The sequence below is a fragment of the Melospiza melodia genome, chromosome 13 (assembly GCF_035770615.1).
Source record: "Melospiza melodia melodia isolate bMelMel2 chromosome 13, bMelMel2.pri, whole genome shotgun sequence".
NCBI lineage: Eukaryota > Metazoa > Chordata > Aves > Passeriformes > Passerellidae > Melospiza > Melospiza melodia.
Window position 1 is genome coordinate 15,707,076 of NC_086206.1, and position 268,950 is coordinate 15,976,025.

Sequence of the window (268,950 nt, forward strand, 5' to 3'; positions counted from 1 at the left end):
TCTGGTACCCAAACAATGAGAAAAAATATTTGATTTTATTGGCATAAGTAGAAATCTTTCCATTGCCAACCTTGACTTCTACAGAGTGAGCTGCATTTCAGGAATCCTAGATTAGACAATGCATTTTTGAGAGGGTGCAACCAAAATCAATGAGCTCCTAAATCAGAGGTGTTTCCCTGAAATCTTTGTCAGAACTGGAATTTTCAATACTTTTTCCAGCCTTTCTACAAGATAAGTGACATTCTCTGTCTCTTCTTTTTTTCTCCCCCTTTAACTAACCAGGGATAAAGAAAGTCTGATTGAAAACCAGGAGTTCCACTCTGCTCTGTGACACTCATGACACACCTCACATGGAAAATTCACCACGGCATTTTCCACATTTAGGGAATCCTCTGAAGAGGGTAGATGGGTTCAGTGGGGCTGTTTGGGAATCCACCTTTCCCAGAACTCCCTGATCTCTGCTAGAAGTGGCCATTGTGCCTGGCCCTACCCAGTTTGTACTCCCAACAATTCCCAGGCATGGCTATTCAGGTGTTAGAGTTGTAAAACCCTGGAATCTGCCCTGGGCAGTACCACTTTCCACTAGACCAGGTCACTCCAAGCCCTGTCCAGCCTGGCCTTGGGCACTTGCAGGAATGGGGAATGCAAGAATTCTCATTTAGTGGAATGTGGAATATTCACAGGACACTGGTGTTTTAAGCCATCCCAATTTCTGGTGATTGATAAATTTTATAGACATAATGGATTGCTGTGCCTGTGGAGGGAGGGTGCCCTCTCCTGTAACATCCCTGAGTTCTCCTGACCACTGCAGTTCTGGAAAGCATTTTTCAGCCTTAGGGCAGGGACACCAGCAGAGGGGGCAGATGGAGTATTTTCAGCCAGGCTAATCTGACTTTGCTGATCTGCCCTAAAAAAAAAAAAAAAAAACCCACAAAAATCTGAAGAGAGGTGCAATTTTCCTTTTTGTTAAAGATGTGCAGACATTGCACAAGTCTGTGATCACAGACTGGTTTGGGTTGGAAAGGGCTTTAAAAATCACCTTGTTCCAGCCCCCTGCCATGGACAGAGACACCTTAGAGTAGATCAGGTGCTCCAAGCCTTGTCCAGCCTGGCCTTGAACACTTCCAGGGATGGGGAATGCAGGAATTCTGGTTCAGTGGGATGTGGTCCTGGCCATACCTCAACAGTGCCACTGTAAATGTCATTGTGCACTGTTTGTTAATGCAGTAATAGACTACTGAGCTTTGCTGCTCTTCCTCTCCCAGCATTTGGGGATGGAACAACTTTAAACACTGCCTAAAAATTTAAAAAAGAAAAAAAAAGATGATGTTAAATGCAGAATTATAATAATTGATGTTAAAAATATCAAGCAGCATTACATTTTTGAGAAATTTAATTTAAAAAAGAGAAATTGGAAATCAGAAGAAACTCGGAGTTTAGATAAAAGCTTGGAGGAAATGCTGATATTAACGTTTGAAAACAGACATTTCATCCAGCCAGATGTACAGACTCACCCTTCAGCGGCACAAGACAAAATTACACTTTAATTAAAATAAAAAATTCTTGTACCTGTATAGCAAATTAAATCTTTGTTAGAGATACCCATTTAGTATTTTCATTTATACAGGTACAGAGTGTAGGGCAAGAGGAGGAACTGTCACTTCCCTCTTGCATATGACAGTGAATTCAGTGGTGAATTTACCACAATAAATTCATTAGAATTAATTTATTTTCAGGCCAACTGTGCTCACGGAGCACTAGAAAGAGCAACACCACCTTTTCCAGATTCCAACATTTGTATTCAATAAGATGGGGCAGTGTAAAACTGTCCTCAAACAGCAGCTGCTTTCTTCAGCTGCAGTTAATTAAAATCAAAACCATTGAATGAGCTTTTATGGAAAAGTCAAGCATGAAATCTTGTTTCACCAACCAGAGCAGAAGAGTTGAATGTGACTTTTATTTGGACACTTATCAGGAGCCTTGATAAACTTAAACAGAAGCCTGTGACATCCATCTGCACACAATATTATCTAAGAATTACAAAAAAAAAAAAAAAAAAAAAAAAAAAACAAACCCAACCAAACATAGAAAATCCCACTTTGCCTGCAAGAAAGGCTTCAGCTGCAGAATTAATGCTCATAGGATAAATTCAACAGAGCTGAGAAAAGGTAACGTTGAGGTCTGCATGTAAAAATGAAGGTGCCCAAACACAAAACTGTGTTGGTCAGTGAATAATTTATGATTGTCAGACTTACCCTGTGCAGGAGCTGCTTTCCGCAACAGAGATTCAGGAGACAGAGTGAGTTTACTTTTGGGAATTGAGAAATACCAGTCACTGACATTAAAATGAATTAACTCTTCTTCTGCAGATCCCACAATGCTCTCTGGTTCATCCACACAGAGTGGCAAGAACAAACCTGTAAATTCTAGAACAACCTGATGTCTGGAAGGTTTTTAGGCTATTTCTCATATAAATGGCCACAGAAAAGGGACTCAAAAGCATGTCTGGAAATGGATGGGGAGGGGAGGGAAATCCTCTGCAAATGGATGCAAGAATTAAAGTCAGTAGCTTCCAGAGACAGCTTGTAGCTACAGACTGCACTGATAATCAAAGATTATGTGGGGAACACGACTTTTTCATAGATAGTCAGATCAACTGCTTATTGCTGATACTGTTGAAGCAAGAAAGATTAAAAACTTCAAGAAAAACAACTGGAGAGTAAAATATTGGTATTTCTGAGGCTCAATCCAATTTTAGGGGACAGTGGAAGAAAGACAGCAGCACCAAAACACCCTCATGGCACCATTGCTCCAAGGAAGTACTCCCAGACATTCCTGAGGGAATTCAGGCAGCCCAGGCTGCCCCTTGATGGGCAGCAGTGCCCAGCCAGCAGCTCTCCCTGCACAAAGGGGGCTCAGCCCTGCCTTGTTCCTCCTCATTCCATCCCATCCCATCCCATCCCATCCCATCCCATCCCATCCCATCCCATCCCATCCCATCCCATCCCATCCCATCCCATCCCATCCCATCAGGCCTGGAGGAAGGAGCAGGGCTGCAATTTATTTAAAAGCCAATTAACACCATGCTAACATGACAGATCTCTTTAATTAGATGCTCTATGTGTCATTTCTTAGAATAGGGAACAGGTGAGAAGCAAGATCCAAAAAGTTTTTTAAAACCCAAGAAAACCTGGAATATGGCAGCTAATAAATTAACTAATCAATTTGATCATGTGGGATTTTTAGTTAAAAAACCTAAAGAGGGCTTTAGATAAAGATATAGGAGTGCTCATCAATACTTTATTAATATTTACTTAATATACATTAATATTTTATTATTTAAATATTTAAACAATTTTTCAGAATAATATTTTTAAACTTCCTCTGGAGATAAGGTCAGCATTAAAAAAGAGCATCAGTATGAATGCTGGCAAACTCCATATCTTAATATTTATATTTTATATTTGTTAATAATTTATAGTATAAATATTATAATCTAAATAAATCTGTACAATAACAGCTGCAATTCTGGGGCAGTGTCACACCTCAGGGATGGGTTTGCATGTCTTGAACATTCTCCTGGGTTTACCCATTATCATCTCTGTGTGTTACTGCTGGAAGTCTCAGCTGACATAAAGATAATTTATTTAATTAATAAGCTTTCCAGACAGTGGTTCACAGTCTGATTTTGTGTCAGGTTTATGGTTTTGGAGTCGCTGGTGTCTCTGACATTCTCTGCTGGAAGACTTTACTGCAAAACCATTAATATAGAGGAGCACACTGCCCGAGCTCCTCGCTCTTCTCAAAGCTCCAAAATCCCTTCCTGGATTTATGAGGGGGGAAGGATGGACCTCCATGGACAGGAGTCTCACTGGGTTTTGTAATTTACCTTGAAATCTAATGGGTAATAATCCCAAGAAAATGATGTTTCATGGCTGTCCAAAGACAGGCTAAACCTGCAGCAATAACACGAACAGGAGGGTGCTGAGCTGTTCCCTCCTCTGCTCCATACCCTCCTGTTCCTGGCATGCATAAGGCAGGGATAACACTGCAGATGCTGCAGGGAAGTGTTTAAACCCAAAGCAAAAATCTGTTTCCAATTATGTCTAAAAAAAAAAATTTAAAAAAAAAATCCATAGAAACTTTTCTGTTTAGAATTGTTTCCTGACATCACCTGAGCTTCCTGCCAAAACTCCAGATTATCTTGGTGTGTTCCAGATTTTACTGCTTGTTTAAGTTATTTTTTTCACACACCTATGCAGGAATGCTTGGAAAAAATTGGGGTTTTTTTCTTTAGAAGTGTGTTTGAGACAAATACTTCAAAGCAGTGACAGAAGGGTTTGCTTAAACTCACACCATGTTACATTCATGGACATTCATTGCTTCTGAGGCTCAGCAGCACCACTGGAAAGGCTCCCAGGGACTTACCAGACATGGGGAAAACTGTACAAAAGTGATTCATTTCTTGTAGCATTTATGACCCTTTGTGATTCTGGGGATTTGGGATTTGCTTTCTTATGTCTTGTCTCGTCCCAAAGGGATTATCTGATTTTTAGCTGGATGAAAGGCTTTAGGGGAACCATGTGGCAGCTTCCACCCTGCAAGAGATGGATCAGGCTGCTGCTCCAGCCACTGCATCTCCAGGATCAAACACTCACAGAGCAAAGAAAAATGGAAGGATCCTTCAGAGCCTCCTGGGAATTGAGTAAATGAGGGCTGATGTGGTTTATAAGGCTCAAGAGAACTGATACAGAGCAACCACAGCAACCACACACATGTGCTGCCAGAACCAGATGTGCCCCACTGGCATTTTCCAGGAGCTTGGAGTCATGGTACAGCAAGAGTGGAGTTACTCTGAGGAAGCCAGACCACCACAAGATGGATACCTGGGTTGCTGAAGGACAAAACCAGCTTTTTTACAGACAGAATGTGCAGCCTCTCACAGGCAGCTCTGGACATGTTCTGCTGTGTGCAACCCCTGCTGCTGGATCCCCTTTGTCCCTCAGAGCAGCACAGCCTGACAGAAAGATGCTCAGAAAGCAGCCCCTGGAGCTCACCCACCCTTCTCCCTGTGCTCCCTCCTGATGAGTTGTTTTGGAAAAGTCTGAGTTGCCAGGTGTAATTTCCAAGCCTGGAAGTGAAACCATTGGCTGAAGACAGGAGCCCAGGGCTGTCCTGCAGGGCAGGCAGAGGTCACAGGCAGGGCACAGCTCACCTGTCACAGCAGCACCTGGTGCCTGTGTCCCAGCAGAATTCCTGCAGTCCTGTCTGCTTCTTGTAATGCCCCCACTGCTGGCACATGGATGGATCTGGACACAACAGAGAGCTATTCTGGGGACCATTAACATTGCACCCTTAATGAGGCTGGAACTGGTCACAGGCTTGTAAGCCAAGTCATGAAAATGCCAGTTCAGTGAATAGTCTGTGTCTGATTAAACCTTTTTTTTTTTTAGAAAAATATCTTAGGTCAAAACGAGAGAGAGGAGCCCTGATTGCCTTTGCAACGACAGATGTGATTGCTCCACTGATGTGCTTCCAGCTATCTTAGCACATGCTATTGATCTCCTGGAACTGCTTCTATCAGTTATTAGGGACTGTCAGCAATCTCTGCATGAAATCTTAAAATGAATCTTGGCTGTAGGTGCAGGCTGTCAAACACAGAGCTCTGGGCTACAGGCTTAGAGCTCCAAGTACAAATGTTTTAAAATGTGATTTTGAATAAATGGAAATCAGCCTGGAGAAGAGAGGAGGAGACCTTAGAGCACCTTCCAGTCCCTACAGGGGCTCCAGGAGAGCTGGAGGGAGACTCTGGACAAAGGCAGGGAGTGCCAGGACAAGGGGGAATGGCTTCACACTGACAGAGGACAGGGTTAGGTTGGATATTGGGAAGAAATTCTTCCCTGTGGGGGTGGGCAGGCCCTGGCACAGGTGCCCAGAGCAGCTGTGGCTGCCCCTGGATCCCTGGAAGTGCCCAAGGCCAGGCTGGACAGGGCTTGGAGCAACCTGGGACAGTGGAAGGTGTCCCTGCCATGGCAGGGGATTAGAACTAAAGGATCTTTAGGGTCCTTTCTAGTCCCAAACATTCTATAGGTACATGATGAAACCAGACCATCAGTTTTGGTAAAATATCCTTGCAGCAGGTGCCCTCTCCCAAATGCCTGCTTATCATTTAATCTTTTTAATGCAACAATCTTGCCTAGGTCTTTCCTATCCACCAACCATCCTGCTGCAGCACTGACTGAAGGGAGCAGCCACACTGTTCCCAAACCCCTCTTCCAGCTGAGAAATGCACCAGTCATGAGGGATGCAGCCTCATCCCCACTGGGCAGCTGTGCATCGCACGCCTGGGAAGCTGTGCACAGCTCGGGGCAGCTCTGGAGTTCAGAGCAATTATACAATTGTGCTCTGCACAGGGAACAAAACAGACATGAAATATGGACCATGCTCAGTTTCACCTTGCATGGTAGCTCCTGTTGTATTTCAGTCTGGTGAATCCAACCCTTGCCTTTTGTTTTCTTTCTCTGCATCTTCCTGCTTCCATCTCCCTCTGTGCTCTCATGACTCTGCTGCAGTTATTACATTAACAAAATGTGCAGTCCTGGATAATAACACTTTTTCTGGAGCCATGCCATGCTGGGAAGATGGTAATTTAGTTAATTGAATTCCATCTAAAAGGGAACTGAATCAATATTCCAGCACGTGGCTGGCAGTGAAGCATTGCCTGAGCACACGTGGTCACACCAATCCCAGGGCGCTGACAGAGGGAGCCTGAATTCAATGTTGGTTTAGGTGACAGAAGCTGCACTCTGAATCCTGTCTGAACACGATTTACAGCCTGGTCTGTGTATTTGGGAAAGCATTGTCCATCAGGCTGGCAGAAATGGAAAAGTACTGGGGGAGCAGGGCAGGGAGAGCTGCACAGGGCAGTGTTTGCCAGGAGCTGCCAGCACCAGCCCCTCTGAGCAGGGATGCTCCCCGGGGAACAGAGCTTTGGACAGCACATGGGCTCTTCTTGGGGATCCTGCACAGGGACACAAAGGGTAAAACCTCCCTGGCCATATTGGTATCCACTGTCTCCCTCTTCTGGGAACAAATCTGTGTCCTTGAGGGCCAGAGTGATCCATCCTCATCAGTCCTTCTGGTCAAATTGCTCATCCTAGAGAAAAATGAACTCTCAGAGGAGCCAGTTCCCTCATCCCCAGCACACAACTTGCTGTCAGAGCATGAAGCACATTAGCCTTGAGCCCAGATGACTTTAGAAACTCTCTAGAGAAGGGACCTTGGGGCAGAAAACACATTTTACAGGTAAATTAATTGCAAACCACCCACCTGATCCTTCTGGGCTGCACATCCCAGTGGCAAGGTGAGACATCACCTTGTAAGAGAGTCTGGGTTTGTCTAAAACGCAGAGGAGGTGGCAGTTTCTGGTGGCAGGACACCACAGGGGACAAGGTCTGGAGTGTCTCTCCCCTGTGGGAGTGTGGCCAGAGGGTGGCCAAGGGGAAGAGACAAGTGGGAAGGAGAAAATATCTTCATGTCTGGAGCCTGGACCAATGCACACAACACGAACTGGCTGAGACTCCTCCCTGCTGGCTCCTCTGCTGCAGGGAGCTGCAGCTGGCTGCACAGAGTCTGTGTGGGGCTGGTGAGGAGCCAAGGCCAGAGCAGATGCTTGGCCAGAGGAAGGCCTTTAGCATGAGGCAATGGCTGCAGGCCCTGGGTTTGGGCAGTGCCACTTTTCATCACACAGAGAAGATCTCTAATGAACTCCCCAAGGGCTCAGCAGCTGTGGCACCACTTCAAGCCTCACTGGGCAAAGAGCTGGAGCTGCTGCTCCTGTGGAAGTTTCTTCAGTTTTGGTCTCCTCGGGTGCTGAGCAATCCAGCTCAGCCTCTCCTGTCCGTCCTGTGCTGCACTGCCAACCCCTCCAGGAACCTCTCTGCCTTCCTGCCCACACTGCCCAGGAAAGCTGCTGTTTACAGGCCACATTCCTTGTACTTACCTGTGTCTCCACCTGGATTTGACCACTTTGAGGGGCTGTGGATGTCTCTGTAATCAGGTCACAGCCACAGAACTGCAGGTGCTCTTTCTGAAGGGCATTCAGACCCTCCTGTAAGGATTAACTGGGGACCTTGGACATGCACACACAGAGCCAGCAGCTCTCAGGAGATCATTACACTGGTATTTAGTCAGATTCCCCTTTTTGGTGAAGACCCAGATCAATATCTTACTCTTCCCAGAAAGCTGTTCCCATCAGCCCAGAGGACATGATTATTTTCAGTCTGATCTGGGGCACTTTGCAGCCAACAGACCCAGCCAGAATTTGCTGGCACAAATTCTCCTGGGGCTGCTTTGGCATGGCTGAGATGCCTTTTCCATGCTGGGAACAGGGGGCACTGGAGCTGCCTCCTCCAGAACCAAGAGTGCTGGAGGGGAGAAATTCTGTGTAAACTGTGGAGAAAGCAGTGAAGGACTTGAAGAGGTGCTGGAGTGGGTGAGGAGCATCCTTATGCAGGGGGTGGCAGCAGGTGGGAGCTGTGGGAGCTGTGAGCTCTTACCTGAGCTCTGCAGGGGCTCCACAGGCTGTGAGGAAGCTGCTTCTGCTCAGGATTGAGCAGGGAGAGGCTGATGGAGAGGCTGGCTGTCCTGGGGGATCCTGCAGCCCTGCCTTGGATGAGCCCTCACCTGAGTAGCAGGGTGGGGACGCTCTGGCACAGGCTGGCCAGAGAAGGGTGGGTGCCCCATCCCTTGGAAACACTCACAGCCAGGTTGGACAGGGCTGGGAACAACATGGAATCCCTGCTCATGGTGCAAGGGCTGGAATGAGGTGGTCTTTAAGGCACCTTCCAACCCAAATAATTCCAGGATTCTGTGATTCCCAGGATTCTTGATTTCCCTGTATCAAAACCACACCAACACCTGCAACTCCCCTGCAGAGCTGTGCCCACATGGGAGCTCCTGTGCTCCACAGTCAGGTCCTGACCAGCGCCACACACACAGGCAGGGATGAGTCCTGTGGGCCCTGAGCTGCTCACCTTTTCCCAGAATAATCTTCCTTTGCCAAGCCTCCAAGGACAGGGCTGAGACACCTCCCCAGACCTCAGGGCATGCAGGGCAGCCTGGCCCTGGGAATTCTGCAGCTCATTTGTGCAGCTGGGCAGTGGAGTCAGCAAAGGGTTAAAGTGCCCCGGCCTCTCCTTTCATAACAATTTTTCGAGGAACTTTGGCTGTTCAAAAAGAGCCTTTAGGAACAGACAGCCACAAACTCCCTCCAACCCCCTCAGAGGAGAAAGGAGAGGGAACATCCCCCAGCCCTCACTGAGGATGGGCTGAACCCAGCCTGGAAGAAGACAACCAGAGCAGCTCTTCCTTCCCCTGAGTTTGCAAAGCAGTGTCTGGGATGCAGGGGTGCAGTGAGTGAGCCTGTGTCAGCCTCATGTGTGCCCCTGACACCTCCCTCACGTCCTGGGCAGTGCCAGTGCCACACTGAGGCACCCGGGACAACCCTGTGGTTATTTAGGGAGCCTGGCTGTGATGGATGACCCCGGGGCTGGATGTGCAGCTGCAGATCCCGGCGTGCCCCCCCAGCAGGCAGGCTCAGCCGTGCCCGGGGCCGGGCTCACAGCCCCACACGCGGTTCCCTGCACTCTCTGAGTGACCATCCCGTCCCGTCCCGTCCCGTCCCATCCCAGCCCATCCCATCCCGTCCCATCCCATCCCGGAGCTGCCGTGCCGCCCTGGAGCCCGGCCTGTTCCCAGGGATCGTTACCAGGAGCTCCGCGTGTGTTTGGTTGCAAACAGAGCAGCAGTGGGAGCCAGGCGCTCAGAGTGTTTGTGTGCCTGCGGTTGCTCAGGCAACTCGGGGCCAGCCAGGAGCTGCCAAACCCTCTCTGGCCGGGCCAGCTCCGGCACAGCTGCCCCGGGCGGCCGAGCCCCCTCTGTCCGGCCGGGCCGTGAACAAACCAGAGCGGAGCTCAGTGCGGACGGGGTTTATTGCAGAGCCGGGTTACAGCGCGGGCCTGCAGCATCCTTTGGTTTGGGCTTCACGAAGGGAGCGGGAGCCAGCGGGGTTCGGGTCGGAGACCTTTGCCGGTGGCCCGGCGACACCAAATGTCGCGGGTGCATCCCGGGCTGGGCCGGGAGCAGCCCCGGCACAAACGGCACCGCAGGGTCTGACCTCGAGCGCCGGGGGGCGGCAGGGCCGGGCCGGGCAGCCCCAGGGGAGGGCAGGAGGCGGCTGCGGTGGAGCTGCTGCGGGTTAAGGCAGGTCCCGGAGGGAGCGCAGCGGCGGTGCCCGGTGGGACGCGGAGGGTGCCCCGACGGCCGGGGCTGAGGTAGGGCAGGTGTGGGTGCCGGCGGGCAGGGGAGCCCTGAGGAGCGGCGCTGTTAGTGCGGTGTGGGCTGCGGTGACAGCACGGGGGACACGGAGGGGATCACAGCACGGGGGGGACGGACGCAGCGCTGGGGCAGAGCTCTGGGCCCGGCGATTTCCCCGATCCCGCCAGCGCCGGGGGCCGATCCCGCCAGCCCGGGCCGGCCCCAGCCCCAGCGCGGCCTCCCGGGCCCACTCACGGGCACGTCCCGGGGCTGTGACCGAGCCCCGGGCCGGGGGCACCACAGGCACCCGTCCCTACTTTTTGACTTTGGCGTCGTAGGTGCCCGCGTTCTTGTAGGCACTGACGTAGCCGCTGGTGTCCACGATGTTCTCCCGGCCGCTCTTGCCCTTGCCCTTGCCGCTCTCGTCGAAGCGCTCCTTGTGGGAGCCCGTGTACTTGGAGGTGTCCGTCAGCCTCTCCACGGCTCCCACTGTCTTGGCTTTCTGCAGTGGGACATGGGACATGGCAGACAAGAAGATGCTCCATCCCCTTCCCACACAAGTCCCATCCCTTCCTGCCCCACGCAAGGTCCTGACCCCCACCAAAGACCCTGCTGTGCCCCCCGTGCCCTATGAGACCCCCAGGTCCCCCCTCACGCAGGGCCATGGGGTCTCCTGGAAAGCATCTGCACAGGGGGCAGAGCTCCATCCTCCCCTCCTGCTGACCACTCCTGCTCCACAGCCAGGGGCTCCTCACTCACCGTGACACCCACGTTGATGGGCTCCTTCCCTGCCACCAGCTGGCAGATGGCTTCATAGGCCTCCTCTTTGCTCTTGTCCTTAAACCTCTTGGGGGCCAGCTCCTCCAGCGCCTTCTTGAACTCCTCGTAGTTGATGACCCGGGCTGTCTTCCCTCTGCAGGAGCAAAACTCAGGCTGTCACCAGCACATCTTCGGGCTATGCCTCCAAATGGGATGAGCTGCATCAGAGGGACCCTGACTTTGTCCTACCCTCACCCACTTCTGAAATTCAGCTACAGCTGAATGGGCTGGGCGCAGCTGGTGCTGAGCTCCAGGAGCTTTCCAGCCACATGCTGCTGGAATCCCTGTTACCAAAAACCAGAGTGCATGGAAGTGCTCTAGGACTTGGTGCTGGTGTCAGGAGAAAAGTGCATCCATCCCCACTGCTCCCAGCCTGCCTGGGTTGCCCACCCCACTCTCTCCCCTGGCAGGGATCAATCCTCCAGTCAAATTTGGAAGGACATGCACAGAGCATCTCTCCCCTGAGCTTCTGGTTCTCATCTCTGGGCCAGCACAGCAACCTGCTCTCCTGCACCCCAAAAACCTCCCAGTGCTCAGCTCCATGTTTCCCAGCCCAGGAACATGGGAATTCCTGGAGAGAGCACATGGAGGAAGCTGGTTCTCCACCTGTTTCCCCACCCTAGTGTGAAGCATGAAACATCATTGTGTCTCCAGGGACCCTAAAAGCAGTTCCAGGAGCCTTTCAGCCCTTCAAGCTGCCCCTGTGACTGCCATGGACCAGGATCCTCCCCAAGCTTGGGCGTTGGCTGGCCAGGCCCAGGGAAGGGCCACATCACATGGGACAACCCTGAGCACCTTCCTCTGCTCCCTGTGGCACCTCCTGAGAGATGGGAACCCGGCAGAGCCAGCCAGGCCCACCCCAGTTCTTGGAGTGGGAGCAGGGGCACAATCTCTGCACCAAATCTGAGACTCCCACCCCCAAATTTGGGTTGATTTATCATTGGGTCTTGCAGAGGCAGCCACACCTCCCCCCTGAAGGTGGGACACTGCAGGACAGCTCCCCCAGCTCCGTGACAAGCGGGATGGACAGCCTGGGCACACAGCAGGGGGAGCAGAGCTCTGTGGGGACCCCACACCCAGACACCCACACCCTGCCCGTGCTGCAGAGGCACCCACGTCACTTACTTCACCTTGGAGAAGACAATGTCCACGTCGGTGCTGGTGACGCTTTTGCCGTCGGTGACTTTGCAGTCCTTGCACAGCTTGGCCCAGTTCTTGCCGTTCATCTCCTGCCCCGTGGCCTTGGTGTCGCCGTAGATGGCGAATTTGCGGAAGCTCTCCTCCAGGGACGCCACCTCAGCGTTCCCGGCCATGGGGCTGCACGACGGGCCCGGCACACCCAGGCTCCTGCAGGCGGCACGGCAGAGCTCGGCGGGCTGCTCGAGGCCCTCGAGGAGGAGGAGGAGGAGGAGGAGGAAGGCTGGCGAGCGTGGAGGCTCCTCAGCAGGATCGGGGCGTTGGCAGCACCTGCGGGTGAGGGGCGAGGGCTGGCAGCAGGCTCGGATGAGCCCCGAGGCCGAAAGCCAAGAACGCGCCTTGGGGAATGGAGGCTGCTGGTGGAGAGCTGTCAGCAGCGAGGCTGCCGGCTCCGGGGCTGGCGGGGAGTGAGAGCATCAGCCTCAGCCCCTGAGTGAGAGCATCAGCCTGTCCCTCGGGAGCCCTCTCCGGGAATGACGCAATGCGTCCGCCTTCCTCCCGCTCGCTCGCACATCGGGAGAAGCGGCCCCGCCGCTGCCTCCAGCCCCACCTCTCCCCTGCCTCCATCCCCTGTGCGGAGCTGCAGCACCCCGGCCTGCGACTGCCCCGGGGCTGGGCCAACCGTGATGCCCTGCAGGGTGACAAGCGGCCAACAAGTCTCTGTTCCCCGTGGTAGCACTGTTGCTGCTGCTGTCCCGTCCCCGCTTGCCATCGCCTCGCCAGCCTCGCCCTGGCGGCTCAGCATCCCTCACCCACAGCGTCTCGGCCGGGACTGGGCACGGCCATATCTGGGGAGCTCCAGCACCCAGGGGGTTCTCCGGCACCCCGAGGGGCAGAGCGGGTGCCTCGCCCGGTGGGTGCCCGGGCAAGAGAGGCTGGCGTGGGGCCCCGGAGCCTCGGCGAGGGCCGGGGAGTGGTCCCTGAGACCGTCGCTAGGGAGGATGGGCGTTGCCTGGCGACCGTCGCTAAGGAGGCGCGGCGGGGCGGGGATGCCGCCGGTCCCCTCCCGGCCTGGTCCTCCCGCGGGCTCCGCAGCCCCGGCCCCGCACGGCCCCGCGGGGGCACCGGGGCTCTCCCGCCGGCCTGGAGGTCACTGCGGGTGCCGGGGCAGCGGCGACCCCCGCCCGCCCTCCCCTCGGGTTTCCCCGCTCCCTTTCTCCCCGTGCAGCGGCCCCGGGACGGGCACCGCAGGGGAGCGGGGTCCCGGTCGCTCGGTCTCACCTCCCGGTCACCGCTCCCCTCCCGGCGCCGCGCTCTGAGGCGGGCGGGGGCGGCCCCGCCGCCTGTTTAAGGCGCCGCCATGGGGACGGGAGGGGCCGGGCACGGCGGGAGCGCCCTCGGGGCGGGGACAGGAGCCCGGGCCGCGCACCCGGACCAGCTCTGGCACCCGCCACGAGCCCATGAAGCCTCTCTGCTTCCCCCTGAGACTCGACCGGCACCTGACCCGGCTTTCCTACACCCCACAAGGTCTCTCCATCACCCCACAAATCCCCAGCATTGTCCCACAAGGTCCTTTAGCGCCCCCCGGGGCCCCACCGTAAACCCACGAGGTCTCTCCCCCATCCCCTCAGCACAGGCTCCCCCTGGCACCCCGGCTGTGCTTTACCCTGCCCCACACAGTCACCATGTCCCCCACAGAGGAACGCTGCCCAGGCTGAGCAGACAATGCCAGCCCCTCTGGTGTGACCGTGGTGAGCACCTGTGGCCCGGTGGGACACCCTTGGAGCAGCCCCATGACCACAGCAGGGCTCCCTGTGGGTGCTGAGAGCCGAGGCAGTACCCAAATATTGTGGTTGTCATGGAGCCCCAGCACAAGCCACATCTCTTACTCACTGCCCCACCTCAGCTGTTTGCCCAGAGCCTGCTTTGATCCCCGTGCCCTCCTGGCATCGCTCGGGGTGCAGGACATCGTGGGTGATCAGCTGCAGCACCAGCAGGAGCTGTGCAAGCCAGGACACACAGCGTGAGATTTGCTGCTGTCTTGGGGGTCCTGAGGACAAATCAGCAGCTTTGGGGACTGGGAGGTGCCTCAAACATCAGTATTTGGCACCCTGTGCTCTGTCTGCCCCGCTCCCTGTGCAGAGAAGCTGCAGGTTGAGGTGCCCCCATGGCTGAGCTGCCCCAGGGCATCAGTTCTGCTTGTGCACCCAGAGCATCTTGCTGTGGGGCACAGCCCCAGTGACAACCTCCCCCACTTGGCTGAGGGGTACCTGTTCTCTCCTGGGACACTGCTGCCTGTTCTTGATTGGACAAAGCCATGAGCAGCCCACTCACACTGATTCTCTCTTGGATTGGGGTCTGGAGACCTCCAGAGGTTACCAGCAGCCAGCTCTGGGAGTTTGGGATCACCAACTTTACCTCTCACTTCAGAGGTGAGTGCCAGGGCTGGTGCCAGAGGCCCCAGGTGTGTCACAGCCCCTGGCCCCTTTGGGTGGGCCCAGCTGGTCACACACACAAAGGACCCCCCTTCATTATTCCCCCAACCAACCCTGTGGCCCCTCAAGAGCTGCTCTTTCACAGCCGAGCCAGAGTGGCAAGGACATCCTGGAAGGGACAGTCCAGAGAGGGAAGGGCAAGTGTGGAGGCTCACCTGATGCCAGAGTCCAGGCAGATCTCTCCAAGTGTTTTTCTCTCTCTGGATTGTCCTGGTAGAGCTCAGAGATGGCCAGAGAGCCTGGGAGCTGCATGGAGCAGGTGGCACCAGGAGGACTCTCCTGGTCACACATTCTCCTGCTCCTCATAGACTGTGAAAGCAGGTTCCAAAGTGCAGAGGTCAGAGCTGACAGTGCCTGGCTGTGAATTGGGAGTTTTAACCAGCCTTTCTGCAGGCCAGCAAGGACCCAGGGGTGTGATCCCACCTGCAGGAGGTGGGGAGGAGCTGTACTCTCTGTTTTAAGGGCAAGGGAATAACTACTGCCACACAGAGGAGGGTGGTTAGGTCCTGATGAAGGTACAGCCTCCTCCTTAGCTTGCCCTGCAGCTCCCCACCAAAGCAGGTGTCTGGCTCTGCTTCCAGCTGACAGCTCCAGGTAACATCAGCTGGAGCACCCGGCAGGACTTGGCAGCTGTGGGCAGCGTGGGAGCCTGGATGCTCCGAGCCAGCAGCAGGTGGAAAAGGACTTGGACATGTGGGCAGCTCCTCTGTAGGAGCTTCAGCTGCTGCTGGGGCTGCAGAGCCAAGGAGCCGAGCAATGGCACACGGGGAGAGCCGGCTGAGGAAGGGGGAGCCGCGGCTGCTGAGCTGCCCACGGGCTCGGGTTGAGCAGGTCGGATTTCGGTTCCCGAGGGCTGGGGTTTGTTGTGCGTTTGCTGTCACCATGACAGCCCTGTTGGGACGGAGCGTGGTCCTTGGCCGGCTCCCGCTGTTCCTCACGCAGCCCGGAAAAGGAAGCCCGGGAGGAGGCCGTGACTTGGTCCGCAGCCCGCGGCACGGGCAGGAACTGAGGGAGGTTCAGCTCCTGTGATGCGATGGAGGAGCAGGCACACGGCTCAGGGCTCAGCTCGCCGGGGCCTTTCCCTTCTAACCGGGCTCAGGATGTTCCCAGGCTGTCTCCTGCCCCAGGGACACAACGAGCCGAATACCCCAGCGCTCACCCCGGACGCAGCGAGGCTCACACACAGCTGCAGCCCCGAGGTGCGGGCTCGGCCGCTTCCTGCTGAGCCTGTGTCCCTGTCCCCACCTCACACACAGCTCGGGGTGCTGTGACTGCTCCGGGCGCAGCTCAGAGCTTGCTCGAGGGCACAAGCACAACCTCCGAGCACCCTGTGTGCTCACCCCCATCCTCTGCCCCTCGCTTCCCCCAGGCTGGGCACCGCAGGCCCCCGGGACTCAGCCCGTTCCAGGAATGAGCTCTGGCTCGGCCGTGTCTGGGGTGGGATGAGGTTATGCGGGAGCGCCGCTTCTCTAGCGCGAGTTGCTACAAAACAGAGGGAAGTGTTTCGGAGGTTGTGCAATATGTACACGGTCACCCCAGCAACAGCGTGTCCACAAGGCATTAGCGGGGCTTAGCTGCGGCTGCTGAGCGCGATGGGGACCGGGCCGTGCCGTGCCGTGCCGGGTGTGCCACCGAGCACCAGCTGCGGGCGTGCCATGCACGGCTCCGGGCACAGGAGAGGGGGAAAGCTCCATCCCCCGGCAGGAATTTCCTTTTGCCCACCCTGCAGCTCAAGGCAGCTCATTGAGATGCTCTCAGCACGTGTCAAAAGCAGTGCAGGAACAGAATCCTACAAAATCATTTCCCAAAGGAAGGTCCCCTTGACTTCAAAGAAGAAACAAAGAAACTTGAGCCAGGCTCAAAGATGAAAAGAAGCACGACGTGCATCCCGTGCCAAGGTGGAGGCTTGGAGCAGGCACTGTGGGGCCTGGCACAGCTGCCAGACAGTGGCCAGGGACCATGACATGATTTCAGAGGATTATGGAATGGTGTCATGCTGCAAATCATTGCTTCTTCCTAATAGAAAGCCACAGTGTCTTGTGGTGGGAACAGCTGGTCCAGGGCACTGCCTCCAGCTGGTGGGAGAGTTCACACCCTGGCAAAAACCTTTTATTTATTTATGCTGGAGAAAGTGCTTGAGGATGTCCGACCTCAGTTTGTCTGCCATGACGGGGAGCTGAAGCATCAGGACTTCTGCTGTCAGGACCTTAACCCAGCTTTCCTATGGCCTTGGGCTGCAGCCTGTGGTCATTGCAACCCTCTGGTGCTGAGCCCAGGACTGCCCTGCCCATGCTGGACCCTGCAGCAGCACCCCAATGTGACTTGTTCCTTCTGCTTGCTGCCACAGATCTGCTATGGACATTCCTCATGCAGAGCAGCAGAAATGCCATAGGCACTTGAACCTGCAGGGTATCAACATTAAAGGCCCAAGAGGACCTTTAACCAAGCAAGGTTGGGAAGGAGAGTCCAGGAGCCAGAACTGTCTCAGCCTCACCATTTTCACTCTTGGGTGCTCACTGTGCATCTTCAACAGCGCTCTTTGGATGTGGTTGTGGCAAAAACATAAACTCCAGCTAATTTCAGTCACCATGTGGCACAGACAATCCTCCTGCTGCTCTTGAGGCTTAGGAGATCAGAGCCCAACCCTGGCAGTGCTGGGAGCCCATCCTGCTGGAGCCTGGCTCTTGGCTCAGCACCCAGCTGCTCCAAGGCACGGACACAGCCTTGCATGTTTGGCAGTCTTGAGTTATTCAGCAGAGTGGAGCAAACGTTGCAGCTGAAGGCAGCAGAAGGATGTGCCTGGACATCTGATAGCCCAGGAAACTCAGCTCCCCTCAGCCCAAAGAGCACAGCAGCCTTTCTGCAGCACAAGGCAGAGCTGGCTGGGCTCCTTCCTCTGGTGCTCCAGCACAAAGACCAGGCTGGGGTACACAGCTCAGGGAGAAGATGTTCTGGTCCCTACCCCTCAGGGAATACACTCCCATCTAACACCCAAAAGACCCTGTGGAGAAGGGACTGCTGTCACCCCCACATCAATTACAGTGCTGAGCCCTTCTGGGACTGCAGAGGCTCAGGGAGAAGTGAACCCAAACAGCCTGGGGATCATCAACAGGGCAGAGCCAGCAATTGCTGCAAAAGAAAGGAGGAAACTATTTAGCAAAGAATATAGAAAATTTTATTGTGGCCAGAGCTACCAAAGAGCTCCATACATGATTTTGGGACAGATTCTGCATGGACAGAGTAAGAAAACACACAAGGTCTGCTCAGGGGCACCTGCTGAAGAGGAATTACCAATGCTTTCTGGTGGAGGGGCAGCTGGCCTTGGAAAACCATGAGCCCAGCATTGCTGCAGGACACAGTTTCCTTGGATGACAGCAGACATGAGGAGAAACAACAGGAAGGGTTTTGTCTAACTGGAGCTATAGGTGAGCAATGCCCTGGTCTCTGCAGACACCCAGTACCATGTCTGCTGGTCCACACTCACCTGCTTTCCCAAGGGTCACACTGCCAGAGGGCACCACTGGCCACAGCAGGCAGGGAAGCTGCAAGGAGTGTGACCACAGGCCAGCCCTTCCTGAGACAAAATGACTTCAACAGCTACATGTGACTTGACTTTTTCTGATCAACAGATGGTGTAAATTGATGAAGAGTCAAAGCTCCTCATCCCAGTTCTTCCAGGAGACAAAAATCACACAAGAGAAGAGTGGTAAGGCAGCCCTTTAAAACACTCCCAGGTCTTTCTCTCAGGCTAGACTCTCCCATCAAGGCTGTGAGTCCAGCCTGCCTGTCCCATGTTGACTGTGCCCAAAGAGCCTTTGGCCCCAGATCCCTGTCCTGCTCTGACCCAGTTCCAAGGAATGCTTGCAGACTGAGATAGACAGAGGGAGAACAGCTTACCTTGGCTCTCACAGCACCATGCTTTGTCCTGTCCTTCCTTAACCTGCACCCACCATAGGCTGCAGAAAGGTCAGTTGTGCCTTCCATGCATCAAAACATTTTGAGGGGTGATGAAGACTCCCCTGGCTTCCTTTTCTTTGCTGGTGCACCTGTTTGCTCACAGCACCAGCAGTGTGCTGTGCTGGGATGTGCCTGGAAATGTGCATCCAGCCATGCCAGTGCTGCTGCTCAGGGCTGTGCCAAATCCTGTCAGACATGGCCATGCTGGTGGCTGCTGAGATCAGCTGGCTGCTAGGCAGACTGGGCTTGCTGAAGGCCCAGCCTCAGCACTCAGCCAGGAATCTGGAACAGGGCATGCTGCCTGGGGAAGCCACGAGGGCAGGGAGAGCAGGATGGCAGCCAGACAGCTCTCTGCAGCTCACCCCCAGCACAGGCTGCTGTGGCTCAAGGCACTGCCCATGTGCCCCACTGTCTGCTGTGGGATCTTTCTGCATCACGCACACACCAGGTTTGGCTGTGGGCTAATACAGATCTGGCAGGCCAGGAATTACAAAGGTTTCAGGCCCTGCTGTATCCCAAAACTTCTGATGAGAATGCTGCAGGGTGGGGCACCCCAGGCTGCTGGGAAGGGGGAGCAGGTCAAGCTATGCTGCCTTCCAGAGAAGATGCTGGTGGTGGGCTTGGCTTGAGGGTGCACAGTGGAAAGCGGTATAAGGGATGGGACAATCCTGAGGTTACTCCCTGACCAACTGCTGAAGCTCCTGAGCATGATCCAATGCCAGGGAGTAGGCAGATGGAAATACAGCTTTCAGGGAGCAGGGAATGGCAGAGGTGCAGCCTTGTTCTTCCCCTTACACTCTGCTGGGAGCTTACTGCAGTACCAGCATGCAGAGGGCCAAGAGGGGTTGGCCCTTTCCCAGGCAAAGTCGAGCTCTCATGAGCTACCTCAGGTTTGCCACCTTGCTGCCTCCTGCCTTTGGCTGAGGATGAGAAATGTCCCACTGCAGCCTGACAGCACATGCACAGTGAGGGGTGAGTCCTGCAGGGCTCCACCCAGCACTAATGCTGCTCCCAAAGGCCATGGCTTTGGAAGGATGGTCCCTAGGCCGCTGTGGTGCTTGTCCTTATGTCCTTTGAGCATGGATCCTGTGTGCCCACGTGCTGCTTGCTGGTGCATTTTCTGTGGTCAGGCTCTGATGTGCTCTCACTGGGCTGGGGCTGAGGGACAAGAGGTTCTCCACTGCTCTTACTTACAAACACAGCAGGAATCTTAGAAAAAAGCTCCATGTCTCGTTCCACATGTCTGTCCTGCTGGCAGCTTCTCCTTTTGACCTTGTGCTCAGAATACAGATTCTTCTTCCTGACTCCTCTGGGATTGTCTGTGGACAAGGGACAATGTTGAGAGTTGCCTGAGTTATTCTTAGGAGGCCCTTGAAGGACTGGGCTCCCAAGGCAAGTCTGAGCCACAGGAATCTCATCCATGGACTCAGCAGACTGTGAGTGATAGTGAGCTGGGGGTGCTGCTGCCTGGATGAGGCCCATGCTGCTGGGGGACACAGCAGCTCTCAGAGGAAAAGCTGGCACTAAGAGCTGAAGCCTGTGGGAAGGTGAGGTGGCAGCAGCCATGGCTGGGAGCTCTGCAGATGGAAATAAAGGGAGAAGAAATCCTAAGGAGAGAGAGATCTCTCAGCCCCACAAAGACATCAACAAGCCCAGGAACTCTGCTCTGGCTGATGCACTAGTGTTAAAGCAAATCATACATATTTTTATGCAAGATTCAGTAGAGGAGCTGACTGGTGCACTCTCACCTGATGGGTGATCTGGAAGGGAGAGCTGAGGTGTAGCATGTGCTTTAGATCCACTGTCCATTGCAGAGGAAGAAACTTTCTGCATTTTCTTTCTTCTTTTCTTCTGCTGCTGTGAAAGCAAGTAGCCCAAGAGAAGGGAAGTCACTCACCAGCCCAAAGTAATGAGATGTATTTTTTGTTACCTCTTTTTAATTCTTCCTACTTTGAATAACAAGCACTAGGCATAACCAAAGTCCAAGAATATTTTACCAATAAAGACTGAGATACTACAAAGCAGTAACAGAGAACAGGGATTTAATGAACACACCCCCACACTATCTGCATACAGTGACTCTCTCTCTGTGTAGGTAGCTTGAAGCTGCTGTCTCATAGAGCTGGGGGTTGTATGAGACACTGGCCACTTGCATTTGTAAAGCCAAACTAGAAGAGGGAACCAAAACTCACACAGCACAGAATGTCCCAAGAAAGGGACAGTCCTTGTCCTAAATACAGTATAGATGAAAACAATTTTTTCTTACCATCTAGATGGCAAGACTGATTAATAAGCTTGGAAGAAAGAGGAAAGGCACTACCACCTGCCATCTAAGCAAGAGGAGAGAGCATCTGGATGCAGATACCTGAATATCAGGAGCCCAGTCTGAGACTTTGGAGAGCTGTTCCACACACTCCAGCTCCATATCCACACACACCATGTTTCACTGGGAAACTGCTTTATTTGAACATTTAAACTGTTGGATTTTGCTCCACAGAAACACACAGAGCTTCTTACAACAAAGCTGCACAGTCAGAGTCACTGAGCTGCACTGGGGCAGCAAGGCACTGGATTACAGCTGTGTTACAGCTGTGAGCTTATGAGGGGACTGGAGGACAGCTCTGATTGTGCCTGTGAGCAGGGACAGGAGAACATCACCTGGATTTGGTGACTGCAGGGCACAGCCACACTCACTGAGGGGGGCAGAGCCTGTGTGAGCAGGGTAAGCACAGCCTGCTCTAGAGTGAGCATGCCTGAGCACCAGGGTGGGTTGTGAGCAGCACCTTGGGTGTGGGGCAAATCCTCCTTACCTGAGAAGGGGCCACAGACTGAAGAGATGGGGACTCAGGGGATGAGTTCTGCTTGGGGTCACCCTCTTGGTTATGGACATAGAGCTTTGGAAAGCTAAAAACACAGCAGACACACAAGGTGATACCCTAAGGCAGGACTTAAGTCTGATGCCCTCTTTGCCTGCACAGACAGATCAGGCTGATCACAGCCTCCTCTGCCTTACACAGCATTCCCAGCAAAACTGCAGGGGAACCTCTCCTGCACAATTGTGTAAAATAAGAAGGAAATCCCCAGGGACACAAGTTAACAGGAAAGGACTAATTAAGAGTCAAGGATTCTGTTTTCCCATGAGTGCTTGCCTGTGTTATAAATTTGTAACTGTTGTGATGCATTTCTTCACAACCTGAATTCATGTAATTATAATGAGCTCAATAGAGGAGTTACAGGACAAATCAGCCAGCCTTAAAGTAATTTTAATATAAAACAACTAATAGAAAGCAGTTTGCTATAAAATATTTAATATAAAACAGCCTAAACAGAATAGTCTAGGAAAGATATTTTCCCAGGAGAGGGAAGGCAAGTATTCCTGCAGGTATCTACCCTCCTGAAACTCAAAGATTTCACCATGCCTTGCTTGAAACACTGGTGCTCCCTATCCTTCTAAGTACTTTTGTCTCAGGGCCCATTAGTGACCTTGATAGCAACTTCCCATTCACCACAAATGATGCTGGGAGAATCTTTTCCTTGACTTTTCTCACCTTTTTCCTGCAGTTACTGCTGAGAATTCCTCTACTCGAATTCCAGGGTCTGTATAGCCAGGATTACCTGACAATAAATCTGCTTCCTGGAAAAAACAAAACAAACAACATCTTCAGACTAATACAGAGGGGAGAAGAGGGATTTTCATTACAGATGTACTCTTTCTCCTTATGCCAGATATCTTTTGTGCCTATTGGTAGCATAGCAGGAAACTGAAGCTTAAGAAGATGAAAAACCGAAGACTGGCACAATTAGAAGTCCTTGATTAATTTGTTTAGTCCAGTCAGTATTTCATATGACTCAAAACCAAATCACACTTACAGAGATCAGCTTAGTCATTTCTTGGGAGCACATTCAAAATACCACTTAAAGCTTCCATTAGTAACACAGTCCAATCTGAGGAGCTCTGCAGTGAATGCAAAAAATGTCTTTTAAATGCAAAATGGAGGTGAGGAGAATGGAAGCATTAAATATACAGGAAAAACATAAAGTGTTTTCTATTTCTTGTGTGACCCTGCGTGGTTAAGACCTGATTTTTAAAAATGAGTGTGATGTATTGTTTATTTGCCTCAGGTATGGATGACCTCAGAGTAATGACAGCTGAATTTGAAAACTGCATATTTTCAGAAACATCATAAGAATAAGTCTCCTAAATCCAAGTGCTGCATTACAGGAAAGGACCCCAGTTCTCCCTCAAAAGCACCCAGTTAGGATGGTCAGAGTACCAAGGGATGAAGAGTATGAAGTCCTGTTATCAAAAAAAAAGATAAACCATGCTCAGAAGGACCTGGACACCACTTAACAGCTGCTTTTAAACTTAAATAATCATCAAGACAACTACTTCATAAGTGTTTCACTGTGCAGTGACTATAAAGATATTTAAAAGTAACTTTTAGGTTAAGATGGAAGGATCTTAACCTAAAGTAACTTTTAGGTTAAGATTTAAATCTTAACTTTTAGGTTAAGATTTAAACTGTGATAGGCATTAGCTTCAAAAATAGCTAAAACAAGCTCATGAAGTTCTTTTTTTCTGAAGAGCCTGATCAGCAAATTTGAGAAAATGAAGTCAAAGTTGGATACGGCACAAATGAGCTCCTGAGAGATCCAGGGCCTCTGCACTTGAACAAATTCATAAACAATCAACAAAAGAGCAGAGCAGTGAGAAGCCTGGTGATGACACTCCCTGATGTCAGGCATTAAAAATGAAAGCCAGCCGCAAAGAGCTGTGGAAGATCTTTGCAACATTGAATTATAGGGTGCTAAAATGGCACAAAAAATCAATATTGCTGGAGGTAAAGATGGACAGTGAAGCATGTGGGAGAAGCAGTTTAAACTTTAAATACAGAGCAACAGTCTTTGAACTGGAAAAGAACCCATGGAGCTGCACATTCAGCGACAGCCAAAAAATAATTTCAGATGTTAGGAATAAAAAGGCAAAAAAAAGGAGAAAAAAAATCAGCTATTTTGAAGGTGGTAACATAAAATCTAAAGGGAATTTGTTTATAAATTAAAACCATGTCTTTCTGATTTAAAAATTTATCCAAATGCAAGATTAATAATCTGCAGAAATTTACTACATGTATTGCAATTGGAACTTGTAACTCAAGTCACATCATCACTCATCACCAACAAAGTGTGCACAATGTCTCCTCAAGCTCCTTGGGACATTTACAATCAAGATTTACATTCAGGCCTCATGCACCTGAGTCACAAGGGAAGGAGACCAGACACAGTCTCGTGTCACTGTGAGTGTACAAGGAGGACACACAGGTCTTTTCAGAGGGAAGCAGCTCATGGCTGAAATGAGCTGCAGCAGGAGACATCCCCCTGCACAGAACAACTGAAAACAATCAGGACTCAATGTCCACAGCACATAAACAGGACTGCAGGACTGGCATTTCAAGGGAGCTTAATAAATGATTCATCTTGAGAATAACATGGACAATTTCTTTCCAAGCAGGGAATGAAAGAGCCTTTTTAAATCCATTTTGTTCATTTCAGCCTTCTATAAATAATGTAGACCCAAACCAGCCACATAAATGAAAGTAAAGCATTAGAGCTGACTATGAAAACAAATGAGACTCAATCAGTAGAAAATACTCCCTCAGAGTGTGACACAAGCTACAGCCACAGCACAGAGCCCAAGCCTCCCTCTGCTCCCAGGCATTTAGCAGGAGAATCAGAATCCTTCCTCTGCAGCATCAAGACAAGGCAGCCTTTGCAGCTGGGCTGTCAGAATTCAGCTGCTGCTCCTGCTGGAAGCAGACTGCTGGGCTGACACACTGCCCAAGTTCTGTCCCTGTGCAAATCCTGGCCACATTCACCCACTGCCAGCTGTGACCACCCCAAGGTCCATGGTTTACAACCCAGGATGGATTCAGCCCCCACTGCAGCTGCCCTTATCAACCACTTCAGTGTCAGGAGTGCCCTGAAGTGCTGTCTGCCTGGAGGGGAGGCAGAATTGAACAGGAAAAAAGAGTTCTTGTCCCAAGGAAGGTGAGTCTGTTGCAAGTGTTGAGGCTGAGAGTGAAGACTAAGTTTATCTTAGATCAACATTGGAAGAAAGCAACAATTCTGAAAGTGTAAGGGAAGCTGAGTAAAATCTGTGTTTAGTATTTAAAATCAAACCCCACCAACCTGAATCAGTTTCCAAAGCAAGTTCAAAGCTTTAGGAATGTGAGAAGAATCACATCCCAGCTGGCCTCATATGAAAGCCAGCTCCCTGGCATGAATGCAATTATGCATTAAAGCACAGGGTTTGGTTTAGTTTATATTTCTTTGGACTGTAAATGACTGCAGAAAAAATGGTTACTTGCACATCCTGCCTTAGGTATGGTAATAGAAGCAAAGGCTCAATGTGCCCAACTGTTCTGCATTTTTTGTGACACCTGAACCACTTAAATGTGCAAAATTAGGGCTCTTATTTTGTAGATCCTACAAGTACATAAGAATCCTTTATCCTGAACAAGAATCCTTTAACTTGAACATAGCTGAAGACTTAACCACAGACCAACATGGAGAACTGAAGCCAAAACCAACACCCAAGCTTGAATAAGGCTCAAAAACAAGCATTAAAGGGGAAATGCATGTTTCTTCTTAGTCCCTAAAATGAATGAGCAGTTCAGACAAAAGTGGGAAGAGGATGATTTCCATTTTATGCTTACAACATGTTGGATCAATTACAAAGGGTTGCAGTGTTCAAGCTAAAGAAGGCTGTATTCAACACAGCTTACAAAAGGCAAGTCACTTGGTGTCCTCCTACTCCAATCTGTTTGTTTGTGTTTATCTCTGGTTGCTATGTAAGAAACAAGGAAAATCTAGTGGGTTAACATTTTTCTTAACAATGTTACTGGGCATCATCCAGTCTTTCTTGTTCCCCAAGGTCCTAACTGCAGTCCTGCAACATCAAACTCCTTTTCACCCTGCTCCTTCCAGGCTTGCTGCTTCAAATTAACCACATTCACACATATCTAGATAACAACCAGTGCAGACAGGAGAACAACACAGGACAGGAGAATGCCAACATCCTAAAAGTGCACACACACATAAAGTGCACTCCTGTTTAAATACATTTTCAGTATCAACTAAAATTGAATAACTACATTATTAGAGCTAATGCTTTATTATTGTTTTAATCTTCATAGTAAGCAAAGCTCTGTGAAACAAAGTGCCAAATATTTTTGTTGTTATGGAAACATCTGTTTAAACTGAAAGTTCAACTTTTCCAAAACAGTAAAAAATATATATGAAAAGCTAGGGACTTCATATTATAGAAAAATGAATGAGCTCACTTTCCCCTTTGCTTTGATAGGGAAGAACTATGGATGAATCCAGAGACATCCCAGTATCTCTACAGAAAATACTTGGAAGAAGCTTATATTTAATTAATTTCCTATTAAATACAAAACTGTTTGTATAGTAGATAACTTACTTGCATAAAATGAAAAATTATACATGACTGAGAATCACTGAATAATTTAGATTAGGAAGAATTTTTGGAAATTTCTGTTTAAGCCCCTGCTGAAGTCAGTAAAGAATATGTTCAGTCAAAGTTTGAGTTAACCCAATAATTTATCAAAATAAATTACACTGAACCTCTCAATTCAGAGCCTGATATACTTGCCTCAGCAGAGCCTTAACAGCATTTAAGAGCTTGTAGAACTCTTTTTACAGAGATATAGATCAACATCATGCTAATAACAAGGACCCATACCATTGTACAGACTAATTTCAAAGAAAAGCAGATATATGGGTCATTTCTGAAAAACTGGTGTCCTTTTAAGATGGTTAAATTACTGCTGCTCAGTGATTAGCCTCAGTTTCCCCAGCCCTAGAGCCTGTCTCATTTGAAGCCATGACACAAGGCCCCAAGATGTGCAGTGCCACTCAAACAGATGGTCCTGTCCTTTTCAGGGAAAGGATTCTTCCCACTCTTCAGTCACCTTCCTTTGTGCTGAGCCAGGCATTTATGTGACTGCTTGGTGAACCAATTGGGAGGGAGCTGGGCCAGCTCAACTGTTTTTCTAATAAAGTTTATTGTTACTCAGATGAGTTCCCCCACCCTGTCCTAATGAACAGCTGTGCTGGCAGAAGAGAGGAGATAGTGCAGGGCCCAAAACAAGTGGTGGAGCAAAAGAGTGGGTGGGATTGATTCCTTTGAAAGCACTGCTTGCTTATACCTAAAGTGTTCATGGAATTACAGGCCTTGCACTCTTTCACATCCTACTCAACTCCATCAAAGTACCAAGTCTTATCTCTGGCAGCTGCCTTTAAAATATGGAGCACAAGAAAGTGAAGCAAAGTTTACACAGCAAACAAACAAGGCTGGTTTTGGGAAATGGGCTGAAAAGTAGGATGAGCACCTGACTGGGTCTCACTTGGGAGGAACAGGACTCCTGTTTCTTGTCCACCTTGTCTGGCTGCTGCTGGGGACGCTGCTGCAGGATGTACTCATACGTAGTCAGCTTGTGCCACACTGAAAGGGAAGAAAGAGACCTGTTAGCACAGGAAAGGCCCCTCCCTGACTGCACTTACACAAACAGGCTGGATAACTATACCATCAAATAGTAACTATAAACATGAAGAAACTCATAATCCAAGCCAAAAACAGCTGTGCTCTGTACATCCTACTATATCCTTTATTGTCACCATCACAATGCTTTCTTATAGTCCTGCTACTCTAAAGTGTCCTAGAATGGTACAGCCTTCTATACTGTAGTCATTTGTTCAGTTCATTTCAGGGCAAATCCATTATTCCTGTCTAAGAGGTTTAAGATCTGCATTGTACAAACAGCTCAGTGAGCAATCAGAAGGTATTGTAGAAGGTGGTGCTAAATGGAGAGAAGAAATGGAGCAGGTCAGAGTGCCCTGTAGTGATTGAGACACTTAATGTGCAAACCAGTGAGCATCAAATGCACAGCTTGCCTCGTGCCAAACAGATGTGCCCAGAGTTCACATGTCCCTGACTTTATGAGCTCTCCAGGTGCCCATGCAAACACATCTGCTTCCATGAATGACCAAAAGCATGGGACACTTCTGAGCAACTTGGCTTCTTCATGAGACCCAAAGGAGTCCAAAAAGCAGACGTTCTTCCCATAATGACCTTAAGTATTTTTAGAGAATAAACCCAGAAATGGATGCTGAAAGGTTTAAGTGCACAGCCTGATGGTTATTCCTCCTTTTTACAGGAGTTAAAGCAGATGCCTAGGATCAGCTGGACTAAAATCCTCCCACTGCCCGAAGACATTTACATCACTGATATCTTACCTCTCAAAACCATGCCCTTCACAGAAAAGTGGGGGAGAATCACTTTATGAATAAATAAAAATCACCTTATGAAGGAATCATAATCACCTTATGAACCAATAAAAAATCAGGATCCATTCAGCCAAGAGAGAACACAGAGATGAATGTGAGTCTGCAGCCAAGTGATTACTTAACAGGAACAGTGCAGGGTGCTGGCAAGTGCTCCTAGAATGGCACCCTTTGCTTTCTTTGAAAAACAGAACATTACTTCATAAGCAAAGGCCTATTATCCATTTTTCATTTGGATTTTGTTGGTTTCTTAATACTTATAGTGTAACTTTTAAAATATTTTAATAGAGCTATTTAGTTGAAATACTACATTTTTGGCCAGATAACACTGCAGCACATAACGTGCAAAATATAATCAGTCTGTGAGTAACCCTATATGCTTTCCTATATTCCCTACTATTTTTTCTTTTTATTCTTTTTATTCTTTTTCTACTTTTATTCTAATGTACTTTTATTATAATCTAATAATGTTGCTAATTATAATTAGCAACAATTCTGTTTTCATGTAAGATGGAAGATTTAAAACTGGGCCAAAAGTAGAAGTTAATTTGGCTCAAAATTTATTCTGAATGAGGAAAAAGAATCACCCTAAGACAAGAGCAGCAAAATCTCCCCCAAGCCCAGAGCACAACAAGTGGCACACACAGAGATTTCTGTCTGTCAGATAAAGCAGGTCATTATCTCAGGCAGGGAGCACCCTCTTGTGGAAGCTGCACACAAGGACAGGATAAATACTAGAATTAAACAGAATAATCCTTTTCCATTCAGGAGAAACCTTCCTGGACCTTTGTTATGCTTTTTGTCTTTAAAAAGTGCTAGATCAACCTTTCAAATCTCCAGGCAGTGCCATTAACCCAGAAAAGGCAATTGTCAATTCTGCCAAGGAAGTGAAATTGCAGCATGCCCAAACTTCAGACAAGCTCAAAGAGGCTGTAGAAGAAAATGATGGTCAGTGTCCTCACTGGGTGCACTGTCCATGCCAGCTGGGAACACTCCCTATCAAACACCACACTTCAGCAGTGTAACTGTTTTGCTTCTGGAGCCCTGCTGGTTTGTGCTGACCTAGTTTGTGTTGGCATCTGCAGGTCTGTTAACTGAGAACCTGAAAATCCATCCAAGGATCCTCTGTAACCTCTGTCCTCACTTCTCTTCCACCACATCCCTTCCTTCCTATTTCTGGCACCACCAACTACTGCAAATGTAAGATCTTTCCCTATCATGACTTTCATCAGCAGCCAAAAAGCATTGGCTTAATTTTAGACGATGGCTGAAAAAAAGTTTTTGATGCCCATTTCTACATAAACAAACATAAATATTCTTTCTTGCCAGAGCAACAAGCAGCAGATCTAAAGTGAAGCCTTTCTGAAAGCCTCTTCCTCTGGATTCCACAAATCTTCTTGTATCAATATGGTACAATTTCCATAAATTCCAAAAATTTCCTTAACCTGGATGGCAGTGCTCCAATCAGAAATTCAGCTCCGTGCATCCACATTTCTCTGGGATAAGGGAAAAATACAAGCTCTTTCACACAACAGAAGTACTGGGGAGCACTGTGAGGAGACTCACAAAGGCCATATGTGGGGTTAATCTGAATCTGCCATCACTGGCACCAAGCTGGGATGGACCAGTTCATCCCACTTGGCCTCTCCAGTACCCTACCATGTGCTTTCAGTTTCAGGACAACATAGCTTAAACATGGCTGCAGAGGCCCAACACAGGCCCCGCATTACACAAGCACTGATAAGCCTACCTGGTACAGGGGGGAATTCAGAAATATAACGTTAAATCCCAATTTTACACAATGGGTGCATATTAGTGACAAGGATGAACACCCAGTGAATGCAGGATGAGCAGAAGATAAGCAAAAATGAAATGGGGGTATAGATGACAGGAACAAAACACCTACAGAGATAGATGTGAAAGGTCAAGAGGTGGCCCAGCAGGATCATGGTCACTAGGCTCAGAAGAATGAAAATCCCAGCTGTCACCAAAATGGCAGGTGCCCGAGTCTCAACAGGAGATGCAGGAAGAAACACAAACCAGCGATCCATGTGGTTCCTCAAAGCTGTAAAACAGAGTTGGAGATAAGTAGATTGCCCAGGTATGAATTATCTCTAAATAAACTTTAGAGCTGGAAATCCTCTTAACTCAAAAGTAGCTGCAGACCCATTGTGCACTGGAGGTCTAAGAAATCCAGTGTCTGCAGGGCTTTTAGGAAGAGCAATTAGCTCTGTAAGGAAAGACATTCCATCTAGCTGAGCAGAGATACTCCAATAGAAATATAAAATGGAAGCAGTAAGGAATGGAATTCCTCCTCAGTGGAAAAGCTGACAGAATCCAAACCCTCATCAAGACATGCTGGCAGATCCCCAGGATGCTGATGTGGAGCACTGCAGTACCATCAAAGTGCTGGTCAGAGCGAAGCACCGCGGGGTCCACGAAGAACTCCACAAAGACGTAGAAAGCGACGAGCAGCAGAAGCCCCAGGCCCAGAATGGCAGACAGCACACTGTTCAAAAAGAGCCTGCCAGGAAAGGGAGAGCTCTCAGTGCCTTCAATAACATCACACAAACAAATCAATATCCCAGCCTCTAATAAACAGAGATAGAGGCAGCTATCTCCAATTACTGTCACGCTTTCTTACAGTTCTGATAGATACTGGTGAACTGCTTTACTTATTATTTGTAACTCTGAGGGACTAAACTGTGACCCTTTAGTGCAACCATGGTTACAAAACAGTAGAGTATATCTAGGACAGACAAAGATCTCCCTTGCACAAAATCTGAAGTGTAGTATGTGTCAAAGGCAAATCCCTTCCCAATCTGCTTCACCAGCCATCAGTGTAACACAGCACCCAGGAACAACACCATTTTGCTTTCCATGGGTTTAAGTGCAGGAAAGTAAATTAAGAAGCATCAGTGACAGTCTCCTTATTCTTATCTCAGACCTGGCATGGATTAGAGGTCCCTATATGCTGCTGTCATTCCTGCCAACTGGCAAGTCTTGCAGGGAAAGCTCGTGATCTGGATGCAGGTTGTTTCAAATTGGAACAGCACCATCATGGTTCCATTCCTACTTCAGCTTTCAAAAGCACTAAGGACACTCAATTAACATCCTGTAAGCATTTCCTAATACCAAATAGTAACTCTATGCTCTCTGTTTTTACTTACAGATGTTCAGCTACAACATTCTAAGTTCAGGAATTTTATCCATGGTTATTTGAATGATTATGCTTGTATTTTCCATCTAGTTTTCTCATGACTGATTCTATTCAGCCAGGGGATAAAAGAAAAGTGGTTCTGCAAGTCTAAGTACAGACTGGACTGAGATACAGGAGAACCCTGGAAAGAGAAGAAGCCACATTATTGATGCAGAGTTGTGCCTCTGCCACAATGCCAAGCTCTTACCAGTAATTTCTCTCTCCCACACAGTTGTTGAGCCATTTGCAGTGATGATCAAAGCCACACACACACTTGTTGCAAGTTCCACAGTGCTTTGACTTGGCACTCCTGCCAAGGAAAGGGTGGCATTAGCATGGCAGCACCAGCTCATTACTGTGACTTTTCAGTGACTCAAACAGATCCTGATAACTGTGAGTAAACCTTCTGCATCAGGAGTACTTCATCTCCCTAACTTATCTGTCACTGCTGCACCACAATCCCAAAATTCGCTTTTCAATGCACTGCATTATTTTTAATTTGGAGATTGTTGAATTCTTATTTGAATCCCTTCAGCAATTCTACAGAGCTTGGTGTTAATGCCTGCCCTCCAAGCATTTCCTGCAACTGGCCAGCATCCAGCCAGAGACAAACACACACATACACACAATTTACACACTGATAGGTAAAACACCAACACCCAGGGAACATGGCACACTACAGCCTTCTCCACACAACATGAGCAATGAAATGAAACACAGAACCCTGTGTGCACATTTGACAGAAGGCCCCTACCCAACTACCTGAACTCTGCCACAGCATGAAGTTTAACTTGCACTGTAGCAGTTCAGGGGCTCAATTTCAAATCTTATAGTCTGACATTAAGGACTAATGGTGAAATGCAATGGTGAAGAAGACAGGGCAGGAGAAAGAAGAGTTACTTACACATCCACATCACAGACATGGCAGTGATGGTTCTCAATGACATGGGCGTGTTGGTTACGGTTGAAGGTGGCCAGAGGCCCCAGATAGTTTTTTTCTCGCACGTTTGCATCCGCAGGATCAATGGAAACTGCAGTAAGATGAACAACTAAATGGTAGATAAAACACACTCCTGGACACTGAAGTACACAGTTAAGGATTTAACATGTCTTTTAATCCTTAATACACAAACCCCACACAGATGAAAAATTTGCAGCATAGAATTAGAAATTGCTATATAACTGATTGCAGCACATTAATCTGAGCTCCATTGATAGAGATGTTTGCCTTGTAATAAATATCCCTGGAAAAAGACAACTAAATCTACAGGAACATCCCTCCTCACTATGAACTACTCTGCCTTGCAGAAGTGCCTTTCCTAGCACAGAATATCTCCCAAAGTTACCTGTACGTACCAGAACCTGAGCACAAATACAGGCTGCTGACATAGGTGCAAGTTTCTCAGTCCATACAAACTCCTTGGAAAGGAGTGCACATGCCCTTTCACTGCACCAGACTTTCAAGAAAAAAAAGGTCACATCAAGTTGATTACCTTGCTTTCCTTTTCCTTAGAATCCCAGGGAAGAGGAGCACACCTTTAAAGCAGGCTCCTACAAAGGATCCAGGGTTTGTTCATTGTTTCTATACACCCAGATGTGCACATCATTAATCATACTAAGACCTACAGAAAATAGATCAGTGTAGTAAGTTAAAAAAGGAGGCTTCTGAGAGGTCCAGCTCACTGGAGATCTGATGGCTGGTGAAGCAGATTGGAAAGGGATTTGCCTTTGACACAAAAGAGACGTCAGTGCTTTATTAAATGGAAGCAAAACTTGAGGAAATATTAATCTGTTTAATGAAGAGTAACTTTAGATTGCATTAAGATATTTGGTAAGCAAATTCACAAGGTTTGAACTGTGATAATATCAAGGACTTGAGCAAGCTAAGTAGATGTTAATTATATTAATGTCTAAATCTTGCAGGTGTGAAAACTATAACAATAATAAGCAAAATCATCCCAAACATATCCAAGACTTAGAGGCATCTGTGTCAGATGTACAAATGGTGTAAGTGTACACCCCATCCCTTTAGAACAAGGTCTGGTCTTGAGGAATTTCCTTCCCTGGGCAAAGGTGATAGCACAGTGGCACTGGGAGTACTGGGAGCACTGGGATCACTCCCCAGCTGCTGCAGGCTGAACAAGCCAAGGGTCCTCAGCTGCTTCTCCTCTAGACCCTTCACTGTCTTTGTTAGCTGTGTACTAAACTGCTGCTCCTGACTGTCTCATAAGAGACCTCTCCCCTGAGGTTCACACCACACCACCTTGTGTGCCACTCCCAGATTTTCTCCTGAACACAGGAGAGTGCCCAGGGAGGAGATCCACTGTGAGCCACCACAAGCAACCCCTGATCCAACCACGAGCATGCCAAGCTGCCTTGCATGACTCACCCAGCCAGCACAGAGAGGTGGGGCTGCCTTCACAACAAGGATGTTTCAGGAGGGGCTTTTTTGTATGACTTCCCCCAAACCCTGCAGCATAGCTGTAGAAGAATAATATAAAGCAAAGGAGACACACAGGCAGAAGCAAGCAGGCAGCAGAAGAGCATTGGAGGCAAAGGCAGTAACCTTAATGGAGAGTGATGAAGCAGAACATCAGTGACCTAAAGTGAGGATCTCAAAGCAATTGGTTTTTTATAATCAGGAGATATCCAAGATGATAGTGACAGTTCAGAGAAACATTCTGGCTCAGGTGCTTCTCTCCTATGCTGTCTGTGCTACCCAACAAGTGCTGTGTGCTAACAAAGCCCCAGGGACAGTTTGGAGCAGCCCTGCTCCCTCTCCATCCAAGGATACGATGTAACCCGCGGGCAGCCAGTGGCGGGGCAGCAGGGGAACCAGGATCCCAAAGCCAACCAGAGCAAAGAACAGGAACAGCAGCCAGGCAGTGACCTGGAACAGGTGCAGGGGCCAGCTCCAGCCATTTCTTCGAGCGCGTTGGACCTTCACCTCAGGGACAGCTTCGCCCAAATCCTCTGGAGCTATCTTATTGTGGGGTTTATTGCAGATATTCATCTACAGAAATCAAAAATAGAAAACAAATGATGTGAAACAAAAGTGCTGTGACTGAGCCCTGGTGCTAGAGAGATGCTCCAAGGCAGACAAAAATGATGACACATGTGAAGAGAAACAGCTCGAAGCTCAGAAGCAATTTCTCCTTTTTTATGGTGGATTATTAGGTGCTGGTTTTCACTTGCCACAGGGCCAGGAGAGCTTCTAACAACAGAGAGTTGGGCTGCTCTGCTTCACAGAAAACTTGAGCTAGCAGGGAGAGCAAACCAGGCAGGAGATCAAGGGCAGCATCACAAAGCCAGCACAAAGGAGCTCTGCTGGACCTGAGCTGACTCAAGGTACCTCTGCACCACTCCCACCCCTCCTTAGTAACTAAAGAGGATTTAAACTAACATCTAACATGATAAACAACTTCAATTAGTGTGATTAACGTGCACAGGAGAGTGATGAAAGAAAAGGAGGAGGTCTCTGGCTCACTTGTGGTATTTTTGATAATGGCTCCAGTGCCAGAACAATTCACAGGGCTGGAAGAGAGCAAGCACAGCAACTGCTGAAAGAGTGAGCAGGGCAATTCCAACCCTGGTATGCCAACAGCCATTCAGACCCTGGTGAAGGGCTGGAAATGTCTTTTTGGGTCAACTGGTAGAGGAGTGGGTAAGAACAGCAGAGAATATAATTTATGTTCATCAGCATGGACTTATCAATACATAGGCTGGAATAAAACATTCCTAACTTCACCCTTTGAAGTAATTAACAGTATCTGCCTGCCTTCACCATTTAAGTTGCTACCTCGCAACTGGCTCATCTCTGATTGGTAATCTAAATCATTACCAGTCATGTCATCCTTTTCTCATCAGGCTGTAGAAAACTTGCTCGTGCATCACTTTGAGCTACCTATTACAAAACCCACAGTGGGTATGCCTGGCGTGCCCTTATACCCAGCTCCAGAAAACACTGAATATAAAAACCAGCATGAAATCACTATCAGGGTAGACAGAGAGAGAAGCACCGGGACGCAAGGGCTGGGTCAGCGGTTTCCCGGGCAGCCACTCTGCTGAGAGCCGCGTAGACCCCTCCCGCACTCCACCACCTCCCACCCCTCACCTTCTTCCCGCAGAAGCGGTGGAGAGCGGCCCCGGCCCCGCCTCATGCCCGGGCAGGGCGCGGGGCCCCCGGCCGAGGCCTCCACGGCAGCTCCCGGCGCCTCCGCGGGCCTCTGGCCGCTGCGCCCGTCGCCATGGCAACGGCTACGGCGGCGCGCAGGGGGCAAAACGCGCCGGGCGCGATCGTTCCTACGTGAGATTTCGTCCTAAATGAGCCCCGGGGTGAGGTCGTGTCACACCCAGGGAAACTTTGTCTGCGACACTCCCCAGCCTTCCAAGCGGCGACATTCCATACAGATGGGGCTGAAAATGCCCAGTGAGCCAGAGGTGGAGGCTGGTTGGGAGCTAAAGCCATCCCACTCCTGGAAAATTCCCTTCCCTGTCATATCAACTAGTCTTTATGGCATGAAAATGTAGTATTTTTATTGATATATATATAATCAGATTTACACTGTGACGTAATGAGGTTGCAGAATTCTACTGGGGAGTTTGGAATTTTACTGGAGGCTTTGCAGAAGTTTGTGCTTAAGTAAAACAAAGTAAAGAATATGTAACTAAGGATTGCTTAATCAGTGAAGGATAAAGGATACCCCTGGGCAACCAGCATAACATAGAATTTGATGGATTTGAAACGCTCCTAGCATCATCTGGTAATTCCAGCAAGATGGATTCCAGGGATGCCTGGATCGTGTTATCATGTATTATCCTGAGTTAGAAGGGATTCGCAAGAAACATCAACTGCAACTCCTTACCCTGCAGAGGACTATCTCAAAAATCACACCATGTGTCTGAGAGCATTGTCCAAATGCTTCCTGAACTCTGGCAGGTTTGGTGCTGCAAACATTTCATTTCAGTGCATCCCCAGACAAGCAGCAAGAACACTGGGAAAACAGAATCAGAGGAGCAGTAAGGCTGGAAAAGAACTCTAAAGATCATTAAGTCCAGCCACTAACCCAGCATTGCCGTGTTCACCACTAACCCTTATCCCCAGGTACCACATCCACACCCCCCTATGAGCACTTCCAGGGATGATGATTTCACCACTGCCTGGGCAGCCTGCCTCAGTGCCTGGCCACATTTTCCATGAAGAGATTTTCCCTAATATCCAATTTAAACCTCTACTGGCACAACTTGAGGCCATTTCCTCTTGTTCTGTCATTTGTTACCTGGGAGAAGAACCCGATCTCCCCTGGATCACCCTGCTGTGAGGGAGTGATAAGGTCCCCTCTGAGCCTCTTTTTCCCCAGGCTGAGCCCTCCCAGCTCCCTCATTAGCTCCTCACCAGACTTGTTTCAGACCTTCCCCAGTGCCACTGCCCTTCCCTGGGCTCACTACAACACCTTCTTGTCCATGTCCTTTGCAAACTTTTATTATCATTAGCAGTCAGTGATGTGGCTGTTAGCGCCTAGTCCAGCTGTACCTGAAGGTTTCAAGGGTAGAAGAAAACCTGCGCAAAAAACCCAGGTTGTTTTGTCCATTTTGGCTGGGACACTTATGTGCAGGGATAAATATTTACCCCGTAATTCCCTTCTTTTCATCCCAGCCCGCTGCCGCAGTGGGTACCGGCCAGCTGAGGGTTTGGGTGACGCAGAGCTCCTGGCCTGGCCTGGCCTGACCTGGCACAGCACGGCACGGCACGGCACAGCCTGCTTGTCTGCTGGCCCTGGGGAGGCTTTTCAGCCTGCCCCGTCCCAGCTCAGCCCGGCCTAACCCAGCCCGGCCTATCCCAACCCGGCCTGGCCCGGCCTGGCCCAACCCAGCCCAGCCCAGCCCAGCCCAGCCCAACCCGGCCCGGCCTATCCCAACCCGGCCCAACCCAACCCAGCCCAGCCCAGCCCAGCCCAACCCAGCCCAGTCCAGTCCAGCCCAGCCCAGCCCAGCCCAGCCCAGCCCAACCCAGCCCGGCCCAACCCGGCCCGGCCCGGCCCGGCCCAGCCCAGCCCGCTCCTCTGCTGGCCCTGGGGAGGTTTTTCTGCCCGGCCCTGGTGGAGCACAGCCCGGCCCCGGCTGAGCACAGCCCTGCCCCGGTGGCGGTGCCGGCAGCAGGCACAAGGAGCCCTTTATGGCCGCTCGTGTCCGTGCACAGCGGGTGCTTTGTGTGAGGGCTCCGGCCGAACCCGGGCTCAGAAGGGTTCTGTGTGCGGCCAGGGGTGGCGTGTCCTCAGCTCACTGTGCTCAAAGGCCCTCGTCACCTTTTGAACCCCTGGATGCTCTCCCTCTGCAGGGTCTGGCTATGCTGGCGGTGACAGGGGTGCCCAAGGGGTGTGGGGCGTGCACCCCACTTGTTGTCACAGCCCACCCTCCTCCAGATGGGTGCAGGGGGACGGCTCCAGTGCTTGGCAAGCTGGGGAGCTGCAGGTTTGACCAGCCTGTGTCAGAGCAGCTGCAGAGGGAATCCTCCTGCACACAAGGAAGTGCAGCTCCTGTCGCTATCCCCTGCTCACCAGGGCCAGGGAGCCCTGCTGTGCTTTCCAGGCACTGCCAAGGCAGCTGAGAACAGTCTTGGCTGTGCAGGATGTTCAGGGCAGCGTGTTGGAAGTTGTGCCTGCCCATGGCAGTGGAGTTGGCACAAGATGATCCCTTCCAACCCAAAGCATTCTGTGATTCTCTGCTCAGCCCATCTGCCATTTTTATGCTAGTGGACTCTTCAGCGTGGCCCCAGGAACAGCAGTGCTGGGAGGGGCATGGACCCTGTATGGGCTTGGTAGCTCTACTGGTAGCTCACCCCAAGCTCTGTGAGGTGACCCTGCCATTAGCACAGCCACCAGCTGTCTCCAGGAGCCTTGCATCAGGAGGACAAAACAGAGCAAGGAGCACACCCTTCCTACAGCCACATTTCTTTTATTAGAGATTACAAGATATAAGAAGCTGAATATGTGTGCCAAGTGCTGTTGGCTCACTCTGTCTTTCCCCTCTGCATGCCACGTGGGCAGAGAGGAAGGGGGGCTGGCAGAGGCAGGCACCCCCAGGCCGATCCCTCCATTGGCAGTGGGGTTTTTCCTATAGGGACACAGTTTTTGCTGTGATGGCTATGAGAAAGCTTTATGGCAGAGTGATATCTCCAATGGGACAAAATCTGCGACCACTGAGCTGAGCTTGCTCCATTCCTCCTCAGGAGAGGCCCACACCTGCCTTCAAAGGCAATCAAAACACATATGGGGACACAAAGGCCGTGACCTTGAAGATGTGCTTGCCCAGGAGGACCTTGTGGGAGAACTCGCTCATTTCCACCTCCACCTCCAGCGTGGCCGGCCCCGCCACGGGGCTGGTGAGCAGCAGCTCTCCCGTGTGCCGGTCCGAGCGCCGCACGGCGAAGACGCCGCGGCCGTGGCCGCCCGCGATGGCGAAGCGCAGGCTGTCCCCCAGCGAGCGCGTGGTGGACATCCTGAACAGGACACGGGGCGCCGTGCGGTTGGCCTGCAGCGGCAGGTAGTGGAAGGAGATGGAGCTGGCAGCCAGCTGGCAGGCTCGGCTGTCCATGGGGCAGGGGTTCCGCTCGCACTGGCTGCCAGGAGAGAAGGGTGCCGCCGCTCAGTGCCGTGGTTTGGCTCTCAGCGTAGCAACGTTTGTCCTCACAGAGAAAAGCAAGGCAATCTTCCCAAGAAAATTCTGGGATTCACATTCTCTGAGCCTCAGAGAATGATCAAAACAATTCTTATCTCATTTGGTGCGCCTGTGTTTGTGCAAAAGTAGAATGCAATATGGAGATTGTTTACCCAAAGTGATGGTGTTTTGTTTCCTTGGCCTATCAGGGCCAAGCGTGTGTGTGTGTGTGTGTCAGGACTGTCGGCTGACAGCCACAAGATTCAGTGCAGTGAAGTGCTTAGCAGATTCAGTTTAGATGTAAAGTAATACAATGTAATATAATATAGAATAATATAGTATAATAAAGTAATTAATTAGCCTTCTGATAAGATGGAGTCAGATGCATCATTCTCTCCCCTCGTCAGGGGAAAAAATACCCACTCTACTCAGGGTGCTGCCCTCATCCTCGCACACAAGCCCAGTCCATGCCACAGGCAGCACTTCCAGCCCTGATGTTGGTCCTGTGACAGAGCAACCCAAGACAGCCACATCCAGGTGTGCCCATCATCAGATCTCTGCCTCATCCCTGTTTCTGCCAGGCAAATACTGTGGCTTGCAGGGACACAGCTCTGGGTGACACTCTGAGGGACTGGGGGGGTATCACAGTCCCAGCTGAAGACCAAGGATGGAGCCAGATGTGCCTCCGGAAGAGGAATCTGTCAGGATCAGGGATGCTCCTCTATTTGGTGACACAAAGCAATTTAAGCTGAAGAGTAGGATGTCTGGGAATGCTGAAAGGCAGCTGATGGCACCACATGGATGTGCAGTAGAGGAAAATCAGCATCATTCCCCCCAGGCTGGGACTCTGAGAGGGGCCAGGATCCTGAATAAAGCCACCACGTATTAGGGTGCTCCCACCTGCACCCCCAGCATCCCAAAACCATCAGAGAACATGTCAAGCACACCTGAGCACCCCATGTGGCAATGTGCCACCAGTGATGTCTGCTACTCTCCCTGCTGCCCCTGGGTGACACAAGACAGCCCCCAGCCCACAACAGGACCCATCACCCTGGGACAGGGCACGACAAAGCCCGAGCCACGCACAGCAGGGTACTCACAAGGCAGAGGTCTTGACATAGCTGGTGTTGTGGCGTGGCGGGGGGCACTTGGGGCGCACACAGCGGTGGCCCCCGAAGGTGTTGATGCAGAGGTCGCCCTGGCTGCAGTTGTGCTGCTTCCCAGTGCACTCATTCACATCTGTGGTGGTGACACGGGGTGAGTGGGGCTGTCCCCACTGCACCTCTCTTCCCGTGGGAGGCTCCCTGCCCTGCACCCTTGGTTCTTACCCTCACAGGCATTGCGGTCAGCGTGGAGCAGATACCCAGGGGGGCAGAGGCAGCGGTAGGAGCCTGGGAGGTTGAGGCAGTCATGGAGGCAAATCTGCGTCTGAGGGCTGGACTGGTAGAGCTGGCATTCATCCACATCTAGGGTGCACAAAGTGGGGAATGCCCAGAGGTCCCATTGCCACCAAGCCTTGGTTCCCCACCCTCCATCATCTCATCATCATCACCCCCCTTTTACCTTGGCACACACCGCCAGGCTGCAGCTGGAAGCCGGTGTCACAGCTGCAGCGCCGGGAGCCCGAGCGGCCCTCGGCACAGCGGGGCTGGCGGCTGAAGGAGGTGTTGCTCAGTGTCACCCAGTCTGCAGGGGACAGCAGGTGTCACGCTGCGGCATGGGGAGATGGTGGGGGCCAAGGTACCAGGGGGCTGCCAGGGAAGGGGGAGACAGGCACAGCATGGCCAAATACTGTCCCCATTAGAATCCCCATCCTCTGCAGCCCAAACCCAGGCACCTACAGGAGTAGATGGGGCTCTGGCAGCTGGGGCCTGACCAGCCGGGGGGGCAGAGGCACGTGTAGCTCTGGTTGCCATCCACGCAGGTCCCGCTGTTGGCACAGGGGTTGCTGGAGCAGTCATCAATACCTAGGGAAAGGAGCTCATGAGCATCAGCTGGAGAGGTGCACCCTTGCCCAATCCCGGTGCCCATTGCCACAGCCTCTGAGCAGAGCAGTGGAACCCCACAGCTCAGGGTGACAGAGGAGCCCGTTGGGAGGGCAGAGCCCATGGCACCCCAATCCCACTGCACTTCACTTCTGCAGAAGGGCTGGGTGCCGCTCCACGTGCGGTTGTGCCGGCAGGCGCGCGTCTCTGAGCCCACCAGCCGGAATCCGGCGTCACAGATGAAGTGAACCTCGTGGCCCACACGCAGGCTCCGGCCCAGCATCCGTCCATTCAGGGGCACTGCCAGCTGTGGGCAGATCTCTGTGGACAGACAGACATGGGTAGGGATGGGCACTGCCAGCCTGGAGCCAACCCCAGCCTGACAGGGAGCTGAGGGTCCCTTGCCCAGGCTGTTTGTGTGGAGCCAGGGATCAGAACTGGCCCCGAGGGGATGTCACCTGTGGGGCTGACCAGTGAGGGTTACCGTTGTGTTTGGTGGCCGCTCTCTGGAGGTGGCTCTGGAGGATGGAGAGCTGGTGCCGGAGCCCACGGGTGCCCTGCAGGTGGGCGGCCTCCTGTGCCACCAGCAGCTTCTGCATCTGCCGCACCACGCTGAGTGCCTGCTGCCGGTTCAGGCACTCCTGGGGGGTCGTGGACACACCTCAGTCATCTGCTGAGTTCCCCTGCCACCCTGCCACAGCCTGGGAGGACCCTTCAGAGCAGGTAGCATCTTTGGGGTTGGTTTGGATGTCCTTCCCTAGACAGAGCCCCTTCCCATCCTGGCTGGGGTCTGACCCTGGCTTCTGTGTCTGCTCCAGCCTCAGCCCCCACCTCCCGGTCCTGCTCTGGCACTTGGATGCTGTGGAGAAGCTGCATGCCCTGAGTGCATTTAACATCATTTCACTGCTGCAGGGGAAAAGCCCCATGACCACCCCCTGGCCCTGGCAGCTCCACAGGTGCCGTGGCTGTGCTGTACCCCCCACTCCAGGGTGCTGGGGTGTGAGAGGTGGGTGCTGAGCAGCCCAGAGAGGGAGGTATGCTGGGGGGCTGGAGGGGAGGGAATGCAGATCCTTACCTGGGTGCTGCTGAGGGGCAGCTGCAGGATGCCCAGGGCCAGCCAGGCTGGCAGTGGGATGAGGAGCATCACGCTGGGGCTGACAACAGGGGCAAGACGCTGGCAGTCCGTCTCTGCTTGCAGCCGCACTCCTGCACTCGCAGGGATTTATCCGCAGCCTGTGCCCATGTGTTTGTTGGTTTTTCCCCTGTCTGAGGCCGAGCTGTAGGAAAGTTTCCCCTTGGCACTGGCTCTAGCCTCTCCCTTCCCTTCCCTTCCGTTCCTTTCCCTCTCTGCACATCAGAGGCTTTGGGGCCTTTCATGTCCCAGGCCAGCAGATATCGGGGCCAGGCGGTGGCTGTCACGGCACTCACGGTGGTACCGGCGGTGCCGGGCTCACCACACGGCCAGTCCTGCCTCTGGGGCTCCCTAGCACGCAGAGATGCAGGATGAGGCTAATCCCGTGCACCAGCTAAGCCTGGGAAAATCTCCTGGGAGAAAAGATGACTTTGGGATCTGTGCAGGGGTTCTGCTCACTGGTGGGGCTGAGGCTACTGAGAAGGGGAGCCTGGGAATACTGCAGACTCACAGCTTTGCTGGGGGGAGCTCAGCCCTGGCTGCAGTTCAGAGGGGAACCCCAGGGTGCTGCTGCAGCCTGGAGCTGGGGTGCAGTTGATGTTATGGTCCGCATTAACCCAAAAGGGTGAGGGTTAATGTTAGAGTCAGCATTAGGGCTAGGGATGAGGTTAGGATTAGGGTTAGGATTAGAGTTGGGGTTAGGATTAGCATTAGGTTTGGAGTCAGCATTAAATTCAATGTTTTGATTAGCATTAAAGTAACTGTTAGGGCTAAAGTTAGGGGTTTTTGTTAGGGTTAATGTTAGTGTTAGGATCAGTGCCAAGAATTCAGACCCATATTAGCAAGAGGGTTTGTATGAGAGTTGGGGTTGGCGTTAGTGTCAGGGTTCAGGCCTGGGTCAGGTTTAGACTCAGGCTGAGGGAACTGAAGCATTTACAGCTGGGTTTATGCTGACACCCAGCTCAGCCCTGACAGCTGGTGCGTAGGATGCTCCCAGTCTCTCCTGCCTGTGGCATTGCAGAATCCTGAGCAAGGATGTCTGAAGCCCTCACCTCTGCCCTGTGCCCGGGGAGCACCTGCCATGGGTTCTGCCAGCCCTGTGCTGGTGCAGAGTTCTCATGGTGCTGTTGAGCCCCCTGAGCAGCTTGGGCTGTGGGACCCCTGCTAGACTCCAGGTGCCCACCGACACACGGCCCCCTTGTGCCCAGCACCTCTCCCACCGCCGGCCCCCGGCTCTCACATCCTCCCACCCTGTAACCACGCTGCCCAGCTCTCCGGAGCGGGTATTTGGCTTCGTGCCTGCACGGTGTGTGTTACCTCCCCGGCATGTTTAATTCATGGGGCAGGAGGGAGGCTGGCAGCAGGGGCCCCCTTGCTGCCCCAGCCCCTTGGCTTCCAGTCTCCCAGTGTCCCAAAGTGGGCGCCGGTAGCGACCCCTGCTCCTGCTGCCTTCCCAGCCCGACCCGGGCTGGGCAGAGGGGCCGGGGCAGAGCACGGAGGGCTGACCCCGCTGCGGGACATCCCGGCGGGGCTGCAGCCCGGGGCCCCGGGAGTTGTCTGCCACATTCGCTCCAGCGAGCAACTGTTTTGACAGAGCCATTACTCACCCGTCAAGCTTTTGTTCCCGCTGCCCAGCGGTGCCTGTCTGGAGTCCTGAATAGGATCAAATCCTGCAACCAGACACACACACGCGCGCAGGAGCGCACGGCCGAGCTCGCCCCAGAGCCGGGGCTGCTGCGGGGCCGCTCGGCTCTCCCCAGCCCTCCCTCCGGAGATTGGGGTCCGCTCCCCACATCCCGGGACATACATGAAGCTCCTGGTCCTGCTGGTTTGCAGCCTCCTGGTGTGGAGGGTGGGTGAGACGAGATCGGATGCTCCAGAAAAGTTGTCCCCGCTGGCTCCGGGAGGTAACTGGTGGAGGGGCTGCCTCTCCGGCAGCTGGGCTGGGAGGCAGCGGGTTTGGGGGATGAGTGTGCCATGAGCACCGTCCCCTTGGGACAGACCAGTGTGTGGGGGACTGGGTGGGTGATGGGCCCCCAGGGATGGCAATGGGGGGCTTGGTGGGTGATAGAGGCTGGGGATGGAACGGGACTGGGAGGAGGGGCATGGACTTGGTGATGGGATGGAGTTGGGGGGCTCTGGGGCTGGTGTTGCAATGGAAGCAGGGGGCTCGGTGGCTGGGAATGCGATGGAGCCTGCTGTGGAATGGGGCTGGGGGTCCTGCAGCTGGTGATGGGGGCTAGTGATGGGTCTTGCCCAGTGGGGTCTGGATCCTGGCAGGACAGAGGCGGGGGGGCAGAGGGGCACATTCCTGGCAGTCTCAGCCCACCCGTGTGAGACGGGGGCCCAGCAGGCTGCCCCCCCTCGTCCCCTTGCCCCTTTTGTGCTCCCAGCCCAAAAGCTCTTTCTTCTCTCCCCTCAAGTCTCCATGGAGACCCGGGTGCCTTCCCGGTATCCCCGGCTGCGGTCGGACCCTTCGGGGGAATTCCCACGGCTCCCTGAAGGGTCCGGCCTCAGCCAGGGATACGGGGAGGGCGCTTGTACCTCTCAGCCCCCTCGGTCCCTGCCCCATCCCCTGCTGTCCCCCCCAGCTCTCAGCACGAAGGAGACCTTCCTGGTGCTCTCACTGCACAACAAGTTGAGGAGCAAAGTGCAGCCCCCTGCTGCCAACATGCAGAAGCTGGTGAGCCCCCTTGCAGGTCCCATGTCCCCCACCTTCGATGTCACATCCACCTTCTTGTCCATGCCCAGGGAGGTGGGCAGCCCATGGGTGACACACACAGTAGTTTGCTAACACGCTAATGAAGCAGAAGAGCTGGCTGCTGTGGGGCCCCTGGGGAAGAGCATGTCACTGCCACATCCAGGGCACACTGAAAGTAGGGCTGATCCCTTGAGTGCCTTTTGATGTCCCCCATGTCCCTCTAATGCCTCCTAATCACCCAAGGACACAGCAGGGCTCTTTGGAGTCCTTTGTGGGGTCCCCCATCATGGCCCTTGATATTCCCCGACCACCTCACACCTGAACACACCAAAGGCAGGGCTGGTCCCTAGGGGTATCTCCCATGTCCTGTGGTGGCCCTAAATGTCCCTCTATCACCCCCCAGCCATCCACACCACGGGCAGGACAGGTCTCTAGGGGTCCCTTGCAGCATTGCCCATTGTCGACCCTCTGATGTCCCCCAGTCACCTCCCGGACTGACCATCTCGGTCGTCCCCACGCCCCCTGGGGCTGTTCCCTGGGTGCCTCATGCTCATCCCGCAGGAGTGGAGCGAGGAGCTGGGGCGGCGGGCGGGGGCTCGGGCAGCCAGCTGCCTGCAGGGCCCCGCTCCGGCGCCAGCCCCGCAGCTGGGCTGGAGCGAGCTGCTGCTGCCGGCGGGCGCGGGCGGCTTCGGGGCCGTGCTGGAGCTCTGGTTCGCCGAGGGACAGCGCTATGACTACAGGACGGGGCGCTGCGCCGGCAACGCCACCTGCCGCCACTACACCCAGGTGGGCATGAGGGGCACGGGGGGGCTGCTGGGGACCGGACCCCCGTGACAAACGCTCTCCCACAGCTGGTGTGGGCCACAGCGGGGCAGCTGGGCTGCGGCCGGCACCGCTGCCCCGGCCCCCACGGCCCCAGCGAGGCCTTCGTGTGCGCCTACTCACCGGGGTAAGGGCTGTGGTGGGGCCGGGGCGTGGTGGGTGGGGCTGAGAGGGTGGGGCCGGGGCGTGGTGGGTGCGGTTGGGTGGGGCTGAGAGGGGCGTAGCTTAGCGCTATGGGTGGAGTCTCAACCAGGGCGGGGCATGAGCTGACCTATGGGATGCGCGGCAGGGGATGGGGAGCTTGTCCCAGTGATGGGTGGGGCTGTGCACGGAAGTGGGTGGGGCTGGGTGATGTGGGTGGGGCTTGAAAATGCAAATAGAGCCGTGTTTTAGAAGAGGGAGGGTTTGGATGTTCTGGGCCGGGTTGTGTGCTGTGGATTGGAGCGAGTGCTGGAAGTGGATGGGGCTGGGGAACGAAAGCAGGGCGGTGATTTAGGGATGGGTGTGGCTTTGCAAGGTGGGTGCGGGCTTGCCCCAGAAGGGGGTGTGGCCTGCCCGGGTGGGTGGGGCATCTTCCTCCATCTGTCTGTGGGGCCAGGGGCAACTGGGAGGTGGCCGGGATGCCCATCCTGCCCTACAAGCAGGGACCCTGGTGCTCCCTCTGCACCGCTGGCCTCTCCGGCTGTTTCAAGTCCTGGGACCACAGCGGCGGGCTCTGCGGTGAGTCCCCCTGTCGGCATGGCCTCTGCATGACCCTGGTGGTGCTGCCTCCACCCCTCCTGATGCCCCAGTGTCACTCTGGTGTTCCCAGAGGTGCCCAGGAACCCCTGTCGCATGAGCTGCAGGAACAGCGGGCGCCTCGACATGAGCAGCTGCCAGTGCACCTGTCCCCCCGGCTACACGGGCAGATACTGCCAAGGTGAGAGGGCACCGTGCAGCCTTCAGAGCCTTGTGCGTGGCTGCGGGTGCAGGGTTGGTGCAGGGCATACATGGGCACAGCTGGTGCAGTGTGGGCAGCACAGGGGGCACGGCCAGCTGAGGCCCCTGGCAGCTGACGCAGTGCTGTGCCCACAGTGAGGTGCAGCGGGCAGTGCCTCCACGGGAGGTTCAGGAAGGAGGAGTGCTCCTGCCTCTGCGACCCGGGATACGGAGGAGCTGAGTGCGGCAGTGAGTCTGTGCCCCCTGCACTGCTGTGATCCACAGGCAGGGCACCCCAAAGTGGGGCAAAGGGTCCTCTGTGGGTCCATCTCTGCTGGCACAAGGACCCACCTCCTCCTGCCTGTGTCCCCAGCAAAGATCCATTTCCCCTTCCATGCCTGTGACGTGCGGATAGACAGCGACTGCTTCATGGTGTCCCCTGAAGCCGACACCTACTATGGAGCCAAAATTAAATGCCAGGTGAACTCCTGGGGTGCTCCGAGCATCTCTGGGCAGCTGAAAAGTGACACCCATGGTGGCAGAGCCCCTGGACATCTCTCCTCTGCTTGGAGCAATGCTGGGCCATGCAGATGGGGCAGACCTACTTCCTTCCCCACAGGAGAAAGGAGCAATGCTGGCCCAGATAAGAAACCAGAAGGTTCAGGACATCCTGGCTTTCTACCTCAGCCGCTTGGAGATGGGCAACAGGGTGACAGACACTGATTTTGAGACTGGAAACTTCTGGATTGGTGAGAGACAGCAGTAGGCAGGGTGCAGAGTGCCTGGGATGCTGGCAGCCATGCTAACCCAGGTCCTGCCCCCCCAGGTCTCACCTACAAGACATCCAAGGCTTCCTTCCGCTGGGATGTGGGTGAGCCATCCTTGTTCACCAGCTTTGCTTTCGGCCAGCCGGACAACCAGGGGTAAGTGGATCTAGAGGACACCAAACTCTGCATGGTGTCACTGCTGGCTGGCTTCAGCACCATCCTGGTGGGACACAGGTTTGGGAACTGTGTGGAGATGCAAGCGTCAGCTGCCTTCAACTGGAACGACCAGCGCTGCAAGACCCGAAACCGGTACATCTGCCAGTTCGGTGAGTGAGAGGCTGGGAGCCCTCCTGGGCGCTGGAGGTGCCAATCCTCTGCTCTGCTGTGTCTGTCCCTTGTTGCCAGCCCTGCCCAGACCTCTGTGTCTCTCCTGGGGTGGGAGGCACTGACTCTACACTTGCCATTGCAGCCCAGGAACACATCGCCCTGTGGCAGCGGGACCCCTGAGCTGGCAGCCCTGGGAACTGGCCAGCGCTGGCTGCTGTGCTGATCCTGGGGCTCAGGAGGAGCCTGGTGCTGTGCAAAGCCCAGCGTGGCTCAGGAGGATCTCTGCACAGCTCACTTGTGCAGGGAGTGAGGGGCCGAGGGCACCCATGGCACTGGGACCTGGCAGGAAGGGGTGTGCTGTACCTTAGCATCCCTGACACAGCATCTTCTTCTGCCCTTCACCTTCCTCTGCCACTATCAGTCTGCAACACCCTGGGCAGGAGACATCCCTTGCAACAGCCAGGTACAAAAGCATCCTCCTCCAAAAGTGGCAGCTGGGCTGTGTCTGGACTGTGGTCTCAGTGTTACGAGGGGCCAAGGGGGCTCTTTGGGGGTGCAGACCTTGGCATAGCTCAGGGAGGACCAGCCTCAGCTCTGAGCCATTGTCCTGACCTGGGTGAGAATGCCCCAGCCTGGTGGGTTTTTCACCCTCACCTGGTCCTTCATCATTTGCCTGGTCATTAATAAAGACCCTCTCTCCTTTGGGAAGAGCAATTTGTCTCATTTTCCTCCCCTAAGCCAACCAGACTCTCCTTAGCCACAATCCACATCCTGCCTGATGAAACTGGATGGAAGCTCCAGTTTCATCTCTGGAGTGGGTTCTGGGGTTGCTGGAGCCAAGGCCAGCCTTGGCTGAACTCATCTTCAGCACGTGGAGTTGCCTTGGAGAGATGGTGTTAGCCAAGAGCTGCTTCTTCCAGCGCCAGGATGGCCCCAAGTCACAGCACCCCCTGTGCTGGGTGCAAGCCCACCATGGTGCAGCTTGGCAGACAACACCACCTGCTCCACTCCATCCCCAGGAATAATCAGATTCCAAGGAAGCACCCAGCTCCCCCTGAACTCCTCAAGGACAGTGGGAGCAGAGGGAGTGGCCCCAATTGTAGAAGCACATCCTTCCACCCCTACCCATGGCTGGCAGAGGCCCCAGGAGGCCCTTGCAGGCAGAAGACTCGCCAGAAAAAATACTATTTATTATTATGAAAAAACCAACAAAACACAACTTGCCACCCTGAAGCACTGTCTGGGCAAGAAGTCCAAGGGATGTGCAGTCCATGCCATGGTGTGGTTCCTGCCTGTGCTGCTTGCACAGATGGTGAGGAGCTTGGAATGAGGGTTTCAGCCTGGGTGGAGATGTGGGGTCCTAGAGTGCCAGCAATTGCTTGGATGGAGGTCTCGGGCAGGCTCTGGCTGCTGAGGCAGTATGGAGGTTGTTCTTGGGGGCCTTCAGCAGCGTGCAAGGCTGTTTGGGTCCTGTGGTGCCACTTGAGAATGGTCTCCTGCAACACAAGGGCTTCTCAGGTGCACTCTGGGGTGCTCAGGCAGTGTGTGGGGGTGCAGACTCCTGTGTCCTTGGGCACAGTTCTTGGCTCTCCAGCAGTGCAAAGGTTGGCTCATCCAGTCTCCAGCGGATTCAGGCATGGATCAGGAGGTTCACCAAGAGTAACAGTTAAACTTAATAAACTTTTCAGATTCTAAAAATAAACTTATTTTAATCCCCAACAGTGATGTGTGGATCAGGCAGGCTCCAGGGGTGTTCGGCAGCATTGAAAGCAGCTTGGGCGGCCTCTGGGAGATGCCTCATCCCCAGACTGGGGTACTCAGGTCTCACGGGCACTCAGGCACTGGTGGCGGCGGCGGCAGCGGCGGTGGCAGCGGCGGCGGCATCGCGGCGCTGTGCGGCCCGCAGCAGGCTCTGTCGCAGCACCGGGTACTGCCGGTGGCAGCCGTCGAGGCCGAGCCGCAGGGCTTGCGCCCAGTCCTCGGGCGGGCCGCCCCGGCCGCCGCCCAGCACGGCCGACACCTGGTTGAGGGCGGGCAGCAGGGCCAGCGTGAGGCGGGCGGCGGCGCGGCGCTCCTCGGGCTCGGCGGGCTGCAGCATCCACGAGGCGGCGGGCGCGGGCGGCCGGCACAGCGCGCAGCCCACGGCCAGGTCGTACATCTCCACGCCCGCGTCCGCCAGCGCCAGGGCGGCGGCGCTGACGGCGGCGGCCAGCGCCGAGCCCCCGTCCTGCAGCAGCAGCGCGCTGACGGCCAGGCGGGCCCGCGGGTAGCGGCCCAGCCGCACCGCCGGCTCCAGCGCCTCCCGCAGCGCCGCCGCCGCCTCCCGCTCCGCCTCCCGCTCCGCCGCCGCGCCCGGCCGGCCCCGCGCCCCTCGCCCCGCGAACGGCGCCCGGCGGAACTCGCAGATCAGCCGGCCCGGGCCGGGCTCGGCCGCCTCCCGCGGGCCCCAGGCGGCGCACAGCACCTTGGTGCCGCTGCCCAGCTCCACGTAGGCCGAGCCCTGCGCCTGGCTCAGCAGCCCGGCCCGCGCGAACAGCGGCCGCAGGGCACACGGGTCCCGCGCCGCCGCCCCCGCGCCCTCCTCATCCTCGGCCGCGGCCGCTGCCCACAGCGCCGGCGGCTGCGACTCCTCCGGGCCGCGCAGGCGGCGGTGATCCAGCGGCATGGTCGGCGGGACGCCGTGAGGGCGGAGGCGGGGCGGGCCCGAGCGGGAGGCGGGCACAAGCCGTGACTGGCAGCGGGAGCCCAGCCCACCCCATCCCGTCCCGCCTCCAGAGCCGGGGAGCACAGAGCGGGGCAGGGAGCCTTTATTACAGCAAAGCTGCGCAGGGGACAGAGAGGGAGACAAAGGGACCGGGGTTCCCCCCTCAATCAGTTCTTCAGCTCCCCCAGGCGGAGCCTGGCAAAGTCCGTGGCCAGTTTCAGGGCTTCCTGCAGGCAGCCCACGTTCTTGCCTGTTGCCTGTGCAGAGATGTCCTTTCCGCCGCCTTTGCCGTCCATCAAGCCAGACACTTCCTGCACCCACTGGCTGGCCTTCAGGCCCTTATTTGCAGTCTCCTGGGCAGGAAGAGAAACCCAGCGGTCAGCACTGCTAGCAACTGCCCCACCCTGTGCCTACCACCCCATGAAGTCCTGACTCTTCCTCTTCCCTATTTGCAGAGCATAACCCCTCTTCCCTCACTTCTGCAGCCTGACAATAAGCCCAAGCACAAAGGCTGTGGCTCTTGCCAAATCCCAATCAGTTCTGGCTGTGTAATGTTAGATAGCTCCTGCCTGGAGGCTGCAGCTCCTCCACAGAGGCTCAGGGAGAGGCAGCCACACAGTCTTGGCATTACCTGGGGTACTTGACACAGGCAGGTGATCCTGCCAGCTTCATTATCCACAGCAAAGAGCATAGCAGCAGTCTGGGGGGAATTAGTCTTGAAGAGCTTCAAAGATTCATTCAGGGCCTGGAAGAGAACAAAATCATTATATGACTGCCTCCCTGCACTTGCAAGCAGCCCAGCTCCAGCCCCAACAGTGCCCACAGAGACCTCAGGGATCAGGAATTGCATTAAACCAGCCAGCAGCACTCTGCAACGTTCTTCCTCCCAAACATCAGCCATCTTCACATCCCAGGCAGTGTAGAAGCCTTGGCAGGGGACATAACCCTGCCTGTGTACCCCAAGGCAGGAAGGAGAAGATGCTTTTATTTCCCCACCTTGAGGTATACAGCAATTGGCAAAATCAGCCCCAGAATAAACTTTTGCCTGAGTGTACTGGCTGGAGGGGAAAAAGCTCCTGCCAGCAGAAGGGAACAGCTGTTCCAAAGGGAGTCAAGAGCACGCAAACACAGCATGAAGAGCCTGCAAGAGTTATCAGACACAGCAGGCAGAGGAGAACCAGGGAGACTGCCACACATTCTATTATTCTCAAGGAGACCATCATCCCTCACTCACACAGACAGCATGATGCAGCACAGAGCACCAGGAGTGGGTCCTCTGGTGAGCAAAGCAGTGCTGCTCTGGGTGGATTGGGAACACACAGCTCCCTGGGCTGCCAGCACTGCCATCCCATGGGATGCACCCTTCTGCCAGGGAGAATGCTGCAACAGCACCCACTGGGAGCAGAAGTGTGGGTATCATGGTGATGCTGGTGGCCACAGAGAGTGAGCAGGACCAGCTCCAAGACTCTCAGAGAGGAAATTTTAACAGAGCATTAGCAGAGAGGTCTAAGCCCAGGCACAACCAGCTCCCACTGCCTGGCACTTACTGGGCTCAGCACTGTGGCACAACACACACAACAGAGCATTCATTCCAACAGAAATCACTTGGAAAAAATACGTGTGTGGAGAAGGGAAGGAGGAGATTCAGCCCTGGCCAGGGAAGATCTTTAACCCAGCTGAGCAGACAGTGCTGGGAGCAGCTCTGCCTGGTCCTGTCCACACCCAGCCCAGGACAGCACTCTGGAGCTGATCTGCAGGGGCCACAAGCATCACAACTTTTATGGCTCAGCAGAGCTGCTGCTCTCAGTCCCTTAAGTACATTTCAGTGTCATGGCTGCTGCAGAATGAGTCCTACCTGGGACACAGTGAGATTTCTGCTGGGCTCCAAATCTACCAGCATGGCTGGCAACTCAGCAAGTGGTCAAAACCCCATCACTCCTGCAAGCCCATGTGCCAGTCCAGGAGGTGGGACACAAGAGAATATCCCAGTGGTCCCTTCCCCTTCTCAGGGACAGCAGGTGGCAAGAGGAACAGCTCTGTAACACTGAATCATCTCTCCAAGTGATGAAAGACCCCCCAGCTTCTCCTCAGAGAGAAGGAAGGTTGCTGAGGACAGATCAGACTTTCCCATACCTTTGCAGAGGCTCCATTTTCCATTTCCATGATGACCCATGGCTGGTTAGGATGACTCTCAATAACTTGCTTGGTCTTCTCCAGTACCTGAGGACAACAGTGGTCAGTCACTAAACCATCCACACTTTGTATGGACACAAGAACCACCTGGGCAGAACAGGGACAGAGGTTCCCAAGCTGCCCAAACACACCCACAGCCCAGCTTGGAGCACCATCACACTATGAAGCCAGGAGGGATGTACTCTGACAGGCAGATATGTGGCCTGTAAGACACCATGTTGTGCATGATTCCTCCTCCAGAAAACTCCAGTGGGATCCAGGAGGAAGCCTGCACCCAGGGGCACTGTTGGGGCAGGAACAGGCTGTCATGCTGCAACCGAGGGAACAGGCACAGAGGTAATTCTGCTTCAGGAGGCAGCAGGAGAAGCTGGAAGGCTGAACAGTGTGAGGGGCACTCCCACACGTCAATTCTCCTCCATCCTGGACATTAACAGAGCTCCCAAAGGAGCTCCCCACAGCCCTCCCACACTGTCCTTCATTCCAGCCCACAGCTCACTCTTTTCTGGATGTCAGCTTTGCTTGCTCGGTCCAGGTCATCCATGACCTTCTTCAGTGCTTTAACAGCCTCTCTCAGTTCATCCTTCTGCCACTGTGGGATAACAGCAGTGGCCAGTGTCTGCAAAAGAGGAGCAGGAAGAGAAGGTTAAAGGCACAGTAATCATGGCAGGAGATGCAGCACCTCATGAACTCTGCCTCAGCTGGCAGCGCCCAGTAAGCTTCCCTCCTCTCCCAGTGCCAATGACCTGAGGAAACAGGTGCTGGCTGCAGCACCCATGGGATGCAGGGCTGTTGGACAGGATCAGGAAGGTGAACTCAGGCCTCATTAATACCCAGTTCTGGCAATCAAGGTCCCTTTCACTTTGGGGAGGCAGAGCACTGCTACCATCCTCACCTCACTGAGATCTGTGATCTCCTTCTGCACGTCTTTGTTGGGAGCTGTCTGGACCTTCACCTTGGCCTCCAGGGCTGACAGCAGTTTCCTGAGGCTGTCGACTTTCCTGAGGGCCTAGGAGGATACAATCTGAGTTAAATCAAGCTGGAAGATTGAGCAGGCTGGGCTTTTGGTCACCCCAGAGTGCAAAGAGGTGAGTAATGCTGGAATGCCCCAGGATGGAACTTAGTAACTCTTGGAAAGCCACAGGGCCAAAGCAGGCAGCACCTGACCAGAACCAGGGTGTCATGCTGGCACATGGGCTCCAGGTCTCTTTCCTTTGCCAGGATTGCCAAGATCCCCTCAAAAGAGAAATCATCTCCTCCATGAAACCCCTTTCTCCCACTTTAGGGAGCACCAGCCCACAACCAAAGTCATTGCCTCCTGCAGCAGAGGACTGGATTCTCAGACTTCATCACTCTCCTGCTGGCCCTGCCAGCTGCTGAGAGCTCTACATTGGCAGTCACTCTGAAAAGCAACCTGAGCTAACCCTGGAGCCATCCTACACGCCCACCCAGGTTTGTCTGCCACAACACCTGCAGCTGAGACTTCCCTCTCTATTCCCTGCTCTGACTGTAGTACAGCCAGGGTCTCTAGAACAGTCTTTGGCAACAGCAGCACCCTTTTCCATGAGTCCCTCAGAGGATATGGCGCAAATTTGAACAAAATTAACTTTGGCACAGGGTTAATAGGTGGAATTTCCCAGAGGATCTCTCCTGCCTACCCTTACCTTCCGAGCTTCAGCCCCGGTGACTGCAACTATCCTCCGGATGCCTTTAGCAATTGCTTCTTCTGAAACAATCACAAAGGGGCCAGCATGGCTGGAGTTCTGCAAGTGCCTTTGGAAAGAATCCAGACAGACCCACAAGAAAGAGTTAGAAGTCCACTTCTCATCTCAGCAAGAATCAGCAAAGAAATAAGACAACCATCCTGCCAGGGAATTGCAGCAGTGTGGGGACAGGCAGAAAAAACAACCAGCGCTGAAAGCAAATGAGTGAGGAAAGGGTGGTGAGACCTGTGCTCCCAGCACTGCCAGAGACCCTGAGTGAGGGCAGGGGCAATACAGGCAGTTTCCTGCCTGCAAAAGGTAATTTTAAAGACTGATTGACTCAGGACTGGAAATGCATCACCACCATCTCCATCCCTGCCCTGGCTCTGCCCAGTGTATGCTCATGACAGGAGCTCAAGCTCAACAGGAACTCCTCTCAGCCACCCTGCACCTTCCCCAGCCTCTCCAGGTACTCACGTCCCTCCGCAGAACTCAATGGAGGTGATGGAGCCCCCAGGGCCAGAGGGGTCAGCCAGCAGTTCCTCCACAGGGATGCCAATGGAAACCACACGCACAGGATCGGGGTAGGTCTCGTCAAAAACTGCCCGAAGTCCTTGGATAGCTTTGGCTTCTGCAAGAGGGCAGTCCTTGGCATACACAGTCTGCAGGGACAGCAAAGGGATGCAGGCAAGAGCCAGTCATGTCAGCTGTGACTGAGGGCCCACATTCCCAGGAAATATCTTCCTCTGAAAGATCCTGGAAATGTTGTGCCTTATCTGAGCTGGGATTTGCTGAGCTACAAAGTTATTAAAAGACATCTCATCTTCAAAACTCCCCATACCACCTGCTCAGACTCCCTGTGTGTTACTGCACACGCAAATGGTTCCAAGCACAGATTCCAGGGTCGGCTCTGACACTTGGCACCAGAGCAACTCTCCTGCCATTGGGCACACATCACTGGGTTGTCTGGGTGTATGCTGTAAATCCAGCCAGGCCTGCAAAACTATTCTGCCAAACTTCCCAGCTCTTGCAGCTGATGTGACACTACTGCAGGCATGAGAACACCTCAACCCTACAGAGGGCTTGAAACCAATGAACCAAACAATCCATATGGGGTTTTCCCACTCAAAACCCTCTAAGGTGATGGCAATCTGTGCACAGTGCTGCACCAGCAGCTCGGAATCCTCCTGTGCCTGCCAAACTCCCAGCATCCCAGATCATCCAAAACGGACTCAAGGCACCCATACCCACTTGTCACCCATACCCACCTTTGACTCCTCGATCATCTGGTTGGCAATCCCCTCAACCTTCTTGATTTCCTGTGTGGACAGGGCTCCCTTGGCCGTGAAGTCGAAGCGCAGGCGGTCGGGAGCCACCAGGGAGCCCCTCTGGTCGGCCTCCCCCAGCACGGAGCGCAGGGCGAAGTTCAGGATGTGGGTGCCCGTGTGGTTGCTCATGACCGGCCTCCGCCTGGCCTGAGGGAGGAAGCCACGGTTGGATGGGGTCCCACAGCCACAACCTCCTCCAGCAGCCAAAGGGGAGGGTAATGCCCTGCTCCAACAGAATCCTAAACTAGCTCAGGACACCAGAAACAACTGATGGCACTTGCTGCCTTGGAGCTTCAGCTACAGGAGTTACCCACCAAATCTGTGTGTGGCTTTTTTCCTGGCAGTTCCCTTGTCTGGCCTTTTGGAAAGAGGCCAAGGACAGATCAGGACACAGATAATTAATTTCTGTTCCTCAGCAGGGAAAAGCACTTCAAGATGGAAGCCTTCCCTCTTCCTCTAAAGGTGCTGCCTCTATAGGGAAGGGAAACTCATCAGGCTGATTGTGCTCAACCCAGCACTCCCTCAGCAAGCCGAGCCCACAGGAGCAATGTTTGGACTGTGGCAGATAGCCCAGGCTTTCTGCTGTTGTCCCCACATGGTGGAGCACCACACATGTTCTCCCTGAACATGTCATGACCCCAAATGTGTTTCTGCCTGTGACCAGCAAACCCAGCAAGAGTGGCTCTGAGCTAGCTGGGCATTATCTGCTTTGTGGTAGGAGAAAGCCAGGTGTGAAGCAAGAGAGACTTGGAGTCAGCCAGACACTGGTTGATTGTGTGATGCAGGGAGGGCAGGACCCAAACATCAGCAACCCCCCCCCCCCCCAAAATTCAGAAACAAAATCCAGAGAAAAGAGCCAAGCCCATGTGTTACACCATGCTTTAACTCACCTCATCAATAGTCAGGTGGACCTGATCTCCCACTTTCAAGCTCCCATACAGAGTTCCTATGTGCAGCACGTAGCCTCCCCGGACCTGAACGTTCTTCACAGTGAATTCTGTTTTCTGTACAAAGAGGGAAATGCCCCATGTGAGCAGGGGAGACATCCAGCCAGAAGTCTGAGCTGCAACTGGAAAGGTCCCAGCGGGAAGCTAGAGTGGTGTGCGTGCTGGAGAAAGCTGAGTGTCCCCAGGCACAGCACACAGCAAAGCAGAGAAGTGAATGAAGCTGGGGCACAGCTATGGGGCACAGAAAGAGCTCCCCACCTCAGCTTCAGAGCACTGCCCTTGGGCTTGGCAATCCCACCACCACCACCACAGGCACCCACATTCTGGTGATGGCAGCACAGAACTGAGCTCCTCAAGGAGCAAGGGGAACAAAATCCCACCAGATCCATGCCATTCTGCACCCCTAGAAAGGAACCCTGTACATTGCATGACATCAGATATGGATGAGAAATTGCTGGAGCTTGCTTGGCCCCTTCTCCCCTGTGCCCAGGCCCCGAGTCAGACTGAGCCTAGCAAAAGGCTCTCAGGCCCACTCACATCCTCCCTGCTGTCATCATCCTTGACCATGTAGCCCTGGTCGTAGATCTGCCCCCCCTGCTCGGCGTAGAAGCAGGTCCTGTCCAGCACTATCCCGCACTCCTGGCCCGTGGAAACCTCCTCCACAAAGGTCTTCTCCCTGCGGATGGCCTTCACTGTGGCCACGAGGCTCCCGAAATCTGCCACCAGGAGGACAGGCAGTGTCAGTGAAACAGGAAAACCTTGTAGACACCACATGGGAGCAGAACGTTATAGCAACACCTCCCAGTTATTGCAGCAGCTCATGGCACAAATCCCCACACATCTGCAGGGGATAAGGAGAGAGGAGTAAGGCAGCAGCTAGTTGGAAATCTCATTTAGTGCCCTCCTAGGCAGGGACTGTCCCTGCCTTCCACACCTATGCAGCAAAAGTCAGCAGCACATATGGCTATGAGCCTGCAGCCTCCTGAATCTCCATCAAATCAAAACACTAGCAGAAGAGCCAGAGTGAGCAAGCCAAGGACCCTCCAACAGGCCAAGAAGAAACTGCAGTCTCCTGCAGCACTGGCAAAGGAGCAGCTGAGAAACACCAACATAGGAGTGTGGAGACATAAAGCTGAAGGAAAAGGAATTCCCTTAATTTGGCAACTGCTGTACATAGCCCCTGAACAGTCTGCCCTCTTTCTCTGCTCAATTAGTAACAAGCAGACTATTCACCTGCACAGCCTCCCACTTCCAGCTCCATGTCCCAGGAAAGGGGAGCCCAGAGGTACATGCCAGGGAAGGTTCAGGAGCAGAACATGACTGTGAGAAGGTTTTTCATACCATAGGTACCACTCGGATCTGAAGCATAGTTGTACTTTGGTGAGTCATCTGTCACCTCCAGCCCTCGGGCTCTCAGCTCTTCAATGGCATAGATGTCCAGCATGAGGAGATCTTCCCCTCCAGCACCCTTGCCCTGGGATTTGAGCTGCCAAGGAAAAAGGTTTGAGAAATGACCTGCCAAATACCAAGGTTTAAGAAACACTAATGCATGCCAGCCTAGCTGCACATCTTGCTCACATCCCTCAGCACTCCCTGATTTAGAGCTCTGCCCTGGGAAGCTGTGTGCCAGCACCTGGAGCGTGCCAATTCTTCTGGCTTCAGAGCATCCAGTTCCAGCATGCAGACCAAGTGGGCCTGAGCCCAGTAAGGACCAGGCAAGCACCCAGCTGGTCAATGCCACTCCCTGCTGCTGCAGCAAACATACTGGGAAATGCACCCAAGGTGCAGGCCTGCCTGGATACTGATCCTTGGACAGGGAATAACTTCCATAACCAGAGCAGGACAGCAGAGGTGCTCCCAGCACTCCACTACCTCTGTCTGAAGGCTGAGCTCAAGGTTCCAGGCTTTGCTAGTGAGCAAAACCAACCCCAGCTGTACAGAATAGACATGTCCCACAGCAACTGCAGTTGTCCTGGATTCTCCCACAGGAAAAAACATGAGGCATATGGGGTGTGAGCAGACTCAGTGAGAAAGGAGCAACTCATGACTGCAAACTGCAAGGAATGGAATTCTACCTGCCCACTCATAAACTAGCTTCCCCTGGAGCTGTTACCCACTTGAGCATTTTTCCGCTCCTCTTCAAAGCCCTCCATGTCTACAACAAGGCCCTTCTCCTCTGCAATCAGCCCAGTGAGATCCGCAGGGAAACCATAGGTGTCATACAGCAGCCAGGCAGTGTCACCTGCAGGAAAAGGCCAAAGCAGTCACCTCTCATGTTCCATGAGACATTGCTCTCCTCCCTGCTTCTCCACCGGCTCTGAGCTATGGCAGGACAGTGAACAGGTCTGCAGAATGTGAACATCCCAAAGGCTCCTCCCTGGCAGCACAGAGATGTGTGTCTGGGCAGCTTAGAAACCACAGCAAGTGAACACAGGCCAGAGAAGAGGTGGGTGGCTCAGCTCTAAGTGATGTCTGCTGACTCCAACTTTTTCTCCCTACCATCTTCCACCACGTCTAATTTTCCTACCCTTTCCCTTCCCCTAACTTCCCTAAGTCATTATGTAATCCCAGATAACAAATGCCTTTTGCTGCATCCAGACAGAACTCACAGCCTTACCAGGAATGACTTTACTGTCCCCAAGGCTCTGGATCTTCCTGTCCAGGATGCGACGGCCTCTGCTCAATGTTTTCAGGAACTGATCCTCTTCTTCATTGATAATGTCCTTTACCATATCTGGGTCCTTCTTCAGCTCAGGAAAGGCATCTCCCTGCAGACCCAGGAGGAGGAGCCCTTCAGCATGGAGATCTGCACACCTCAGCAGAGGAAGTCTTAAGCAGATACAGTGGAATAGGAGAACTCACCAGTGACTGCACCACCACATCAACCAGAGTAGCGAAGAACCCCTTGGGGGCATTGAGCTTCTCATGGGAATAGCGCACAGCGCGTCGGAGAATCCGCCTCAGCACGTACCTAGGGAACAGCAGAGCCCCCCATGCAAATGTTACACATCTGAGCTCTTCCCAGGGGCTCCACCAGCATCCACCTACCAGCACCCCCTCCCAGGACCAAGAGAACAGGGTTTTCTCCTCTCATTTTCCCTCATGGCAGCAGCAAGGCACAGGTGAGATGCTAGGCCCCAGCTCCATGACCCACATTCACTGTGTGCCTATGGAGTCCACTGGCACCTGCAGCACAGCCCCCCAGCCCAAATGCCTTGCTTTTTCAACAACAACAGTGCACCAAGCTGGGCTTTGTGACTTTCTGCCCACAGTCATCTTATCTGGGGGCTGGCACAGCAGCAATCCTGCTCACAAGAACCTTCAGACTCATGCATCAGTCTGAGAACAGAATGGGAGTGGTGACAATGTAGCAGCTCCTTCTTACCCTCTGCCAGTGTTGTCAGGCCTGCCCCCGTCTGAGAGGGCCAGGGTGATGGTGCGTGCGTGGTCAGCCAGCACACGGTAGGCCATGTCTATTCCATCAGCATCCTCGGCCCCAACCTGCCCCAGGTACGGCCTGGCACCTGTGCCCTGTGCAGAGGAGAAGGCAGTGGGCAGAGGGTACAATTACTGGCAGTGGCACCATGGCAGAATTACAGGGGGAGGGCCTCAGAAGCCAAGCCAAGCCAACCCCACCACCCACAGCCACGGGAGAATATTCCTCTTGGAAAGAGGCAACACAGGGAACCTAGGGGAGGCACAGAGGGCTCTGCATGGTGCCACAGCCCACATGTCAATGGCAGAAAGCTCTCCAAACCAGAGGCAAGAAAATGCAATTTATCCCATCATTAAGAGCCAAAGAGAGAGGAAGAGGGAGGGTACAGGGAAATAATTTGTTTTGCACATTGGCTCAAGGATACCAATCTGGCATAACCTGCCCAGTCAAGAAACCTTTCAATTTCTGTCACACAGGAGATGGTCCCAGCTTTCCTCTTTTAGGATGCTTTTATCCATACCCTAGGAAAAGATACTGCTGTAACCATGCACTGCTTGCACGTGGTGCAAACCTCCAGCCAGGGGCACAGTCCCTCCACCCAGGCCCCCTGAACATGGCAGGAAGGCAGACAAGGACACAGGGGCTGTGTCTGGCCAGTGGACTTAGCACTGAAAAAAGGCAGCTGTCCAATTCCAGCTCTGGAGCTTGGCACCTCATTCCTTAGAGGTAGCAGGAGCCTGGGCTCTTCTCCCTGCATTTTATCCAGCATGATCTAGAGTCAGGAAGCTCTGCCTCCTCCATGGAGGGATAAAAAGGCTTGGACCTGCACACAGAACTTCCAGCATGGGACCACGTTACCCATGCTGGACAATGGAGCAACAGCACACAGGTTCTGACAGTGACTGTTGTGGTTTATGGCAAAGCACTCCTGGCTAAGGGAATTTTCTACAGATCAGCATGTTCCAGGTGTGAGGCTGAAGGACAAATTGATTCTGGCTTAGCAGTACCACGTGCTCTCTAGCACATGGCAAAAAGATGGCACTTGGCCATGTTGGACTGCAGAGTATCTCCCACTGGGAGAGGACCATGCAGTGTCCCTCAGGACAGTTCACAGAAACTGGGAAAGCTGCACCACTCACTGTCCTGTTTTCCCCTGGAAACATGTCCCAGGGCAGCAATTACTGCACCAGTCTTGGTTCCTACCCTCAGCAAAGTGCAAATGTGTGGGCTCACAGCAGCTGGGAAAGCACAGACCACCCTGTCCAACCAGTCCCATACATCTCCCAAAGAATTCAGGGAATGGATGCAGCTAGGTCAGGCTTCAGTTCATACCTTTTGGATGGCTTCAAAGTAAGGAAGGAAAAGGTCAGTGTCATAGTTGGACATCTTGTTCTGCAGCACAGAAACCAGCCTTTCCAAGCCCATCCCAGTATCAATACTTTTCTTAGGAAGGGGTTTCAGTGTCCCATCAGCTTCCCTGCCAAAGAAAGATGAGATGTTATGGATGGAGGCTCTGCAGGGGGAACCCCTTTCTCTCAATCTCTGTAAGATTTAGTTCCATCAGATTTGTGACACAGGCCCATACATAAGCCACACAAAGGACAACTTTGATAAAATACAGTTAATAAGACCCTCAACAGCAACTTAGACCCAGAGCAGACAATAACTCATTCCCTAGTGAACACCTGGCAGATAAAGAGAGAAAATATTCTCAGTTTGTCCCAAAAGCAGTGTGACCAACCCTTTCTGTACCAGTGGGTAAGGGGACAGAGCATGACAAGGTGCTCAGCTGCTGGATAACTGGGAATGGCAAGTAAGCCACAGGCAGCTGAAAGAACACACAGCACAAGCAGCCTCCCAAACTGAGCTGGAGCAACCTGGCTCACCTGGAAGCTGGAAGCAGATCTGGCTCACCTATTGAACTGTATGAACACCAGGTTCCAGATCTCCAGGACGTTGGGGTCATCCTGATTGACCAAGTGTGAAGCATCTCTGTCCCCAATCCGGTCATAGTGGATCTCGCTGCAAGGGCCACAGGGGCCGGTGTCTCCCATTTCCCAGAAATTATCCTTCATATTGCCAGGCAGAATCCTGCCCTCAGCCAGCCTGTAAGAAGAAATTTTTCCTAATATCCAAGCCAAATAAATTACTATCGCTCATCAAAACATGCACCTTCCTCAGTGAAAGGCCTTACCCCAAATCCAACCAGATCTGCTTGCACTCCAGGTCTGGCTGCAGTCCTGCAGCCTCATTTCCACCAAAGTAAGTGACATAGAGTCTTTCAGCAGGAATGCCAAATTCCTTGGTGAGAAGTTCCAGTGCCAGTTTACAAGCAAGTTCCTGCAGAAGGAATCATGAGGTCAGCAAGTGAATGCAAAGACAACTTCTCTTCAACATCCAAAGTACTGACTACTGTAGGTATCAGCAGCTGAAAACTTTCTGACTTTTGACATAAGAAAGAAAAATTAATACATGCAGTGAAGAGGGCACAAGAAACATCTCACATGACTGTCTTGATGCAGCCAAGTTAACGCCTAGCATGTTCACTGCCTCCAAAAATGCTTTTAATTCTGACTTTAAATACTACACTAGCAAGAAGCTTGGGAAAGGAAGTCACTATTGTGTGATCACTCCTGTTTGAAGGTGAGTCATAGCTGCATAGCACATGTTAGTCCCCACATCTCCAGGACAGCCACCAAAATCTCCACCTGAAGACTCCAAACTAGCAGAGTTAATTTAATCAGCTTTATAAACCTTAAGTGATTAATCTCAAATAATTCTGCAGGGTTGGAGCAGCTTCCAAGCTCATTTATTCCAAAGGAGCCACAAGCACCTCTTTGCCAACACGTTCTCTTTCCTCTTGGCAACTGCTCTGCTGAGCTTATAGAGATGCATAAATCTGCAAAAGAGATTCAGAGCTGCACCCAGACTGTTTTACCTTGAAATAATCCCCAAAGGACCAGGACCCCAGCATCTCAAAGAAGGTGTGGTGGTACACATCTTTGCCCACATCATCCAGGTCATTGTGCTTGCCCCCTGCTCGGATGCACTTCTGAGTGTTGGTGGCTCTGCTCAGCTTAGCGAGCGGGTGTGAGGGGTCGATGGTATTGAGGAAGATGGGTTTGAACTGCAAGGAGAGAAAAAGGACAAGTGAACTGCTAGAAAAGCTGAGAAACTGAGGAAAGCACTCAGAACCTGTTTTCAAATGTTGCAAGCAACAGCAAGGCAGTAAGTGTCATGATATCACTAGTCTGAACATACCCAAAGCACTTTCAGAAACAAACCTGCTGCTCCTGTCCATGAGAAGGCTGCCTAGAACTCAGCACTCACACACAAACAGGTGTTCCTAGAGCCCACCAAACCCCAGGCCTTCCAAAAGGGACTAAAAGCTGTCAGATTCCCAGCTGTCAAAAATAAAAAAACTGGGTGCTGATCTGCAGCAGAGCCCTTGCAGCATCCCAGTCTCAACCACTCTTCAAAGACGCCATTAGTCATTTGTGCCAGGACTGCTGTGGTACCAGGGGTCAAGGAAACGAGACTGGCAGAGCTCTCACCATAGGAACCTGTTCCAGTGCTCTTGCCAATTTTGTGAGAGCACAGAGGACTCCAGAGGACACACCACCCATCTCTCTGTGACCAGAAGGAAGGTCGAATAAAGAACAATTTTCCCAACAACTCTGCAAACAGCTTCACAGGTTCCAACAGGGTATGTTTGTAGGACTACAATGCCAGGGTGGGAATCCTACCTGATTCATACCAGCATTGGCAAAGAGCAGTGTGGGGTCATCCAGGGGGATTGTGGAAGATGAGTGCACATAGGTGTGCTGGTTTTCCCTGAAGAAGTCAATGAACCGTTGACGGATCTGGCTGGCAGTGAGCGGGGTCTCCATCTGGAAGCTGGAAGTTGCCACTGTCCAAAGCAAGTGGCAGGAAAGTGGCAAAACCTCAGTGCAGTCTGAACAAATGAAAACAAACAAAACTCTGATGTGTTGTCAGCTCAAGGGGAACATCAAGATCATAGTCCCCAACTCCAGAAAGGGACTCCTCACATTGTTAAGTATGCACTGACACTTCTGTCCAACCATCAATCTGCCCCAAATAGCGGTGGCCTAAGCTGAAATTTCCTCTCTCCCAAACTCCCTGATTTCTGGGCTCTACCTCAAGTTGCCGGTTGTTTGAAAACACATTGTTATAAAGTATCAAACTCAAATGGATACTAAACTTAATAGGTCGTGTTTGCCTTACTGAGGACAGAGGGACTGCCGAGTCACCAAAGCATTCAAAGGGATTAAATGCAGAGTGAGGAGACATCATTATGGCTTATAAAAATGATGGACAGCAACTTTTTACATGGGCAGGTAATGATATGACAGTTTTAAGGGGGAACAGTTTTACACCAGAAAAGGAGAGATTTAGGTTAGATATTAGGAAGGAATTATTCCCTGCATGGGTGGTGAAGACCTGGCACAGGTTGCCAACAGAAGATGTGGCTTCCCCATCCTTGGAAGTGTTCAAGGCCAGGTTGGATGGGGCTTGGAGCAGCATTGTGTAGTGGAAGGTGTCCCTGCCTATGGCAGGGGTGTTAGAATCAGGTAGGCTTTAAGGTACCTTCCAATCCAAACCCTTCTGTGATTCAATGACTAAATCACAGAACAGCCCAGTTTGAAAAAGACCTCTGAATACAGCCTTGTCACCCTCCCTGCTCAAAGCAGAGCCAGCTGCAGGGATGCCCGGCAGCCTTCTATGAGAGACCCACATCCCTACATGCACACCAGAGGCAAGTGACAGCCTGGAGGGCAGCACCGCCCGTGTCCTACGGGCACACAGGGCTGTCCCTGACAGCTCAGCGCAATGCGGATCCAGGGCGGGAGGCGAGATCCCAGCAGGCTGCTGGGCGCGGAGAGACGGGAACTCCCCACAGGAGCAAGGCCTGGGAGCACTCACAGCACACAATCAATTGGGCTGGAAAAGTCCTCTGAGATCATCGAGTCCAACCTCGATGCTGCAGGAAGGAAGGACCCGAGGCGGGGAGAACCAAGCACAGCAGCGGCCCCAGGCCCTGTCAGAGCCTCTGCCCAGACACAGCCGCCCTCCAGCGCCCGAGAAGCGGTGAGGGCACCGCGGTGTCCGGCAGCGCCGCCCGGCATCCCCCCGCGGGCCCGCATGGGGCGCGACCAGCGCACCGCCACCCTCCCGCCCTGCCCTCTCCGAGCCCCTCTCCCCTGTGCCCGCGGGTCCCGGCCGGGCCACGGAAGCCAAACCCAGCAGCCGGAGCTCCCCGGGCCCCTCGGGCCGTACCTGCGCGCCCACCGCCGCCCCTCGCTGCGCTCCTCCGGCCGCGCCGCAGCGCCGCTCCGCCCCGCCCCCCTGCCGGACACCGCCTCCCATTGGTTGCGGCGGCTGTCACTCTTCTGCAGAGTCCCACCCATCCGCGCGGCGCCCCGCCCCCGGCTGATGCAATGGCGGGACACAGCGGCCACGTGACGCGGGCGGGCTGAAGCCTCAGTGGGCGCCGCCATTTTAGGGGTGCCGGCCCTGCAGGCGCGGGGAGGTCGTCTCAGAAATCGGGTTCGGTCTCTGGTGTGCAAGGAACCGATAATGACACATCGAGTGAGGCATTGTTTGATTCAGAGCTACCCCGGCCTGCGTGCTCGGTGGTATTCCACAAATCCAGCACACCCCACCGGACTTTCCATGCTGTTATTTATGCACAGAAATTCAGGATTAGTGACAGCCCTTCTGTTAGGATTGACCAGTATGTTCCATACAACTCACATAACCCCAGCTAACTTCTGCTCATGCTCAGGGCAAGGGTCTTTATGTGCGGAGGGTCTTTTTGATGTGGAGGTGTGATTTTCAGTGTTACAATGAAGATAGTTTATCTCTAAGAAGCACGGACCTGTGTATTTTGCCAAGTTAGCAATCCCTAAATCTTGTTAGTTCCGGAATGTCCTTGAGTGAGGGATGCTGGCTGCTGTCTCTTCCAGCGATTAGCTCTCCTTTCCTGCTGATTAGGCTTGAAAGTATCCAAAGGTTTTACATCAAAGAACAGCCTGACTTAAGATAACACTGACTGACACATTGCGCATTTTGCAACAATGATGCTGCCGGCTGCCATGGAGGGAGCCGGGAGCTGCGGGGCTCAGCCGGGAAGGGCTGTGGCAGAGCAGGAGCTGGCTGGGGGTGCTGGAGGGGTGAGCAAAGCCCTGCTGGGGGATGTAATGGCTACAGGGTCTTTGCAGGGGTCTGCGGGGTCAAAGTCAAGGCTGTGAGATGCAGGAGAGGTCCCTGCATGGCTCTGGTCATGGAGCTCATGGGAAGGGCTTGTGGACCCAGGCCAAGGGGCACAGCATGTATGCAGAGGAGGTGCCACGCTGGCAAAAAAAAAAAAAAAAAAAAAAAAATCACTCCGAGGACAATCAAGCATTTAAAGGGGGTCTGGGAAGTCTGCAGGGTCCCTGGAGGGTTTTGAGGTCAGGTTCAAGCCCTGGGCAACCTGTTCCGGAGTCATTGCTGATCCTGCTCCTCCTGTTGTGCCTTAGAGTAGAGTTCTCTCAGTTCCTCTCTAACCTGGACAGTTCCCAGATGCCTCTATAGCATTGTAGCCTGGTCTCATCTCTTCCCTGGCGCACACTTTCTGGCCCCGGGCTGTGATTCTGGAGCCATGAGTGTGCCTGTGCTGCTGTCCTTGGCCACCATCGGTCAGCCCTTTCCAAAGGTCACTCCCCTGCTTGGCACTGGCCCATAGCCATTCCTGGTCGTGCAGCCCTCTTCACTTGTTTCTGTTGTTTCCTTCCTAAGGAGTCTGGAAGGAAAAGAGGAAACTCCAGTCTAATTTGTTCCTAATGGGAGTTCTGCTCTGGATGCTGCTGGCAGGGCAGGCAAGTCTGTGCAGTGCAATTGTTTGTGCAGGTGACTACACCTGCAAGAACGTCTGCAACAGCAGTTCCGACTCCAACACCATCCAAATCCACACCCAGCATGCTTACCTCTCATGGGGGCCATAGTCTGTCCACCACCATGGAAGGAAACACCACTGCTTCTTCCCTTTCATGATCTGTGTCACCTGAAAGATCATCTTCCAAATGTGAGGGCCCCTCACCATCTCCCGAGTGTTTCTTTGGTGATTGCCAAATGTGGAACCACTCAGCTATTGGGGAATAGAGACTTCTGTTCCCTCTGCCACACTGAGCAACAGGTATATGCCATGAGGCACATCCAGATGGGATGGACCCACTCCCACTACTTTCCTTTTCTTTTTTCCTACCCCACCCCAGATTCATGTTGCCCCAATTATTCTGTTTTAGCTGAGGCTTTTTACATGGCAGCTCTATGCTTTTTCTAACACTTCTGCATGCTAAAAATCCATGCCCCCAGGCTGGCCTGGGTTGCAGCAGCCTTGCTTTTACATGCATTTCTTCAGCTTATAAGCATCCAGCATTGTCCTCCAGCAAGGAGGAAGGAGATGGATGTGAGCTTGAAGCCCCAGCAGTCAGTGGTTGAGGCTGCAGGGAGTGTAGGGTCCTTCTCTGCTGGCTCCTGGATGCTCTGGAGTGGAAGTGTTGGCAGGGGTAGAACCTGCAGCACATAAACTGCATTCTCTGTGCTTCCCAGGCTGGGCTTTGGATTAGTGTCTCAGAATTCAACTCACCCCGCAAACTAGGAGATTGCTGGCCACAGCCAGATTTGAACCTGTTCTCCTTTTCCTTGCAGTGCTCTTCCAAGCCTGTGGAAGAGGTGGACCCTTCTGCTGTTACAGAGACTATGGAAGCTGGGGCTTTAGAGAAGCATAGTGACAATGCAGGTGACATGCAGCCCTGTCAAATACCAGGGAGCCCTTGGTCCTCTTGAGACCCTGGCTGTATTTGGGGCAGGCGAGGGGCCAGGCGCTGGCACTGTCCCAGTCCCCATGGGTGCCCAGAGCCACACCCTGGGCTGTGCCGGGCTCCTCTTCAGGCCAGGCAGGCGGCAATCCTGCCACATGTCACCGCCCGGCGCAGAGGCTGGGGACATGGCTGCGCTGGCTCGGAGCGTGCTGGTGACAGGGTCCAGCCGGGGCATCGGGCTGGAGCTCGTGCGGCAGCTGGCCGCCAGCCCCCGGCCCCCCCAGCACATCTTCGCCACCTGCCGCGACCCCGAGGGCCCCAGAGGGAAGGTCAGTGTGGGTACAGGGAAGGTTGTGGTGCTGAGCCAGGTGGGCAGAGAGGATCCACGGTCCCCACATCCCTGTTGGCTTGCTGCCCTGGCTGGGTAGCCCAGGAGTGGGGGCTGAAGTGCTCTGGGGGTCTCATAACCCCCCCAGCTCCCTGGAGAAGTCAGTGCCCAGTGTGGCGGGGTGGGATGAGGCTGGAGAGGCCTCATGTATTCACCACTCACTCCTGCTGTGCCCATGGCTGGCCAACCCCTTTTCTGTGCTGGGATTACTCAGGAGGGGGGGCAGTTCCTAAGCCCAACAGCATCTGGGCTGGCTGTGGGGTTGCTGCCCTACCCCATCCACTGGGGATGGCCCTGTGCTCTTTCCCCACAGAAAGCAAAGCCACCCTGGCTCAGTGATCTGGGAGCAGGGGTGGGACACCTGACCATGCAGCCAGTGGCTTCTAACCTTCTCCCTTGCCCCATCACTTTATTTCCAGGCCCTGCAAGACTTAGCTGCCCAGCATTCCAGCATCAAACTGGTCCAGCTAGGTATGGAGCAACCTTTCTCCTTGCACCCAACATTGCTCTCCGATGACTTTGGAGGTGGGAGCAGGGGTGGCTTTTGCAGGAAGCTCTAGCCCTGACAGGTGGGGAGGGATCCATGGGGAGGCATCCATGCACACTTGGGTAAGCTTCTCCCTGCAAATTAAGCTGTGCCCTGGCTGGAGCAGTCAAACTGGCTTCAGAGGAGGCAGAGGTGGGTCCAGGCATCTCAGCTGAGCAAGTGTCATGGGAAAGGCATGACGCCTCTTCCCAAGGATGCTAAATACAGTGCCCAGGTTTTGGGCTAGGACACATGGGTTCACAAAGTGAACAAGGCAGGGCACAGTAACCACCTGGATGGTTCCTAAGGAGGAGGGTTGGTTGGAGGAGGTCATGGTTGGCATTTCTTTCAGGTAAATAATGGAGGAAAAAAACAGCTGAAAATGACACATGGGAAATCTGCCCAGCCTGGTACCCCAGGCTGATGCTCTGACCCAGAGGCACAGGATGTCCATAGTTTGGACTGGGGAGAAGTCCTCTTGGCCATTCCCTCCTTCTATGGATGTGGGCCAAATTCAGTGACCTTTTTCAGCAGCATTTGGGAGAAGCACAAGCAGCAAATGGACCTCGGCAGCCTAGGGAGAACAGCCAGGCTGGCATTTGGAATTGGCAAAGTTGGAATTGGGGTATTCACAGGAAAGAAGCTTCCAGGGTGCTGGACAGGTACAGGCTCTCACTGGGGAGGACAGTGTTTGGGTGAAGAGTGGGGAGATAAGGAGCACCAGTCTTGAGAAACAGAGATTTCCTGTGTTCCCCTGTGTCTGAGAGAGTGGGGGCTGCTTTTATTAATGAACAACTAAAAGAAAAACTAAATCCAAAAGAAATGTTTTGGCAAAGTGCCTGCACTAGGATTGCCATTGCTGTAAAAAGTGAGGTGGGAAGCAGCCATAGCTTCTAAATATTTGTATTTCATTGAAGCCAATAATAAGAAAATTGAATCAAGGCTATTCCATATCAGTACCTACCTATCTACCTACCTGCTTATTTGTTTAAAAGCACCTGAAAAGTTCAAATAACTTCAGTTCAAGTTCAACTTTTTAAATACTACTTAGAAAATAAGACATTCTTGAATTCAGGCTTTACTACAGAGAGGCAGCAAATCTCTCTTTTGCTATTAAGTAGGTTATTAAAATAAAATACCTTCTCTGTAATAAAAAATGAGCTGTGAAGCCCCAACTGGCAGTACCTGATGGGAAGAGCATGGCCAACATAAAAGGGACATCTCAAGGGACTGGCCATAACAAGAATAATCTTTTCTAAAAACACACACCCCAAGCCCCAACCTGTCAATAAAGTCCCAAAGTAAGCTTAAAAGCTCTTAAATATCAACAGCAACAAGATATTTTTTAAAAAAGAGAAGTTGCTTCAAGTTCTCTTGCTCCATAAAAAGGAAGAGTTGTCTTCAAACCAGTAACAGGCATAGACTCTTCAGGAAGAAAAGTTAAAAAAATAACTCAAAAATGTGTAAGATCTGTCACTTGTTTTCATTCTCTCTCTTTCTTTCCCACCCTTATTTCTTCCAGGGAGACAAGCATTGGTTATTTCATCAAATTTGGGGGTTAAGGACTAAAAATGTGTGGGTCCCACATGCCTTGGAGCAATGACTCAGCTAACCCAAATAGAGCAGTTAATCATTCACCAGGTGACCAAAAAATCCCTCACTTGTACTGGAGTGACAGAACCTTGAACTTCATCCCATTGTTATCCAAAGAAATAACTCCAAAGCACTCTGTGATTTGTCCTGCAATTAGACATGCAATATCCTCTTGAATCCCAAGACTCCTTCCCCTCCCAGCAGCCCCACAGCAGATTATCCCCATGGTGTTCCCCTCAAATGTTTTTAGGACACCTCTGCAAAGGTCTGGGCTGCACAACACAAGGTAGGAACAAGTCCCATGCTGCTCAGATACTTGCTTACCACCGTAAAAACATCAGGCTAGTTAAAAATGCCAGGGAAAAGGATCTCTTTGCTGCCCATCAGTGTACAAATATTCCAAGAAAGAAATCTTCAGCCTTGGAAACCTTTGCTAAGTCACTCTTTTCCAAGAATGAGAACAGAAACACAGCTCAGGGGCCAAAGTGTTGCAAAAAAATAATGAATCTGCAGTCCCCCACTCCCAGCAGGCTCATCACATTGGCATCTGCAAAAAACAGGCACAGAAACGTGCATGGCAACAAGGGCGCACTCCAACCTGCCCATACACGTGAATATTCATGGTTTTAAGGGCTCTGTGGTACACCTAAGGTATTAAAAAGCAATATATAAAGTTTAATGTTGGCCTAATTAGCCTGTTTCACATCCTGAAGGTATTTAGATGACCTTTTAAATAAACAAATGATGGCCACTTCAGTTGGTGAGTATCCAGGACAGGATGTAAATCCTAACAAACAACCCTGACAGCTGGATGCAAACTTAAAAAAACCACCACTTTTATTGCCTAAGTCAGAAAAATCCTGCAATTAAAACATGGCAGAATTTCAAAAGCTATACTAATACTTAAGCAAAGAGGAAGGCACTGGGGATGCTTATCCTTGTTAACCCAATTTCAGTTGTGCCTTGTTACTTGAGAGGGGTTGTCCTCACAACTTGCTCAGTAGGGATAGGGAAGTTCAGATTCAGAGCCTGCAACCAAATACTGCAGGTTACATCCCAAATCTTTTATTACTTGTACTCAGCTCATCTGTCAGCTCCAAAACCTTGTGGGTAACAGCATGAAGAAAAAAATGGCTCCCTGTGGAAATAAACTTGGGAGTGTCAGTGTGCAAGGACCAAGCATCCCTTGTACAATCAAAAATTCCTTAGATACAGAAAGCAAATACAGACAAATTTTTCCTACCAGTAGCCCCCACATGACCCAAAATGATTTGAATTAAGGTTTAATTCAGCTGAGGCTGCAAAACCAAGAGGTGAGGACAAACTGCTGCTCATTCCAATGTGCATAATCTGCTAAACCTGCTGCATCCTTTCTGGATAAGTGCGGCTTCCAGCCACAGCACAATTTCCAGTGGGTGCTGTGTGACCCATCAGAGCTATTCTTCCCTTTGCTTTTTCCCTGGCAGACACAGTGAATTTGCCCAGCATCCAAAGGGCCATGCAGGCTGTGGGGAATCATCTGAAGGACCAGGGCTTGAACCTGCTCATCAACAATGCAGGCATCAGCTCCCATGCCACACTGTGCTCCCTGGACTCACAGGAGATGCTCGACGTGTTCGCCACCAATGTGGTTGGGCCGCTCCAGGTGGTCAAGGTATGTCTGGACCTTTTGCATTTCTTCTCTTTGGGAAGATGTTCCATTATGGGAATAAGGGCACCTCCATGGATCTCCCCTGCCTACCCAGAGGAGCTCAGCAGCTTAGCCCACCCCAGCATCACCCTTAGTTCTTCCCCACCTGGAGCCTGTTCCAGGCTCACTGGGCCAGCTCACTCCTTTCCTGGGGAAGGAAAGGCTGGAGCCTGGCCCCTCCTTGGGGCATCTTCCCCATTCCCTGCACTTCTGCCAGGAGTGTCTGTCCAGCTGCTTGTCTGCAGTCTGTGACAGAGCCCTCCAGGATGGTCCTGAAATTTGGGTTCTCTTGCATGTTAATGGAGCATTGGTGTCTTTGCATCAGGAATTTCTGCCGCTCCTGGAGCAGGCAGCAAAGGCAGAGGGAAAGGAGGGTCTGAGCTGCAGCAGGGCTGCTGTCATCAACATCTCCTCCAAGCTGGGCTCCATCGGGCTGTGCCTCCATGTGCCACAGGCCCCCATGTACCCGTACCGGGCCAGCAAGGTGAGCTGCCAGGGAGGTGCTGGAGATGCTGTCCCAGGCATGGTGCCCATGGAGGGGAGGGAGCCCCCAGGTCACCCCCTGCCCCAGCCACCCATCCCCTGCCTGGTTCTCCCAGGTGGAAGCACAGAGACTGGGACAGCAGCAGCCAGGACTGAGCCTTTCCAGCAGGTCATGCTGATGCTTTGTTGCAGGACCAAGTCCCATTCCCCACCTCCACAGACATTTTGTGGCTATGAAATGTCTCCTCTCCTGCCCACCCATTCCCTGGGTTGTGCTGGCAGGGCTGTGCCTCTTCCAGGCTGCCCAGAACATGGTGACAAGGTGCTTGGCTGCAGAACTCCAGGACAAGGGGATCTTGTGCGTGGCCATCCATCCTGGCTGGGTGAAGACGGACATGGGCACACAGGAGGTACTGGGCTGTGCAGGGGAGGGTCAGCAGGACCCCCACTGAATCCCCATGTTCTGGGGAGGGCAGGGGCACTTGGGGGATTTTATGTGTTGCTGTGGCTGCCAGGACCATCTTCTGGAGCAGAGTAGGCAGGGAGAAGGCAGCAAGCTGCAACATACTGAGTATGTGGGATAGCCAGCCCTGTCTTCCCAAGCCAGCCTGGAGAGGTGTGGCAGTAAGGAAAAATATCCCCATGAGCATCATGGATGCTGCTCCCAGGCATGCACCCTCCCCAGGAGCTGCTCTCTGTTACAGCTCATTGTCCTTTTCTGCAGGCACCACTGACAGTGGAGCACAGTGTGAGGGGCATCCTGACCGTGCTGGCCAGCCTCTCACAGGACACCTCTGGAGCCTTCCTCGACTGGGAAGGGAACAGCCTGCCCTGGTGATGGACAGATGGACAGTGCCTCTTGCCCATACTGCAGCCTCTACTCGGTCACCCCTGCTTGGTTCACTCCTCTGCATGGTCACCCCTGCTCACTCCCAGCCCTCCCCACACTGCTGGGGAGAGGGAATCAGCCTGGGAAACAGCCTCTACCTCCTTTCCCACAGCATGTGTTACCTTTGCTCCCTCTGTACCCCTCACTCTGTAAACTCTGGCAGCTGATGTCTCTCTGCTCTGTCTCCACATTCAGTCTCAAACCTCTGTCTGAGCCTGGGGCAGGATCCCTGTGCTCTGCCCGAGTTCTGTGTGTCCCTCTGTCCCACCTGTGACCAGGCTTCCCCCTGCTGAGGGCAGAGAGCAGCTGCTCTCTGTGACCCCCAGCCCCTCAGGCAGCTCAGCCTGGGCAGGGGAAAGCCAGTCCTGCAGGGGCTCAGAAGATCTCTCTCCTCTCAGGAGAGGGCCCAGCTCCAGCTCCTCCAGTGCCTCCTGGAGGGGAGGTGTCCAGAGGGCACTCACGGTGCCATGGGAGCTGCTGGCTGGAACTCATGGGGGTGCCAGTGACAGCCCTGGGCTGGGGCAGCTCTGGGCACCACCAATCCCCAGGGCAGGAGTGGGATATCTGGAAAGGGGCACCCCATGAGCTGGCACTGCACAACAGAGCTGGGGGTCTCAGCAGGAGTTTATTGAGGATGTGGGGGAGGTGGGAGCAGTGCCAAAGGGACATCATGGCTGCCAGGATCCTGCAGTGGTGTCTCACCAGGGGATGACATTCCCTTCCCAGTCCAGGAAGGCGCCGGTGTCCTTCTCAGAGAGGGAGGAGAGGACCTTCAGCATCCCTTGCACGCTGTCATCCACTGTCACGGGGGGCTGTGGGGCACAGGGGGAGATGCAGCCCATGCCCAAGGCCTGGCTGGGAGCCCTGGAGCAGCTGGAGCCAGGGGAAAGAGCTGCTCCAGGGCAAAGGGAAAGCTGAAAACCCCAGGGAGAGGGACTGAGACGAGAACTGAGGGGATGGGGACACCCAGCACCCAGGACAGGGGGAGCTGCTCCAGCAGGGATCGGGCAGGCAGGGAAGCCACGGGCAGGGGCTCAGGACAGCAACTCCCAACCATGCAAAATCAGCCCCGGAGCTGTAATGGACCCGCCCCGGGGGAATTCCTACCGCGTGTCCCGCAGCGCTGCCCATGTCGGTTTGCACCCAGCCGGGATGGAGAGCGACGCAGAGGATGCCGTGCTCCTTGTACGCCAGGGACTGGCACTTGCTCAGCATGTTCAGAGCAGCCTGAGGGGAGACAATGAGGGACGGTGGTGGCAGGGGAAGGGGGGCTGCAAGGGGACCCGCAGCTGGGCAGGGAAAGCAAAGCTGTGACAGTACCTTGCTGCAGCGGTACGAGGTGACGTGCATCAACTCCCAACCAAAGGCAGAGGCGATGGAGCCACCAATGCTGGACATGTTGACGATGGCAGCCTTGCTGCAGCTCAGCCCTGAGCCTGGGCTGCCCTGGGCAGCCTTCTTCAGCAAGGGCAGAAATGCCTGAGAGGAGACAGAGGGGACAGGAGCACACATGGACACAGCACAGGGCAGGGGAGAAGCTCCTTCCACAGTGGGCAACATGGACACCAGCACTGGGGGGCATCCTCCCTCCTCTTCCCTGCCGGGCTCCAGCCCCTGAGCTCCAGCCCATGGCTGCCTGAGCTTCTCATTAACTGAGAGCCCATCAGGGCACCAGAGCTGTGACAGGAGCCCCTCCCACTGGCCCTTCATGCTTCTCCAGGACAGCCCAACGTGAGTGAGGGTCTCACCTGACCCATCAGCAGGGGTCCAATTGTGTTGGTGGTGTAAATCTCCCTCATGTCCTCTGATGTCTCGGTATCAAGCGTGTTCAACTTCACAATTCCAGCATTGTTGATGAGGAGGTTGAGCCCAGAGCCCCCCAGGTGCTCCCCAACCTTGGCTGCAGCTGCCTTGATGCTGGCGGGGTCAGAGACTTCTGCAGAGCCAACACAGGGAGGTCAGAGCCTGTGTCCCCGTGCTGGAGTCCCCTCTGCTCCCCCAGAGGTGGCAGTGCCCGATGGCCCTGCAGGCACCAGCCCATGGCACAGCTCCCTCCCAGCACGGGGCTCCCAGGGTGTGCCCAGCCTGGGCACTCGCCAGAGGAACTGGGGCAAAGGATCCGCACTCGGGGCACCTACCGAGCGGGATGATGATGATGTTGGGGTGCTTGGAGGCCAAATTCTGCAACTCCTGAAAGAGAGGGCACTGTGTAGGCATGGAGAGGCTGGAGGGGCTGTGCAGAGGCTCAGCCATTCCCAGGCAAAGCCCATGCCACTTCATCTCTGTCCTGCATCACTTTGTGTCCAACACCTGCTCCAGCTGCCACACCAATGGGGCTCTGTGCCTTCTATACATGCCTGGTGCCATTCCCCCCTCCATGTATCCCATGCAATTGGTCCTGTGGTGTCCCAAGCCGGCTGACCTGTGCTGCAGGTGCTTGACTGCAGCTCCAGCCCATTGCAAACACCATTCCTGATCCAGTCTCCCCCTGCCCAGTCTCACCTGTGCTCGCTGTCCCTTGGGGTCCCGACAGCCTGCAAAGATCCACTGAGGTGGGTTTGGCATCCTCAGGAAATGCTGGACGAGCCCCAGGCCGATGCCTCGGTTGGCCCCGGTGACCAGAAGGGAGCGGACGTGGAGCCCGGCCATGCTGCCCTGGCTGTGGCTGCACTGCTCCCGCCTGGACTCTGCCAGTGCCTTTTGCTACTTGGTTATCTCACATGTTCCCATGAAGACTTGCATCAGCTCGTGGCTCTCAGAAATTCTCTGCCTGCACCTCAATCTTTTGGCTCTGGTCCATACCCATGATCCACTTTTCCTGCTGGCTGTGGAATGATGCAAAGGGAGCCAAGTGTTCTGCCCAGGCAGGGAATGCCCTGGGCTGGGTGTCAGGAGTGTTGCTTTATGCTGCCAGACCTGAGCCTTTTGGTTTTCAGGGCCAGCACTATCCCTGTCCTTGCAGTGTGACACCCTCTCCCACCACCTCCCTCCCTCCTGGGATGCCAGGCCTGTCCCTCCCCTTGCCCAAGGTCAGGCAGGCGAGGCTGGACTCGCTGACTCTGCACACTGCAGTTTGTTGGCCTTAGTTTGTGCAATGCCAAGGCCAGGGCTGGGGATGGAGCAGTCAGGACAGGTGAATGCCCCTTGAGGACTTGAGGATGGAGCAGCCAGGACAGACAAGTGTTCCTTAACCACAAGAACAGGCTGAGAAACCTAGAAACCCTCCAGGACCACTGGGAAAAACCCTTCAGGGCTGACCAGAGTGACCCCTTTCCTCAGAGTCTGCTCTAACAGCACCTATAATATTTAAGTGTGATAGAAGGATAATCCCTGTGCCGTCCCTGGAAGTGCTCATGGACAGGCTGCATGGGCTTCTGAGCAATCTGGTCTAGTGTAAGGCATCCCTACTTGTTCAGGGGGGTTGGAACTAGATGGTCTTTAACATCCTTTCCAGCCCAAACTATGGCTCTGTGATGCTATGATAAAATTCAGGTTTGCCCCTGGGTGTGACTTTGGTGTAGCTGGGAGCCAGGGCTGTGCTCAGGCACTTGCACTGCAGGGGAACATCCAGCCCCAGGGTGGTCCAGGTGCTGCCCAGCTCTTTCCTGCAGTACTGAACCAATTGATGGACTGAACTCCCAGGGAAGCATGTGGTGGATTCAGGAGCTTTGGACAGGCCTGAGGATCACTGAATTATAGAATCATCCTCCAGAAGCTCCTGTTGCACCTAAAATCAATGGAGAACTATGACCTGCATGTTTCCATGTGTCCCCACCCTGCAGGGAGGGTCTGGGCATCTGATGGATGATGGATGGATTGTACTTGGTGGTCTTAGGGGTCTTTTCCTGTCTAAATGATCCTCTGATTCTGTGATCCCATTGCCTCCCCAGCTGGTTCCTGCTGCAGCATCACTCAAACTGCACAGACCATTTGCAACAGTGGAATACACACAATTAAGATAGTTCAGAGATGTTGTGTAGGTAGTTTAAAGTAATTAATAACCACTTCTGTGGGATGTGATTGGGCAGAACTAGGGTGCATGAGCTTGTGGAACCTCTCCTGCTCCAGCTGGAAATGCTGCTCCAACTTTGCTTTGCAAATGGACAATGATGAGTTCCCATGTTGAGGAGATCTGATCCACTATCCAAATGCAACTTTTCCAAATAAATCAGCCTTTTTCGGTAAGAGCAAACTCTGCTGCCTCCTCTTCTGTGTGTGTGGTGAGTTGACCCTGGCTGGATGCCTCACATTCACCAAAGCCTCTCTATCACTTCCCTCTGCAACTGGACAGGGGAGAGGAAAAATGTAACAAAGGTTCATGAGTCAAGATAAGGTCCAGGAGAGATCACTCTCCAAATACCATCACAGGCAAAACAATCTCAAACTGGGCATATTAACTGAATTTGTTACTAACAAAATCAGAGCAGGATAATAAGAAATAAGATAAATCTTAAAAATACCTTCCCTCCACCACTCCCTTTTTCCCAGCTCTACCTCCCCCTGCTCAGCAGTGCAGGGAGGCAGGGAATGGGGACTGTGGTCAGTTCATCACATATTTTCCCTGCTGTGACTGAGGAAGAAGAGTTGGAGTCCTTCCCCAGCTCCAGCATGGGGTCCCTCCTATGGCAGACAGTTCTCCATCAACTTCTCCAACGTGAGTCCATCTCCTGGGCAAGAATTCTCCACAAACTGCTGCAACATGGATCACCCTTCCCTGGGGTGCAGTCCTTCAGGCACAGGCATGGCTGCACCATGGGCTGCAAGAGAATCTCAGCTCCAGTGCCTGGAGCACCTCCTCCTCCTCCCTGTGCACTGACCTTGGTGTCTGCCGAGCTACTCCCCTCACATATTCTCACTCCACTCTTCTCTGGCTGCAATTACATCTGCACAATAACTTTTTTGTTTTCTTCTCAAATATGTTATCACAGCAGTGTTACACTGTGGCTGAAGGGTTTGGCCTTGGCCAGCAACACGTCTGCCCCTGGCTCTGCTGGACATGGAGGAGGCTCCTGGCAGCTTCCCCAGAAGGCCCACCCCACCAAAACCTGGCCACGCAAACCAAATACAGGGTGACAATTATATCCATCTTGCTGTGCCATTTCAGTGCCCCCAGTGTCAGCCCACTGATGGAACCACAGCCTCTGGCATGGAGATGGAAGGCACTGACTGCCCCAAGTCACAGCTGAACTGGGTGAGGGCAGGAATTTCCCATCCCTTCAACCAGAACATCTCCCAGGTTGCTTGACAGACTTGATGAAGTGGCTTTGATACCTTAACATGAGATAAAGGATGTGCGAGGCTGTTGTGGCAGGACGCTTCTTCCCATGGGCAACCATCTGGGGAAACCCTGGGATTACCTGGAGCTCAAACCAAAGCTAAAGGAAAGAACATAAAACCAAGATAGAGTTGCAGGGATGGTTTAGCATCACGTGTGAATCACTGAATGGCAAACTGCTCTGACTGGGCTTGGAAGAAACCTGTTGTTCCAACACCCCGCCATGGGCAGGGTCACCTTCCCTTAGGCCCAGAGCCCCATCCAACCTGGCCTTGGACACTTCCAGGGATGGGGCAGCCTCAGCTTCTCTGGCAACCTGTGCCAGGGCCTCACCCCGTTAGCAGGGAAGAATTTCCTCCTCATATCTAACCTAAACCTGCCTTTTTTTTTTCAATTTGAAGCCATTCCCCCTTATGCTATCACTCCAGGGTCCAAAGTCCTTCTCCAGCTCTCCTGCAACCGCTTTATGAACTGGAACCGGCTCTGACATCTCCCCAGACCCTTCTCTTCTAGAAGGGGACGCGCGTACCGAGGAAAAGCGGCGGGGTTGGGCACAGGGATAGGGCAGGACATAAAGATAAGGATGAGGATTAGGATTGGGGTGAGATGGGGAGGGCCGGGAGCCGGGCCCGCCCCGCCCCGCCCCGGAGGTGGCGCTGCCGGGCGCCGCTTCCCGTTCCGGGCCGCGCGGCCATGGCGGCGGCGGCCGCTCCGCCAGGCGGGGCGAGCCCGGGGCTGGCGGCGGGGGAGCGGTGAGGGGGCCCGGGAGGGGGGTCAGCCCTGCATGCCCTGAGCCCCCGCTTGACCCCAACCTCGTGTGGCCCAGCCCCGCCTGCCCTCAGCCCCGCCTGCCCTCAGCCCCAGCTGCCCTCCGCCCCGCCCGTCCTCAGCCACTGCCTGTCCTCAGCCCCTGCTTGCCCTCAGCCACTGCCTGCCTCCAACCTTTACCTTTTCCCAGCCTCTGCCTTTCACAGTTCAGTTATAGTTAAGACTTGGTTCCAGGCGAATTGTTATTGGGTGATAAATGTGGAAGGAGGTAGAAATAAATGTCCTCTCCTGTGTGGGAGACTTGCAGAAGGCCAGGCACACTCCAGAGGTGTGAGTGTCCCCCTCCACTGTCCCAGCAGGATACAGCAGGACCTGTGTGTCCCCAGCAGCGTCGCTTCCTTAGTACAAAGCCCTTAGCATGGGGGCTTGCACAGAAGTGGGTGCACTTGGGTGGATTTGAGCAGTCTCCTGGGTTTGTGGCTGTGCTTGGAGTGCAAAACCCTTCCGAGGGTGATGGAGCACTGCTTATGGCTTGGCGTCTTGTCTCTTCTCGTGTAGTCTTGTGTGTGTGGACAAGACTGTGGCTTCTCCCAAGCTCTATGTTCTGGAGCCGTGGATTGCTGACCTCTTGGTGAATTACGAGCAAGTGGATGAGCGTGAGAATTTCCTGGCTGGGCAGGTGGTGCGGGTAGGTACCCAGAGGGCCCGTCCCAAAGTGCTCCAACAGCCTTTGAAATCAGTTCTGGGAAGTTCACAGTGCTTCCCAGTTTGCTGGCTGTGGATGTGCAACTCTTCCTCCTCAACATCTCTGATGTTAATTTTTGTTTTGAGGAGGAAAAGCTTGGTGTTGTGACCGCCTTCCTGTGAAACTTGTTCCAGGTCTATGAATAAGAGTTCTTTTTTTATTCCCTTTCTCCAATCTCCTGACAGGTCTTGAGTGACTCGAGTGCAGCTGGCCAGCCTGGGCTGCTCCAGGACGCAGTGGTGCAGGTCTCTGACGGATCCTGCTACATCCGTGTGGTCATTACAGCCGAGGCTCTGCAGGCAGAGGAAAAGTGGGTTCCACCGTGGCTTGGCGTGGCTGGGACAGCAGTTCTGCACAGCTGCTGGGAGCACCTGGGGCTCCTGCCTGCTCTTGTCTCAGGTTGTGTTAAGCTAAAGCAACCTCAGGGTGGGAAGCTGGTGTGAAAGAGCTGCTCAGAGAAGAAAGCTGGAATGCTCTTGCTGCGGTGTCTGCTGGTTGGGATGGGCAGGGATCCATGGCAGAAACTGTGATGCCATTAGAAAGGACTGTAAAGCCCTTGGGTTTTGTGGAAGGAGCCAGATCATTAACCATGGTAGCCTGGGCTGCTCCTTCAGTGCTTTCCTCCACTTCCCCATTTGGACACCCTTAAACTCTTGGGGTGCTGGCAGCAGAGAGCCAAGGATAAGCAGCAGAAAGATGCTGCTCTTAGGCAGGAATTACTAAGGAGCCCTTGGTGCCTGCTGCTCATGCTGAGACACGTTCCAGAACGCCCCAATGTGGCTGGCAGAGCTCTTGCAGGAGCCCCACTGTGTGTCTGGGGGGGTCCAGCTCTGTTCTTCAAGGCACTCCTGCTCTGCTCCCTTTCCAGCGCCCACCTGCAGCTCAGGCTTTCCAGCCTTAATTGCAGAATTATCGTCCTGCAGAAGTACACGGTGTGTTTTCAGGACGAGGCCAGGCTGGTAAGTGCTCTGAGGAGTGGAAGCAGCCTGTTCCTTTACCTTGCTGTGCTCCCTGCACTCTTGCCTGCTCCCAGGAGCTGAAGGCAGGTGATGGGTGGCCTTTCATTTCCATCTGCAGCTCCTGTGGGGCCTGTGGCAGCTGACCTGGCAGGGATGAGCCCTCATTGGGGTACATCTTTCCTCAACGGGGTGCATCTTTCCCTGGGTCACCTGGCTGTCACCTCTGCCTGTTGGACAGCTGCAGAAGGCCTGCATGGGCTGGTGGCAGAGAAGCCCACTGTCCCCTTGCAGTGGTTCAGAGGTGTCCCCACAGACTCCTCTGGCCTGGCCCACCCTGCTGTGTGGCTCTTGTGGAGCCGTCAGCTGACACAGGAAGACACAAACTCCTGTTTGAAGGGGGGCTGTCCTTTTTGAGGAGACCTTCTCTTAGACTGGAGGGTTGGTGGCAGAGCTGGGGTGGGTGTGGGAGTGCTGGCTGGCCCCAGGGAGGGCAGGGGCAGTGGTGGGACTCAGAGCTGCCTTCTCCCCACAGGAGGACTGCGAGTTTTACCTCACGGCCCAGCAGTTCATCGTGCTGCCCATGCAGAGGCAGAGGATGGAATCATCTGATGGGTAAGGCCCATGGGATGCCTGGGTGGGGCTGTGCTCAGGGGGACTTCTTCATCTTCCCCACAGCAGCACTGACCCTGGGAGTCCTGCTTGTGGCAATCCCTTTTAAAGGAGGGATTGTCTCCAAAGCAAGGGAGAAGGGAGATAGGGACTTGGAGGGAATCAGTAACTGGCTTCTTTCTTGCTGCAGGAACCAGAATCCCTCTGTGATGAAGAAGATAAAGGAGCTCTGGCTGTGAGTATGGGGCTGAGGGATGTATCCAGGTACCCTGATGTGTGCAGCCTCAGACTGGCGTTAGAGCAGGCTGGCAAGGGCTGGCACAGGTTATGGCAGCTCCTGGTTAACCTGTGTGACTCCTTGCCCTGGAATGTGACAGACTTGAATAGACTGGGAAAAATGAAATTGTGGTGGCACATTGCCAGCCTCTTCCTCTGAGCTAGGAGGAAACACCTGAGGGGACCTTGTTCCTGCCAGTGGTGGGCAGCACAGCTCTGTGGGTCAGCCCTGCACAGCTCATCCTTCATCCTTGGAGATCCAATACTGGAGATCCCCAGGGCCTTCAATCCATCCATCTCCAGGGGTGAGGCTTCCTGATGGCTATTGCTGGCATACTGAGCATGTGGCCAGATCAGCACCCAGTGAGGGATCCACTACTTTCACAAGCTGCTTCTTCCAATCCAGGCTGCTTGACCTGTGGCCAAGAGCTGTGTATGTCCCAGCCCTAACCTGGCTTTGTCTTCTCCTTGGTCATTGCAGGAGGAATCTTGCTGTGAGGAATGCTCCCAGCTCAGGTAAAGGGTTGTGGGGGGGCATGCAATGCTCTGAGTGCCTGGGGGAGCCCTTGGGTTTCCTCAGCTTGGTCTGTGTTAGGCAGAGGTAGCACAGACCTGGTCAGATCTCACAAGTGTACATTGCTAAGCCCAAAGCAGGAAGAGATAATGCTGATAGCTGAAGCAGAGTGGGACATTAAATGCCTGTGCTCGTGTTTCTGGTCCAGGATTTGTGAAGAAAGGAAATATAATTTTTAGAAGCAAAGGAAATGCAGAATTGTGGCTGCTCCCACAGGTTTCAGTGTCATGACAGTCACTAAGTCATGCAGCAGGGTGAAAGTGTTTGCAAGTGAGGCTTGCCTGAGTTCAGCTGTCTCCTCCACTGATGTCTGTGTGTTCTTGCTCTAGAGCCCTCTGTCTCTCAGCTGATTGATGCCATAGGACAGAACCAGCTGGAGATTTTGAAGGAAAATGCTGAGGAATGCTTGGATTTATGGAAATCAAAGGAGAAGCCAGTGACAGTGGAGGATGAGGTTCCCATCACCCAGTGGGAGGCAGAGCGCAAGAAGGAGGTCAGTCTGTCCTGCTGGCACAGCTTGGGGTGCTCTGGTGGGTGGGAGAAGGAAGGAAAGGACAGTGGGCAGAGCTGGAGGTTTGCTGGGGAGGGAGATGGTGTTGGGTGGGCAGGCACAGGTGGACTCCTGCATCTGGAGAGGGACTGCCCAGCAAAAACCTTGTCACATGTCTCATTTCAGCAGGGTGAGGATGTTTTCATGGTCCCAGTCAGTGCCCTGGTGATCCCTCCTGAGGAGGAGGCAGTGGTTTGTGATTCTTCTGAGGCAGTGTCTGCAGGGTACACAGGTAGGCACCCAGGCATGTGGAATTAGGGGCTCCCTGGGGTGGGGAGAAGAGTTCCCTTGCTCTGGGTGTGCCTCATGCTGGGGATATGACCAACAGTGCCCCTTTCATTGCAGATACAAGCCAAGCAGCTCCTGGAAAGAGTAGTGATGACAGGACAGTGCCAGGAGACCCAAGTGTTGTATCTCAAATCAGCTGTGAGTAGCAGAATCTGCAGATCCTGGAATGACTTGTGTTGGAAGGGACCTTAAAGAATATCTAGCCCCAATCTCTTCTATGAGTAGGGACACATTGCACTAGACCAGGTTGCTCCAAGCCCTGTCCAACTTAGCTTTTAACACCTTCCAGGGCTGGGGCAGCCACATCTTCACTGGGCAACATGTGCCAGGGCCTCCCCACCCTCACAGGGAAGAATTTCTTAAAAATATCTAACTGCTCTCTGTCAGTGTGAGGCCATTCCCCTTTGTCTGCCACTCCATGGCCTTGTCTAAAGTCCTTCTCCAGCCCTCTTGGAGCCTCTTTAGATACTGGAAGGTTCTTGAAGGTCTCCTTAGAGCTTTCAATTCTCCAAGCTGAATAATCCCAACTCTCTCAGCCTGTCTCCATAGCAGCAGTGCTCCAGCCCTTGGATCATCCTCATGGCATCCTATGAACGCTCCAGATCTCATCCAGCCTTTAGTTTCCTCTACAGTTGGCTCAGCCCATCTCCCTGGATTGAGTGGAGGAGGTACTGGTGTGGCCAGGTCTTTGGGAGACGTTGAGCAGGCAGGGGATGGTCCCAGTCCTCAAGCTTCTTGAAGCTGCAGCTTTGGTTGGTTGTGCTGGGACCACAAGAAGTCATTTTGATGCCACCACTGAGCGTGAGTCTCCTGCCCTGGTGTGGGCTCCTTGCTGGCTCTGGCTCAGCACCACCATGGGTTTGTGTCACCTTACTTGGCTTGGTGTCACCAAGCTTTGCTGCAGAATTACCTGTGGAAGCTCCATGTGGAGGAGGAGCTGAAGGGAAGAACTGTCCTGGGCAGTGCAGGGTGTAGGAGAAGGCCTTCTTCATAGCTGCCTGCTCTCTGGGCAGTGTCTGCCTCTCCACCGCCTGCCCTGTGAGATCTTGGAGAGGATCTCACTGGGATATGCCACATTTTGGGCTGGAAAGGGCTGCAGAGCTCCCCTCAAGAGCTGTCTCTGAGATCTTGTGCACAGGGGACCCACAGGGAATGGGCAGCTGCTTTCTTTGCTAAAATCAACCCTCTGGCTTCTTCATTGCAGGTGCTGCATCACCAACCTTGTCAGATAGCCTGGAGGGATCCCTGGACAACCCCTGGAATAGGATGCCCTCGTTGTCTTTGACCCCAAGCTCTTCAGATGGTGAGTCCCCGTGTCCCAGGGCATCCAAGCTGCCTTCCTGGCAGGAGACAGCTCCACTCTTCTTAATGATGCTGGCTTGATTTCCCCTGGCCATAAAGCAGTGCTGTGGTGTTCCCATAGCCTGGATCTGCATCATTCCAGCCCTGCCACTCTTCCTGTGTGCCAGGGCAGGTCCCACCACCACCCTGCTCAAACTGACTGTGCTTTTCCTCTTACTAGAGAAGACCTTTCAATCTGACCCTCCCCTGAAGACCAAGAAAGATGTGGCTGCTGACAGCAACACCACTGACCTGTTGGAAGTGTGCAGCCAGAGCTCTGCTGAGGGCTCACCGCGGGGAGAGCCAGCACAGACCTCCTCTCCCTCCCTGCTCCGCTGCTACAGCCATCCCAGTCTGGTGGAGATCAGCACCAGTGAGGCAGCATCAGCTGCCTGGGATGCCCTGTGTGCTGATCAAAGCCTGCAGAGATCCAGGGCCTCTCAGCCCACCCTGCCCACTCTTTCTCCAGCTTTCCCAGTCTTGCCCAGCAGCAGCTTGCAATCGCCGCCTGGCAGGATTCCTCACAGGGAGCAGGCCTGCTCCAGTGGCACAGCTTCCTCTGCAGAGGCGTTGAAGCCTGGACTGGCTCACACCAGGACAAAGGGAGGAGAGACTGTGGTTGCCAAGAGGAAGCTGGTGGAGGAAGATGAGCAGGCCTGCAGTGAGCAGCAGCATCTCCCAGGCACCTCAAAGCACAGGGGGAGAGGCACACGCAAGGGATCGGTGCTCGGGAGCCCACAGGGGGCAAAGAAGAGCAGAAAGGAGACAGGGCTGCGAAATAAAAAGGAGCTTGAGGAGGAGGAAGAGGAAATGGAGGAGGAGGAAGAGCAAGCATCCCCTGCAGGAGCTGGGCCCAGCTCCAGGCCAGAGCAGTGCAGTGCTCGGGAGTCGGTAAATACAAAGCAGCTGGTGAGGTCCCCTGAGGGCTGGGGGGGCTCTCTGTGCCCACAGCACTGGTCTCCATCCCCAAGATCTTTCCTCACCTGGCTGGTGGGGATGGGAAATTGAATGCAGGTGTCAGTGTAGATGGTGGAGGACCTGGGAATCATGAGGGAGTCATGTAATCACTTAGGCTGGAAAAGAGCTCCTGAGATGGAAGTCTAACCATTCCTCAGCACTGTCAAGCCACCACTGAACCATAGCCCCAGCTGCCATATCCACAGGTCTTTAAATCCCTCCAGGGATGGTGAAGATGTGGTTTAGCCTGAGTTAAACAATTGGGTAGGAACAAACAGTTGCTGGAGCATCTTCTGAGCTATCTGGGTAAAAGATCAGAAGCAAGGGAGAGACACCCCAATCCTAGGTGTTTTCCTGGGGTTATTGGGCTCTCAGGCTGCATGGGGCAGCACTCTGGGTACTCTGGCTGGAGCAGACTCATCTCACCCTCCCCTTTGCTTTTGTAGTTCATGGAGAGACCACCCCAGTACCAGTACGAGGCGCCGAGCCCCGAGCTCTGCCAGCAGGTACAATCTATCAGGTCAGTGCCATATCAGCCATGGACTCGTGGCTGTCCCTTGTTCCTGCAGTGGGACTCACATACCTATAGTGGGTCCCCAACCTCTGCCCTACCCCTTGTCACCAGCTGCCCCAGTGGCATGTCCACAGCTGGGTTTCTTCTCACCCTGGCTCCTCCTGTCTGGTTTTGCAGGATATCAAAGGCAATGCTGATGTGGGCATGCTGGATGCTGACTGAGGAGGAGGAGGAGGAGGAGGAGGAGGAGGACTCCTGAGCCCAGCCCATCTTTCATTTCTTTGTTTCTTCAGTGGGTTTGTCAGAACACTGGGATGAGTGGTTGGGGGAGGGATGTGGGGGTACCAGAAGCACTGTGCCTCAAGAGACTGCTGAGTGGGCTCGCCTGGCTGCAGAAACCCTGGTTCCAGAGGTGCTGGCATATGACCTGTTGAAAGCCAATACCCTCAGTGCCAAGAGGGGAGAAAAGCATTCATTCAGGCATGCCTATATGTGAACCAACATCCCTCTCCCACCTCTTCATCCTTTTCAAATGCCTTGTCCCAGCAGGTGGGGACAAGAGGTGACCCAGTGCCACCGTAGCAGCAATGGCAGAGGCCCCACAAGCTGATCTTGCTCCAAAGGTACCCCAGGAGCTTGTATGGTTTATTGAATAAGTTTAGGTAGGGTCCTGCACTGTTTATTACAAAAAATATCCCGCAGGGTTATGCTGTAGAAATTAAAAATTGTATATTTTTTAAATACACAGCTCTTGTATTAAAAAAAAAAAGAAAAAAGAAAAAAGAAAAAAACCCCAAAACAAGCATCTTGCTTTGTCGTAAACATCCGTGTGAGGAATGCGTTTGGTCCGGAGCAGAGGGCAACACAGGAGAAAGCCACTGGGGTGTCGGGATCACGCTGGTGCCGTCAGGGAGCTGCGGGGATGGAGCTGCGTGCTGGAAGGCTGGGTCGTGGTCCCGCTGATGGAAGCCTGCGTCTGGCAGGGGCTGGAGAGAGCAGTACCCCTCCTGGGGCAGGAGCTGGAGTGGTGAAAGTGCCTTGGGAACGCTTCCTAAAAATAGCTGGCTGCCTAAAATCACCGGGGCCCCGCTGCAGCCCACAGCGACAGAGGGCACTGGGGACTGCAACACCACTGGGTGCATCCTGCAGGCTCTGACAGTCCCTGGGCATCCTGGGCAGTGCTGGTGGCCCGGCTGTCCCTATGGCAGAAACTGGGCGATGCCATCGTTGGCACATCCACGCCAGCCTGGTGCCCGTCTGTCCTCTCTGCACCCCAGCTGCCAAGCACCCCGGCACGGCGCGCTTGCTTGCAGGGTTTTGTTGGGAGCAGCGTGGTGACATGCAGGGGCTTCACTGTCCCAGGGCCGGCTCCTCCTGGCCCGGCACTGGGCGTCTTTGGTCTACGGCAGCTGAGTCTTGTGCATTCCCAACAGTTTGTGCCAGGGCTTGTGGCTGCTCACCCTCAGGGCCTGTGCCAGCCTGCGGCTCCTCCAGCCCGGCACGGGGCCAGTCCTGCAGCGGGGCACCTACACAGGTCACAGGTGCTGGGGTGAGCATGGGGGGACCCTTGGTACCCCAATATCTGCTTTAGCAGGGAGGGGAACATCTCACCTTCAGCATCCGAGGTTGGTCCAGGCTCACCCTCCATCTCTGAGAGGGACTCGTGCTTGGTCCTGTGCCTGAGCACAGGCGAACGCCGCAGGCGCAGGGGAACGGTGCCCACTGGGGGAAACACAACCCAGGCCCATGTTAGGGTGGGGCACGGTGGCCTGGCACCTGCTGGAACTGATCCCAATGCTGAATTCCCCTTGGGAACTTCCCATTAGGGCAGTGCCATTGTCTATCGCCCCCAGCTGGGAGAGGCAGCACCAGCACACATGTGGAACACCACCACCACCCACCTCTGTTGGTGTTAGGTGCAAGGAGGGCTTGGGGTCCCACTTCACACCCAACTTACTTCCCAGCTCTGCCGGGCACTCGGGCTCCCTGAGCTGCTCCTCGTGGACAGACAGTGCTCGGCGGCTGGGTCCCCGTGGCGCTGCCAGCCGTGCCATCAGCCGGGTGTCTGTGTAAGCAAAGGGGAGGTGCCATTGGAGGACAGCCCACAGCACCTTACTTGCAGGCCCCATCAGCACCCAGCACCCACCCTGTGCTTGGCTTCCTGCTGCCCTCCATCCCAAGGGCTCCAAGAACAGGCCAGCAGTGGAAAGTGGAATGAAGCACCCATGGGCACCTCGTGCATCCCTACCTTCATTATTGGGCGGTGTGGGCAGGGTGGGCAGGGTGCCAGCACCCACCTCCCCACCATGGCTGACCCTCCGCGGCAGTGCCACCGGCACGTTCCTGCCCAGCCGTGGCAGGCTGCTGCTCCAGCCCTCCCGGCCCCCGGGCTCCGGCAGCCCGCTGGGCTCTGCCAGGGTGAGGGAGCGCCGGGGCTGGTCGGAGCTGGTGGCCGGAGGCTCAGCGGGCAGCTGCCTTCCCAGGGCTTTCCAGGCTGGCCGGGGCTCGGCGCTGGGCTCCGTCCTGGCGGCTGGGCTGCGGAAGGGTGCGTCTGTGGGGCAGGCAGGATGGAGCTGTGGGTGTCCAGAAGTGACAGCCCCAGAGATGGTTCTTGGTGCTAGGAACTAGCCTGCAGTCAGCCCAGGGAAGGGCAGTGGGCTGGTGGCCATCTGCCAACACCAGGGATGGGCACCCATGGGCGTAGGGCACCCTCCCGAGGGTGGAATTGTGCCCACGTGCTTGTGCCCACCAGTCCTTGTTGGCTCCAGTCCCCATGCTTGGTGCTAGGAGAGGGGATGAAGCCCAGTGCCCCAGGGGCTGGTGTGAGCCCCCAGCATGCAGTGGTGACCCACCTGTGGACACAGAGTGTGTGCGGGCCTTCAGGGATGGGGGTGAGTCCGCAGAGCTGTCGACGATGTCCCCTGCAAGCACAAGCCACCGGACAGCAGCAGTGAGCTGGGGTCTGCCCAGTGCCACCAGCACCCAACAAGGCAAAGATGTAGTGGGACCCACAGCTGGGAGCCCAAGGGGGCCTGCCCATGGCCACCCATGTGTGCCCAGCTGGGTGGGGGTCAGGGTGGGAAGGGAGCAGCCCCTCACCATCTGAGCCGGCTTTCTTGATCTCGCTGTCTTTGCTCTGCAAGGGGGAAAAAACTGGTAAGGATTGGGTATCAGGGAGGCAGTGCCCACAGAGACAATGGGGGCAGAGGGCAGAGTGCTGCTGCCAGGCTCTGATGTGGCTGCAGGGAATGGGTGCATGCCAGGAAAGGAGGGACAGACTGACAGACACCATGCAGTGCACAGGAATTCACCCCTTGCAGAGGGTTAGGTGACAGGGCAGAGGCTATGGGCAGTGGCAGCACAGAACTGGGTGCTGCCATTCCCAGTGGGGAGATGTCCCCACTCTATGGACCACCATCTCCTACCACCCTGGAGGGGCAGGGTTCATCCCAAAAATGGAACCAGTCCCCACCTGCTGCTTCTTGCTCTCAGCAGCCGGGCCCTTGGTGACGCCGATGCGATGGAGCATGACCTGCACACGCTGTTCGAAGGAGCTGGACAACTCCCCCTCGCTCTTCTCCAGGTGCCTCTTCTGCAGGAGAGACACAACCCTGCCAGGAGCATGGACCCACCACAGCACTTGTGGCACCCACACTCCTGCCTGCGGGGCACCCACATTCCCAACCCCAGCTATGCTGCCAGGAGATGGTGACATGGACACGACCCAGGGGGATATCCCCAGCCACCACTCCAGTGTCCCCACATCCCCTGGTAACCCCACCAGTGTCCGTGGATGGGAGCAGCACCCACCAGGGGAGCTGAACGGTGGCGGTGGCTTGGTGACTGTGACAGTGCTTACCTTGTCATGCCTGACCCCCAGCGCATCCTCGTCCTCCCCGGACAGCAAGATGAGTGACTGGGATTTGCCCTCCCGAGAGTACTTGGGCCGGATCCTCCGGGCAGAGTCAGGAGTCTGGCAGTGCTCAGGCTCTGCTTGGGGCTCGGCAGAGAGCCCCCCCTCCTCCGATTTACTCAGAGGCTTCCCTGACTCGCCTGCCTTGCTGGGGGCTCGTAAAATGTCACTGAGCATCGAGCGCCTGCTCCTAGGGGCAGTGGCACCACCCTCGGGCTCCTTCTCACACCTCGAGCCCCGGCTGGATTTGGGTTTCTTGAAGGCAAAAAAATTCCCAATTTTCTTCTTGAGGGTGCGGGAACCAGAGGGAGCCAGAGGGGCTGATCCTGGGCAGGTCTCCGGAGTCGTGGGGCTGGGGAGAGATGAAGCATTGGAAAAGGTGAGCTCCAGGCTGCCAAGAGGTAAGGGATCAGTTTTTTCACCCTGCCCACCCTAAGGGGATGGATCCAGACCCTGGACACTCCACTTGAGATGGCAGTGTCCTGGCAAGGGCACCCATTCCCAGCACTGTTCCCCTGGGTGCTGCCTCATTGCCTCCCCACTGTAGAACAGACTCCGTGGCCACATCTGGCACACCATGGCTGCCATCCCACTCCTCCTCCCCCAGCCCTGCCCTTGGTGATACCCCTGTGTGTGCAGCTTTCCCCAGCATCCCTTTTGCACTGGGCCCAGCAGCATTTGCAGGGAGGCTGCTGGAACCTGGGGATGGGTGTGCAGGGCAGGTGAGGGGCCCTGAGCACCCCCAGCTTACGGCAGTGTTTCTGTGATGAGCCTCTTGGCAAAGAAATCCTCCAGCCCCTCGTCCACGCGGGTGATGCTCCTGTCCTCGCTGTTCTCACAGGCCACGGGCTGCACCTGTGAGGGACAGCTGCTGTCAGCCCAGCACAGGACAAAGGTGCCCCTGGGCATGAAGGTGTGTCTGTCACCCGCCCCTGGGCATGGACAAGTGGGTGCCCCTGCAGGATAGGTGCTGGCATGCATTAAAGCCAAATCATGGTGCTATCAGCTGCATCCCAGCTCTAATCCTGCTCCCTCCCTTGAGCACTGGGAGCTCCAGGCAGCCCCAGGCTCCTTCCAACCCCTTGCCCAGCACAGTGGCTGAGGTATGGCACTCATACTGTGGGAGAAGCCTTTAGCTGGGATGCCTCCTCCATCTGAGCTCCAAGAAAGGGACCCCTCTGCTGCTGGCAGTGATGGAGCAGGTGACCTGCAAGGACCCACATCTGCATCCTTCAGATGTTCCTAGTCCAACCTTGGAGCGCCACCACAGCCTGCCTGAGAGCCACCTGCTCCATCCCCATAACAAAGTGGTCCATGCCATGGCCAAGCCACCCTCCATGGCACCTTCCTTTCCCTGGCATGTGCCACTGCATCAATGCCACGCTATCGATGAGAGGGAGGCGCTTCCCCATCGGTGGCATTTCAATCCATAATGACTTTTCATTACGGCTGGATTGATGCCGCTCAGGAGCCGTTCCAGCCATCTGAGATCTGCTCTCCCTGTCATATCACATCCATCAAAGCCTGTCCTTGCTCAAGTCTTGGCCCACCCCGGGTGCCAGGCATGCCTGTCCCACTGCTGGGTGGTGGTCCCCTGGCCCTGCCAGCCTCCAGAACCCACCCTGGGACACAGCTCTGCCTCCTCTCCAGCCCTGTGCCAGCCCTGATCCCACCATGATCCAAGGGCAAGCATCACCACAGCCCTGCAAGCCAGGGCTTTCCAGCAAGTGAAAGGATCCAGCTGCATCACGGTGGCACGGGGATGAGGTGATGCCAGCAGGATCCAGCCCTGGGGACAGTGATGGAGCTGTACTCGCCACTAACTGCACCCAAAAGTTACTTTTCCTTTGGGAAGGGGGGTGCAAAGTCAGGATCCTCATCCAGTCGCCTGTTGGATGGGGGGAGCACAGCCCACCTCATCACGGCTGGCAGAGCCCCACCAGCACCACCTGGAGCCGTGGTGGCCACCGGTGCTTCAGGGATGATGGATTTTGGATAAGGGGGAGCAAATGGAGCTCAGGAGGGAGGCAGCTGGAGCCATTGCCGAGCATATCGCCGGCCCTCTGCACCCAAACTCTGCAGGGTTTTCCATTCCTCTCCTGGCTCCCACCGCTCAGCATCTCCCAGTGGGGAGCAGGAAAGAGGATGGATGATTCCCCCCGCCCCCCCCCAGCCCCCCTGCCCATCCTTTCAGGTTCCCCCCCGAGGAGGAGGAGGCTCCGGCAGCAGCTGAAATGCAGAATAATAATAAACCCACCGCGTCTTTGCGCATCTTATTTTCCTGCCTTGCAACAAATACTGACCGCAATAATTCACCCAAACGAAAAAAAAAATTGGGAAAAACACCCCGAACGCAGCCCACCTCCCCTGCCAGCCGTGCCCCCAGCCTTACATTCGGCTTGCTGGGCGGCTGCCGGTGCCGGCGGTTGGGCCGGGGCCTGCCTTTGGTGCAATGCTCCAGCTTCTCGCCGGCGGTCGGCAGGTCCATAAGGAATCCGGTGGCGGTGGCAGGCTGCGTGGCGGGGAGCGAGCCGCTCGCAGGCTCAGCATCCTTTGTGGAGGCAGGGCGTGCCGGCGGCGCGGCGGGGCTGAGTGACGGCGGCGCCCGGTGAGCTCGGAGCCCGCTGGCGTCTCGACCCGCTGCCGACTCCAGCTCCGAGACACCTACGAGAGGCGAGAGAGTCCGTGTTGACACCCGCCGTCGCCAGGCCTCCCCATCATCATCATCATCACCATCACCATCATCATCAGGGACGCCGTCGCCCTCGCCCACGCGCGGAGGGGCAGCGAGCGGGGCAGCGGCTCCGCCGCGGGGCGGGAGCGGGAGCGCGGCCGTGCCCGCCGGGAGCGCGCGTGGCGGCTTTGCGGCGCGGCCGGGATGGATCCCGCCACCGCCGCCGCCGGAGGTTGGCTGCGTGCAGGGGAGGATGCTGCGGGGGAGTGTGCGGGGATGCTCCGGCAGGGGCCGAGCCCCGCAGCCAGCCCTGAGACCTGCAGCCGGCACAAACTCTGCCGGCAGCGAGCAGCAATCACAAACATACCCGGTTTGCTCTGCCGGCAGCTCCTCACCCCCCCAGGGACCCTCTGGAGGGGCGGCAGGGTGCTGCGGGGCTCAGGGATCCCCTGGGGACTCAGGGGTGCTGGGTGCTGGAGTCTGCATGAGCTCAGCCAAAGCAGAGTGACCCATCAGCTGCTCCTTGTCTGTGCCCCCCTGAGATTCACTCCCCTCCCAGGCTGGCGGGGACAGCACCAGCAGCAAGGGAAACCCGCGGGCATCACGCGGCGGCCCGGTCCCTACCTCCTCTGCAGCCAGGTCCGGAGGGTTCCTGCCCCTCGCCAGCGCCGCGGCATCGTCCTCAGCCGACTCCGGCAGCAGCACCAGGAGGTCGAGCCCCTGCTTGGAGAGGCTCTCTGCCTAAAACCATTAGGAAGCGCTTAAATTATCCCAGGGGCTGAAGCGTGCTGGGCTGCCCTGTGTGCTCTGCGCTGCTCTGCTCCCTACCCACGGCTGGGATTTGTGAGCGGATTTAGGCCTGATTAGCCGGTGTCCAGCTCGGCGCAGCTGCCCTGCTGCAGGAGTGGCCGGTGCCTGGCGTCACCCCAGCACACGGCAGCAGCGCTGGGACTTTGCTCAGGGTGTTAATATTGCTGTGACCACACTGGGAGAGGATTACCTGGCAGGAAAACCAGCCTGGGTGGGAATTGTCCTGCTTTCCAGACTGCAAATCCATGGTCATGGCATTGGTGTCCAGGTGCCTGGACAATACTGGGCTATCCAGACCCCCATCGTGCATCCCAGCCCCACATCCCCATCCCACAGGTGCTGGCAGCCCCCAGCACTCACCAGTTTGCACTGGGCGATGGTCAGGTCTCCCAGCACAGCATCCACGATGCAGTCGGCTACAGCGGCTGTGACGGACAGCTTGATCTCACTGGGAGCAGAAAGAGGGTGCTCAGGGCCAGCACCCACCACCCCTGCAAGCCATGGGGCCATCTCCCCAGGGAGGGCTTTGCTGAGGAGATGGATGCTTGGCTGGGGCACACCCAGGGGCTCCCAGGACATGCCCATGTGCTGCAGCTTGCTGGGTCTGGGCTGCCAGAGCAGGAATGGGAATAGGCACTGGCTGGGATGGAGAACGCCAAATGCATCCCATTGTTGATGGTCAGGGCCGGCCAAGGGGATGTGCCTACAAGAACATCATCACCCCACAGGTTTCTCCAGCACCTAGGGACTCATCCAAAGTGGATCCAAGCAGGAAGAAAAGCTACATGTGGGAAAACCCAGCAGCAGGACCCAGCACACCTCTACCACAATGTGGGGAGAGGAGAAGTTGCCAGAGAGCCCCCAGAATGCTCCTCTGGCCCGGGGGTCAGTGCCAGTGACTGAGTGAGAAGGAAGAACAGCACATCACCCACTTCAGCTTGCTGAAGACATCGGTGACCATCTGGTCCAGGACAGCGCTGAGGCTGAGCTGGTCCTGGAGGCAGATCCTCTCTGACATGGCCGTGACCAGCTGATCCCTGACCCCGCTCTTCTGCACCACGGCTGGGCACAGCCCGTGGGCCGTGTCCAGTGCCGCCTGCATGATTGCCTGTAGTTTGGGCAGGAAAGGAAGGATTCAGTTTCTGTTCTATCAGGATTCACATGGCTTTCAGTAGACACCATCCCCCTTATCCTTGGGCCAAGGCTGATGAACATCCCATCAGGGGCTGCCCATGGTGCCCACCTGGATTTCCCGGCTGCAGGTCTGTGATGCCTCCTCCGTGAGACACTCCAGCTTGTGCTGCAGCTTGCCATTCTGGTAGGGGGTGTTTCCAGCCTCATACAAGAGGGGCAGGATCTGACATGGAAAGAGAGATGGTGTGGGTCATCCTGTGTCACCTCATCTTCTCCTCCCATATTTCCATGCACAGCCTGCACCCATGGCTCTCCCATCAGCTGGGGGGACCCAGTGATCTTTTGGCTTTGCTGGGCCAGGTTTGAGCATCCTCATCCCTCAATTTCTCCCTGCTACCCACTGACTCTCCTTCCCCTCTTGCACTCCACTACACTGCTACCTGCATCAGGGAGACCCTTATCCAACCCTTTCACACCTTCCCAACATCAGTACTGTCTTAAATCCTGTCTCTGCCACATTAAGTAACCAAGGGGGTGCCAGAGAGGTGGGGAAAAGGGGAAAGGAGGTGGTTTGAAGAGAAGCAGAAGAGGAAAAGGTGCAGTGGGGGGAAAGGAGGTGGTTTGAAGAGAAGCAGAAGAGGAAAAGGTGCAGTGGGGAGAGAGAACAAAGACCAGCAGGATCAAACCAGGTCTGACAGAGCCAGGAGCAGCCAAACCAACACGACGGATTTTGTCATGGGCTGATGGAGCATTCTCATTGCTGGGGTGGGATAAAGGTGCCCCAGGGAGGGACTCCTCAGGGATTCAGGGAGGTTTCTCAGTAGTGTGGGCATCTGTGGGCTGCAGGGTGTTCTCAAAGCTGGAGCTCCCATCTCTCCCAAGGAGGGACGTGTGAGCATGGGATGCCAGAGGAAGGGGGGCTGTAGCCCTGTGGGGGGTGTGCACACAGCCGTGTGGCTCTGGGGCAAGGGGACTAAGAACATTTTGATCTTTGTTCTAGAAGGGAATTCAGAAATTCTCAGCTGTTCTTTAGCGCTTGCAAGTGCTTGGTGGTGTGTGTCTGTTGCATCGACGTTCTGGAATTCCCTGACTGCTGGTTAATGATGTCATTAATTAATCAATGCCCTGCTTCGATCCCAAACGGAGCTGTGGGGGTTTCCCACACTGTGCACTCACACTGACACAGAGGTTGGCATTCCTGATGGCCTCCTCAGCACAGAGGATGTCCGTCTCCACCTCCTTGCCCATGTAGGTGCTCAGGATGTCAACGTGCTTCTGCACACTCAGGCAGATCTCATTCACCATCTGGAGCACAGGGAGGCTGTGTCATGTGCCAGCACTGGGGCAGCACTGCCAGTTCCCCTCCTTGCTGTGACTTTGCCAGAGAGGAGTGTGCTCAGAGGGGGCACAGGCAGGTTACAGCCTCCAAGAGCATCCCTGCCTAATAACCAGGGATGCACACAGCAGGGATGTGCTGGCAAGAGTGCCCAGGAGGCAGGAACACACTGAACAGGTTGGTGTAGCTGCAAGTTATCTCAGCAGTGCATATGCATGAAAAGCTTGGATGCAACCAGCAGGATTCCAGGAGATCTGCTTTCCATCCGCCCCCACCCTCACCACAGAACCATGGCATGGTTTGGGTTGGAAGAGATCTTAAAGGTCCTCCTATTCCAGCTCCACTGCCATGGTCAGGGACACCTTCCACCAGACCAGGTTGCAACCTGCTCCATCCCTGAATCTGTTCTGCCTTCCACTCAGGCAAGGTTAACAGGGTGTTTTGCTGCTAGCAAGAGCTCCCATGAGCAAGCCAGGGTGGTTTGGGGCAGGGGAGGAGCAGCCCCTTGGACTCGTTTGTCCCTCAGACCTGCTCAGAAGAGGTGGTGAGGATGCCCTGCTGCAGCCGGAAGGTCTGAGCCGGCAGCGTTTGCCGCAGCTGGTTCCTCGTCAGGCAGGACTGGAGCTGCAAAGGCAGAGGCCGTGAGCAGTGATGGTGGCACCTGGCCCTGGGCTCCACAGCCCATTTCCCCACCTTGTGCACGGCCTCCTCCGTCCTCTCGGGGTGGCTGCGGTACGCCTGCGCCACGTCGCTCATCGGCAGCGGCATCGACTTGAGCGTGAAATTCCTGCGGGGCACAGGGGGTCAGCAGTGCTGCACCCAGGGCTCAGCCCCCTGCTCGAGTCCCCATGGATGTGACACAGGCTCAGAGCCCACCCAACAGCAGCCTGGACGTTGTGCTGAGGTCCAGCTCTGGAGATCAGATGGCCAAACTCTGGCCCTCGGCAGACCCCGATGGGGTGGCAGTGACCACGTGCCCAGGCTCTCCATGCACCCCTCTTTCTTCAGACCTGTGGAGATCTGCACAGCCAAACACCAGACAGGTGGTGGGTGTGCTCAGCAGGGGAACAAGCTCTACCCATCTGTCACGGGCAGGGAGGAGAGGAGCATCACATCACATCAGCACCACCAGCAGATCACCCCGTGCTCACGTGGAGATCCTGGGGTGACATGAGGCTGTGCTGGGTGGGATGCAGAGCCCAGGGGAGCCCTGAGGTTGGTAATGGGGCTGTCATCACCAAATGGGTGCCAGGTTGCTTTTCTGGCTGCAAGGCCCAGAGCTGTGGACCAGCCCCCTTGGGACATGTATGAAACTGTGTGACACCCTGGGGACAGGGACATGCTGGTGACAGAGGCTCTTTTGCATGGCAGTAACAAGCCAGGAGGACCAAGAGGCTCCTTCCTTACCTCTCCAAAGCTTGAGCCACCTCGAGGAGCCCATGGGCTGTTGTGTTGTTCCTGTCCCAAACCACAGTCCTGCAAAAAGAAGGACCTGGATGAGCCCTGCCCACACTCACACCATCCTGAGGCAGGTGCTAGCAAGAGTCAGCTCAAGGCTGACCCCAGGCATCAGAGAGCCTTAAAATGGGGTTAAAAATTACAATTTTCAGTATCCAAAACATAAACTTGGACTTTGCAAGGAGATATAGTTAGGTGGGTGCCTGGAGGGAGTGAAGGGTTGGGAAGACACATTCAGGGACCATCCTGTGGGCGGGGACAGACATGTCCAGAAGAACAGCCCTGGCTGAACACCATTCCCTGTCCCCTGCAGATACCCCTGCTTTGGCTTTGTGTACACAATGTGGTCAAAAATGGTGTTTTAGGAAGTGATGGCAGAGGATGAGGTGAGGGCAGTGATCACAAAGGTCTGTTTGCAGCATGCTGGGCTGGGCAGGAGCCTGGAAAAGAGGTGGCAAGCACCAGGGCAGGGATGGAGCTGCTCTCTTGCCCTTCACATGTCCCCTGCCAGCACTGCCAGATGACTGCCATGGGTGCAAAATGCAGTCACAGCACCCAGCCTTGTACCAGGAGTGGTCCAGGACCGCATCCATGGCCACCAGGAGCTGTGACAAAACTCCTCTGATGGCATCAGCATCACAACCATCACATCAGGGCCACCCACGCAGGGTCACCCACGGGGTGTCACAGAGCTGCTGCTACCTGAGCTTGGTGTTGATCTGCAGGGCCTTGGCGAGCATCTTGGCCCCCGTGTCCCCCATGGCGTTGCCACTGATGTCCAGGGACACGAGGCTGGTGTTGCTGCCCAGGGCACTCAGCAGCACGTTGGTTCCCAGCTTGAGGCGTGATTCAGCCACAGACAGCGACTGCAGAGGCTGGAAAAGGGACAAGGAGGGGGACCAGGACATGTCAAGGTGCATGTCACCCTTCAGACACAGCTCCACCCCTGTGCAGCAGCCTCTGGGCTGGTGCTGGTTTGGAGTGATACTGAACCCTGAGGAACAGAGGGGCAGGGACTCCTTAGACAGGCTGGGTTTAGCTCAGATGCCAGCAGGCAGTGAGGAGAAAAGAGAGGTTTTTGGGAAAGCTGTGCTGAACGCAGGTTACAATAAATCTCCATGACTTTAGCCAGATACAGGCTTCCATTTTCCCACATTTCCCACTTCTCTGTCTGAGCTTCTGCTTCAGACTGAGGAAAAATAAAAGCAGAAGGACTTGAATGGCAGTGGGAGAGAGGGAGGACTGCTCCAGCCTGTGCAGGAGGGACCTGGATGGCAGATCCATGTTCTCCTTCATGGAGACTGCACAGTGGTGCCTGAGGGTGACCAGGAGCAGGGATGGGATGGTTCTGGTGGCCGAGGGCAAGCTGGACTTACACAATCCTCCTCCTGGGTGAGCTGGACAATGCGGTGCAGGACATCCAACAGACCTTCCCTGCAGGAGAGGTGTGTGAGGGGGTTACTGTGCATGCCCTGGGGCCACAGAGGCAGCTGGCAGAGCTCTGTCCTCCCTCCACTCCTGCCCGGGCTGTGACCCATCCCTGGCACTAGGTGCTGGCAGTGGTGCAGTAATAGGGGGGTCATCACTGTGACCCTCCTGCATGGGCAGGCAATTCCTACCAGCCCATGGGCTTTTGATGGGGAGGGAGAGTCAAGGTGGATGCACCATTCCAGGGTGGCTCCAAGCCTGGGTGCTGCTGCTTGGCACTCACTTGGATTTGATGTTGAAGTTTTTCCCCAGAGAGACGTGCCTGATGGATTTGCTCCTGCCAATGGAGAGCACCAGGGTCACCATGTCGGGGTCAAAGCCTGCAGGACAGGGAGACACCCCAGGATGATCCAACAAACCCATGGAGGTGGCACCAAGGTGGTCCCTCTCAGGGGACCTGCAGAGCCACCAAACTGCCATAGTGGGATGCTGGAGATGCCCAGGGAGGCTCGGGAGCATCTTCCTCCCTTCCTGGCTTCCCCAAGGAGACCGAAGACCTGTGCAGAGCTGGGCTCCCTGAGAAACAACCTCCAGGGAGGAGCAGCCACTGTGGGCACTCCTGATATGGGGGTGCCAAGGCTGTGCTGAGCCACGGGGGCACTGAGGGAGCTGGAGCTGGCCCTTGCTCTCTGCCGTCCCTCAGGGTGTGCCCCCCATCACCCACCCACCACCCTGGACACCACGGGGGGGTTCAGCTTCCAGGCAGCTGCCTGCACTCCCATCCTCCTGGCTGCACCATCCCCAGGGAAATCCAGCGGGGATACGGGCAGGGATCTGCTCACCCAGCAGCTCAACCAGCCGAGAGCACAAGGCACCAACACCCACCTATGGACTGTCCCTCCTGCACAGAGGTGCTCTACTGGGAAAGCCAAAAATAGAAGTATATTTTGGCAAAGATTGACTGAAAATTTTGGGTGAGAGCACAAGCTTCTGGAGCATTGGTGTCCTGAAGGACTCCAAACCACATCAGCTTTCCCAGAGCCATTTGGCTACTGAGGAATTGCATGGTCTGCTGTGAGACCTTAGCAAGGCTGTTTGAAAGTTTAGGTGAAATTAACAGCTGGCAGAGGTGATGTTTGTGATGATTAGGATCACTTGCCCATGGCTTTGGAGGCCACAGAAGGACAAGGCTGGAAGCAGAAAAGTGGGAAGAGTTTCTGCCCAGTATCTTTCAGTGCTTCCAACCCTGAACCAGCCACATGAGACCACCTCAGATTCAGTGGACTGAAGAGGACCGTATCAAGAAAGATGGAAAATAAGAAATTCTGGCAAGTCTTGAGGTAGGAGGGCATAAAGAAATCACCTCACTCGCTGTGCTGGGACATGACAGTCCAGGAGATGCAGGAGATCTTTTCCCAGGCTGGGGAAAAGCAACCTACCATTGTCAGACAGGTCCAGGTGACTGATGGAGCTGGCGTCAGGGATGAGGTCCTGGATGACTTGGGCCCCTGCTGATCTCAGCTTGGAAGAAACAGCAAGACATCAGTACAAGGGAGGCAGTGAGCCCTGCAAACCAGATCCTCCTGTTGGGGAGGTCAGACAGGGCACAGACCCTCCTACACTGGCCAGAGGGGTGCTGCCCATGGCTGCTGGGCCCTCACCTCACAGCTGCTGAGATCCAGCTGCAGGTCACTGATGTGGCTGTTGTCTGCCAGCCCTTGCAGCAACGCCCTGGAAAAGTGAGCAAAGCCCCATCAGTGCAAGAAATGGGGGCAGCAGCACCTGCCATGGGCACCCCAGCAGTGCAGGCAGTGGGACTGGGATGCTGGAGAAGTGCATCCTTCCCACAGCTCTGCCTCCCACAGTCCCTTCCCTCCATCCTCCCACCAGCCCTGACCAAGGTCTCCCCAGGCCGTGCTCACCCCAAATCCATTCCCCATCGCACCTTACAGCATCAGCTGGCAGCTTGGTACCTGCCAGGGAGACGTGTCTGAGGGAGCAGGCCTGGCTGAAAAACTCCTTCATGGCGGGGGAGATGGTTTTCACCCTCCTGAAAGGGATGGACACATCATGGCAACAACTGCAACTCAGCACCAGCCACCCCTCCGAGTACCACACCCCTGGGTGCCCCAAACATGGGTACCACACCCCACTGGGTATCCCACCCCTGGGTACCACACCCTCCTGATGCCATCCCCAGCTTACTTGTGGGAGAACACATTTTTGGAGAGATCCAGGTGGACGAGGCTGCTGTGGGATCCGTGGAGCAGGGCCCCAAAGAGCTGCCAGGGTGGGATGGGAGCCGTGTGGAGGAGGAGCCAGGGGCACTGCAGCCCCTCACACAGCCCAGGGATGGAGGGGCTGAGGGCAGGAGCCCTGCATGGTACTCACAGCATCCAAAGGGCAGTCTGTGCCAGCCAGGCTGAGGTGGGACAGCGAGTGGCAGTGCTGGAGGAGGCTCTGCAGGCTCTGAGAGCACAGGGGGCTCAGCAGCTTTGCCCCTGGTTCCCACCCCACACCCTCAGCCCTGGAATCCCAGTTCCAGCCTGACTCCCCCCTCCTGCTGAGCACAGGGGTGAATCCTGCACACGGGAGCCCACTCTCTCATGGACACTGCCATGTACCACACAGCCCCCTGCTGCAGATGGCATCTGCCACACTGCCACAAGGAGATGCAGGGCGATGTCCCCAGGGCGTCCCCAGCTGCTCCCAGCCATGACCTCCCCATCCCTGGGGTGCACAGGGCAGGGCACAGAGCAGAGCAGACCAAAGCCACCCCACCCAGACTGGGGACAGTCAGAGTGTGCCACCCCACCCCTGACAGCATGGGTACTCACGCTGATGTCATCCCCAGCCAGCGTGCCGGGGTTCCCAGAGAGGTCCAGGTGCCGGAGGGAGAACCCAGTGGCTTTGTTATCTGTGAGGGCCTTGCACAACGTGCTCATCCCTGCTCAGAGAGAGGGAGAGGCATGGCTACAGGCTCCCTGCACTGGGGAGAGCCAGGGAGCAGAGCAAGGCAACTTCCCCCAGCTGGGGCAGCAGGACATTGCACCCATGAAGGTTCCCTTTCCAGGGTGTGCCTGCAGCCCCTCCATCTCTCCTTCTGTGGAGGGGGCAAGGGCACCTGGGCCCTACCTTTGGCTGTGAGCATTGTCCTGGCCAAGCTGAGGCTCTGCAGACCCTTGGGACTCCTCTCCACGTGCCGGCTGAAGGCAGAGACCCCTGATGGGAGCAGGGAGCTCTGAATGGCTGTGCCAGCACAGCTGGGTGTTCATGCCACCCTGAGCTGCAGCCTCCAGGGCAGGAGGCAGCTGCTGGTGGGAGCTGGAGCTGAACATCAGTTTTTGTGGGTGTAAACTCATCCCAGCCCAAATTTGAGTACCTCTGTCTTCCAGCTGGTTGCCAGAGAGGTTGATGGTGTGCAGGACAGAGTTGGGGTGGCTGCTGAGGGCCTGGGCCATCCTCTGCACAAAGTCACTGTGGGGAGAAGGGTCACCCATCTGAACAATGCCTGGATAACTCCAGGAGAGACAGCCACCAGTCCTGTAGTCTTACAGGGACATGCCAGCAGCTCCTGCCTGTGGGGCAGACCTGGCTCATCTGAGCAGCCAGAAGGAAGCAGAGCACCTGCAGGGGTGGGTGGTATTCACTGCCAGGCTATGGCAGTCTCTGCTCCCAGTGGGCTTCCCAGTGTGGAGGGGATGGAGCCACCAGCCCCTGGCACAAGGGTCCATGGATGGACCTCCCTGCTCCACGGACTAAGGGAAGAACCACCAGGCTGCCAAGATCCTGCTCATCATTGCCTTGCAACACCTTCACCTACCCCTTCAAGCCACTGTTCTCCAGCACCAGCTCCTCCAGGGTCACTGACTTGCTGAGCATGTAGAGCAGCTGCTCTGAGATCTCCTGATTCTGGCAGGGAAGAAGAAAGCCTTTCTGGGAGCCTGGCCACCCCTGGTGCACCCAGAGCCACAGCAGCAGCACTCACCAGCCTGAAATCCTTGCAGGAGAGCTTGGTGAACCACAGGTTGAAGGACAAGGCAGCAACACTCAGCGCCACATCCCTGCAGGGTGACAGGGAGGAGGGGGTCAAGGGCCAGGCTGAGCCAAGGCTAATCCCAAATGGGTGACAAAAAACACCCAACTGGGGCTTGTCCCGAGACATCCAGCCCAGGGTGCCCCAAGACGCCCAGGATGCCGGAACACACCCATCCCATCCAAACCCAAGGTGCTCCAGCTGACCCAGCCCCGGGATGCTCCAAGACACCCAACCTCAGTGTGACCAACACAATGTTGAACAGAACAAGATTGGGGACTGTGGGTTTAAAGATCATCTTCCCCAGATTATTCCCTTAGGGAAAATCAAATTAATCAAAGTATTTGCATGCTTCTATCTAAACCTCGGGGTTTTAAATACTTTTTAACTCTGAGCGCTCATGTGAGCAACACCACGGGTTTTGGTTGAATGGAAACAAGTTTCTTTTTTACTTCCTCATCCAAAGAAATCTCTATAACGGTCTCCTTTTCCACCAGCTGAACACAGATCCTCTGTTCCCCAAAACACTCAGCCCAGAACTTTGACTTGCTGTGGCCCAGCCTGGCAGCTGCCCCCCCTGAGACTGAGCCCTTGCTCTGCCTTTTTTGGGGTGGCTGATCCCCACAGGGAGAGCTCCAGGCACAGCTGGAGCTCACAGCCCCTCTATCAGGTTATAATCAGGTGATAACAGGGTTATAACAGATATCTGGGGGGGCTGGTGGGGAGCAGGGCAAGTTTCAGGGTGGCAAGCTGCACCAGCTGCTTTGCATAGGGAAACACCTGACAGCTACGAGCTGCAAGAAGCCACTGTGGCATTGGGTTTTCAGCCCTATAAACAGCTCCCAGGCTGATCTAAGAGTTAAAAATGAAAGAGAGGCTGCCTGGTCTCTCAGCTGCTGCCCCATGGGACGGGCTCAGGGTGTTTGGTGAGGGGGAGAGTCAGGCTGCAGATGTGGCATCCCTGGAGCGTGTAACCCATAAAAGCCTCTCACATGGGCAGGAGAGCGTGCTGGGCCCCCCAGCAGGGACAGGGAGAGTGAGGATGGTGCTGGGGGCCTGCAGGCAGCAGGGCTGGGGGCTCACCGGCTCTCCAGGTGGCTGAAGTCCAGCAGGTTGAACTCCCGGCAGTCCTGGCTGTGGTAAATGTTGTCCACGTCCTTCCCAGAAGGATGCACACTGGGTCAGGCTCAGCACTGGCTCCTGGGGAGGGCTCAGGTCCCTGGTGCTGCTGCTGGAGGGAGCTGAGCCCTTGGGGAGCCCCTTGCCTAACCCCAAAGCCTAAAACATTCCCTGATGGCTGGCAGGGGACATGTCCCAGCTTGGTGGGACAGATTGGACAATTTCTGCAGGGAATGGTCAGAAGGCAGCACAGCCCAGGCTGGTGGGTGAGAGGGTGTGGGGAGGGGTGAGCTGGGATCAGTGTCCAGGGGAAAGGGGGACAGGGAGTCCTGCTATGGCTGGGTCCCAGCAGGATTCTCCTCTCCTGGGACACCCAGCAAGGTCCTGAACTTCCAGGGCCTCTCCTTGGGTCACAGTCTGGGAAAGAACCTGTTCCAAGGCAGCTGCTCCCACCTGCACTTTGATTCCAGCCCAGCCAGGAGCAGGGGGCACTCAGAGCTGCAGCTCCCAGCCCCAGCAGCTCCATGAGGCAGCCACAAGCATCCTGTCCCCAGGGGACACCCTGCTGCCACTGCTGCATCCTCGGGAGGGACCGGCTTACCCACTGGATCTCCTCGCGGAAGGCAAAGCCGTTGTAGTCACACAGAGCAGCGTAGGTCTCTGAAAACCCCCCTGCAAGGAGAAGGCACTCTGGGGGCAGAGCTTCCCAAGGGAACGTGGGGGAGAACTTTGTGGGGAGTGGGAAACAGGAGAGGGATGACAGGGACTCAGAAGTGATGCTGAGGGCTCCCCCTTCCCTGCCCAAAGGGGAGAGGGATCCACTGTCAGCCCCAGTGGGGGCTGTGGCTTGCTTTGCTTGCTCCACGTGGATGCCAGGCAAGGCACATTGCCCTGGGGATAATGCAGGGATCCTGCTCCAGAGCAGGCCACAGGAAAAGCTCCTGGCTCTGCACTGGTGCCATGTGAGGTGGGTAGAAGCATGCACAGCTACAGGTCCTTGCAGGTAGATGCTGAGCAGTATTGCCTGCTGTCCTGCTTCCTCCTGGGGAGCTGCATCCCCTCAAACCTGCTCCTGCCCCATGGGATGGGATGGGGTGGGCAGCAGACCCCAGCAGCAGGGCTCCATCTGACCAAAGCCATCACAGGTGCCCTGCCAGAGGTGAGGGCTGTCAGCAGAGCTGCTGTTGGTGGGTGCAGGGCTGGAATGGTCCTCAGAATGCTCCAACCCTCCTGGTCCTGCCTGAGGGAGGTTCTGGTAGGGCTTACCACATGGCCCAGGGTTGCTCTGCAGCACTTCCTCCAGTGAGTCTGTGATCTGCTGGATCCTCTCATACAGGCTGGGGGGGCAGTTCTTGAGCAGTGTCCTGCAGAGGGAGCAGAGGGGTGTCAGGGTGGGCCAGGAGAAGAGCATCCCTACCACTCTGTGCTTAGCTACAACCCTGTGTGTAGGGTGGCCAGAAATATTGAATCAGGGAACAGGGTCTCGCCTCCATCCATGTGTTTTTCTTCTGCTAAAAGCACTGTTGCAGACCCATCCTATATCTGGGATTTTCTAGCTGCAGGTGTCCTGGTTCATGGCAGGTGGGTTGGAACTAGATGATCTTAAAGGTCTCTTCCAACCTAGAATTTCTGTGATTCTGCGATCTTTATGGTTCCTTCCAAACCCAAACCATTCCAGGATTCTGCAGTCTGGGGCTTTTCTGGGCAAAGGGGTTGCTCTGGTTCCTACACAAACACCCCTCAGGAGCAGAAGACCCTTACCCAAGGGATGAGTCTGGAAAGACCTTCTTAAGTGACACGGTGACATGGATAACAACTTGCTCCAAATCATCCAAGGACATGAACCGGAAGGCAAAAGACGCTGCATCTGTTTCTATGACAACCTGCAGGGTCCAAAGGATGAGAGATTCCTGAGCGAGCTGGCAGCACACAGCGTCCCCAAGCCCCCAGACACAACGGTGACAGCCATCAGCTCCTCACTGCCAACCCAGCCACAAGCACAGAGAATGCTGTGAGCACCAGGAATTCAGGATAAAATACATTAGTGCGCCAGAATAAGGTATAAACCTCCTGAAAATTCAGCTTCAGCTGATGCAGAGGCAGCCCGATGCAGTGAGGTCTCTGCCTGCAGCAGCCGCAGCTGGAGCATGGAGGTTTCCTCCCTGAATTTATTTAATTGAGGTTTAGGGCTTTTTCAGCTTATGGTTCCTACCAGGAAAAAAAAAATCCCATGGCAACATGCTCCCTGATTTAATTACACGCTGATTGAGGCGTGGGAGCAGGATGACAATTATCTGCTGGCATCGTGCAGGACGGAGCTTCCGCCAGTGCCCGGGGCTGTGGAGGCAGGAGAGCGTGGGACCGCCTGCACTTCAACAATCCCTGGGCTTTCCATGGCCCAGTCAGATATCTCAGCCCCCTCCACCCTGAGGAACCAACCCCTGCACCCCTCTGTCTGTGCCCAGCTCCTGCAGCTCTCGCCTGCTGAGCAGCAGAAATCCTGTGTGGAGGCTGAGGCCATGGTTGCTGATGATGCCTCACCAAGAAAAAGCCAGACAGGATGTTAGAAAGGAGCAGACAGGAGGTTAACCAGGACCACAGCCCTGTTTTGGCCAATACATCCTAGCCTTGATATCCTCTCTTCCATGGTTTCCACTGCCACATCTGCCCTGTGTGCCCGCCCCTCTCTAAGAGGATTAACGGGGTTTAAAACACCCTCCTGCTAAATTTGTCTTCACCTTGGTAAGCCTGCAGCCATTTGTCACCTTGTCCCTGCTGAGCAGGAGGTGCCATGGCCAGGCACTGCCCGTGGATGGCAGAGGGGAAGGAGTGCAGGCACCCACCCTGCACCCCAGCTCCAGGGCATCACCCTGATGAGACCAACACTGGTGACCCTCAATGGGGGACCAGAACACGCCCAGATCATGTGGGGGGCTCTGGATCAGGGTTTGCCACGGGGAGTGGGCAGAGAGGAGGGTAATATCCAGGCTAGGTTTGTCCCAGTTTGTCCCACTCACCACACTGGGCTCTTGGACTGCCATCTCCCTCACCTCCAGGAAGCTGAAGCTGCTGTGAACCTGTGGGTGAGAGAAACAGGATCAACCCCAGTGCTGCTGGAGAAAGGAAACCCAAGGGTTCCCCCCAATTCCCAATTTTCCCATGCCTCAAGCAGTGCTTGGCCTTAGCCCCAGCCTTCACCAGCTCCCAAACAAGCCCCCCTCCCCTTCCCCCTATATCTCTCCTCATCCTGCTCTTGACCCAGTGGCCCAGGTGGCTCAGGGGTCACTCCCTCCAGCGCCCCAGGCCCCCCCAGGCCCCCCAGGGCTGTACCAGGGTCCCCACACTTACCCTCACTGGCAGCATCACAGGCAGCACGTAGGCTCGCCAGGGTGTCAGGACCTAGGCAAGGTGTGACAAGGGACCATGGTGACATGGAAGCCACCCCTGTACCTCAATGCAACCATAAAACACCTTCCTGGGGAAACCAGGAAAGCAGGAACCAGGCCAGACTCTGCACATACCAAGATAAAGTCGTCATACTTGGATTTCACCTGCAGCTGGATGCTCAGCACCAGGAGCACCTTCTTTGTCCCCAGGAAGGTAGTGATGCCCTCTGAAAAGACCAATGTCCATGTGAAATTAGGTGGCTGAAGTCACCTTGCTCCTCTCCCATGTTGCTTTTGAGGATACTGTTCCTACCTGAATCATCTCCTCTCCCTCCACACCTCACAGTTACACCCTGGCTGCCCTCAGACAAGCCTCACACACCACCTGTGGGTCTCTTCTGCTGCTTGGGTGATGCATCCACCTCCCCATCTGCCTCAGCCTCAACCAAGCACAGGGTTTGGGGCTGTTGGTTTACACTGCCTGTGCTGCCTCACCCATTGGGAGCTGGCACTGAGCGATAAGAGGGTCCTGATTCCTCTTCCCTCCTTTCCAGATTTACCACCAGGGAGCAAGCTGGTCACCCAAGTCCTTCCTCTCCACAGTGCAGCCAGGGTGGTCACACGTGCCAGCCTCCCCAAGGTCACAGCTGGTCACTGCCACCATCAGTGGGCCAGTGTGAGCATGGCTCCTGCCCTGAGCACCCCCTCTGTGCCCTCCTGATTCCATGGGAAGAACAGGACCAAAGGCACCGCTGTCCATCGCCGTGCAGAGCACACCAGGCTGTCACAGTGACACCAGTCCCCATGGGTCCATGGTTTGAGCCACTCCTCCCCAGGGACCCACCCCAGAGCCAGGCCTGAGGCTGTGGGGACACGGTGACCCAGCTCCTCCCCACCAGAGCCAGCCTCGGTGGGGCTGATGAGGCTGAAGGAGCCCGAGACCTCTGTGGCCTTTTGCTGTTCCAATCAGCCAAGGGAAGGCTGTGAGCAGCGGTGTTCACACCCCCCATGCTGAGCTGCAGGCTGTGCCTTCCTGGGGAGCTCCTGGGGACCCCCAGCTGGCCAGAGGAGTACGAGCCCAAGCCCATGGGGCTGAGCAGCACCAAGCTGCACCCACAAATCCGGCAGCTTGAGCTGTGCAGAATCCCATCCTTGAGCAGCCAGGTTCCCTGGGGATGCTCTTGGTCCAGGGTCCATCCTCAGACAAATGAGTTTTGCAGACCAGAGGAACCCCCAGACACTGCATGGGCCCCCCTCAACCTCAGCTGTTGCCGCTGAGGGACCCAAAAGTGACTCTGCCAAGCCCATCGAGGCAAACGGGGGCCAGGCAGGCCCGGCAGGGGCAGCCCCATGTGGCAGCGGTGCCCGGCAGCGGCGGCGGCGGGTGATGCTTACCTTGCAGCTCGGCGGGGATCCCTCCGGGGGACGCAGCCATGCCTGGCACCTGGGGACACCTGCCCGGGCTGCGGGGTCAGGGCAGCATCCTCGGCGCCGCGGGAAAGGCGCCCTGCCGGGAGGAAGCGCTGAGGTTACCGACCGGCAGCGCCGCCGCCTCGGTGCCTCCTCCCCCTCCCGGTGCCTCTTCCTGCCCCGTCAGGCGAGATTTACCGCCTGAGCAGGAGAAGCGAAATGAAAGCGACGGTGCCCACGGCCCACCGGCCCCGCCGGGAGGAGAGGGCGGCACTACCCAGCTTCCACCCTTCTCCTGCCGTGTGGAGGACATCCCTCCATGAACGGAGCAGGAGCATCTCCCCACAGCCCCAGCTTCCAGGGGGAAGGATCCGTGACCTCTCCCTATCACGTGAGGTGCTTCGTGGGGACGTATTCCTGCCTGGACATGGCCGGTGTGTGGGGTAAGGGCAAGTCAACCCTTCCCAGCACTGGGCAGCCAGCCCAGCTCCATCACCTTGCAATGGGAGCTAATGGAGATGGGTGAAGGTGCCCAGTGCAGGCTGCTCCCTGGAGGATGGATGGTGGTCCCCATTCCAGAACAGGAATGTTCCAGGCCTTCTGTCAAAGTGACAAAACTGCTGTCCCAAAGCAAAGGTGAGAAGCTTCAGGTGACCTCCTTGGAGCACATCAACCTGAGGACTGAGCATATCAACCACTCCACTCATCCAGGAAGGTTTTGGACCAGGAAGTGCTCCTGTGTCCCATGACATGCTGCAGAGCTTCCCTGGACTCAGGATTTCCCACTGTTGGCTCAACATGGCCCCATTAGAAACTCAGGAAAGGTGCTGGAGGGAGAGGCAGAGCTGCTCTGAGCCAGCAGCCTGCGTCCCTGTGACCAGCACCCACCAGGATGGATGGTGACAGCTGCCTTCTTCCCCTAAACTGCCCCTTTCTGACAAACTTCCAAGCTCCAGGCTGAAATCTGCCAACCAGGAGGTCACTGAGCTTTCCCAGAGGTCGAATCACTTGGGAGAAGGTGGTCCCTGGAAGGGATGGGTGAGTTTGCCCTCCTGCTACATCCACTCGGGGCCACAGTGCTTCTGAAACCACTTTCTGTGTGAGGGTGAAGGCAGGCAGCACCTCCTTGAGCCTCCTGAGCTACATCAGCAGAGGGATGAGCAGCAGCAGGATAAGGGGCACAGTGCAGTCAGCAGTCCTAGCTGGATCCATGTTTTTTCCAGGATAGAGAGGTCCAGGCTATTGGTATCTGAATTTCTAAAAGGGCACCATCTCCCAGCTTTGTCATGCAAAGATATTCAGGGCACAGAGGGAGCAGCTGTCCCCTTTCACGCATCAGAATGGCTTCTATAGAAGACTAGCAGCACAGAGGAGATATCCAGGCAAGCTGCATCCAAAGCCCATTCCCCAAAATACTGGTTCCCACATGCTGGAACATTCTGAGCAGCAGCACAGCAGGACATGTACTCCAGGAGTGGGGCAGACATCCATGAGCACAGGTGTTCCTGCCTCTGTGCAAGCCCAGGCACACCAGGATGTCCAGAACAGCAAACCTCCTCTGGTCCAGCAGAGAACAGCAGCCCAAGCACCAGGGATGGCAGCCAGGCCAAGCCACTGGCAGAGGCAGCAATGCTCCTTGGATCCATCCCAGCCCTGGCTTTCCACTCAGAGCCCAAAGCCCAGCTTTTCCAGCACTGATAACTGCTCTTGGGTTGAGCAGAATTGTTCTGTCCACATTCAGGCTTTGGATGCTGCCCTGGATGCGTGTCCTTGGCAGCAGGCTGGGATATTGATCTGCATCTCTCCAGAACAGCTCCTCTGAGGGCGAACCAGAAGCCTGCAAGAGGCACAAGCAGAGATCCCTGCCCAAGGCAGGAGCCTCAGCTCAAATCAAATAAAACCCAGTCTGCATAACAGAACCATTGACTGAGCAAGCACAGAGAAACCAGGTCAACTGAGCAGATAGCGAGGTAACACGCCAGGCTGGGGAAAAAGGGAGGATGGCCACAGGGTGACAGCTTCCATCCTCACTAAACCTCTCCTGGGGTGTGTGAAGAAAGTTCTAGAATCAGAGCACAATAAAAAAGTTGCTCAGAAATTGCTCCTCAGATCTGGGTTAAGGGCTAGGGTTATGCTTAGGGTTAGGATTGAGAGAGCCAAAGAGCCCAGAGCTCCAGGGACACTGGAGCTGGAAGAGGCAATCGCAAGGGCATTGCACAGGGGGATGTACCTGTGGCAGGCACCTGGCAGAGACTGGATGTTGCACATCTCACAACCTCTTGGATTGCCAGTGCCTGTGTCTGGTGGGGCTTGGCTAAAGGTGAGGCCACGCCCTGCTCATCCCCAGACCACCCATACCCTGGCTGAGCTGTCAGTCATGGACTCCTGGTGTGGGCTGCTCACCTGGGCCCTGACTGACCAAGGCAGCGCCACCCCAGGGGTGGGCACATAAAAGGCTTAAAGGGTGGAGCATGAGGCCAGCACATGGTCACAGCCCACAACCCTTCATGGAGTGGTGTTTCCTCAGACGAACACTACAGAGGCCACTCAGCACCAGCCACACCTGTGGTCTTTGCACAAATAAACCTCTCAGCTCTTGTCCTTTCAGCCTCCCATTAAGCTGTTCACACACAGCCACCTCCCCCAGCCACTCTGAATTCCAGGAGAGCTGCAGCGCCTGGTTTGGTGTCACCCATGTCTGGGTACAACAGCACAAGCTGCTGCACATGAACACTCACACAGACCAAGGGAGGTCTCTGCTGGAGCACGTGTGGCACCTCCTGGGGCCACCAGCTGAAACAATCATCCTTCACACCCCACCTGTCAGCACCATGCTGAGCCACAGGGTTTAAGACATGATGGAATTTCTCCTTACAGATCCCAGGGACCCCTTTGGTTTTCCCACTCACCACAAAGCCTCCCTAGCTCCAGGCTTATGTAAAACCACCTCAGCACTGCCTCAGACTAAAAAAAAAAAACATTTTTGGCTTCTGAGCACACAAGCCCCTTGCCCAGCTGGGAAAGCACTTGAGGATTTACCCATTTCTCAGCCAGAGCCTGCTCAGGACTCCGAGCTTCCACCTCCAGGCAGGCTTTCCTTGGCAAGTCATGGAAGACCAGGGATAACGAGTCACCAAACACCTAGTGAAAGCCAGAACTAGCAATTCTTGTGCTTGGTTACAGTCTCCTGTAAAACAGTGCAAAATAAAGTAGTGCATTTGCCAACAGTGACTCCCATACCAGCAGTAGGAGGTTCTACCTGAACCTGCAGTGACTGCCAACAGCTGGCACCCTAAACTGCTGTCAAAGGCAATTAAAAAAACACACCACAGAAACTCCACCAATGTTTTCAGAATGAAATGGAAACAATATTCCTGTTAACTAAACCATCAGCTATAACCATTTAAAATCACAGTCAAAACAAACAGAAGTAACAACTACTCCCATGTTACTCCAAGCTCAAGCTGTCAACACCAACATTTGCATTTTACATCCTCCCTCCTCTACACACAGAGCAGCACACTCTGATTTAAGGTCATGGACAGGTACCTTGCATTTGGCATGGGGCAGAGGGAACACCAGCAGAGAGAAAGGAGCCAGTCCTGCTGACAGCATCCTTCTGGGAAGAGCAGCTTTTCCATCTGGAGATGGCTGCCAGGTCGCACCGTGGATGTACACAAAGAAAGCAGCCAGTGAGCACACGTGTTAATCCATTATTATTTATTAGCTGTACAGCAGTATATTCTCCTTCCCAGCTTTCAAACCCCATTACATATTTTATAACAGTATTTTTTTTTCCCATGTTGGCTTCCTAAAATAATGAAAAATATCACACAGTACAGCTAAGTACAAAAATGCATCAACCTAGAGTCTGATAGCTAAACTGATAGCTCTCTTAAAAGCGATACATAGAAGAAAAATTTGTTTGAAATCAGCAAGACTGAGGCTCTATAAAAAGCTTACATATTTTAACATGTGACATTTTCATATACAGGCATCATTTGTATTTCACATTATTCCTTTTTTTGTCTTTATCAGAGATTCAAAAATTGTAGAATTACTGACCTATTAATAAAATTTCCTGGCCCAGGTTGAGGGCTGCAGTGACCCACTCATAAATCACCACTTTTGTCTTAACATAGGATTCATAAACACAAAATACAACTACAAGATAGAGCAAAGAAAATGTATTTGTGAAATTATAACTCAAAAAAGTTAATTATATGTTTCAAATTGGTTGGATGGTCACATCCAGAGGGCAGTGTCTACAGCTCAGACTCTGGATGGACAGCAGTGACTGGTGCCCCTCAGGGGTCCATACTGGGACCAGTGTTATTCACTATCACCGTTAATGGCATTGATGAAGGGATGGAGAACACCCTCAGCATGTTTGGGAACACCAAGCTTAGGGTGCAGTGACACACCTGAAGGACAGGGCCATCCAGAGGGACCTGGCCCTGGGGAATCTCATGAGGCTTAACAAGAGCCAGTGCAAGGTGGTGCACCTGGATTGGGGCAACACTTGGGATCAATCAGGGTGGGAATGAACAGACCCAGAGCAGCCCTGGGGAGAAGGACTTGGGGGAGCTGGTGGGAGAGACTGGACATGGCCCAGCTGTGTGTGCTGGGCTGCATCCAGAGCCCTGGGGGCAGCAGGAAGGGGGAATTCTGCCCCTCTGCCCCACTCAGGTGAGACCCCACCTGCAGTGCTGCATCCAGCTCTGGGGTCCCTGGGACAAGGAGGACATCGAGCTGTCAGGGCGAGTCCGGAGGAGGCCACAAACACGATTTGAGGGATGGAGCACCATTCCTATGAGGAAAGACTGAGAGAGCTGGAGTTATTCAGCCTGGAGAAGAGAAGGTTTTGGGATGACCTGATTGTGGCCTTACAGAACCTTGCAGGGATCTTACAAGAGTGCTGGAAAGGGACTTTTAGCAAGGGAATGGAGAGAGAGGACAACAGGGAATGGCTTCAAACTGACACAGGGCAGGGTTAGATGGGCTATTAGGAAGAAATTCTTCCCTGTGAGGGTGGTGAGCCTCTGGAACAGGTTGTCCAGAGAAACTTACTGCCCCATCCCTGGAAGTGTTCAAGGCCAGGTTGGACAGAGCTTGGAGGAAGCTGGTCTAGTGAAAAGTGTCCCTGCCTGTGGCAGGGGGGTAGAACTAGATGATCTGTAAAAGTGCCTTCTAACCCAAGCCAGTCTAAGATTCTATAAAATACAATTCTTTTGTGCTTCAAAACCAGATTTCACATGTGGGTTTCTCTTGTTCTGCAAGCAATAGTTTGGGTACATATTTTCTCTACCTTATCAACAGCTTTTCCAACATTTACACTCTATCAATTCTCTTGTCACTTAGTTTGAAAGGGATTAGAATACTGGGGTTTCTTTAAACTGCATTTTTGCATACCTCTTAATTAATGGAAAAAGATTAAAATGTAAAAAAAAAGTTATTTACAAGCTTGACCATTACAGAAATGCTTTGCAGAAAGCAAAGCATATTAAGGACAGAAACCAGTTGGAGCATGCCAAAACTACCATGTGCAGCCGACTTGGAGAACCGGAGCTACTCAGTGGGAGAAAGCAAAAAACAAAAAACAAAAAAACAAAACAAAAAAAAAAAACCAAAAAAACATTTCAAAAGTCTAGAACCCTCCCAAGTCTGCATTTACAGTTAAAAACACTACTGAGAGAAGAGGCTCAAGGACTCTGGGAACTGGAAGGGCAAGTCCGGAGTGGTTTTCCACATACTCTAGTCAAGGCTTCCATTTTTGTATATTAAAACTTGGTGCATGTAAACACGGCCCTTGGACCAGCTTTACAATGCAGTTCAGAGCAAAACTAAATCAAGCATCTCAGAGGAAACCCTCAAGGACTCCAAAATATTTCCTAATGTTCCATGATCCTGTAATGCTAACATAAAACAGCAAGTTCTAGTTAAATCACATTCTAACATCGTTTTATTTCCCAGTATGTTTGGTAAAATGGTCTAAAATGATGCACTTCCCAAAGCCAAGAAAAAAGATTAAAAGGAAAAAAATAGATTTGAGCCGCTTAAACACAGCCCAGGCCAGTTCAGTCAGCCAACGTGGTCTTCCTCCATCACCGGTCCATCATGCTGAGAATCATCTCAGGGGTGAGGTCTCCATTGGGAGCTTCCACTACAGCAGGCTGAGCTTCCTCCTCTTCCTCTGCTGTTTCTGCATCAGGTTCTTTCTTCACTTCAACTATAATGTTTTCAATTTCACCAGTGTTCTGGTCTTCAACCTGAATGATTGCTGCAGCTGGAAGGGCAGACACAAAGGAGGAGAGGGAGAGAAACAGATTATTTTGCTGTTTCCAGAGCCAGCCTGCATGCCTCCAACAGGTCTTTGGTGAGACTATTCCAAGGCAAGGGAAGGTGAGGTCCACAGCAAGCACTGCCACATCAGTGGGGAGCAATTCAACCCACCTCACTCACCCAAGCATCAAGCATTTATTTTCTTGTCCCTTTATGAAGATGGGCCCCCAGTACCACAGCTCCAGTGTGCACTTTCATACCTTTCAAACACCTTTCAAACAATGGATTTCATAGAATAATGAATGAAATCAAACCCCATATCAATATATGGGCCTAAGACAAAACTTAAACTTCAGGGGAAATTAGTGATGACAAATTCAGCATTGAATGTTTCCAGAGAATAACCCCAGAGAGAAAACAGGCCACACTTGTATCACTGAGAAGACAGCCAAGCCACTGAGGAAGCCACCACCTCCTTAAAGGAACTGATTTCCCTTTCCCATCCTACTCTGAGTCTAAAATGTATTTACTTCGACTGTGCACAGTTACAATGTCTATTTCTAACTACATCCCTGTGGAGTTGAAACAACACCTGCACTGGTCCTTGCTCAGAACTAACAGCCTGAAGCAAGTTCAGTTGTGGCAATACCTGCAAAAGCCAGCCAGGTAAGAGCACCATGATGTTTTTACTGCCAGCTGTTTTCCCAAGGACTGTATGTCAGCAGAGACACCATAACTGGTACAAAAAGAAGTGAGCACTTTGCACAATTAGGAAATGAAACAATACTAAACAAACACAATGGCCTTTCTTTTCTAGCCTGGCCTGAAGTGGCCATGTTCCCTCGTGACCAGGAAACCCTTGCAACAAATTTCAAGGTGAGTTCTTAGCAATGCAGAGACAAGTACAGTTACCTACTTTTAAAATAATCTCATTTGCAGGGATCACATCTACAAGAATGGCCAAATCAAGGCAAAAGGTGCCCAAGCAAGGAGGGTAAGGTGAGAGCTTCACTCAGTGACTTACGCTGGGATTGTTTTGGTTGCGCAGCAGCTTTGCCTGGTGGTCTTCCTCTTCTTTTCTTACTGGGAGGTGGTGCAGGAGCCTCTTGCTCAACTTCTGGTTCAGCCTCAATTTCTACTGCTGTCTCCTCCTCATCTTCATTATCATCCAAATCTGGTTCAGCATTTTCCTCTGTAAGAAAGGATGTCAGATAAATCTTCAGTTTTAACAAGAATAAAACACATCCATCTACAGAGAAGCACCATCAAATCTCATCCAAAAGGGATGGATTTGAGGGATCAGCTCTGAGAAAGAAGGCAAGTAAGGCCTTTGTTCAGAAGCTGTTGCCACAGACTGTTAATCTGTTACCCTCACTTAGAGAGAACAAGCTGTGCTTCAGAAAGCAAAAGGTAATTTAATTATGTTAGATTATATGGTAAAAGCTACTCTGCACATGCACAAAGGAGCTCAGAGACAACAGCACAAGGAAGACCAAATAACACATGGCTGGGCTACTCCCAAGCCCATCAGAGGGTCCAACAGCCCATCCAAGTCCCACCTGAACAACACAGAGGAGCACAGCATTGCTCAATGGAAGGTGGGAGCCCAAATTCACAGCTTCTGAGGAACAAACTTCTTGTCCAGGACACTCCCAGAAGAGCCACCAGATGTGAAACCCATCCCAGTCATGGGAAGCAGCTCTTGAGATCACCTTTGGTACTATGGGGAGTTAGGGAATTCCTGGTTGGGACACAATGGGATGCAGGAGGAAGGCCATTTTGGATCACACAGGACTATTTGCAGGATGTTTACAGGGGGGATGAGCTGATTTCAAGAAGTGTGGGGAAAATAGAGGGGCAAGAGGATAGAAGAGGTAGATCCCATGTAAATTGCTGTGGCAGCCATTCCAGGATCTCCGTGAAACAGGAGAACCCCAACAGGCATCCAAGAGCCAGTCTCCTACCCCTCAAGCTCTACACTTCATTCTTCACAACACTCCTTAAACCTAATAGATGAGGACCATCAGCATGTTCAGAATGCTCTGACAAACCCAGAGCAGACAAAAAGCAGTGAGAGATGTCAAAGAGAACAATATTGTTTGGACAGCAAAATGATTGCCCTTAAATTTGTAAGGCTGTTCACTACAGGAGTAGCTTCACTCAAGAACACAAGGGCCACAAGGATACTCCCTTTTATCTGACTAAAGGGAAAAACCCCAACTCACACTGGGGCATGTACAAGCTGCATGATTTTACAATCACTCAAAGGATTCCCCTCATGAGGGATTTATTTACTGGATTTCTCAGGTATTTAGTAGTTGCCAAACATCATGAAACTGCAGAAATCAAAAAAAAACACAACAGTGAATAATGCAATTCCTCAAGCAAGTGATTAGCACATCTTTCTTACAGCTACTCAGCTCTCATTGGTCAATTCTTCATATCTATCAAATGACTTCTGAGGTCAACCCACACTTGCCACTTCCACTGAAGCTGAAGGGACTCCCTCAGCACAGAGCCTGGCATCATTCACTGCATATCATCAGCTCATTAAAAAGCCTGACTTTTGACAAGCTTCCCCTACAAAAAACTGTTTTAAACTCAGACCAAACCAACTAAATAAAATATGAGTTTTCAGAACAGGCTGAACTCCCAGGAAGACTTCAAATCAGATACTAAGAATGCCATACTCCAGAATGCCACATTTTGAATTACCTTCCATCAATTATTTTTCCCTGCCTCCATTACCTTTTCATGTTTAAATGCACCATTAGTTACATGTGCTTAATTCACCTAATACATTTTTCTGAAGATCTATACAAACATGAGTTTAAGCATCAATTTCTATAGTTTTTGAATCAAGGTTTGCAAATCATTTGATCATATCCAACCTAAAACTTGTTTGCCATGTTAGATTTTCAGATATGCATTGTCTAGCCAGAAATATCCCTGTTCCCCCAACCTACACCCCTTGATTAATTAGATAAAGCATTCCAGATAAAAGACTAATCAGCAACATTCCTTCTGCAAAATCATCTTTGAACTGGTTGGTTTTGAAACTCTACTTGGCTCTTCCTGTTGAAGACATGATGAAGTTTTTCCTCTGCCAGGAGACAGGAGTAGGACTGAGTTTTTCCTTCACACACAGTATTAATCTCCACCACTCCCTTGGATGTTGCCAGCCTTTCTCCACAAAAGTAGCCAAACTATTCAGTGGTGGAGTTGTCTGGACATGCCACCCAGTAATGCTGAAGAATGATCAAGTAACATTTCATAGCAACGCACTGCAGAACCACACAGCCTCTTTTGGACTCCGAAAAAAATTACCAGAGAGTTTCCCACACAGGCAAGGCAGGAATGGCACAGCTGACACAAGGGGTGTCAGACAGTGTTTTTAAACTACTGTCTTGGAACAGGCCTGGGACAGCAGGCTCTATATTATCCCTCACAGGCAATACATCTTTCTCTACTTGGCCATGTATCACCATATTCTGTGTTTGCCAACCAGACAAGACTCTTTCAAGTGCCAGAAGAAACTTGCAGAACTGGCACACCAGCAGCTAACACACACAGTGAATCACAGACCTGTAACTCTCAGAAGGTACTGAGCTGCTCTTACCACTATCAGAAGAATCTTCTTTCTTAGAACGCATCTTTCTCTTTCGGCCACGTTTGCCTTTCTTTGTCTCTCCTCCATTCTCTCCTTCCCCACCATCTAGGCCAGAGCAGTTATCAGCATGTCTGGCCATTGTGTTCTACTCAGTGAAAGATCAAAAACACAAGAAAAGTTAAAACATGCATTGAATTCAAGATCAGACATTCTGGCTCTATATTTTCAAACACATTTCTGGTAACTATGCCTTTTGCTTTTTAAAGAGAGATTCTTTAGGGGAAATGGGTACATTCATTAGCTTTAGGAATGAAGTTGCATTTCCACATTGCTCATGATGTGAACACTAATGTTTGTTGGTACCAATTCTCAATTCTCTCTGCTCTCTTTCCCTCTTAAAGAGAAGGGCTCTATTACAAGATTCATATTTTACCCTGTACCTCACCCATCTTTCCTTTTGGGTAAACATTTCCCTCCCCTTGACTAAAAAAGCCTCATTCCACCCCAAGCCTCCCCAGTTCAAAGCATATTCCCTTACCCTGCGAGTGAATGTTTTGCCACACTTGGAGCAGACAAAGGCAGCAGGGACAAAGTTGGGGTCGTGGTATCTCTTGAAGTGCATGTCCAGGAGCTGCTTCTGGCGGAAGGTTTTATCACAATGGCTACAGGCATAAGGCTTTTCTCCAGTATGGGTCCGTTTGTGCATGACCATGTGCCGCTCCTGGCATGGACAGGGAAAATGGAAACTTGTGTCAATGGATACAGAAAAGTGAATTTTCAGCTAAAACAAGGCCAAAATTTTATGGTTAATATCAGGAAAAGAATGATTCCACAGCAATGCAAGAACATCTTGATTGATGGCATATTCAGTCCTAGCTCTTCCCATCCTATACGGACTCTTATTCTTTGGTTAAGGGGTACATCAAGGTTATGAATTAGAAGGTTTTTCTCTACAGGACAGAATCACACCAAGAAAAGGCCACTTGTAGTCTCCTTTACACCCTTCAAAAAATTTAGAGAGCTAATTTGATCCTGACAGCTGGTTGTTGCCCTGTTTTTTTAAGTTCTTCTAAGCCTTCTGATGTTTACATTCTTGTAATGAACTTTCTTGCACACTTCATGTAAATAACTTATTGTTTTGTATTCTTTTATGAAGGAGGAGAAATTTGATGGACTGTTGGTTTGTCCAGTGTCATTGGAGAGGTGGCACTGTCATCCTCCAATCCAGTCACTTCTGGAAATCTATAAATGTTGGGAGTCAGAATTAAACTTTTCCTCTCTTTTACCTTGGAGAGTCCAGTGTCCACATTGTTTTTATTTCGAGCGACATCTGGTCATAACTAAAAGCTAAGATTTCCATCCTATACCTTCAGCTCCTGTCCTAACACTCTTAAGGGGTGCCCCCAGCTTACCTGTCTGCAGGCATAATCACACTGGTCACACTTGAAGCGCTTCTCATTCTTGTGGGACTTTTGATGCTGGATGAGGGCATACCTCTCATGGAACACAGCGTCACAGTAGCGACACTTCTTGCCCTGCTCAATGTAGGAATGCTGCTTCCGCAAGTGCACACCTACAGGAAAAAGAATCAAAAGCTTTCACCACCGTGGCTTTCCAAGCATGAAAGATGAGCCCATGGTCCTTCAGTGATCCTCCCAAGCTCAGCCAAAACAGTGGAATTTAGGATTCAACTAAAAACCTGAAGGACTCACAAGTAAAACCAACTAGAACCATTACTAGACAGAAAGAGCTCTCAGAAAAACTCCATTAAGATTTTCCACAGATTTGGTTATTACTTGCAATCTGTGCTGATTCAGGATACTTGAATTTGATGACACATGACTGTCAAACTATAGTGTCTTGTGGACTGTTATTTTTAAGACTAACTTGAATTGCCTGGATACAGCCAGAAGCCAGGTAATTCAGTGGGGGGAAACAGGATTTTCTGCAGGATTAGAAGTCAGAGTGACAGGACTAGAAGGCAACAGGGATACCAGCAGATAATCCCCAAAAGGTTTTAGTCACTTCTTTAAAATCCTCCAACTAAGAGCATACCACAGCTGCACGAGGTAGCTTAGGGTAGATTAAAGCATTATTAGAAGAAAAATTCTTCATAGCTAACATCAGTTTTCCTCTGTTGTAAATCAGCTTGTTTGCTCCTGACATCAACTGACTGCCTTTCTCTCAAACTGCCTCTCACTGTAGCACTTGTCTTTACTGGAAGAGAGCCTGCCTTCCCATTACTTGGGTGATAATTCTGTTTAAAGACAGAAAGTTCTGCCAAATCGTGGCTTCCTCCTTTCCCTCAGCTGCTCTGGGCACGATATTGTTTGTCACCTTCTAGAAACATAAGAGCTTGCCTGCTGGAATCACACTGGGTACTGCTCACTAGATCAGCAATGTCCTACTGCAAGGACTCAGGGCTTTTTTGAGCACACAGCTCCAAATCCAAGAAAGTTAAATACTTGCTCTAATTCAAATCTTTTAACTTGATGAAAATATCTCTGCATGAAACAAGGGCCTCCAATGTGCAGGAGGTTAAGTCACGTGATCTTGCTTTTTAGATCCCAATCCTTATGCTATTGAAATCTCAATCCAAGTTCAATAAATGCCTTCCATCTATGGGCAAACAGTAACTTACCTTGTATGCTTGGAAAAAAAAAAAACAAAAAAAAAAACCAAATAATGAGAAGAAACTGAAAATTGTTTTAACTTGCAGCAGCTATAAGCTAAAGGTGTGTTTTACCAGCCCCATATGTGAAGCTGTGCTTTATGCTGTGCAGTTACCAGACGGGGTATTTGGGTTAAAAGAGCAATTGGGTTATTTGAACTCTAATTCTGGGAAGCTTTGTACCATCAGTAAATGGCCACATTTGGGAGACACATACCCAGGTCACTCTTTCTCGCTATAACAGTATCACAGTGAGGACAGTGGAATTTGGCCACATTCTCCGTGTGCTTCTGCAAAATGTGCATCTTCATGGTACCGCTCTGAGTGAAGCGAGCATGGCAGATGTAACATTCATATGGCTTCTCTCCTTCAGGAGCAAAAGGAAAAAATAGAACAAGTACTTTTATTAAAAAGAAATCTCACCAAGAATCCCCAAACAACCTCCCAGAAAACTTGCAACACACAGAAATTGTAATTCTACAAAGCGCTCAATAACATCTTTCTCTGCAAGTTCTAGCTCCACTAAGTGTCTTTCTACCAAGAAACTAAAGTTCAATTCTTAAGGAAGTTAAATTATTCTTACTCTGAGAAATACAGGCAAGACCTACATGCTGACAGAAGAGAACAAGTGATATCAGATTTTTTGGGGTGGAGATTCTGATGTTCATGTATACATAAAAGGGCATGTTTCTCCCCATCAATTTTAGCAATATGATTAATTTGGCACTGCAGTAACATTCTGTGCTAAAATCATCCCTATTTATATTGAAGAAAAAATTAGCATCTTTATGAACTAACATGCATGAGATGCTTTTAAAAATGCACTGAAGCATGAAACTACAAATGGCCCTACTCTTCAGCTGGAACAGAGCAAACAGAAGTTTCTTCTGTTTATAATAGAGATGCCTGCATTTTATCACTTCACAGTCAAACTAGAAATCAGAATCCACCAAGCTCATTTCTCGGTGAAGTAATTTAACCTGGTTCTAAATTTACAAGTGCTCACAAAACATGGTGCATTCTCTTCAGCTACACTTTATAAAGGTTTTATATTAAACTACACATTAGTATTTGTTTCCTGTGTGCCAGCAACACTGTAGCCCCAGCACTCTGACACTAAGAGAACACAGAATCAGTACCGGAGTGGGTCCTCATGTGCCTCTTCAGTTTGTAGGTGTCTCTGCTGGCATAGCTGCACAGGCTGCACTGGAACGGGCGCTCCCCGGTGTGCGAGCGGATGTGGCGTTTCAATTTGCTAACCTGCAAGCCAAGGGCAACACTCAAGTTAGCACAGATGAGCAGGCCAGATTGCCAAAAGCACAAGAAACCAGTCAAGAGTTTAAAGCAGTTTAGGCACAAAACCAAACAAGCACATTTCAGTGCCATTTTCCCATTGCTCCTGCCCCCTCTACCCTGCCTCCCAGCTTCACTCCAAGTCCTGCCTGATGCTTGTTCCCACACTCAATGAGGCCTTTAGACTCTGTGCTCACCTTACTGTTATTGATCATCTCAGCATCTGAAGACCCTCTAAAATTTTAAAATATCCTGGAGAGACTCAGGGAAATGATGTGGGGAAGCTTAATTCTTTTCTCCTCCTGCTTTTATTTAGAAGGTACAAACCCAGCTCAAAGCAAGAACACCAACGGTATGGCATTTTCTACCCCAGCCTGATCATGCTGCTTAATCACCAACTTGTGCCTACAAAAAGCAGCATGACCTCATAAGGACCAACTTGGTTATTCTTTCCTAATTTATACTATGAAAACCTCTGCAACATAACTTATTCAGCACTCAAACCACAGGACCTGAAGTGACAGCACTGCAGGCATAGCGTGGGCTGAAAAAAAAAAACCTTGAAGCCCCTATATAAGCTCTCCCACTGTAGCCTTCTTCCACTGCAGACACCCCATTTTTTAAAAATTCTGTAGCTCGTCATCTGGCTCATATTTCCTTTCACAGTATAAAAGCTGTCCTATAAAATATCTAACAATACTGCATGGAGGGAAGGCATTCAAGAATGTCTAATCTGCTCAGGCAAATTAAGTATCATCTAACATTAGCAAAGCTGCTTTTCACCAATACTGAGACAAAGGCTCATTAGTTTTAGCTACAGACACCTTCATGGCATAAACAGATGATGTGCAGAATGCATGTTTCTAAAATGGGAGAGCACTGTGGACTGAAAGGACATCCCACTGCAGCAGGAAATGTCTGTCTCCTTCAACACAAAGAACACTACAATTCCTGCAATCAGCTTAAAGGACAAATCATTTAAGAAACTGTGACAACTATTGTTTCCAAAGAGGAAATGGGTATCACCTAGAATTTCTGCAAGTGATCTCAAACTGCTTTCTGATTCACTGAGGAAACCCCACCATTTGCTTCCAAGAGCAGCCCTGATTTATAATTTCTTTTTCCCAGAGCCTTTCAACCAAATGGCCAGAGAGGAAATGCCTAGAACAGAGTTTGTAACAGATGGTGAACAAGCTTTGAAGTGCACAAGGAAGCAGTCAGCAGTGTAACAAGTCCCATACCTCCACACTGGCATAGTCACACATGGAACATTTGAATGGTTTCTCGTGGGTGTGTTTGTAGCGGCGATGCCGAACCAACTCTCCACTGGTCACAAAGGCCATGTCGCAGTCTGGGCACTTGTGAGGGCGAGTACCTGATGGTGTGCAGCAAGACAGGAAGACAGTGACAAAGAGATTTAATGACAAAAGAAAATACAAGGCAGCACTGGTTGTGGATTTTTAAAAATTTTTTTGTTTTGAAGTGAATTAGCAAGATTGTTTTCATGTTCTGAAAGATTAAATTAGAGCAACAGAATGCACAGAAGTCAGAGGTTTTGTATAAATAACTAATAGATTTAAGATCTTAGAGAATTAATATCCTTTCAGTGAGGAAATAGACTACTTTATTTTTGTACCACTTGGTTGTTTACACATTAGAAATCAGCCAGTCAGATGTAAATTCAGTAAGCAGAGAAAATGAGGGATTATAAATTATACTCTTGTTTTTGGCAGTAAGGCACAACAAGCTGAAAACATGAGGGCTAATGCCCAAGGCAAAGAGAACATTTCTATAACTTCAGGTAACTTGAGATCAAGCCCAGGATTGATTTTGTACCTGTGAACAGGATAAGCTCTGCACGTGATCTGACCAGGCAGAAAACAACTACGCCATTTCCTCTTTTTTACCTTGCTCCATAAGACAAAGTAGGAAAACAAGAAGGGTCTACCTTCAACTTTGTTCTGATGGCAGAGCAGACCCTATAAACACAATGCACACAAAACCAAGAGTACCTGTGTGAGTGTTGAGGTGGTTCCTCAGCAATGTGACTGTCCTGAAAGCCCTGCCACAGAGATGGCACTTGTGTGGTCTTTCATCGGTGTGGCTTTTCATGTGGCGGTCCAGGTTGGAACGACGAGGACAAGTGTAACTGCACAGCTCACACTGGAATGTCTTCTTTACACCTGGTCATGAAGGAAACCATCTTTAGTGTTTGACAGCAGCGTGATCTACTGTGTAATACAAGAGGAAAGATTCTTGGAGGTATAAGTACTGCAAGGAACCACCATGCACCACTAAATCCAACTGCATTGCCTGTGGCTGGTTTGGATTAAATTTTCACTGGTAAGCCAGGACTTAATGTTCCTTCTGCACTCTAAAAAGGGTTCCTTAACTTACAGTTTTAACAAAAATCAAACATACTTATTACTGTATTTTGCACCATCTACCTTACCCAGCAATTGGTTATGAAAAAGCCCACAAAATTAATGATACCATTGGCTCCTGATGTAAAACATGCACACAAACTGTTACATGTACAGTACAGCAAAGAGAACAATCTTTTCAGTCACAGTTGTATGAGAATATGAATGCCACAGTATCATACTGGTGGAAAATGATCTCCCTGACAGCCTACAGAGAGGAGAAGGGAGGTGTGCCCCAGAAACACTGCAGTCAAGCATTATTAGACTGTGAGCAAGCAGCATTGGGCATGTCTGCTCTCCTCCCACTTGCACATATTCATTTGCTTCAGTCACACTGCAATCACCACAACAAAAGCATTTTTAAAAATCCATTTGCAGATGGGGAACTTACCTTTCTTTTTAATTTTTGTTGGTTTTGGTGGCTTCATATTGCCCACCACCTTTTCTGCATTAACCTCGGACAACAAACCCTCCTGCTGCTCCTCTTCAAAGTCATATACAGAGACATCCACATCTTTGCCTTCCTCAGTGTAGCGAAGCTTACTCTTTTTGTTTTTCTTTGTTTTTTTGGCTGGTGGCTGATAGTCTGGATCTTTTTGCCAATTGGGATCTTCCTGTGGCTGAAGTTCACCTTGTTCCAGTGTCTCCACCTCACCGTTTGCACCCACTTTCACAACTTGGAAGCCTTCTGGTAAAGGGAGGGTGTGACAGATCATGGGCTCCCCCTCCTGCAGGCCTCCTTTGGAAACCTCATTTTCATAAGCTCCCTGCAGTTCTTCCACAGACGTGGTGGCAACAGGTACAGTCACTGGTACAGGTACTTGGACCAGTTGAAGCTCACCAAGGTTTATAGGCTGCTCTTCCATATTAACAACCTGAAGTGTTATGATCTGTGTGTCATCCACAGTAGCCTCAGTTTCTTGAGACACTGCACCTTCCATTACTTCGGTCTTCATTTGAAGAAGAGTTGGATCCAGCTGATCCATCATCACCATCTGCACCCCACTGCTGACATCCTGCACCACTTCACTTCCATCTGCTTGGTTTGGTGGTATGTGACAAGCATCATCCTCTTGCCCACCTTCACGGCGTCTTTGATAGGTTTTCCTCTCTTTTCCCTTAATGAAAGTTTCTGATTCCTCCACAATAGCGTCAACTGCCTCACCTTCCATTTCACCTTCCTGCTGTAAAAACAAGAGAATGAATGCTGCACACCATCCAATGTATTTAACAACTGCACAAACCCCACAGAAGGACAAGTTGCCCAACTGGAAACACCCAACTGATCCCAATCATATTCAGAAAACAGGAGGTGAGAGCTGTAGTTCTCCACAAGCCCATCACACTGCAAACCAAGGCAATCACAAAACGCTGCCTGCAGTGAGACAACTGTATCAGCTTCTTGGAGAGGAAGGAAAGCAAGGAAGAGAGATTAAGTGATACACATGTCCCTGTTCCTCAAAGACCACAAATCCCACCAGCAAGATGCACAGCAGTATTATTCCTTACTGAGCTTGTTTAATCATTTCACGTAACTTAGCAATATCAGAGGCAGACTCTGCTATAAATTTTAAAGGTACAAAAATTACCACACTGTTAAAAACAAAAAGCCAACCTTAAAGAAAGTGTTACATTTGAGAACTGCAGAACTTTTCCAGGAAAAGGCACTAAGAATTAAGCACAAGAACATAAGCTGCATTTATTTAATATTAAACTACTATTACTTCAAGTCTAAACTCCTCTGAACAACATAAGGACATAAAGGAGTCAGGCAAATATGTCTCTTGTCACCAGCCTGGAGTTCAACTCCTGCTCCCACCTCTGGCACTGCTGGGCCCTGAGTGGATCTCAAGATGCACTGTGCATCCCTCCTTGGCTGAATGAGCCATAGCAGGAGACACAGGTAAAATCTTATTTCAGTGTAAATGATGTGGACTCTGAGCTGGTTGGACTCGTAAGGATCTCATGACACCTGTATTAAATCTATCCATACTGTCACAAACAAACAACACCACAGAAGCTCAGCATTTTGGTGGGCCTGAGCTGTAACTGACAGTAGCTGCACGCAAGCATGACACTGAGATTTTGTGCCTCCTCAGATCACCCACTGCTCTTCACTGCAGTTGGGGAAAAATATTAAACTCCTGTATTCTCATTTTGCAGGAAGGTTGTTTCAAGAGTAATAAGAGCTAAAATGAATTATCATTTTGCAGCTTTTTCCCAAATGAAAGGAATAAGATTATAGTAAAGGAGCATTTTGTAAGTCCGTCTCTATTCCAGGTGGTTTACTTTGTAAAAATAAAGTGGTCCCCAACCACACCAAACACCTCCCCTGCATCAGGATACCATTTCTTATACCCCTCATTAAGCATTAAAAAATACCAAGGTCAATTTTGGATACGAAGAAAGTGACAAAAAAACCAGCTTCCTTACTAAGCCTGTGAAAAATTCCTGAATCCAGTTCCAGATTTGCTAAGAGACTTCTGTATTTTCCCATTAGACTGACTGGCCTCTCAGACCAGCTAAGTGAATTAATATAAATATTTAATCTCCATTGCTAACTCAACACTTTAAAATCCCCATACTACTTTCAAATATCTATGTTTAATCTTGTGTACTCAATTTTGATTTGACACAAGACATAAACATGAAGCACAGCTATCAAGTCTCCATCAGCTTTAAAAATTACAAGATAAATAATTGCGATTCTTTTTAGAGAGTTCTTGCTGTTACTCTACTGTCTTTTCTAGTATCATCCACTTCTGCTGTAAAAACAATACAGCTCATCTTGTTCTTCAGCCTGCCCAGACAAGGGACATAAATTAGCGTGGTGCCTTGACACCGGTGATGTCGTGGGCAGCCACAGTCTCCAGAGGGCACCAGATCCCCAGGAATAGCGACATATGGCTTCGTGCACACTCCCCGCAGGGATCCCGCCTCTCCTCTCCTTCACCACCAGTCAGCTTTTCAAGTCGGAGCAAATCCATATGGACAAACAGCTGAAGTACACCAGATGATGTAAGTACTTAACACCAGACAGCAGGCAATCAGAACAGGGCCGGTCTTTGGCCTACAGCAACTGCAAAAGTGCTTTACAATTATCTTAGGTATTTGCAGAGAGAAGAGAAGGCTGTCCAGGTGACCAAAAGTGTCTGAACAAAAAAAGGACGTAGCTAAATAACACATAAAAATGTGGTCAATGGGCAAGGAAGTAACAATAAAATATGTAAGATGGAGGGGAAAAATGGCAAAAGTCCATCTACAAAGCTAATGCGACTTTGGTGCTGAGCAGAGGTTTGCAACCTTGAAACAAGCACAGGCAGCTCTGAGCAGAGGTGGGGCCCTCACAAGGACCTTCACATTCACTGTCAATATCAGTTGGTAACAACATTGCTAAGTCACCTAAAAGCGAGACAACTGGCCAAAATTTGCCAGTGTCCTCTATAATTCTATAGTGGAGTAGGAAGGCACCACTTCTGACTTGTAAAGCAGAAAATCCTATGCCCACCAAGGAACAGGACACTGGCACACATGGAGACTCTGGCTCACATTGTCAGGAAGTTTGCCAGCCTAGGAACACAGGTGTACAGGGACACCAAGGAAATGCCCGCAGTAAGACTCAGGTTAAAGACACTCACAGTGGGGGTGTACCTGTGAGAAAGCAATGGATGGATTCCTACAGCCGTCCGGTAAAGAACCTCAGACCCCGCCAGTGCCCCTGTCCCTCTGTCACCTCTCACGCCGTTTCCTGTCGCGCGCCTATCAGGGCTCACACGGAGGGGCACGGCTGCCCCCGAGCGGCGACACGCGGCACTGCACCGGGCTGGGGCCGCCGCCTCCACCCCTGCCTGCCACCTCCGTGTCACCGCCATCCCTGCCTGCCACTGCACCCCAACACTGACATCCGCGTCACCGCCATCCCTGCCTGCCACCTCCGCGTCACCGCCATCCCTGCCTGCCACTGCACCCCAACACTGACATCCGTGTCACGGCCATCCCTGCCTGCCACTGCACCCCAACACTGCCATCCGTGTCACCGCCATCCCTGCCTGCCACTGCACCCCGAGCCTGCCACCTCCGTGTCACTGCCATCCCTGCCTGCCACTGCACCCCAACACTGACATCCGCGTCACCGCCATCCCTGCCTGCCACTGCACCCCAACACTGACATCCGCGTCACCGCCATCCCTGCCTGCCACCTCCGCGTCACCGCCATCCCTGCCTGCCACTGCACTCCAACACTGCCATCCGTGTCACCTCCATCCTGCCTGCCACTGCACCCCGACCCTGCCACCTCCGTGTCACCTCCATCCTGCCTGCCACTGCATCCCGACCCTGCCACCTCCGTGTCACCTCCATCCTGCCTGCCACTGCACCCCGACCCTGCCAGCTCCGTGTCACCGCCATCCCTGCCTGCCACCGCACCCCGAGCCTGCCACCTCTGTGTCACCTCTCTATCCCTGCCTACCCCTTTCCACTGTCCCAGTACACGCTGCATCCTGACACTGCCACTCCCACTGTCCCTGCCTGCTGCTGCATCCTGACCCAGATTCCCCGGCTCCAACACTCAGCACATGGATCAGCACTCACTCCTGCCTATTACGAAGGATCCACTATAGTCAGTTCCTTTCCATCAAAATCAGTGCATCTGAAAATGTCTTGTTCTAAACTAAACTCTTGCCGCAGGGGAAATGTCACAATATACTGAATGTCACAATAACAATATAAAAAACTACAGAAATATACAGGAGCTGGCTCACTTGATGTTTTGGATAGCTCAAAAATCTCAGGAAACAGCTGAGATTTCCTCAGAAGTGTGGATTTACAAATTACAAAATTCTTCAGCTGCGGGGTGGGGACCCTACAGGATGTACCCTAAACTTGAGAGGAAAATGTATGGGTGTTTTCCTATTAAATAAGCTCTCTGTAAAGACTCCATTTCTGCTGCAGCAAGTTTTGCACTGGCTGTCCATGCCACGTCTCACTCACTCTGTCTTGAATAATTTGCTATTTCTTTTACTTAATTTTTTCTTCTTTACTCTAATTCTCCTTTTTCATAAAGTGGGTCTCACTGGTAAGTTTTGTATTTATTGGAGGACATGTGCCATTTCCTACAATTAAGACCATTATAGCAGAACAGTAGGAATAAAAACTGCAGAGTTTCTCTCAACTTTTTATTTCTGGCTTTTGTCTCCAGCTCTCTTCCTACCAGTTACTGCTACCTTACACCAACAGCTCGGTTCCACAATGACTGAATCTAAAAAGGAAAACAAAGCAGCAAGTTAAAAGATGCAGTAAATCAAGACTGAAAAAAGCAAAAGAGAAAATATTTCACAATAAGGAGAACGACCAAAAAAGAAATCAAAGATCTGAAATCACAATTCCCACTAATAGCTCAAGCCAGCCCTTCCACATGGGCTCACCCAGCAGGCTCTACTGACAGACACTGTGACACCAAACAGCTCAGTGCACTGTCACAATCCAATTAGCCAGGTAAGGAGCTGTGACATCCAAACAACAGACCTAAGCTTGCTCAGACAGCTCATGGACAGCCCATTTAAAAAGCTGGAACAAGCAGAAATACAAAGTGCTGTGCCTTTCATGCAACTGACACGTCATTCCAATGAAAGGAACCAAAAGGTTGCTTGAGAGAAAGTAATTTAGTGCCAGCTGTCCTGCTGACTACAGCACAGGAGAGCCTCAGCCCAGATATGCTCACTTTCTTCCCAATATCCAATCTAGCCATGCCCTGTGTCAGTGGGAAGCCATTCCCCCTTGTCCTGTCACTCCATGCCCTTGCCCAAAGTCCCTCTCCAGCTCTCTGGAAGCCCCTTTAGGTTCTGAAGGGAATTGGAGAAGCACTAAAAACAACTTGCTGTCATTGTCAATGCAGAAAGTACAACCCCAGAGACAGGGATAGCTAGTGCCAGCGCCTATTTTTTACTGGTGTTATTTATAATAAAGCTACTATCAAAGAAGCATTTGTCTGCCTCTCAGGCATGTTAAAATTAAGGAACCCTGAACTGCATCAAGTTTCATGCACCAAATTACACAAAAATATGTATTTTCACCAAAAAAGGCACAGTCTCAATAAAAACTGCTGGGAGACTAACGCAATTGAGAAGTGTCACACGTTAAATGTTACACATTTAATGCTGTAATACGCACTTAACTTGAGAAAAAAAATTTAAAACTCCAATAGACACACTGAAGCCAAATGCTGTCAGTCAATTTTTGATAGTCATAAAATAATGAAAAGTATCAGCAGCTACATAGTGCAAACAACCTTATCACCTTGCAGCACATTCAGGCCTTGAATTCAAGTCAATCTACATACAGATCCCACTCAAAAACTGACATGGCTTTGACACTTGTAGATTAGCCACTTATTAAAAATTGCATGGGAGTGGAAATAAAGCCTAATGTTAAAAACAAGGGAGACTTATGTTCCTCCTGCATTCTCCAAGAATCCCTTTGAAAGCTGAATAAAGGAATAAACAACCTTAACCAGGAGTCTGCAGTTATGCACTGTATATGCCACTTAAAGCAAGAGAAAGACTTAAAAAAAAACCAAACATATCCAACAGGGTTTATAGAGAAGAGACTTTTTTCTCCCCGCTTGCAGTTCACAGATGTCTATGTAAGTATTTTAGGGCATGAGCAGATGCAGATTAACTGCAGGAGTGCTTGGCCATTCTCCTTCCCACCATGACACAGCCATATCTTCTCCCTGAAAAGTCTCCCAGCTAAGCACAGCCCAAGATAAGGCACTTTAACAGGTAGGCAGCCTTTCCATTTCCTCCAGCAGAGCCACCCTGATAAGAGATGAACATGGCATGAGCATAACTTACTCTAAAGCAGACAGACACACATCCAAACAGGCCAGCTGTGCCTTTCACATGCAAAACACCAAAGAGTTACTACCAACAGGAGAAACTAAAACATTGGGTAAATTTCTTTCACTAAGTAATTTTCTCACAGTAAAAGCTTAAGGCTTTCATTTGGCTACTGCAATCATTTCCATATTCACTGGTTATGACTGCTACACCCATCTCCAGCTGTTTTCTCATTTCCTCCTTGCCACTTACAACACTGGTACTGAAAGCAAACAAGAAGAGTAAAATGGACAACATTTACTGCAGCTTTAAATGAAAAAAGGGTATTCTCATTAACCCACTATTAAGCAATTATTCTGAGAAATATTTCAGCATCTTGGAGGGCATAAGGAAAGCAAGAACCTAGAAGTAAAAAAGCAAACTTCACCACAGGTTAATAAACATCCTTGCTGCTCCTCTGCATGAAAAGGGGCCTGTCAAGATTATGCCCCAAGAAATACATAAACCAGCTGTGGGAATGAGAGCTGCAACTGGAAAATGCAGAGTTGTAGAAGGATGGTTTCTCTGAGTGCTGACCCTGTGAGGGGATCAGAGAAGACAGTGCTGGTGGTGATTACCTAACCAAGGTGTCTGTGCTGGGAGGTTGGTCTAAATAGGACAAGAAGAGCACATTGTTCTAGGGAGTGATTCACAGCTTTTAAGTGGATCCCTACACTAAACTGACATCTAGAGGAATTCACTTTTTCCTTACTAACAAGACAGGAGACCAGATTTTTAACCTGTGTAATAGTTTCATGGTCTCTGTAAGACAGATAAACACAGCACTCTCTGTCCAAAGAGCTGCTCTCAGCTTTTTTCTTCACACTGACAGAATAATTCACCATAATGAACTCGACTGAGAACTAATTTGGCCCAGATGTTATCAGAGGTGATCTTTACCTTTAACCCCTACAAACTCCCAAGGGCACAGCCAAGGCAGTCCCTGGCTACAGGACATTCCTCACCCACAGCCAGCTTGGTGCACTGTTAGAATCAAAATGCATCTTGTGCCATTTCTTTACTTTCCCCCTTTTCTTTTTTCTCTGCTCCTCCCATAAGCTACAGGAGAAATCTTCCTGGTTGCTACTCCTGCCCAGGGATCCCAGCAGAGCTCTTTCCAATTTCATTGCGTTCCATGAGATGATGCAAAGCAATGAGAAGCTTCATTCAGCACTGACCTCTATTTTTCAGTCAGCAAGTAGCACACACCTGTGATCTCCTGCAATTACTCAGAATAAAGCTGACCTTTCACTTTGGATCAGAAACTCAGGGAGTTCAGGCAAGACATGGAAACAGAGTATATACCCAGGGCCCCCTGCCAGGCAGAAGGAAACTCAACTCCACATCTTTCCTCAGCTGTTTGCTGAACAAGCTCCCTCTTAATCCTTGCACCTGACAGTGGCAGAAAGCCCCAGATCATGGCTCTTCCAGAACTAATACTGCTAATTCTGCTGTAATAAGCTGCAGCCTACAATGGAGAGAAAAGCAGATACAATAATGTCAACTGCTTGAAACTTGCATCGTGTAACAAAAGATAAAAAAATCATTGCAGTTACTGACAACAAATCCCACACATGTTCAAGTCATTGGGATATCCTGTGACCTGACAAGGAAAGCCTTGATGAAGAAAGCAGATTGATAAAAGCATTTTCAGTTTTATTTCTGGAATAGTTTTTTTTCCTTGCTTTTATTTTAGATTTGGAGAATTAAAGGCCTAGTGAGAAGGTAATAGGGACAAAATTAGTTAATGTTCTTAAAATTTGTTCCATTCTTAATTTCTCCTTCAGTTTCTATCTACCATTCTTTCAAATCTCAGTTTTATTTTTTCACTATGTCTTTCAATAATTGCTAGTGCATCTCACTAGATGACACAAGGTCTTTATTCATTCAGAGAATTCTCTACTGAAAGCTGGGAAATGCAAGTGAAATATACTCTTATCAATAATTTTTTTAAAGTTTCCCTTTTTAATTTAGTAAGGAAGTCATCATGTTTTGCTAACCTGACAGCCCATTTCAGAAGGACAAACACACAATCCAATCAGGTGTAGAATACAGGAAGACTTACACTTCAAAAGAAGTAATCACAAAGGAATTTCTTTTTAGCTGATGTTAGATCATAAAACTAATCAGTCCCTCCCTTTTTCCAAGTCTTCATAATGCAAAATTGATGAAGGAGCTCATGAAAGACCATTAGAATACCTGAAGGTATTAAATTGAGAATCAAAAATTATTTCAGATTAAACAGCCTGTAAAATCCATTGGCACAAAAAGTGAATCCTTATACTGTAGGCAGATATTGGAAAAGATTCCTAGTTTTATCATCAAGTATTTGTGGTATTTTCTCCCATCACACATTAATTTAGGCTTTCATTTAATTTACTGGCAAACTGCTAACAGCAGAAGATATTTCTTCAAAATAAGTCTGAGCAGAACAGGATTCCTTGGCCATCTGATGTAGGGTTGCATGATTCCAAAATGGCAACACCAGCCACTCCCACACCTGAAAAAAAGACCTGTGTAACAAGTTTCATGGCATTCTAGAGACTTCATAATAAGTATCTGGATTTTGTTTTCCTCCAAGGCTTCACCTAGATGAACAGGTATCCAAGAATAAACTTTTGGGGAACAGCTATTTCTTTTATCTCTGCATATGTACTCACTAAGTAGTGATACTCTACCAGGACAAGGGAATTCAGACTTCACATTGGAAGAGCAGGAAGTGCTTATCCCTGGGATGGTAACTTGGGTCCTACCCCATGAACAACAGCTGCCCATGCACTATTAGTCACCTCACAAATCACACCCTGATGCACATAAGGAGAACTAAAGTCAGTGCTAGTTAACCTAATGTCAGGCTGTACCAAACACAGAGGTGCAGTTTACTGTTGTTGCAGCAGGAACAGGAAATTCCAGGAGAGTTTTGAAAGCACCTATGGCAGAAGGGTGGTGGACAAAAACTCCCAGAGCCTAAATTAAGACATCCTTGCTTTTGAGTCACAGAAAAGTTAGTCTGAATTAGTAAGTGCTGGAGCAGACATAAACAGAATCAAAACCAGGTGACTCCTTTAAAGTGACCCTCATGCTGAAATTTTAAGAAGCTTCATTGTTTTACACACACCCCTAATTCATTTGGACTTGTACTCCAAATATGCTCATACACCAAGCCCTAAAAGTGCTACAATCAACCTTCAAAGCAGATGAAGCAAAAAACCCCCAAAATCCCACAAAGGCACTCAACCTTGGAAGAAAAAACCCCTTTCTCCCAGGAAGCAGTAAGGTCTCATTTCCAAACATACCCACTGTGCAAAGAAACCATATCTGCCTTTAAACTGCCCACTCATTGCCTCCATCAGCCCAACAATTCCTCATGTTAGCACAAGCACCCTGAGAACTGCAGCTACTGTCAGGAAACCAATCCAGGCCAGAACTCATCCAGCCAAGATTTCAATCCAGACTAGGTCTCTGGTGTGCCCCAACACTAAGGGCAGCCAAAAGAGAAGCAGGGCAAAAGGGTTTCTACTAGCACAATGTTAAGCTTTATGTTCAGGAAACTACTGCCTCAGCATGGAACACATACCACACTTTAAACCCCCTCAATTTACATTTATGTTCTTGGCGCTTCTGCACTTCTGCCTGGACTGATTTGTTCTCTTCATGCTGGCTATTCTTCATGCAGCTCCTGAGGTCACAACTCACTCTGGAACAGAACAGATGAACTAGTGAAACTACATAAAAGAGAAAGGTAAGGGGGGTTGGGGAGGGGAGAGGGAGGGGGGAAAATAAAAGCAGTGTTCAATATTTAATGCTTGTTTAACACAGGTGTAGTCCCACACCCCTAACAGAACTGATAACTGCTTGAGGACCCCTTCACTTACCAAAAGAGCCATAAGCAAAACCAAAGGAGTATTTTAATCAGCTTTAATACTTTCACTAGGATGACTGAACTCATTTCACAAGCTCCTCTATCTACTTGTTCTCAAACTCTTTAGCATTCACAGTTCTGACAACCTAAAGCTCTGGATGCCTCACATCAGATTACAAGAGCAATGTGACATTTTAGAGCCAGCTCTGCCTACTTCAGATGGCCTCTCTGTCCTGTGCTGTGGAACAGCACATCACACACAAGGAGTTTTTACTGCTGAGAGGTGTAAATGAGAGCAAATATCACTCCTTACACTGTCAATGCAGCTGTGGATCTACTGCTTATATCAAATAACAAAATCAGCTCTAACACAGTCCTAACCTTGCCACCCTGAGGAAGACAAGGCTCTCTGCTCACTGAAGCAAGCTTCATTACCCTTATCAATTAAGGGCTTAAAATACCCACATTTACAGAAATACAGAATTTACAAGACAGCACATTACTCCTTTCTGTAATCCTTGTCAGTGTGCAGTGTGCACACATGCTAAAAACCCTGGGAATGGCAAGGAAGTCCAGAGGAGTGATTCTCAAGAGAGGCATGTATTCTTGCTGCACTCAGCAATGAAGGCCAAGCAGTGCTGGATTTCACACTAGTTGGATTTCACACCCTTTGAATTTAAGTGCTTCCCCTCCAGGTTCTTCTGTCATTTATTTAGTACAAGGCACTCAAGTCTGGGTCCTGCATTTATTACTTGGCAAGTCTATTTTTAATTGTTAACCAGCTTCAAAGAGCATTACTGATAAGAGGTTTGTTGGAGCTGTGGATGCTCAGTGATAGTGACCTTTAAAAAAAATTTGGAAATTATTTCTTTTTAACACTCACTCTGCAAAAATCACAAATGCTACATACAGGCCCTGACCAGGAAAGAGGATGCTCAGAGGATACATGGGGTGTGCTCCACTGCTAAGGGCATATTGAGACTCCTGATGATGCAAGCTGCATCCCTGCCAGGTTCTGTGCAACGCTGGAAAAGATTTCCTGAACTTTACAAACTTTTCAAGTAATGCAGAAAAGCCTCAGGAGAGAAGGAGATCTCCCTTCAAAAGACATTTGATACAAAATTAACACCTCCCACCTGGAATATTATCACCTTAGAAGTTTTGTCACACACACAAGAGGACAACAGAACACACTGAATTGAATGGAAGCATCTGTTTATCCACTTTGGGTTTCCTGAAATTTTGAATCAAGAAAAATCAGTTTTCTTCCATTTTTCAAAACTAATCTTCTGCTTGGAAAATGATTTAACTGTAAAGAAAGCTGTTTTAAATCAAGATTGTACCCAAACTCTTATGAGGGGAAAGAGAAAACAAACCAGTAATTGCAGCTCTTTTCTACAGTGAAGACAACACAAATAGAGAACATTTCACAGGGATCTCTGCAGATTAGCACTGGTGGTGAGTTAATGCAAGGCACAGCCATTGCCCCTCTCTGTTTACAAGGTAATGATTCTCATTAAGGAAATAAGTTACTGGAGTTTTTAAAGAGATGTTTTGAAGCTGCTTGGACACCACTCAAGAAGTATCAACCTACTAATGTAAAATCCAGGGAGCTCCAAAAATGCAAGGCCCTCTTGTTCTGATCCACTCCAAGGGAACATCCCAAAGGGAGAGTAAGTCACTTCTGCTCTCCTTTACTGCAGAGATGACACTGAACTTCTGTTAAATACCTGGTGTATCTTTCTGGCATAAAATACCTTGCATGAATTTACATTCCATCAGACCTTTGACATTTGGGCAATGTTTGAAGAGCTTGAAGGAAAACAGGCATAAACTGAAAAGCTGAAGTGCTTCACATGTCCACTGCTGAGCTTAGAACACATGGAAAGAACACATCAGCAGGCTACCAGAACAATGAGGTGGCTGGAATACAAGATCTACACAGAAGAATGACAGAGTTAGCTGTGAAAAGACCGTGGGGAGATCCTACTGCTGCCTCCAAAGGGAAGCAGAGAGTCAAAGGACAAGTGCAACAGACCAGCTGCAACAATGAGTGGTCAAACACTGGAGTAGGTTGCTCAGAGATGCTGTGGAAACTAAAATATTTCCTAAATACAACCCTAATTGACCTCATCAAGCATCAGTGCTGGCCCTGCACTGAGTCAGGGATTGAATCAGGGTACCACAAGAAGTCCTTGCCAACCAAAATTATTTTACCATTCTCTGGCACTACATAAAATAAAGGCTATACCTAAACTTCAAACACAAAACATTGAGACATTTTTCCATCTATGCAGTTATAACTATGATGCTCCTAGGACTGACATTTACTGGTTCAGCACTCATTTCCACACAAGATGTAGAGGCCCTGGAACACTTCTGCAAGCTCTCATATACTGATCAGTTCTTCAGCAAATGAACAGATGTACTGTAACTCTCAGCAATCTACTGGGGACCAGCACTCTCAGAGTGGTAGATATCCAAATCCACCCAGTATTGAAGAGAACAGCATTAGAAAAGCACAAATACTGTGGTTTATTGTTTAGGAGACAGAGAATCACATGTGCTATGAAGTACAAAGATCCACAGCAGACAAGAGTCCTATAGGGACTTCAGTAAGAAAAGGATGAAGCAGTATTGACAAGAGACTTTACTACTTTTTTATAATTTGCAGGAGAAAACCCAGGTCCACAGTGAATAAATCTACACTAATAAAAAAGGAAAAATCTGTCTTTGAAGTACTGAGGGCTACTGTATCCTCTTTTCCCCACGGTGTTAACAAGAAATTGTATCTTCTCAGGCAACAGGAAAGGTGCCAAAAGGCAGATGAAAACTCTCCCTTGGCTGCCTCAGGACAGCCTGTTTGCAGAGGCAGCACATCACAGTGACCAACAACTGCACTGGAACCAGCACTTCTAACCAGGAAGAGCCAGACTGGAACACAGCAGGACAAACATTCAATGCCATCTCTCTCCTTTGAGAGATGGAGAAATCATCCCTAAGGATTTGTCTGCACAAGCCACTCAAAGCAGATGTGTCCAAAACCATTACAGATGTCACATCAGGCAAGTGAGACATCAAAATATTTCATAGCTGGCTCCACCATACTGTCATGGAGGCTCACAAATTCTTCTTCATGTAGGTCAAAATGTTGGTAGGACAAGGAGAGGATGCAGCTGCTTTAACAGGACACACACTACAGGAGCAAAGCATAAAGTAGTCTGGGACCATGTAATGCTCCAGGTAGCTCAGAGCAGGCAGGAGTCAACAGCAGTCACTCTTTGGCAGGAAGGAGAGAAGAGTATTAATAAACATGGAGGTAGGCAGGGATCAAGTAATCAATGAGTACCTTTTGAGTATTCAGTATTGCCACAGGAAGCGAAAAATCTCTCTTCAAAGATCAGAAGTGGCAGTAAGTTATATACTCAGCAGGAATGCTGGATAACACTAACTTCTTCCATCCTCCAAAAAGAAAAGAAAAGAAGAAAGGTTTTAATAATCTGATAAGCTTTGACTGAAACTACTAGCCTTCAAAAATGTCATTTTTTTCCAACCTGTAATCTGGAAACTCCTGAAGTGCCTTTAAGGGGTTTTCTTGCAGTATATACTGAGAAAGTAAAACTGAAGTTCAAACTGCACTTCCACTGCAAACAGTTTAGGACACAGGAGAAAGCTACTGGTTAAAATGTTATACTGTTAACTTATGTCATGGAATTATACAATCAAAACCAGGGGACATTTTTAATTCAGTAGCATTTCCTGCTTTCATTTTAAATCTCTGGATGTTAGAAGTGGTTTCAAGGGAAGAGCTTTGCAAATCAAACACAAGGAGACAGAAAAACTATATAAGAAGCTGAAGTAATTGGCCAAAAAAAAAATCACTACTGGTTCTACTGTAGTGAAAGGCTCTTCCAGGAGCCAGTCCAGAGAAACCATGTTTCTTTCAACATTAAACAATGGGAGAATTCAATTGCCTGGACAACAATTTTAAACATACAGGGAAGTTTACAGTTCCATTTCAAAAGAGTAAAAAAATGTTTACAAATAGCCAAATGCTGCTATTACTACTTGTACTCTTGGCTTCCCTCACAGAAAGCCTCTACTTACCCCAAAATATTTTGGGGCATGGTTCCATGAAGACTCAAATCAAACTTGAGGCAACATTTTTTCCACATCCACTTACATGCTATTGCTCTCATGAAGGAAATTCTGCTGACCAGTTCATCACTGGGGATGCAACTGCCAGCACACATGTGGCAGGAGATGGGGTCACAACAATCCTGATGCAAGCCAACCTAATTTTCCAGAGAAGCCTTGACTTTCACCTCTCTAAATGCTTTGGTGTTTATTCCCAAGATAGCAAGAACTGTAAATTTCCTTGTATAGCTTTTATCAATAGGTTGGGAAAAAATGAAAACATTTCCTTTATCCAACATGAGTATTAAAAAAAAAAGCCCTACAAGGACAGATCACTGTCCATTTAGTGCAGCAGTCTGTCTCCAAAAACTCCAGCAGGAAACAGTGTGCAGGGAGAGCAATCAGTCATGTCTGTGGTTTACCACCCTTATCCCAACATCCAGTCAGGGGATTAGGGATCATTGCCTCTGGACTTGTGGATCCCCTTCTGAACCTACAGTGTCTCCACAGTCTCTTACCAAAACAGGTTTCCCATCAACTGTGGTGGATTTACCTCATTTTTTACTCCTACAAGCTATAGGCTCACCACAAAACTCCCTGCATTTACCCAAGAAGTTGGCCCTGTGTGAAGCACAGCAGCCAGACTGGGCACAGACTGAGTTCTGTGAAGAACTCAGGGGGCAGCAGCAGAGTGACCCCATTCACCTCCTAATGAACAGCCAAACTCAAGCATCATGTGCTTCTGTTGAAATTACCACACAGAGGAGCACATGGATTACATGCAAGTTTGCTCTGTAGCTCTGAGTTCTCAAGATTACATATCCCCTTTTCACCTTTTTAATGTAAGATGGGAAAAAAAGCCTTTGCTTCCAGCAATCTCCACCTAGAGATGCTTATGTCACCATCAAGCTGTTCACTGTAACATCCCTGAGAGCTCAGAAAGTGTCAAACACTTGTGTCAAATCTCCACACATGAGGCATTAACATAGCTTAAAATTGAGTTGTTTACTCCTTCTTCCACAGCTTTATGCTTCCTAGTTTAATTCCTGATTAAGTCAGTATTTTACTCAGCATCCAGTTGAAAACTAGGATCACTGCAGATAATATAATTCCACACAACAAACAACAAATGGAATATATAAAATGAGTCAATAAATAATTTTATGTAACACAAAACTTTATGGAGCTATGCTTTCTTTAGTGGATTCAATAAAATCACCTTGCCTCACCCTCTGTGCATTTTCCATGCTTAGAAGCAGGAAGGAAGAACCCCTTTGCTGATAAAAAGACTGACTGGGCAGCAGTGCTTGTGCCAAGGTCCTTGGGCTGCTTGGTAGGCAGTGAGCTGGACATGAGCCAGCAGCTTGTCCTGGCAGCAGAGAAGTAACATTTATCTTTCCAACAGCTCCCCAGTGCCACAGCCTCAGATCAGGATGTATTAGCCACAAGTCTGGACTGAGTATTCAGGATACTATTTGACACATCTCCAATATATATCAATATCTGCTTATTTTCCCCCATTCAGAACATTTACTGGTTTGATCATATTCTTGATTGAAAAGGAAAAGTCCTAAACCTCTCTCTGCTCAAAAAGAGGAAAGGTGGATCCAGAGAAAGAGAAGAGGAGGTGCTATCCAACTCTTTTCTTTAACACCCTGGTTTATCACCAAGTCTGACCTCTTATGAATGACAGTTCTCTAAATATACATGAAACAAGAAAAGGTCAGCACCTTGCTGAAGCAATTTTCAGGTTTATTTTTTTCCCCCCCACAATCTGGATTCAAAGACATTAAGAAATAAAGAAATATATGACTGTTCTTGATATCAATCCATTAGTTAACCACTCACCCTGTGAGGAACTTAAGCCTTTTAATTTGAACTTATTGGGTTACAAATTCATATTGTGCTTGTCAGCAAGATTAGAACAAGATCACTAATCACTAACATCCAGTATTATTTTGTAAGGGACATATCTGAGGACTCTCATTAAGTCATCTCATTTTGATGAGAAGCTGCTCATGTTTAGCATTTTACTGCATGGCAATACAGCTTAGGTTTCCATCAAATTTGAGATGAATTTCACACAGTAATTTTTTTGAGGGTTTTGAGTGCTGAGGCCAAAACCATATGTAGGATTTTGGGAATGACTTCATGCCATCCAACAAGATGGGCAAGAACACACACATGCTTATTCCACTAATGCATTTAAGAACCACATTAGGTTCTTTGTCACAACATCACCTTGGAAACTTGTGTTTATGCTGTTTATTCACTATGACTCCAAAACACACTTCAATCACTGCTTTCTAGGATACCATGTGCCTTGATTTCAATTCAGCTGGAATATCTGGTTCCCAGGTGCACAGCTTTACATGCAGCAGCCTTAGTACACACACTGGACTGGATTTACTCCACCTGACAATCACAATGGCTGCCTCAGTGCCCAGTGATTTTCCATGAACCAGAAGTTTATAATGAACAGTTTTTAAATACATTTTTCACCAACAAAATCATTAATGAAAATAAATTGTGACAAGCAATTACTAGTTTTTGCTGAATATCCATGGAAACTATTCACTCTTGTACACCCCCAGATTAATCCTGAACTAAATGGCATTTACTGATACTCAGTACTAATATTAATATATAGTAAGGTCATCATGATCAAGTCCTTTAGAAAAGTCAAGAAATACATTTAACAAGCTCTTGTTTTCTCAAAGCCTTTGTTACTGGGATTAACACTTTAACTAAATTATGAACTAAGAATAAATGGGAGAGCTGGTAATAACATGAACTACATGTGTGTTAACACCATGCAGAGCTAGTCAAACACCCAAGGTGCTCTGGGCACCTGCCACCCTCCCTGCACAGCCATGTTCATCCACTCCACCTCCTTTCAGAACTGACACATCAGCACTTCCCTGACCTCCTGGAATTTCACTACTGTTCCAAAGTGCATTGACTATAAAACATCCCTTCCAATACTGCAGTTAAAAATATTCCAGTGGTAAAAAAATATACCTATATGCCAAGGTAAATGTCTCTCTCACCTCCCAATGTACTCTGGTGGGGAGCAGTTTTAAAGGGTTTTTGTGTTAAGTGTTGCCTTGTGTTTGTTTTTTTTAATATAATATACCTGTGGATGTTTGAGACATATACAGGCTTCTAATGATGATGCATTATTAATACAGACAGGGGTGCAATTCACATGCCAAACAATCTGGGATTTGCCTTCTGTTTTGCCAGAATTTGACAAATTCAACCATGTCAAAAGAATTTTTTTACAGTATGGGAAAAAAATATGCAAAACAAGATTTTCAGTATAAGATGAACTTAACCTTGTCTTTACATTAGAGCAAAGCTTTCCAGTGAAACCTGTGAAGCTTTAGACATTTCATGAGTTTGCAGCTACATCAGAACAAATAAGATGCTGCTGCTGACTGATATAATATGTATCTGGGCAGGATACTTGCACTACAGGAGAAAAAACTACCCAGTAGTTCAGCTTGCTGCACTGCTACCATTACAAAAGCCCTTGCCGGTGTCACTGGTCAGAATATTAACTGATCACTGCCCTTGTTTTTTAAAAATAATTTCAAACATTCCTGGCCACACCTCTTAATATGAGCCCCACACAGCACACTGAAATCCTCAGGTAGCTGACAGTAAACTGTGGGAGTGCTTGAACTGAGGGGGGATCTCTAAACACAAACCTTTAGAGAAAAAATGCAGCTCTATCTGTGACTCAAAACTTCACCTGCAGGGATAGTTAGAGAATAATGCTTCGGGAGTCCATTCTATCAGAGATGTCCCCTAAGCCACTGCACGTTAACTGCGCCATTCTGGAGAGCTGGCTCTGCACTACTTCTCTTTTCACCTGTTAAGAACCACATTGGAAGGAAATTAAGATTTTATAGCTTCCAAATTTTTTATCATACTGAGGAAAACTTCACTTCAGCTTTAATTCACATTAGATACCCAAACTGAGTTGTTCTATGTACAGTTACTTAAATGTTAACATGATCTGAAATATAAAACTCCCTACTCACCTTCTGTTTACTCTGCTCTTCTTTTTGAGGTTATTTTGTTAATAAGAGAAAAACAGATCACTCAGCTGAGCAGCAACTCTTTAGTTTTCATATTAAATATATCTGCAATAAGCATACCTCAATTCCTAAAGACTGATGAATTATTGGAGAGATCTGGGAGAAGCAGAACAGGGTGTTGCAAATGAAATTCAAATATCCTTCAGCACAAGAAAAAGCAGTATTTTTAGCTATAATCAGGACAGATTCTTTCTAAGTTTCAGTCAGTAAAAAACCTGAAAGAACAAGTGTCACGTATGATCTGAGCCATTGTTACCAACACTAAATATAAACAACAAAAGGGAATTTCCTGGATCTGTGTGTGTGTCTCTAAGACCATGTAGGTTACAGAGTAGCAGAGCTTGATACTGTATTGACATTTCAAGGTTTAGTATAACAAGGAGTGAACTGGGCATCTGAACTAAAGCCAAATGGATGAACAGGGGTTTACAGTTAAGCAAATAAATCAGTACAGTTCAGTAAGTTATCACACACAAAACAAGCAGTCATAGCTTTGGTTGTTCTCAGCTTTTGTCAGTGTGTGTCCTCGTGTGCAGGTAAAGCAGTGGCTGCTCTTTATTACACACATTTCTAGGGCACCTACAAGCACATTTGGGATCCTAAAGCTTATTACTCCATCGAGCATTCCCTCTCCGATAAAGAGGTAAGAGAAGCTAAAGTTGGCAGGATGGGGTATTAGGGAGTTTTTATGCAAATATAATCAATAACATAGCTGAAAGCGCTCATGTACAAAAACCTGCTCAGACAGAGCAGGGAGAGCTATCCAGAGGTCAGTGGAACCTGTTTAAGTACGAGGGATAAGTGCAAGGAATAGGCTGGCTTTGCTCCAAGAACAGACAGGCCTAATAATATTCAACATCCAACTTCCAAAAATCTGGAAAAGCAGGAGTTCTCAGACATGAAGTCCTAAGGGGAGGAGAAGAAATTAAATTCTGGAGTAGGCTGTGCACAGAAATTCCTTAGCAAGTTAGTAATCCCATACAATTAGATTTTTCAGGTAAATGCTGAACAAAGTCAAGAATAACACGGGTCAGCTTCTGGCATTTCAGACACAGCCCTGGGAGCGCAGCAGGCGGGTGTGAACCTGCAGCCCCAAGAGCTGGTGAGGATGCACACAAATTAGCTACGGATCACAGTCAAGATCCAGCCTGCTCACATGAAAACAGCTCTTGAAATAGCTCCTTCCCTCAGAAACTCTGCAGGCACGAGTCACCAGCAAACTTAACGCTCTAGTGACAGTTCTCCAAGCTCTGTCTGAAATGGACGAGCCTTGCTGTATCATTTCAGTTGCAGGGCCACTGGGGGCTACAGGAACTTGAGTTTTGCATCTTTTGCTCAGATATTACTCCTCAAAAATATCCCACAAAGTTTCTTGAGCCTTTCTGTGCGTCCTAATAACCATCCATGCACAGCGGATGACCTTAAAACTGAGCTGGCCCTACACATCCAGAAGAAAAACAAAATGGAAGTAAAAATCCATCAAGCTAGGAAAAAAAAAAGGCAGCAAGCATTGCTTTGCCCTTAAACTACAATTACTCCTTTTTTTCAGTTCTGCTGATGTCTTCTACACTGAAGGAAAGTGTTAGGGGGATCGTTTAAGTAAGAACAGCTTGAATATAGCACGGAATTATTTCCAATACTCAAGGGGCTCCTACAAATTCAACAGGCTCGGTAGAAGATTTAATAAACTGGAGAATTTGAGACGATATTTACACACTTCCTGCACAGAAACAAAAACACGTACACTGGAAGTGGCAAACAGTGTTTTAGATGCAGTGTTTTAACGACACCTCTGGAGTTTATTACTAGGATTCAGTAACTGGCCAGAGATGAGGAACAGCCATGCTTGTATTTAAGGGGAGAAATGCTCGGCAAAAAAATAGGAAGTCACAAACAGGAAAGCGAGCTCATTTTCACCAACAGGCAAGTCCTAAGGATTACACTGAACGGAGAAGGATCCATACAACACGACAAAACCCTTCTACCGAATTCATTTCACAAGGTTAACACAAGGCCAAATCCGATACCATATAAACATAAATTCTAAAGAAATCTAAAGCTGATATAGAGAACAAACAGCAAAGCGTTTGGACACAGAGCATGTGCGGTTTCCTCCTCTGCATCACAAAAAGAATCGGGTTTTGTGCTTCCCCCCCCAAGCAGCACAGACCCATGGAAGGGAGGGAATAACGCCGTCCTTTGCCATGAGATTTCGGGCTCCATCCCCAGGCAAGGGCCCGGCTGCGGAGGCCCGGGAGGCTCCCGGGGAGGCGCCCCGCGAGTCGGGCAGCCGGGCCAGGTCCCAGCAAGTGACACAGCTGCTCGGCGGCTCGGTGGCTGCCCAGGCGCTCCCGATGGGAGCCCCAAGCCCCGTGGGGACCCCGGGCCCGAAGTGGGGTGGCGGGGACGGGACGGGGGGGGAAAGGCGGACACAGAACGGCGGGGCCGCCGCGCTCCGGGAGCGGCGCGGGGGGTGCGGGGGGGCTGCCGGCCGGTCACCGCGGCGAGAGCGGGCGCCCCCCAGCCGTGCCCGCCCCGGTGCTGCTGCATGGCGCTGCTCAGCCTGCCTTGCAGAGGGAGCTCGAGTCCCGCTCTGCGCCTCGCAGCGCCTCTCACTCCGCCGCACACGCCAGCGCAGCGAGGCGGCGGCCGGCGGGAGCGGGACACGCAGCCGTCCCCGCGGGCAGCGCCCGGCCGGACAGCGCGGCAGGACACGGGCGGCGGGCGGAGGGCGCCGGGCGAGCCCCGCGGAGGTGCGAGAAAGGGGGGGAGCGGTGGCGGGGCGGGAGGGGAGCGGGCCCGGCGGGGCGGGGGAGGGGGGGGAAGGAAGGGACGTGCGGGACGGGAAGGGAAGGGAGGGGGCGGTAATGGGGCGGTTAATCAGCGCCGGTGGCGCGGTGGAGGAGACAAAGGAAAGAAAATGGAGTCGGGGCCGGCGGGTGGCGGCGGCCGGGGAGGGAAGGAGGGCGGGCGGCCCGGGCGGTGCCGCAGCCCAGCGCCGCGCTGTGGGGAATGGCGGCGGTGGCGGCGGCGGCGGCGCGGGGACGGTAGAGGGAGACAAAGCCCCCCTTGCTGCCCCGGCGGCGGCCGCTGCGGGGCCCCAGCCGCGCCGGAGCCCCATCGTGACACCTAGAGGCCGGAGAACGCGACTGCAAACCCCCCGCCGCCGCCGCTTACCTGCGCCCCGCGCCCCGCCGAGCTCCCTCCGGCCGCCGGGCCCCGCCGCCGCCCCGCGCCGCCCGCGGGCCCCGCGGAGGAGCCGCCGCGCCCCGCACGCCCCGCCGCGGCCGCCGCCGCTTTAAGCGCCCCGGCACCAGCCCCGCGGTTTAATCGCTCCACAGTCGCTTTCGGACACAAAATGGCGGCGGGCGGGGCACAGTGCGCACGCGCCACCCAGCGCGGCTCTGCCGCGGCCGCCGGCCCGGGCGGGGGGGAAAGGGGGGGCGGGGGGGGCCGGCGCGCGCGGGGAAGCGGCCGCGCGGGGCAGGCTGGGAGGGGCGGGCGGGGCGGGGCGGGGCGAGAGCTGGGGGGGAGCGAGGGCGCGAGTCGCGCGCCAACTTCAAACGCGCGGGGCCCGCGGCGTCACCCGGCGCGCGCCTGTGCGTGCGTGCGTGCGTCACCGCATCACGTGCCGCCGAGGGGCGGGCGGAGGGGGGGGGCCGGAGGCAGCGCCCCTCCCTCCCCTCAGGGCAGCGCGCGGGGCGGCGTGAGGGGAGCGCTGGGCAGCTCCTGTGTTGGTGCTGCCCCGGGGTCCCCACAGCGGCCGGCAGTCCCAGCTCTGCACGCCGCTGCTCAACCGGAACTGACCCTTCACCTCAGCCAAAACTGACCCCCTCACCTCATCCAAAACTGACCCCTTTCACCTCAGCCAAAGCTGACCCCCTCACCTCATCCAAAAGTGACCCCTTTCACCTCAGCCAAAACTGACCCCCTCACCTCAGCCAAAACTGACCCTTTACCTCAGCCAAAACTTCCAAAGCAGGAGTCTGTGCCTCAGCTCGGTGGGAAGGAGCTCCTCAGGAGAATAAGGTCCCAGAGGAAGTCCATCCTCCGTGCCGAGGAAGGATTTGGCGTGGTTGAAAGACCCGAACTTCCCTAAAGCTAGAAGAAACCCCAAAACTGAGGAGTCAGTACAATCATGAATTAATCAGCAGGAAGGTTATAGGACAGTTTTGTAAATACCAACAATTGTCTGGAATTAGGGTCTAGAGGGGAAACCGTGCAAGGAGTGGCTGAGGGCACTTGTCTTGTTCAGCCTGGAACGGAGGATGCTGAGGGCAGAGCTCTCTGTGGGCTTCAGCTCCCTCAGGAGGGGCAGCACCGGTGGCTGCTCCCTGTGACCAGTGACAGAACCTGAGGGAACAGCATGGAACTGTGTCAGGGGGAGTGAGGCTGGGTATTAGGAAGAGATTCTTCACCCAGAGGGTGGCCAGGTACTGGAACAGACTCCCCAGGGATGTGGTCACAGCACCAGGCCTGACAGAGTTCAAAAAGCATTTGGACAAAGTCAGGCATGTGGTGTGATTCTAGGGGATGTCCTGTGCAGGACCAAGATTTGGACGTGATGGTCCTTATGGACCCCTTCCAACTCAGGAGATCCTAGCATTCCACAATTCTGTGATTTAAGATGGTGTTTTCCTGGTGTATTTAAGGACTTTATGCTTGCCAAGCTCATAATCAAGTAGGACAAACCAGCTCCAGTCAGCTTCAGCACAGCAGGAATGGTAGATGTGCTGCCAGGTATTCAGTGGGGAGCTTCTGGGAAAGTCAGCAAGGTTGATTTCCATCAGAAGTTAGACACCATGGTGTTTTCTGTCCACAGCTTATCCCCAAAAGTGAAAAGAGCCACGGCACCCTATGCATGAATTTATGTGACGATACTCAGGGGCTTGCCTGTCTTTTATTTGCTGCAGTTTCCTGAGTTGCTGAATCTTCTGGGTTTAACATATTTTCTCATCTCCAGCAGTGCTGTAGCAGCTCCAGAGCTGATTGACAGGCAAGCTGAGGAGAGGAGAATTCTATGAGCTCATGCTGCATCCTCTTGGTATTTCCTTACCATAAATCCATGTGAAATGGAGCAGGAGTAATGGGTTAAAATATTAATAGTTCAAAAATCAGACGCATTGGAAGGAAGCTGCATTTTTTTTGTTCCTCTTACTCCATCAGTCGCTGGAGGTCGATAAGGCCAGGAATTCAGAGAGAAATCTAAATGTAAAAAAAAACCCAACACTAACCTGTGGTGGGAGTTTTATGGCTGTTAGTGTTAAAAATCTTTCCTCCAATTTGTGCCTCTTTAGATATCACTGCACATTGGGGTAAAAGCTGTTCAACAGCCCAGGCGTTACCACAACCTGCTTAACAAGTGACAAACCCATCAGAAAAACATTAGCATGCATTAGCATGTGTAAACTGTCCCTTAAATGCTGGGATGAATAATGGTGAAGACTTGCTGAGCTGTGCTGTGCAGAGGAGGGTCCCTCTGCCAGGGGAGTTGGGCTGAGAGTGAGATCAGGCCCTGACCCGGCTTTACGGGTTTCTCCTGCCTAAGCCTAAGCTCTCCCAAGTCCTTGCAAAGCAGCAGAGCGCCGTGGGCTGTGCTCTGAGAACCAGCACTCCTTTGGAGTTTGTTGACAGCCCCAGAACAAGTTTCCTTCTCAGGATCATGACAGCAAGATAAGTCCATTAGCCTGTTTCATTGGGGCATTGGCAGCTTACCGAGGGGCCAGAGAGGATGAGCTGTGTGGGTGCAGCCTTGGCTGAAGGAGAAATAAATTATCTACAAAGCAATGGTAAAAAGCGGCCATTAATTATGAGAGATGATGGTGTAGCCCACAACCATGAGCTCCTGGGTCTTCATTGCATGAGAAATTTGAATAATCAAAACAATATCCACAAAGTGGCCATTAATTCAAGAGGTGGTGTAGCCCACAACTGTGAGCTCCATGGTTTTCATTGCATGAGAAATTTGAATAATTGAAACAATATCCCGAATTTGAAGGAACCTCACAAAGATTTTTGAGTCCAATGTTGGACAATCAAAAGCTTTGTTAAAATAAAAAAAAAAAAAAATCCCCGCATCCATGGCCTTCCGTTTAGCTACTGGATGAGTTGGTGTAGAAGGAAATTAAGCTAGCACAGCACGAAGAATCTGCTCGGAACATTTCTGTGGTGTGAGTTTTTAAAAAATCACGTACATTCTAAGCTGTCAAGCCATCAATTCTCACGCTGCAATTTTTGGGAGAATGGCATATCTTTCGTCTGTAGCCATGAATCTGCTTTAAGCTCAAAATTTAGCTCAGGCACGAATCAAAATGGAGAGGAGCTGTGGCTGTGTGTGAAACTGCCTCTTACCCTGCTTTAACTACTCACCCAGGGCAGGGTGTAAATGGTTGCTAATGATTCCTCTGCCTTTTGTTTGAGCCATTCCGTGGCAAGCGGTCGCATCTTCCTAGTAAGAATGTCGCTGCTAAAGAGGCAGAAGGTTTTTGTCCTGGCAAGCACCAATTCATGGACTTTTCCTGCCAGGAGCGTCCCGGGCCATCCACCAGCGGGTGCGGGGGGTCTGCCCTACTGATCCTGGGTTTCCTCACTTGGAGGCGCTTTTGAGCTGATCTGCAGGGAATTCAAATCCCCAGCTTCCGTCCTAGCTGTGACTGCTCCTGAGTATCGGTCTCTGAGCCTGTCCAAATGAGACACCCAGAGGCAGATGCTCCTTCTAGAAAAGTTGCCTGAGCGAGGCCTTTCCCAGAGACACCTTGCCCATGAGCACAAGGGAAAGAACTGAGGCCAAGGAGCTCCCGACCACCTTGCTGAGGCCCTGGGTGGGCTCACCCTCCTCATTCCAGCTCTGAGCTTCCATCACCTTCTCAATCCCTCAGGAGTCACCACTCTAAGTCAGCTCTGAGGAAGGCACTAGTCGAGCTTGAGAGCATTAAATTAAGTTTTGAAGGCTGCCTAGAGCACCATTTGGTCTCTCTGTGAAGCAAGGCCCCAGCTGTTGCCCCAGGAGTGGTCCTTGGAGAACAAGCCCATACAGATGTGCCTGACAGCCCTGCAAGGAACACGTCAGTGCTCAGGAGGAGGCTGTTGCTTTGCTGTGGTTCAGCTCAGGCTGCTTAGCTGTTCCAATCATCTCTAAGTGCCCCAGTGAGTGCCTTGGAAACATGATTTTCCACAAGCCTGGGAAAAGGTGGGAGGTCTAACTTTAAGATTGCTCAGACTGGAGAATCATAAACTGCAACCTCCAAAAATGACTTTGCATCAAGATTTAAGTGATTTCTAACACAAGGGCTGATAGGAGCTTGTAGTGCCACAAAGTGGCAGTGTCTCCTTGGGGTCATCCTGGCTGGTGGCTGCTCTTAGTGTCAAACCCAGGCAGCTGCACCAGCCTGGATGCTGTGCAAGAGGAGGGAACATTGTGCTGATGGTCTTCAGGGGCTCCTCAGGACACTTTCCCAAGACTGGCAGGTAAAAAGCTACCCTGCAGAGTGCTCCAAAATCCGCATGCACCCTTCCAATTAAAAGGAAAAAAAAGCAAAACCAGCAGTAAGCAGGGAAAAGGAACATCTTCCCCGAGCCAGAGCACATGGATAATGTAACTGTGACACAGACACCTCCCACGGGCTGCAGCTCCTGCAAGAAAAGCAAGTAGCTGCTGAGCACAAGCACGTCCGTGCGGGAGGGGGATGTTTTAAGTGCTGACACAGATTTGGCTGACAAACGCCGTGCTGGCACACTGTCTCCTTTGAAATAACAAATGCTGCCGCAAAACGTGCTCTGCACTGCTGGGTCTGTCCCTGGGTGCTGTGAAAGTGGCTCCCAGGGAGTTCACCCATGAAGCTGAGAGGTCCAAAAATCAAGGCCTTTTGTGTGAGGTTCAGTGCTGTGGAAATGGCAGTCCTGCAATTCCAGGTGACCTGGTGGTGTCCATAAGGCAGAGGTCTTTGGCAGTGCCAGCACAAACCCATTCACAGCAAGGGGCTGGGCAATAGATTCTTGAGTTAATCTGTTTGAGGTTTTTTTCCCACATGTTCTTACAGCCACATAAATAATGGGATTATTCCTTGCAATTCCAGGAGCAGAGTCATTTTGTCCTGGCCTGCAGCTCCCTGCCTACCCTGACAGAAGTCTGCTTTCCTGCTCTGATTTCTTCACTCAAAGTGTAGCTTCTCTTGGAAAGTGGAATTGTGCTGCAGGGAGGGGACAAGGTTTTGGCAGGGCAAGGAGAACACCCAGGTAGGTGAATGAATTAAATTCATGGCTTTGGCCACTGGAGCACTGGGCTGGGTTTTTTCAGCAGTTATTGTAAGGAGAAAAGAAACCAAACCAAACCAAATGTGTGAGAGGGCTGGGACACTTTCTACTTCTCAGGCTCTTGTCTGCAGTTGCATGTGCCAGCTGGGACCTACATCCCTCATCTCTTGCTGCTCAAGCTGAGAGTGTGATGCAGTGCTTTGGGAAAAGCACTGTGCTTCCCTTCTGGAGCTCATCCAGCCCCCAAAGCAGGTGGAAGAGGCTAAGGGATGAGTGATGCAGCAATGTCCCTGGTTAGCCCTCCCTGCAATCCCATCTGCAGATAAAACTGCATCCAGAAGTGGTCATGCTGAGGGGGTGTCCCAGATGGGACCACATGCACCACAACATGCTACATTCTGCCTGAGCCAGCCCCAAAAAGCTCTGCTACAGTGAGGAAGGAGGAAGTGAAGGCTGCAGCCTCTTGGTATGTACTTATAAACCCTGGGAAGCACTGATGGATGGGCCTTGCTTGGCCTGGCAGCTGTAAATCCCCTGCTCTGCTGGTGATGGCAGTGCCCCTGCTCTGGCATGGGTGACTGGCAGGGCTGGGGGGATGTCCCTGTCTCTGCTGCTTTTGGGGGCATCTTTGCTGCTCTGAACTACTCCCCTCCCAGGACCATATGGGCCACTAAGATGATTAAGGGATTGGAGCAGCTGTCCTGAGAGCTGGAAAAATGAATGCTTGAGAAGAGGGTTCTTGTCCATGCCTGGTTGGGGGATAAAGAATCACACAACAGTAATGTTGGAAGGAACCACTATGGGTCATCTGGTCCAGCCTCCCTGCTCAAGGGGTCATCCTAGAGGGCATTGGACAGAATTGTGTCCAGATGGTTTTTTAATACCTCCAGTGAGGGAGACTCCACACCCTCTCTGGGCAACCTGTTCCTTTGTGTGGTCACCCACACAGTGAAGTTTTTCTTCCTCATTTTCATGTGGAACTTCCCGTGCATTAGTTTCTGCCCATTGCCTCTTGTCCTGTTGCTGGGCATCACTAAGCAGAGCCTGATCCATCCTCTGGCACCCTCCCTGCAGATACTGACAGACACTGATGAGGTCCCCTCTCAGTCGTAACTTCTCGAGGCTGAACAGCTCCAGCTCCCTCAGTCTTTCATTGTAAGAGAGATGTTCCAATTCCTTAATCATCTTTGTATCCCTCTGTTGGATCTGCTCCAAGAACTCCATGTTTCTCTTGTATGGAGGAGCCCAGAACTGGACACAGCATTCGAGATATGGCCTCAGATATGGAGGGGCAGGATCTTGTCCTGCTGCCAATGCTCTTTCTAGTGCATCCCAGGATACCAGTGGCCTTCTTGGTTCCCAGGGCACACTGCTGCCTAAGGGACAGCTTCTTGTCCACTGAGACTCCCTGGTCCTTCTCTGCAGAGCTGCTTCCCAGCAGGTTGGCCTCCATCAGGTACTGGTGCATGGAGTTATTCTTGCCCAGGTGGAACATCATGGCGGGTGTTCAGGGATTTAAACCAGCAGAAGGTGATGTGCAGAGTTGAGAAGAGGAAGGCAAATGATACAAGCTTAAAAAAATTGCAAGTGAAAGCACAGAGACACATCACACACAGAGGGGGAGCAGTTCTGGGGGCCCCCAGCCCCACAATGACACCATGCAGGATATAGGGGCAAAAGCCCCAGCAGCCCTGCTTCATGGTGCAGGCAGAAATATCCAGGATCCCTCCTCTCTGCCCAGCCCATTCGGGAGGTGGCACAGGACCCAGCAATCTGCCATGCACTTTGTAGCCTGATGCCACCTCTTCCTTGGTGGGGCAGCCACATGCTGCCAAGGCCACTGAACTCAGGAAATTTAATAAAAGCAGTGAGAACCAATCATGCTGGGAGTGTCAGGGAGGTGGCCCCACCATGCTGTCACAGCCACCAAGAGGGCAGAGTTCCTGGGAGAGCCAGAGGAAGCAGTGCTTCCTTCCCAGCAAGCTTCTGAAAATCCAGTAGCTTGTTGGTGCTGAGGAGCTGCACAGGAGGGGCACAAAAACCTCCAAAAACCTCCAGGCTCAGGGAATGTGGTGAGGGACAAGTAGCAAGGGGGGACACAGAGGGCAGCCTCCCTCCCAGCCCGGTGGTGTGTCCCTCACACAGCGAGGTGGGGACAGCGGATATCCTGGGACAAGGCACAGCCAGATAGGCAGAGCAGCTCACAGGGTGGTTTAGCATTCCCTGCCACACCCATCCGGTGTGGGAACATTTAGGAACATGGCCTGGCCACCACAGCTGCTGTAATCTGCTTCCAGTGCCGGACATGGGTCCTTAGTGGTGCAAACTGGAAGTCAGGGCCTAGATAACCAACAGCAGCTGGAGATGGGGAACATGTGGATTTACACACACATACACACACACACACACAAACACAGGAAGGGCAGTTTCCATTTCCAGGGCAGCCTTGGTTTTGGTGGCCCCCATCCTGTGTGGCCACCTCCTATTACCTTGGGTGATGCATCCCATGCTGAGCAGCCAAATTTTGGCAACATTTGGCTGAGTTGCAGGGCCAGAAATCACAATTATTTTCCATGACATCCCCTGTCACCCTCCAGGCAGCTATGCTGACACCCAACTTGCCTTGCCCCAGGCGCTGGGACCAAAAAAAACACCCTTACAGTGACACCGACACTCTTTAAAGGTTTTTATTTCTGCTTTAAAATCAAAATTAGTCATTCTCTGTAATTACATTATATATAGATTTATAGAGACAATATAGAAAAGAATTTTTTGCTTTTGTTTTTCTGCAAAAATCTGTAAATAAAAAATAAAATAAAACAAAACAAACAAAAAAAAAAGGTGGCAGCTTCTGTCCATCCGTCTGTCCATCCCTCTATCGCTCCTCCTGCCCCTGCCCTCCACAGCACTTTCCAACAGGCCAGGAAAGGCTCTGGGCTGAGGCCACATCTCACTACACTCCCTACAGCCACAAGCCAGGGAGGGACAGGAGCACGTGGAGCTGGAAAGAAGAAACGCCAGCAGAATATATTAATATCTTATATTTCATTTTATTTAAGTCCTGGGGACTGCAGGTGGCAGAGGGCAGCAGTCCCCATGGCCCTGGCAGCTCCTGGAAAGAAACAGCAAGGTTTCCAAAGTGCAGGTCCTTCCGGGACAGGGCGCGTGCCCTGGAGCGAGAGGAAGGCAAGAGGAGGCAGAGCAATCCGGTACCTCCAACCACCCCAGTCCTGGCAGCTGGAGCGGACGAGGGGGGCAGGAAGGGTGGACTCCCTGGGTACTTTAAATAGCGATCAGAGGGTGGGATGTGCAGCGAGCCCCCTGCCCGGTGGTGTGGAGGTGACACCCGTGGTGGCCGGGGACAGGGAAGCGGTGCTCCGTAAGGCAGTGTGCGGCCATGGCGAGCTGCCAGCAGGCGGGGTAATACTGTGGTGTGCTGCCGGGAGCGGAGCTGCCGGGTCCCCAGTCCGTGCAAGCCCGGGTGGCCCAGCAGTGCCTTTGCCCTCAGGGGTGGCAGGCGGGTGTGCGTGGGTCTCAGAAAGCTGTACTGGCCATGCTGGCTGGTGCAAAGATCCGCGGGAGGCTATCCAGGGTCTCCTCCAGTCGCCGGTGAGCTGATTTACCGTCTTCCCCTGCAAGTACATGCCACGGTCAGTGATACAAACTGCAGAAGTTCTGTCCCCTGCCAATTCCTGGCCACCTACCCTGGCCTTTCCAGGGAAACATGCCTAATACCTGGTAGAGCTGAGCCTGCGTGCTATGGCCACAGCATGGAAACCTCTCTTGTTCTCTATAGCACACCCCTGGGCAGGTCCCAGCTGGGATCTGGATCAAAAAGTCCCCAGAGCTCCTGATTCAGAAGTTGCAAATCCCGTTCTCAGCTGCCCACGCAGGACAGGGTTAACCTGTGTTTCAGCTGCAGGACTGTTGGCTTGTGGAGAGCCTCACTTGGGGCCAAGGTACCAGTGCTCAGGGCTGTGCCAGCTCCGGTGGCTCCAACAGCTGTGCACATCTGCATGCACTGGCATGGGGGTCACAAGGGCTCCCCAAGAACCCCCAGGCACACATAGGGATGCACACATCCATGCTACAGGCTCACTCTGAGCTCTGCCTGCAAATCTGCCCGCAGCGGCCATCCCCAGCAAGAGATGGTGACATGGACAATCTGCTGGGACATAGGACACAAGGCATCTACATGTGTCGGGGTGCCAGTGGGATGTGCACTATCAACAACCAAGACACACAGACTCCAAAACGTGACACAGCTGACAGGCTCTAAGACAGAGACATTCGTGAGCAAAGCAGCCGGAGCAGGGACAAGGGATACGAGGACAGCTCACGTGTCCCAACCTGTGCAGCAGCTGCCACGATCTGGAGGCCTAGAAACACACTCAGATGGTTCTCTCAGGGCCATCTAGCAAATAATAAATAACAACCAGGCTTAGTGCTGTGGCTACAGGATGCCTGGCCCTCGCTGCCAGCTTGTTCTTGCCTGGCAGAGCTTGGGGCATAATGAACCAGAGCGCGTGGGGTAGCCATGGAGCCCCATCTCCCGTGGGCACTGCTGGCACCAGGAGATGCCACTTGGGATGCTGTGGGTGGGGAGCAAGCAGAGAAGCAGCAAAACACTCACCACACAGCATCAGGCTCTGCTTGGCTGCCTCCCGCACAGGCTCTTTGTCGGTTTGGCACAGGTAAACCAACTGCTCGATGCTCTCCTTGGCCTGCAGGAGAAGGGACAAGGAAATGAGTTTTGGCTGTCAAGGCTGGAGTAGGAACAGAGCCAGCTGGGGAAGGTAGCAGATGGTGCTGCAGCCCCACGGTGCAGAAAAGCCCCTCATCCTCTTTCTTTCCCTTCTCACTGTGTTTCCTCTTCCCCCGGAACACGCAGCCCTGCTGCCTCCTACCCACATCCCTCACCTTCAAGCAGCCCAGCGCCGCACACCCTGCCACACGTGTCTGCACCTCCTCATCCTCCAGCTGCTCCAGGAAACACACGAGGGCCTGGGGGAGATGGGGGAGTCAGTGCCACCACCTGTAGCAGATCAGGGGCAGCACCCACCCCGGGGGCTGTGGCACCAGCCCACGTCATGCTTGGCTGGCCCAGCACGTACCCGTTGGCGGAAGCGGGGGTTTTCTGCCAGGCTGCGGAGCTGGGCTGACACGGCGCTCACCACCTTGCTGTTGCCCTCCACGAGGAGCAGGCTCAGCGCCTTCAGTCCCTCCTTCTTCAGGCGGCCCTCGGGCATGCGCTTCAGGGCACGCAGCACCACGTCCTGGTCGTCTGAGTTGAGGTTCTGTGCCAGCAGCGCTGCAGGAAGCCATCCAGGGTGTGGGGACTCACACAGCACTGCCCCCACACCCCTGCCACCCATCCCCAGGCACCTCGGATCCATGCTGGGCAGAGTGGGCCCCACACAAGGTGCCAATGCATGGAATTGCTCCCAAGACACTGGGGGACCTACAGCAAGGATATCAAAAGGGAGTATGGGACTGGGCTGCACTCTAAATCAGACTGACTTGCCCACCCCAAGGATGGCTGAGCCTCTTGGTGATGCCCCAGAATGGTCATGGCACTGCTGCAGGGTGATCAATCAATATAGTGATACTCTGGCACCCCATCCCAGGACTTAAGGAGGGTGAGAGGACACCCACCTTCCTCTGCCAGCTCCATCATGTAGGTGTCAAGCACCAGGGCACCGAGTGACTCAAAGTGGCTCCAGTACTGGAAGATGGTGACCTGCTCACTCTGGGCACTGCCGGGCCGCCGGGGCAGCCGCCGGTTCAGCATGTCCTCCACCAGTTTCACACACACTGTGGGAAAGAATCAGGATCACAATGTGCAGCAGCCATGGTCACTCCTCTGTGCAGCTCCTGGCACCCATATCCTCCCACTCACGGTCACCGAGCAAGGCTGGCAACTCCCCAAACATCCCTGGGCACGCACTCACCAATATCAGCCAAACCAGGGTGCTGCTCACTGATGGGAGCTGCATACTGGGCACTGAGCACCTGCAGGAACCGCTCCACAGGGCAGGTGTAGATGTTGGGCACTTCCACACAGAGGTCCCAAAGGGGCAGCACGCCCTCCTTCCGTGTTGAGAACTGCACCACTGTGGGGACAGGCACTGTCAGACCTCCCTGAGGCCATGGCACCAGGCAGGTGACTCCTGCCCTCTGTCTGGCATGGTTCATTGCTGCCCAGCCATGCCCACGAGGGGACACAGGCTTCACACAGCCTCCAGGATGGCACAGAGGGTCCCCTCAGCTGTGTTTGTTTACCATCAGCAGCCGAGGTGGCTGCTCCTGCGCGCTCCTCCGTCAGCTGGCACACGATCTCCAGCACCTGGGACTCCCGCAGCAGCCTGTCCAGGGCATACATCTCCTGGCACCGCAGGGGACCGAAGGTGCCCAGCTTCTGCAAGGCACAGCCAAACCAAGCACTTCAGGGACAGAGCTCACTGCCCACATCACAGCCTCCAGGCTGCAGCAAGACCTCCTTCAAGGAGGTACATACAGCCCAGCCCAGGGTGTCCCCTGCTCCCTGGTCCTCACCAGCAGCAGGCGGTTGCAGTTGTTGAGGTGAAGCACCAGTGCCTTATCCAGGAACTCATTGCCAGTGCTCATGGGGTCCGTGCTGGCCTCAGAACCACTGCACATTCCGGTGTCATCTGCCCCCATCTCGCCAGCGCTGGGGGCTCTGGTGCTGCGCAGGGGTCTGCCAGCCCTCCTGCAAGCCAGGGAGAGATCAAGGCAGTGGATCAGCACAGGACACCTGGACCTGGCCCTTCCCCACCCACAGGGCAGAGGACAAGTGCCAGGGGCACAAGGACTGCCTCCAGCCCACTCCTCATGGAGAGCTGCAGGGTGACATTATTCCACCAGAAGGACCAGGTACTGCTGGTTCTTGACCTAGACCTTCCCTAAGCTGTGATGAACAGATATAAATATGCTTGGGCACCCTTGAACATCCCCCATTCCAACTGCCCCAGGTGCCATCTCCTGCCCTGTGCCCCATGCTATGAGCCCCACTGTGCACCTCTCATCTTGGAGAGGCTCCTCCTCAGAGCCTTCTGAGTCCTCCATGTCAGAGGTGTTGAGGAAGCTGAAGCTCTCCAGTGCATGCTCCACTGTCAGGCTGATGCTGGAGGCCCGGCTGAGGAAGACACCTTGCTTCTGCTGTGGAGGAAGGCATGGTGGAGATGGATCCTGGCTCACCAGCCAAGACAGCCCTGCCACCTACATTACCAGGTTATGCCATCACAGATGGCCCCATCCCCATCACCCAGGGGCACTGCCAGCAGGGTTGGCCCCATCCCCATCACCCCTGGGCACTGCCAGCAGGGATGGTATTGTCTCCATTGCCTCTGAGCACTGCCACCATGGCTGGCCCTGTCCCCATCATCCCCAGGCACTGCCAGCCAGGATGACCCTGTCACCCTCACCCCATGACAACCCTGAGAGCCCCTCACCAGCAGCATCTCCTCCAGACGTTTGAGCTCCCGTTCGAGGGGCTGCAGCTCTGGGAACTGTCCCCGATAGTCATCCAGAGCTGAGCCCAGGAGGCCAATTGCCTCCTCCAGACCTGAATCCACCATCTTCCCCCGTGGCACCTCAGGGGTGCTGGTGGGCAGTGGTGGGGTTGGGATGGGCCTCTCTTCTGCAGAGGCTTGTGCCAGTGCTGTGGGGGCCCCGGTGCCATAGTCACTCTGTGCTGGTGCCTGGCTCTGCGCTGGCTCTGCACTGCCAGTCTCCTCCTCGCAGGGGGTGGCCCATGCCACGGAGGCACGAGGCTTGGCCTCAGTGGCCCTGTCCTGCCTTGCCACAGCAGCTGCCACCGCAGCACCAGGCAGAGAGTGTGCATCTTGCTTGCCCATCCCTGTGTCCTCCGTGCTGGGCGCAGGCTCCCAAGGGCTCTCCACAGTCTTGACCTCCATTGTGGCATCCACACTGGCCTCGCTGATGTGGCTCAGAGTCCGGGAGTAGGGCACATGCCCGTTGGCCACTGTGTCCTTCTTACGGCTGCTCGGCTCCTCCGGCTGGCTCCCGGCAGAGGGGACACTGCTGCCACTGGCCCCAAGCACGGCGTCAGCCTCCTCTGGTTGCTGGGAGAAGGAGATCTCGATGGCAGGGGCGGAGGCCTGCACCTCAGGCTGCACGATGGGCTTGTGTGTGGCATGGCGGGCACTGCTGGACAGCTGGGGGCTGGAGGAGTCATCTGAGGACTCCGAGGAGATGGACCAGGCTGTGCCGTTCTCCAGCTCCTCTTGGCGCCGCAGCATATTCTAGAGGGGGGAGAATGGTGTCAGCTGAGACCCTGTTCCTGCTGCCCCATGTCCTCCAGCTGTCCGCATGTCAAGCAGGGGCAGGATCGATCTGAGCTGGAGGGCACTGAGGCTGCCATGGCTCTGCGGACACAGCAGGATGGCCAGCAAACACCTGGCAGCTTCCAGCTCTGGATCCCACCCAGTGCCAGCAGGCAATCCAGCTCCCCATGAACAGCTCTGTATGTCCTGGAGCCTTGGGGTGCTGGGATTCCCTCAGCACAATGGGATGCAACACATGGAGCCAAGGACACCAACCACCATGGCTGCAAGGACAATAACAGCTCCAGCACCAGCTGGGGACAGCACTGGCCACCACCAATTTTGTGGCTCACCATCACTGAACCGATACCAAGCCAACTCCACGTTAGGCACACCAGTACCATGACAGCATCACACCAGCACCACAGCAGTACTGTTACACCATTACCATTTCACCAGCACCATCACCAGTACCACACCAATGCCACCAGCACGGGGACACGGAGAAGCTGTCTACTCACTAGAGCCCAACTCTTGCACGGGGGTGAACCCAGGCTCCCCTAGCTCAGGGACCAGCTCTGCAGGACCAGCCAGACCCAGCCTGGCAGAATCAGGCCTTTGGGCATCAGCAAGGGACAGTGAGTAGGAGACAAGGACCGGCTACAGCTACAGCGGGATGGCCACAGCGCTGGGCTAAGCTACTGGCCTGCTCCAGCCCCGCACTTACGCGGCCCTGCTGCGGCCATCTCCCGAGCTCGGCCGAGGAGACATCGCCGCAGGAGCAGCTCTGAGACAGCTTCTCGAAGAGTGTCTCCCGAAAGATGTCCAGCAAGGACCAACCACGCTTGTCAGCTGCCCGCTCCGGGCTCTTGGGCAGAGAGAAGAGGAGCTGTGAACGTGGGAGGGAGGAGCAGGTGCCGGTACTGGGGAGTCCTGGTGGGATGGCTGGAGAGGAAGGAGCTGCCTACCCATCCCTGAGCTGTGCCACCCTCTCAGACGTTGCCTAGGCACATCCCTGTGTGGACCCCTCCACTGGCCATGTCTCCTGAGCAGCCCTGCCTGGTGCACACTTACATAGAATGCCTGTTCCCGCAGGGATGGCGTGTCAGGCGGACTCTGGTTGTAGGTGGAGAACCTCTTGTTCACTGTGGAAGCCTTGTTGACAGAGCTGGCTGCTGAGGGCTGGTCGTCCTTGTCGAAGGGGCTGGGGAGGACAGGAGGACAGCAGGGAGGTGAGGGGTATGTCTCAAGACACCAGGAACCCCTCCAGACTGGCTCTGGTTTTCTATAATTACAGCCCGGTTTTGGGATGGGAGACAGACTGGGGTGGGTCGTATCCCCTGCACTGTCATCTGCCACCAGCAGTGCCTGCTGAGGTACTCACTTCCAGGTCACCTCCAGGCTGAGTTTGAGTGTGCCCAGGTCGTTGATATCCACAGCCACTACCTGGGGCAGAGCTGCAAAGAGGTCCTTGGTCTCACAGGACACATTGCCCACCACAACGTGGTTTGCCAGGCTCTTTAGCTCTGTCACCTGGAGAAGGAGGAGAGGAAGGAGCAAATGAAACCATGGGCCAGTGAGGGTGATGTTTAGGTAAGGTGCTGGAAGTAAGCCCTGGGAACTGGTGGAATCATCATCCCTGAAAATGTTCAAAAAACACGTGGATGTGGCACTTGGGGACACAGTTTAATGATGAGGTTGGCAGTTCTAGGTTAACAGTTGGACTTGATGATCACAGAGGTCTTGTCTGACCTAAATGACTCTATGATGCAAGGAAATAGCTGGCCCACTCCATCCCTGTCCATTTATGCACTATACCTTGATGGAGAGAAACTCAGTGACGAGGGGCAAGAAAACCATTTCCTCGCTGTCCCACACCTGCTTGCTGTTCACCTCGATGCGCCCCCGCAGCTTCCACCGCTGCCGTCCATACTTCATGAAGATCTGGGGATGCAGAGGTATGGGTATGGGGGAGAAACAACCCCAGGGTGCTCTCTGTATGTCCCTAGGCATGGCCATGGACTCATGCCATCCACCACCACCACCCTGCAACACGCCCTCCACGCCAGCACCCACCTACACCCCTCAGACACCCCAAGGACAAGAGGGCAGAGGAAGAGCAGAACCCAACCCATATGGTCCCACCAACCTCATACTGGTCACCAGCACAAAGCCGGGCAAAGCCTGCCAATCCTGCAAGAGAAGGCAGAGGGGCGTCAGCAGGCAGCAGGCAGGCAGGCAGGCAGGCAGCAGGACAGGGATGGAGCAGGACAGGGTACCTTTCATCCGGATGTGGAACTCGCCCAGCTGGCTCTCCAGCTCATTCTCCAACAGACACATGTTCTGGGAACAGACAGACGGATGGACAGGACCTATGAGCAGCCAGCCATGGACTCAGCACCCTGCCAGCCCAGCCAGCCAGCTGCCTCACCTCTGTGTACTCCTTGTAGCCCTTGCTGGCCTCGGCCAGGCTCTCGCGTGCCTCCCGGCTGCCCGGTGAGCCGGTGCTGTATGCCTTGACCATGTTGTGGGCTCCATCACGGAGCCGCCGCTGGATGCAGTAAGCCTCATACAGCTCATCTATCTGCAAGGACAGGCCAGAGCTGCAGTGACAGGCACAGGGCTGGGGACAGCATGGCCACCCCAGCACTGCCCCATCTCTCACCTTGCTGGCATGAAACTCCAGGCGACGCAGGAAGCGCTCGATTGACTTCACTTGCTGGAAAAGCAGAGGAGATGGTGTGAGCAGCAGTGCAGCCCCTCCACGGAGGAGCCACAGGTCACAATGTGGCCTCTGCAGTCCCTGCACTGAAGCTGGGGTCCTGCCTGGGAGCTGCAGGGTGGCAGCCAGTGGGAAGCACCCATGTGCTGCAGCCTTCTCCAGACCCATGCACCAGAAGGTCCTCCAGGAGCCAAGCCAGGCTCCAGGCTGCTTTTTTCCCAGCCTGTGAGCTAACCCATGCCCTGCACTCACTAAGAACAGCTTCTGTTTGCCTGAAAGGGGTTACAAGATCATCTCTGCTTCATCCCCTGCCCACCTGGGCCACCCTGCCTGCAGAGCCCCAGACCCTGTCCTTCCCAGGGGACAAGGCAGCAGGGCAGTGCTAGTAGAGTGGGGCTGGCAGTAGCACATCCCAGGCACAAGGAAGGGGAATTCAAGGGGAATGAGACACTGATCCTACTTACCTTATCCAGATCGTAGAGAAAGCCCTAGAGGAAAGATGACAGGGATAAGATGTAGCACAAAGCCAGCTCTGCCCACCCAAAGAAGACCCAGCACATGGTACCCACCACCCATAGCATGGCAGTGGGACATGCAGCACCCAGCCAGGGCTGGAGAGTGCATGACAGAGGGATGGGAGCCCCAACACCAGAGCCTGGGCTGGCCCCTACAACTCCACAGAAATGGGCTCTGCCCCATGCACAGATGGACCACGAGTTGTCCCAGCTGTGCCCACAAGCCCAGCTGTTTACCCAAAGCACCATTCCCCATAAGGCTCTCCCTAAGTGGTACCCACCAGGCGTGAATTCCTCTTGGACTCACGGATCTGCGTGCTGAGCTTCTCCAGTTCCAGCTGGTGCACCTCCAGGTAGGCTCTGGGGGCAACCACACCATGGGGGTCAGGTTGGGATGCTGTGTCCAAGGCTCCTGCTCCCCACAGCCCACACCAGCCCAGCACACATGGCAGCACATCCCCACTCCCTGTTCCAGCACACAGGTGTGGGAGGGAACGCATGTATGCCTCTACATGGGATGCGAAACCCCACACAATCTAGGACACCAAGGCAACATGCCCAAGAGACCTGGCATGTCCCTGCCTGGTGGGAGCAGAGAGCTGCCAACACCAAGCCATGTCACAAGCTGTCCCCATGCCCCTCAGGAGCTCTCAGCCTCCACCCACCCAGCACTTACGTCAGGCCCTTCTTGAGAGCTTCATACACCTCGTCCAGGCGGTTGGGCTGAGGCACCTTGGGTGGTGGGGATTTGTGGGACATTGAGAACATCCTACTGACCCTGGAGCCAGTCTTGCGGGAGACAGTGGGGGTGAAAGGTGAGAGATTCCTGGGGAGAGAGGCTGGGATCAGCACACAGCACCAGGGTCCTTCTGGGTGCTCCAGCCAGCCAGGCACCTAGAAAAGGGCAATCTCTGGCACAGAGGCCAGATCCACTGGGCCAGGTCCACCAGGTCCCTGGTGCCAGCTGGAGGGAGACAAGGCAAAGGCAGGCACCACCTGGAATCAAATTCCTGGAGGGTCTGTGAGGACATCTCCAGCCCTGGCTGCCCTCTAAAGGGGGCATGCTTGGCTCCAGCCCAGAATCCAGATTGCCAGGGGCATAGAGGGTGAAATATGCCATCCTGTGCTTCCAGGGTAAAGCAAGGATCCCAATCCATCATGGGAGCATCCTGGAGACCAGCAGCCCTGTCACCTCATCACCCAGCACAGCCACATGGGGCAGGGACACGCTCACTGATGCTGTGCCTCTCCAGATGTCACCAAACCTGCTGGATGGAGCTGCCTCCCCCAGCCGACCCGCGGACGCCGACCCAGCGCTGGGAGTGAACACCACCCTTCCTGCCTTGTGCAATGGAGTCACTCCCCAGCCAGCAACGCCTCACTCACACCAGCTCTTCCCTTCCTCCTTCCCAAGCATCGTCGAGACACCATGGGCTCCTCATTTCCCAGCCTGTACCTCCCATCCTGTGCTGCTCTTCACAGAAGTGACCAAAAGACTTCCCCGAATCATGGGTGGGGAAATTACTGTCTTGGCCTCTTCCCAAGAGATGGGTAAGCACCTAATTTCCACCATTCCTTCTCCTTCCCATCCTCCAAGGTCCCTGGAGGCATCTCCCACAAGCATCTCCCTGGCAACCACTGGGTTGCAGGCATCTAAAAGTCCTCACTCTTCTCTGTCTCTAGGGGCCCCCTCTGGTACCCACAAATCACCAGCGATGTGCTGGTGACCTGGAAAGTGTCACTTGGCCCAGAGGCTGCACAGGACTTGGGGACAGAGTTGAGTAGGGCAGGAGGTCAGAGCACAGGGAGGCTCTGCCTGCTACCCAAGAACTACCTGCAACATGGTAGCCAGGAGCGAGGGATGGTGCAGAGAGGGTTGGTGGGGAAGTGCAGCATGTTGGGGTGCTCAGCAGAGAGGAGGAGGAAGGGTATGAAGGGACCATAACATAACCAGTGGATGGAGAGGATGGAACAGGCAACAGCTGCTCCTCACACTGCAGCTGGCAGGCAGCTGGTAAAACCTTTCAAACAATAGGTTTGAGGTGACCCTGAGGAAACCCTGATTCACACCAGCTCTCAACCCCGAAACTGGCTGCCGCAGGATGTCAAGGCCATCCAGACACTTCAAAGCCACCCCAGCTCTACCGCACCCATTAAATATTATGAGGTGGTCACAGGGAAGGTCTTAGGAGCTGGTTGAAGAATGAGGTGAGCTACACCTGCCTTCTCTCTTATGCTCTCGTGGCAGCAGCCACAGGGCTGCAGGGTCCTCATCCCAGCTGGGGCATGGCATGGCAGAAGGTTGGGATGTCTCACATGGCCTCAGTGTTCCCTGCTCCCCCCTGTGCAAGAGCCCCTGGCTACCAAAAAGATCCCTGAGGGAGACTCTGGGCCAGCTGGATGGAAAAGAGCCTCAGGATGCACAGCAGGTCCCCACAGAGCCCCAGCCTGTCCCCAGTGCCCGTGGCAGGCAGCATGAGCAGCCATCTCGTACCTGAAGGGCCGGTCGGCCGATGAGTTCACTCCGGCGAAGGACTGGCTCCTATTGATCTTGGTGACGAGGACTCGGCGCTGCGGGCGCACAGACAGTGACATCGTTGAGTGTGACCTGGAGGGCCGCCCTGGGGACAATGACACATCAGGGTCACCAGCAGCACGGTGAGGACACACATGCAGGCAGGACTGCCATCAGCAGTGAGAACAGCACCCACAGACCATGGGATGGGAGACTTCTCCCTCTCTCAGTTCAAGAACGCTCCTGGTGGCACTGGGACACAGACCCCGTGCTGTCCCCAGAGATACTGCCCTCGGTGCAGTGGGGCTCTGGGCGCTGGGAGCTCTCAGTGGGCACACCCAGACATGTCCCAGGTTGGCCCTGTGGGAGTTACAGAAAGGGGCTGATGCCCGGTGCCTACCATGGCCTTTCCCAGATACATCCATGGCAAACTCTACACGGTGCCTGAGGCCAGACACCTCCTCCTGAACCCCACCTTCTCCCATGTCCTTTGTTACCCGTGCCACCCTGCTGCAGGGGCAGGAAAGGCACAGGGCTGGACTCGGCTGCCCAGCCCTTCGCTGACTCCTCACTTGCTTCCGCTCACTCCAGCAACCAGGAGGGAAACCCAAGGACAACAAAGCACTTGGGAAAGTTCCCAGCTTTGCCAGGAGCTCTGCGTGGGGGAAGAAAAGGCCAAGCCATTCCCTGCCAGACCCTGGAAAGTCTGTGCAGGCCACACATGTCCAGCCCCAAGGCTGCTGCACCCTGTCCTCTGCTCGTGGCAGTGACAGCGCCAGGAACCTTGAAACCATGAGCTGCCTGTCCCCACCACAGCCAACGCAGTTGATGCCAGTCAGGGATAGAGCAGTTTTCTGGGTCTGCACCTGGCTGCCAGTCTGCATCACAGGAACCATCCCTGTAGCCCTGGCCAGGGCTGGGCCTTGGGGAGGGCAGCCCAAAGGACAAGGCAAGAGCAGGGGAGAACAGGGCTCCTGGCCCTGCCACCCCCAGAAGTGCCAGCTGGGCACAGGAAGGAGCCCAGCCCACAGGGCAGCCACTGAAGGGCAGGATGCAGGATGCTCCACTTCATTCTGGCCACCACTGATGGCAGGTCAATCCCTCTGCTCCAGCCAGCCCTGAGCAGAGCTCTGGCAGCTGCTGGGGATGAGCCCACACGGTGCCCAGCAGTCACACAGCACCAGGGACAGCCAGGCAGGACCCCAGGGGTGCACAGCTTCCCCGGCTGACAGACTGAGCCAGAGCCACCTCCCTCCATCCTAAGGAGCTCAATTTGCCTTTCCAGAGCCACCTCCCTCCATCCTAAGGAGCTCACTTTGCCTCTCCTCCCGTCTCCAGCATGGCCGACAGTGAACAACGCAGGGCAGGCACTGCTGGGGCTTCCACCCCATCCCATTCCCATCCCATCCCCGCTCCTTCCCCACGCCCAGGAGCCCAGCTCAGCCTGGTCCCACACAGCTCACACCCACTCAGCCACAGGCAGGCATCCCCCCAGCACTGTGTCCCTCACCACCCCGCACGCCAGGCTGGGGCCAGGGATTTGCAGCACCCAGGATGTGCCGGAGCCATCTGCAGTCACAGCTAACCACCAGCACCACTCACCTCTATCCCAGTGGAGCCAGGAGGCAGCAGGTCCATCTGGTTCCCCCTTGGGACTCGTGTCCCAGCCCACACCATGGAGCCACTCGGGTCCCACGGACACAGCGTTATCTGGGTGCCAGTCCCTCCATTTTCCAGGACAACACTGTCCCAATTAAGCTCATTACCAGGAGCTCTAATCCCTGGCAGCCCGGCTGACCTGCAGGCCTGGGCAGATTACCCTCTGCAGGGCTCTTTAATCTGCTCCCCACTGAGCAAGGAGGGCCTGTGGCTCCTGTGCTACAGTGGCTCAGCCACCCACCACCCACAGGACAAGGCTCTCATGTGTGGGGCAGGTCACAGTTCAGGGTGAGGACAGTCCTGCCAACCCATCTTTCTCCAGCCCACATTGCCACTGTGGACCACAGAGGGACCTCTAAGGAGGGTTTCCCAGGCAGAAGCCTGAACTGGGGAAGGATGCTGAGGTTGTCAGAGAGAAAGATGCTGAGAGCCTCAAGGGGAGGAGGATGCAGGAGGGGGAGAAGGATGCTGGGTGTGCTGGAGGGGACTGATGCCCCAGCACAACTCAGAGCAATCTGCAGCCACCTCCCCAGGCACCTCAGAGGCTCCAGCAGACACTTGTGCCATGCTGGGTCCTGCTCCAAAGCACTGGAGGTTCCCTCACTAGCACAGGGAGCAGTGGCTGCAGTCAGGACCACATCCCTGCACTCCAGTCCTGGACCCAGCTCTCCCCCAAACATCCACCAGGATGCACCACGGCACTCTGCATCCCCAGACCTGGCACCCTGCAACCAAGATCCTGTGCCAGGACCCCAAGCCCCCTCAGGGGAGGGGGACACCATACCCCTGCTCTGCAGGAGTGATGCTCCAGGAGCCCCAAGGATGCTCCAGCCCAGCACCAGCAGTCAGCTGGGTGCCGAAGGGCAGCACTCCCTGCATGAGGCAGGGCAGGCACGATGTGGGGTCTCTGTTCCTGGCACTCTTGGGCTTGGCTCACAGAGGAGGAAAAATCCCCAGCATGGTGCATTCCTGACATTACCGAGATAAGAGGTACCTGGTACCAGCAGCACAGCCAGCCCCCGCAGGGAGCAGAGCCTGGGGCATGCTTGGAAGGGACCACTGGGCACCACATCTCACCCAGGCTGCTGAGCCCCGTGCCAGGCTCACCATGAGGCTGCCACCATCGGAGCACCGGCACACTCCTGTCCCTGCCATGGGCTAAAGCCCCAAGCACATCCTTTCTCTCTCCTGAGCAGAAAAGGTCCTGCCCCAAAGGTTCAGTCCCAGCAAGCCCCACCGCCCCCTGCCCTTCGTTAGGGCTCAGTGCTAACAAACCTGCGTCCCGACCAAGCTGCTCACCTTTGCCGTGCCACAGACTGCCTCCAGATCTCCCAGCGCAGGAAACGCAATCCTGGGAGTGTGTCCCTCTGTCCGTCCTTGGCCAGCACTGCCCGTGGGCAGCGGCCAGAAGGGCAGCGAGCAGCTGAACAAGCAGCACAGCACGGGGTGCTGGAGCCCACCCCGGGGCTCTCCAGCCCGGCTGCCGGCTCCTCTCTCGACGCCCGGTGCTCTGGAGATGATTGGGATCCCAAGAATGCTGGTCTGAGCAGCGGAGGGGGCAGTCCGACCGGCTGGGTTGGTCCCAGCTGGTTTCTGTTTCCGACACTCAGACACCAGCCTCAGGTCGCTCCGGCGGGTTTATCAACACTGCCCTGGTCGGAGACGCCCCAAACTGGCTCCCCTTGAGTCCCCAGCCCTGCAGCCCTGGAACTGGGGGTGCTCTGACCAGCACTTCCAGGGATGCCACTCGCTGAAGGCCACCAATGCCCAGGGTGCCAACCCAGCAGGGTCCAGCACCCTCACCTCGGGGAAGACCCCCAGGACCAAGGAGCAGCACCCAGGGCACCCAAGGGGGGTGGGCTGTGGTCCCTGCACTGATGGCACTCCGGACATCCCCGGGGCACAGCAGGGCACGTTGTCCCTCAGTGGGGGAGGCCACGATGGCCACAGGACCATCCAGCCTGCCCATGGTGTGTGAGCCAAGTGGGGGGATCCTGTCCCAGCACCTCTGGGTGACACCTGGGCGCACGGCGGGGGTGACCTCGGGAGCCTGTGAACGCAGCCGCGGGCTCGGCTCCCCCGGGAGCAGCGCTGCGTCCGTGTTTGCACAGCTGCGGCCCCGCTGCCCCAGCCCAGGCACGTACCCCGGCCCCCGGCGGCCCCTTCCGGCCCCGGCACGGCCCTTGGCTGGCTCCCAGCGTGGGCTGGAGCTGCTCTTCCCTCCCATCCCGCCTCATCCCCCTCAGCACAGAGGATGGGAGCATCCGGGGACCGAAGCCATCACGCCTTGGTCACAAGGAGCCTGAGAGCCGCCTCTTCCCTGACCTCTCCATGCTCTGCCTCTCCTCCAGGAAGGCAGGACACCCCCGGTTCCTGCTGGGCAAGGAGAGGGACTGGGGGCTTTTGGGAGTCAGATGAGTCAGTGAATGGCATCCGGGCTCCCGTGACTCACCCGGAGAGAAAGTCTTAGCCATAAGGTCGCAGCCTCACAGCCCCCATGGGAACAGGGAATGATGGTTTGGCTGTTTGGGTGCTGCTGCTCTCGGCAGTTTGGGATGGATGGGTGCTGGGTGCTCTCAGCCCCATGGCAGCAGGGACATGGCGCTGATATCCACCCCTGCGGCCAGAGGAGGCTGCTGGCTCCTTGGGCCAAGGGGGAGGGCAGCAGGAAAGGGAAGGAGCTGCGAATGGGAAGAATTGGAGGAAGTGCTTATTTACCCCGCGGAGTATCCCTGAGGAAGGGCAGGGCACGGCACAGGCGGACACTCAGCCAGCTCCTCGGGGGGGCTCACAGCCCCGACCCTGCCACTCATCCCACGGGCTCCCTGTCTCCAGCCAGGAGCAAATGCAAACCCAAACTGTAACGCAGGGAAGCGGCCACCACTGGGGCAGGGGGCTTCCCAGGGGCTGGTAAAGCTCAAGCCCAGTGTGTTCTCTAGGATGGCTCCTGAGAACCAGCCCAGGACTAGAGTGGTCCTGGTGAAGTGAGTCCCCCACCACCGAAGGCACAAACCAAGCACCCACCCAGTCAGGATCCCCACGGACACCGCTCATCTCTGTACCCTGTGAAATGGGGCTGCATCCTGGCCATGGGCACCAGACTCTGCCCCTGAGTGGGCTGTGATCCCTCTCAGAAGTGCTGAGAACCTTTGGAAGGATCCTCCTGGCACTGGCATAACCTTGTGGAGGTTCCACATGCCACCTTCCCCCTGACATCCTTATCTCCAGAGTGCTCTGCTAGGTACCAGCAGCTGCCCCCACAAATCCTGCCCGGACAACTTGGTCCAAGTGCACAAAAGCAACCTCAAGGCCCTCTGTTCTGCCCAGGTCCCCAGGGGCCACCATGCCAGGGATGCTTGACATGGAGATGGGCTCTGTTTGTCCTCATCAGACACGGGGGCACAAGCAGGGAAAAAACAGTTTGCCAAGGAAAACTGTGCTGCCATGACATTGGGTGCTGCCCTGGCATCAGGGGTGCATCACCCCAGAGCAGCTGGCAGCTGTGGCCCCTCTCCTGCCTTGAGACACGGTGGATCTCAGTGCAGGCAAGAGCAGATCAGGCAGCCAGGGGGTTCTATCCTGCACGGAGACCCTGTCCTGACACCCCGTCACTGCAACCCGCGGTGACAACCGCGTCCCTTGCAGGTGGCGGGTGCGTGTGTCCTTGGTGTCCCTGCCAGGGAGAGCGTTACCCTCAAGAAAACTCCTCACCCCAAAAAACCCCGCCGGAGCCCAGCCACGTCACCCCGGGAGCCTCGAACAGCTGGGGGTCCCCAAATTCTCGCCGTTCACCGGGGAGCCCTGGCGCTGCCGGCGCTCGGTACCTTTCGGATTGCCATTCATGGCGTGCTGCGGCAGCACATCCCCCTCGGGCTGGGCTCAGCGTCCCGGGCGGTTGTTGTTCTCTCATGCCGTCTGTCCGCCGAGTGCGGGGGCCGCGGCCGGAGGGCCCCCCCGGGCAGCAGTCTCCTCCCCCGCTTCCCCTGCCCGCGGGCTGACATCACTGCCCAGCGCCGCAGCCCCGGCGTGACTCAAGGGGACGGAGGATGGGAGGACACGGGAGGATGCCTGACCCCCCCTGCAGGGAAGGGGCCCCACCAGCACCGGCCACACCCGGAGCAGAGCACACCTCGGTCCGTATGCTTCCCTCCCCACCGCCCCCCTAGGGAAACTGAGGCACGGGTGGAAGGGAGGGGAACACACTGCAAACCTCCCCTCCCCGCTCCAGCCCCTCTCCGATCGCTTCCCTTGGAGACTCCCGCTCCTGCCGGCACCCAGGGCCAGCACACACCGCCCTGCCGAACGCCCCGCCGGCTCTGAGCTGCACCCGGGGCTGGGCGGGGGATGCACAGCCCCTCGCCCCCGTCCCCGCCGGCTCCGCTGCGGGCAGGCACAAAGCCGTGGGCAGCTGATGCTCACACCACTGCCGCTTGCTTCTGCATTGCTTGGGTTTAAATATAAGTATATATAAATATAATAAATATATATAGCTATATTTGTGTATATATAAAATCACTGTGGCTTTGCTGTAGGCTTCCCACAACATACAATCCCGTGGTATGCCTGTGGGCATCCTCCAAGACCCAGGAGCCACTGGGAAAAGGGTTTCCTTGCTCAAAAGTCCCTACTTTGTATCCCTATCCAAAGCCTTGGAGGAGCTCACTTCAGCCAGGGCTTCCTCACAGGGCTCTCCAAAGATGCTGGGGTGCAACTCCCATGTGGGAATGTCTGTCCTGCTTTCCATGGGGGTCCAGCTCCCACAGCACAGTGTGGCAGACCCACCTGTCCTCCATGACAATGCCAGCAGCCAGCAGCAGCTCTCAGGCCCGCAGCTCCCTGTTTAGTGCCCTAAACAACCAGGAGACTCTGTGGTACAGACGTCACCATGCTTCAGCCCTGGTCCTGGGAATACCCAAGACTGCAACCCCCCTCCAGGTCAGACAAAGGCTGGAGCTCTGTCCAGGCTGGGATCAGCTGCCCCTCACCACGTCACTGGAGCAGGAAGAAACACCTCCCTCCCAGGCTCCTTTCCTGTTTGCTGCTGATTTTAGAGCAAGGTCAGGACAGGTTCAGGAGGAAAAGCACTGAGACAGAGTCTTGGGGGTCCTTGCAGATATGAGGTCCTCCCACAAAGTTAACCCCTCCCCTAGAGAGTGAGCCTGTTGTGGGATTGCTTCCCCAGCACAGAGCAGGTCCCGTAGGGGACAAGAAGCGTCAGGGGTTCCCACGTATGGTGGCATGGCTGCCCCACTGTGGGCACCCACAGGTGACTCTGGAGCCAGCCACAGTCAGGCCTGCAGAGCTGAGGTTGCAGCAGTGTCACCAGAGAATGCTGTGACCCAGGCCACCCTCAGGTCCCAGTGCCCAGCGCAGCACCAGCCACACTGGGAGAGCAGCTGGAGCTGGTGAGGCTGGGTTGGCTCTGAGAAGCATCCAAAGAAAAACCATCCCAGGTGCCCACCAGCCTCAGTGCCAGCGCCATGAGGAGCCAGCAGCCCATCTCCACCCCAGCCTTCCAGAAGCCGCACCAAGACCACGTCTCCTACCTCTCCCGGACACGATGCATCCCCCCGGCTCTCCCCACCGACGGGCAGAGTCCCATCCTGGCGGCTGCCGTGGGCAGTGGCCACCGGCGGCTTTTCACCCCGTGCTGATTCCCCCGGGAACGACATCACTGCGGCACCGCCCCGGCCGCGGCCATCCCTCCCCGAGCAGAGCCTGCCCCGGCTGGCAGCGTGCGGAGCCCGCGGCCGGCACACGGCCAGGAGCGCGCCCGCAGCCACGGCCATGCCAGCTTGTTTGTTCTCATTAAAGGTTAATGAGAAAGCCACGCTAAAGCTGCCCCAGCTGCGGGAGGGGCTTTCCCCGGTGTCACACAGAGCGAGGGACTTCCAGGCTTCCCTCACAGAGGGGTGACAGCCAGGCTGTGCTGCTTGTGGGGACTCTGCCTCTCTGTAGCCTGCAGTCCCAGGGGGATCTGTGTGGCAGCTGACACATGGGTGAGGTGCCTGGCATGGCACCATCCCGGGCATCACCCTTGGGGAGACCACCAGGAGCAGGCAGGAGACAGGGTCAGGCATTCCAAAAGTGGCAGAGGGTACCAGAGGGGACACATGCCGTCAGCCGTGCCCTCTGAGCACCTCACAGCACCCTGCAAGGCACTTGGCAGGGCCTGACAGCTCAGGACACCTTGGCCAAGGGAGGGCAGAGGAAGGGCACAGCCACGCCAGCAGTGCCAGGGTGGTAATTGAGTTAAATGAGTCCCTGTTCTGGGCTGGGCTGGGAATAGAGAGTGGGTGCAAGGAAAGGGACATCTCCATGTGACTCTTCAACTCTGGAGGTTTCCCTGCATATTCACCACTCTGGCTCAGCTCAACCTGCCAGGGTGGCTGCCTCAATCCCTCCTCTGCAGCAGGGATGTTGTGGGTGTAATGCCCCAGGTGCTCCCTTTTTGGCAGTGTCCCTTTATGCCTTCCTCGTACCAGGCCTGGGGCATCCCCACCCCAACCACAACAGCTGAACATGCAAACACTCCCTGGGCAGCCATGCTCGGACACACACATACAGCCATGGTCAGTTTGTGCACAGGCAGAAAAATCCAGCAGGTTATTCCCACTTCCCTGCCCAGCTTCCCATAGATCCCACATCCTGCCAGCAGAGTCCTAGGGAAATTCTCCAGCTTCTCCCTGCTGGCTCAGGGACCACCAGCACTGAATCTGAGCCTACCTAGCCCCTGCAGAAGCCACCAGCCCCAGTTCAACACTGCCTTAGTGGCACCAGCACCAAAGGCCAAGGAGATGAATAAGCTATTTCAGGTTGTTTTGGACAAGTACTCCACAAACATCTTTGAGTGGCTGGGAATGTCACCACAGCTGGAAACCTGACAGGAAAGGGCATAGATCAGCCTCAGTCAGTGTCAAAAGGTGGCCCAAAAGGTTTGTGGAGATGGAATCAGTCTGGTGAGGGACCAAAAAGCTCTTGGCCATGGGGGAGTCCTGAGAGAAGTCAGGAGATGACAATTTTGGCAAGAAGACACACAGCCACAGCTTGAAGAAGCAGAGTAAATGATCAAGTGACCTGTCCTGGGCTGGGACAGCTGGTCCTGGAGCTGCAGGTGGTCACCCCCACCACAGTGCTACAGCTGACTTCTCGCACTTTACTTTCTGCTAAAACTGGCAAAGCCAACTCCAAAAAATCCTGGGAGCCCAACGCAGAGTTTTCTCCACAAGAGGATGCCATGAGGGCTGGGGAAAGACCAGCCCTCGTGCCAGGCCAGACTCTGCCCCCAGCCAGGCTGGCCCCAAGCTGTGGCAGCATCCCTTCCTGGAGGGGCTGGGCACGGGGCGGTGGCAGACTCGAGCCCTCCCCCCTCGTTCCTCGCATAGTCCCCACACGGCTGCAGAAATAGAAGCGATATAAATGGCAGCCCTATAAATAACCCCAAAGCACGCGGCGGGGAGCTCGTCCCAGCCCAGCACTGCCCTCAGCCCACGCAAAGCCAGCGCTTGGGCTGCCTTCACTGTGCCCAGGGGACCTCGAATGCCAGCTGCTCCCTGCCTGCCATGGGTTTCCCAGGGTCCTGTCCTTTAGGTCAGTGTCATGGCAGGAGCCTCAGCCACGGGCACGCTCTGGATTCCAGCCTGGTGGCGTTCCTGGGGGACACCCTACACCCATCCAGCTCCTCCCGTCCAATGCCCATCGCAGGCATCCTGCTGCAATCCAGCCAGCAGAGTCCTGGGCAAAGCAGCAGCTCTGACCAGGAGCCTCAGCAAGGCTTGGGAAGAGATATCCCTGTCCTCACCACTGCAGATCAACAGCTATCCCCTGGTTGCACCTCAACACTTCTCAGCTGCTCCCCTCGACATCCCCGATCCCTGCCATGTCCATTGCTGCCCCCATTTCCAAGCTCAACCCCATCATGGCATGTCCTCCGTGGGGACTCAGCCACCACCATGCCACCACAGCTCCTCTCCACGCAGGGGACTGTGGCAAGGCACCGGGGACCCTCACGAGCGAGCCGAGAGGAGGCAACGCCACTGGTGACAAGCCGGTGACAAGCCCTGCACTGCCGGATTTTGCGCGGCGTCACAGCCTCCCGTCCCAGCCCTGCCCGTGGGACGCAGCGAGGCCACCAGCCAGGAGACGGGAGATATGGGGTTTATAGGACGCCCAGGACTTCCCGGTGCCCTCGGGAGTCTCCTCTGGGAATGCGGCAAGGGCAAAACCCGCTGAGGCTGTTTGCATGCCCTGGGATGGTGCGGCAGGGGAAGGGTTAATGGTGCGAGGCCTTCCCGAGCACTTCTTGGCAGGGCTGGGAAGGGCTGGGAGACAGGAGGATCGGGCCAGCAACAAAGCGAGATCTGTGTCATTAATTCCCCCGAGCATTCCTCCCGCCGCGGCCCCGGAGGGGAGGAGGAGGCAGCACCCAGCTGATACGGAGCACCCCGGTCCCCGGGGAGCCCGGCGGGTCCCGCCCGAAGCGGGGCTCCATGGGGCGATGGCTGCAGCCTCTCCCGCGGGATCAGGGCTCCGGCGCCCGGGCACGGCCCTATATGGGCACGGGCAGCTTCTCCTTCGCCCGCCGTACCCCTGCCCGTACCCCTGCCTGGAGTCCCGAGGGATTCGGGGCAGGGCACGGTTCGTGCCACCAGCGTCATTCCAAACCCGGGAGCGAAAGAGCGGCTGGAGAAGCTGATCTGTCCCAGACAGGGTCGGGGGGCAGCGGGTGACATTGAGGCTGCTCGCCCTGATACCCCACTGTCAGGCGGCTCCTTCTGCGGGCGGCTCCGGCCACGGCGCCGGCCGGAGCGCGGAGGATCGCTGCGCTCTGCAGTGGGGCGGAGGAGCGGAGCCCGTGTCCGTGTCCGTGTCCGTGTCCGTGCCCGTGTCGCCGTCCCTGCCCTCCCGCCCAGCCCGGAGCCCCAGCGCGGCGTGGGGCGCCCAGCGGGGCTGGCGGCAGAGGGGACGCGGGCGGGCGGGCGGTGGCTTGCGGCGACGTGGCCCCCCAAGGGTGTAGCCCTGCCAGGGCCACCGACCCCGCTCCCCCCGACCCTCCCGTGCCCGCGGGGTGCGGAGGTGCGGGCGGCACTCACATGTCCCAGGAGAGGCGAGGGGCGAGGCGCGGGGCGAAAGCGGGCCTGGCTCGGTGCATCCCCTTTGTTCCACTCCCATGGACGGGAGCAAGCGGGGAGTTCGTGCAGGCTCTTGGCAGCGCCCACCCCGGCTCTCTCCATGGAAACGCGGGAGCCATGTGATTTCGGCAGGAAACCACGGCCCAGCCAGCGCCAATGGCAGCTGCATGGACGGGAGCACCTCCCTCCCCGAGGCGAGCGACACCGCTGCCGACACCGCCATCGCCACCGCCAGCACCGCCACCGCCGCCACGGCCCGCGGGGCTCCACACCCGCCGGCCCATCAGCATTCCCGGGGGTCCACGAGCCCCACCGTGAGCCGGAGCAGGATCCCACCTCCCCCGGGGCGAGGGCAGTGGGGGCAGCCCGGCTTGCTCGGCCCCGGGCTGCTGCTGGCCTTCCTGCCGCACACAGCGCCCACAGCCTCCCCTTGCCAGGGAAGCGATGGCCGGAGCAATACCTCCTCCCTCGCCGCCCCTGTGTTCCCCCACAAGGGCCGCCACAGCCTCCCAGGCTTCAGTGCTCTCTGAGGGACCCCGGGCATGTTTCACATTCCAGCAGTGAAGTGACATGACCAAGGCTGTGCAGTCACTCAGTCGGTGGCAGAGGGAACACCCAAACATCCTTGCTCCCAGCTCTGTGACACCCAGCACCCCACCCTGCCTTCCCCCTCAGCTCCTGCATCCATCTGAGCCATGCTCAGACCCCTGCCAATCAGAAAGTGCACTCTGGGGGAGCAGAGCATTGGCACTGATCCACATTCCCCATCCCACAAGCTTCCAGCATCCTAGGGAAGCAGCAGATGAGCACTCCCAGCTTCCCCAGCTAAGGGACAGGCAGTGGCAGTCTAAATGCAGGCTGTCACCCTAGGGATGCCACAGTCACACCGTGCTGCTTCCACAAGTGCCAGTCCACTTCTTAAACCCTGGCACCTCTGAGCATCCCTGAGGGTGGAGGGGTGAGGAAGACACATGCCTGTTGGGGGGCTGCACCCTGCCCCTCTCCTTTCTCCCAAGTCCATCTTTCTCCTACTGTCCTAGATCCTACTGAGTCGACCCAGTTTTAAGTGGAACTGGAGCCTTTGCAGCCCTGGTGAGACACCCTCCATGCAAGGACAAGGCTGAGCAGTGCTCCCACCAGTGCTGTGAGGCAGAAACACTAATTAGACCATCATCAGGTCTTGGAGCCCAGTGGAGCAGGGCAATATCAGTGACAAGGAAATCATTGCACCACTCTCACTCTCCTGGGGCCACACCAAGGAGCAGAGCATTTGCTGCCAAGGTTGCTCGGTGAGAACCAGGGCGTCCCAGCTCCCAGCCCAGTTCTCCAGGCTGGCCTGGTTACACTGAAGGAGAAGTGATGCAAAGATGGGAGAAGGGACAGCAGGTCCTGAGGCTACCAGGGAAAAGCCAAAAGGCCAACAGGATGAGGCTGCCAGGGTGGATCCACCAAGCCATGTGGTTGATGAATCCCAGAATGGTTTGGGTTGGAAGGGACCTTAAAGACCACCTGGTTCCAACCCCCTGCCATGAGCAGGGACTCCTTTCACTAGATCAGGTTACTCCAGGCCTCATCTAACCTGGCCTTGAACACTTCCAGGAACAGGACAGCCACAGCTTCTCTGCACAACCTGTGCCAGGGCCTCCCCACCTTCACAGGGAAGAATTTCTTTCTAATATCCAATCTAATCCTGTCCTCTGTTACTTCAAAGCCATCCCCCCTTGTCCTGGCACTCTGTGTTCTTGTCTACAGTCCCTCTTCACATCTTTTGCTGCTCTTTTAGATACTGGAAGGGACCCCAAGGTCTCGCTGGAGCCTTCTCATCTCCAGGCTGAACTGCCCCTACTCCTTGAGCCTGTCTCCACAGCAGAGATGCTCCAGACCTTTGAGCATCTTCATGGCCTCCTCTGGACTTGCTCAAAGAGGTTCACATCCTTCTTATTTTGGGGCCCCAGACTGAATGCAGTGCTGCAGATGGAATATCAGCAGAGCAGAAGGGCAGAATCTCCTCTCTCAGCCAGTTGCCCACTCTGCTGAGGATGGACCCCAGAGTAGGTTTGGCTTTCTGGGCTGCCAGCACACATGGCCAGGTCATGTTGAGCTTCTTGCACAACCAATACCCCCAAGCCCTTCTCCTCAGGGCTGCTCTCAATCCATTCTGAACCCAGGTCCAGTGCCACACCATCCCTGTACCACCGGGGTGACCCACCTTGTGCTTGGTGTGGTCAGCACCACTGTGCCACTCTGTCACCACCTGACCAGCATCCCCCCTGGATCAAGTGTGGGGCTGGATCCCACCCACACCCTGTACATGGTGTCACCACTGAAAATTTTCAGTTGAAAGTGCCATCCAAGGACTACTGGGGCCAAGTGCCCGAGCAATTTAGGTCTGACACAAAGTTAAATCATGTTGTTAAGGGCATTGTCCAAATGCCTCTGAGGCACTGACATGCTTGGGACACCGACCACCTCTCCAGGAGGTCTGTTCCAGGGTTTGACCACCTTCTCAGTAAAAACTTGGGGTGCCTGGAGGTAGACTGACCCACACCACCACATTCCACTTACCTATGCACCACCACCCCAAGTTAAGCCCCATTCCTGGTTGCTGCTGGGGAGCAGCTGTATCCCTGCAGAGACAGCAGGAGAGGGGACTGCACCCTCCCCTCAGCCTGCTGCCCTGCCAGGCTGGGCTGGGGAGCCAAGCACTCCCTGTGCCAAGGTCAGAGCTGGCACACTGCACTGCCTGCTCTGGGAGCTTGCTCAGCACGGACCAGCTTGGCAAACAAAAACAAGGACAGGCTCCTGCCCAAGTTCCAGCAGCACCCCTGGCCTGCCTGCCCTCCAAAACTCCCTCCTGGATTTATGGAGGTATGGTGCCTGCTGGCAGGAAGGAGTTAAACCTCCCAGCATGGATTTGGATACTCCTAGGTTAACCTTCCCAGCATGGATGCAGATAATCTTGGTTTAACCCTTTCTTTATGGATATGGATACTCCTGGGCTAATCTTGCCAGCATGGCTATGCATGGGTACTCCTGGTTTAATCCTTTCATTATGGATACAGATACTCCTGAGCTAACCCTCCCAGCATGGCCATGGATACTCCTGGCTCCTGTCACTGAAGGAGCCTTCCCAGCAGTCAGCTTGGGAAGCTGGGCATTGGTGCAGGACAGAGTCCCTGAGCCCAAGGGCACTTTGTCTGAGAACCTGCTGGCATTAATGAGCTCCTCCCAGCATAGGACCAAACCTTTCCAGTGCCTGCTGACCCGAGACCACTCCAAGCACATTCCCCTGCTCCTGGCAGCTTCAGCAGCAGCCGTGCCAGCTGCCTGCAGCCGCCCCATGGTGCAGAGAAAGGCCTGAGCTGTCAGAGCAGCCCCGCACCGCAGGTCTCTGCCCAAATTGCTCTTCTCACTGCAGGCTGGGCCTGGAGCCACGTCTTCCTCTCCCCTCTCTCTGGAGGGCTGGAGGCCAGCCCTTGGCTCCAGGCTGGAGCTGCTGCGTGCTCAGCATTCCTGCTGGAGCAAGGCACACACAGGCCGGGGCTCCAAGCCTTGCACCGGGACAGCCACGAGCGCTGAGCACGCTCAGAGCCCAGCCACCGCCCCTGTGAGCAGCTGAGGCGCCTCCACAGAGCCTGCCACCAACCCTGCCACCAACCCTGCCACCATCCCTGCCACCACCTTGGAGATGAGCATCCAGCATCCCAGCACCGAGCTCCCCATCCCTCCAGCTGCGCATTTTTGGAAAACACCACCTGGTAAAAGCTGAGGGAGCCAGGGCGGCGCTGATGCAGCATGAGCAATGTGAGCTGCTGTTCCAGCTGACTCACCAGAGCCCTGGCCGTGCTCAGGAACTGGCCAGCAGCACAGAAAGGCTGTGCCAGCAGGTCCTCTGAGCTCTGCTGGAAAACCTTCCCCGACACACTCGGGGCCAGCTCACGGCAGGGCTGGGGCACAGCCCTGACCCAGCCTGAACCTTTCCATGGGGTAGAATTGTGTGTCCCAGCACTTTGCCTGCTCATAGGACCAGGAAAAGGAAGGATAGGATACCCCCACACTGGCCACAAACCCACTCGGTGTTGGCCAGCACTGGGTGCTGGTCAGCTCTCCCAGACTCTGGCCAGAAATCTGGAATCCAGGTCAGGGCTTTGCAGCAAAGCCAGGACATCCAGACTGTGACTTCATCAGGTTCAGCCCCAGCATGGGCCAGGAGGGTAAGGAGCTGCAGAACAGCACTGGTCCAGACTCTCTGGCCACCAGCCAGCTGTCCTCCCTCCTAACTCCCTTCTCCACCCCAGGAAAGTTGCTGGCAGCATCTCCAACTGCTGTCCCAGCTCAGCCTGGGGTGCTGAACATCCCCTGGGACCACTCCTCCTCCTGCAAGCTGGCAGCCATGCCCATCTCAGCACAGCAGGAACCAGCTCACACACACACCCACAGGATCACTCCAAAAGTATCCATGATTCACAAGATTCCTGCAGTCCCTTGCTGTTGTCCAACACTGAGCAGGAAGGCTGAGCTTGTGGGCAAGCCCAAAACAAGCCCAGCCCAGCAGACATAGCCAGTGGCAGGGCAACTGGCACAGCTGGGCAATGGCACAGCTGAGGTGTCTGCAGCCTTGAGGACTCAACATTGCACCAGGTGAAGCAAAGCTTGGCTGAGGTAGGAACACATTGCCCCAAAGCTGGTGCTGTAAGGATTGAGAGCAAAAGGCCATTTGGAGCACGAGGTGTTTTAGCAGGGCTGAGTCTGCAAATCTGGCAGAGCTGTATGCAAATGCATGTAAATATAGTCCTCCCAAGCAGGGCAGAGGATCCCACACACCCTGATGTGCTCCACGGCTGAGGTGGGGTCCCTGTCCCCCGCTGTGAGCAGCACCTGCTGCACCCAAGAGCAGAGTGAGCCCACCTGGGAACAGATGGGCCCACGCTGGTCTCCCAGAGTGTGAAAGTGCTCCCTGCACTGCAGTGAGCAGAGCCTCCAGCAAAGCTCTCTCCCCTCCAAAGAAAACAACAAAGAAAATGCTGGGATGGAGATTAAGGAAATGAAACTGGCTGTGCAGGGTAAGCAAGGATAGGAAGTGGCTGTGATATCTCCTCTCCCCACTGGCCTGCAGCTCTCCAGCCTGGAGCCCACAGCATGGCACATCTAAACCCAAGGGAAATCACGTGCTGGAGAGTGTGTTGAATAACTGTGAGGTGTCTGAGTGATCCCTACTCCTGAGATGGAACAGGCACTTGGGGGCCTCTGTGCTCCCAGACTGGCATTTCCATGCTCTCTCCATCCCAGCACAACATGCAGGGAGACCTCCTGACACCACAGGCTGCACTCTGCTTCTGAAGCTGGTACTGTGGGGTGGCATCTCAGGAGTTTTGCTCTCATAGAAAAATTAAGATTGGAAAAAACCTTTAAGATCATCAAGTCCATTAACCCCACCCTGTCAAGCCCACCATTAAACCACATTCATCAGATGTCCCATCCATACTTTATTTTTAATACTTCCAGAGGTGGTGAGGCCACCATTGCCGTGGTCATCCTGCAGCTATTGTACCTCTCCTGAGCTGCTGGCCCAAATGGATTTGTGCTGGGAAGGGTGGCCCTGGAGGAAAGCAGTGACAGTCAAACAGAAAGACCAGGACTAAAACGAGCTGCTAAAAGCTGCCAGTGGGGTACGGGTTGCAGAGGGGGGATAGGCTGATAGCAGAGATCTTGCCACATCCTCCCCAGCCAAGTGATGCTCCTGAGCAGGGCCCGTTCCAGCTCTTGTTCATGCCTCTAGCACATGTGTGAATGCCACCAGCCCCAGGCTGTGGCTCCAGCAGGTCTCTCCTGTATCTGTCACATGTCCTGGCATGCGAGGGCCAGCTCTGTTTACATCTGCAAGTCTCAGATTCTCCTGCTGGGGATGAGTCAGGCTTCCCTCGACACCCCGCTGAGGTGGCGGTGTCAGGGCCCAGCTGGCGTTCGCCTCCTGAGTGGCTCCGAGCCGGCGGATGCCAGGCTGGGGAGCGGCTGCAAAGGGCTCTCATAGCTCTGCTCCTGCCTTCCATCCCTCTCGGGCTCTCATAGCTCTGCTCCTGCCTTCCATCCCTCTCGGGCTCTCATAGCTCTCCTCCTGCTTTCTATCCCACTCGGGCTCTCATAGCTCTGCTCCTGCCTTCCATCCCTCTCGGGCTCTCATAGCTCTGCTCCTGCCTTCCATCCCTCTCGGGCTCTCATAGCTCTGCTCCTGCCTTCCATCCCTCTCGGGCTCTCATAGCTCCGCTCCTGCTTTCTATCCCACTCTGGCTCTCATAGCTCTGCTCCTGCCTTCCATCCCTCTCGGGCTCTCATAGCTCTGCTCCTGCCTTCCATCCCTCTCGGGCTCTCATAGCTCTCCTCCTGCTTTCTATCCCACTCGGGCTCTCATAGCTCTGCTCCTGCCTTCCATCCCTCTCGGGCTCTCATAGCTCTGCTCCTGCCTTCCATCCCTCTCGGGCTCTCATAGCTCTGCTCCTGCCTTCCATCCCTCTCGGGCTCTCATAGCTCCGCTCCTGCCTTCCATCCCACTCTGGCTCTCATAGCTCTGCTCCTGCCTTCCATCCCTCTCGGGCTCTCATAGCTCCGCTCCTGCTTTCTATCCCACTCTGGCTCTCATAGCTCTGCTCCTGCCTTCCATCCCTCTCGGGCTCTCATAGCTCTGCTCCTGCCTTCCATCCCTCTCGGGCTCTCATAGCTCTCCTCCTGCTTTCTATCCCGCTCGGGCTCTCACAGTCTCTTTCCTCCTGCCTTCCATCCCGCGGCAGCACGGAGGAGGCTGCAGCTCCCTGCAGGAAGCTCTCCCTGGCTCGGCTCCACCGGGCCAGCTTCCTTCCCCTCCACCCCACGGGCACGTCATGGCTCAGCATGGGGCAGTCAAACCCTGAGCGAGCCCCCAGACACTTCCAGAGGTGGCCAGGCTGCTGCTAAGGAAAGCCCATGTCCTCCAAAGCCTTGGGGTGCTGGGTGTCTCCTGGGGATCCAGCTCACAGGAGAGAGGGATCCCCTGGATTTGGGACCCCCAGGGACAGAGGCTGGAGCTTGAAGGAGAAGCAAGCCTTCTTCCCAGCTCACACTGCCTGGAGATGCTGAGCTGCCACTGGGCTTGTGGGGTGGTGAGATGGGTGCCAGCTGCTCGCCACTGCCCAGCCTGCACACAGCAGCAAGCAGCAGGCTGCCCTATCCACAGGGTCCCCAGCTGAGCCAGAGTGAGCATCCCAGGAGATAAGAGAAACCCGAAAACACCCCAATGACATCCACCTCCCCCTTCCCTTTCATTGCTCCCAGCCCTTGCTTTCTGCTCCTCTTTTCCACACATCCCAGAGTCACAAAAGCTCTCCTCTTCACATAGAGGCCCTTTCCCTATGCTCCCAAACTTCCCAGGGTGGGAAAAGAGCCTGGAAGCTCCTTTTTGGATCCCCCCACCTGTGTCCCTCTTGCTGTGACCGGGGCTGGGCTGGCTCTGTGCAAGCACAATAGCCAGAAGTGTGTGGAGCCGCTGGAAGGAGCGATGTTCCCGGATGGTATGCAGCCCTGACAGCACTGGCTCTGCTTTAAAGGGTAATTTTATCCTGTAATAACAAACAAGAGGAGCCAAGTTCCTCCCCAGCGTCACTTCCCTGGCTCCAAGGAGAGGGACATGGGGGAGAGAACTCATTACAATGAGCTTGGATGCTTGCTCTTGCCATCCCACAGGTCTTAACTCCACTCCCCTGAGAGAACAAAGAGGGGGAAGATGCTCCAGGGCAGCAGGTCTGGGTCAGGAGCTGGAACAGATACATTTCACTGCTGACATTCTGGGGCCTGAGGAGAACACCCCTCTAGCAACTCCTGTCTGTAGACAGCAGCAAGAAGCCTGGCCCAGCCCATGGCATGCCTGGCTGAGCCCCACCACCATTCCCACAGCCCCCCCCATGCTCACAGCACTGGTCAGGCACGCTGGCATCTCGGCACTGTGCCAGCTCCAAGTGCAGCCACCCGGGAACTTGTTCTGCCAAAGCTGGAAATTCAGGCCCAGCTGGTGCCCTGGGATGGGCAGGGAGAGGCTGACCTGCTCCAAACCCCTGGCAGGACCCTGCAGAGCAGGACTGGGTGCTATGGCCAAGGGATCATCCTTTTTGTGGGCATCCCTGGGGGCACAGGCATGGGCAGAGCTCAGCTGTGGGAGGAAGGGTGAGCACCTCTCTGTGACCCATGGGTGCACCCTCCTGTGCTCCCAAACGGGTTTCTTTTGAAGATCCATGGGTGTGGCAGTGTCAGGGCCCCAGGGCACAGAGCAGGATGGTTTATTCTTAGGGGGCACCAGGGCATGTGATGGGCTTATCAACATCTGTGGGGCATTCACAGGGGACAGGGAAGATCTCTGCTCACCCCATCAGGCTCAGCAGTGGCTGACCTACCTCTGCTCCTGCAGGGACACTGATGCTCAGGAAAGGTGTCCCTCGATGGTCATTACCAGGGAGGGCACAGCCCAGCCTGTGCTGATGGGACACTGATGTCCCCTCCTTGCCAGCTGAGAAGTGGGGAAAATTTGGCAGAGCTCAGTTGTGTGAGAAGATGACAATCTGGAGAAGGCTGCTGAGATGTTCTGTCTGATTTCCACTTCCCCAAGGAGCACTTCTGGACATTCCAGGGTTTGATTAAATCCCAGCCTCTCAAACAAAGCTGGAGAAGTGCTGCATTTTTCTTCCTCAAGATGGATTTCCTCCAAACCCCTTATTAGGGGTTTGGGTTAAGTCTGTGTGAAGCTGGTAAAGCGGCTGTCTCCATTGTGCCTCCCAGCAGACTAGGGGGCTTCCAGAGGAAGCAGAAGACAGGATCCAACCAGCTAAAAAGGGGAAGAGAAAGGAAGGAGGGAATTATGGCATCTAAAGCTTTCAGGGCCTTAGAGGTGGCAATGCCAGTGTCTGCCCTCTCAGAAAGGGTTGTGGGAGACCCATGGGAGACAAGGTGGCTTGGGGGAGATGAGTCAAGGGGTGCTTCTGGTTGCCAGGGAGGTAAAGCCTGGAGCAAGCTCCTAGTATGAAACCATCCTCCCAGAGCAGATGTAGAGTCTGCCTGGCTCTGGCTGATGGGAGTGGAGAGCATCAGGGCAGGCATCAGTGGGTTAAAAGCTTGAGGTGGGACTTGGGTGAGCTGCTTCCTCCCGGCAAACAATAATAAGGGAGGGATGGACGGGGCTCTGCAGGGGCTGATAGCAATGGAGCAACCCCAGCCCTGCAGCTGCAGCTGTGCAGGAGGAAGCCTCAGCACATTATCTGCTGGTCCCACTCGGCTTCCTCAGCAGCCCTGGTGCTGCAGGGACCGGGTCATTCCCCCTCCAGAGCCTCATTTCTCACGGACACAAGTTGGGTCCCTGTGCTTTGATGGCAGCCCAGACCCCAGCACCCCCCAAACCCTGCAATCCCAGACAGTCCAGCCTTCCCAGCATCAGTGTTTCCCACTGCTGGGGTCTCTGGGAATGGTCACCCAGGCCTCAGAGCCCCCCAGTACCACCCAGCACATGGTCCCCACAGCAACCATCCTGCTGCCCCATCCCCTCCATCCCAGGCAGCACCCACACCTTGGCAGAAGGAAGTTTTGGCTGGAAGACGACTCCTGCAGAGGGGATCTCCAGGTCCTGGCTGAGGTCCCTGCAGTTCTGATTGCCTCTGCTCCTGGTCCTTCTCAACAAAGCTCTGCAGCACCTGGAGCTGCTGCAGCCTGGCCACGCTGGCTGCTGTCCCAGCACTTCCTCGTGCGCGGCTGATTGTGACCTGCCTGTGCTCCACCTCCGCAGCTGCACGGCTCTCACAGGAGCAGCCCTTTTCCGTTTCGTTTCCGCTTTTGGACCCTCTCCTCCTGCAGCAGCCTGTGCCTTTCACAGAGGCTCTGCCTGCTGCCATTTGCCCCACTTGGGTGTCTGTCAAAATGGATTTTGCCCTGATCCTGGCAAGCCAGGTCAGGAGTCCTGATGTCCTCAGTGCTCCTGCCCCAACCCACAGACCTGCTTGACTCCAGCTCCTGGTGTGCAACAAGTCTTTGCCAGTGGATATTGGAATAAGGCAGCTGCTGGAAGAGCCTGGGAAATGTGGGCCTTTCCCACCACTGAGCCTGGAGAGCTGCTGGGCTCCCTGGAGCAGAGAGATGTTTGCCCCCAGATGTTACCCTGGCTCCAGAGAGGCCAGGGGAGGCTGTCTGAGCTGCTCTGGGTGACAGCTTCCCCACCCATGGTCTCTGGAAGTCCCCAGATATGTTTCCATGACCCTGTGCAGCCTCAGGAAGAGTCCTCAAGGAGTTGTCTGGTTTTCCCTACTGCTGAAACCAATGCTGGCACCTGTGCCCCAGCTTCAGAATAGAGCTGGATCAGCTGGTAAAAGCAGATGGATCCTAAATCACACTTGCTCTGTTCAAACCTGCCTGTGCTCCCAGGGAGCAGCTAGCTGGTCAGGGGGAGCTGGGAGCTCAAGTGTCTCCTGGGGCACTGTAGTGCACCCAGCGAAAGGACGCAGGGCTATGTGCTGCCATCCCAGGGGCAGGGGGACACTGAGGTCTGACACTTCCCAGAGCCAGGAAATAAGCCTGACACAAAGGGCAAAACCAGCAAAAGGGAGGGAGGGAGGCAGGAAACATCAGGCAGGAGAGGAAACGGGGAGATAATCAGCTCCATGAGCACAAACACCCGGAACTTGTGCAAAGGAAAAGCCAACACCACTTGGCAAGCATTTGAGCAGGGAGACCTGCCCATCTGGCCTTTTCTGAGGCTTCCTGAAGAACACGTGCTCTGCAGCACCTTAGAGTTCTCAGGGGTCCCTGGCCTCCAAGTTACCATGGGTGGCGCAGTCCCTGGTGGCTTAGCTCCAGCATGTGCTCCCTGGGATGAGCCTTGTCTCAGAGGGTTGGAAGGATGGGCTCCTGGAGAGCACCTGGCTGCACTTGTAAAGGCAAAGCACTCACCAGGGCTGAATCCCAGTTGCAGAGAGGTCCAAGCTGGATCATCCTCCCCCAGTTTAGTGTTGGCTTGAAAAATAGGATCAGCTGCCCTGTTTCTGCTTGGCTCTGCCCAGAATTGGTCTGCTATCCCAGCACCCAAAGGGAGACCACTGCCAGCAGTGCCTGGGGTAAGTTCTTCTCCCCAGGAGCTGTGTCCAGTACTGCCAGACTGGACTCCACCTGCACAGCTTCCCACTCCTTCTCCTACCACCTTCAAAACACAGAGCTGTCCATGCCCTGGGGACCTGGCCACATCCCAGGTGATGCCCCGGGTGATGGAGCCTGTCCCAGCTGTCAGCAGTCCTGTCTCCGTGTTCCCAAGGGAGCAGTGACACACATCTCATGGGGCTGGCAATGGCCACAAGGGGGACGATGACTGCGAACTGTCAGCAATCCTTGGTGGGATCCCTGACATGGCTCATCTCCCAGCATCCAGCACGTGGCGTGGGACAGAAGGGAGGAACACGGGGAGAGATGGGCATGGAGCCAGCCTGTGGTGACTGGCTGGGCTCCAGCTGGCTTGTGTGGAGTAACTGGGGCAGGAGAAGCTCTGCCAAGGGGCAGGGAGGGCACTCGGGGGAGGCTTGGCCGTGTCTCTGAGCACAGCAATGCACTTCCAGCATCAGCCCCCTCACCCACGCTCCTGTCCCTCAGCCATTCCTTCCCAGGGATTCCCCTCCTCCTGCTGCCATTGCAGCCCTGATAGGGAGGTGCCCAAGTTGGCACTGACCACTCGTGCCAGAGATATGAGCTGGGAAAGAAAAGAACAAGCATTGACATGGGAAATCAGGTGGCTGGATCATGTGGAAGAGCCCAGAGGGTTCAGAGCTCCCCTGAGGATGAGGGTCCTGAGGTCAGTGTCTCCCTGGCAGGGGCACCTGTGCAGCAGTGGATGCCTCATGTGGGTGCTCTGCTAGCAGTAATGGCTCCTGAGGGCCTTGGAAAGCACAGCACAGGCTTGGAAAAGAGCATTTCAGCCTGGGCATGGGGAACACAGCTCCTCTGGCACAGCCAGGTGGGGCATGGCCTCAAGATTCCCAGGAAAGCTCTTGGTGGCAGGCAAGCCGCCACTCCAGAAAGAGGTAAAACCATAGCCCAGACCCAGAGGGACTTGGATGCTTCAGCTCCTCCTCCAGATGAGAAAGAAAAGGTGTGGCCTCTGGTGGGCAGAGCAGGGGGTTGCCTGTCCTGCAGGCTAGGTTGCTCTGCCCACCAGAGACAAGGCTTGGTTTTGCAGGAGTCCTGGCTCCTTTTGGCCATGCTCCTTTAAAAGAAGTTCTTTCTAGAAGGGGCAAAGCCCCAATACCACCTCAAAAGCCATTTGTCTGGTGCTTTTACCACTTCCTGGTCAAATTCCTGCAGTCAAGGGCTGCCCAGCCCACCTTATTAAGGTTCTCAGCTTCTCCATCCCACAGAAGTGCTGTCCCCATGCTGTGATCCCCATGGGACCAGATTTCCCCACCCAGGGGTACCATGCCCAGCTGGGGCACTACTGTGGCAAGAGCTGTCTGCCTGGGATTGCAGAACTGGACTTTAGTGCCAGATCTTCCCATTCCAACCACGAGGCTGCTCCCAAAGACAGCATGTCCAGCACAAGGTCATCCCAAGAAATCTATGGCAAATACACCATGCTTTGGTGGAAGCATGGCAGAGACCAGGCACACCCTGCAGCCAGGCAGGACAGCAGAGCTTTGGGTGAGTTACATGTCCCCTTCAGTTCAGAGCAGCTGAAGACAAGGCAGCAGACTGCTTGGATCACAGGATCATTTAGGTTGGAAAAACATCTCCAAGATCATCGAGTTCAGCCATTATTGCAGGGGCAAGACAGTCTGAGTGGGGACTCAGCAGCTGGGAGAAGGCACAGGTACTAATTGACTTTATTAATTAGCAAGTTGAAGGCAGGGATCACACCCTGCCCACCCACTGGAGTCCCAGGTAGGTCCCTTGCAGACCACAGAGGGCTGAGCACCCTGGTGGACCTGTGCAAGCAGGAAGTCCTGTGGCACCATGGAGTCCCTCACAGGGACACAGAGCAGTCACCAGGGGATGGCTTTCCCTTCCCAGTTGAGCAGAGTCCCACTGTGTTTCTCAGAAAGGATTGGCAGCACAGACAACAACCCTCGCACACTTGTGTCCACTGTCAGGTCAGCCTGCAAAGGGAAAAATGAGACACCACCATCATTCCAGGCCATCCAGCAGTACCCACTTGGCTCATGGGCAGGGACAGCAAGGCTCCTTCCACCCAGAGTGAGCAGAGAGCCACGGGAGCTGGGACAAGTCCACTGTGTGGGAGGATGGTTGGGTATCTGCACTGCTGGCTTGGATGGAGGTGGCTTGGGCTGGGAAGCCAGCCACAAGTTTAACCCAACAGGAAGAGATCCCTGCTGCAAATGAGATGCTTTGTGCTTCTCAAAACCCCAGTGCTGCAGGGACTCACTGCAGAACATGCAGTGTTCATGCAAAACCCTCACTGCAAAACATGGATCCTGCAGGATGAGTGGAAACCTCATGGACTGGCAGTTCTTCATGGAATGAGGCACAGGATGGGATAGTGTTGCTCCTCTTCTCCCTGCTCTGCTGGATTCAAGTTCTCTACATATCTTTCAGGCTACCCAAAGCCCCTCTTTTCCCCCAGAACAAGCAGCCTGCTTTGTGCTATTTCCCAGACATCCCAGTATCCACATGCTCTGCAGCGGCCCAACACAGACATGGGCAACTTGGAGCCCAAGAGGCAGCTCATTTTCACATGGATCCTGCCCCCAGAGAGCCATCTTGGTCACCTGGGCCACCTCCTGTGCAGGTTTGTGGTCTTGGGTGCCACCCATGGGTTCCCAGATGACCCGCTTGGCCAGAACTCACCTCCTGGGTGCCCATGTCTGTTTTCACCCAGCCAGGGTGCAGTGCCACACACAGGATCCCAGCTTCCTTGTAGGTCAGAGCCTGGCACATGGTCAGCATGTTGAGGGCAGCCTGGGTGAGGAAGCAAGCATCATCCCTGGGCAGCAAAAAGCTCCATGAACCAGGTTCCCTTCCCATCGCTGCCTCTTGGCGAGGGAGAAAAAGCAATGCCAGGTCTTCAAGACACAGTGTGTGTTTCCCCTGGGTGGGCATGGAGATGCCCTGGGAACTTGGGGTCTCCCTCCATCTCTCCATCCCAGGTGTTTTCCTGAGATCCAGCCTGGCAAGGGCAGCTCTGACCCCGTGGAGCTCAGGAGCTGGGGCAGGTCACAACTCTCCATACCTTGCTGCAGCGGTAGGAGATGACAGGGTGGAAGAAGGAATCAGGTGTTTTCTTGATGGACCCTAAGATGGTGGAGATGTTGATGATGGCTGCCTTGCTGCAACTCAGACCCTTTTCTTTGCTGTCCTGGGCAGCCTTCTTCAGCAGAGGCAGAAAGGCCTGAGGAGAAACAACCTAGTGGGACACCTGTGCCTCAAGTCAGTCCCACTTACGGCAACTGCAACCCAGGGAGGGTGAGGGAGAACAGCAAGATGCCAGGAGAGCCCAGGTGTTGCTGCAGTGGCCCTGCCTGCTCCCAATTAGACTTACACAATTCAGAGATGCTGCAGAAGGCTTAGGCTTGAAGAGCAGCCCTAGCACTCCCTTGCACAGCCCCCAGAAATTTGCCAAAGCCCTCCAAGATTTCCCTCGTGACCATGGACAGCCTGTGACACCCTCAAGCTGGGCCAGATTTCATCCCCAGAGCTTCACCCGTACCTGGGCCATCAGCATTGGCCCCACTGCATTGGTCTTGTAGGTCCTGACCATGTCCTCAGCATCGACCGTGTCCAGCGAGGCCGTGGGGGTGTAGATGCCGGCGTTGTTTATCAGCAGGTTCAGCCCCATCCCGTTCAGCTTGCCCTCCACCACCTTCGCCGCATCGGTGATAGCCGAGGGGTTTTCCACATCTGCAGAGCGAGAGAACAGGCTGAGAGGGAGAGGAGAAGAGGGAGGGGAGGACGGCGAGGAAATGCGCGCGTTCTGAGCCGCGCGGCCCTTCCATCCACGGGCAGCAGATGGTGCTGCGAAACCAGCTCCGACTGATCCCGATCCTCCCAACACCGCCGCCAGACGAGGGCTCCCGCCAGCAAAGCCCACCGTGGGGACAAACCGCTGCTGTGACTCCCATGTGCGTCGGCTCTCAGCAGCCACCGCTCCAAAGTCTACGTCTGAGCAATTTCTGGAGACCCCAGGGCAGCCTCCGGGGGGACAAGTCCCCAGGGGAAATGTGCTGGACCTGCTGTGGGACGGCTCTGCAAGGTCCTTGTGCTCCTGCTCAAGCTCTGGGCTAATCTTACAGCATTTCCACAGGAGCTGCCTTCCTCCCAGAGCCCTCCTGGTCCTGCCTAAGACTTGGGGTCAAGGCACTCAGCTGGGGGAGCCAGGGGGCTGCCCAGGATGGGTCTCAAGAACATCCTGCTCCTATGGCCATGGAGCAAGGAGGCTCCAGGGAATGGGGTACAGCTCTGAGACAGGTCTGGAGAAGCTGGGGTTTTGGCAGCAGGACTTGAAGAAGCCCTGAAGAAGTGGATCCCCATGTACAGCCTGAAGGGAGGGAGGGAGGGAGGGAGAGAAGGAAGGAGAAATGGGGCATGCATGGCTGCCAGCCACAAATTTACCAGCTCAGAGGCAGAGCACACATACCCAGCTTTACAAGAACCAGGTTTGGGTGTTCGGATGCCAGATCTCTCAGCTCCTACAAAAAGAGACATGGAAAGAATCAGCATGAGGCAAAGGTGATGCCAAGCATCATGCTGGGGTGCCAGCAATGGCCCACCCTGAGGGAAACATCTTCCAGGTGTTTCTCAGTGCTTGTGAACAGCTGGAATGGGGACTGGCCTTGGCTCTCAGGCTGCTCCCAGGCTCCACAAAGCAACGTGCCATGTGCTCAGGGCATGACATGGCCACCACTGCAAGATGCTGTGGCCACTTTCCCAAAGCATCATGCACAGCCCAGCCAGAGCCACAGCAAATGATGGGAGCAAAGTGTGAAGGACCAGTTTAGCAGGGAAATGTTGTGAACTGGCTGGGGACACAGCCAGAAGTGTCTCCCAGAGGCTGCTGGAAATGAGGTGAAAAGGAATACCTGTGAGTGCCAATATCAGATGTGACCTGTGAGGAAATCACACCTGGATAGGCCAGTCCAAAATGCACACACTCTGGACTTTATTAATGATTAATGAATTTAACAACTTTGCACATTTTTATTGGTTGTTTTCACTTCATGGGGATATTGGGCAGAGTGGGTGAAAAGCTGAAGTCTCAGGAGGAGGACTGTAAATCATTCAAGTGACCTTACAGCTGGGAATAACCCTTGATAAACCACCTAAACAGCAGCCAGTGATCTCCTAGCATGGATCTTAACAGTACTTGCGTCTCCTCTATCTCTGTACCTCCCTGTACCTTTGCCTGGTGTTGCTTCAGGGATCCCCTGGTTATCAAGATAACAGAAATAAATTTCCTCTTTGTGTTTTAGCCATCGATTGTTCTGCCTGTCTGTGCCAACTGACACAGTGGAGGATTCAGAGGTTCTTTTCAGCAAGGAAACTTTCTACTTCACAGTTCCTAGCAGCTCTTTGCTCTGAGTCTCCAACTAGGGCAGGTTTCAGACAGCAGAAACCAAACCACCTTGTTTAATGTGCCCAAAAGGATTGCTTTTACAACTAAAAATCTCTTCCAAACATGCCCACGGGAGAAATACAAATTGGTGGTTTCTTTTGAGAGGAACATAGAGCAGGAGAGCTGCTGGGACTGGCCATGGTTCACTATCAGTTATCTCTGGGCTCCCTCACCAGACCCCATCTTCCCACATTAGCCCGGGGAAATCATGTTAAATCCACTAATTTGTTTGTGGTGGCCAACACCTATTTCTCCTCTCCTGTTTTTCCCAACTGCCTGCCTCAATAGCCTCATACCATCCCAGCAGGAGCTTCCCTCACCCCAACACCGGGTCCAGGCACAAAAGGGCAGGAGAAGTGATGTGGCCTCTGCTGCCTTTGTCCTGTGGTCACGGACTTCAGCAGCACCCTGATGACACTGCTCTCACCCTACCACAGCTGGACAAGGTTTAGGGAAGTATCCCCTGGCTGGGAGAGTTGCATGAGGACCACCTTGTAGGAAAACTGGCTCCAGACCAGCCCTGAAAAAAGTCCCAGATCTCATCACTGCCCTGCAAGAATCCTGCAAGTTGTGGGGAGGAAGAATGAGGAAAAAATAAAAGACCTGGCCTGTCTTTGACCCAGACAGCTTGGGCACCAGCCACAGCAGGAGCTGGGCACTCCTGGGCTGGCAGTAGGGTGGGTTCTCACTGCCCCAGGACTGCTCCTGACATGGAATAATGTACACTTTCAAGAAGATACAACAAACAAATCAGCTGGAGCCAGGATCTATCAGAGAGCAAGTTCCTCGCAGTTAGTATTTCAGTGGGACACAGCAAGCAGAGGAAGACAAGCTGGATGTAAAGAGAGCTGGCAGAACAGGGAAGCTTTGTGATTCCCTGCACAAGCAACATGTGTGAGTCTCTCCCATTTCAGCAAAGTTGAAAGCAGGGACAGGGGGATCCACAGGCCACCACTTTTGGAAATCCTATGTTCTGGACCTCGGGATTTTGCAGAGAGCAGCGTGACACAGCAGGACCGGCCCGGGCAGCACGGCCGCCGCTCGCAGCGCCTCGGGCCCTCAGGCCAGCCCAGCCCGGCCCGTGCCCGGGGGAAAGGGCCGAGCCTTGGCACGGCAGGGCGGGTTCGGGCACACCCAGCACGGCCCGGGGCAGCCCAGCGGCGCGGCCTCAAGGGTGACACAGCCGATTCTGCGCCGGCTGCACTTCAGGTGACTTTCACACGGGGCGGGGCACGGTGCGGAGACAGCAGAGCCCCGCGGCAGTAGTGAGCCCTTCAGGCAGGCGACAGGGGCCGAGCGTCACCGCCGCCCCCCGGCCCTCACTGACCTGTGCCCGCGGCCCGTCGGGGTCCCGGCAGGTGGCGAAGATCCAGGCGGGGGGTCGCGGCGAGCCCAGCAGCTGCTTCACCAGCTCCAGGCCGATGCCGCGGTTGGAGCCGGTCAGCAGCACCGTGCGCGCCGCCGCCATCGCCGCCCGCGGCCCGGCCCGCCTGGCGCCGCCTCCCGAGCCCGCGGGCCTCACCGGGCTGCCCCGATCCCGGGGGACAGCCTGCCTGAGGGGGCGGGATTGTGTCCGTGTGTCTGTGTGTGTCTGTGTGTCTGCCCACCTAATGTTCACTGCAAACACAACAACCGCGTCCCAGCCCTGGCGTCTCGAGGGGAGGAGCGCGGGGTCTCGGAGCCAACCGGGGCGGCTGAGGGGACTCTTGCCAAGGGTGGTGAGTGAGGGAGAAAGCTTGTAACAGGTCTGGGTGGTGGCTGCAGCACCTTTAGCACACTAATCTTCACCGTAGATAAGAGAAAAAAAAAAAAAAAAAAAAAGCCAACCCAAACTAAACCCGTTTAGCGTGAGAAAGTACCAGCCCCTTTACGAGCTGTTTTTATTGCCTGCCCAGAAATGCGCATGATATGCCTCTAAATCTGATAAACAAATAGATCCACGAAGGTGCTCTGAGGCTGTAGCGCCCCTCCTGTGGAGATCGGCTGAGGGAGTCGGGGTTGTTCAGCCTCGAGATGAGAAGGTTCTGTGGAGCCTTTAGGGCTCCTTCCAGCGCCTCAGGGCACTCAAAGAGAGCTGGAGGAGGACTTTGGACAAGGGGGAACGGCTTCAAACCCACAGAGGGCGGTGTTAGATTGAGTGTTTGGAAGAAATTCTTCCCTGTGAGAGTGGTGAGGCCCTTCCACAGGTTGCCCAGAGAAGCTGTGGCTGCCCCATCCCTGGAAGTGTTCAAGGCCAGGTTGGACAGGGCTTGGAGCAGCCTGAAGGTGTCCTGCTCATGGCAGAGGGGTTGAATAAAATGGTCTTTATGGTCCCTTACCACCCACATGATTCTGTGATTTGGGCAGTTTGGGCTTGCAGGTGATTTGAGGGATGTTTCCTCCTTTTTGTTGCTGAGTATCAGGTGCCTGGTAGAACAGCTGTAGAGTAAAGAGGAAAAGGTTTGCTGGCATCTAGGGATGGGAAAACAGGGCTGGAGGGAAAAGGGAGAACAGAAAAGAGATAGTCAGCATCAGCTGGAGGACAGTATCTGGAGGGGGTCTGCGTTTGCCAGCCTGGAGGTGGGTGTTATTGTTTTATTTTTAGCTGCTATATGGACAGCCACATACCCATTAAAATCCCATTACGGTGAGCACACAGCTGGGATTTCAACAGTAATGACTGAGCAACTCTGATGTATATAAGGGTTGTTATTTATGTTGCTTATTTTCATCTTTGTTTGACAAACACCACAACAAAACATCTCTGATACTGATAAATACATCAGAAACTAAATATTTCTATCAGTCGGGTGATAGCATCAGGTGATTTGTGCTAACTTTATCCTGCTCCATGGTGGTTCAGATACACAGGAGCCTCTGCTCCCCAGTTCACTTCAGGACATTAAAATGCTTTTAGACTTTTCTTTTACAGAAGTTGGAATTTAATAAAAATAAATTTTTGATTATACTACTAAGGAAAAAAACCCTTCCTTTTAGCAGATATTTGGATTAAATGTCCTGTTGTCCTTTTCCTTCTGTGCTCAGGCCATTAATTCAGTGACTTCTCAGCAGAAATGCTGCTCTGTCTATGGCAAAGTTTAGCAAATAATGACCAAGGGGTACCAACACTCAATCACAGCCAGGGTTTGGTCACCTGTTCTACACAGATCCTGCATGCTGCAGGCAAATTACATTTATAGCTCTTCCTGAAAAGTGCTTGTTTGAAAAAGCCTCGGAGACAGGGATCTGCTGTGCAGAAACAGTTAAAGTGCAGCCACAGCTGAGGGCAGGAGGAGCCTGTTCTGAATGCTGATGTGAACCGTGAAAGAAAGGCAGCTCCAAGTAGCATTAAGTGAGTACTCTCCAGGTGGGTGTGGGCTTTGCTTGACCTGCTTCTGCTCCCCATGAATGAAATAGAGGATTATCCGTTCTTTGAAAACCTTGCTAGTTAAGTGTTGGGAGGCTTCCAGCAGGTAATGATGAAAAATGCAACCAAAAAAAAAAACCACCAACAGATAATAATAAAGCATAAAACTACAACAGGCATTGCAAAACTCCGTGCTGCTTGGTAAAGTCTGATATTGGTGAATTTCGCAGCGTTTGAGGGTGTAAATCATAGAATCTTAGGATGTTTTGGGTTGAATGGAACCTTAAAGATCACCTAGTTCCATCCCCTCTGCCATGGGCAGGGACATTTTCTACTAGACCTCCCTAAGAATACAAAGTACTTGAGTTCACTTAGCTAAAAATCAAAACTAGTAGTTCCTGTTATCAGCTCATTGATGTTGTAATTTGGTTGAATTTTCTTCATTGTAAAGAACATGTGGGCACATGTGCTTTGCACTGAGCTGATGGATTCATCCTAAGTGCTGCTTTAAATCACTGGATTTTTAAAAAGTGCAGCTAGAGGAAGAGGGGAAAATATCTTAATTAAAGAAAAAATGGTGAGTTTTTCTCCCCATTCCTTTTTATAAATATGGTTTGAAACCAGAATGAACAACTATGGTAAGTTTAAGTTTCTGCTGATAAAATACCAATGCAGCCCGTTTTACTCTAGCAGTGTCCACAGCTACTTACAGAACAATATGAGTTTTTGCTGTTCACACAATGTATTTTTTCTGCTCAGCTGTGTGGGCAATGGGTCACATCCTTTAGGCTGGCATGGCATTTTTGGAGCAGCATGGTGCTCAGCTTTTAACTTCTTTACAGGGAATAAATTTTCCATAGTCCTTTAAATGCTTTTTAATTTAAAGATTATACTCACTCTTCCCTGCTTAAATATCTTTCCTTAATAAGATTTAATGATTCTTTTCAACTGGATTCCTAAATTAACATCTGCATTACCATGTATCTATTCCTAAACTTTACTGTGCCTCCTTTTCTCACTTCAGTACTTGGATGTCAAACCAAGGCAGTCACAAGCTGATCATTTAGCCTGTGCCTCAGTGTTCCTGAGAGGGAGCATATCTGCCACGTGTGACAGCCCATCCTCAGCCATCCCTGCTAGCAAATCTGATAGTGGGAAAGAAAATTCGTCTTGTTTGGTGGTTCTGAGGTGCCTCTTCATGGCACTGTGCTGAAGCATGAAGGATAAACCAGCCACCTATCCTTAGAGGATGGGAGAAATGGTCAGTGAGAAGCTGTGCTGTCCCCATGGGTCCTGGCAAAGCAGTTCTGTCCCTGTGCTGCCAGCCCTGCAGCACCCAGGTAGCTGAGGCATCTTGGCTGCTGTCACAAGGGGAATATCCCCAAAAGGTGTTTCTGAACCCAGTGTGAGGCCCCAGGCTGGCACAAGGTCAAAACACTGTGGCCCAAGGGAGGTTGCATGGACAGTGTATTTTAAATCCTCAGTCATAGAATCACAGAATGGTTTGGGTTGCATGGAACCTTAAAGACCATCTTGTTCCAACCCCTGCCATGGGCAGGGACACCTTCAACTAAACCAGGTTGTTCAGAGCCCCCTCAACCTGGCCTTGAACATTCCAGGGATGGGACAGCCACAGTTTCTCTGTGTAATCTCTGCCAGGGCCTTCCCACCCTCACAGGGAAGAATTTCTTCCAAATACCCAATCTAACCCTGCCCTCTTGTCAGTGTGAGGCCATTCCCTTTGTTCTGTCACTCTATGCCCTTGTCCAAAATGCCTCTCCATCTCTGATACAATGCAGGTGTAACCTGGATGAGTCTGCTTGGAAAACAGCAAAGCTATGACAAAGGTGCCATGGGAACTTCACTTGGGGGCTGCAGGTAGGCTCCCCCAGACCCTGCATCCTTTCACAAGGGGGTGTCACTACTCACAGAATCATATCATGGAATCACAGAATGGTTTTTGTTGGAAGAGACCTTACACATTACATAGTTCCAACCCTCCTGCCATGGGTTTCCAACTACCCCCAGATCACTAATCCTCTTCAGCCCAGAAGAAAAGTAATAAGGAAGGGTGGGTACTGCCCAGCTTCAGTTACAGTGCAGGGTTGGTCCCACCCCACCTCTGCGTGGGTGGCTCACTTATCACTATCTATTGATTCTTTAGCAAATGACTAATAGGTGATGACAGACCTGAATGCATTGTGGAGCAATGGAGAAAAAAAAAATGGACAAAATCAGCCTGATAAATAGCAGCGACTTTATTTCTTATTTATAGTTGATTAAATGTACTAAAACTAATTGTGCCACACCCCTGTTCCCCTGGCAGGCAGAGAAAAGCATGTTCCTCCATGTTTCTGTCAGCAGCACTGTCATTGTGCAATCACCTCAGTGACTGAGAGCACACTTGAACCTCCAGCAACTGAGAGTGGAAAAGGTGTGACTGCCTCTTGGAAAACTGGCTCCAAGTATTCCCAGTGTGGGGATATGAAAACAATCCATGGGTAAATGTGCAGCAGCCTGGGGCTCATGGGAGAAGAGCTACAGTGCCCCTGAGCTTGGTGTTTGTGAGGCTGCACCTTGAATCTTGTGTTCAGTTTTGGGCCACTCACAGCAAGAAAGACATTGAGGTGCTGGAGTGTGTCCAGGGAAGAGCAGTGGAGCTGGGGAAGGTCTGTAGCATGAATATGATGAGGAGCTGATGGGGAGCTGGGAGGGCTCAGCCTGGAGAAAAGGAGACTCAGGACCAGGACTGTTATCACTCTCTGCAACTCCCTGACAATGAGGGTGGAGCCAGGTGAGGTCAGGCTCTGCTCCCAAGTAACAAGTTACAGGATGAGAGGAAACAGCCTCAAGTTGTGCCAAGGAACATTTCAATGGGATACTAGGAAAAAAATTCTTCACAGAAAGGACTTTCAAGCACTGGTACACAGGCTGCCCAGGAAAGTGGTGGTGTCACCATCCCAGAAGTGTTTAAAAAATGCATGGTTGTGGCACCTGGGGACATGGTTTAGTGGTGGAATTGGCATTGTTAGTCTAATTGTTGAAATCAGTGATCTTAGAGGCCTTTTCCAACCTAAATGATTCCATAATTCTGAGGACTTTACTGCTCAGCTTAAGATTTAAACCATGCAAGAACATTTCAGAGCAAAGGAAGCACCTGAATCCCCTCTTAGGAGCTGGACCAAGATCCTTTCCAGAGGCTTGGGGACAGCAGCAGCCCTTGTGATGAGACTGGGCTGCAAGGCAGTGAGACTGGTTTCTTTCCCCTCTGCCTCTTCCTGCCAGGCTGGACTTAGACTCCTGGTGAAGCAGTGCTTGTTTAAACTGTAATAATCAATAATGCGGTGTGTGGCCCCACAGCAAAGTCAACATGACAAAGTTACAGCTCCAAAACAGTGAAAGGCTACTCAAATGAGGTGACACAGCAAAAATTCGAGACTTAAAATGTTAATTGTTTGTTTTCTGACACTATCTGCTTCTAAGTCACTGTGGAGGTTTCAAACAGGCTGTGGGTGATGGCCTTATCCACCACCTAGAGGAAGAAAACCATGGAAGTCTGTTTGGAGGATTTGAGCTCTGGTGCATCTGTTGGCAAGTGTAGTTGAGGTCTGTAGTCATTGAAAAGGAAATACTGAAATGATCTATGGAGCCTGAATGCCAGTCCAGCCATGTGGGAGATCCTCAGTGAGAGATCAGTCTGAGATACTGAAAGGCCCAAAGCTTTGTAGTGCTGGTAAGTGGTAGGAATTCACAAGGGAAAAGAAGTGTCTCAACCCAATATGGAAAATTCAAAAAGTAGACAGAGATCTAATTAACCAAGGAAACAAAATGGGAAAAAATTAATTGCATTGAACTTAAGGAGAGGCTCAGAAAACAGGCTGGAGTGGGCAGGAGGAAATCAGCTGCTGCCAGAGCATGGAGACACCCTTGGCATTGCCACTGGAAGGAAGCTGTTCTGTTAATCCTGCTGCCAAGGTATTCTGGGGCACAAGATGTCATGTGAGCAGCCTGTGCAAGGCCTCTGGGACTCAACGTAGGAGGACAAGGGGTGGCAAGAGGTTTCTGGGAGTGGGTCTTCACTTACAGTGGGACAGAAACACATGGTGTACACACACACTTGATCCACCCTGGCGATCTTGTAATGCATCACTTGAGGTACTGACCAGCACTGGGCTCCACTGGTGGTAGCACAGAACAGTCAGTGCCTCGTGGCAATAGCTGAGGTGGAGAATAGGCTTTGAGCAGGGCATTTCCATTGCAGGTAAATATCCCAGGTGCCTGAGTCCTCTGTGGCTCTGATCAAAGGGACAGCTCAGCTTAGGACAGCACCCCAAGGGATGGGGTGCATGACCTGCAGCATGGTGCTGTGCCATGTCCCCACCTTTCTGCCAGGACACCACGCTGGGTTTGCTCTCCCACTCCACAGGTCTTTGGCTCCACAATGAGGGAGAGGTTATTGTCTTGGAAGAAGGAGGAGCAAGGCAGAGAACATTTGCTCAGGGTCACCTGAGGCGCAGCTTGGTACAATGTGCAAAAACCATCAAGCCCACAGGATGCTCGTGAATGTGTCAAGCCCACCTGAGCCATGGAGCTTCCCACATCAACCCACATGCTGCTCTCTCCCTCTTCACCCACAACAGCCCCACCTGGCTTATGGCATCAGGTTACCCTGAAAGGAATGCCTAATTTTCCTGGAAAAACCAAGTAATTTTGCTGTTAGGTAACAAGGATTGGTCCCCAGCCAGGACATATGTCCTGGAGCTCAAAGAGCTGGAGCAGTTGCTCCTCCCAGAGAGAAGCCACCATTAGAGCAAGCTGTGAGTGGGTGGGGTGGGACATTCTAAAAGGAAATACTAGAGAGCTGAGTAAACAGTGTAAGCTGGAGTGAAGAGAGAAGCAGCATGGCAGAGCTTTGTGTCAGCTCCGTTCTGGTGACTGGGGCCAACCGGGGGCTCGGCCTGGGGTTTGTCCAGCATTTCCTGAGGATGCCAAAACCACCTCAGTGGATTTTTGCGACCTGTCGGGACCCCAAGGGACAGCGAGCACAGGTGAGGCTGGGCAGGAGGCAGGGGCTGTGCTGAGGGATGGGGGCACTCAGTGCCAGGGGGAGATTGGAACAGGGATGGTGCTTGCAAGGGGCTGGAGCTTCAGCTGGGCACGTGTGGCACAGGGCAGCTGGGCTGAGACAACATGGGAGCAGCTGTGCATGGAGGGGAAGGGATTCGTGGTGTGTGCAGGAGCTGTGGGGTGTTCCCCCTGTATCAGGATCAGGGCAGCTGGAGCAGGGTGCTGGGCACTTGGTGGTGCAAGGATGGAGCTGGAGGGACACAGGTTTTGGCTGGCTTAGCAGGGTGAGCCTTGGCAATGCTGTTCCAGCCTCTTGGTACCAATGTCATGACCCCTCTTGCAGGACCTACAGAATTTGGCATCCAAACATCCCAACCTGGTCATCATCGCACTTGGTAGGTTCCCTCTTGCCCCAGTTCCTCTGGTGAATGCTTGGGCACTCATTACAGCCCTGGGAGCTTCACCCAGGAGGCAGTCTTGGGGGGGCACTTCCTTTGGGGGGCACAGGGGACCCCAAACCACCACAGGGTTCCTGAGCTCCAGTGTATTGGCTCTGCAGAAATTGCCAACCCAGCCAGCATCAAGGCAGCTGCAACCAAGGTTGAGGAGCGCCTGGGGGGCTCTGGGCTCAACCTCCTCATCAACAATGCTGCAATGGTCAAGCCTAAGATGCTTGAGGCTGAAACACTGGAGGACATGACTGAGACTTACACCACCAACACAGCTGGACCCCTGCTGATGGGCCAGGTGAGTGCCCAGCACTACAGCACAGCTCCAGAAGGATCCCTTCCCATGTACTTAAACTGAACATTACAAAGGGAGTGAAAGTCCAGTGGACGGGGCTCCTGTCACAGCTCTGGTGCCCTGATGGGCTCTCAGCTGATGAGAAGCTCAGGCAGCCATGGGCTGGAGCTCAGGAGCTGGAGCCCGGCAGGGAAGAGGAGGGAGGACGCCCCCCAGTGCTGGTGTCCATGTTGCCCACTGTGGAAGGAGCTTCTCCCCTGCCCTGTGCTGTGTCCATGTGTGCTCCTGTCCCCTCTGTCTCCTCTCAGGCATTTCTGCCCTTGCTGAAGAAGGCTGCCCAGGGGAGCCCAGGCTCAGGGCTGAGCTGCAGCAAGGCCGCCATCGTCAACATATCCAGCATTGCCGGCTCCATCGCTTCTGCCTTTGCTTGGGAGTTGATGCACGTCACCTCGTACCGCTGCAGCAAGGTACTGTCACAGCTTTGCTTTCCCTGCCCAGCTGCGGGTCCCCTTGCAGCCTCCCTTCCCCTCCCACCACCGTCCCTCATTGTCTCCCCTCAGGCTGCTCTGAACATGCTGAGCAAGTGCCAGTCCCTGGCGTACAAGGAGCACGGCATCCTCTGCGTCGCTCTCCACCCCGGCTGGGTGCAAACCGACTTGGGCAGCTCTGCCGGAGGCGTGGTAGGAATTCTCCCGGGGCGGGTCCATTACAGCTCCGGGGCTGATTTTGCATGGTTGGGAGTTGCTGTCCTGAGCCCCTGCCCGTGGCTTCCCTGCCTGCCCAATCCCTGCTGGAGCAGCTCCCCCTGTCCTGGGTGCTGGGTGTCCCCATCCCCTCAGTTCTCATCTCAGTCCATCCCCCTGGGGTTTTCAGCTTTCCCTTTGCCCTGGAGCAGCTCTTTCCCCTGGCTCCAGCTGCTCCAGGGCTCCCAGCCAGGCCTTGGGCATGGGCTGCATCTCCCCCTGTGCCCCACAGCCCCCCGTGACAGTGGATGACAGCGTGCAAGGGATGCTGAAGGTCCTCTCCTCCCTCTCTGAGAAGGACACCGGCACCTTCCTGGACTGGGAAGGGAAAGTCATCCCCTGGTGAGACACCACTGCAGGATCCTGGCAGCCATGATGTCCCTTTGGCACTGCTCCCACCTCCCCTGCATCCTCAATAAACTCCTGCTGAGACCCCCAGCTCTGTTGTGCAGTGCCAGCTCATGGGGTGCCCCTTTCCAGATATCCCACTCCTGCCCTGGGGATTGGTGGTGCCCAGAGCTGCCCCAGCCCAGGGCTGTCACTGGCACCCCCATGAGCTCCAGCCAGCAGCTCCCATGGCACCGTGAGTGCCCTCTGGAGACCTCCCCTCCAGGAGGCACTGGAGGAGCTGGAGCTGGGCCCTCTCCTGAGAGGAGAGAGATCTTCTGAGCCCCTGCAGGACTGGCTTTCTCCTGCCCAGGCTGAGCTGCCTGAGGGGCTGGGGGTCACAGGGAGCAGCTGCTCTCTGCCCTCAGCAGGGGAATGCCTGGTCACAGGTGGGACAGAGGGACACACAGAATTCGGGCAGAGCACAGGGATCCTGCCCCAGGCTCAGACAGGGGTTTGAGACTGAATATGGAGACAGAGCAGCATCATCTGCCAGAGTTTACAGAGTGAGGGGTACAGAGGGAGCACAGGTGGGTTGGAAAGGAGACAGAAGTTGCTTCCCAAGCCCTTCTCTTCTGGAAGCTCCACACCCAAACACTTCATCCCCACGTCCTGGGCAGCCTGGAAGAGGCACAGCCCTGCCAGCACAACCCAAGGAGTGGGTGGCCAGGAGAGGAGACATTTCATAGCCACAAAATGTCTGTGGAGATGACAAATGGGACTCAGTCCTGGGACAAAGCACCTGAACGACCCTCCTGGAAGGCTCAGTCCTGGCTGCTGCTGTCCCAGTCTCTGTGCTTCCACCTGGGAGAACCAGGCAGGGGATGGGTGGCTGGGGCAGGGGGTGACCTGGGGGCTCCCTCCCCTGCATGGGCACCATGCCTGGGACAGCATCTCCAGCACCTCCCTGGCAGCTCAACTTGCTGGCCCGGTACGGGTACATGGGGGCCTGTGGCACGTGGAGGCACAGCCCGATGGAGCCCAGCTTGGAGGAGATGTTGATGACAGCAGCCCTGCTGCAGCTCAGACCTTCCTTGCCTTGGCTGCCTGCTCCAGGAGTGGCAGAAATTCCTGCTGCAGGGACACAGATGCTGCATCAAGATGCGGCAAGCCTGCAGTTTGTGTCTTGCTGGAGTTCAAGGCCAGCAGCTGGTGATGTGCTGGCCATGCAGGTGCCCATCCTTCTGCCAGGAGACTGGATCCTCTGGGTGTGCTTCCCTGCATGGGAGTGTTGTTTCACTTGACCATCAGGGAATGGGCAGTGGCTTGGAGGAGGCCAGCTCAAGGCAGAGAGTGTCTGCTCGTGGCCATGTGAGGAATGTCCTGGCCCGGGGGAGCGGGGCCGGGGGTGAGATCAGCCTGTTCCCAGTGCTGTGTGGGTCTGATGCAGGAAGCCCTTCTTGTGAAGGTGTCAAGCCCATGTGAGCCCTGGAGCTTCCCACATGCTGCTCCCTCCCTCCTCAGCCACAACATAAACCTCTCCTGGTTTATGGCCCTAGGTTTCCCAAGGACAACAGAATTTTGCATGAGACCGCCAAGAGTTTTTGCCCTTTGGAAACAAGGCCTGGCTCCCAGCCGGGATCAATGGCCTGGAGTTTGGAGGGCAGGTGCAGTTGCTCCTCCTGGATCCAAGGGTTGGTGTAAACCCTGAGTGGGTGGGGTGTCTGGAAAAAGCTAAAAGGAACTATGAGAGAGCAGAGCAAACAGTGAGAGCTGGAGCAGAGGAGGACAAGCAGCATGGCTGGGCTCCACGTCCGCTCCGTTCTGGTGACTGGGGCCAACCGAGGCATCGGCCTGGGGTTTGTCCAGCATTTCCTGAGGATGCCAAACCCACCTCAGTGGATCTTTGCAGGCTGTCGGGACCCCAAGGGACAGCGAGCACAGGTGAGGCTGGGCAGGAGGCAGGGGCTGTGCTGAGGGATGGGGGCACTCAGTGCCAGCGGGAGATTGGAACAGGGATGGTGCTTGCAAGGGGCTGGAGCTTCAGCTGGGCACGTGTGGCACAGGGCAGCTGGGCTGAGACAACATGGGAGCAGCTGTGCATGGGATGCATGGAGGGAACAGTGCTACTTGGTCATGGAGAACTCCCCATCCTTGAGTTCAGGGCAGCTGGAGCATAGTGTGGGTCCACGGTAGTGCAGGGATGGAGCCAGAGCAATGTGGGTTTTAGTTGGGAACAGCTGAGCCTCTGCACAGCCGCTCCAGCCCCTCCATGCCTACACAGTGCCCTCTCTTTCAGGAGTTGCAGAATTTGGCCTCCAAGCACCCCAACATCATCATCATCCCGCTCGGTAGGTGCCCCGAGTGCGGATCCTTTGCCCCAGTTCCTCTGGCGAGTGCCCAGGCTGGGCACACCCTGGGAGCCCGTGCTGGGAGGGAGCTGTGCCATGGGCTGGTGCCTGCAGGGCCATCGGGCACTGCCACCTCTGGGGGAGCAGAGGGGACTCCAGCACGGGGACACAGGCTCTGACCTCCCTGTGTTGGCTCTGCAGAAGTCTCTGACCCCGCCAGCATCAAGGCAGCTGCAGCCAAGGTTGGGGAGCACCTGGGGGGCTCTGGGCTCAACCTCCTCATCAACAATGCTGGAGTTTTGAAGGCAAAGTCCCTTGATAATGAGATGCTGCAGGACATGACTGAGACTTACACCACCAACACGGTTGGACCCCTGCTGATGGGCCAGGTGAGTCCCCAGCACTACAGCACAGCTCCAGAAGGATCCCTTCCCATGTGTGCAAGCTGGACATTACAGAGGGAGTGAAGGGCCAGTGGGAGGGGCTCCTGTCACAGCTCTGGTGCCCTGATGGGCTCTCAGCTGATGAGAAGCTCAGGCAGCCATGGGCTGGAGCTCAGGAGCTGGAGCCCAGCAGGGAAGAGGAGGGAGGATGCCCCCCAGTGCTGGTGTCCATGTTGCCCACTGTGGAAGGAGCTTCTCCCCTGCCCTGTGCTGTGTCCATGTGTGCTCCTGTCCCCTCTGTCTCCTCTCAGGCATTTCTGCCCTTGCTGAAGAAGGCTGCCCAGGGAAGCCCAGGCTCAGGGCTGAGCTGCAGCAAGGCTGCCATCGTCAACATATCCAGCATTGGCGGCTCCATCGCCTCTGCCTTTGGTTGGGAGTTGATACAAATTGTTTCCTACCGCTGCAGCAAGGTAGTGTCACAGCTTTGCTTTCCCTGCCCAGCTGCGGGTCCCCTTGCAGCCCCCCTTCCCCTGCCACCACCGTCCCTCATTGTCTGCCCTCAGGCTGCTCTGAACATGCTGAGCAAGTGCCAGTCCCTGGCGTACAAGGAGCACGGCATCCTCTGCGTCGCTCTCCATCCCGGCTGGGTGCAAACCGACATGGGCAGCGCTGCGGGACACGCGGTAGGAATTCCCCCGGGGCGGGTCCATTACAGCTCCGGGGCTGATTTTGCATGGTTGGGAGTTGCTGTCCTGAGCCCCTGCCCGTGGCTTCCCTGCCTGCCCAATCCCTGCTGGAGCAGCTCCCCCTGTCCTGGGTGCTGGGTGTCCCCATCCCCTCAGTTCTCGTCTCAGTCCCTCTCCCTGGGGTTTTCAGCTTTCCCTTTGCCCTGGAGCAGCTCTTTCCCCTGGCTCCAGTTGCTCCAGGGCCCTCAGCCAGGCCTTGGGCATGGGCTGCATCTCCCCCTGTGCCCCACAGCCCCCCGTGACAGTGGATGACAGCGTGCAAGGGATGCTGAAGGTCCTCTCCTCCCTCTCTGAGAAGGACACCGGTGCCTACCTGGACTGGGAAGGGAAAGTCATCCCCTGGTGAGACACCACTGCAGGATCCTGGCAGCCAGAGGTCCCTTTGGCACTGCTCCCACCTCCCCCACATCCTTAATAAACTCCTGCTGAGACCCCCAGCTCTGTTGTGCAGTGCCAGCTCATGGGGTGCCCCTTTCCAGATATCCCACTCCTGCCCTGGGGATTGGTGGTGCCCAGAGCTGCCCCAGCCCAGGGCTGTCACTGGCACCCCCATGAGCTCCAGCCAGCAGCTCCCATGGCACCGTGAGTGCCCTCTGGAAACCTCCCCTCCAGGAGGCACTGGAGGAGCTGGAGCTGGGCCCTCTCCTGAGAGGAGAGAGATCTTCTGAGCCCCTGCAGGACTGGCTTTCCCCTGCCCAGGCTGAGCTGCCTGAGGGGCTGGGGGTCACAGAGAGCAGCTGCTCTCTGCCCTCAGCAGGGGGAAGCCTGGTCACAGGTGGGACAGAGGGACACACAGAACTTGGGCAGAGCACAGGGATCCTGCCCCAGGCTCAGACAGAGGTTTGAGACTGGATGTGGAGACAGAGCAGAGAGACATCAGCTGCCAGAGTTTACAGAGTGACGGATACAGAGGGAGCACAGGTGGGTTGGGGAAGGAGACAGAAGTTGCTTCCCAAGCCCTTCTCTTCTGGAACCTCCGCACCCAAACACTTCATCCCCACATCCTGGGCAGCCTGGAAGAGGCACAGCCCTGCCAGCACAACCCAAGGAGTGGGTGGCCAGGAGAGGAGACATTTCATAGCCACAAAATGTCTGTGGAGATGACAAATGGGACTCAGTCCTGGGACAAAGCACCTGAACGACCCTCCTGGAAGGCTCAGTCCTGGCTGCTGCTGTCCCAGTCTCTGTGCTTCCACCTGGGAGAACCAGGCAGGGGATGGGAGGCTGGGGCAGGGGGTGACCTGGGGGCTTCCTCCCCTGCATGGGCACCGTGCCTGGGACAGCATCTCCAGCACCTCCCTGGCAGCTCACCTTGCTGGCCCGGTACGGGTACATGGGGGCCTGTGGCACATGGAGGCACAGCCCGATGGAGCCCAGCTTGGAGGAGATGTTGATGACAGCAGCCCTGCTGCAGCTCAGACCCTCCTTGCCTTGGCTGCCTGCTCCAGGAGTGGCAGAAATTCCTGTTGCAGGGACACAGATGCTGCATCAAGATGCGGCAAGCCTGCAGTTTGTGTCTTGCTGGAGTTCAAGGCCAGCAGCTGGTGATGTGCTGGCCATGCAGGTGCCCATCCTTCTGCCAGGAGACTGGATCCTCTGGGTGTGCTTCCCTGCATGGGAGTGTTGTTTCACTTGACCATCAGGGAATGGGCAGTGGCTTGGAGGAGGCCAGCTCAAGGCAGAGAGTGTCTGCTCGTGGCCATGTGAGGAATGTCCTGGCCCAGGGGAGCGGGGCCGGGGGTGAGATCAGCCTGTTCCCAGTGCTGTGTGGGTCTGATGCAGGAAGCCCTTCTTGTGAAGGTGTCAAGCCCATGTGAGCCCTGGAGCTTCCCACATGCTGCTCCCTCCCTCCTCAGCCACAACATAAACCTCTCCTGGTTTATGGCCCTAGGTTTCCCAAGGACAACAGAATTTTGCATGAGACCGCCAAGAGTTTTTGCCCTTTGGAAACAAGGCCTGGCTCCCAGCCGGGATCAATGGCCTGGAGTTTGGAGGGCAGGTGCAGTTGCTCCTCCTGGATCCAAGGGTTGGTGTAAACCCTGAGTGGGTGGGGTGTCTGGAAAAAGCTAAAAGGAACTATGAGAGAGCAGAGCAAACAGTGAGAGCTGGAGCAGAGGAGGACAAGCAGCATGGCTGGGCTCCACGTCCGCTCCGTTCTGGTGACTGGGGCCAACCGAGGCATCGGCCTGGGGTTTGTCCAGCATTTCCTGAGGATGCCAAACCCACCTCAGTGGATCTTTGCAGGCTGTCGGGACCCCAAGGGACAGCGAGCACAGGTGAGGCTGGGCAGGAGGCAGGGGCTGTGCTGAGGGATGGGGGCACTCAGTGCCAGCGGGAGATTGGAACAGGGATGGTGCTTGCAAGGGGCTGGAGCTTCAGCTGGGCACGTGTGGCACAGGGCAGCTGGGCTGAGACAACATGGGAGCAGCTGTGCATGGGATGCATGGAGGGAACAGTGCTACTTGGTCATGGAGAACTCCCCATCCTTGAGTTCAGGGCAGCTGGAGCATAGTGTGGGTCCACGGTAGTGCAGGGATGGAGCCAGAGCAATGTGGGTTTTAGTTGGGAACAGCTGAGCCTCTGCACAGCCCCTCCAGCCCCTCCATGCCTACACAGTGCCCTCTCTTTCAGGAGTTGCAGAATTTGGCCTCCAAGCACCCCAACATCATCATCATCCCGCTCGGTAGGTGCCCCGAGTGCGGATCCTTTGCCCCAGTTCCTCTGGCGAGTGCCCAGGCTGGGCACACCCTGGGAGCCCCGTGCTGGGAGGGAGCTGTGCCATGGGCTGGTGCCTGCAGGGCCATCGGGCACTGCCACCTCTGGGGGAGCAGAGGGGACTCCAGCACGGGGACACAGGCTCTGACCTCCCTGTGTTGGCTCTGCAGAAGTCTCTGACCCTGCCAGTATCAAGGCAGCTGCAGCCAAGGTTGGGGAGCACCTGGGGGGCTCTGGGCTCAACCTCCTCATCAACAATGCTGGAATTGCAAAGCCATGCTCCCTTGATAATGAAACACCAGAGGATATGATACAGGTTTACACCACCAACACGGTTGGACCCCTGCTGATGGGCCAGGTGAGTCCCCAGCACTACAGCACAGCTCCAGAAGGATCCCTTCCCATGTGTGCAAGCTGGACATTACAGAGGGAGTGAAGGGCCAGTGGGAGGGGCTCCTGTCACAGCTCTGGTGCCCTGATGGGCTCTCAGTTAATGAGAAGCTCAGGCAGCCATGGGCTGGAGCTCAGGAGCTGGAGCCCGGCAGGGAAGAGGAGGGAGGATGCCCCCCAGTGCTGGTGTCCATGGTGCCCACTGTGGAAGGAGCTTCTCCCCTGCCCTGTGCTGTGTCCATGTGTGCTCCTGTCCCCTCTGTCTCCTCTCAGGCATTTCTGCCCTTGCTGAAGAAGGCTGCCCAGGGAAGCCCAGGCTCAGGGCTGAGCTGCAGCAAGGCTGCCATCGTCAACATATCCAGCATTGCTGGCTCCATTGACACCATGTTTGTGTGGGAGTTTGGACAAGTTGTCTCATACCGCTGCAGCAAGGTACTGCCAGATTTTGCTGGGGGTGGGCTCAGACATTTTCCCCTCCGAATGATCACACTGCCTTGCAACCTCCCTCTCAGTCTGTGCCCCTCTCTATGCTGTGACTGAGGTCCTGCCAGTCCCTGGGTGCCCATCCCAGCTCAGTTATGTGCCTGGCCCTGGGTCCCACCTCAGACGGACATGATATAGTGGGACTTCATCTAGGCTGGGCATCCACACAGGGATAGTGAGGGAGCATCTTGTATCCTGGGAAGTGGCCCCTCTGCCCAATCCCTGCCCTAGCTGTGCACATGTTCCCCTTGCAGCCCCCCTTCCCCTCCCAGCACCATCCTGCATTGTCTCCCCTCAGGCTGCTCTGAACATGCTGGGCAAGTGCCAGTCCCTGGCGTACAAGGAGCACGGCGTCCTCTGCCTCACTTTCCACCCCGGCTGGGTGCAAACTGATATGGGGGGTGGAGGAGAATCATTCAAGGTAAGGGATCTCCTGTGCATGGTCTGGGAGAGCCTCACCATTTTGAAATGCAGAATTTGCTGGGGTCTCATGCTGGGCTGTGTGAGAACTTCTGGGCAGATACCCTGGAGGCATGGGAGGGAGGGGGATGAGGACTGGGAATGCTTCTTGCCCAGAGCAAAGATGTGTTTCAGGGCAGACCCCTGAGCACAGAGCTGTTTCTCTCTCTGCCCCACAGCCTCCCCTGACAGTGGATGACAGCGTGCAAGGGATGCTGAAGGTGCTGTCCTCCATCTCTGAGAAGGAGACTGGGGCCTTCCTGGACTGGGAAGGGAAGGTCGTGCCCTGGTGAGATGCTGATTCAGGATTCCGACTGTGAGGACCTTTGCTGCCTGCACCATGTTTTACCTGTCCCTTAGTAAATGAGTTTCCACAAACAATTAGCACTGTGAGCCTTCTTCCCTTGATCTGCTATTAACTGAGAATCCTCACTGGTGCTTTGAGAGTTCCTCTCAGTTATTTCTGCATATCATTGAGCTGGGTTGGTCTGAGCATTCGTTCTTGTCTAACTGGGGACCCGGACACCGTCCTGATAGGAATTTGTCCCTGGGCTCGTCCCAGAGGTCTCCCTCAGAGTGGCAGCACAACCTTACAATGACTCAGGCACTCCTCCCAGTGATTCCTTTCTCATTTTCCTGTTCAAAGTGCAAGCAGGGCCCTGCTGATTGTCAGCTCCTCTACCACATAGGTCAGGAAGACAAAACCTGATGCCCTGCTGGGGATCAAGGTAGTCAAAACACACTCATGAAGACCAGGGCCTCAAATGGGAAATCTAAGTGCGGTCTTGAGCCCTCTCAGGGATGGGGACCTATTCTGTGTTCCTGTTAAATCCTATCTGCACCTCTCTCCTTGGCAGTTCTGCTCCCTGCTGTGAGCTGGTGTGTGGAGGCAGGATTGGCTCTTGGTGTTGTGTACATTTCCATGGGGCACACGTGGCACTGGAGGCTCCAGTGATGACCAGAGGTGCCCACAGGTCCTCTGGGACTCACATGGGGCTGATGGTGTGGGGTGTGGGACCAGATGGGCACAAGGGGCCTCGGGGTCCGTGGGGACCCTGGGGATCCCCCACTGTGTGTCCTGTGGAGCATGGAGGGGTGGGGAGGAGCAGAGGGATGGTTCCCATGGGCTGTGGGCTGCCTTGGATGTGGAGCAGGGAGCTCTCACCCCCACAGGGTCCTTTCTTCACCACCAGCACTAAAGCCAAGCTGCACCAGGGCCAGGAGCAGCAAATGCAGCTCTGGACTGACCAAAGTACAATTCTGAAGGCACAAAATAGGGGAGCAAACACAGAGAAGTATCATGATCAGGCAGGAGGTGGCAGTGGGACCCTGGGGATGGTGGATGATGGGGATCAGGGACACTCTGGGTTACCCAGACCTCCCTGACAGTATCCTCCCCACAGCACCACTCAGCTCCCCATGGAGATCATTGTGCCATTTGTTGCATTTCATTTTTAACTGAGTTCCCTCAAATTTGTCGTATCATACAGGAAGCTAAAATTAATTCATTAATTCCTCACCTCTTGTGTCACTGAAATTATTATAACCCTGACTTGGCTGTATTATAGGATGGTGGCCCCACTGCCTGAGGCCCCTTGCAGCAGTGTCATGTCCTGGTGCCACCCCAGCACTGCCGGTGCTCTGCACAACTCAGGGCCCCGTTCCACACTGCCAAATCCATCTGTAGCATCCTCAGTTAAACAGGATTTGCTGGCCAGGCTGTGCTGGGTGGTGGTGCCAGGGGAGGGGACAGTGCGGGGACAGTTCCCGCAGTGCTGCTGGCGTGTGGCACATCCAGCGGATGGGACAGAGCGGGGACAGTCCCCGCTGTGGTGCCGGCGTGTGGCGGTGCCAGGGATGGGGACAGTGCGGGGACAGTCCCCGCAGTGCTGCCGGCGGTGCCAGGGGAGGGGACAGTGAGGGGACAGGCCCCGCTGTGCTGTGTGGCGGTGCCAGCGGAGGGGACAGTGCTCGGGGACAGTCCCCGCTGTGCTGGGTGGCGGTACCAGGGGAAGGGACAGTGCGCTGACAGTCCCGACGGCGCTCCCGCGATGTCACGGAGCCGGCGGGTGGCAGGGCCCCTGTGCTGTGATCGTATAGTGGTCAGTACTCTGCGTTGTGGCCGCAGCAACCTCGGTTCGAATCCGAGTCACAGCAACTTTTGTCCCCAGCCGGGAGGGAGGGAGGCAGCTCCGAGGGGTTTGAAAAGATGTCAAGCCCTCGGAGGGGATCACAAGTTTGGGTGGTCCGAGAGTGGCCAGACTCATACCAACCACGATTTCCCGACCTGCAGTCACTGTGTAGGGTGTCACCAGTGAGGCTGCAGTGACACTTCTGGGAAAGCACTCCGGCTTCTCCATTTTTCAGGCAAACTTGAGAATTTAGGGGAATTTGCCCAACGTTCCGCTTCCTCAGAGTTTTGCAGAAAGAGGACCAGAAGGTGCTGCGGGGGCCCTGCAGAGTGAGAGGAGGTGGGACGCAGAACTTGCTCAGCTCCTGGCCCCCCGGGCACGAAGGACCTGCCACAGCAGAGGGCAGATAACCAGATTAAAGTCCTGCTCTGGCACTCCCCGCTCCAGGGCAGCAGGATTTTGGTTGCAGGACCTCCAGGGACGCTTTCACAGCAAAAGCAAAACCCACCCAGAGCTGAGGGGTGACCCTGACACGCTGCAGGTCTGGGAACTCGAGGTCTCACGGGCACCAAGAAGCAGATGGAGATCTCGGGGCACCAGGAGATGCCTCAGCCTGGGGAAGCCTCTCCGAGCGTTGCCTTTACCCTTTGGAGCCTCGATGGAGTCACCCCGTTTGCTTGGGCTTGGTGCCCTCTCCTGACAGCCGCAGAACTCGCTCTGGCCGGCGGCTTTCAGAGGACGAGTGACAAAGGGGTGGCACAGGGAAGGTGCCACCCCAGCAGCGGGACTCGGCTCATCCAGGGGACATCTGAGAGCAGCAGGAGGCTGCAGCTCTCAGGCAGAGGGGCTCAGGGGTCTGCAGGGCTGGTGCTTGGGAAAAGGAAAGGGTGGGATTTTTTTCTAGCACAAAATAGATTTATTTTCTTTTGTATCTTATCCAGAACAAGAAATGAAGGGGGGAAAAAAACATTGCACATTTACTTTTAGGATTTACAGTTTATAGGGCATTTACTTACATGACTTCACATTCCTCCAACATTCATTTACTGAATACACATATCTCTTCAGTTAGGGAAGATTAAAAAAACCATTTTTTTCTGTTCTAAAGATAGGACAGGAGGAAGAGAAGGCAAACATCTGGAGAAGCTGCCCATTAGCAGCAGCAGTGCCTGCCCCACTTTTACCCAGCTGAGCAGCAGAAACACAAGGAAATACATAACTTCTCATTCTTCTTTTATTTTTTTTTCCACAGAAAGTCAGTGTGAGGTGTAAGGCCACTAAACTTACCTGAAAAATAATTTACTATGCTTGAACAACTGATGTATGTTCAGGTTGAAAAACATTTAAAAAATTTTACATAGGACAGGGGATATTTTTAATACAAAATTGTTTGATTTTCCGTTAAAAGAGCTTCTATTTTGCAAAAATATCCTGAAGTGTCTGTACACCTCCAGGGCAGTCCAGGGCTTGGCTGAGGCAGTGTGGTGGCCCCCACAGGTCACTGCAGCCTCTGCTCTCACATGAACTGTATTCCCTTAAAGTGACGCAGGGCTCTGCTGAGAAACTTCCACTCATCACCCTCCAGTGAAAAGGTTCTCCTGACACTATCAGGGTTCAGCTGGAGCCTCCTGTGTTCCAGTGCATGCCCATGGTCTCTGGCACTGAGCACCACTGAACGGAGCCTGGCTTCCCTACCAGGAGAGATGCTGCTGCCCCTTCAGTATCTTCACTGAGGTTGTCACGCAGAAAAAAAACAGCTGCCAGCAGGAACGCAAACTTTAGGAACTCTGCCTGAAGTCATTTAGGGGCGCTAGGCTCCCTGCATCACTGGCCCCGGGCAGGGCCGCTGCGACCGGAGGAGGTGCCGTTCCTGCCCCAGGGCTCCTAAAGGATAAAGGCACCGCCTGAACAGGGGCTTGAACCCTGGACCCTCAGATTAAAAGTCTGATGCTCTCCCAACTGAGCTATCCAGGCTCACATTTGGGCTCCCGGGTGGTCTGTGACGGCTGGGGGGGCGAACCCCGCTTTCCTCAGCACCGCAGGGGCAATGTGGGGACCCACTCTGGTGTTCCCCGCTCCCACACCGCCCAGCGAGGCTGCCAGCGCGGGCCAGACCAACACCCGGGCTCTGGGATCTCGCTGGGCGCTGAGCGGGCTCAGGGCCCGCCCTGGGGATGCGCAGCAGGACAGGAGCGGATGCTGCGGGAGCGGCTCCGGAGCCTCCGCCGCTCCCGAGGGAGGCGGGAGGGCCCCGCCGGGGCAGAGCAGCGGCGGCGGCGGGGCCGAGCCGGGCTCCGGGCTCGGCTGCGGCTGCAGCGGCCGCGGCTCCAACCCGAGCCCCGGCGGCGCTTCCGCAGGAGCCGCGGTGAAGCGGGAGGGAGGGGGGGCTGCGGGCTCGGTCACCGGGACACAGAGCCCGGGGGGCACCTGCAGGTGCCATCCCACACGTTCTACTGCCCTTCCTCCCCATTCTTCAGGGGGGGACCCCTTTGCTCCATATGGAACCCACCCTGCCTGCCATCCCACCACCAGTGCCCATCAGCATCCCTGTCCCACCTCACACTTCCTGGGAGCAAGAAGGCATCTTCCTTTCAGCAATCTTCCCTTCAGCAGGAGAATATGCTTTTGCCCCATCCCTTGAAGTGTTCAAGGCCACGTTGGATGGGACTTGGAACACCCTGGTCTAGTGGGAGGTGTCCCTGCTCATGGCAGGGGTTTGAAATGAGAAGAACTTTAAGGTCCCTCCCAGCCAGATCCTGTACCCAGGGCAGCTGAAGCTGCAGGGGCTTCCCCCAGCTGGGACTGCCACAGAGGGAGCCTTCCAGTGGATACAGGGCCGGGGCAGTGCCCAGCATGGCACCGGGGAATGTGGCACTGCCGTGTGGCACAAGGAGCTGCCCAGATTTGTCTTTTCCCATCCCAACCCCTCCATCTTCTCCCAGACACCTGGGGCCACCTGGCCATGCTGGCAGCATCATCATCCCCTGCCAGGGCAGGAGGAGAGCAGAGGGGCAGGGAGGGAGCAGCTGTGGGGCATTACCCCTAGAGAACCACACAGGGGCAAGACCGTGGCAGCCACGTCCCCAGAACGTGGCAAAGGGACACGGAGGCCCCGGGAAGCCGCTGAACCCGCAGCACCCCTGAGCTGGGCTCCCGAGGCTCTGAGACCCGCCTGGCGCTGCTGGGCTGGTTCTGACAGGCCATGGCTCGTCCATGAGGCCAGTCCTTCGTCCCTCCCCGTCCCTCCTCCTCCTCACGGCCAGCCCCTCTTGGCTCTCCCCTCCCCTGCAGCCCGGGTGCCTCTTGGCTGGACCCGCGCTGCCATCGTAGACGGCGCTTTGGCCCGGAGCCGTGCGGAGGATCCCGGCCATGGGGAGCGGCGGCGCCGGGGCTCTGCTGCTGCTGCTGCTCTCGCTGTTCCTGCAGCCCACGGCGCAGTTCTGGCTCTTCAATGTCCTCTTCCCACCCACCACCACCCCAGAGGCTCCCCCGACCAACAGCACACCGCCCGTGGTTCTCGGTAAGGCGGCGCCGGCGCGGGCACCTGCGGGTCTGGTGGGAGCTCGGGCTGCCCTGCAGCCCCCAAGCAGACAGGGCTGGGTCCTGTGCCACTGCTGGCTCGCTGGGGTTGGGCTGTGATGGGTCTTGGCTGTCTGGATTGGAGCCACCAAGCGAGGGTGTCACACAGCTCCTCAGTCCCCTCCCATTCACCGGGCTGGCCATGCCCAGGTGGAGCCTGTTGGAGTTGAGGGGATAGACCGGGCACCCCAGAAAGGAAATGGGTCTCTGATATCTCACACCTGGCCCACAGAGTGTTCTAGGGCTTGTTTGTGTCTGGGGAACTCTGCTGGCAGAGGGACAGGGGCTGCAGCACAGCCTCTTGTGCCACTTCTCAAACAGGATCCATCACCTCTCCCTTCCCTGAAGCCCACCCCATCCTGTGTCTGCTCCCGCTCCCTGGAGATGGCAAAGTCATCCTCTGCTGCTGCAAAAGAGGATCCAGCTCACATCCCACCCAATGCCAGCTCTGACTGGGGGCAAGCCAGCAGGAACAGGGGCACAGGGAGATTAAAGGAGATGTGGGGGCATCATCTCAGGGAGGTGGAAGCAGCCACCACCAGCTGGTGCCTCTGTGCTGCATGGTTCTGCCTTCCTGTTCCATCACCAGGCACTTGAGCTCAGATTTTGCCATGAAAACTCTGCTGAGCAGAGTCGGGGTTTTCCTCCTTTTTCTCGAATCATGATGAGATTCCCCTTGGAAAAAAGAGAAGAGAAAAAGCAGAAGATCCCTCCCCACTGCAATGCCAAGGGCTGACCCTGTAAATTCCCTTCCCAGGGGCATCAGGGGGCACAGGCCTCCATGTGCTGGGGTGGCCAGAAGACCCAGCTCACTGTCACCAGGTGCCTCTTCTCAGGGTTACCTGTGGCAGTCGGAGCATCTCCTTTTGTCCCCAGTGCCAGCCCCAGGCTGTGTCCCATGCCCAGCCAGACTCAGATGCCCCTTGTGCCACCCAGTGCCATCCCCAGGCCGTGTCCCACGCCCAGATGTCCCTTGTGCCACTTGGCTGCCTCTCCTTCCCCTCAGCATCCAGAGCCAACCCATCCCCCTGGGCCAGGAGTCCCAGAAACCCCCAGTGCCCTTGGGACCACTGATAACCCCTGTGGCCTCACAGAACTCCCTTAATAATTACCTAATGTCCTCTGGGAGGGGAGGCAGAGCTCAGAGCTGTGTGCCAGGGGCAGGGGGCTCCTGGCTGTGCACCTTCAGGAGCTGTCAGAGCAGCTCGTGGTCCTGCTCCTCTTGCTGGCCATCCCTTCTGCCCACTCCCTACCAGGGCTCCCCCACGCCTGTCTGGTCCCCACCCAGGTGCTTTGAAGACAGGATTAGACCCTCCCTGCAGCCCTAGGGATGTGCCCCAGGCATGGAGGAGCTGTGAGGCAGGTTGAGGAAGGAAACTGCTGCGTCTCCTTCCCCTCTTGCATGGCTTGAGGCACTGAAGGTCCACACCAGCCCCTGCTGTGTACTGCAGGCAAGTCCTTGGACCTGCTGGGGCCTTGGGATTTGTCACCCGGTGCTCCCATTCCAGCAGGTTCACTGTCCCCTGCAGTCATTCACCTCTTGTCCTCACCCTCACAGTCGGTGCTGGCACCAGGAGCTGGCTCTGGGCCCCTGCACACAGCAGGGAAAGCTCTCCATGGATTCTGATCCCAGCACAGCTCTCAGGGCAGCAGCAGGATGGGTGTCCTGCCTGCATGTGTCCAGTCTGTACGGAGAGTTTAAAGTTCAGGAAACTCTCCCTCTGCACCCCTGAACTGACCACTGCCCCCAGACAAGGTGTCAGGACTGCTTTAGGAATGGGCAGCACGAATTTCTTCCCCCAGGCTGCAGCGAGAAGAGGAAGGTGGGAACCCATCCAGGGAGGAGGGGGAGCAATCCAGGATGCTTTGTGCTGCTGGGAACTCGTGTGTTTGAGCCAAGGGTGACAGCTCTGGGGGTCACTCCATGGAAATCCAGCTCCAGGGGTTCCCAAGGATGCATTTCAGCACTGTTTCCATGCTCACCCAGCAACTCAGCTCCAAGCACCCTCTCTCCTGTGCAGAGCAGGTTGTTCTCCAGGGATGCTGCTCCAGCAGGTGCCCAGCCATCCCCAGGCAGCCCCAGGGGAGCACTGCCTGGGGTGGGGTAAGCACCAGCTTGGGCAGCCCTCAGCGTCAGTGGGATGGGGTTTGTCACTGGCTCTGCTCTCCCTCTGTGGTGCCTCCAGTGCCTGGGTGTCTTGGGAACCAGCTGGAAGCAAAGCTGGACAAGCCAGATGTGGTGAACTGGATGTGCTACCGTAAAACAGAGGATTATTTCACCATCTGGCTCAACCTCAACACCTTCCTGCCAGTGGGAGTTGACTGCTGGATCGATAACACCAGGTACCATCCAACTCTACCACGGGAGCTCCCTGGGGAAATGACCTACCAAGGATCTCCCTCCCCTCTCCTCCCCCTGGGCACAATTTGGCACACACAGAAAAAAAATGGGAGGACCACGGGATTGTTTGGGAACACAAGTGAGTGGCTGTAGGTGGCTACTGCTCTGTCTGTCCCTGTCTCAAGTCCCTGCCATGTGCTCAAGCCCAGCCAGACCACCCTGAGCACCCACTGGAGATGCTGCCACATGCCCAGAGCTGCAGGGTCAGGGGGCTGTGGCAGCTGGTTCCATCAGAGCCTCCTGTCCCAGGATGCCAGGAGAGCAGAAGGGACTCTGGCTGGGCTCCAGTGCACCTCACATCCACACAAGGCTTGGAAACAGCCAGGTCCAAGCCCTACCCAGTGCTCTCCACCCCAGCCCTGTGTTCTCCATGGGGACATGGCTCTTCTGTCACCCCCTGTCCTGTCCTGTCCCCACAGGGTGGTGTACAACCGAACCTCTCGGAAAATGTCCAACGCCCCAGGGGTGCACATCCGAGTTCCTGGCTTTGGCAAGACCTATTCTGTGGAATACCTGGATCAGAGCAAGCTGGCAGGTGAGAGGAGGAGAGGCCAGGGTGTCTGGGGATTCCACGTGCTCCCTGCAAATGGGGAGGTGTCCCTGTATCTCCAGCAGGGACGGGTCCTGCAGAGAGCCCAGGGCCCTGGGACTGAGGGACGTTAGCCTGGGGGACACACACGCTCCAGTGGGGTGCTGGCAGGGAGCACCCCATCCTTGACCCCAGGACCCAATGGGATGCACGGAGTCACATCTGGCTGGAGGCACTGAGCTACAGCGCTTACCAGGGAACATTCTGACCATGACCAGGGCCAGAATGGAAAAAGCTTGACCAGAGAAGACTACAGACCTAATTGCCACTTGTTGCCTCTGCCCACAGGCTACCTGCACACCATGGTGCAGAACCTGGTCAACAACGGCTATGTGAGGGACAAGACGGTTCGGGCGGCTCCCTACGACTGGAGGGTTGGACCCCGTAAGTCTGGGGGTTGTGGCCATGTCCCCCGTGCTCAGAGGGAAGCAGGATGACCCTCATGCCACCGTGCTCCCCTCTTGCCCACAGAGCAGCAGCCCGAGTACTTCCAGAACCTGAAGGCGCTGATCGAGGAGATGCACGACGAGTACCAGAGACCCGTGTTCCTCATCGCACACAGCATGGGCAACCTGCACGTCCTCTACTTCCTGCTGCAGCAGACACAAGCCTGGAAGGATCAGTACATTGGGGGCTTCATTTCCCTGGGTGCCCCCTGGGGAGGCTCCGTCAAGCCCCTGCGTATCCTGGCGTCCGGTGGGTGACTCCTCGTGTGCAGACACCTCCTTGTTTTCTTTCCCTCCTGCAGAAATGGAGGGGTGGTGGTGGGCAGGGAAAGGGCAGAGTGGTGAAAGAGGTGGGGGACTCAGTTCCTGTTTAGCTTCTTTGCAGCCCAGAAAGCCACAGTCACTTGCCTAATGCTGATAGCCCAGGATATCTACAAGTCACAAGTCCAAAACTGCATGAGTTTAAAAATCATGTGCATGAAGGTTTTAACATCTGGCCCCTTGCATCACCCTTAAGTCACCTGCTAATATTTTTCTCTGTTACCACAAGAGTCAGAGATATTTTTAAGGTCAACTGCGGTCATTCCATGGTCTTAGGACTCCAGACACACCAAAAAATATCAAGGCTTGAAGGAAACATGCAAGTTGGCCATTTACTAGTGCTTGCTCCTGTCCCTGCAGGCAGGAGTGGTGGTGCCAGGGTTGGAGGGAATGTTCAGGGCTAGGTTGGTCTGTGCCATCACACATCCAGGTTTGTCTCCAGTCAGGCCCTCTGAGCAGCTAGAGTTGTGGAGAGAAGAGTTTGAAAGGCTGTTCTTGATATCTGCAGGCAGGGGGGTAAGGCGAAGATGAAGGTGATGGGCAGGGGAAGAGCTGAGCTGGAGAAGGGCAGGGGACAGTGGTGAGTCACTGTGGGGAGCTCTGATCCCAGCCCAGCTCTCCAAAGGCTCCAAAGTCTGTGTGGGGACATTGTGGTGCCATTTGTGATGGCTCCAAAGTCTGTGTGGGGACATTGTGGTGCCATTGGTGACGAGCCCTCGCGTGTCCCGCAGGTGACGAGCAGGGCATCCCGCTCATGTCCAACATCAAGCTCCGCGAGGAGCAGCGCATGACCACCACCAGCCCCTGGATGTTCCCCACCACCCTGGCCTGGCCCGAGAGCCACGTCTTCATCTCCACTCCCTCCTACAACTACACCTACCGCGACTACCAGCGCTTCTTCACCGACGTCAACCTGGAGGATGGCTGGTACATGTGGGAGGACATGAAGGACCTGCTGAAGGATTTGCCCCCTCCTGGGGTGGACACGTACTGCCTCTATGGCACGGGCTTCCCCACGGCAGAGACTTACATTTACGATGAGCGTTTCCCCTATGAGGACCCCGTGGATATAATTTATGGTGACGGGGATGACAGTGTCAGCACACGCAGCTTGGAGCTGTGCAAGCGGTGGCGGGAGCAGCAGGAGCAGAAGGTGTTCGTGCAGGAGCTGAGAGGTGCCCACCACTTCAACATGATCTTCAGCAACCTGACCCTCAGCTACATCAACGAAATCCTGCTGGGGAGCAAGGAGGAGCAGGGGGAGCCAGGGCAGGTGAGATCCAGCCCAGAGGCTGGGAAGTTGGGGAAGATGCTCCGTGAACACAAGGTGCAGAAGGAGCCTAAAAAGAACTGAAAGGAGGGAGGGCCAGCTTCCCTCCGTGTTGGCCGGCGCCACAAACTGCCGTGCAGGGGAGCAAAGGACTTGGAGCTGAGTTTGGAGGAAAGTGAGCAAGACCAACAGCTCGGGTGGATGGGCTGGCACCCACTTCCACACTGATTGGTTCTTCTTTCGGGAATGGTGATTAATTTTACTTCAGAGGCTTGTCACTTCCCACCAGCGGGTGGATAATTAACCATGCTGCCAGCTCATTAACATCATACTTGTGAATTCCAGCGTACGCACGAGCCCTTGTCGCTAGCAAGCCATTTTTAGGCACTTTAGAGGCTGTGGACCTGTGGTGCTGTAGCTTCTGCTCACTTGGGACAGAGCAACTCACTTAAGAAGAGCAGGCTCTGACTTGCCAGGTGGTCACAGAGGTAGCATGGGGGTAGCACAGTAGGTGTGGCTTACAGAGCAGCGAGTTAGGCTCCTTGGGCAAGACCAACTCGAAATCAGCAGATTTACAAAATAATAAACACACTTTGCTTCTATATGCTGAGCCTGCCTTGTCCTTCAGAGCCGGATGGTGAAGCCAGCCATAACCAGAACGTGAGGCGCTTGCTGCCTGCAGGCACTCCAGGAGACAGGGCTTTGGGAAAAACCACAAGGCTAACGGGGTTGGCGATGTGACCAGGGCTGGCAACATCACGTGGGTGACAATGCGGTTGGGGTTGGTGACATAACCAGGGTTGGTGGTGCTACTGGAGCATGATGCAACTGGTGCTGGGAGAGCAACTGGGATGGAAACATAACTGGCCTTGGAACTGCAACTGGGACTGGCGATGCAGCTGGGGCTGGTGACACAACCTGGGGTGGCGATGCAGCCAAGGCTGGAGATGCAAACAGGGTGGGGATGCCGACAGGGGTGGCAATACAGATGTGGTGACACAGCAGCCGAGGCAGCAATGCAGGCGGGACAAGCAGTGCAACCGGAACCGGCTGTGCCTCCGGGCCTGGCGATGCTGCCGGGGCCGGGGCCGGGGCCGGGGCCGGGGCCGGGGCCGGGGCCGGGGCCGCTCCCGGGGCTGGCGGCGCTGCCGTGCCCGCCCCGATCCCGCGGCGCGGAGCGCAGCGCGAGGGGCGGGGCTCTCCCTCTGCGCTCCTCTCCCATTGGCTGCGGTGTGCCGGGCGCGGCGCCGATTGGCGGGCGGTGGCGCGTGCTGGGGGCGGAGCCGGCGCAGCCCCGGTGCCGGCCCGGTGCCGCCGCGCTGGAGGCCGCGGGCTCGGCGCCGATGGGCTCAGGGGCGATGGGCTCGGGGGCCGCGGGCTCGGGGGCCGCGGGCTCGGGACCGGGCCATGGCGCTCCGCTCTGCCCGTCCCCGCCGCCCCCCGCCCCGCGCTGCCCGCGGGGAAGCCGCCGGCTCTCGGAAACCGGGGCCGGGCCGCGGCGGAGCGAGGGCGCGGCGGGGCGCGGGGGGCTGCGCGCCGCCGCCTCGCTGCCGCACATCGCGCGGGGCCGCGGCGAGGAGGGCGGCGGGCGGCGCAGCCCCTGCCTGCTCGTGGCGCTGCGGCCGCGCAACGTGGAGGCGGAGCGGGAGCGCTTCTTCCGCGCCAGCTTCGCCTACGACCCGCAGTTCGAGTACGCGGAGCCGGTGCCCGCCGCCGTCCTGGACAAGTACGGGGCCGCCTCCGACCGCTTCGTGGCTCAGGTGAGGCGGGGCCGGGGAAGGATGCTCGGCCTGGGAGGAGGAGGAGGAGAAAGGAGGGGCCGGTGTGGGATGGACTCTGGTGGAGATGGTCCATGGTCGTGGAATTCTGGAATGGTTTGGGTTGGAAGGGGTTTTACAGACCGTCTAATTACCCCACACACCCTGCTGCCATGGACTGTGACATCTTCCACCAGATCGGTTGCTGCGAGTCCCTTCCAACATGGCCTTGAACATTTCCAGGGATGGAGCAACCAGAGCTTCTCTGGGCAGCCTGTGCCAGGGCCTTGTCACCTGCACAGGGAAGAATTTATTACTAATGTCCAGCTTAAAACTATCCTTAAGTTGTAAGTCAACACCATTCCCCCTGGTCCATGTGAAACCTGGCCTTCTTTCCCTCTCAGCTGGTGCCCAGTCCCTCTCCCTTGGCACCTTTTGTGTCCTGCCTTCATCACACTCACCCTGTGATTTCTCAAACCTCAGGTTTCAGTAGCCTCACCCACCTGCCGGAATTGAGCAGCCTGGTCTGGTGGAAGGTGTCCCAGCCCATGGAGGAGGATTGGAACTAAATTATCCCAAATGTCGCTTTCCACCCAAACCAGTCTGTGTTTCTATGCTCAAACTGGCTCCTGCTTGTGCTGGGAGCTGTGCTCCATCAGGGACACCTTGCTGGTATGCATCTGCCCTTGTTGCTGTAGAAGTAACAGCAGAGGAGCTGGAGCACATGGGTGACAGCATGGGAAGTGCTCCTCAGCCTGAATTACCTGGTGGTTAAGTCTGGCTTGTTTTCTGGAAGGCCTAAAGGTTGTTCAGTGCAACAGCATCCTTAAGGCACGAGCAAACATGGTCAGTAATGATATTAATTGGTGAAGACTCCCCTTAAGGAGTCTGTATTATTTTGTTTCACTGTTTCCATGGCTTATACCCTACTGAAACATTTCTGAGTAGCTCTCTCCCGTGGAGATGGCACTGAGAAAACAGCTCCTGGTCATTCAACAGGAGAAAAGAGGCAGGAGTGCTTCCAGGGTGCTGTGCCCTCAAACAAGCCTTTTGTGGCTGCAGGAGTAGAGCTGCTCTGTCCCTTCAGCTTGAGCTTGCAGCTGGGAGCCTGCTGTGTCCCAAAACCAGTTTGCACCTGGGAGTGAACATGCTGCCTCCAGGAAGAGCATCCTTTCTGTGAACAGCTAAAGACCTCCTGTTATCCTAAATTCAGGCTGGCACACTAGAGGTGTTTCTTTGCACCCCTCAGTCAGGAGTTACTAATTCAAGTAACAACATCTTCACTGATTTATTTATTGTTTTTTGAATGTTTACTTTTCCCTGCATCACTGCCCATGCCTCTGCCTGGATTATTATCCAGATGGTTCAGGCTCTTTCTGCACACAGCTTTCTGAGCAGTTTGTCATTCCCAGTGTGTGCCATACCTCTGCCCCACATGAGCTGGTGCCAGTGAGGCTCTTGCAGGGGAGACACTCTGACGCCTGCAAAGACCTCTCAGCTTTTGGCATTTCCCTCCTGTATTTTATTCCCTGACTCTTGCACTAAAATGAGTTGCTCAGAGCTCCTTCTCCCCGTGCTTTTTCCTTTGGTGCAGTTGGCTTGCAGCAGAGTAAAAGATGAATAATTGAGATTATTTTTCTCTGGGCGGTGCTTTGAATGAATGGAATGAAGGTTTGTAACCACTGTGGATTCTGGAAGCTTTTGCAGGGGATACTAAGTGTTGAGTGTTTGTGCCAATGTTTCTCCAGGTTTTCTGGTGAGGCTGGGATGGGTCAGCATTCATGGCACTGTTCCTCTGCTCTTGCCCTGCAGTAACCTCCTTCCAGTCTCTTTTATTTTGGGAAGCATTTTTTCATTGGCAGCTAACTCTTAGCTATAAACTGCTTTTATTTTCAAAGACCTTTTCATTAATCATGGAGGTTAAATAAATAAGACATTTTGCTATGTCAGCATCCTTGGGCATGAGCAGACAAACCAACATCAGCTCCCTGCTTCCAGCTGCTCTGCATGTGCTTGGGGGGTTATCTATTTTATTTTCTTAATAGAAAACTTAAATAAGCCAGGAGGATTCTTCCAGCCCTGTGGAGGCTCCTCACCCTGGAGATCACATCCCTGGTTTGCCACGTGAATTTGAGTGGCACCAGCACAGAGCTAGAGGATTTGTTGTCCCACTGCATATGTTGGGTGAATGATCTGGGGATGCTCAGGACATTGGAATCTCAGGAATTTTGCTCACCAGGATGTGCTCTGAAGGTCAGGAAGGAGCTCTCTGGTTGTCTTGCTCCTGGGCACCAGCTGTGCTGGGTTTCTCTTGGCTCAGTGGTTTGGGTCCTCTGGGAGGAGAGAGAGCAGAGGTGGGAGGATGAAGGGTTGTTTTTCTGCAGTGGTCAGCTGAAGGTGCCTTGCAGTGCTGTAAAAATGAGTCTGATTGTTCAGCAAACAAAGAAAAAAACCCAAAAACCCCCACCCCAGCACCCCAGAAAACAAAACTGACAGCAGAAAAACTCTGCACAGCTTCTCCTGGAAACACTCAGTAAATGACTTGAGAATAAAAACCAGCTGTGAAAACTGCCCAGGGAAGGAAAATCAGGACTTTCTGCAGGGGTAGAGGAGGCTGCTCACCAGATGCAGGCCTAAAGCCCCTCTTAGGATCATAGAATTGTTTAGGTGGGATAAGACCCTTAAGATCAAGTCCAGCTGTTACTTAAGCACTGCCAATCCCAGCACTAAACCACGTCCCCAAGTGCCACATCCACATCTTTTGAATGCCTCCAGGGATGGTGACTCCACCTCTGCCCTGTTTCAATGCTTGACAACCCTTTCCATGAAAAAATTTTTCTAATATCCAACCTAAACCTCCCCTGGCAGTACTTGAGCCATTTCCTCTTTTCTTATGGGGTGTTGCATGATTTGAGCACCAGTACTGATGGTGAGCACCCATCTCCTGATCCTGGGTAACCTTAGGGACTAGGGAGGGACAACAAGTGGTCCAGGGCTGGGAAGCTTGGCAGCAGCCCAGCCAGGTTTGCTGAGGCAATAAAACTGCTGGAAAAACTCCAGAACTGGTTGAAAGTCATCTACTTTGGAATATGTACTAATATAATATGAATATAATATCTAATATTAATATATTAATATATATTCCAATGGCTGGAGAAGGTAATTGCTTGAAAATGTCTGCAATGGAAGCACACTTTTTGGGGAGGAAATGTGCTAATAAATGTTCTTATTTTATAGATGCTCCATAAATGTTAATGTGAATAATGGAGCACGTGATGCTTTTATTAGAAGGCTGCTGGGTGTACAGCAGGCTGGTGTGCTGAGATGCTGTTTGAAGCAGCATCACTGCAGAGGGTAATGCACAGCCTCACTGCTGAGCTTGGAATTCAGCCCTGGAGTAAGAAACTCTGAGAGTAAAAAGCAAGCTCAGAAGCTGGAGGTCTTTGTGCAAGCGCTGGAGTTTGCAGGGAGAACTGAAAGCAGAAAAGATTGAAAATAATCATGGATTTAACCACGCTGCGACAATGCACTTTCTCTTCTGCTCTGTCTCATTTCTGCAAGGGGGACAAAAAGCAGAAGGAATCTGCTGTGGGTGGTGCTGATTGTGTGAAGTGTCTGTCTGTCCTGGTGATCACTCCAGCCAGCTCAGTCTCCTCGGTTTTTTAGGTTGTGTAAAACCACATGGGATTTTAGAGGGCTTAATCAGGGTTGCCTTCACTGGGTTTGTTCCATGTGGGATCTTCGGCTGTATTTGTGAGCAGGGGGGTGTTTGTGCTTATGTTTGTGCTTTCTGTGTGGCACAGGCCATCAGGATCATCCGTGCTGTGCTGGAGAAGTACGGGACCTACGAGAGCTTCGAGGTGGCCACGGGCGGGCGGCTGCTGAGCAAGTGCCAGATCTGGTCCGTGATCCGAAAGTACATGCAGAAGGAGGGCTGTGTGGGAGAGGTAATCACATCCCTGCTTTATCACTTGTAAAACACAGCTAAATATTTATTTTCTGATAAAAAGGACTTTGATTAAGAAATGTTTTGGTTACAAAGAGGAAGCTTTTCTGCTCTGAGCAGTGGTGTCCCTTCACCTCCCGCTTCACCATACCCCGGCTTTAGGACTTGGGTGCTGGGTCCCCACAAACTTCCTGTGATGTTTTCCATGTGTATCTCTCTTCTGTGCTTGAGAGGGAGGGAGCAGCTGCTGCTTGTCTGCATGGCCATGCCAGGAGCCTTTTGCTGCATGCTTGAGGCATCAATTACTGTTGGGAATTCATTTCTTGCTGTTGGCAGTGGGAGGGCAGACTTCTCTGACAGCTGCCTTAACCCACACATCCAAAAGCAGAGCCAGGGGAAGGGATTTCCTGCTGTCCTGCAGGACATGCAGGTTATGGTGCTTTGAAACCCCAGGCTTGGGTTTTAAGGCTGGGAAAGACGTGGTTAAGGTACAACAGTAGCCACATGGGATGGAACCAGGGGAGAAGTTCAGCATCTCCTAACCTGGTTTCTCTGCACTCCCTGCAGCATCCAGCATGGAGTATGCCACAGCTGCTATTAAAGAGCTTTTTTTATCCCCTCTGCCAGCAAGGTGTGGACAAAACACTTTCACCATCCTGGGTTCAAAGTCTGAGAAGGATTTCTGGGCCTGGCTTTGCGTGGGTTGGCTTGCAGGGCTCCCTGGGGCTGCTGGCTGCAGGGCAGGGACTGTGCAGTGCTGGCTGGTGTGGGGGCTTCTCACCACTGCTTCTTGGCCAGACTCTATTTCCTACCTCTGATTTTTCACCTCTGTCTCCCAAGAGGGTTATTGGTGAGCATTTCTCCAAAGTATCACCTCACCCAGTGGTGCCCAGTGCGTTCCATGCAGGCAAAGCTCCCCTGAGGTCCTTCCTGCCCAAGGACATTTCATTTCCTTCTCAAACACCCTTGGTTTGCCCTGATGCCTCCTGAGGGTGTTCCTGGGGTGTGGATTTGGCACCTTGGTCCTCCTAAGCCTTTGCCTGGGACAGAACAGATTTCTGCAGATGTTTCCCTATAATTCATCTGCCTTTGAGTGCCCAGAGTCAGTCCCAATACCCAGCCAAGCAGCTGCCAGTCTTACAGACCTGCACTTACACCTTGCTAGTTGAGCTCTATCTCTTGGGTTTATTAATTAATTAAATTCATCTACTCTGTTCTCCATTAATTGAGCCCTGGCTGGGCAAAAACCCATTGATTTTCTTATGTATTGGTGTGCAACTGGCTTCCTTCCAGCCCTGTGTAATTGTCCCTGGGCTCAGAGCTCTTAGGACTGGACTCAATGAACCCTTTGGGTCCCTTCCAGCTCAGGACATTCTGTGATTCAAGGCAGCGCAGAGTTCAGTCACTGTTTGCACGTTGGTGTGGCTGTTTTATCTGGGGCCTTTGATAAGTGCTTTGGAAACAATGAAAGCATTGGTTTGTTCCTTTCTGTCCAATGGAAATTTTGCTGGATGTGTCTGGGGTAGAAGAGAGAAGGGTTTCACCTGCTCTCAATACAGCCACGTTGGCAGAACTTGCACCCTGTACAACACCAAAACTTGTGCATCACTGATAATCTCACACCCTGTCAGGGAACTGGGTGGTTCCAGGCTGTGTCTCCCTCCCTGCACCTGTATCTCTGATTCCTGACTTTCACCATCTGTGTCTGTTCTGCCGTGCCCCTTGCTTCCCTGGTCCGTACTAATCGTGGTGGCTTGCTTGAAAGAGAAGAACCCTCTGTGGGGGTGCCTTAGCCCAGAGCACAGCAGCTGGTGTGTCCCTGCCCAGGGCAGCCCTGGCAGGCAGCGTGGCCAGGCTGGGGCAGCCCCTGCAGCCCCTTTGTCCCCAGCACCGATCGGCAAAGGCAGGATCCCGCTCCCAGCGCCGCTCCTGGGTAAGTGCTCATGCTGGAATTAAACCTGTGCCCTCAAAAGCTGCTTTGTTGGGGTCCAAGCTGCACGCCCTGAAGCTCTTCTGCTTTTCTTCTGACTTAGGACAGGCATGGTGCTGCCAGAGGTTTCCATATGGATTTCAGTGGGCTCACAGCTTGCAGCAGAGAAACACCTGGCCCCACTGGTAAGTGCTGCATGGCAATCCTTGGGGTTGTGGAGTGTTGTCAGCCTAAACAGTGCTAGCTGCTGTCTCTTGGGATCCCATCAATGACCTCCCTCTACCTCTGAGCTGCTTGCTCAGTGTCAGAGGTCCTGAGCAGTGCCAGGAGAGACAGGAACCCAGGAACCCATGCCCCAGTGCCATGGGGACCACCAGAAGCCTCCCCTTGGCTTCTTGGCATGAGCTCTTTCTCCATCAGCGCATTCACAAAAGCTGAGCAAACCATGGACCACAAGGATGCACTGGGGCTGCTGCTCAGAATGAGAGAGCTCACAGACCTGGGGAGCTGGTCCTGCTGCTCTTTGGCTGGAGTTGCAGCCCTGGTTGTGTCTGCCAAACTGGAGGGTCCCAAAACAAGGCAAGTGGTGCTGCTCAGCAGGATGAGGTTTTGTAGCAGAAGGACTGCAGCATAAGAAGCTGTTGTTTCTGGCACTGCCCAGAGTCCCTTTCCATTGCTCCTGGATGGCTGGTTCTGCATGAGGAGTCAGAGGTGAACTGACAAGGCTCAGCACTGCAGGGATTCCTTTTCACACTGATATATTTTAACCCAGGTAAGCAGTTGCACTGTAAGTATTTGATGCTGTTTGTTTGCCCAGTGCTGGACTCTGTTAGGCTGCACTTTTGGCTTTCATAATAATAATAAATCTGACTTAAAGCAAACCAATTCAGTCTCCTCTCATTTTTTTTAACAAGAGAAGAATTGTCACTGTAGTAAAGAATTGCCATTGTAGTAAACAGGCACTTCTTTTCATCCTGAAAAGTGTCAGTTGTGAAATAACAGGTGCTTTATAGAGTTAATAGGTGTGTAGGGGATTTTGATTGCTATCCTGAGGTTTGCCACTGCAAACCTCAGATGAAAGAGCTCCAAGGGACCATCCTCTGGTGATGCTGCAGCTTTGAGTTGCTGCAGATCTGAAGTCAGGTGGTCAGAAAGTGCTGCTGGATGGCAAGTTAACTTCTGGTGAGCAGCTGTCTTGGCTCCACACCTGTGATAGCCATGTTTCTCAAAATACCCTTTTTTTCTGTATAAAGATACTGAATAGCCCTACATATGCAATGCCCATCCCTGCTGTGATTTGTGGCCAGCACACATGGTTCCTCCTGTGAGGGTGGACTGGCATGGAGCCATCCTCACTGTGGAGAAGTCCATGGAAATGGAGCCAAAACCTTGGATCCCTCAGGAGATGTTTCTTGGGGAGTGTAGAGCCATTACAAAGCTGGTGCTGTTGGGTGTTCAGAGTGGGGTTGTTTTGATGGCCAAAGTTACTGCCCCATCTCATTGCCAGTGGGGATGCAGAAGGGGGAGCAGGCAGCTCTCCAGAGGATGCGGTCTCCGTCCTGTGTGGCCCCAGGAGGCTGGGGAGCCCATGGGAGCAAGCTGGGGAGGTGATGCTGGAGCCAGAGGGGCACTGCAGGAGCCTGCCCAGGAGCTGCCTGCTCCCCCCACAGTGCCTGCTCAGCTTTGTTGGCTGTAAAGAGATTAAAGGAGCTACTTCATCCCTGCATGAGATCATCTCTCCCCTCTCATTACCCCCCCACCTCCAGTGGCTCTTGCTGTCTGTCATTCCTTTGGGGACCTGCAGCACAGCCCAGTGATGGTGCAGCAGTGCCAAACAGCACCATCCGTGGTGTCAGTGGAGTTTTGTGACCATCTGCCACATCTCGGCCTCTGCTGAGAGCCAAGCCCCACTCATGGCCGTGTCCTCCTCCTCCTCCCGCAGGTGGTGGTGCAGCTGACCGATGACCTCCTGTCGCAGGCGGTGATGATGGTGGAGGACAGCCGGCCCACGCTGGCCATCAACCTGGCCGGAGCCCGGCAGCACTGGCTGGAGGGGATGCTGCGCCACGAGATCGGTCAGCTGGGCTGCTGTGGGTGGGGGCAGAGCTGGGGACGCTCGGGGCATTCACTGCTGTCCCCTCTCCCCAGGCACCCACTACATCCGGGGGGTCAACAACACGCGGCAGCCGTGGCACAGCTCCGAGGGCCGCAAGCAGTACAGCCTGAAGCCCGCCAACCCCACCGAGGAGGGCCTGGCCAGCCTGCACAGCGTCCTGTTCCGCAAGCAGCCCTTCCTGTGGCGGGCTGCCCTGCTCTACTACACCATCGAGAGGGCCAGCCACCTCTCCTTCTCTGCCCTCTTCCAGGACCTGGAGCAGTACGTGCAGGATGCTGGGGTCCGGTGGGAGTACTGCGTGCGGGCAAAGCGGGGCCAGACGGACACCTCACAGCCAGGTACCACTGCGGGGGTCAGCTGAGCTTTGGGAAGAATTCTATTGACTTATCATATATATTTCTTTAAGAAAAAACAGAGTGTGGTATGTTCTGCTGCTGTGTAGGTTGAGCATCACCAGTCCTGCAGAGTGTAAGCTGGCACAGGCAGCCAGAACAGGCACAAACTCATGGCTAGAACACAGAAAATAAATTTATTTGCATTACCTCGCTGACTGGGGGATCCCCAGAGCAACACCCAACACCTGGGCAGAGGAACACAAGATCAAAGGGTCACCAGCCTGCTGTTCACAAGCTTATCAAGAGTTACACCCAGGTGCAAGGTCACTTGAGCAATTTACAATCCTCCAGATTAGAGTTTTGCTTTTAACCCTTTCCTCCTAACACAGCCGCAGCACCCAGTCCCTGTATCCCTCCCTATCCCAAGCACCACTCTCCCTATCCAATGGGAGTGACTTGCACAAGCTCTTGGGGAAGCAGCAGGCAAAGGAGGGGAAACATTTGGATACATTTGGATGCTTGCAGTGGTTTATCCTTTGAAAAAATTACTTGGTGATTACTTGGGAAGTATCCCAGTCGGGTCTGTGGCTCTGGCTGCACCTGGCTGCCTCCCCAGTGCGCACCCCTTGGGACCTGGCAGTCCTGAGCCCTGGCACACTCGTGGGCAGTGCCCTCATTCTCGTTATTGTGGTCAGCAAACGTTCAGGCAAGGGGAGGGTGGTGGAAGCCAGGAGCCCTCTCCCAGGCCTTTTCTGCTGCTCCAGGCTGTTTCAGTAAGGACCAGGTGTACCTGGACGGGATTCTCCGCATCCTGCGCCATCGGCAAACCATCGACTTCCCACTGCTGGCTGCCCTTGGAAAGGTAAGAGCCAGGCTGAGACTGGGGCGGGGGGTGGCTGATCCCACAATCCATCCCACCCCAAAGCTCACACAGGCTCCCTCAATCTCCTGGCTTCCCAAAAAACAGCCCTTGCCTGGCAGCCCTTCAGCTCTTTGCTGTGTACCAGGGAAAGGCTGTGCTGGGTAGGATGCAAGGAAGGACAGGACAATCCATAATCCTCTGTGGGAGACTTTCGGGAAGAGGCTTAACCCAGCAGGTTAAGCCTTTCTGGCCCTTGGCCACAGCAGTCCTGCTGTCACCTGTCCTTGCAGTGACCGAAAATTACCAAACCCACAAATCCTTGCAAATCCCACACCCCCAGCAGCTCTCCTGCTGCCTCCCCATGAGCAGCAGGGGTGTCCTGACTCACCCAGGGGGGCTGCAAGGGCACCAGATGCCCCCCATGGCACCTGCCAGGGTTTGGGGTGAGGGGACTGACCCCCATCTCCTTCCTGCCAGGTGTCCTACGAAGATGTGAATCGGCTGAAGGAATTCGGGGTGCTGGAGAAGGCTCGCATCCCCCACTTCATGCAGGACCTGGAGCGCTACATGAAGCAGCTGGATCACATTGTCACCACCAACGGCCTGAACGAGGAAGAGCTGGAGCAGCTGCTGCCTGACTGAGGGGCACCCCCTGAGGCAGCACCCCAGGGGTGTAACTGGTGCTGTTTACTGGGCTTTACTGGGGCTGGAGCGGAGGGCAGAGCCCGAGGCGGGCGCTGTGCATGTAGCGCTGTGTAGGGTAGCGCGGCCAAGGGCCCGTGTGGTTGTGTTGATGTGTCCCCTGCATCCTCCCTGTGTATTTTGGGGATGCCTGTGCTGCTCCATTTGGCTTTGGGGAGTCAGACAAGAGGGTTCAGGGAGAGTGAGGGCAGAGTTGGGGCGATGTGCTGGTCCCCGAGTGCAGAAGGCTGTGCTGGGGGATTGCTGGAGGGTGCCAGGAGGGCTCCCAGCACTGTGGGGGCACCTACCTGGGGCCAGAGACAGGGCTGGGGGCTCTGGGCTGTGCAGGGAAGAAGGGCTGCACTGCACCCACAGATCGCCCCATGGATGCCTTTTCCACTCCCTGCCCCTCCCTCATGTCCTCCACCAGCAGCAGGAAGGACTTGAATCCCCCATTACCAATCTCTGCCCAGCTCTGCACCCCAACTACAGCCACCCTGCCTGGCTTTGAGGACTCAGGGTGGGGACTGGGCTCAACGTTAGGAAAAAAGTGTGTAATAAAGGTGATGTAATGGAAAGGACGTGTGGGCAAAAGGTTGTGGATAGCATCAAAACCCAGGCTGGCACCACTGTGAACACCCACCATGCCTCTTGCTGGCACAGGCAAAGCTGCATGGTCTGAGCTGGTGTGTCAGGGGCTGGAAGGGGTCATGGACTGTGACAAACAACATACTGGACAGGGACATCAGTACATCAAAGCAGGCAAAAGTAAAAACTGCCCTGTTCCTGGTCTTAAACACATGAGCTCTGGAGCAGTCATGGCACCCTGGGAGTACCCTCTTAAGAGAAAACAAAACAAAACCCAAACCAAACAAACCCCACAGCTTCTTGTCTTACATCCCACTGAGTTCCTGCAAAGGTAGCACAGGCCAATCTGTGGCTCCAGAGAGCTCAGGCTTGATCCCAGAAGCTCCAAGTTTGGCTGCAAGCCCCGTTCTCAGCATCCCCAGCTGCCCCTCACTCCTGGTCCTGCAGGGCAGCTGCAGATTCTTCACAGGGTGCAGAGGCTGTAGCAGGCAGGGCAGCACAAAGCTTGGGAAAGGAGAGCACCTGTCTCTGGGGATTCTGCTCCCCTCTAGTCCAGCTCTCCAAGAACATGCTGGCACTTTTCACAAACCCACTGCCAGCACGGTCAGTTAAGACTCTGCTCTTTAATGTACTATTTCCTCCAGCATTGCACTCCCCAACGCTGAATGCGATACAGCGCTGCTTTAAAAAGATATTTACACACATCCCAGCATCACCCCCTTGTCAGCCCGAGGAGCGAGGCCTCAGCCCACGCCAAGACCCAACCAGGGGAAGTCTCTTGCGGCCTTTCTGTCGGAATGGCAGCAGTGACAAAGGGCAACAGAGCTACTGCGGTGGTTCTGGATTGGTTTTGGTCGCATCCCTGATGAAATAACAGCATGGAGATGGGAGAGGGCGTTGATCTGTGCCCAGGCAGGGCTAGAAGCGCTTCATCTGCCGGCGCTCCTGCCGCCGCTGCTTCTTCTCGTTGGGCTCCTGAGCCGCGGGCGCGGCCTCGGCGGTGAACCAGGGCCCCAGGATGTTCACCCACAGGAGGTACAGAGCGCGCCCCGGAGCCTGCAAAACACGTGGCACAAACTCAGGCACAAAGCCCTGTCCCTCCTTGGGGACAGGCAGGCTGGTCCTTCTGAGGGACACAAAGCAGCTGGATCAGAGCATCTCAGGGTGCACGGAAATCAAAGGCAGTGGCAGGTGCCCAAAATAAACGGCCTGGTTTCATTCCATGGTTGAGGAATGTATACAGAGCTCAGGCTTCATGCACGGAAATCCCAGCATCAGGTCTGAATTACCCAGAAGGATCCAGCTGTCCAGACATTCCGCCTCTCCTTCCTTCGGAAAACACACCCACATTTCTTTGAATTTACGAAAAAAGCGACCCAGATGGTCTCCAGGGGACAGCCGAGTCGAGGCTGCCCTCTGCCAGGCCAGCTAGGGAGGAACTTGTGGGTGAGGACTGAAATGAGATCAAGGACTGAACTGGGATAACATTCCATGCTCCCACAATTGCCTTCTGTACCTCTGTGGGATAGCCTCAAAGCAAATGTGGAATTTTTAAACTAAATGGAGATTTTTTTTTCTCCTTCTACACACACAGTTTTAGCTGGAGACACATGACAAACGTTTCAGAAGCAGAAAAGGTTTGGTGTGTTAAGGGGAATGAAAGCCTGTAGCATTTTATCTACCCAAAGGCACAGTGTGCAGCAGATCCCAGCCTTGGTGCACGCTGAATGGCTCAAAGAGCCAAACATGATGAAACACTGTTTGTTACAGACACAGAAAGACTCTGTGCACCAAGACAGCTTTGATCTGCCTCATGTTGCTTGTTGCCCATTTATGGGACCAGAGGGAAAGACAAAGGCCAGCCTAGTTTTTGCGTGGTTGACCCAGAGGGATCAGGACTTCTTTGCCTTGTTCAGCCGAAATTTTAAACAAGATGTGACAAGGAGATTAAAAAACATATCAGGAAATAATTCAGGCCTGAAACATGACACTGAAATGAAATAGATAAATAATGTCCTCCATCCTGAAGACAGGGAAAGAAAGCAACACTGCAGAGCAAGATGGAAAACAGCAGGGCTGGGGCTTACCAAGAGCCAGAAGTACCAGACGTAGAGCGAGAAGCAGCTCAGCACTTGGACTATAGCTGTCAGCAGGATCACATCCTTGAGGTGCCTGAGGGAACAAAAGCAAAACATTAATCTTTCATTCCAAGCCCTGGCAAACACAGCAGCTCTGCCAGCACAGTCTGCTCTGCCCCAGGGGAGTGACCCTGCCCAAGCCAGGCTGGCCCTGCTTTGCCACACACCGTTATCTAGAAGAATCAAAGCAGCAAACAAACAACAACAGCAAAATAGTCTGATGAATTAAAGAGATCACCTCCCTCTGAAAAAACAACATTGAGAAAGCTGAGGAATTGCTGGGGGTTGGAAATCAGCAACAAAACCACCCCCCACCCCCACAGCTGCAGCCAGCACTGCTGATTTGACACCTATAATGACATAAAGTGTAACTCCTCATGACTGGCTGTGCCGAAGGGAGCCATGAATCTTCCCCATGCCATTTCACAGGCTGACAGACACTTGGGGTCACTAAAGGACAAGCACACCACAAGCTGAGCTACAGCAACAGACGGCTCCTCCTCCCGTCCTGCTTATCTGACTCCAGCCCTTCCATGCCAGCCTGAGGCAGAGCTGAGAGCAGCCAAGGAGAGGAATCAGCTGCCCACACTTCAGCCACCACCCTTGGGGCATCTGACACCCAGGAGAGGTAAACAGGTATTAGTTTTTCAACACAAGCCTCGGGGAGTGCCATGAAGGTTTAGAAAACAGGCCAACTCTCACTCTGGTTAAATCATCATCAGCTGGAGTAAAAATCCCTTGAGTCACATTCAAGAATGGAGACAAGAAAACAAAGGCTATGGCATAAACAACATCGACTCAAGACACTGCAGAATCCACCACCACCAGCTCTAGCACGAGACACTGAGGGTTCAGTGACCTCTGGCATTACCAGAGGCCACAGAAGGGTGAAGGCAGAGCTCCCACCAAGGCAAACTCTCCCAGAGATCATGAATATTGGCTTTTCCCAACCCCAGAGCAACACAAAGCATCCATTTCAGCAACAGACAGCACGAGAGAAATGCCATGAAATCCACAGTGTTCCAGAAGCAGCTCCAAAGGAGCAGCATTAACCAGCTGCAGCAGGCTTAGCTAAGGGGCTGGAAATACCCACTGCTTTGTGAAATACCTGCTAGCCTAGGGTGGTGCCCTGACCCCCAGAGAGGTAATTTAGAGCTACAGGGTAAGGATTGGAACTTCAGCTCTGAAGATTTTGTTTTTAGAGCTCTGCCTCCCCTGTGTTTTGCATAGCCCATGACTCAGATAAGCATTAATTCATTTTAATGTGTGATAAACCCCACCCCAAATGCTCAGGCAGAAAAACCTCTGTGTCTCAGCAGCAAGTGAAGTACATCTGCACTCAGGACTGCAGCAGGGCTGTGCCTGTCACCTTTTCACAGCAGGTGCTGTGATCCCTGTGCTGCCTCCTGTCAGTGACATCCCTGACAGCACCATCACACACACAGGGCAGTTCTCAGGCACTCTGCCTCAGTGCCCCAGTGCACAACTCCAAGAGGCACCTTCCACAATCAGGAGCACACCCCAAACATCAAAATTCTGTATTTTCGTTCTTTAACTGTCACACATTGTTTCACTAAAAAGGTATTCAAAATATTTTGCAATTCCACTCTAGAGAGCCAAACCAGTGTAAAATGGGAACAAAACACTTGGCTGAGCAGCAAGTGACCAGCTCATAGGTCACACCCCCTCTCCTCCTGGCCTTGTCCCCCCCTGAGTCTCTTACACCAGACATCTGAGTCACCCCTGCTGCAGGCACTAAAGGCACCATTCCACTAACCCAGACACAAGGTGAGAGCTCATCCTGTGCAGAGACAGCAGGTTCTGCACCCCACTGCCTGCTGCTGATAACATCCCCAGGCAAAAATCAAAACTTACTTTAATGAAACTGTATACATCAATATATGACCCTGGCAGCCTGAGAACACCCGATGCAACACAGAGGGCTCAGGTGCAAACAAGGCCCCACTGTGCTTCTTCAAAAGCCTGGCAGCAAGGGAAGGACAGAGGTAAACCTGGAGCTGTAGCCCAAAGACATGTGAGGAAGGAGCCAGGACCTCAGCACCTCGCTGAGCACACGCTGAAGATCCCCAGCAGAGCTGGACCTGGGCAGAGGCTGAGGGCAGGGAAGACAAAGAGCAAAGCCCAATGTGTCCACAACCACCTGGCAGTTTTCTGTAACTAGTTTGAGGCTCACTGTTGGAAAATATGTAAATCTAGAAGGTATTTCTGCTGTACTAGCAACGTCTCTTTATTTTATTTAGCAGCTTTGCAGGAATTACTGCTGTGTTTCCTGTAATACTGTGGCATTCCTTCACCAAGGAAAAGAGGAAAAGACAGTTACAGTGGCACCAAGGAGACTGGACAGGCAGAGACTCAGTGCTGTCTGCAGAGGGACACGAAGAATGCACAAGCATGGGGGACAGAAATGGCTGAGGAGGTGACAGGAGCTGGCTGAGACAGAGACAGGGAGTTTTAGCGTGCAGACCATTTCAAGACATGGCCAGTTTGCAGCCAGGATGGCGTAACTGGCAGCAAAACCCTTCTGCTCTGTCAAGCATTACCTGCTGTGCTGGTTTAAAAAGAAAACACCTATCACTGTGTGCTGCAGCAGTGTTTGTTAACTGAAAGATGATTGTAAACTACTCCTGCTGAACTTTTTGTGATCTCTTACCTCTACAGCTCAGCCCTGTGGACAGTGACCGTGCCAGGCTGACACACCCACGTCGTGGCTCCTGACTGGAGCACACCAAGCCAAGTGTTCAGGTAATAAGGACAGTTAAGGTACACTCTGAGAAAAAAAGGCTCCAAACTTCCAGCTCCCCTCATGCCCATGCCAGAGGGCAAGCTGAGGAGGGAGCTGAGGCCCAGCCTTGTCCTCGGGAGCCTCTCCTGGCTCTGTGTGCACGCTCAGGCAGCAGGTCCTGCTCACCTGGACTCGTGCGAGTGTGGACACTCACTCTGCCATCCCCTGCTCCATATTCAGGTCAATTCCCCCGTCGGCAAGGCTGCCATCGTCTGTGAAAGACGGCTTTGCCATGGAGTTCATGGACCGGTAGCTGGTGCCGTAGACCACCAAGCTGAAGACGAACGCGACCTGCAACAGGGAAGCGCTGTCAGCTGCGACCCCGGGGCCGGGGCCACGAACGAGCCCCGGCCCGGGTGCCCCCGCCGGGGCAGAACACGGTGCCCACGGTGCCCGGCGCTCACCCACGTCCACGCGGAGGCGGCCGAGTAGAAGATGACCAGGTTCACTAGGGCGTACACGGCCTGCGGAGAGAGCACGGCACAGCTTTCCTCGTCTGCCCGCTCCCAACCCGGCCCCGGCCCCGCCGGCGCGCCCGGCCGCACTCACGGAGGCTCCCAGGATGATGCGGAGGTAGAAGCGCAGCGTCTCCCGGTTCTCCTCGAAGATCTGCTTCTTGCCCTTGGTGCCCGCCTTCCCCTTGGGCTGCGGAGCCAAGAGAGGCGGTCAGCGTCTCCCGGGAGCCCCGGGCCCCGCAACCCCGGCCCCGCACTCACCGCCATGGCCGCGCCGGCTCCGCGCTCCGCTTCCCGCGGACGTGACGCGACGGAAGCGGCGGGACAGAGCCCCGGGCGGGCGGGACAGAGCCCCGGGCGGGCGGGACAGAGCTCCGGGGTGGGCGGGACAGAGCCCCGGGCGGGCGGGACAGAGCCCCGGGCAGGCGGGACAGAGCCCCGGGCGGGCGGGACAGAGCCCCGGGCAGGCGGGACAGAGCCCCGGGCAGGCGGGACAGAGCCCCGGGCAGGCGGGACAGAGCTCCGGGGTGGGCGGGACAGAGCCCCGGGCGGGCGGGACAGAGCCCCGGGCGGGCGGGACAGAGCCGGGACGGGCGGGACAGAAACCCGGGGCGGGCGGGACAGAGCTGCGGGGCGGGACAGAGCCCCGGGCGGGCGGGACAGAGGTCCGGGGCGGGCGGGACAGAGCCCTGGGCAGGCGGGACAGAGCCCCGGGGTCGGGCGGGACAGAGCCCCGGGCAGGCGGGACAGAGCTCCGGGGCGGGACAGAGCCCCGGGCAGGCGGGACAGAGCCCCGGGGCCGGGCGGGCTGGGCGCGCCTCGGGCCGGGAGGGGATGGCCCTGTCCCACGGTCCTGCCATGGAATCGCGGAATAGCGAGGCTGGAAAGGATCAGTTGGTCCAACCTCCCTGCTCAAGTAGGGTCTTACCAGAAGTGGTTTTTGAATGTCTCCAGTGAGGGAGACTCCGCACCCTTTCTGGACAAGCGAACTGGAAAGAACTTCACTGTGCGAGTAACAACGCAAAGGAACAGAAAGATTGCCCAGCATGGCACTGGGACCATCCACAGTGCTCCCAGCCATCCTGGGCTGGAAATAGCCTTAGCTGTAGGGAGCTTGACTCTGAGCCTGCACCTCAACACCAGGAACAAGATCTTGCCAGCCATCCTGCCAGCTCCTTCACGCACAGCTCCCACGGTGCTGCCATCCCAGCCTTACCCACTCTGGCCCCTTTTGACCCTCAGTCAGTCTGAGCCCTTCCCCAAACCTTTGGAAAGGACACGGTTCCGAGTTCTCCACAAGTGTTTATTGTCCCAATACACAGGAGACAGAGGCACGGCTGGATCCCCACGGACCTGTGGCTGTGTTAGCACAACACCCTTGGGAGGAGATGCAGGCACAAGGAGGTGCAGGGCACTGGGGCTGTGGGGCCGGGGAGGAGGTAGCTTGAGGTGCAGTAGTGCAGCAGCATGGCTGAAGTGTGCAAGTATCTGCCCCAGGTGGGGAAGGCACTGGAATTGGCACGATGGGCACACCAGGGGCTGCTCCTCACACCAGGCCCAGCTGAATGGTGCTGGGAAAAATGGGCTTGTACCCTAATCACCCCCATTCCAGGAAAGTGCAGAGGCATCAGCAAATACACTTTTCAGTGCAGGAGGGACCTGGAGATGCCATCTGCTTGACAAACTTAATGGAAAGGTGTATTCTATCCTTTTTCTGACACTTTGTCATCCAGAAAGGATCCCCTACACTGATGGCGAAAGTGAGGCAGTGCAGATTGGTACCTTTGTAGTGTTACTCCCCCTCCAGCTATCCCAGGGCTGCCTGTACCTTTATTCCAGTCCATATCCTTGCCCTCTCTGCCCAAAGCCTGGCTGCAGTGTGGGGGAATCAGTGCCACCACAGAGGGGTTTGACTGTCTGTATTTCATCTCTCCTCCCCATGGCAGGGGGGCAGAGCAGCCAGGTCACCCCCCTGGAACAGGAGGCTAATGCTTGGTGGCTCATTCCCAGGTTCTTGCAGGAGACAGGACACAGGCAGAGAAGGGTGGGACACCCAAACCCCCAGCAGCACCTGGCCGGTCCCTTTGGGCCAGAGATGAGGGACAGAGCCTGGAGGGAGGGACTTGATTTTGAGGGGCATAGAGGGTGGGGACAGGGCACAGGGAGGAACTCACTGCTCTGCATGGCTAAAGTCATAGCAGAAATTTAAGTTGCTGGGAGGCTTTGGGATGGGAGGAGGGTTGTCAGGAATGCTGATGTTCTCCAGGTCCAGGAGCCGCAGCTTGAGCTCCATGGACAGCAGGACATCAAGGTCTGTCTGTGTTCTCTCACTTGTCATCTCCTTGCCCAGAAGCACATTCAGCCCATCTGTCCAGAGGCAGAACTGGGGAAGCAGAGCATGGGCATCTCTGGCACCAGCCCTGGGCAGCCAGAGAGCCCATCTCTCCCCTGCTGTGGCTTCCACCCCCCAGGGACACACAGAGCTCACTCCCTGACTGCTGTGCCCTGGCACCACATCTTAGGCACAGTGTGCCACCCCAGCGGGCCCCTGGAGCTCACCTCGTACCGGGTGGGGGCAACGAAGTTGAGGCAGTATTCCTCCACATCGTGCACAATAGAGAAGGCCAGCTCCAGGACATCCTGCAGGGACAGCACAGGGGCTAGCTGGCTTCTCAGCTGGACTCCACCCAGCCCTGGTGGGGTTCAGAGCAGGAGCTGCACCCAGCCTCCTCCTCTGCACTCCAGGAGACCCAAGAGGTCTCTGTCCATGAAACCACACAACCTGCCAGCATCTACCCACTCCCAAAACCCATTCCCAGCTGGACAGGATAGGGTGTGAGGTGCTGACCTTGTTCTGCTTCCCAGAGCTCTTCTCCTTTGTGTGTGGACACTCCTTCCCCACCAGCAGCATCTTCATGTCTGCCACAGGAACTGCAGCAAGTGGAAGAGCTATGCATTAATTCTCCCTCTTCCCCTCCTTCAGGTGCCCCATGTGCAGAGCCCAGTACAACCCAAATGTGGGGACTCACAGCCATCCACAGCTTGGGGTGGGGGGGGCTCAAACCCTCTGCAGCACCCTTTGGGAAGCCAGTCTGCCCCAGCCTGAACTCCCACAGCTCCCAGTCCCACAATACCAGCAGACACTGGGACAGCCAGGCAGCAGCTAAGCAGAGGGGCAATTCCCACCTTAAGGCAGTCTAAACCTGGAGGTTATCAGAGGGCTCCCCTCCCTCCTTCCCACCCTCTCTTTCTCTCCATCACCTACTTTTCTCTGTCAGGCTCTCGATGGGGGGAGACTGCACCCCCTCCTCCACGTCCCCATAGTGCAGCACCTTGTGGTTGGGGGACAGGCGGCAGTACCACAGCTTGTCTGCAGCAGAAGAGCCATGAGAAATTCTCAGCCTCCCCTTGCAGAGATGCCCTTCCCAAGGGGCATGGAGCTGCCCCCTTATCAGCACTCCCCATTTCTCCCAGCCCATGGGTTTAGCCCATACCAGCTGTCCAGGAAGTTGGGCATTCTACTCCCAGAGATTAACTGGGACTTCCCCAGTGGCAGGGGACATGGGAATAAGCCTCTGTCCCCCTGCCAGGCCCCCACTCTGGAGCAGGGCTGTGCACCCACCCTGCCTGCGGCGGCTGCTGATCTTGCGGAAGAGCGTTCCCTCGCAGAGGTGCAGCAGGCGCTGCTGTCGGATCAGCTCCAGCAGCTCCGGCTTCAGCTTCTCCCGCAGCTCCCTGGGGTGACAGCCAGCACAAGAGGAGCACAGCCATTTCAACAGGCACTCACTGACCTCCCAGCCTGACTGTCCCTGCCCCAGGCCCCCATCACAGCTCCCCTCCCTGCCCACAGCCCACTCACAGCACAGGCACAGCCAGCGTCTCCTCCTGGTGCAGCCGCTCCGTCTGCCGCAGCTTCAAGATCTCGCTGTAGTTCAGTGCGTTCACTCTGGTCTTGAACAGCTCCAGGGACGTGGGCTTGAGGGACAGGGTCCTGGTGATCTGCTCCCGCACCACCTGCATCACCTGCCACGCACAGGACGTCAACTCCAGTTTGGCAACACTCCCCAGATCCCTGAATTTGTACTCCCATCCAGGGAAGAAGCATCCCCCCTCACCTTGTCAAAGTCTTCCTGGGTTGCTCTCATCTCCTTCCAGGTCTTGTTCACCAGCTGGATGCAGATGCAGAACAGCTCTTGAAAGAAATGATCCTGCCCGAAGAACATAGGGTAAAAGGCCTGAGCCGTCTCCGAGCCTGTGGTGAGAAGGACAGATGATGCCAGACTCCCCAGTTTTTCCAGGGAATTTCAGTTTCCAGGTAAACCTGGGTAATTCCCAGCCCTACATCCCCCTCCCATGCTGTCAGCCATGCCAGAGCCTGGTGGCCACATGGATGCAGTGCCCTGCCCTGGCAGCTTGTTCCCCAAGCAGCAGGGCAGGGAGAAGGACAAGCTTGGGCACACGTACATGGCTCTCCAATGTGCAGGATCTCACAGAGGATCAGGGTGAGCTGGATGCTGCTCCGAGCAAAGGGACACTCGTGTTTGTCTTCCCGGCTGCTGTTCTCGAGGATAAACTGGAGAAGAGGGACATAACCTCATGTTACATGGATTTGGAGGGCTGCCCCAACAGTGAGTATCAGACTTGCCACACTCCTCCTGCATTCCTAGTCAAGCTGTCCCCCCAATAGGTGAAGCCATCTCTAACACAAGTGACCCACTCTTCCCAAAATCCAGCCCCAGCCTCCTCCTTCCCTTGTGGCAGTGTGGGAGCTGGTCACTGGCACTGCAGGTTGGAGCATGGCTCATGCCCTGCTGCTTTTGCCCAAACTGCCCCAGTTTGCTCAAGGCCTGGAAACTAAGCTGTGAGCAAACCCTTAAAAATTATGGGGACCCTTCAGAAGCACTGGCCTCAAATGGCTTCTCCCACCCACAGGAAGGACTCATCTCCATCTGAAACAGAGCAAGGACACTTGCCTGGGTGTGGCCAAGGACAGATCACAAGGAAGGAAAAGAAGGTGGAAATCCACCAGCATTTCTCCACCAGGGAGTTCCCTGGGAGAGCACAGCACCTACCCTGCTGTAGGCATTCGGGGTGTTCCTGGAGAAATACACCATGTTGTCCAGAGCAAGGAGTCCGGGTGGGGCACGGCGGAGATCCTCTGCTGGGTTGCTGTTGTTCTAGGAGGACACAAAGGATGCAATTTAGCAGCAGCTGCTTTGTTCTTCAAGCAGCAGTGGCTTCCCAACACAGCCATGGGGCTTGCCTTTGAGTCCCAGCACTCCACAGCACTTGCTGTTCAGGAGTGCTGAGGGAGCAGAAGGGAGGTACTGCAAGGTGGTCCCTCAGCACCAACAGGGACACCTGGCTTGAGGGAGCCATCAGAAGGTGCCACCAGGGCCATGTGGTGGGGCCAGCGTGGGGCTCAGGGGGATGCAGGGGGAACACACCAAGAAGCCCAGCTTGCGGAACTCCTTGGCGCACAGGGATCGCCGGCGCTCGGTGCTGAAGGTGCCAGCAGCTGCCTCGCTCTCCGACTCAAAAGCAGCCTGGCGCAGGGACTGCAGGAGATCCCGCTGCTCCTGGAGGGACAGAGGAGAGGAGAGGATGCCAGTGAACCCCACAGCACCAGGTTCTCCCAGGGCAAACCCAAATGGGTTGGGTTCACCCAAACGTGAGCTACTTCCACTGGTGGAAGGGACCAACTTGCAAGGGGAGTACTCCCAGACCTGTGAGTAGGGATCCATGGACATTTTCATGCGATGCTCACACAAGTTGAGGCTGACAGACTGCAGCACGTAAAGATAATGGGCCATCTCATCCCCCAGCGGCTCAGAGCTGTGGATAATGTTCTACAGGAGATCATGAGACAGAAGGTTCCCCCATGCTGCTGCTTCCAGTCCAAGCACAGAACCCAATAGCCAAATCCCAGCAGGTCCTGCTGCTCAAAGGGGTGTTGGGAAGTGGGAAACTCCCCTTTGGGTTGGGCAAGATCTGTGTGCACTGAACTGCAGGCAGATGGGGGTGCAACCCTGGGCACGTGGGTGCCAGTAGAGCAGCACCCATAGGCATTCTCAAGGAAGGGGTATGGGGCACACAGGCAACCCAGCCAAGCATGGTCACCAAAGGTTGGGGCTCAGGGGACAGGGCCTGGGGAGAAAGGACAGAGAATGAAGCACAGAGCAGACCCTTGCACAACCCCAGCTCCTCACCTTGTGGATAAACTGCCTGATGTTCTTCTCCCTCAGGTATTCCATCATGTCCTAGGAAACAAAAAGGCTGTGAGACATTCCCCAGCTCAGCACACCACCATTTCCCCCCAAAAAAGGAGGAGGCAGAGTGAGGACATAGACTTTAAACATCTCTGGGCACTTCTTGTGGCCCTGCCATCCTAAAGAACACAAACCCCGCAGCAGAGGACCCAGCTGCCCAAGGTCCCATCACAGAAGGAGCCCACCCTGAGAGCTCAGATGTGCCAAGGGCTGGGTCGTTACAATCGCTGAGCCACCACCAACTGTGATACTTCTGCCATTTGAGACAAAAAGTCCTGACAGCTGAGGGCTCTCAGCAGAGCACCCCGCTGACAGGGGCACCGTGGTGCCTGACTCTGCACTGCCACCACCCTGCCATGGGGGCCCTCACCCGGCGCTCGGTGTCGGTGGCGCTCAGCAGCAGCGCAATGAGCAGAGCCATGGCCTTCAGCTGCAGCTGGGCATTTGTCCTGTGGGAGGAAGAGCAGGAGGATGTGAGAGCCAGCAGCTCTGAGGAGGGGGGTGAACGGTGCTCCAGCCTCTCCACTTACACCTGCAGGTGGGTGAGAAGGCGGTCCAGTGTCACTTCTTTTTTGACCACCTCAAAGAGGAGGCGACTGGTAGGCACCATATTCTCCAAGATGGACAAGGAGAGCTGCTGGATAGATGCATCCACTGCATTCATGTTGACATAACTCACTATCTAGGAGACACAAAACCATCTGTCAATGGCAGGCTGAGCCTGGAGCACAAGGATAACAAGGGATGCCACAGTCACAAATTCTGGACATTGTAGAAAACTCTTACCTTCTTGATGAAAACTGTACTAAGATTTTCCCAGGAAACAAAATCATGCTCCATCAGCTCTGTGAAGGCTTTGAGGGTATGAGCCAGCATCTCCCCTGTACTGGAGGGACAGATGAACAAATACAGTGAGGATGGCACCAGATACCCTGATCCATCCTATGGTGGTGTCTCTGCAGTTGGACATTGGTGGGCATGTTAGAAACAGCTAGGGAAGAGAGCAGTGAGCAGGAGAAAGGAAAGAGACTGTTGGGTAAGAAAACAGACTTAGTCATCCCAGGAAGTTGACTTGCCCAGGAAGTCAAGGCAGGGGAAGTTCAGTAGTTGGAAGCTGCATCCTCATGGTACAAAGATCACTGCAGACAAGCCCTCAGGAAAGCTGAACCACCCCATACCCCTCCCTCTACTTCCAAGAAACCTGCTGCATTGCCTGGTTCCACATTCTCTGTGTGACAGGAGCTCAGAGCAGCTGCACCACCACATCCTGGCAGAGTCACACAGGCAGTGGTATTTGGCAACCAGGGTTTTCTCAAGCTCCTTGCAGAACTCTTGAAGCTATAACCTCAGGGCAGAGGGATCATTCAGTGTGACAGGAATGAGGAGCAGCACTGGAGGCTAAGATGATCACTGGAGTTTCCTGGTAGGAAACCCCATGAGGATACAGATAACCCAGCCAGGGAAGGGATAGAAGGTTCAAGTCTGGGCACATTCACAAGGAGTCAGGACTGCATATCTGTGGGGACCTTCCCCTGGCTGCCAGCATGCAGGGACACAGCCACAGAACAGGCATCAACAAGTCAGGAACACAGAGTCCACTCCAACATCCAGCTTGGAGCTCATGCAGCATTAGCAAGGGAGAAGAAAAGTCAAAGACTGCAAGTAAAGTCCTGTCCTGATACTAACTCGTTCCCTTCTTCTACAATAGAGTAGATTTGCTTCAAGCCATTCCTGCTGATGAACTCTTGAGCAAAGGTAACATCCTGGGAGAGGCTTGCAAGCTTCTTCAGTGAGTCAGTCTTCACATCCACATTCTTGCTCTGGATCCCGATATACAACTGCTCTGCTTCTTGGTCCTACCAGGAAGGAAAGAATCAACCCAAAGGGGCTCATAGAAAGACAGCGAGAAGCTTGAAGGTGGCTGTAAGAGCTGAAGTGCAAGTTTTGGAAGGAGCCTTAGGCTAGAACAGCCCCAGTAAGGAACTGGACAGAGAAACAGAGCCACCAGAGAAGAGACCAGGTGGAGCTGAGGATGGAGGTCAAACTGGCATGACACCAAGAAGACTTGATGAGTTGGCCCCCACGTCCAAAGCATTTCAAGATGATTTAATTTCTTTTCAAACTCCCCCAAGATCTGCCAAGGGAAAATGAAGGCTGAGACATGTCTCCTGCCTATGTTATTTCTGCTGGGTCTGAGGCACAGAGAAGAGCCATCACGAGCTCAAGTCACAGAGGCAGTCAGAGGCAGAGGGCTCAGAGCACCCCACTGCAGGGGCACGGAGCACCAGAGCACACAGCAGAGACAGGGGGGCAGAGGGACGTACCGGGGAGGTGGTCAGCCGTAAAATGCTCCCGTTCTTAATGTCCCTGCGGTTCTGTAAGGAGAGAAGGAGCCGGTGAGCCGCTGGGCGCTGCGGCAGCGGGGCCGGGGGCCGGGGGGTGTCTCACCGACTCGGTGATGTAGGTCTGCCGCCCGTCCGCGTACTGCAGGGCATAGCGCTCGGCGTTGGGTAGGTTCCACCTGCGGCCAGGGGCGGCCGGTCACAGCCCCGCTCGGCTGGTGCCGGCAGCCAGCGGGTCACGGCAGCCCGGTCACGGGCAGCTGTCACCACTCGCGGGCAGCGAGTGCGGTACTCACGCATCACAGACGTCCTTGAGCACTGAGGCGAGCGGCTTGGTCTGCGAGAGGGAGGGAGGCCGGCCGTGAGGCGGGGCGGGGGGCGCGGGGAGGGGTGCGGGGTCACGGGCAGTACCTGCTGGAGCTCGATGAGTTGCGGGACGGCTCCCACCATCTGGATGGCGATCTTCACCACGTCCTTGGGCGGCGGCATGGCTCCCGCGGCGGCCCCGCACCGCCGGCAGTTCCGGGTTGTTGCCGCCGCCGCCGCCGCCGCCTCCCCTCACGAAGGGCCCGGTCGCCTCACCGAGGCCTTGCGCCGCCACCCCAGCCCCGGGCAGGCCCGGCCCCCTCACCTGAGCTGACGCGGGTGTGGCAGGACCCACCTCCGGCAGCAGGACAGGGCCTCCTGCCCGGAAAGGAACCCCATCCCCTGGGCGAGGGCAGAGAGGAGGCACAGCCTGGGGCAAGGTGAGAAACTCTGGAAAGTTTTTGTTTATTCACGTCAGAGAACACTCTGTACAAATATGACAGGCAATTTTCTTCCCTTGCAAAAAAAAAAAAAAAAAAGTATAAAAATAATCTTTATATATGAATCAAAAGTTCATTTGCAACTGTAAATTTTTTCTCTAGGTATCCTTTTCGGGAGGTCGTCTAACTGGTGGTGGACATGAACACTGGGGAGGAGGGCAAGGGCCAGGCAGTACATGAAGAGCTCGAGCTACACCAAAGCCACGGAGCCTTGTGAACAGGCAGGACCAAGGGATTCCAGTCAGCTTCCATGTGGAGAGGGGAAGGTTCAGGGACTGGCAGCGTGCAGGCTGGAAGTTCAGCCCCCAGAGGGTTGTCTGTCTTGCCAGCAGCAGCTGCCAAACTCGTGTCCCATTGCTCCTCCTGAGTTGTTCACGCTTTCCCCAAAGAGGCTGCCAGTGCTTTGTTACTGCAGAAATTAACAGTCCTTGTGGAGGAGTCCCACGCAGAATGAGAGGGCCTGAGGAGCCACTCCAGGGACACAGGTCCCAAGCACAAGCTCTTCTCATCTCTGCAAGCTTTTCATATTTTACATCCCTTAGTCTGGTGCTGCAGCTGGTTGTGTGGGTCACAGGCAGTGAGCAGCTACGCAGAGAAATTAAACATCAGCTGTTTAAGTGGACGGCTGGAAGCTCCCTGTGTGCAGCAGCCAGCCATGGCCTGGCCTGGCTCTCTGTTCAGCAGTTTGCAGAGCAGGAAAGGCAGGACAGCTGCTTCCACTGTGGTGGCAGGAAGATGTGCAAAACTAAAGACACTCACAGGACTTGACCAAAACCCAAAGTTGGGGCTTGCAAAATACAATACAAATTCCATCAGGACATTTTTACTCCAATTAAACTGCACAAGGTCCCAGCCTGGTACCAGCTGATGATCCTAAAGAAGCCAACAGCAGACCTTCCATTACAAAGCAATGAAGAAAATGTTGAGGAAAAATGATGCAGAGAAAGCATCACAGCAGGTAAAGACCTGCCACAGGATCAGGAACTGGGAGTGTGGGTATGGGCACTAAGGGAGCAAATTCAAATATGCAGAAAACCTGATCCTGAGAGAAAAAGGGGTAAAAAAAGCTCACTATTTTGACAACACCTACATAACCTGTCACAGCAAAATACTACTGAATTGTAACTGCTTGGTCACCTTTCAGACAGTTGCAAGTTCAAGTGCAATGGTTGGAAAAACCCAGCTATTTGCTAATATGAGCAGGCTCTGATGTCCCTGGAGTACCTTACAGGCACCAGCTGAAGCAGTCTTATCCTTTGAAACATTTCTTCAGTCAGGCAAAACCAAAAATTAAAAACAAAACCATACTGGCACCTCTGCTTTAGCCCTGTAGAAACAGCACAGCTGCTGGACAAGGAGCTGGAGCCCCTGGGGCTGTGCATCAGAAGGCTGGTGAAAGCAGATCCAACATTCCTGCTGATGCACCAACAGGGAAAGGCTCAGTGCTCCTGGGTCCTACAAGGAGCATTCAGCTCCTGAATCCCACTAGGAGGCACAGCTGGCTAAAAAAAAGTGCTTTTTGTAAAACATACTAGCTTGGTCTGAAGTCACTGAAAGAAATAGACACTTTGGTGCCATTTTTTTTTCCTCTTGATGCCTATTGGAAATAAAACTACCCCAATCTGAACTACTAACACAAAGAAATCTAACAAACAACCTCTGGGCTTGTGAACTGACCATGGTATTGGGGGTCCTTGTAGCAGCTGGTACCTAGGAGGTGCAAAGTGCCTCTGGGAGTGCAGGAAAAACCAAGGCATGCAGATTGGAGGAAGCTCAGAGAGGCACGTGGGCAAATTCTGCAGGTGAACTGGGAACACTCAAAACACAGAGCCTTTGAAGTGAGGCCCAGGATCCAGTGGAGAGATGTGGGGGGAAAGCTGCACGTGGATCTTGCACGTGCACCAGAGGGAGAAGCAAACTACAGGGAGGCTCCCAGCCTGCAAGTCCACATCTCTTGGTTCTGAGTCCATTTGAGAGCATCTCTGAATGACTCGGCCATCGAGCTCTAGCACAAAAGGAATCCAAAAATAGACACTTTCCAAAGAGTTACAAAACAGTCCGTGTTTGCAGGGCTCACAGCCGCACTGAGAAGTCAGAGGTTGAGGACAGGCACATCAAAGAGGTCACAGACACCTTCACTCTCATCCAGGTTGTAGATGTAGTCGTGATCTCCAGGTGGAGGGGAGAGGCGGAGCAGGGGAGCAAACACTGGGGAAAGAGAAGCCCAGGGTTGGTTACAAAACTCAGCACTCCCACCCCAGCTGAGAGCTGCCAATGGCACTGAGCAGCGCAGCCACCTCACAGGAACAGTCTTTGAGGTGGCCTCAGTCAGCCTCACAGAACTGAAGAGACTCTTGGGTCTCACACCTCTCTCAGGGACTGGCAGGACAGTGAGAACTGAGTCTGTGTCCAGAGCCCAGAAAAGATGAGGGCAAGTCTGCAGTCACAAGGCTTCCAGCTGGGTAAAGTCACACAGCATGGTCTTCCTCCCAGGAAGGCCACACCATGACAGGAGACTCTGAGACTCACCTTCAGATGACATCAGCTCTTCCAGCAGCTCAGAGTTCACACATTCTGGGGAAGAGACAAGCATGGTAGTGAAACAGTCTGCTCTCCTGGTCTGCTCCTGAGTAGTTCCCCACTTTCCCCACCCTTGTTATCCCTTCTCTGGCTAAGGCACAGCATGTGCAGCAGGCAGTGAAAGGAAGCTTGTGCTTAAAAGAGATAAAACCATGTAGTAAATGTAATTCCAGCACAAAACACTATGAGAGAGCTCCAGCTCCTGTGGCTTAGATTGCACAGCCTTAAAGCAGCTGCCAGTGCCAGGGCAACATTACTGGGATCACACAGAGGATGAGAGGCTGCATGGAGTGTGCTGCAAGGACTGCTCCTCTGAGCTCTGCTGTGCTGCTCTCCTCCAGTCCTGAGTGTTGCCTCTGTAGCTGTTGACTCTGTTTTATCCTTTGCTCCTGGATTTTTTACCTTCCCCCTCCAAACTGGGAAGAATACTCCATAAAAGCACATATTTTACCATAGAAAGTAAATATCTCCTTTACAATAGCGTCCACATAGTGACACAGAAGAGTTACTTTGGGTAAGTTAGATCTCCTACACAGCTGGGGCTTTGCAGCAGTTTATATCTCACACTGTGAACTCAAACTTACTCTTCAGATGTACTTAGACATCATCAAGACTTCATCCTTTATCTGTAGCAGAGGTGCTGGGCAAGGAGGAAGGATGTTCTCCAGGCTGACTGTGGAGCCCAGGGCTAAGAGCACATAGATTGGAGACTCACATGCGTCTGTGTTTGGGTGTGTGGGGATTTCTACCCAAAGGCAGCACCTCCACAAAGCATCTGCCAGAGCATGGAATGAAGGACAGCTGTTGTACATCCCCTGTGACCACCACTGAAGTACTTGGGTGTACTTGGCCCTGCCTTGCTGTGGGGCTACAAAGTATTTGGCCAGCAGTGAAGAGAAATAATTGTACTGATAGTTTCCCAGGTTAGGTTTATGTCAGACCAAATTCCTTCATGTTTTCTGCCCTTAACCCAGAGTCTGTCCCACCATTAGGCAGCAACCCACAGATATTCCTTGGGCAGAGTCAGAACTCCAAACACAAGTAACAGCATCTCCCTCCCCTACTGCTCCAAAATTACCAGTTCCTCCACCACCACCACTGAGAAGTATTTTGAAGAGAGAACATTATCTCCCCAGATTATTTGCTTGGATTAGCCTTAGGCAGCTAAAGCTGAAACAAGACTTAGCAGGGATTTTTCTTTTCCATACTGCTGAGAAGCTGAAGGAGGAGCATGGAAAGGCTGAACATGGATTAGTGTCAGCATGGGGACAGGAAAGCCCTTGCTGGTGCACTGCAGGCAAGATCTAACAGAGGCTGCTGGGAACATGGAGACAGAAAAATACATACAGAACCAGTAATTTTAAGAGTGCCTAACTACTCTTTAGTAGAAGGCCATCAGCCACCAATGACCACAAGACCACAAGCACCTTACAAAACCACATCCACAAAATAATCCAAAAGGGAGCGAATCAAACAAATTGTCCCTTTTCTGTGGATAGATGGGCACAGAAAAAAGCTGTGGTCAGGGAATGAACGTACCTCTCATTGGATCAAACATCTCTGACAGCTCTTTGGGAAGTTCCAGTACTGCAAATACAACAAACCAGATGGTTTGGATCATTACATGAAGAGTCTGAAATGCTTTACAGCAGAATCACCCACAAACCTACTGTGCTCCTTACACACCCAAATCATCCAGAAATTCTGTTCCCACACTCCATGTCAGATGTTTCTGCTGCAATGACAAGCAACAAAGTACTTGAGCTCCACTACTTGAAAATAAATTTGTAGGAGCCCTGGGACATGAACATGTTATCACAGTCAGCAGCTGTGTCTGCAAACCTCACCCAGTACACTGCCCTGATTACCTTGTGTAGGATGGGGACATGCCTTTGGAGAGGCACAGTGATAAGATATATGCACATCCAAGGCCTAATTCCACAACCAAGATGACTCCACAGCTGCTCTGAGACACGCCAGCAGCAAAAGTGAAAAAAGCACCGGGTGAGCTGTGTTTGAATAAGGTTTTCTTCTAACCATAACCTAACTTTGAGTGTTTCTGCAGGGAAGTTGGGCTTCAAAACATTCCAGCAGTGTGGCTTACCTAGAGGATGCCTTTCTCTCCTTGGGCCAGCCTGCCATTTCCTAGCATAAAGCTCCGGAGTTCCTTTTTTAAAGCACATCAAGGAGCTCCCCAAATATAAACTGCAGGGTCAGTAAGAACACAAGATCACTAAAGACAGATGAAGTATTCCTGAGCAAAGGAGGAAAAGGGAGACAAGAGCTCTCCTAATACAGAAAACTCCTCGGGTTACAAAGGTGCTCTCAGTGGTGGCTGAAAATTCTGTAACTTCATGAAGTCTCAAAAATAGGACCTTACTCTACAGAAAGGATTGAAGGGGAATAACCTCACATGTAACAGCAGAGACGTGTGTCATGAGGGTGTCCCTTGCAGATTTTCTAGTACTGATGTCACAGAAAGCAGCAGGACACTAGACAAGGCACAGTCACCTTGTCACCATGTTTCCTGGCAGCCTCACAGGGCAATGCCTACTCATCCTTTGCAGATTCTGGCTGACAGCAAAGGCAGAATGGAGCTCAGCTCCTTCCTCCAGGCCCAGCAGCCTTTCCCTCACTCCCAGCAGCAGGATTTTGGAGCAACACATGAAACAAGCAGCATACTCACCTCCTGTGGGGTCGGGCTTGATGGGCTCAAAGGAGGTAGAGGTGCTGGGCAGGACAGAGCTGCTGTCCAGCGAGGCTGAGGACTGCAGCAGCTGCGTGTCCAGCGCCGCCGGCTGCCCCTCGAAGTCACCGCTGCCCTTGGCCTCTGCCGCCGGCACATCGCACTCTGGGAACACCACAGACACACCCAGGAACGTCACCTCCCACCAGCACAAAGGCAGCAGCACCACGCACAGCCCTCACTAGCACTGCTGGCCAGGCAGCTGCACAGGGAGAAGCTTTCCTGCTTTTCTCCAGTTACATAGTTGGACATATTTCCTGCTGATCAATGAACCTGCATGATCAGCTTCTCCCCTACAGGTGCTCCTAAGGTTGGCACTACAGGTGCTGCTACACCTACAGGTGCTCCTAGAGGTTGGCACTACTCACTGAAGCCAAGTGCCTGATCTCCCTGAGCACAGCCAGTCCCACTAACCAAGGCCAAAGGAAGGGCAGCAGCAAAGGCAGCGATGCCTTTGCCAGGAGCTCTCAAAGCTGCGCACCCGGCAGTGCCAGCCCCAAGGAATGCACCCTGCTCTACCAGCCACCAGCCCATTTCTGCCTCCTGTAGCTCCCTCTCACCTGTGCCTGCACTTTTCTGTGTGGGAGGCCCATGGTCCTGAGTGCTGGTGGGTGTTGGTGTGGAGGGCTGGGTGCTGCTGGGAACAGAGGCCTCCTGGAATTGGGCCAGTGGTGGGATTTGTGGTTTGGAGGGTGCAGCTGCCTGGCACTGAATGAGGTCTTCAGGGGGAGGGACAGGGAGTACAACAGGAGGAGAGCTCCAAGTATCTTTGTTTACTAGAAGAACATCAATGGGACCACTTGTGCTCTTCAGGTGGATCTGGTATTTCTTCTGTCCATTTAGGCCCTGAAAAAAATCAAAAGCAAAACACAGACTTACATTAAAAACCGTTTTCAAATAGCACATCAGTTTTCCACAGGCAAAACATACATGTACACACACACACACAGAGCCCATGCACTCTGCCCAGGAATTTATCACTCACCTCAGGGACAGGAACCTCCAAACGTGTGCCTGATGGGGCTCGAATCACAAGGAGGGTGTCTCCTGTGAAAAGAGAATCAGTCAGTGCTCCTGGGCATGAGCTCCTGTGATGTTAATTAAGCACTGATGAAGAACCCACCTCAATGCCCCTTCCTCTCCTGGCAATCCTCCATGGAAGGAAGCCATCTACTTCCCAGCACATCATACAGTTCCTAATGCCTTGGAAGAACTAGCATAAATTCACTCTTAAGAACATCTGAATCCTAAGGGAAGTATCCTTCATTCTGCTGTCACAAGCTTTTAGATGTGAATTAGAAACAAGAGAGCTGCACCGCCAGCAGAGAGATGGGGTTGAACCAGGCTCAGAGCCAGGCTGCCAACGTCAGGCTGGTGTCCCAACACCTGAAACCAACACTCCCCAGTCTCTACTGGCCAGAGCTGCCTTAGCTGTACTGAATTCTCCACAGAGCCCAGCACATGTGGGGCTGGAAGCCAGGCTGACAGCATCCTTCCTTTGCAAGTTCTGCAGCTCCTTAAGACCTGCACCCTAATAACCCCACAGTCACAGGCAAGCAGCTCCCAGCCTGTATCTGGGTTTAGAGAAACATGAACAGAGAAATACCAGAGCTGTGAATATCTGACATATTTAGATCAAGCAGCTTTCAGCTTTCACTTTGAATGTTTAAGCTTTAGTGTGGTTAATAATCACAATTCCCCAGTATTCTGATTAAGCTTCACATGGTAATTAACACAGAAGATTCCCAGAGTGATGAGAAAGAGTGGACAGCAGAAAAGCACATCCCTTAATTTCAGACAGGCAATCAAAAGTCAAATCAGCAAAAGGTAAAGGGATTAAAAACAACATGGGATTTGTCGATTGGATGGGACTCGTTTAACAAATCTACACTTAAGAAAAATGCAGAAGACATTCAAAATGCATAATAAAGCTCAAAGACACCAGCTCAAGCTGTAAGACCTGTCAGTTTCAGAGACAGGTGCTGGGTTTGTATCTTCTTTGATAAATGTGTCCCAAATACTTGTACAAAAGAGCACCCAGTAGGTTTCCACTTCCTTTTTGAATCTGCAAGTGCAAAATGCATCACAGCAACAGATGCAGAAATTAGGTTTCCCAGTCACTAAAAACTGACATATTCTTACTTCTCTTCTTTCTTTTTTAATTAATCTCTATTTGACAAGAGTCCGAGAGTGGAAATCTTGGAGCAAGCAAGTTCAATAGCAGTCAATTAGAAAAACCAAGAGCTGAAATCCAGCCTACACCACAGTTTGAGGGACACAAGAGGTTTAACCAAAGAATATCTTTAAGGCTTAGGTGTTCAGGAGAGGAAAAAGAATCATTTAAGGCAGGTCCATACAGGAAAACTGGACAGGCAATGGAAAACCATGGATGAAAGGCTCCATTCTAGAGGGAACTGACACCTCCCCTCAGTAAGATCTAATCTCTGCATGTTTTGGTGAGGTCTGACCTCAAACACAAAGTGGTTTACAAAAACCAGGTGCAATGAAATGCAAAACGCTCAACCAGCCAAGCAAGGAGCTGTCTGCTGGTCTCCAGTAAACTCTTCCAGACTGTTACAGTGATCTGGCCCCCAGCACTGTCAAACTGAAAACACAATCCCTGCCCCCAAAAGTGCAGCTTCAACCAGAAGAAAGAGCAAAGCCAAAGGGGTGGCGATGCAGCCGTTACACTGGCAGGAACTTGGTGAACAAGGAAAGCACAAAGGCAGCGACAGCAAACAGAGGAGCTGATGAAGTGCAGGGTGAGAAAAGTGCTTGGAGGAGATGAGGAGAGTCAGACACAGGTGAGATTATGCATGGCTGGAGGCAGCCAGGATAAACAGCTTCAATCTCTGCAGCAGCCAAGCAGAAGGAGGTTGCCAGGTCAGGAGAGCTCAGGCACCCACTGAAGCAGAAAGGAGCTGTGACTCCACACCACTACAGCTGGGAAAAGCAGTTTATGTACTGAGGCTGCCCCACTGCCTGCTGGCCACCAGCATTAATCTGGTCTTACATCTGTCATTAGAATTGGCAGCAGAAGAAACAAAGACTGCTGTGGGTTTCTTCACTTTTGCCCAGAGACAGAACATAGAACTTTTGATACAAACTTCAGGAATGAAGGGAGTGAGAGCAGAGCAAATGGTGCATTCCCTTCTGTCCTCTGCTGTCTCCTTCCTGCATTCTTGTTGGCAGGGGAAATTATGTAGCTGAAGGACCACCTTTAATACTATTTCCCTGCTTTCATCATGGTTTCTACTGTGAAATAAAATTTGTTTCCTGTCATTAGAACACTGCCCACCCAAGCCCTTAAAATTAAGGGCTTCTAACATAACACACATACAGCCAACTGTGAAACCCAGCAAGAAGACTTCCTTAGGAGCAGCACCTCTATTCCTTTAAGCACAAAATATGGCCTGTCCCCTCTAATGGAGACAAGAAATCTGCAACTCAGTGGTACACAAACCCAGGACAGCATCAGAGCTGATATTACATTTCACTTGATGCTGTCGGGCAGCCCACAGTCTGCTCTTTGGGCTCTTTCTTGGACAAAGGAGAGTAGCTGGGACAGACTGACAGGCCTGCAGCATCACATCTTTACAATGGAGCACCTCATTGAAAATGAGCATTTCCTCACCTGTGAAGCACTTGCAGATATCTTCATGTGTCACATAGGCTAATGTTCCCAAGGTTAAGGAGAAAGGCTGCAGCTTCCTGCACAGACAGAGAGCTCAAAGCACCTGGTGTTTCCTTCCTGAGCACAAGGAACACCATTCCCAGAAGGCTCTCCATGCCACATTCTGAAGTGGTCTGCAGGTGAGGTCTGCAAGCTCCATGCCCGTCACAGCTGACATCCTGAGATAGTTAAGCCACAAGAGCTGCTCTGCACTCAAGAAAGTGGCACCTGTGACTCAGAAAGAAGCACTTTTCTCACTGTGGTAAACATTACTATGTTTTTTACTTCCAAAAGCCAGAGGAGAAGCTGGATGCAGAGAAAAGCAGGTCTCCAGGCTGACCAGTCACCCAAATTGCAAACCAAGGTGCTGCCTTTTGACCTTTCAGTGCAGTTTCTCCAGCAGCAATAGGTCAGCACCCACCAAGCCCTCAGGTCTCTGCTTCCCAGCCCAGCAAGTGAACATGGAGACAGAGCCATCAGTTCACACAAAGGATATCGACTGTTCTGCATGTCTTCTGTAACATTTTTGATGCTCTGCTGAACCCACATCTTCTGCTGCTCCAGCTCCTGTTCCCGCTGCTCCAAGTCCTCAATGTCTGCCTTCAGCTCGATCAGTTTGTGAGCTATTTCACGTGTGTTGCAGCCAGGACCCACCCCCCTGGGTAAAGCAGAAATGGGTGAGATATATCAGCCTCTGGAGGCCCCAGACCCACCCCAACCTCTCTGCCAGCCTCTTATTCCCACCTGTGTCAAACATCAATGCCACATTGCCTGGAAAGCCATGTCTGTACCCACTCTACATGTCCACCTCCCAGCACAGCAATGTTTGGTACATCTTTCTACTTCCCACAGTCTAGCAGGACTCTTCCCCACCTTCAGTAACATGTCAGGCATCTTTTCTAGACCAAGGCAGTGCAAATATTTAGTTGGCACCAAAATAACACCTTTGCTGTAAGAGAGACACCATATGTACTTCAGCTTTCCTCACTGTGCCATCAGCAGAGCCCAGCTGGGAGAGGCAAGAGCATGGACCACTGAGGAACCTCCCTCTGCACACAGCATTTTAATCCCACTGTCACTTAAACCTGCACTAGAAGGGACCTGTGAATGATTTAGACCATCCCTGCTACTCACTTCCACTGGATACTGTTCTTGGACTTCTTCTCGATCAAGCCGATGCCTTCCAGGACATTTGTGATATCGTAGATCCGTCGCTTCTGTCGCACAGCCAAGGTATCTGCAGCCTGAAAAAGGTTAAGACACTTAATTCCAAACTCTCAGTCATGTTTAGCTCCTTCTTGCCTGGCAGATTAACTCCTGGCCAAGTACTTTGCTCCCCATTTCATACCTCTCCTGTTCCAGCGTTTCAAGTTACATAGCCATGTTCTTGATCTCATATGACCATGAGAAGAAGTCACTCATTCTTCTTTTTTTCTTACCCCACAGCCTCCCCACTAAACACAAACCAAATTCCAGCACTCCTGCTCGCAGTGGATCCAAAAATCACCATTCTCCAGTAGCAAAGCAGTGCTAGAAAACAGTAGCTCAGCAGCCTAAAAATTCAGTGCTCCCTTTGGGTAGAGCTGGAGATGGGAAGGGGAATGCTGAGAGCTGTCTGGGCAACACTTCAGTGAAATCAACATTCACAAGGTCTCTTCTAAAGCTGATCTGATGCCACTTGACAAAGAATCAATATCTTTTCAAGAGATTCCTCTGTTTGAATGACATGATTCCAGGTGGAGAGTAAACAAGAGCAAGCCTGGGGCTTTCCTGCCTTGCTCACACGACCCTTTTCCCCTCAGGTTTCAGGACTCAAGGAATGGAACTGTTTCCACCACCACAGAGCAACCTGGCACCAGCAAGAGTTAATGTGTGCACAGCCAGGACCGGCAGTGGCAGTGGCAGTGCAGACAGAGCAGGTCAGCACAGGAACCATGCCCCTGTCACCCACCAGTGGGGGGCCAGGACTTTGGATACCCTGCACCACACAACTACATAAATCACACTGACCAACACAAATTCCCTTAATGGACATCTGAAGCAAAAAGATATTGTCAAATCCAATGAGAAAACAATTTGGCACAGGCATGGAGCCAGGAAACTCCTCCAGCCCTGCATTACTGGGGCTTTCTGGCACTTGTCTGTCTCACACACGTGCCCACATAAGAGATGATTATATAAACCACAGCAAAGGAACTTCCCCTACAGGAAAGGCTAGAGATTAAGTATTATACATTGCACTGTGTTACTTCCTCTAGGTGAAGATCTTAAAAATACAGACGCAAGATGCATTCTCACAGCACTTCTCCACTGCCTAAAGGAATGGGGGAAAACCTCTGGCAGGTGACTCTGACCACACTCCCCCTCCTGGTGTGTGCCGGAAGGGTTAAGTGCTGCACGGACAGCTTCTATAGGTATGTGTTTCTGTAGGTGTCTGAGGCTTTGGTGCCAGTGACCAAGTACAGGGCAAGAACACAGAGCAGAACAAGGTGATCAAACGGTTTTGCAAGGGAAGCACACAAACACCTGCAGTGTATGGCAACGTCCTGAGAAAGAAGAGTGCCCGGGACAACCCGATGGGGTGGAGAGAAGGGCTGGGAAAAAGGAGCAGGAGGGGCTGGGAGGGCGGCCAATGCAGAGCCTGGCCGGCAGCTCTGCCCCAGGAACCCCGCTTTCAGTGCACCCAGAAACGGCTGGAAAAGCCCTCCAGGATGATCGATCCCAGCCACTAAACCCCACCACTGAACCATGTCCCTAAGCGCCGCATCCACAACCGTTCTGACCAGGGACAGTGACTCCATCGCTGCCTGAGCAGCCCATTCCACCAGTGCCTCACCACTCTTGCCGTGTAGAAATTTTTCCTGTAATCCAATCTAAACCACCTGCTGCACCGGGCGCTGCCGTGTCCCCGTTCTCCCCCTCCAAACCCGCTCCAGCCGCCGGAGCCCCGATCCCGCCGGAGCCCCGCTCTCCCGGCGGCCGCTCCCTCCGAGCCCACCCCCGGGCCGGCGGAGCCCTCGCCCCCGCCGCCTGCCCCCGCACCAGCTTGAGGTCGAGCACGCCGTCCTTGGCCTCCTGCAGCAGCGACACGAACTTGGTGGTCAGCAGTCCCAGGCTCTTCTCGTGCCGGCTGGGCGCGCCCGCAGCCCCGCTGCCACCCCCGGGGGTCTGCGCCCCGCACTCCGCCATCTGCCCGCCGCCGGCTCCGGGGCCGCGCATCCGCTTCCGGGCCGCGGGGCTCCCCGGGAACCTCCGGGGCGGGGACGGCGGCGGGGCGGGGACGGGGGACTCCCCCCCGCCGCCTCCCGGGGCTGCGGAGCCGTTCCGCTTTGCTCCCGGTGTTCCGGCAGCCCCGTCGGTTTGGGGGGTAAAGCCAGGGCTGCGTCCATCCCCTCGCCGTTCTGCGGTGCCAAAGTCAAACTCCCGCCCCGTGGTACCGAAGCCAAAGCTCAGCCATGTACCCAGCTCTCACCGCCCGGTGACAGGGGCGGATTGCTGCTCCAGCACACACAGTGCCGGGGGAATCCTCCAGCATGGTCCCGAGGAACGCAGCTTGTGGCAGGGACGCATCTCCAGGTCCATCCGCTGCCATGCAGGGTGCATCCCCACGTTCTCGCCTCCGGTCAGGCTGGCACAGCGCATCCCTTCATGGTGGATCCACCCTCGAGTGGGCTCGCACTGTGGGTGCGCTGGGGTCTGACACCCCGCTGTCCTCCCCGAGCCAGGGTGGGTGCGAGGGAGCAGCGCTGCGGGCACGGACAGGGCTGAGTGTCCGGAGAACAGGGCGGGGGCTGTGAGGTGAGACAGGGTGTGATCTCCAGGACGAGAGGAAATGGCCTCAAGTTGAGTCAGGAGAGGGTTCGATTGACTATTAGGGGAAATTTCTTCATTAAGAGGATGGTCAGGCACTGGAAAATGTTGCCTAGGGCAATGCTGAAGTCGCCATCCCTGGACACGTTAAAAAGGCGTGCGGATGTGTCACTTAGGAACGTGGTTTAGTGGTGGGCTTGGCATTAACGGTTGGTACTGGATGATTTTAGAGGGCTTTTCCGACCTAAATGATCCTTTGGTTGCGTGACTCCTATTGCTCAGACCTCCGGCTGTCGCGGTGCCTTCCCGTGTCCCCCCTCCCCTCCGCCCCCCGTTCCTGACGTCCTGAGCGCGGCTGCGGGAACACAATGAGGCTCTGAGGAGCGCGGCTGCTCCGGCTGAGGAAACGGCAGCCGGCTTCCTCCGCAGCCCTGCCCTGCCCCGCAGCTCCGCGCAGCCTGCACACCATGGGCATGTCTGCGGGGGACGAGCGCGCCGCCAGCCCCAGAGGTAACGGGGATGATGCTCCCCGGGGAGCCGGCGAGCGGGCAGGGAAGGGATGCTGCTGCTTGCAGCACATTTTGGGGATTCCCCTGCCCTTTGCCTCACCTCCTCCACCCTCCTTTTCCCCGTGCCGGGGCTGGTGCCTTGTGTCCTTGCGGGGTGGCAGCCTGGCTGTGCTTCCTGATGGTGATACCGGCGCCGGGGCAGTACTGCTCACCGCTCATCTTATCCTCAAAGCCGCTGTCCTCCTCCCTAATCCCCTGGTCCCCAAGCGGCTCCCCAGCAGGGCAGGAGCCTGGCTTGGCACCGGGTGACAGCCGCGCGGGGCTGCAGGGAGTGGCTGGGGTTGGGATGGGATGGGGGAATGATGAAACCAGGCACTGGGGACTGGGAATGGTGTGTTATAACTGTGCTGGTTCTCAGCCCTCGACTGTGGCCAGGAGCTCTTTGGCATGGCTCTGGACCCTGTGTCAAGGGGGACACAGCTGTGTGGGTGCTTTGGGGAGACCAGGAGTCTCCAATCCTCACCTTAACCTGGCTCTCCTTCCTGCGAGAGCTGCCATCTCCCCATCCCTCCTGCTGACTCACTGCTGGAGTCTCAACCCTGCTCACAGCTTCCCAAGTGGCATCAGACCCCCCCAGACAACCCAGCATTGTGTTTGGGGAAGCAGCCGGCCTGGGGACAATCTGAGCCGGCAGGTTGAGTCACAGCACCCCAGGGCAGCTTTGCTTCTTGCTGCCACAGCTGTGGTGGTGGCATCTTGGGGGCCTCTTGCAGAAGGACCCTCTTGGTGCCACGCTGCCCAGATTCCCACATCCGTGTGTGCTTGGAAGTGCACTGGCAGTGAGCTTCCTGCCTGGGGCCTCAGGGGCCCTTCCTGCCCCTCGGTTGTGCTCACTGACCCCTGGCTTCATCCCCAGACGAGGAGTGGCCGGAAGCAGAGAAGGCTGAGAAGCTGGCGAGAGGAGCTGCTCTGAAATGGGCCTCGGGGGTGTTTTACCGCCCCGAGAAACTGGAGGGGCTCGGGCACTACCGGAGACGGGAGACACAGAGGAACAACTCCATCCAGTCCCGTTTGAAGGTGTGTGTTTGCCCATCCCACGGACACTTGCAGCCACACCCCCTCCTCAGGCAGGGATCCCAGCCAGGGTCCCCCTCTTGTGCCATGAATCCTCTGTACGTCCTCTTTTGGCTAAATCTGTTCCTTCGGCTGGTGTTTGGTGGGTGAAGTGCAATTGCCAGGGGGAGAAGACCCCCTTCACTCTCTGCCTTACCCCAGGCAGTGCCTGAAGTGTTAAAAGGAGTCTGCTGTGTCTCTGACAATACTTCAGAATAAAACACCAAGGGGGCTCAGCACATTCCATGTGCAGGACTCAGCACACCCCATCACTGCCCTGTCCCAGCCCCAAAGGCTGCCCTGCCCCATGGCTGGGAGGAGGCACAGAGCTCCAAACTGTCCCTGCCTGTGGGTCTCCACAGGGAAAATTCCATCTCTACGTATTTGTAAGGGCTGTCCCAGTCCCCCTGCACTCCTGCCTCCTCACCCACATCCCCTTTTGCATGACCCAAGGAATTATTAACCTCAGGACTGAATCAGTCTGATCACCACAACTTTCTCCTGATAATTTTAGAGATGGTTTCTCCTATCCTGACTCTGGATGAATTGTCTGGCAGGCCTCAGTGAAAGCAACTTGCTTCTGGGAATTCTTGGCATCAGGAGTGGGGAATTAAATCAGTAGATAGGGCATGGAGATGTGCCAGTGCCACTGCAGGGCTGGAAACGATGGCACTCCATTTGGGAGGAGGGTTTATATGGCCACTGAGGTCCTTCATGTCTTGGGGGCACATAGAGACCCTGTGATCCATTGCACCTTTGCAGAAACAAAGTAATCTTTTAAAACTGAGAGAGACATCAGATTACTGTTTATCCTGGACCTTGAGGGGCTGCAACACAGATTGTGCAGGGCTGGGGCAAATGGTGTGGGGTCCTCCTGCCTTCTGGAGCTACTCCAGTGCCCTCCATCCTTTTCTGCTCCCCAGTCAACTGTCCAGTCCTACCTGGAGGGGGTAAGTGCAGGGCTGGAGCAGCTGCGCTCGGCGGCCCAGGAGGTGCAGGGCGTGTGCCAGGACCTGGGCGCTGCACGGTGGGCCCTGCTCGACAGCGCAGATCACTTCCAGGGCCTCCAGCAGATGAGGAAGTTGATGGAGGAGCATGTGCAGCTGGCCTCAGTGGTCCAGGTGCTGCCCCAGATCTTCTCGGGTAAGGCAGTGGCCCAGTCCTGGTCCATTTGGGCTGGAAAGCACTGGGGAAAACTTCAGTCCAACCACGGGTTCTGTGCAGGGCTGGTGGTAAAGCCTGAGCAGGTCACTCAGGCTTTGCCAGTTGGGTGAATGGAGATATCCCTGCTTCCCCAAGGCCTGATCCAGTGGTGTTCCCAGAGCCCCAGACCTTTCCCCTCACCATCTCCTTGATAACCTGCATCTATGTCCCTGGTGCAAACCCCCTCATCTCCACACTCAGAGCTGGCATCTCTCCCTCTCCCACAGTCCACGAGGTTTTTTCCCATATCCTGCAGCTGCTCCATGGGCAGCATCTCTTGGAGGCCCATGTGGAGCTCATGATGGTGGAGCAACTCCGGGATGACATCCTCTCCCAGCTGCACCTCCGCGGGCTCTCCGGTGCCCAGGCAACTGTGCTGTCCTACTTCAGCGGCCTGCAGGACCTCAACGAGAGCCTGGCCAAGCAGCTGTGGGACATTGTGGGCAGCAGCCTGCGGCTGGTGCGCGAGGACCCCGTTCTCTTTGTCACTGCTGTGAGGATCATCGAGCGGGAGGAGAAAATAGATGACACTCTGCTCTTGGAGGCCACCTTCCTGCCCCCTGGCCGCCCAAAGGGCTGGAGGCAGAAGTTCTACCAGGTCCTCCAGGACACCATCACAGGAGGCCGTTTCCGTGCTCCCCGCTTGGATGCTGAGGGGCCAGGCCTGGCCAAGCACCTGGCAGCGCTGCAGAAAGACATCGTGTGTGAGCTGTGTGTGGTGAAGGACCTGATGGTCCAGTGTGTCCCAGCTCACTACAACATCCTCAGCGTCTGCACTGCCACCTACCACCGGGCCCTCAGCAGCCACCTGCAGGAGATCCTGCGGGAGGACCTGGACAAACAGGGACTCTTCCTTCTCCTTGAGTGGGCGCTCCGTGTGTACCACAGGTCAGCACCAACCGAGTGAGGGAGGTTGTGGAGAGCTGGGTTGTTCACCAGCTCATGGATGGGTTGGGAGAGTGTCTCTGGCTGCCAGGGGGTGATGACCAGGAGGGCAGAGGGACAGGTAGGAACTCCTGGAAAACAGGCCTTCCAACCCTGCCCCACCTCTGCCCTCCAGCCCAGAGATGATGGGTCACCCTGACCTCCTCCCAGAAGTGGATGTTTCTGCTCTGGATCCCTTGATGTCCTCTGAGCTTGTGGATCAGACAGAGAGGAGATATGTGATGAAAGTCAAGGTGAGTGAGCAGGACAGGGACTCCCACTGAGCCAAGCATCTGCTCATCATGAGCCTGGGATGAGGCCCAGGACTTGCTGTGCTGTGTTGGGTCTCAAGGGAGTCTGTACTTGGCTTCTTGGGCTGCCTGTGGTGGGTGTCCATCCTGCAGGCTAGCGTGTTCGAGTGGATGCAGAGGACCCTGGATGTGGAGTTCAAGGAATGGTTCAGGGAAGAGGAACCTGAGACAGACCATGAGGGCTTCTTCCAGTCAGCCTTGCCTGCCATTGTCATGCAGGTGGGACCCCAAGAACATGGGTACAGATGGGGCATGGCCATGCTGAGACCTCCCAGAAAGGATTCCATGGTCTGCAGGCTCTCCCTGAATCACCTCCACTTTTCTCTTGTGCTGCAGATGCTGAATGAGAACATCCAGGTGGCTTCCTTGATCACTGACTCTCTGCAGCAGAAGATCTACAACATGGCCTTGGAGGAGCTTGAGGCATTCCTCGGCCGGTCAGTGGAGCCCCTCACACCCCTGCCCACCCTCACAGACCCTGGGGCCATGAGCATCACAGGTGGGGGTGGAGATCTGCTGTGGGGCACCCAATGCTCATCCAGCTCACAGAAGGCTCAGCAGCCTGCCTGCCCATGGGGCTGCTGTCTCAGGCTTTGGGGACATCAGCTCTCAGGGCCTGCTGCCCCAAATGTCTGCTGAGCCCTCCCAGGGGGAGCCAGAATGGGTCCCACTGCCCCACCCTGCACAACAACCTGTCACTCTCCAACCTGGTGGCAGGATCTGACAGGACCCAAGTGAGCTGGGAGGGCTGTGGGAGGTCCATGTGTCCCCAGGAGCATCCAGGGCCAGGTGCCCATGGTGGCTCTGCCTGCCCGTCACGGTTCCTCTGCCTCGCTGTGTTGCAGCCTGCGGGAAGCGCTCGTGCAGTGCGGGAAGGAGCACCAGCAGGACCGGGCCGTTCCCAAGTACTACATCTCCCACCTGCTGGCCGTGCTCAACAACAACCTGGCTCTCAGGTAAGCTGCACCAGCACCTGGGAGCTCTTGGAGCAAACACCCACCCCCATCCTCGCTGGGGCAGCATTCCCACTATGCTTCCCAGGCTACCTGTGCCCTCTCTTCTCTCTCCTAGCAATTCTGTCGCCTCCCTGCACCCTGACACTGCCTGCAGAGAAGTCCCTGGATCCCTGCAGGCTGCTCTAGACAGGATGCAGAAGAAAGCCACCCAGCTGCTGCTGGAGGAACTGCTCCTGGACCTGCAGGTATGTTGGTCCAGCACCTGAGGCTCACAGGGCTGCAACAAAGCTGAGCCCAGCAATAACAGCCCTACCATAACTCGAGTTCATTCCTGCTCAGGGTCCTTGCCATGTACTCTGTGCCCTGCTATCACCCTGCAGACATCTCTGCCAGCCTGTCCCCCAGACCTTGATAAAGCACCCGATGTCTGTCACCAACAGCAGCACCCCGTATCGCTGGGCAGATGGCTGATGGCCCCCAAATCACCAACGGACAGAGCCCACAGCCAAAGCGCCCCCGAGCTGCCTCAGCTCCTTCTGGCTGTTCCATGGCAGAAAACCAGCTGGAGAGCAGCAAAGTCTGTGTGGAGGATACAAATCCATGTGCAGCTGCCTGAGTCGTTTCCTGCTAGTGTAGTCAAATTTAGCTTTCCTGGAGTCTGGACCAAAAACCTGGAATAATTAACGGCATTACTATTTAGGGCTTGAATGCCATCAAAACAAAGGAAGAGCCAAAGGGTGAAGAGCTTGCAGGCAGCAGTGGCCCTAGCAGAGACAGGAGTGTGTGCCTGCAAGCAGGAAGACAGGCAAGGACAGCAGGGCAGGAGTAGGAAATCAAAAAACATGTTATGTCTACACAAGGGAGGTGGGGAGAAGTGGAAATTAAAAATAGGCAGGACAGGCCAAAAGCAGGTGTGTGAGGAGCAGCTCACTGCCCACACCTCAGGTGTGCATCATGACCCAGATAAAGCCCCAAAATGAGGCTCTCAGGGTGTCAGGGAGGGACAGCCCCAGTGTTTCCATAATTTTCTAACTTTAACCACTCTGCTGATTTTACTCTGAGTTTTGGCTGGCAGCAGGGGCTCTGGGGCTTCACAAGGCGAAGTGGCCGTGGTGCCAGGCAGCAGCTGTGGGTGTTGTGCTGCCCTGAGCTGGCAGCTGTGCGATGGTGCAGGGCACAGACACTGCACAGACACTGCTCCTTGCTCCCTGCAGCCCCTCTGCCTGCAGCTGCCTTCCCGCAAGTGGCTCTCCGGGTCCCAGCTGGTCGGCAGCATGTGTGAAGTGATTGACAAGTATGCAAAGGACTTCTCCCGCGTCAGGAAACCCGTGTTCACGGTACCTCCTCGGAGCTGCTGCTTGTCTGGGGGACAGGGCTGGGCAGTGGGCACCGTGCTGGGGTGCAGGGTGCTGGGGATGCAGGAGTCCGTGTCCTCTGGGGCAGTGCAGAGAGCACCGCCACATGGAGATGTTCAGGGCTTCCCCCAAATCCAGCTGTTTTCTGTGTCCCTTCGGTCAGGGGGCTTCCCAGGAGATTGTTCCCATGGCTTGGTGTTGTATCTGCCCTTTTTGCCTCTGCCTTTCCCTGGGGAGCTGGGTCTGGACACGCAGGCGATGGCAGCACTAACAGCTGTCCCCTGCCCAGCTCCTGCTGGCCGAGAGCGAGCTCCTGGTGGCCAACCAGTACCTGCGGGCGCTGCTGCAGAGGAAGATGGTGTGCAAGAGCCGGGAGGAGCGGGGCCAGCTGTGCCACCGCCTGCTGCAGGACGCCACGCAGCT

At 53.9% G+C, this 268,950-nt stretch overlaps 22 protein-coding genes, 1 long non-coding RNA gene and 2 other non-coding genes across 50 annotated transcripts in view; 11 read left to right on the forward strand and 14 right to left on the reverse strand.

Annotated features, from left to right (window-relative positions):
- Window positions 1-9,974: 9,974 nt before the first annotated feature.
- TPPP3 (tubulin polymerization promoting protein family member 3) lies at window positions 9,975-13,602 on the reverse strand. The gene is made up of 4 exons (XM_063167938.1): window positions 13,555-13,602; window positions 12,262-12,603; window positions 11,077-11,230; window positions 9,975-10,819 (listed from the first exon to the last, which is right to left on the reverse strand). The coding sequence occupies exons 2-4, from the start codon at window positions 12,447-12,449 to the stop codon at window positions 10,631-10,633; spliced, it is 531 nt and encodes a 176-aa protein (XP_063024008.1). The 5' UTR covers window positions 12,450-12,603; window positions 13,555-13,602; the 3' UTR covers window positions 9,975-10,630.
- A 4,318-nt stretch (window positions 13,603-17,920) lies between these two features.
- Window positions 17,921-36,281, reverse strand: ZDHHC1 (zinc finger DHHC-type containing 1). 6 transcript variants are annotated; one of them, XM_063167940.1, is made up of 11 exons: window positions 36,153-36,281; window positions 34,082-34,300; window positions 32,192-32,367; window positions 31,496-31,597; window positions 30,488-30,612; window positions 29,995-30,153; window positions 27,137-27,249; window positions 22,274-22,359; window positions 21,536-21,629; window positions 20,474-20,582; window positions 17,921-20,044 (listed from the first exon to the last, which is right to left on the reverse strand). In XM_063167940.1, exons 2-11 carry the CDS (start codon window positions 34,298-34,300, stop codon window positions 19,767-19,769), a joined length of 1,461 nt encoding a protein of 486 aa, XP_063024010.1. In that variant the 5' UTR covers window positions 36,153-36,281; the 3' UTR covers window positions 17,921-19,766. The 6 variants fall into 6 exon arrangements, with proteins under 6 accessions (XP_063024010.1, XP_063024012.1, XP_063024011.1 ...); XM_063167942.1 differs by lacking the exon at window positions 36,153-36,281 and adding an exon at window positions 35,402-35,502 and having other exon boundaries at window positions 27,152-27,249; XM_063167941.1 differs by lacking the exon at window positions 36,153-36,281 and adding an exon at window positions 35,402-35,502 and having other exon boundaries at window positions 20,474-20,579.
- A 1,959-nt stretch (window positions 36,282-38,240) lies between these two features.
- LOC134424286 (fibulin-7-like) lies at window positions 38,241-42,224 on the reverse strand. The gene is made up of 8 exons (XM_063167946.1): window positions 42,004-42,224; window positions 41,413-41,569; window positions 41,079-41,249; window positions 40,785-40,910; window positions 40,507-40,629; window positions 40,272-40,409; window positions 40,044-40,182; window positions 38,241-38,905 (listed from the first exon to the last, which is right to left on the reverse strand). The coding sequence occupies exons 1-8, from the start codon at window positions 42,070-42,072 to the stop codon at window positions 38,545-38,547; spliced, it is 1,284 nt and encodes a 427-aa protein (XP_063024016.1). The 5' UTR covers window positions 42,073-42,224; the 3' UTR covers window positions 38,241-38,544.
- A 1,335-nt stretch (window positions 42,225-43,559) lies between these two features.
- Window positions 43,560-48,305, forward strand: LOC134424285 (C-type lectin domain family 18 member A-like). The gene is made up of 12 exons (XM_063167945.1): window positions 43,560-43,967; window positions 44,652-44,743; window positions 45,323-45,547; window positions 45,613-45,710; window positions 46,182-46,303; window positions 46,395-46,502; window positions 46,658-46,750; window positions 46,875-46,981; window positions 47,121-47,250; window positions 47,328-47,424; window positions 47,503-47,594; window positions 47,738-48,305. The coding sequence occupies exons 1-12, from the start codon at window positions 43,868-43,870 to the stop codon at window positions 47,773-47,775; spliced, it is 1,302 nt and encodes a 433-aa protein (XP_063024015.1). The 5' UTR covers window positions 43,560-43,867; the 3' UTR covers window positions 47,776-48,305.
- A 459-nt stretch (window positions 48,306-48,764) lies between these two features.
- EXOSC6 (exosome component 6) lies at window positions 48,765-50,275 on the reverse strand. The gene has a single exon (XM_063167947.1). It carries the CDS (start codon window positions 50,258-50,260, stop codon window positions 49,430-49,432), a length of 831 nt encoding a protein of 276 aa, XP_063024017.1. The 5' UTR covers window positions 50,261-50,275; the 3' UTR covers window positions 48,765-49,429.
- Window positions 50,276-50,386: 111 nt separating this feature from the next.
- Window positions 50,387-65,265, reverse strand: AARS1 (alanyl-tRNA synthetase 1). The gene is made up of 21 exons (XM_063167948.1): window positions 65,202-65,265; window positions 63,650-63,858; window positions 62,842-63,030; window positions 62,098-62,243; window positions 61,818-62,009; window positions 61,236-61,380; window positions 59,853-59,998; window positions 59,330-59,438; window positions 59,085-59,235; window positions 58,585-58,709; window positions 57,809-57,953; window positions 57,005-57,183; window positions 56,411-56,524; window positions 55,461-55,667; window positions 54,670-54,854; window positions 54,154-54,262; window positions 53,385-53,498; window positions 52,989-53,108; window positions 52,433-52,519; window positions 50,931-51,044; window positions 50,387-50,652 (listed from the first exon to the last, which is right to left on the reverse strand). The coding sequence occupies exons 2-21, from the start codon at window positions 63,791-63,793 to the stop codon at window positions 50,467-50,469; spliced, it is 2,907 nt and encodes a 968-aa protein (XP_063024018.1). The 5' UTR covers window positions 63,794-63,858; window positions 65,202-65,265; the 3' UTR covers window positions 50,387-50,466.
- A 2,634-nt stretch (window positions 65,266-67,899) lies between these two features.
- Window positions 67,900-73,465, forward strand: LOC134424291 (C-signal-like). Its single transcript, XM_063167952.1, has 6 exons — window positions 67,900-68,058; window positions 68,537-68,588; window positions 71,703-71,890; window positions 72,252-72,410; window positions 72,709-72,819; window positions 73,134-73,465. The coding sequence occupies exons 1-6, from the start codon at window positions 67,915-67,917 to the stop codon at window positions 73,245-73,247; spliced, it is 768 nt and encodes a 255-aa protein (XP_063024022.1). The 5' UTR covers window positions 67,900-67,914; the 3' UTR covers window positions 73,248-73,465.
- A 439-nt stretch (window positions 73,466-73,904) lies between these two features.
- Window positions 73,905-76,273, reverse strand: LOC134424290 (C-signal-like). The gene is made up of 6 exons (XM_063167949.1): window positions 75,801-76,273; window positions 75,437-75,488; window positions 75,047-75,234; window positions 74,619-74,777; window positions 74,406-74,525; window positions 73,905-74,110 (listed from the first exon to the last, which is right to left on the reverse strand). The coding sequence occupies exons 1-6, from the start codon at window positions 75,945-75,947 to the stop codon at window positions 73,997-73,999; spliced, it is 780 nt and encodes a 259-aa protein (XP_063024019.1). The 5' UTR covers window positions 75,948-76,273; the 3' UTR covers window positions 73,905-73,996.
- A 2,992-nt stretch (window positions 76,274-79,265) lies between these two features.
- On the forward strand, window positions 79,266-86,945 carry LOC134424292 (uncharacterized). Of its 3 annotated transcripts, none has more exons than XM_063167953.1 (15): window positions 79,266-79,325; window positions 79,900-80,029; window positions 80,272-80,396; window positions 80,955-81,045; window positions 81,578-81,657; window positions 81,845-81,889; window positions 82,412-82,446; window positions 82,834-82,997; window positions 83,181-83,286; window positions 83,400-83,480; window positions 83,879-84,010; window positions 84,547-84,645; window positions 84,865-85,574; window positions 86,087-86,160; window positions 86,332-86,945. In XM_063167953.1, the coding sequence occupies exons 1-15, from the start codon at window positions 79,267-79,269 to the stop codon at window positions 86,411-86,413; spliced, it is 2,013 nt and encodes a 670-aa protein (XP_063024023.1). In that variant the 5' UTR covers window position 79,266; the 3' UTR covers window positions 86,414-86,945. The 3 variants fall into 3 exon arrangements, with proteins under 3 accessions (XP_063024023.1, XP_063024024.1, XP_063024025.1); XM_063167954.1 differs by having other exon boundaries at window positions 83,184-83,286; XM_063167955.1 differs by lacking the exon at window positions 83,879-84,010.
- A 7-nt stretch (window positions 86,946-86,952) lies between these two features.
- On the reverse strand, window positions 86,953-108,909 carry CARMIL2 (capping protein regulator and myosin 1 linker 2). Its single transcript, XM_063167956.1, is given in 40 exon segments — window positions 86,953-87,680; window positions 87,766-87,876; window positions 88,112-88,219; window positions 88,403-88,705; window positions 89,007-89,075; window positions 89,254-89,290; window positions 89,627-89,746; window positions 90,014-90,419; window positions 90,819-90,922; window positions 92,460-92,938; window positions 92,941-93,020; window positions 93,325-93,482; window positions 93,912-93,999; window positions 94,484-94,659; window positions 94,795-94,908; window positions 95,862-95,990; window positions 96,550-96,645; window positions 96,715-96,808; window positions 97,429-97,497; window positions 98,182-98,354; window positions 98,856-98,913; window positions 99,191-99,287; window positions 100,347-100,428; window positions 100,569-100,638; window positions 100,853-100,957; window positions 101,113-101,189; window positions 101,299-101,376; window positions 101,745-101,854; window positions 102,043-102,129; window positions 102,290-102,384; window positions 102,731-102,819; window positions 102,896-102,971; window positions 104,027-104,100; window positions 104,664-104,734; window positions 105,329-105,426; window positions 105,824-105,945; window positions 107,080-107,139; window positions 107,411-107,461; window positions 107,584-107,675; window positions 108,844-108,909. Coding segments are annotated over 40 exon segments (4,722 nt in total). The 5' UTR covers window positions 108,884-108,909; the 3' UTR covers window positions 86,953-87,504.
- A 3,648-nt stretch (window positions 108,910-112,557) lies between these two features.
- Window positions 112,558-147,313, reverse strand: CTCF (CCCTC-binding factor). Of its 4 annotated transcripts, none has more exons than XM_063167965.1 (13): window positions 143,725-143,742; window positions 139,224-139,336; window positions 135,615-135,709; window positions 125,529-126,318; window positions 124,727-124,897; window positions 123,956-124,089; window positions 122,561-122,681; window positions 121,639-121,788; window positions 120,163-120,323; window positions 119,289-119,471; window positions 118,760-118,895; window positions 116,165-116,332; window positions 112,558-115,144 (listed from the first exon to the last, which is right to left on the reverse strand). In XM_063167965.1, the coding sequence occupies exons 3-13, from the start codon at window positions 135,666-135,668 to the stop codon at window positions 114,963-114,965; spliced, it is 2,250 nt and encodes a 749-aa protein (XP_063024035.1). In that variant the 5' UTR covers window positions 135,669-135,709; window positions 139,224-139,336; window positions 143,725-143,742; the 3' UTR covers window positions 112,558-114,962. The 4 variants fall into 4 exon arrangements, with proteins under 4 accessions (XP_063024035.1, XP_063024033.1, XP_063024037.1 ...); XM_063167963.1 differs by having other exon boundaries at window positions 125,529-126,321; XM_063167967.1 differs by lacking the exons at window positions 135,615-135,709; window positions 139,224-139,336; window positions 143,725-143,742 and adding an exon at window positions 147,295-147,313 and having other exon boundaries at window positions 125,529-126,321.
- On the forward strand, window positions 146,832-155,210 carry LOC134424302 (uncharacterized). The gene is made up of 2 exons (XR_010029390.1): window positions 146,832-146,870; window positions 152,193-155,210. It is a non-coding gene; the product is annotated as an uncharacterized LOC134424302 (long non-coding RNA).
- RIPOR1 (RHO family interacting cell polarization regulator 1) lies at window positions 155,044-186,958 on the reverse strand. Of its 6 annotated transcripts, none has more exons than XM_063167961.1 (23): window positions 186,799-186,958; window positions 185,636-186,063; window positions 166,408-166,534; window positions 164,590-164,739; window positions 164,195-164,273; window positions 163,863-163,886; window positions 163,342-163,395; window positions 163,108-163,260; window positions 162,956-163,019; window positions 162,826-162,869; window positions 162,495-162,620; window positions 162,061-162,209; window positions 161,751-161,880; window positions 159,843-160,655; window positions 159,410-159,549; window positions 158,926-159,100; window positions 158,653-158,788; window positions 158,322-158,483; window positions 158,026-158,184; window positions 157,485-157,681; window positions 157,291-157,374; window positions 157,004-157,094; window positions 155,044-156,002 (listed from the first exon to the last, which is right to left on the reverse strand). In XM_063167961.1, exons 3-23 carry the CDS (start codon window positions 166,506-166,508, stop codon window positions 155,905-155,907), a joined length of 3,129 nt encoding a protein of 1,042 aa, XP_063024031.1. In that variant the 5' UTR covers window positions 166,509-166,534; window positions 185,636-186,063; window positions 186,799-186,958; the 3' UTR covers window positions 155,044-155,904. The 6 variants fall into 6 exon arrangements, with proteins under 6 accessions (XP_063024031.1, XP_063024028.1, XP_063024029.1 ...); XM_063167958.1 differs by lacking the exons at window positions 185,636-186,063; window positions 186,799-186,958 and adding exons at window positions 156,721-156,784; window positions 171,799-172,012; XM_063167959.1 differs by lacking the exons at window positions 185,636-186,063; window positions 186,799-186,958 and adding an exon at window positions 177,180-177,311.
- Window positions 186,959-190,056: 3,098 nt separating this feature from the next.
- On the reverse strand, window positions 190,057-195,310 carry LOC134424300 (C-signal-like). The gene is made up of 6 exons (XM_063167972.1): window positions 195,155-195,310; window positions 192,853-192,904; window positions 191,926-192,116; window positions 191,449-191,607; window positions 191,067-191,177; window positions 190,057-190,357 (listed from the first exon to the last, which is right to left on the reverse strand). The coding sequence occupies exons 1-6, from the start codon at window positions 195,293-195,295 to the stop codon at window positions 190,244-190,246; spliced, it is 768 nt and encodes a 255-aa protein (XP_063024042.1). The 5' UTR covers window positions 195,296-195,310; the 3' UTR covers window positions 190,057-190,243.
- A 3,656-nt stretch (window positions 195,311-198,966) lies between these two features.
- Window positions 198,967-204,165, forward strand: LOC134424299 (C-signal-like). 2 transcript variants are annotated; one of them, XM_063167971.1, is made up of 8 exons: window positions 198,967-199,051; window positions 199,500-199,607; window positions 201,600-202,221; window positions 202,584-202,635; window positions 202,800-202,987; window positions 203,293-203,451; window positions 203,545-203,664; window positions 203,960-204,165. In XM_063167971.1, the coding sequence occupies exons 3-8, from the start codon at window positions 202,075-202,077 to the stop codon at window positions 204,071-204,073; spliced, it is 780 nt and encodes a 259-aa protein (XP_063024041.1). In that variant the 5' UTR covers window positions 198,967-199,051; window positions 199,500-199,607; window positions 201,600-202,074; the 3' UTR covers window positions 204,074-204,165. The 2 variants fall into 2 exon arrangements, with proteins under 2 accessions (XP_063024041.1, XP_063024040.1); XM_063167970.1 differs by having other exon boundaries at window positions 199,500-202,221.
- Window positions 204,166-205,656: 1,491 nt separating this feature from the next.
- LOC134424298 (C-signal-like) lies at window positions 205,657-207,971 on the forward strand. Its single transcript, XM_063167969.1, has 6 exons — window positions 205,657-205,998; window positions 206,354-206,405; window positions 206,607-206,794; window positions 207,100-207,258; window positions 207,352-207,471; window positions 207,767-207,971. The coding sequence occupies exons 1-6, from the start codon at window positions 205,852-205,854 to the stop codon at window positions 207,878-207,880; spliced, it is 780 nt and encodes a 259-aa protein (XP_063024039.1). The 5' UTR covers window positions 205,657-205,851; the 3' UTR covers window positions 207,881-207,971.
- A 1,104-nt stretch (window positions 207,972-209,075) lies between these two features.
- On the forward strand, window positions 209,076-211,962 carry LOC134424297 (C-signal-like). Its single transcript, XM_063167968.1, has 6 exons — window positions 209,076-209,810; window positions 210,166-210,217; window positions 210,420-210,607; window positions 210,913-211,071; window positions 211,421-211,543; window positions 211,761-211,962. The coding sequence occupies exons 1-6, from the start codon at window positions 209,664-209,666 to the stop codon at window positions 211,872-211,874; spliced, it is 783 nt and encodes a 260-aa protein (XP_063024038.1). The 5' UTR covers window positions 209,076-209,663; the 3' UTR covers window positions 211,875-211,962.
- Window positions 211,963-213,666: 1,704 nt separating this feature from the next.
- On the forward strand, window positions 213,667-213,738 carry TRNAH-GUG (transfer RNA histidin (anticodon GUG)). Its single transcript has one exon. It is a non-coding gene; the product is annotated as a tRNA-His (tRNA).
- A 1,876-nt stretch (window positions 213,739-215,614) lies between these two features.
- Window positions 215,615-215,687, reverse strand: TRNAK-UUU (transfer RNA lysine (anticodon UUU)). The gene has a single exon. It is a non-coding gene; the product is annotated as a tRNA-Lys (tRNA).
- Window positions 215,688-217,061: 1,374 nt separating this feature from the next.
- LCAT (lecithin-cholesterol acyltransferase) lies at window positions 217,062-222,921 on the forward strand. Its single transcript, XM_063167973.1, has 6 exons — window positions 217,062-217,233; window positions 219,479-219,635; window positions 220,113-220,228; window positions 220,571-220,666; window positions 220,754-220,978; window positions 221,781-222,921. The coding sequence occupies exons 1-6, from the start codon at window positions 217,083-217,085 to the stop codon at window positions 222,401-222,403; spliced, it is 1,368 nt and encodes a 455-aa protein (XP_063024043.1). The 5' UTR covers window positions 217,062-217,082; the 3' UTR covers window positions 222,404-222,921.
- A 741-nt stretch (window positions 222,922-223,662) lies between these two features.
- On the forward strand, window positions 223,663-234,524 carry MATCAP1 (microtubule associated tyrosine carboxypeptidase 1). Its single transcript, XM_063167974.1, has 6 exons — window positions 223,663-224,079; window positions 227,880-228,023; window positions 231,895-232,027; window positions 232,101-232,406; window positions 233,168-233,265; window positions 233,743-234,524. The coding sequence occupies exons 1-6, from the start codon at window positions 223,663-223,665 to the stop codon at window positions 233,905-233,907; spliced, it is 1,263 nt and encodes a 420-aa protein (XP_063024044.1). The 3' UTR covers window positions 233,908-234,524.
- A 613-nt stretch (window positions 234,525-235,137) lies between these two features.
- TMEM208 (transmembrane protein 208) lies at window positions 235,138-240,232 on the reverse strand. The gene is made up of 6 exons (XM_063167975.1): window positions 240,192-240,232; window positions 240,025-240,120; window positions 239,880-239,939; window positions 239,630-239,766; window positions 236,622-236,706; window positions 235,138-235,590 (listed from the first exon to the last, which is right to left on the reverse strand). Exons 1-6 carry the CDS (start codon window positions 240,195-240,197, stop codon window positions 235,453-235,455), a joined length of 522 nt encoding a protein of 173 aa, XP_063024045.1. The 5' UTR covers window positions 240,198-240,232; the 3' UTR covers window positions 235,138-235,452.
- A 980-nt stretch (window positions 240,233-241,212) lies between these two features.
- ELMO3 (engulfment and cell motility 3) lies at window positions 241,213-249,076 on the reverse strand. 4 transcript variants are annotated; one of them, XM_063167977.1, is made up of 20 exons: window positions 248,953-249,076; window positions 248,838-248,878; window positions 248,648-248,720; window positions 248,524-248,574; window positions 247,886-248,055; window positions 246,986-247,085; window positions 246,730-246,881; window positions 246,570-246,648; window positions 246,140-246,190; window positions 245,657-245,779; window positions 245,378-245,509; window positions 245,003-245,107; window positions 244,395-244,503; window positions 244,046-244,182; window positions 243,790-243,953; window positions 243,553-243,665; window positions 243,196-243,300; window positions 242,779-242,861; window positions 242,490-242,570; window positions 241,213-242,313 (listed from the first exon to the last, which is right to left on the reverse strand). In XM_063167977.1, exons 1-20 carry the CDS (start codon window positions 249,028-249,030, stop codon window positions 242,101-242,103), a joined length of 2,160 nt encoding a protein of 719 aa, XP_063024047.1. In that variant the 5' UTR covers window positions 249,031-249,076; the 3' UTR covers window positions 241,213-242,100. The 4 variants fall into 4 exon arrangements, with proteins under 4 accessions (XP_063024047.1, XP_063024048.1, XP_063024049.1 ...); XM_063167978.1 differs by lacking the exons at window positions 247,886-248,055; window positions 248,838-248,878; window positions 248,953-249,076; XM_063167979.1 differs by lacking the exons at window positions 247,886-248,055; window positions 248,524-248,574; window positions 248,648-248,720; window positions 248,838-248,878; window positions 248,953-249,076 and having other exon boundaries at window positions 246,730-246,877; window positions 246,986-247,080.
- A 212-nt stretch (window positions 249,077-249,288) lies between these two features.
- E2F4 (E2F transcription factor 4) lies at window positions 249,289-261,565 on the reverse strand. Of its 2 annotated transcripts, XM_063167988.1 has the most exons (10): window positions 261,389-261,565; window positions 259,481-259,590; window positions 258,841-259,004; window positions 258,308-258,349; window positions 255,659-255,720; window positions 255,234-255,519; window positions 254,614-254,778; window positions 253,467-253,514; window positions 251,877-251,921; window positions 249,289-251,555 (listed from the first exon to the last, which is right to left on the reverse strand). In XM_063167988.1, exons 1-10 carry the CDS (start codon window positions 261,563-261,565, stop codon window positions 251,440-251,442), a joined length of 1,215 nt encoding a protein of 404 aa, XP_063024058.1. In that variant the 3' UTR covers window positions 249,289-251,439. The 2 variants fall into 2 exon arrangements, with proteins under 2 accessions (XP_063024058.1, XP_063024059.1); XM_063167989.1 differs by lacking the exon at window positions 253,467-253,514.
- Window positions 261,566-261,656: 91 nt separating this feature from the next.
- Window positions 261,657-268,950, forward strand: part of EXOC3L1 (exocyst complex component 3 like 1) — a 9,527-nt gene continuing 2,233 nt past the window's right edge. Inside the window, exons 1-13 of one of the 6 annotated variants that reach the window (XM_063167983.1) lie at window positions 261,657-262,072; window positions 262,439-262,666; window positions 263,582-263,742; window positions 264,702-264,728; window positions 264,840-264,921; window positions 265,209-265,869; window positions 266,042-266,159; window positions 266,310-266,435; window positions 266,553-266,653; window positions 267,062-267,172; window positions 267,288-267,417; window positions 268,387-268,509; window positions 268,817-268,950. The exon at window positions 268,817-268,950 is cut by the window's right edge and continues 22 nt beyond it. In XM_063167983.1, coding sequence (XP_063024053.1) covers window positions 262,624-262,666; window positions 263,582-263,742; window positions 264,702-264,728; window positions 264,840-264,921; window positions 265,209-265,869; window positions 266,042-266,159; window positions 266,310-266,435; window positions 266,553-266,653; window positions 267,062-267,172; window positions 267,288-267,417; window positions 268,387-268,509; window positions 268,817-268,950 — 1,817 coding nt within the window. In that variant the 5' untranslated portion in view covers window positions 261,657-262,072; window positions 262,439-262,623. Of the gene's footprint in view, window positions 262,073-262,146; window positions 262,667-263,581; window positions 263,743-264,701; window positions 264,922-265,208; window positions 265,870-266,041; window positions 266,160-266,309; window positions 266,436-266,552; window positions 266,654-267,061; window positions 267,173-267,287; window positions 267,418-268,386; window positions 268,510-268,816 lie in introns of those variants that run through there. The other 5 variants (XM_063167981.1, XM_063167984.1, XM_063167982.1 and 2 more) reach the window with 5 other exon arrangements.

Excerpts from the sequence above, each read along its gene's own strand:
- TPPP3 (XM_063167938.1), bottom strand. The coding sequence starts at position 12,449 with ATGGCCGGGAACGCTGAGGTGGCGTCCCTGGAGGAGAGCTTCCGCAAA. Across the intron at positions 11,231-12,261 it reads ATTGTCTTCTCCAAGGTGAA|AGGGAAGACAGCCCGGGTCA; the intron begins GTAAGTGACGTG and ends TTGCTCCTGCAG. Across the intron at positions 10,820-11,076 it reads CCATCAACGTGGGTGTCACG|AAAGCCAAGACAGTGGGAGC; the intron begins GTGAGTGAGGAG and ends GTCCCACTGCAG.
- ZDHHC1 (XM_063167940.1), bottom strand. The coding sequence starts at position 34,300 with ATGAATATCTGCAATAAACCCCACAATAAGATAGCTCCAGAGGATTTG. Across the intron at positions 31,598-32,191 it reads CATGTCTGTGATGTGGATGT|GAGTGCCAAGTCAAAGCACT; the intron begins GTAAGTAACTCT and ends TTTCCTTGGCAG. Across the intron at positions 27,250-29,994 it reads GACCTTTCACATCTATCTCT|TGTGGCACAAGCTGACTACG; the intron begins GTAGGTGTTTTG and ends CTTCCCTTTCAG.
- LOC134424286 (XM_063167946.1), bottom strand. The coding sequence starts at position 42,072 with ATGCTCCTCATCCCACTGCCAGCCTGGCTGGCCCTGGGCATCCTGCAG. Across the intron at positions 40,630-40,784 it reads CCAGAGCCCCATCTACTCCT|ACTGGGTGACACTGAGCAAC; the intron begins GTAGGTGCCTGG and ends TGTCCCCTGCAG. Across the intron at positions 40,410-40,506 it reads GCCTGGCGGTGTGTGCCAAG|ATGTGGATGAATGCCAGCTC; the intron begins GTAAAAGGGGGG and ends TGTGCACCCTAG.
- LOC134424285 (XM_063167945.1), top strand. The coding sequence starts at position 43,868 with ATGAAGCTCCTGGTCCTGCTGGTTTGCAGCCTCCTGGTGTGGAGGGTG. Across the intron at positions 45,711-46,181 it reads GTGTGCGCCTACTCACCGGG|GGGCAACTGGGAGGTGGCCG; the intron begins GTAAGGGCTGTG and ends CTGTGGGGCCAG. Across the intron at positions 46,503-46,657 it reads CACGGGCAGATACTGCCAAG|TGAGGTGCAGCGGGCAGTGC; the intron begins GTGAGAGGGCAC and ends CTGTGCCCACAG.
- EXOSC6 (XM_063167947.1), bottom strand. The coding sequence starts at position 50,260 with ATGCCGCTGGATCACCGCCGCCTGCGCGGCCCGGAGGAGTCGCAGCCG.
- AARS1 (XM_063167948.1), bottom strand. The coding sequence starts at position 63,793 with ATGGAGACCCCGCTCACTGCCAGCCAGATCCGTCAACGGTTCATTGAC. Across the intron at positions 59,439-59,852 it reads CCTGACAACACTGGCAGAGG|GTACGTGCTGAGGCGGATTC; the intron begins GTAAGAAGGAGC and ends GCTGTTCCCTAG. Across the intron at positions 57,954-58,584 it reads AGGAGCGGAAAAATGCTCAA|CTCAAATCCCAGGGCAAGGG; the intron begins GTGGGTAACAGC and ends TTTCCTTGGCAG.
- LOC134424291 (XM_063167952.1), top strand. The coding sequence starts at position 67,915 with ATGGCTGCGCTGGCTCGGAGCGTGCTGGTGACAGGGTCCAGCCGGGGC. Across the intron at positions 72,411-72,708 it reads ACCCGTACCGGGCCAGCAAG|GCTGCCCAGAACATGGTGAC; the intron begins GTGAGCTGCCAG and ends TGCCTCTTCCAG. Across the intron at positions 72,820-73,133 it reads CGGACATGGGCACACAGGAG|GCACCACTGACAGTGGAGCA; the intron begins GTACTGGGCTGT and ends CCTTTTCTGCAG.
- LOC134424290 (XM_063167949.1), bottom strand. The coding sequence starts at position 75,947 with ATGGCCGGGCTCCACGTCCGCTCCCTTCTGGTCACCGGGGCCAACCGA. Across the intron at positions 74,526-74,618 it reads CCTCGTACCGCTGCAGCAAG|GCTGCTCTGAACATGCTGAG; the intron begins GTACTGTCACAG and ends GTCTCCCCTCAG. Across the intron at positions 74,111-74,405 it reads GCAGCGCTGCGGGACACGCG|CCCCCCGTGACAGTGGATGA; the intron begins GTAGGAATTCCC and ends TGTGCCCCACAG.
- LOC134424292 (XM_063167953.1), top strand. The coding sequence starts at position 79,267 with ATGGCGGCGGCGGCCGCTCCGCCAGGCGGGGCGAGCCCGGGGCTGGCG. Across the intron at positions 80,397-80,954 it reads GCTCTGCAGGCAGAGGAAAA|CGCCCACCTGCAGCTCAGGC; the intron begins GTGGGTTCCACC and ends CTCCCTTTCCAG. Across the intron at positions 84,011-84,546 it reads CCCTGGATTGAGTGGAGGAG|GTGCTGCATCACCAACCTTG; the intron begins GTACTGGTGTGG and ends TCTTCATTGCAG.
- CTCF (XM_063167963.1), bottom strand. The coding sequence starts at position 135,668 with ATGAAGAGAACAAATCAGTCCAGGCAGAAGTGCAGAAGCGCCAAGAAC. Across the intron at positions 124,090-124,726 it reads CCACCTCAACACTCACACAG|GTACTCGCCCTCACAAGTGC; the intron begins GTACTCTTGGTT and ends GCACACCATCAG. Across the intron at positions 115,145-116,164 it reads GCAACCAAAACAATCCCAGC|CTGCAGCAATCATTCAGGTT; the intron begins GTAAGTCACTGA and ends CTGCCCTTCCAG.
- RIPOR1 (XM_063167957.1), bottom strand. The coding sequence starts at position 171,997 with ATGAGAGAACAACAACCGCCCGGGACGCTGAGCCCAGCCCGAGGGGGA. Across the intron at positions 163,261-163,341 it reads TGGAGTTTCATGCCAGCAAG|ATAGATGAGCTGTATGAGGC; the intron begins GTGAGAGATGGG and ends CTGTCCTTGCAG. Across the intron at positions 162,210-162,494 it reads CTGAGTTTCTCTCCATCAAG|GTGACAGAGCTAAAGAGCCT; the intron begins GTATAGTGCATA and ends CTCCTTCTCCAG.
- LOC134424300 (XM_063167972.1), bottom strand. The coding sequence starts at position 195,295 with ATGGCGGCGGCGCGCACGGTGCTGCTGACCGGCTCCAACCGCGGCATC. Across the intron at positions 192,117-192,852 it reads CCTGGTTCTTGTAAAGCTGG|ATGTGGAAAACCCCTCGGCT; the intron begins GTATGTGTGCTC and ends CTCGCTCTGCAG. Across the intron at positions 191,608-191,925 it reads GGCCAATGCTGATGGCCCAG|GCCTTTCTGCCTCTGCTGAA; the intron begins GTACGGGTGAAG and ends GTTTCTCCTCAG.
- LOC134424299 (XM_063167970.1), top strand. The coding sequence starts at position 202,075 with ATGGCAGAGCTTTGTGTCAGCTCCGTTCTGGTGACTGGGGCCAACCGG. Across the intron at positions 202,636-202,799 it reads CCTGGTCATCATCGCACTTG|AAATTGCCAACCCAGCCAGC; the intron begins GTAGGTTCCCTC and ends TTGGCTCTGCAG. Across the intron at positions 203,665-203,959 it reads GCAGCTCTGCCGGAGGCGTG|CCCCCCGTGACAGTGGATGA; the intron begins GTAGGAATTCTC and ends TGTGCCCCACAG.
- LOC134424298 (XM_063167969.1), top strand. The coding sequence starts at position 205,852 with ATGGCTGGGCTCCACGTCCGCTCCGTTCTGGTGACTGGGGCCAACCGA. Across the intron at positions 205,999-206,353 it reads CCAAGGGACAGCGAGCACAG|GAGTTGCAGAATTTGGCCTC; the intron begins GTGAGGCTGGGC and ends CCTCTCTTTCAG. Across the intron at positions 207,472-207,766 it reads GCAGCGCTGCGGGACACGCG|CCCCCCGTGACAGTGGATGA; the intron begins GTAGGAATTCCC and ends TGTGCCCCACAG.
- LOC134424297 (XM_063167968.1), top strand. The coding sequence starts at position 209,664 with ATGGCTGGGCTCCACGTCCGCTCCGTTCTGGTGACTGGGGCCAACCGA. Across the intron at positions 209,811-210,165 it reads CCAAGGGACAGCGAGCACAG|GAGTTGCAGAATTTGGCCTC; the intron begins GTGAGGCTGGGC and ends CCTCTCTTTCAG. Across the intron at positions 211,544-211,760 it reads GTGGAGGAGAATCATTCAAG|CCTCCCCTGACAGTGGATGA; the intron begins GTAAGGGATCTC and ends TCTGCCCCACAG.
- LCAT (XM_063167973.1), top strand. The coding sequence starts at position 217,083 with ATGGGGAGCGGCGGCGCCGGGGCTCTGCTGCTGCTGCTGCTCTCGCTG. Across the intron at positions 217,234-219,478 it reads CACACCGCCCGTGGTTCTCG|TGCCTGGGTGTCTTGGGAAC; the intron begins GTAAGGCGGCGC and ends TGGTGCCTCCAG. Across the intron at positions 219,636-220,112 it reads TGCTGGATCGATAACACCAG|GGTGGTGTACAACCGAACCT; the intron begins GTACCATCCAAC and ends CTGTCCCCACAG.
- MATCAP1 (XM_063167974.1), top strand. The coding sequence starts at position 223,663 with ATGGGCTCAGGGGCGATGGGCTCGGGGGCCGCGGGCTCGGGGGCCGCG. Across the intron at positions 232,407-233,167 it reads GACGGACACCTCACAGCCAG|GCTGTTTCAGTAAGGACCAG; the intron begins GTACCACTGCGG and ends CTGCTGCTCCAG. Across the intron at positions 233,266-233,742 it reads TGCTGGCTGCCCTTGGAAAG|GTGTCCTACGAAGATGTGAA; the intron begins GTAAGAGCCAGG and ends CCTTCCTGCCAG.
- TMEM208 (XM_063167975.1), bottom strand. Across the intron at positions 236,707-239,629 it reads ATGGAGCAGGGGATGGCAGA|GCACCTCAAGGATGTGATCC; the intron begins GTGAGTGTCCAC and ends TTGTTCCCTCAG. Across the intron at positions 235,591-236,621 it reads TCTGGTACTTCTGGCTCTTG|GCTCCGGGGCGCGCTCTGTA; the intron begins GTAAGCCCCAGC and ends CGTGTTTTGCAG.
- ELMO3 (XM_063167977.1), bottom strand. The coding sequence starts at position 249,030 with ATGCCGCCGCCCAAGGACGTGGTGAAGATCGCCATCCAGATGGTGGGA. Across the intron at positions 246,882-246,985 it reads GTACAGTTTTCATCAAGAAG|ATAGTGAGTTATGTCAACAT; the intron begins GTAAGAGTTTTC and ends TGTGTCTCCTAG. Across the intron at positions 242,862-243,195 it reads CGAGAGCCTGACAGAGAAAA|TTCCTGTGGCAGACATGAAG; the intron begins GTAGGTGATGGA and ends CACTTGCTGCAG.
- E2F4 (XM_063167988.1), bottom strand. The coding sequence starts at position 261,565 with ATGCGCGGCCCCGGAGCCGGCGGCGGGCAGATGGCGGAGTGCGGGGCG. Across the intron at positions 255,721-258,307 it reads TATCTGCAAGTGCTTCACAG|GAGACACCCTCCTTGTGATT; the intron begins GTGAGGAAATGC and ends CTCTTTTCACAG. Across the intron at positions 255,520-255,658 it reads TGGAGGTTCCTGTCCCTGAG|GGCCTAAATGGACAGAAGAA; the intron begins GTGAGTGATAAA and ends GATTTTTTTCAG.